This window comes from Macrotis lagotis, chromosome 1 (assembly GCF_037893015.1).
Source record: "Macrotis lagotis isolate mMagLag1 chromosome 1, bilby.v1.9.chrom.fasta, whole genome shotgun sequence".
NCBI classification, from domain to species: domain Eukaryota; kingdom Metazoa; phylum Chordata; class Mammalia; order Peramelemorphia; family Peramelidae; genus Macrotis; species Macrotis lagotis.
The window spans coordinates 318278319-318520026 of NC_133658.1; the positions used below are offsets into that span (position 1 = coordinate 318278319).

The following is a 241708-nucleotide window of genomic DNA, read 5'->3' on the forward strand; positions in this document are numbered from 1 at the left end:
AAATCAAACAAAACACTCTCCTAAAGTGCTGGGTATACAAGTAGAAAAGTTGTATCCCTGCTCTCAAGGACCTTAAATTCAAATGAAGGAGATACCATATGTGGAAATTTTCAGCTGCAAATCAGATGAAAAGACCCTATTGTCCCTAAGGTGCAATGGCAAAGCAGATACTAATGTCATTTTTGCTGATAAAATCATGTCAGTTTCTTCTAAAGTTGAGTCATTTGACAGTACCAAGGGCTTTGGAGGCAAGAACTTTCTTTTTGAAATCTTTAGCAACTGTGGCTGCAACACCTGTAGGAGCAATTGCCAGGCAGTATCTCTTCAGGAATTGCTTCTCAGAATGATGGCTAAAAGCTGGAAGCATTTCTATTCCTAAGGATTTGGGGTGGTGGGCTGTCTCCATTATGGTCTGTGGTGAAATATGGTAATTAGACTTTACTGGTATGTATTATCTCATATCTCTACTTCAGAGTGCCTTGCTGCTTTGGCTAATCTTGAAAATAATCTGTCATCTCTTTTTTTTTTAGTTGTTTTTTTTTTTTTTGCAAGGCAAACAGGGTTAAGTGGCTTGCCCAAGGCCATACAGCTAGGTAATTATTAAGTGTCTGAGACTGGATTTGAACCCAGGTACTCCTGACTCCAAGGCCGGTGCTTTATCCACTACACCACCTAGCCACCCCTTGTCATCTCTTAAAGAGAATTGTTCCAAAGGAAAATTCTGGTTAAAAATATTATATTTATTATGAATTCATAGCAATTATTTTATTATTAAATTCTAGTAAAATAAAATCTAGATGGCAAAATGTATAGAATACTGGATCAGGAGTCAGGAAAACTTACTTTCCTGAGATCAAATTTGGCTTCAAATATTTATTAGCTGAGTGACCCTGGACAAGTCTCTTATCCTTATTTGCCTTAGTTTCTTCATCCATACATTGCCTGAAGAAAATGTCAAGTCATTCCAGTATCTTTGCAAAAAAAAAAAAAAACCAAATGAGATCATGAAGAGTCAAACACTGACTGAAAAATTGAATGACAACAACAAATAAAATCAAAGCAATAATCACATTGTTATATAAATGTGTCACAGAAAAATGATTTGCAATAAGTAAAGACTGAAATAATACTCCAATGACATCCAAGTATTAGAAGAATACTTACTATTTGTTTTGAGACAGTTCTCTAGCTCCCTCACTGGCCCCTGCTTCTTCACAGAGTTCACAGTGTCATACTCCCCCAGTTTAGGTGCAACTCTCAGTAAGTGAAGTGTTTGTCCAGGTACACAGTTTACCAGAGACATTGGGAAACATTTCTGAGTTCAGATGCAGAGAAAACATGTAAAACAATAGAAGTCACTTGCAGGAATAGGGAAGAGGGGGAAGAGGGAAGGGAAAAGAAGAAAAAAGAACCTAACATGCAACTCAAGCATACACATTAACATAGAGTATAACTCATATGAGGACAGCACTGTATTAGGGACTAAAAAAACATGAATCCATTCAACAGAAAGGAGATGCTCTAGCAGGAAGAGATAATTCTGCTAGAGGGGAGGATGTTTCAAAATGCTTTTATGAAAATGAGATTCTTAATTGAAGATGACCTCCCTGGAATGGACAGAATTTCTTTTAAGGGTCAGGACAAAATATTATTTGGGTCGGGGGTGTTTTCAGAGAGAAAAACAAATTGGTGGGAGACAAAATATTATTTGGAGTGCACAGCTGTCCCAACCTTTGAAAAATCGTTGTCAATAATTTTCCATGAGTATATTGTATAAGCTTACAAAACCATCATTATAACCTCAAAACCATTAGGTCTAATCTTATAACATTGGTTTCTATGCATAGATTCTATAAGTTATTGCCTCCCTTAAGAGAAAACTGGTACAATGTCCCTAAGAACACTAGGCCTAATCTTATAACACTGTAAAAAATCAATTATAGCTTTTTCTAAAACATAGAAACTTCTTTCCTCTCAAAGGATGAAGGAAAATTCTTTACTATTATAGCTTTGAGGGAAACAGATTAAGACTCTCCTGGGCTTTAGTCTCTAATCTCTTTAAAGATCCTTTGATGTATGCATTTTTTATGTGTATCTGCTTTTGCAATGAAAAAATCTTGAAAAATTGTGCCAATGTTTTAGATGAATGTGTGGATAGATAGATAGATAGATGATAGATAGATAGATAGATGTGTGCATACTGGTTTTCAAAAAGTCTTAGTATACTTTGAAGCTATTAAACTTTAAATTGCATGACCTATATATGTTTGTAATATGTGGGTAGGAGAAGGGCCTAATGAAATTTGGATGTGAAAGACTGATAGAATTTTTCAAGCATAAGCTTTGACTTGGAGAAGAATTGAGAAAATGCCTCTTCTTCCCTTCATTCCTGAAGTAGGAGACAATGGGAGTGAAATATTGCATATTCTGTCAGACACAGTCACTCTTGATTAGTTTTTTTTAAGTGCTTTACCTTTTCCTTTTTCATTTTAGTTATAAGTGAGTATTCTTTGAGTAGAAAAAGTGGGAGGGATATGTTCAGAATTGAATGTAATGCAGAACCAATGCAGGTATTAATTAAAATGTTTAAATTTTATTTTTAAATGATGAAAGGAAGAATCTGAAATCAATACATTTCAAATTCTCCCAGATCTTTTTTCAAAACAGACCTCATAATCTAGGACCAAAAAAGCAAAATATTCTCCACTGAAAAAATAATGCACTGTGGTGCATATCCCCAGATAAATGCAAACAATAACTGGGAATTCCAAAATTTTCTATTACATTTTTAAAAAACATTTTAATAAATTTTGAAATGTAGAGATTGTGTTTCTAACCAAAATCTCTTATCAAATTTCAGTCTTAAGGCCTTTTGTAATAGCTAAATATCTATCCCACATGATCTTTACACACTTCCCTCATGAGATCAAATGCACAAATTACATCAGACATTTGTTAACGTCTAATTCCCAAAAGTAATCTATTTGGAGATTAATATAATTTAATATACCAATTAGGAACATGCTATTAATGATCCTAAAAGGCTAACACCTGAGTTAGAGGACCTAAGTTCAAATCCTTTACTCAGCATTTCCTACCTATGTGACCTTGCATAAGTCATTTAACCTTCTTTGGCCTCAATTGTAAAATTTGGGAGGTGGACTACATGGCTTCTGAAGTTTCTTTAGCCCTAACATTTATGATCTTAAGGTCCTAATTGTCTGTAACCATCCTTGTTTATTCCCTAGACAGTCTTCTGGATGAAGTAATTAATTGTTTCTAATTACATCCTACAGGCAATCTTCTATCAAGGGCAATAGTAGGTCTTCAAGATAAAAAGGGATAAAGATAAAGGAATTTAGGAATAAATATCATTATGTCCTTATTAACCACAGAACAACACAGAATTTTTGCAACCATGATATATGTCAGAGTGCTTAGTATGAGTTAGGAAGACCTGAGTTCAAATTTCCCTTCTGACATATACAGATTGCATAAAAAAATTTGTATGCCAATAAAGTCATAGTGTTCCAGGACACTGAGATTGTAAATTATAGAAGTGTCAATATGCATCATTGATGGGAGGAGTTTTCTCACTCCAAAATTCCCTTCATCATTAAAATTGGTCTTCTACAAAGTAAGACAAAATAAAACCAAAAATTACTATGAAATAAAAGGAGTGCATTAATACAAATATACTTTTAAAAAAACAGACCTTTGTATATGTGAACATATACAAAGATAATAAAGAACCTTAAATGGAATATTGTTATTAATTGTAAAATTATCACACTTTTTCTTTTTAAGATAAAAATGTAAATTATTCTGGTTTTATATGGTATCCAGTGCTATCCATATTCTGTTTTTATGTGTTATGTGTTATTACATTTATAATTTTTATAAGTTATTTTTAAAAAGAAAACACAAAAACTAAAAGAGAAACAGATTGGAAAAACTATTTTTAGTAAAAAATATTAAATAAGAGTCTGTCATACAAAAATCTAAAAGGAATTGATGCATAGTTATAAAACTAAAAAATATACACACTTCCCAATGGAACAAGGGTAAAAGAATATGAACAGATAATTATGAAGAAGAAAATGCAAACTGTTAATAGACACATATAGAGATGTTCAAATACCCTAATAGTAAGAGAAATACAAATCAAGACAATCACGAAATGCCACCTCATATAACAAAAGCTAAAAATTGTGAAAGGAAGGAAAGAAGGGAGGGAGAGAGGAAGAAAAGAGAGGAAGGGAGGAAGGGAGAACAGAAGGAAGGAAGGAAGGAAGGAAGGAAGGAAGGAAGGAAGGAAGGAAGGAAGGAAGGAAGGAAGGAAGGAAGGAAGGAAGGAAGGAAGGAAGGGAGGGAGGGAGGGAGGGAGGGAGGGAGGGAGGGAGGGAGGGAAGGAGGGAGGAAAATTGACTATAGACCATTCAACACTTTCCACCTCCCACCCTATTCCAAGTTCTATGTCTTAGATTTTTGTGTCAACAATCTTTATTATTCAAACAATTTGCCTTACCACAACCAACTACCAACTCCTGTTATTCTTTTTAAACCCAGTGAGATTTTCATAGACACTGAAATATTTAGAGAAGACTCTTTTGTGGTAGCAAAGAGTTGAAAACAAAGTAGACCTACAGATCACATACTCATCCTACAGACCATAAAACTGTGAGGAACCAAAACTAAGTTCATTCATAATTGGGAAATGTCTAACAAAATAAATAAAAATGCAATTCAACATAGATAGTGTTGATTGGTGATTTTCCAAGTCAATATGCAGCTTGTCAGGATCCATTTCTATTTGTTTGAAGCTTCTGCTAAAAAAAATTACAATCAACATATTGAATACAAAGAAATATGGAAAGTTTTGGGGCAGCTAGGTGGCACAGTGGACAGAGCACTGGCCCTGGAGTCAGGAGTACCTGAGTTCAAATCCGACCTCAGACACTTAATAATTACCTAGTTATGTGGCCTTGTGCAAGCCACTTTAACCCCATTGCCTTGCAAAAAACAAAAAAAAATATGGAAAGACTTACATGAAATAAAGTAAAAGTATAAGAAAGTAAACAAAGCCAGAAAACTAATATAAATAATGACAAGAATGTTATAGAGAGAACAAAGGAGGAAGAGGGAGGGGGAGGAAATGGAGCCAAAAATAATAGAATAGAATAAAGTAATACAACTGAGTTTTTTATCCAGGAGAGACTATGCTATAATCTGAGACCTACAACTGGGTAATGAGTGACAAAGTTGTCAGTTCTGACAGTTGACAACTGTCCCTGTAGTGCCCCAGTGTGAATATGGGAGTGCTCTGATATGGGTCTGGAACTTCCTTTTGTGCTGTTTCACAATTTTTCCCTGGGGCTGTAGTGTTCCATGAATTCTGGTTTTGGATGCACTGCATCTTCAGAGTGTGTTTAAAGAAGAGATGCCCTTGTACTCCAGAAATGAGCTATGTTTCTCTACACTGTATTCTCTACTATATTCTACATCAGCACATGGATGGTATATTTTATCATCAGGTCTCTAAAATATCTGATTGGTCATTATGCTGATAAAGATGCTGTGGATGGTGTATTGAGAAAGGAAGACATTCAGAAGCCAGTAGCAATTGGGACGTGGCTCCAACCCTGACCCTGAGAGCAGGGTCTCATTTCCAAAATCGAGCCCCTATAGAAGAATAACCGAAGTATGAAACAGAAACCAAAAGGGTTTCCAACTGACTAAATGGGAGTGGGGTCTAGCAGCATATTCTTGGACAGATCCCAAACCTTGATCAGAAATTTGCAGAAATCAGAGGGAGGGGAATAAGAGGGAAGAATGAGAACATTTAAACATTGTCCTGGGAGCTTGCAGGGACCAATCTGACCCTAAGATCATGAAAGAACCCAACATTCAGGATTTTAAGAAAGCAGCCAACAGAACCAACTCAGACCTTCCCTCCAAAATGCTACAAAAGTCAGCCCTAATATCAAGTCCAAAATCAGGAAGCAAAATGTTGGCGGGGGTGTGGAAAAATCATGACACTAAAATTCACTGTTGGTGAAACTGTAAACTGATCCAACCATTTGGAGAGTAATCTGGAATTATGCCCACAGAATTATAAAACTATGTATAAACTTTGACCTAGTAATACCACTATTAAATCTATTTCATAAAGTGATTGGGAGAAAAGGAAGAGAACTTGAAATTAAAAAGATAGCCATCAACTGGAAAATTGCTAAACAAGTTGTGGAAGATGGTTGTGATGGAATACTACTACTGTATTATAAGAAATGATGAGCTAGTTGATTTTAGAAAAACATGGAAAGACTTGCATAAAATAACAAAGAGTAAAAATTGCAGAACCAAGAGAACATTGTAGACAGGAACAACAATATCATTCTTAAAACAACTTTGAAAGACTATGTCATTTAGGCCCATGAAGGAAGGTGCTATCCACCTCCAGAGAAAGAATTGATAAAGGGAAGGAAGGAAAGAAGGAGAAAAAGTAAGTGCACAACAGAGAATAAAAGAAAACAGAAGGAAGCACAGAAATGCAGAGTAGTTTTGAAAATAATATATAGTATTTGTTACATAGTTTTAAAAAAAGTAAACAATGTGAATTGGGTAAAAGACAAAGTCAGGAAGTAGTCTGGAAGAATGGACAAACAAAAAAAAAACCAGTTCTAACATAATGAGGTATTATGATGGCAAAGACACTCACAATGCAAGTGTCAGAAGAAGAGAATGACTCCCAAATATCTATAATCAGTATCTCAGAGAAAAGCACAACACACAAGTTCAACTAAAATTCCTAGAAAATATGAAGGGAGTTTTTTTAAGAAAGTTAACATTTTTATAATGGAATGAGAGCACTCAAGGAAAAAAAATTAGAAAAGAAATGAGAACTGTGGAAGAAAGAATTAGAAAGGGAATCAAAAGCTGGCCCAAGAGGCCCAAAATCTTGCCCAAGCAACAAAGTCCCTGAAAATTCAAATGAACTATGAGGGCAAATGACCAGTGATTTTATGAAGCAACAAGAAATATTAAAAACAAAGTCAAAAGGCTTTAAAAAGTGGAAGAAAACATAAAATATCTCATAGTGAAAGCAAATAATCTGGAAAAGAGAGCAAAGAGAAAAAATTTAAGAATAATTGAACTATTTGAATACCATGACCAAAAAAAAAGAGTTGACATTTAAAGAAATTTTGACACTACCCAGATTTCCTAGAATTAGAAGAGAAAGAGGAAGTAGAATCTTTCACTCACTTCCTGAAAGAAACCCCATAATGAAAACTCCCAGAAACAGTGTGAACAAAATCAAGGGCTTCTAGGACAAAGAAAAAATACCGCAAGTAGTCAGAAAGAAAGAATTCAGGTAACAAGGAGCCACATTCAGAATAATACATGATTTAGCAATCACTGCTATAAAGGAGAAGAGAATTTGGAATATGATTCTCCAGAAGGCAAAGTATATGAATTTTACCAAAGAACAGCTTACCTCACAACAGAACTAGCCCATAGAGGGAAATGTGACCCTTTAACAAAATAAAAAACTTCCAAGCATTTCTAAAGAAAAAAATCAGAGCAGGGGTGGAATCAAAATGGTGGAGTAAAGGCAAGAACTCCCCAGAGTTCTCCCCCAATCCACTCCAAATACCTTTAAATAATGACTCTAACCAAATTCTAGAGAGACAGAACCCACAAAAAGACTGAGTGAATCAATTTTCCAGCCCAAGACAACTTGGAAGATTCATGGGAAAGGTCTGTTACAATGGCGATAGAAAGGGCCCTCAGCACAGCATTGGAGCAAACCAGGTCCAGCCATTCGGGAAAAGACTATGGGGCACCTGGGTCTGACAGGGGTGCCAGATTCCAGACCTTTCAGCCAAGGTCAACTTGGAAGATCATCAGGAAAACTCTGTTGCACCAGAGTGAGCTCACAGCCTAGTCCAGCACAGGCTTCAGCTCAGAACTAGCCCCAAGAACCAGGAGCAGGCCTGGGGATCTACCAGAAACTTGCTTCCAGAGAGCTTAGCCCATGGATGGTAAGGGGATGGAGGATATTGCAAAGGCCTCTTTGCTATCCCTGAGGCAGGACTTTGTGGCTCTTCCCATACTCAGATATAGTGTCCTCTACCCTGGAAACAGAGCCCCACCTTAACAAAGAGTTAAAATCAAGTTATAAGCTGGAGAAATGAGCAAACAACAGAAGAAAAATATCTGTCCATAGACAACTACTTTGGTTCTATGGAGGATCAAAATACACAATCAGAAGATGACCAAGTCAAAGTTTCTGTATCCAAAGTCTCCAAGAAAAATCTGAGTACATCTCAGGTTATGGAAGAGCTAAGAAAAGATTTGAAAAATCAAGTAAGGAAGGGAGAGGAAAAATTTGAAAGAGAAATGAGAGCAATGCAGAAAAATCATGAAAATTAAGTCAGCAACTTGGTAAAGAAGATACTGAAAAATCCTGAAGAAAATAACATCTTTAAAAAACCAGTTTGGGTCAAATGGAAAAAGCAGTCCAAAAGGTCAATGAGGAGAAGAATGCCTTAACAAGCAGAATTGGCCAGATGGAAAAGAAGATAAGAAAGCTCTGAAGGAAAATAATTCTTTCAAATGTGGAATCAAGCTATGAGAAGCTGATGACTTTGTGAGAAATCAAGAAACAATAAAACAGAACCAAAAGAATGAAAAACTAGAAGAAAATGTGAACTATCTCATTGGAAAAACAGCTGATCTGAAAAATAGATCCAGAAGAGATAATTTTAAAATTATTGACCTACCTGAAAGTCATGATCCAAAAAAAAGACCCCTAGACTTCACTTTTAGACATACTCTCCAGGAAAACTGCCCTGATATCCTAGAAGTAGAGGGTAAAATAGAAATTGAAAGAATCCATCAAACACCTCCTGAAAGAGCTTTCATGATGAAAGCTTTCAAGAATATTATAGCCAAATTTCAGAATCCCCAAGTCAAGGAGAAAATATTACAAGCAGCCAGAAAGAAACAATTCAAATATCATGGAGCTACAGTTGGGATAACACAAGATTTATCAACTTCTCCATTAAGGGCTTGTAGGGCCTAGAATATGATATTCTGGAAGGCAAGAGAGCTTGGATTACAACCAAGAATCAACTACCCAACAAAACTGAACATACTATTTCAGGGGAAAAGGTGAACATCCAATGAAATAGAGGACTTCCAAACTTTCCTGATGAAATGACCAGATCTGAATAGAAAGTTTGATCTTCATGTACAGGACATAGGTGAGGCAAAGAGAGGATGGATTGGAAGGGCAAATCATGAGGGATTTAATGATGTTGAACTTCTTGTATTTTTGTAAGGGAAGATGATACTAATAGCACATATGAACTTTCTCTATTGTTAGGGCAGTCAGAAGGAGCAGAAGGAGACAAGGTACAGGAGGTATTGAATTTGAAGGTATAAAATATTAAAAAGATGGAATTAATGGGGGAGAAACAATGTGCTGAGAGAAAGGGAAAGGAGAGGCAGAATGAGTTATATTATTTCACATAAAGTAGAGAAGAAAAAGCTTTTGCAGCAGAGCATAAGAGGGGAAAGGTGAGGGGAGTGAGTGAGATTTATTCTCATAAGAAGTGTCTCAGAGAGGGAATAACATACACAATCAATTAGGTGTAGACATATATCTTACCCTAGAGGAAAAGGATGAGAAGGAGAGGAAAGGGATGGGATAAAGGGGACAGGGGAAGGGAGGGGGAGAGTATGTGGATAGAAGAGAGGGAAGATAGTGGGAAAGAGTAGTCAGATACAATACACTTTTGAGAAGGATAGGGTGAAAGGGGGAAGAGAATAGAATAAATGGGAGTTGGGGGAATAGGATGGAGGGAAATATCTCACTTTTTATCTAAACAGACTAAAAGAAGGAAGGGGAGATAGCAAGATAGCTAACCAGATATTCCAAAGGACTAATGATAAAATATGCTATCCATATCCTGATGCAAAATATAGTAGATAATTCAGTGGAGAGACACATGGGCTTTTCCTAGAGTATCAGGTAACCTCTTCTTTAAATACACACTGAAGATGAAGAGCTCCTAAACCATGATTTTTGAATCTTTATGAGCTAAAGACATGAATTCAAAGTTACCTGCTTGCATAAAGGAGAGAAAGAAGCCCTTCAGTTTCATATTAAGGTTGGAGAGACTGACACAGAAGGCTACAATTAGGAGTGCCCTGATTTTGAAGTACACTTAAATATTCAGGATGGTGCAGAATGAGACAATTTTTTTGGACATTGTCAATATGGACATTTGTTTTGATTGACTATGCATATTTGTAATGGGTTGTTTTTCTTATTATCTTATTTGGGTCACAAAGAAAAGGAGGCAGATCTTGGCAGAGTAAAACTTTTTTTTTTTGCAAAAATAAAGGCTCATTATTGTTGTTATTTGTTGTTGTTGCACTACCCTTCCCTGAAAAAAAAGAAAGAACAACCACCAAAGAATTGAAAGTGAATGTTGCAAAACTATTAAGGACCAGATTGGTCCTAAAAATAAATAGAAGGCACCTCCTGCCTCTTCTTTGCAGAAGTGATTCTTCCCATGGGACTATTCGAGATCACTCTAACATTGGCATTCTTCTAGTACAGATTCAGTGTTGGAACTAAAAGAGGTACTCTAAAGTCATTAAATAATTAAGGAAAGGATGCATGGTATTTATAGTTTTTCTTCATTATGTGTATCTCTGTAATAAGTCTTTCTTCACTCAATAACTATCATTTGTGCAATTATCTGCTAAATTTCTTCATTTGGACCTGAACTTGGATCAACTTATTTAGCTAATACCGTGAAATATAATTTTCACTCTGCATCCACTGGTCCACCATAACAGGATACTCTATATCTTAAATCCTAATGCCTTTACTGTGTGGGTGGGCCCAAATGAATTCAAATGGAAAGGACACAGGCAAACTTGGTAAGATATGCTGTTTTTGGTCTGAAAGGCATCATCTGTCCACAACTCCTTCTCAGTTTCCTAGTGTTAGTTCAGTGTATTTTAATTTAATTTAGTTTAGTTTAGTGGCAGAAGCAGGGTAGGGGATAGAACACCAAACCTGGAATCAGGAAAATCTGAGCTTAAATCCAATCTTAGACATCACTAGCTGTCACCCTGGGTGAATCACTTAACATCTGTTTGTCTTAATTCTCTGGAAAGGGAATGGGAAACAGCTTTTTCCCAAGAAAACATCAAATGGGGTCCCAAAGAATCATAATAATAATAATAATAACAATAATAATAATAATAGTAATATTTGTCCTTCATTCTCAAAGGAAACCATGACATCAGAGAGGTGATGCCATGACAAGCATGTGAATCAGATTTGTATGCTAAGTCCCCAGCCTCACTTTCTTCTCTGAAGCCATCTGGGTCCAGTGGCCAGATATGAATCAGGATAACTGGAGATGACCTTGGATGTGAGGCAATCAGGGTTAAGTGACCTGCCCAAGGTATTAAGTGGCAAGTGTCACAGACTGGATTCAAACTCCAGTCCTCCTGACTCCAAGGCCAGTGCTCTATTCATTCCAACACCCAAGACATTGTGGGAAAGACATTCTGTAAGAAGTTATGTGTTAGGAGGGCAGCAGGGGTCCTTGATTTACATGGGAATCAGAAACCTGCACTCAAAGCCCTGCTAAGAGCTGGAGAACTCTGAGGAAAGCCAAACTCTCCGACAACTCTCAGACTAAAAAGGCTCACTTCTGGGACGGCTAGGTGGCACAGTGGATAGAGCACTGGCCTTGGAGTTAGGAGTTCCTGAGTTGAAATCCAGCCTCAGACACTTAATAATTACCTAGCTATGTGGCCTTGGGCAAGCCATTTAACCCCACTGCCTTGCAAAATAAATAGATAGATAGATAGATAGATAGATAGATAAAAATTTAAAAAGTCTCCCCTCAAAAATAGGGAAAATACAATTTCATGCATGACTAAAAATGACCAAACAATATCAAAAGTCTAGTGGAGGGGCAGCTAGGTGGCATAGTGGATAAAGCACCGGCCCTGGAGTCAGGAGTACCTGGGTTCAAATCCGGTCTCAGACACTTAATAATTACCTAGCTGTGTGGCCTTGGGCAAGCCACTTAACCCCGTTTGCCTTGCAAAAACCTAAAAAAAAGTCTAATGGACTTTATTTAATTAAACCAAAGTCATATTCTTCTCCTGAAAGTTGTCTGGAACTCTGAATCAAAATCTCCTAGTTCTCCTGGGAGGAATGACTGAGTAGTAATCTACCAAATAGTAGGTCTTTCAGAAAAATCAGTCTGGTATGAATTGGCCACTATTTTGGTCTCAGCAGCCCACAGTCAGATAAGGTGAACCCCATTAAGGACAATTTTTTTGTAGCCACTCTGTCTCTCTATCTCTGTCACTGTCTCTGTCTCTCTGTCTCTGTCTCTGTCTGTCTCTGTCTCTGTCTCTGTCTCTGTCTCTGTCTCTGTCTGTCCATCTGTCTGTCTGTCTGTCTATCTCTCTCTCTCCTCAAACTTCTACTCCACCTTCTATGTTAAACAGACCATTTCTATGTGGATGGAAGCTTGCACCTGCTGGTCATATAGCCTCAGGTGCACTAATTGCATATTATTATATACATTTCCCCTTGACATTTGAGTGAGCCTCTAAAGTTGCATGTGCTTCTGGATCACTACATTCCAAATTGTAGCCCTCTGTGGCAGTTTCTCCTACTTCAACATGAAGTTTTTCCCTTGTGCTAGTAGGCAGGTAGGTGATTTCATATTCATGTCCTTAGTTCACAAAGATTCAAAAACCATAGTCTTGGAAGCACTGTATCTTCAGGAAGTAGGTAAAGAAGAGGTGCCCTAGGGGTGGCTAGGTGGCGTAGTGGATAAAGCACTGGCCTTGGAGTCAGGAGTACCTGGATTCAAATCCAATCTCAGACACTTAATTATCTAGCTGTGTGGCCTTGGGCAAGCCACTTAACCCAATTTGCCTTGCAAAAACCTAAAAAAAAAAAAAAAAAGAGGTGCCCTAGTACTTGAGGAATGCCAGTGTTGCTCTACTTCAGTTTCTTCCCACAACTATATCATATATGTGAATTAATCATCAGAGCTGACATTTATATAGTGCTTTAGGATTTGCAAAGCACTTTATGTCCATTATCTCATTTGATAATCACAACAGCCCCAGGAGTTGGTAGAACAAATATCATTATCCCTATTATTCAAAGAAACAGACTTGTAGAAACTAAGAAACTTATCCAAGATGTACAGCATTTGTTCTCTTTGACTGCCAGTGTCTGACTGATAGTCGAGTCATATTTGCCATTTGAATTTAGTCCTTTGCTAGCACATTATTTTTCAACTGAATTCAGTGTAATTTTACACCAAACCTCATTGATTCACCAGGAAGGGAAATTCTTATGGATCATCAGCAATGCATATTCATTCACTAATGAGCAAGACCTATGTCCACACTCTAGAAAGGAATCTGTCTCTTATTTCTTCCCTTTGTCTATCCCAGTGCCTCCTATACAATTAAAGTTCATTTTTTTTGATAGTCCCAAAGACAAAAAGTGCTCCAGATCATTTAGCTGAAGGCTCCAATATCTTCTAGCTAGCTCATTGTTCAGCCTGTTATATCCTCCTTTAGACCTAAATAGGCATTACTTCCCATTTGACATTGTAGTAGGTTCTTATTATCTGATCAATCTATCTGATTGGTTGATAAGAACTGTGAGATCAGTGGACAAGGTAGTTCCCTCAGTCACTCTTTTTATTACTTGCCATTGATGGTAGCAGGTAGTCAAGGCAAGAGAAAGAAGTCTTATAATATGGAAATATCCTAAAAACTCTTTAATCACTTAGAAGTTTGAAGCCAATAATAAAATCCTAAATAGTAGATATTATTGCTTCTTTTACATTTTAAAATCAATCTACTAGTTGTCACATAACCAGACCAGAGAGGAACATTTTATTCCCATGGGTCTGAAAAATCACACCTTCCACAAGTTGACTTCTTACCAATTGAGAGAGCAAAATTACAGTGACATCTGGTGTGGTATAATTATCAGTGTGGAGAGTTTATGTTTTCAAAGTACCTTACTTCTTCAAAAGCTATTTATAGACAGAGAATGCTTATCATTGTTATTAATTAATATTTGGTTACAAATTATTCTTTTGTCTTGGTGATGAGAACTTTCTTTTCTGGATTTTCAATAACTGGCTGCTGAGAAAGTCATTTTAGCAAAATAAAATGGCTCTTTAATTTAAAAGTCAATTATTGATTGGGGAACTGTTAAATGGATTGTGATACATGAAAGCAATTAAAATACTGGACCATAAAAACAATAATATGAAGAATTTAGGAAAACATGACAAAATTTATATTTTAAAGTGAAGTTAACAGAATAAGGAAAACTTTCTTAATATAAATTAAGAGGAAAAAAACCCTCAGAAATTAACATGACCAACCCTGGCCCCAAAGAAAAGGGGAGAAAATACAATTCTCTCTTTGAGAAGCGATATGTAGAATAAATTGTCAAACTCGGTTCTTGTTTTGGTTACTTTTCATGAACTTTTTGTTCTCTTTTCTATTCTTTGTCACAAATAGTGACTTCCTGGAAAGGAAAGAAGGAAAGAACATGTGCCTCCCTGCCCCAATTAGATTGTAACATATTTAAGAATAAGGTTTGGATTTTTTTGCCTTTCTTTGAATTCCCATCACAGCCAGTGCTTAATAAATGATTGTTGACTGGCTGCCAGAAATAAAAGTGATGTAAAAATCAATTTATATCAATTAAATTTAAAATATCTTCCTTAAATTTAAAAATTAATAACCTATTGTGCCTGGCCAGTATTGTCTTGCAAATAGAAAGAAAATATTAATTCTCTTCCCTGTTATCTATCTTCAGAAATGGCCCCTAGGAAGTACACAATTGGGAAAGTAGTATTCTGTTTTCTACTCACCTATCATAGATTATTCCTGAATCTAGACTGTGATTATTATTGCCATCTTTTTGGAATCTGAAACTTAAAATATAAGTACAATGAAACATATTTTCCCCTATTGTTCTATAAACTCAGTATAATCTAAAGTTGTACCAAAACAGTTACTTAACCCTTTCTCACCTCTCCCTCATTGAGCAGCTCAGCTCAGGTCACCTACAATGGAACTCTCTAGAAAAGGACAAATCCTTAAGGATAATAGTGTGCAGAGAGGGTAAATTCTGTCTTGCAAAGAACTGTTTTATTTCATTTCTGCCCAAATAATGACTTCCAGACAAATTTTGCTAACTCCAAAAATCAGGTTCACAGAAAAACCCATCCCATCTTCATCTCTGTCTGACACAGAAGTTCTTAACCTAGGATCTACAAATTTTTAAAAAATATTTTTATATAACTATTTCAACATAATTTTTCCTTTGTAATATAATATATTTTATTTAATGTTTAAAAACATTATTCTAAGAAGGGAATCATTTGTGACATTAGACTATCAAAGGTATCCAGGTCACTCAACAAAAGAGTAAAAACCCCTGAGATGGGCTATGAAAGGAAGCACATGGTCAACTGTCCTTCCATATAGTCAATGTAAATGTAGCTAAAAGAGTATGACTCCTCCATTTCTTCATTCTACCTTTTCTCCAATTACTGATGTGCCCTAAACAGTCTCTTCTATCTTACTAGCCTGCTCTTAACTACTTCTTAAGTGGTGCTAGAATAATGAGAAGAAGAGAAAAGCCACCAATAATTAAAGAGAGATAATATCAGGAAAAAGAGATAACTAGAAAAGAAGAAAAAAATAGAGGAGGCTTTTTTGCATCCATCTTGTTTCAGGTAGATGTCAGCAAAGTTTGGAAAATATTATAGATTCTCCCTATCGGGCAAGAGAAAAATACCTAGATCTGTTCCACAGTCTAATGAAGGATTTGTGAGGTTGGGCTTCCATGTAATGAATGAATGAAAAAAATAACAATTTTTGAGTACTTACTATAAACAAATCATGGGTGATACAGATATAAAGGCAAAACAGTCACTGATCTCAAGGAACTCACATTTGTAACAGGGAAAGGAAAAACATATAGGAGGTTTTAGCTGCAAGTTAGATGGGAAGACCAGTGGTTCTGAGGGAGTAACAAAAAAGACAATAATACATCTTCTTTAAAGTCATTTCTAAGGAAACTATAGGTTTCCTGAACCATTTGACATTGTCAAGGATTTTGGTGCGAAGAACATTCTTTTCTGGATTTTGAGAAGCTGTAGCTGCTGAGGGAATGGGAATTGCAGCACCTGCAGAGATGGTTCCCCCTCCTATGTCCAAGCAAGTTGCTCCCCTGGGAAGTAACTGAAGGGGGAAGCTAAAGCAGGATTAATGTATGCTATTCCTAAGAAACTTTAGCTTTCCTACTTTCATCCTTAAAACTGGATGTGATTCTTGAGAATCTGCTTTCATCTCTGGACCTAATGATTTATTCATCAAAAATTGTTGATTTTTGTGGCCCTCCTTTTAATTAAATTTTATTCTATAACATTGTGAAATGTATTTCTATAAGTAGAGAATAGATTCTAACATAGAGAAAAAAGGTGAAAAATCAAGAAAGTAAGAAAATCCACCAAAGTAAAGCCTGGCCTTTTTTGTCATGAGAGAGTCTCTGATAGAAAGGCTATATACATATCAATCCCACAAGAAAATAAGCAATAATGCAGTCATATTAAGTCAAAACAAAAAATTTGAATAGCTTTTTTCTGAGGCTTTTTTCCAAAAGAGGTTTTAGTTCTGCAACAGAGACGTAACAGTCAAAAACAGGTCTCAGAAATCCAAAGTCTCTGCTTCCAACCCCTGGTCATTTAACCAGAATATTTTCACTTGCCCTTACCCTTCTTTTTATCTTTTCTTCCTCTCCATAAATGAAAGTGGAACAGGGAACAAAGAAAAGAAATTATTATAAATTTGGAAAAAGTTAGGGCAACTAGGTGGTGCAGAGGATAGAGCACAAGCTCTGGAGTCAGGGGGCCTAAGATCAAATTTGGCCTCAGACGCTTAATAATTGCCTAGTTGTGTGATCTTGGGCAACTCACTTAACCCTATTACCTTGCAAAAAAAATTGGTTAAAGTAATCCTAGAAATGGCTAGAGATTTCTAAAGAATCTTTTCTAGATATTTTAAAATCACTAATATTAAAAAGATCATTTTAATATCTAACTTAAACATTTCTAGCTGTAATATAAACTTTTTTCTTTTTTCCCAACCTCAACAGGATTTCTTAAATATTCTGTAGCTTAATGACACCCAGATTTGTCAAAGAATAATAACTTTTTCTGCAAATCATCACCATCCCCAGCTAAGATCCAACTTAACTAGGGTTAATGCCACAAGACAGGATACAGGAAGTCTACTAACTTCCTTTGATAGAACACACCTGAAAGTATTATGGCACAAGGTATATTTTAGACAGAAAAATTTATCCTTCTGAGGGAGACAATATTATCCAGTGAAAAAAAGCCCGAACTTGGAATCAGAACAGCAGATTCAAATCTACTATTTATTAGCTATATGACTCTGGAGTGTATTCACTTTATCTTTGCCTCAGTTTCCTCATCAGCAGAAATGCAAGTAATAATATTGATAGTGCCTGCCTCTGGGGTCTTTGTGAAAAAAGTGTTTTGAAAAATATCAAAGAAATATGAGCCATTCTTCAAAATATTCTACTACCAAAGTCTTCAGGGTTTTAGGTATTTGATATGAAGCACACAAAAACACATACACATATACATATACATACACATTTACAAATCAGCTGGGTTAATGGAGGAAAAAAAGGAAAGGAGAGGACTCTCAAAGAGGATTAATGGATTTTCAAATGCATCTGTGCTGGTCAGAGAGATGCCTTGCAATGAACACATCCATTAGAGTAATGTTATTGGTACCATTAGAGAAAGCATGGTAGGCACTTAGAATAGATAGTAGTCTCCTCTTATTGAAGCATCAGTCCATTAGTACCACACTGTGCTCAATGTAGGACAGGGACAGAAGAGAATAAAAGTAGAAAGAATGAAGTGCTTTCCTCCAAAAGTCATCTCCCAGAATCTTAACTCCTTCTAATGCCTCTTAAATTTCATCAGGATAGCTCTTTGTTTTGCCTCTCCTTGCCCAGAGAACAAAGAAAACTGAAAAGAGATGAGTTTTGCTGCTTATAGGCATTCTGTATGGGAAAGGGAGAACTAAACACAGGCTTCAGGAATGCTCTGTAAAGGGTAAGCCATTGGTGTGGTTTGTCTTCTTGAGGGATGAGAGGTCAAGAAAGATGGTCCCAAGAAGTCACTGGTAGCACTGGTATTGCATAGTTGAAGAGGAGCAAAATTCTAGAAAATTTATTGTGCAGGAAAAAAAAAAGAAAAGAAAATTGATTGTGCTCAAAGTGAGGAACAACAAGGCCCTAGCATCATCCTTTCCCTAGAAGAGGAGTAGGATCAAAAGAAATCAAATTTGTTTAAAGAATTTTCTAAAAAAGAAAAAAATGAAGTCCCAGATAATCATGACTCACTTTGATAAGATTCTGCTGCTTTATAATCACCATAAACAGTGTAGGCATCACGACTTTTATTATGGTTCACATACTTTTAGTAGAGAAGGAGAAATTAACTAGGTCTTTAAGAACCTATCTCAGAAAATTATCCCAATTCTAATGGTTCACTGTCACCAAATGTTTGGCAAGTACATATAGTTATGTGATCTTTGTATCTTGTCTAGTCAGTATTTTTATAAATGTGGGAAGGAGAGAAGGATATTGAACTAGAAATCAGAAGATTTTGGAGTTTAAGTCCCCATTCTATCACTTAGCCAAGACTCTAAACAATTTAAATCACATTTCTAAAGCATAATCTCCTAATATGTAAAATGGGAATAATACTACCTACTTCACATTATGATAAAAAAAATGTTTTGTTAACTGTAAAAGTTTTATAAATCCAGTACAATAAGTATTAAATACCTACCATGTGGAACTGATGCTGAGTGAGATGAGTAGAACCCGAAGAACATTATACACAATAACAGCAACATGGGATTAATGATCTGTCTTAATGGACTTGCTCATTTCATCAGGGCAATAACCAGAGATAATTTTAGGGTATCTGCAATGGAGAATACCAACTGTATCCAAAGAAAGAACTGTGGTGGTGCAGTGGATAGATAGGGCACTGACCCTGGAGTCAGGAGGACCTGATTTCAAATCTAGTCTTAAACACTTAATAATTACCTAGTTGTGTGACTTTAGGCAAGTCACTTAACCCATTGCCTTGCAAAATAAAGTGGAAAAGAAGAGTTGAAAGAGACCCTAGAACAAAAAAATGAACTTAAACAAAGATCAAAGACTATTACCTTTAATTTTTAAAGAAAAATATCTTATTATGTAATTTTTCTATCTCTTATATTTTATTTTTTTCCTTAAGGATATGATTTCTCTCTCAACACATTCAATTTTGATCAATGTATAGCATAGAAACAATGTAAAGACTATCAAAAGCAAGATTGGGGGGGGGAATTGTAAAATTAAAAAAAATACTTACCATGTGCAAAGCCCTGTGGTTACAATATAAAACAAAAACAGTTATGGCTATCAAGGACCTTATATCCTACTAGGGTTCAGGGGGTAGGGATGGGGTGCAACATGCAACAGCTAAGTATATAAACAATCATTTTAAGAGGAAAAGACACTAACTACCATAGGAATCAGGAAAGTCTTCCTAAAGAAAGTGACATAGTAGAATGGAACCAAGATGACAGTGTGAAGGCAGGACTTCCCAGAGACTCACTTCCAAGAAACTCCAAAGGTCTTAAAATTATAACGCTAAGTTTTGGAGATGCAGAGCCCACAAAAAGACCCAGTGAGGCAATTCTCCAGCCCAAGGTAACTTGGAAGACCCACAGGAAGGCACTATTCCATCATTGTCAGTGGAGGTGACAGAACAGTCAGGATCATGCAACATCACAGCAACAAGTTCTAGCCTTCCAGAAACAACTTGCCTGGCATCTGGGTCCCTGGGAGTGCCTAGGCTCATGGTAGCAGAAGCAGTATCCAAACATTCCAACCCAGGGATCACCAAGCACAACTTGGAAGATCAACAGAAAACTCTGCCAGAGTGAGTGTGGAAACCAGGCCAGCACAGCCTGGCCCCAGGAAATGGAATTAGGTCCGTGAAGTCACCCAACAGGGAGCCACCAAGCAGCTTCTTCCAGAGTGCTCAGTCCACAGAAGGTAAGAAGGTGATGGGAGACTGTCAAGGTCTCTCCGCTATCCCTGGGACAAGATTCTTGTACTTTGTCCACATTCAGACCCTGGTCATAGTCTGGGGTTCCCTATTGCCATAGCAGAACAGAGAACCTCCTCACAGCTCCAGGGCAGAGGGGTATGCTTGTGGTCATCCACAGACCAGAGCACAGGCCAGAAGAGCAGTCAGAGCCCCTCATAGGATCTTGAAGGAACTGAGGTCCTTGAAGGCGTGTCTCAATAATAACTCAAAAGCTTGAGAAGCACCTCAAAACCAAGCACAGGCTGGAGAAATGAGCAAACAGAAAAATAAAAGAAACTCACCATAGATAATCACTTTGGTCCATGGAGGATCAAAACACACACTCAAAAGATGGCAAAGTCCAAGCTTCTGTATGCAAAGCCTCCATTAAAATGAGAATTGGTCTCAGGCTATGGAAGAGTTCAAAAAAGATATTGAAAATCAAATAAGGGGGGATATCTGAAAAATTGGGAAGAACAATGCAGGAAAATCATGATAACCAAGTCAGCAGTTTGGTCAAGGAGACACAAAAATAATACCAAAAAAAAAAATAACATTTTCAAAATCAGTTTAGGTCAAATGGAAAGAGCAGTCCAAAAATTTAATGATGAGAAGAATGCCTTAATAAGCAGAATTGGTCAGATGGAAAAGGAGATAAGAAAGCTCTCTGAAGAAAACAACTCCTTCAAATGTAGAATGAAGCTAAGAGAAGCTGATGATTTTGTGAGGAATCAAGAAACAATAAAAAAAGCCAAAAGAATGAAAAACTAGAAGAAAATGTGAAATATCTCATTGGAAAAACAACTGACCTGGAAAACAGATCCAGGAAAGGCACTCTAAAAATTATTGTACTACCTGAAAGTCATGACCAGGAAAAGAGCCTTGACTTAATTTTTAAAGAATTTCAACAAGAAAATTGCCCTGATATTCTAGAAGCAGAGGGTAAAATAGAAATTGAGGGAATCTATCAATCTCTTCCTGAAAGAGATCCAAAAAAAAATTCCCAGGAATTTTACAGCCAAATTCCAAAACTCCCAAGTCAAAGACAAAATATTACAAGCAGCCAGAAAGAAGCAATTCTAATATTGTGAAGCTACAGTCAGGATTACACAAGACTAAGCAGCTACTACATTAAGGGCTCGTAGGGTTTAGAATATGATATTCCAGAAGACAAAAAGAGCTTGGATTATAACTGAGAATCAACTATCCAGAAAAACTGAACATCCTTTTCCAGGGGAAAAGATGGACATACACTGAAATAGGAGACTTTCAAATTTTCCTGTTGAAATGACCAGAATTGAAGAGAAAGCTTAATTTCCAAGTACAGGACTCAGGCAAGGCATATGGAGGGTGGACAGGAAGGGAAAATTATGAGGGATTTAATGATGTTGAATTGCTTGTATTCCCACATGGGAAGATGATACTGATAACTGATATGAACCTTCTCAATTAAAAGAGCAGTTAGAAGGAGTGTATTTAGACAAGGCACAGGAGAGAGATTAAAATGAATGTATAATATATTGTAAATATGGAGTCCATGGGTGAAAACAGAATAGAGTAGGAGAAAGGGAAAGGAGAGGTATAATGGGCCAAGATATTTCATGTAAAAGAGACAAGAAAAAGCTTTTGCAACAAGTGGAAGGGGGGAAGTTGAAGGAAAGTGAGTGAGCCTTTTATTCTCATTGGAAATGGTTCAGAGAGGAAACAACATACAAACTTAATAGGGTATAGAATTTTATCTTACCCTAAAGGAAAAAGAAGAGGAAGGGGATAGGAGAAAGGGGATGACAGGGAGGGTATAGGTGATAGAGGAGAGGGAAGATAGTGGGAGAGGGTAGTCAGATACAATACACTTTTTGTTTTTTGCAAGGTGCTGGGGTTGCATGGCCTGACCAGGGCCATGCAGCTGGATGGTTGTTGGGTGTCTGAGGTGAAACTTGGACTTGGGTCCTCCTGGCCCCAGGGCCAGTGTTCTATCCATTGTGTCTCATAACATATTTTTGAGAAGGGACAAAGTGAAAGGAAAGAGAGTATAGAATAAATGGAAGTGAGAAGGAATGGATGGAGGGAAACACAATTAGCAATAGCAACTGTGGGGGGGGGGAAATATGGAAGCAACTTCTCTAATGGATATTTTTTTTTAATTTAAGGCAATGGGGTTAAGTGACTTGCCTGTGGTCACACAGCTAGGCAATTGTTAAGTGTCTGAGGCTAGATTTGAACTCAGGTAATCCTGACTCCAGGGCTGGTGCTCTATCCACTGCACCACCTAGCTGCCCCTCTGATGGACTTTTGATAAAGAATACAATCCATCCCAGAGACAGAACTGATAGAATCCAAACACAGACTGAAGTACATTTTTTTCTTTTTTCTCTCACTTTATTTTTTTGTGGGGAGAGGAGGGATTATGTTACAACAAGACTATTTTAGTAATTTGTAAATAAATTAATTAAATCAAATTTTTTTAAAAAGTGACATATTAGCTGAACTTTGAAGAAGTAAGAGATTTTAGGGGGCAAAGGTGAAAAAGAAGTGCAACTTGTACAAAGACACAGAAATGAGAGCTATAATGTTGATTTCGGGGAATATTAAGTAAGCTACATACATAGAGTATATGAAGGAGAATAGTATATAACAAACCTGGAAAGATGGGTTAGCAACAGATAGTAAAGAACTTCAAATACAAAGTTGATAAGTTTGTACTTTATCTTAAGAGACAACTGAGAGTTATTAAAGATTCTTGAGCAAAGGAGTAATGTGGTCAGACCAATGCTTTAAGAAGACTTTTTAACCAGTTGTGAGGAGAATGAATTGGATAGAGGAGAGATGAAAAACCAGGAGCTCAATTTGGAAGCTATTGCAGTACTGTAGTAAAGAGGTGATGAGGACCTGAAATAGCATTGTGGTTATTTGAGTAGAAAGAAGGGGGTGGGCAAGAAATATACTGTAGAAGTAAAACTGACAAGAATTGGTGATTTATTAGATAAGGAGGATGAGAGGGAAAAGACAGAGATGACTTTGATTTCATTCATCTGAAAGGATAGCAGTGGTCTCAATCACAAAAAAAAGGAACTTATAAAGATGGTTGGTTTGAGGATGAGTGAGTGGAAGATTAGGACAATGAGTTTCAAAAAATTTGTGATGGAAAATGCCATCCACATCCAGAGAAAGAAATGTGGAGTCTGAATGCAGATCAAAGCTTACTATTTTCACCTTTTTATCTGTTTATTGTTTTTCTTTTAGTTTTTCCCTTTTGTTGTGATTCTTCTTTCACAATATGGACATTTGTTTAATATGATTGTACATACATAACCTATATCAGATTTCTTGATATCTTGGGAAGGGAAGAGGGAAGAAAGAGAGAGAGAAAAATCTGGAACTCAAAAACTTTACAAAAATGAATGTTGAAAACTATCTTTACATGTAATTGTAAAAAAATACTATAAAAAGAGGTAAAGGAAAAGTACAATGAGTTTTCTAACAATTCTGAAATTTGAAGATTTTTGATGTGAAAGAAAGCTCTTCTCATGTTGGATAGTTCTTCTATGAAGTATATGTGGAAAAGCATGACCAAGAATCCCATGAAGTGGAAGGGGTTTTTTCCTATCCTAGTGAAGGAAATGCCCATTTTGAAAAGGGCATGGATGTCTCTAGGTATCAAAGTAATAAAACTGAGAAAGTCTTTGTGAAACAACTCAGAAGTACCTAGCTGGGCAAATTGAAAAATAAAATTAAAGTAGTGATTGATGACTTACACTTTCATCCATGTGTCAGTTCCTTTGAATATGTGTTGTTGTGATATGGAGATCTTGTCAGCCTATGGTACTGGCTCCTTGACTTCCTGTCACAACTCTCCCTGTCACCATCCTGACAAGATTCTGGCAGACCTTACAACTCTGTCACAAACACTTAGGTTTTTTGGCTTTTGGTTTTTGGTTTTGTTTTTTTATTTAAGAGTTCATCAACTTAATTCTACAAGAGATAATCATTTCAGAAAAACAACAACCTTCAACCCAGGTCCACTCATCCATCATCTGGAATTTCTAATAGACCCACTTCAAACTACATCCTCACCTAACTTCTCAGAAATGTCAAAGTGTCTAGTGGATTACTAAACTAGGCAATGTGCTCTCTCCCTACAAGAAACTTTGCCCATCTGACCTAGGAATAAGTTTTCCCTCATACATTATTCTCACAAACTTACCATCATACCATTTTTCTCCCCTACCCAGTGCCCTGTCTTCAGATTTTCCTTTAGATCTCACAAGTTAGAGATCTGTTCTAGTTATGAAACCTTAGGGAGGAGAGGGGAATTATTTACCCTCTCTGGGTTTTGTAAAATGAGAGGGCTAGTCTAAATAACTTCCCTAGGGGTGGCTAGGTGGCACAATGGATAGAGCACTGGCCCTGAAGTCAGGCATACCTGACTTCAAATCTGGCCTCAGACACTTAATTACCTAGCTGTGTGACCTTGAGCAAGCCACTTAACCCTATTTGCCTTGCAAAAACCTAAAAAATAAATAACTTTACTAGAGTCTCTTCCAATTTTAATATTTTGTGATTTATATAATTCTAAATCTATACATGATTCCTTCCTTAAAGGGTCGTGCATATGTTTCTCTTCTACCTTTATTTGCCTACACAGCACAGGGATTCCTTGATGAATGTATTCTCTGGAATAAAAATCCAAATGGACAACTGGAGGTGGAATGGTTCTAATGGTTCTAATTTCATCAGGTGAAGCAATGTAGCAATGTAGAAGTCTGGATCAAAATTCTGATTCAGTGACACCCTACCTATCTGATCTTAGGAAAGTCACAGCCTCCAGGTCTCAGTTTCCTCATATCAAAAAGGAGAAATTTCATTCAATATGTCTGAGGGTCTCTTCACCATCTCGCAACTAGCCCATTCATGAAGCTTTTCCAGCTTGGTAGGTTTGTCAGCCTTTTTGTTATGCTGGCAAAACCCAGAGTCACCTCACTTCAATGCCACAATGGATCCCCCCAAAAAAGGGTTTACTAAATTTAATTTTACTAAATTTAACTATTTCATACTACTACCACCACCAAATTGGATCAAGCTGTTTGTAGACTGAGCCAAATTGCTCCTTTTAATAGGAGCCATAGGTCTCAGTTTTTTCTTCCCAAGGAAGAGGGAATTGCATGGGTCTCTCCACAGGCAGAAAAAAAACCACCTTAAAATAATCCTCCTTGTTTCATCTTCTAATTCAGAAAGTTGTGTTTTTAGACAGGTGAAAGGAAATGAATAGGAGAATTCCCTAGACAAATTGAGCCCAGAACTTAAGTCCCCTCTCCTTTCTCCTAAAGAGTTAGCGCGTGCTCAGGTGGGAAGCCAAGTGAGACAAATACTCTGGCTGTCCTCCCCATCATTGAGCTTCTCTACCCCAGTGGCTACTTATAAAGTCCTGAGGGCCTTTCTCTTCAGAGACGAAGGTGACCCCACCCACCCACTGACACACTGTGGCACAGTTTGGGAAGCCAGGTCCGAGTCTGGGCTTGAGGACCAGGCTTCACAGAAGCCTGGTCCCCAACAGCTAGAGGCACCACAGGAGCGAAGGAACCCTGGCACCCTCTACGAGCTGAGGAGACAACAGATGCAGCATGATGCTGGCTGTCCATCTCCACCCTGGCAGAGTGCCTCCTCCGTCGACACCACAACAGATGGGCACCAGTGCCAACAGCCAAGAGATCGTGCAACTACCGAGATGACTCAGCCTCCGGCCCAAACTCCCCTGGCATTACTGAACAGGAGGCTTTTGAGTGTAAATCAAGTAGTGTACAAACAGGCTCAAATTTCAGAGAGTTGAAAACTCAACTGTTGGTGAGCATGTAAGGTAAGTAACTGATTAGAGAGGAAAGAAGGGTGTCGCTGATCCCCTGGCAAAGTTTGGTTGCATAGCAATCAATTAATCAATCAGTCAACAAACACTTAATAATATCTACCATATTCTGGGCACTGGAATCATCATCATACCAGAAAAAGCAAGATAGTTCCAATATGCAAATGTAAATACAAAGTTATACTCAGAATAAATAGAAATAGTTAACAGTGGTAAGGCTTCCTTTAGAAGACAGGATTTAGTTGGGACTTAAAGGAAGCCAGGGAGGAAACTGAGCCATTTCCCTTGGAAATCCATGGAGAAAAGAAGTTGCCTTTTTGGCTATCTTATCCATGTAAAGAGGATTGCTATGCACCTGACAGAGCCCCAGCCACTGGTTATCTAACCAGGGATGTGGGGTGAGGAGTTGGCAGGTGAGGCACAGCTGAGCCTCACCTCTGATGCAAAGGGTTGATCTTTCACAATCAGATGTGAGGTTCAGCTCTGCTTCACCTGCCACCCCCTCACCGCACATCCCTGTAAATGTCTATTGTTCCTTGAGGACAGCGAGGTGGCACAGTGGAGAGAGCCCTAGCCTTGAAGTCAGGACAGGAGTTCAAATCCAGCCTCAGATCCTTAACTCTTACTAGCTATGTGACTTTGGACTGGTCACAACCCTGAGGCAATCCAGAACTATCTCCAGTAGTCCTGATTCATATCTGACTACTTGATCCAGATGACTGAAGGAAAAAGTGAGGCTGTTGACCTTAGCACAGCCCTACCTCACTCAAATTCAATTCATGTGCTTGTTATGGCATCACCTCCCTGATGTCATGGTTTTCTTCGAAAATGAAGGACAAACATTCTGATCAAATGTTCCCTAAAGGGAGAAGGTGCAGTCTTCATTGGTCTTCATTGTCACAGAATTCCATCCAGCTGTCCCTGGAAGTTGGTATTCGCTTAAGAATCTTATGACAGTACTATGTGTGACTCTTGGGAGGAGCCTTGGGAACAAACACAACCAGCCTAGCACAATAAAAATGTAACCCAGGATGCCACACCAATATTAATAGCTCAGTCTGCCAAAAAGAAATAATCCTTTGTCACTGCTTTCTGGCCATAGAGAAATATGTATATATGCTAAGGATGAAGACTGTGGGATGGGGAGAAATTCTTTGGTTTGTTTAATGAACAAAAAAGGGTTGTGTCTTAAAGGTACTGGTTGCTTTTCTCTACACCCTCAAAGAGACTGAAAAATTCTGAAATCTGACTCTGAAAACTAGGAATTAAAATCTCAAACACAGACCACCTAAGGTGATAAAGTGTAGAGAGCACTAAGTCTAGAGTTAATAAATTTGTTGTTCAGTTGTGTCTGACTCTTCACGACTCCATTGAGGTTTTCTTAGCAAAGATACTAGAGTGACTTGCCTTTTCCTTCTCTAGTTTATTTTAAAGATGAGGAAACTGAGACAGGGTTAAATGACTTGCCCAGGGTGACAAAAGCTAGTAAGTGTCTGAAACTGTTTTGAACTCAAGTCCTCCTCACTCCAGATCTTGCATACTATTACCAGGGGGGCAGCTACCTGGCACAATGGATAGAGCACCAGCCCTGGAGTCAGGAGGACCTGAGTTCAAATTCAGCCTCAGACACTTAATATTACTTAGTTGTGTGACTTTGTCACTTAACCCCACTTTTTCTTTTTAAATGAATGTCAAATTCAAGGGAAGTAAAATAGTTCTTTTAGTAGTCTAAGATTATAGTAATAGCTGGCATTTGTATAACCCTTAAAGGTATACAAAATATTTAACATACATAATCATTTCATTTAATCTTCACAATAATCTAGTGAGATAAGTTCTATTATTATTATTATTATTATTATTATTATTATTATTATTATTATTCCCATTTCACACATGAAATATCCAAGATTTAGAAGAGAGATTAGAAGAGAGATTAAATGACTTGCCCAGGATCATACAGTTGGTCATTTTTTAATCAGACATTTAAATGAAAGGAGAGCAAAGGTTAGAACTGAAAAAAGAAATGATTTTACAGATATCTTAATAGTTATCTTAAAGTCAAGAGGATGAAAATTAAACCAGATTATGTTATACAGTCGAAAGGAAGGGAGCTTTCTGTCTTACTATGGTGATTCTGTTCAGAATTCTCCTATGTGTTTTAACTTGATATGAACACCAAGTCTAGCTGATCGATAAAGGTTTAGGATCAATGATTTACACAACAAATTAGAACTGTCAGCATTTGTCAACCCAATGCATTACTTTTACTAATGAAATGTGAGCCAGAAGGGAGATGACTTTCAACTCTTGGAACTAAAAAGTTATCTGGGGATGCAAATGCTACTGAATGCAACTGTGAAATACACTAAAAGGTTGTGTATTCGTTTTGTGTGTTGTGTGTGTGTGTGTGTGTGTGTGTGTGTGTGTCCTCGAGATTCCTTATATATACAGGCCAGTTTCCCCTATTACACATAAGTAGGAATTAGTCATCCTGCTAACATCACACCAACCAATCAACCAGCTAGGAAAGAAGAACTTTGAAAAAGAAAAGGCCTCTCTAGGTTCAGGTTAGTGGGGAATTTTCACTGTGAAGGTTCATGGTGGTGCAACAGATGGACCCGATGGTCAGAGAACTATGTTTTATGTGGCTGCCTTCATCATCATCACTATCACTATTCAATCAATAAACAAGTATTTGAAGGGCCTACAGGTGCCAAATTCTACACTCAGAACAAATATAAGACAGATTCTGCACTATGGTCAAGGGACTATGTCCATAGAAAAGCAAAAAGAAATCAACAGTGATGGGGAGAGGGGAGCTAAAAACTTGGGAAATCTATAGAGATGTTTTGAAAAAGATGGGACTTGAGCTTACCCTTAGTCAGATAGAATTTGTTAAGATACTATTATGTGACAATATCCCAAGCCCTGTGCTAAGGACTAGAGATTAAAAAAAAAACGAAAAAGATTGTCCCTGATCTCAAGGTGGAGGGGGGAGGAATAAAGGTGACTGAGTTCCAAGAAAGAACATTCCAAACTAGGGGGGCAGCCTATGCAAAGGAAAGGAGATAGAATATGAAAAGGCTGCATACATATGTCCCCCAAACACAGCTGCTACAACAGATTGGACCCTGTCATTCCCTTTTTCAGTAAATTTCCATGGCTCCCTATTGTCTTTAGTATAAAATTCAAATTTCTCTGTCTATTATAACCTTCCAGAGCCTGACATGTAGTAGGTATTTAATAAATGCCTGTTGACTGTCTAATTGATATAGTATTCATTATCTTCTTCCTCCTTCCCAACCTGTCTCTCTCTTTCCATCTTTCTTATTATTATCTTGTGCATTTCCAACCTCTCTGTCACCCGGTTCCTGACCTCAGTGTCATACTCCACTCTTTCTACCCCATATAGTCAATTTATTTTCAAATCCTATTGTTTCTTCCTTTCTAATATCTCTTATATGTCCTTTTCTCCCCACCTACATCTTGTTGGCTCACCTAATGCTTGGACTAATACAGAAGGCTTCTCATTATTCTCCTTGTTTTCAACCTCTCCCCACTTTCATCCATCCTCCCCTCAATTGCGAAAGTGATTTTTCTAAAATACAGATGTGACCACCTATTCGGTAAACTCCCTATTACTTTCAGACTCAAAGCAAAAAAATTATCTGTTCAGCATTTAAAACCCTTCACAACCTGCCCATTCATTTTATGATCTAGATATATGATCCTTGTTGTTCCTTCCATGGGATTCTCTAAAACCCCACTTTACTTTTTCATTATCTGTCTGCCAAGCCTGTCATGCTCTCCCTCCCCTATCGCAGTCTCCTGACTTCCCTGGATTTTTTCATAATTCAGTTAAAATCCTACCTTCTGCACAATGACTTTCCCAGACCCACCCTTCCACTACTGGTGCCTTCTCAGGAAGATTATTTCCAATTGACACATCTATGTACAGTTTTTTTTTTTTGCATATTATCTTTAACTCTAGAATGCAAGTTCCTTGAAGAAATAAATAATATTATTATCTTCTGTTGTATACTCAGGGCTTAACACCATGCATGTATACAGTCAATGTTTAATAAATGTTTATTAACTGAACTACTTTCTTCAGACCAAACTTGTTTAATTACTGGAATTTTATTTCATCACCTGTGGCTTTGCCTTTGAAATGCTATTCCTCAAGTCTACTATACACTCCTTTCTCACTTCTGAGACTTAGAACTCTTAGCTTCATTTAAGGCTCAGCCTACCTGCTACCTCCTCTGTCTGTGCCTTCCCTAACTACCTCCTCCCCCCAGTTCTTCATCTTCTCTTCCTACTCATATTAATTTGTATTTACTTCACTGTGTACATATTGTTTCTCACTTTCTCCTTTCCTGAAAAATTATAAGCTTTTCAAGGGTTGAGACTATTCTCCACATTTCTCTTTGTACCCCCTAATTTTACTTACCAAAGGCTAGCAGAGTGAAATATATAGTAGGTGCTTAAGAAATGTTTATGGTACTAATTGAATTGATTTCCATAAATAGCTTGAATTTGCCTATAGCTATTCTGAGATAATGCTTTGATTATATTGTATATACATCTGCTGAATGTCGTTATACCATCTGTTCTGGTCTTGGCCTGACTAAGACCAGTCCTCTGGTGATTTAGGTTTCATATTGAACAGAATGAGAATCTTGTTTGTCATTCAACAATTACCAAAAAAGAGATTTCAACTTCACCATAGCAGGAGGAAGATTTTCAACAAAAATGGGCCTGGGGGACACCCCAAGCTAAATCAGCTGAGGGAAGTTCCCTTTCCTTAGTTGCAATCCACAATGGATGCCCAAGAGGGCAACTAGGTGGCATAGTAGAGCACTGGTCTTGGAGTTAGGAGGACAGGAATTTGAATGTAGCCCATCACTTGACATTTACTAGCTGTGTGACCTTAAGCAGGTCACTTAACCCTAATTGCCTTACATCCAGGGTCATTTCCAGTTATCCTGATTCATATCTGGCCACTGGATCCAGATGGTTTGGGAAGAGAAAGTAAGGTTAGTGATTTAGTTCTGTTCACTTAAATTTATCCCACTCAAATCCAATTCATGTGTTTGCCATGGCATCACCTCCCTGAGGTCGTGATCTTCTTCAAGGATGAAGGACAGATATCACCATTACCAGCCAAGTATCTTACAGCTCCTAAAGCTCCTCATGGTTGCTTTGCTCTCAAGAAACTATGATGTTAATATTCTGGGCCTTTAGTTCCTTGAGTCAATCAAAACTCCATGAGGATCTCAATACCTTTTATTGGGGGGGGGGGGGGTGCGTTGCAAGACAATGGGATTAAGTGACTTACCCAAAGTCATACAACTAGGTAATTATTAAATGTCTCAGTTGAATTTGAAGTCAGGTGCTCTATCCACTGTGCCACCTAGTTGCCTCCTCAATACCTTGGAAAGAAACTGGGATATTGATCATCCTCCTCCACCCTTTGGTAGTAAGGTCCTTAAAACCTCCTAAAGGACCTTTCACATCTTAAATGACTTTACTGGATGACACCCTTGAATATTGAAGAAGTATGATATTCAGAGCACTGAAGTAGAAAACAAGAAACTAAAATAGAAGCCAAAACATGGGGTGGGGGGGAACAATGTATTCATTCTTAGGGAAGTTATTCAATCTAACAAAGTCCCTGGAAAGGCAAAGTCCCAGTTCTAAATACTCAGGCCCAAATGGTGGATGATGACAAAACTTGCAGCATACTGTAAGTCTCTCAAAATGAAAATATAATTCAGGAGCAGCACCAGGAAATTAGGGCTACAGCAAAAATGGCACACTTCCTACATAGTAACCAATCCTAATCATTGGTCAGTAAGACTTGCCCTGTATCACCACCCACTTATTATCCCTGAGTTCATCAATCAGAATCTTCATACATTTTACATTACATACAGTTTACATTAAATAGATGCTGCTCTTATCATACCTGTATTTTAAGAATATCAGTTTGGAAATTGAGTAGAGGATGAAGTGCAAAGGAGAGAAACTAGATACAAAGAGCCCAATTAGAAGACTATTTCAGTAGTGCAGAGTGGGCAGCCACGTGGTCAGTTAGGAGGACAGGAGTTTAGAAGTCAGCTAGAAGGCCAGGCCTGGAGTCAGGAAGATTCATCTTGATATCAAATCTGGCCTCAGATGCTACTAGCTGTGCAACCCTGGGCAAGTCACTTACACCCTCCACCCCCCATTTACCCTTCTTTTTTCTCAGTTTCCTCATCTGCAGAATGAACTAAGAAGGAAATGACAAGTCACTTCAATAACTTTGTTAAGAAAACCCCAAATGAGAGCTGAACAGAAAGTTTGACCTTCAAGTACAGGACTCAGGTGAAGCATAGAGAGTGCAGGAGAAGGGTAAATTATGAGGGACTTAATGATGATGAACTGCATGTATTCCTGCATGGAAAGATGATACTGATAATACTCATATGAAACCTCTCATTTAATAGAGTAGGTAGAAGGAGCTTTTATAGATGAAGCACAGGAGAAATCTGAATTTGAAGATATTTATGGTAAAAATGGAGTCAGTGGGTGAAAGGGAAATGCACTGGGAGTAAGAGAAAGGAGAGGTAGAATAGGCTAAGATATTTCATGTAGCTTTTGCAATGGTATGGAAGGTGGGAAGGCAAGGGGGAATGAGGAAGCCTTCATTCTCATTGGAAATGGCTCAGAGAGGAAACAGCATACATACTCAATAGGGTATAGACATCCCGAAGAAAAAGGAGAGGGGGGGGTGATGTGAGTGATAGAGGAGAGGGTAGATCATGGAGAGGATAGTCAGATATAACATGTTGTGTGCCAACCAGCTAATCTATTATTTGCAACTAACTTGTTACTTAACTTGTAACCTACTGCTTGACTCAGTCCAGCTGTAGTCAAGTTCTCAGGTGAGCGGGGAAGAGGCTGGAGACAAAGATGGCAAGTTCTCCTCTGTTTATTTAACAACATGCAAGAGCTTAAATACACTCTTTAGTTCCTGGTTTACTGTCATTCACATGACATTTTTCTAAACAGTCAGTCAAACGATATTTCCATGCTCTTGGACAGCAGATGATCAATGAGTTCAAAAATCTGCATGGGCAAGAGGACCTTTAGGCCATTACCAGTCACACAGTGACCTTCCTGTGCCCCTCAACAGTCTCTTACAATAACACATTTTCTTTTCTTTTTTTTTTTTTTACTTTTTTGCAAGGTGCTGGGATTGGGTGGTCTGTCCAGGACCAAGGGGCTGGGTGGTTGCTGGGTCTCTGGGATGGGATATGTATGAGCTTGGGGCCTCTTGACCCCAGGCCAATGCTCTGTCTGCTATACCACTTGGCTGCCCCACAGCACATTTTTGAAGAGGGACAGAGTGAAAGGACAGAGAAAATATAATAGATGGTAGTGGGGAGGAATGGATGGAGTGGATTACAATCAGCAACAACAACTGTAGAAAAATATGGAAGTAACTACTATGATAGACTTATGATATAAAAAGTGGTCCACCCAAGATAGAACTGATGGTATCAGACTGAAACAATTTTTTTCTCTTTCTGTTTTTTTACTTTATTTATAATAAGGTTCTATGTTAAACAAGAATATTTTAGTAATGTATAAATAAATTAAAGAAAAATTAAAAAATATTAAAATATTGAAAAAACAAAGCCCCAAATGAGGTCATAAAGAGTTTTTCAGGACTCAACAACACCAACAACAATAGTACAGGTGAGAGGTGACAGAGATCTGGAATATGAATAAAAAGAAAGGGACAGATGGAATTTCTTTTCTTTATGTCATACCAGAGTCCCTGCACAGAAGTTATGTGAGCATAAGAAATGACCCCTGGCAAATTTCAGAAAAGCCTAGAGAAAATTACATGAACTGATGCTAAGTAATTGTACACAGTAACAGCAACATTGTGTGATGATCAACTAATCATTGATGGAGTTAGCTATTCTCAGAAATATAGTGATCAAAGACAATTCTGAAAGATTTGTGATAAAAAATACCATCTATATCCAGAGAAAAATCTATGAAGTCTGAATGAAGATCAAATCATGGTTTTTTTCATTTTCTTAATTTTTTTCTTTCTCATGCTTTTCCCCTTTTGTTCTAATTCTTCTTTCACAGCATGACTAATACAGTATGTGTTTAACATGATTGTGCATATATAACTTGTATCATATTGTCTTGGGGAGAGGGAAGAAAGGAGAAAAATTTACAAAAATGAATATTGAAAACTAGCTCTACATGTAATTAGAACTTTTTTTAAAGAATCAACTAATAAAAAAAAAAGAAATGATCCCTGCCTTTTAAAGATGTGATAGTCTAGTTGTGGACAAAAGACAAAGACATTAAAAAAACAAATAATAAAAAACAAAATAACACAAAAAAGCAAATAAACAAAAATAATATAATGCCAAATTAGGGACCAACATATAAGTAAAAAATAAGAGTTCCAGAAGTTCAAGGAAATTCAGATTACAGTCCACTGAGGTGAATAGAAATGGTCCTAGATGGGAATAGCATTGTCCGTAGCTAGTCTAATAGGGTTGTCCTAGCTTTCTGAACTACTGAGAGGAGCTGCTTCCATCAAGGTTGATCATCTCATGCTGTTGTTGTTAATATGTAGAATATTCTCTTGGTTCTGCTCCCTTCACTCAGCATCAGATCCTGTAATTCCTTTGATGCTTCTCTAGAGTCCAACCATGTATGGTTTCTTATAAGAACAATAATATTCCATAGTATCAATATACCATAACTTGTTTAACCATTCTGCTATTGATGGGCATCCCCTCAATTTCCACATAAGAAGTCAGATTTAAGTTGGGTCTTGAAGCACTATTGGAATTTGAGTAGATGAAAAGAGAAGAGGAAGGAAATTTCAAGGATAGAGAGATGAACTAAACGATATTAACCTATTAAAGAAAAGTCAAGAGATACATTTGGTTAGGTTAAGATGGGTTCTGATTGAAGAGGGTCCAGAATAACAGGAGAAGGAATTTGGACATTAGTCTATTAGCACTGAAAAATCATTGAAGACTTTTGAGAAAGACAATAGCATGATGAAAAGTCTTTTTAAGAATATTAATTCAAGCTAATTTGTAGAATGTACTAGAGAAACTAACAATAATGAAGAATTAGCAGGTTATTATCTAGTTTATATAACTCAGGCATTGTCTCATAACAGTATGTATAGCTCAGTAAAATTTTATTTGCAATTAATTAATTAATTATTAAATTAAATGTATTAAATTTATTTTTAAAATAAAATTAATTTAATTAGCTAATTTAATTGCAATTAATTCAGAATATTTGATAAATAATTCAGTAAGGATTTGACTGATGTTTCCTTCTGTCTTATCTATAACAAAGGTTTTATTGAACAAAATATGGAATGAAAACAAGATTGAAAAGGGGAAGGTTATGTTTCACTTACTTAAGAGAAAAAGTCATCTTGCAGTGCTTCTATATTCTAATAAAGGTCTTCACTGATAGGGACTGGACTGGTGATTTCATTAGTGTAAGGAAGGGCCAGCTGGTCTGAACTTACATGCCAATTTTTATAAATTGCCTACAGCAATAAGAGTTCATAAGACAGTATGTGTTACAGGAAACATTTGAACTCTGATCTCTCTGGATTTAAGACCAAATCTGTCTCAGGTCTGCTTCCACTATACACAATTCCTTTGATTGTTTCTTCTCATTGGTATGCATAAAGATGTTAATTATAAATTACTATAATTATCTTTTCATGAGGCTAATTAAGAAATTCTATTTGACAACTCTTAAACATCAGTTTGTGTTCCTTTAGAGTAAAAAAAAAAATATGGGGACAGGGTCAAGATGGTAGAGTGACAATAAGCAGCTGAGCTGAGCTCCTTACTATATTTTCTCATGATCTAGAAGGAAAAAAACACAGTACAAATTCTATTTTTATTTACCATTTAATCTTTTTATAATTGATGTTTTACTTTTCCAAATACATGTTATGAAAGTTTTTTTTAACATTAAACCATATACCTATGCATATTTCTAAGTTGCAAAATTTCTTTCCACCCTCCCTTCCCAATCGCTCCTCTCAGCAGTAGTCAGGTTAATATTGTACTAACATATTTGTGTTAAGTGTGTTTATAGGTTAGCCATTTGGGGTATGAGAAATTAAGATTAAGAGAAAGAAATACATAAGAGACTTTTAAAAAAAAGTGAATGCAGTGTTCCTCAATTCTTAAGGATTTTTTTTGTTCTGTTTTTCCTTCTTCTGGATGGGAATGGTATTGTCCATAGCTGGTCTAATGGAGTTGTTCTAGCTTTCTGAACTGCTAAGGAGCTGCTTCCATCAAGGTTGATCATCTCACAATGTTGTTAATATGTAGAATGTTCTCTTGGTTATGCTCCCTCTGATCAGCTTCAGATCCTGTAATTCCTTCCAAGCTTCTGTAGAGTCTGACCCAATTGATGGGCATCCCCTCAATTTCCAATTCTTATCACTACAAAAAGAGCTGCTATGAATATTTTGGAACTTTTTTTATGATTTCTTCTGGGTATAGGCCTAGAATTGGAATTTGCTGGGTCAAAGAGTATGAACAGTTTTATTACTCTTTGGGCATAGCTCCATATTGCTTTCACTGTCTATTCATATCCTTTGACCATTTATCAATTGGGGATTGATTTGCAACTTTATAAATTTGATATAGTTCTCTATATATTTTAGAAATAAGACATTTATCAGAACTTCCGATTGTGATGATTGTTTCCCAGCCTCCTGCTTTCTTTATAATTTTAGCAGCACTGATTTTATTAGTGCAAAACCTTTTTAATTTAATATAGTCAATATCATTCGTTTGGCAGTTTATAGTGTATGCTATTTCTTGTTTAGTCAATAAATGTGTCCCCTTTCCAAAGATCAGATAGACAGGGTATTTCTTGGTCTATTAATTTTATCTATGGTGTTGTCCTTAAAGTCTAAATCTTATACCCATTTTTTTTAGTTTTTTGCAAGGCAAATGGGGTTAAGTGGCTTGCCCAAGGCCACACAGCTGGGTAATTATTAAATGTCTGAGGCCAGATTTGAACTCAGGTATGCCTGACTCCAGGGCCCATGCTCTATCTACTGGGCCATCTAGTGACCCACTACTGTTTCTTTTGAACTTATCCTATTCTGTTTCTTAACCAGTACTAGGCAGTTTTGATGACTGCCCCTTTATAGTTTACTTTTAGACCTGGTAGAGCTAGGCCACCTTCCTTTGTATTTTTCCATCAGTTCCCTTATTTTTCTTGACCTTTTATAGCTCAAGATGAATTTTGTTACTATTTTTTCCTAGTTGGGTAAAATAATTATTTGGCAGTTTGATTGGTATGGCACTGAATCACAGTACAAATTCTGATTGGGAAATTCAAAAAAGGCAAATTAAGTCATTATTCCATCCCAAGAAAGCCCTCAGAGATAAAAAAAGCTCTGTAGACCCTGGAGATAGGATCTGACCAGGAGTACATGGTACATTCTACCACTCAATTAGAGTCATAATTTTAAAGTTTTTGAAATATTTTGGAGAGAGCTCCTGGGAAAGCCTATTCTCAGGCCACCATCTTGGCTCCACCCTGCATTCTAACACAGGATAAGAAAGAGGGCCAAGACAAGGCACTGGGGTCAGAAGCACCATGACAGAAGGAGGTTACAGATGAGCCCTGAATTAGGGCTAGGTACAGGAATGACTGTCATCTGGCAGCTCTGTTGCCCACTACCCAGTCTAGGTTACAAGTCACATAGAGAAGAATGGTCTTGTACATTCTAACTGTGTACTGAGCAAGGAACAATCTGGAAACATAGGTGTGTGGCTGTGATCCAGGAGTAACTCAGTAGCCATTAGTCCACGTAAACCTTCAGTGAAATAACCAGAATAACAGACCCAGACCAAAGAGGAGCCAAGGGGGTAGCTAGGTGGCATAGTGGATAAAGCACTGGCCTTGGAGTCAGGAGTCCCTCGGTTCAAATCCAGTCTCAGACACTTAATAATTACCCAGCTGTGTGGCCTTGGGCAAGCCACTTAACCCCATTTGCCTTGCAAAAACCAAACAAAAAAAGAGGAGCCAAGCTATTCAGTCCCTCGAAGTTATAGAACCTCCCAGAGGTTAAGCAGCCACTCCTAACCACTTGTAAACCAACAAACCCAAATCTGGATCAGAAACTTGCAGAGTTCAGACCACAAAGGTAGAAATAGGTTCTCTTTGGAACATACCTCCTTGGGAACACTGAAACCTTACAGTCCCCCACACTGAGTTGCAAAATCAGCAGAAGGATATTAAAGGACTTCTACAAACTCAAGACAGACATTCCTTCCAAGAAGTAAGCTGAATCTAGTCCTAACATAAAATCCAAAGTCAAGCTGAAGAATGAGCAAGCAAAAAAAAAAAAGAGCCCAACAATATAGAGTTAATATGGTGACAGGAAGACACACAGAAGAGTGATGTGAAAAGATCTACAAGCAAATCCTCAAAGAAAATTACAGCTTGCACAAAACAAAAAGAATTCCTAGAAGTATTAAAGAAAGAGTTTAAAAGGGTGATTTTAAAAGTCATTTTGAAAACCAAATAAGAACCTGAGTTCAAACCCAGCCTCAGACACTTAATAATTACCTAGCTGTGTGGCCTTGGGCAAGCCACTTAACCCAATTGCCTTACAAAAAAAAAATCTAAAAAAAAAAAACTCTTTCCAGATAACTTAGAACGAGAAGACAAAAATAGAAATTTAAATAATTCAGCAGCCATTTCCTGAAAACAACCCCAAAATGAAAATTGCCAGGAATATTAAAGCCTAGAGCTCCCAGTTTAAGGAAAAAAATACTGCAATTAGCCAAAAAAAAAAATCATTCAAGTACTAAAGAATTATAGTCAGCATCACACACAATTTAACATCCACTATTATTAAAGAGCAGGAGAACTTGGAATAAATATTCCAGAAAGCAAAGAGTCTAGGTATATAACCTAGAATAAGTTAGAAATACTGTCTATAATTCTATAAGGAGAAAAATAAAATTTTAATAAAATAGAGAATTTCCAAGTATTCCTGATGAAAATACCAGAGATGAGTAGAAAAATCTGACATTCAAACACAGGAGAAAAGAGAAGCATAAAAAGTTAAACATGAGAGAAAAATCATAAGTGATTAAATAAGTCAAACTATTTACATTCTTATGTGAGAGATAATACATTCAACCCCTCAGAATTTTATCACCAAGGATCTTAGAGGGAGTTTAATGAGGCAAAACGCTATTATGTTTGGATGATGTCAAAAGACAAATGGAAAGTGTGGAAGAGGAATGATCTGGGGAAAAGGCGGGGAGGAAAAAGAAGACAAGAGAAATGTCTCATGTAATTGGAAATGAGCAAGGAGAAGTTTACAATGGATGGGGCAATGGTTGGGAAGTATATGACACTTTTGCCTTACTCACATCTGAACTGGTTAAAGGAGGAAAGAATACATATAACATACAATTGAGTTAAGAAACAAATATATCTTATCATCCAACCTTTCTGGAGAGAAATTTGGAACTACACCCAAAGAGCAACAAAAATGTTTATACCCTTTGATCCAGCAATCACTACTGGGACTATACTCTGAAGAGATGATGAAAAAGGGTAAAAACATCACTTGAACAAAAATATTCATAGCAGCCCTGTTTGTGGTGGCAAAAAATTGGAAATCAAGTAAATGTCCTTCAGTTGGGGAATGGCTTAGCAAACTGTGGTATATGTATGGCATGGAACACTATTGTTCTATTAGAAACCAAGACCAGAATTCAGGGAAGCCTGGAGGAATTTGCATGAACTGATGCTGAGTGAGATGAGCAGAACCAGAAAAACACTATACACCCTAAGAGCAACATGGGGGTGATGATCAACCTTGATGGACTCGCTCATTCCATCAGTGCAATCATCAGGGACAATTTGGGGCTGTCTGCAACAGAGAATACCATCTGTATCCAGAGAAAGAATTGTGGAGTTTGAACAAAGACTATTACCTCTAATTTAGGAAAAAACTGATATCTTATTGTCTGATCTTGCTATCTCTTATACTTTATGTTTCTTCCTTAAGGATATGATCTCTCTCTTATCACGTTCAATTTGGATCAATGTATACCATGGAAACAATGTAAAGACTGGCAAATTGCCTTCTGTGGGGGGAGGGAGAAGTAAGATTAGGGGAAAATTTGTAAAATTCAAAATATATAAAATCTTTAAAAAAAAAGAAAGAAATCTTATCCAACAGAGTTTAAGTGAAAAGAACAGAAAAGAAGGAGGCAGTAGTCAAAAGCAAAACAAACTCAAAGAAGGAACAGGTGAAAAGAGAAAGAAAATACCAAAGAGTGGAATGAGTAGAATGAAATGGGATAAAACCCCACCCACACACACCCAAAATAAAAAAAATACCAAAATAGATTGGAATTCTGGATTCAATAATGCATTGGTTACAATAAATACATTTGAAACAGAAGGATTCACATAGAATTAAAATAAAGTGCTAAAGAAGGATCTAGTTGCTTCAGGTGAAGTAAAAAAGGTCTGATCTCAAAGCAAAACCAAAAATAGAACTAGTTAAAAAAGAAATAAATGAAAACTATAGTTTGCTAAATATACAATGAGCTAATATTAAACATACATTTACAAAACAGTGTAGCATTCAAATTCTTAAAGGAAAAGTTAAATGAATTACAGGAGGAAATAAACAATAAAACTGTAATAGTGGGGAATTTTAGTTTGAGCCTCCCTTTTCAGATTTAGTGAAATCTAACCATGAAATTAACAAGGAAGAAGGATCGGAATAGAATTTTTTAGTTTCAGATAGTATATATACCTTTGGAGAAAACTGAATGAGAATACCAAAGAGTTTACATATCTCCCAGATGTGTAAAGCACCTTAACAAAGTTAAGCATGTATTAGAGCACACAAAAAACCTCACAAATTCAGAAAAACAAAAATGTTAAATGAAACCTTATTGAATATAATATAATGAAAATTAAATTCAAAATAAATCTTTGAAGCAAAAACTAAAAATTAATTCAAAACTAAATAATTTAATCCTAAATAATGAGTGGGTCAAAGAATAAGTCTTGAAAACAATAATTTCATTAAAGATAAAAACTGATAAGAAATATACCAAAATATGTGGGGTATAGTCAAAGTAGAATTTATAAGGAAATATATATCTTTATCCATCAATTAAAAAAGAGTGGATAAATTAATTTGGCATGCAACTAAAAAAAACTAGAAAATTAACAGATTAAAAACCTCCACTTAAATACCAAAATATAAATTCTGAAATTAATAAAATTAGAAGCTGGGGGTTTTATAATCAATAAAATGGATTTTGTTGTTGTTCAGTCATGTCTGAGTCTTTTTTTTTACTAGACATTAGTTAATTTGATTTTTTTTAAAAGAAAGAAAATTGGGACAGCTAGGTGACGTAGTGGATAAAGCACCAGCCCTGGAGTCAGGAGTCCCTGGGTTCAAATCCGGTCTCAGACACTTAATAATTACCTAGCTGTGTGGCCTTGGGCAAGCCACCTAACCCTGTTTGCCTTACAAAACCTAAAACCAAATCAAATTACCAGTATTAAAAATAAAAACAAATTCAAAATCATGAAAATAAAAAATTAAAATGAAATAGATTGCCAATGACACCATTGAAAATCTGCTCTAAATTACTATTAGGACATACAAATTAAACAATTCTGACATAGTACCTTATGCCTGTAAGATAGGAAAGTTGAAAAAAAAGGAAAATAACAAATACTGGAAGAACTGTGGGAAAGCAGTTACTTTAATATATTATTGGTGAAACTGTGAACTGGTTCAACCATTCTGCAAAGCAATTTGGAACTGTGCTCCCAAAAGCTATTAAACTGTGTATACATATCCTTTGACCTCATGAAATCTTTACTGGGTCTATACCCCAAAAAATATCAAAAAAGAGGAAAAAACCCATATGTGCAGAAATATTTATTGTAGCTCTTTTTAGTGGTAGCAAAGAATTAGAAAGTGAAGGGATGTCCATCAACTATGGAATGTTATACAAGCTATTTACATAAATGTGCTGGAATCCTATTGTGCTATAAGAAAAGAAGGGGAATGTTTCAGAAAGCCTGGAAAACTTGTATGAACTGATTCAAAGTAAAGTGAACAGAATCAGAATAATTTATATAATAACAGCATTAAAAGGCAATCATTTTGACTTATAAACTCTGAGCAGTAGGAATGATGAAACGAGTCACTCACTCGCTTCTAAATAAAGAGCTAATGGACTCAAAGTACAGATTAAAGCACTTTTTCCTTCTTTCTTTCCTTCCTAATTTTCTTCCAGTCTTTCTTTTTTCCTTTCTTACTTTCCTATTCTTTTTTTTTTCCAGACATGGCTAATGTGGAAATTTGTTTTGCATGATTAAATATATTTTAACAGCCTTTGTTTTTCCTGCTTTCTCAATAGACTGTGCAACTGAAAACAAAATAAAATTGAACTTTAAAACAGCAAAAAAAAATTCAAGTAAAAATATATGCACTTTCCATTTAAAATGCCCATACATTCATACTTCTGAACTCATTTAGACCAAATATATGTCAACAATTTAATAACTTTGTGAAGTTTTATTGTCTTTCATTCTACTTGTTTCCTACTTGAAAATAAAGACTATCATCTAGTCTTCATTTGTAGATGGAATAGACCCAGCTTTTTCTAAATACTCTGTGGTCAATTCTTCATTATCTTCATTAATTTTGTCATTAATTCTCCTGAATAATTACCTAAATGATTTTGATTTAGTCATTTAACTTCAGTGTTCACATCACCAAATTGAAAGCACCCTAGATAAACACTGGTGTAAATAAGATTTTGAAATGATTAATGGATTCATTTGTTTGTCTTCATCATTGCTGATGAAGAAATGATTGCTATTTCCAGGGTTTATTCTAAGCAAAGATATCCTTGACAGTGTTTTTCAGATCTTTGCTTTCTCACACACATACTTGCTTCCCCTCACCCTTCAAATATCTAAGGTCCTTATACTTTTTTCCTACCCATCTCCAACAAGTGAATACACAATAACAAAATAATTTCTACCTTCCAAAAACTTGTATTTTATTAGAGGAACTTATAATAATAAATATTATTATTTAATTCATGATTAGCAGTAGATATAAAAATATTCGGGGAAGGGGTACATTAGGACCTTCTCAGCACTTGTGAAATTATATTATAAAAGATGTCTTCTATTCCATCCATTAGACCTATCTTAATAAAACTTTGTAGGTCAGATGTCAGGACAAAGGCAGTATTCAGGAAAAGATCATCACCTCTACCATGTATTAGCACAATAGCAGAATCTTGCATCTCAGACTACTATGAAAGGGAAACATGATGACTTGATGAGAAAAATAAGCCTCCTTTGTTCTTGGAGGATTGATTATGTATAGAATGTCAACCTGAGCATATTCTTACAGATTTTCCCAGAAACTGGCTTAATTGGAGCTACCTCCTTATAGTATCAGGGAGAAAAACTGTAACTTTTAAAAGGAAGCTCTGGTTGGTTCTGTAAATCCACAATGGATTTGTGTGTATGGATCAAACTGTGCTAATAAAGGCATCTATCCAAAAAGCCAAGTTCACTCTGCTGAACTGCAGAAATGGAATAATAAAAATCTTTCATCTGAATTTATATTTCACATCAGGGATCCAAGCTTGTCAACACCTTTATGTTCTGATTTGTTCATTAATTTTCAGTCATGTCTGACTATTCATGACTCTATTTGGAGTTTTCTGGAGTGGTTTACTATTTCTCCAGCTTATTTTACAGATGAGGAAAGGGACTTACCCAGGATCACTCAGCTAGTAAATGTCTGAGGTTAAATTTGAACTCAGGAAGATCAGTCTTCCTGAATCCAGGTTCAGCACTTTCTCCATTAGCTGTCTATGTTCTAATACTTCCAATCAAAATATAAGATTAAAATAAAAAAAATTAACAGTATGGACAGAGTAATAGTCTTAGAGACAGGAAGACCTAGGTTCAAATCTTGTTTCTTATTTTTATTAGTTGTATGACTTAGACAAGACTTAAATATTTAACCTCAATGTGCCCTTAAGCAACTACGTAGGATTTATCTACAAAGAGGGGGAAGAGTGAAGGAAGCTCCCTGCCAAGATAAAAATAAGCAAGCAATTTTACAACTGAAATATAAACAGAAAAATAAGTTATTAATTTGTAATTTTTATCTTAACTATACATACTACCAATGTTTTTTAAAAGCTACACTACATTCAACACATAAATAACTCAGTTATTTGAATATTGATTGTTTGTTGTTGTTTGTCCTTGGTTCTCCAGCCATAATATGTGTGTGTGTGTGTGTGTGTGTGTGTATAGTTATGTCTGTGTATGTATATAAATGTGTGCATACACACTCATATATAGGTATTTATATATGTGGGTATATTTCTGTCATATCATTGGTGTGATGATGTGAAGATAATGTTTGTCCCTCATTCTCAAAGAATGACTCAAAGACATTCTCAAAGACATCAGGGAGGTGATGACATGACAAGCACATGGATTGGATTTGTCACCAGCCTCTTTCTCTCCTCTGGAGCCATCTGGGTCCAGTGGTCAGATACAAATCATGACAATTGAATATAACCCCGGAGGCAATCAGGGTTAAGTGACTTGCCCAAGGTCACTCAGCTAATAAGCATCTGAGGTCACATTTTAATTCAGGTTCTCCTGACTTCAGGACCAGTGCTCTACCACAGCAAAATGAAGCTCCAGATGAGGAAAGTCTTTCTGCCAATGCAAATCTACAACAAACCTGAAGACCCTGAAAAGTTAAGGGTTACAGTTTGCATGAGAGGTAAGATTTGAAACCAAAGCTTTCTGATTCAGAGCTTGGCTCTTTATCACTTCACTATGATACTTCTCCTACTTGAATTTTCACATGCTTACATACTCAGTTGAATCTGTGATCTTACCCATTTGGATGTAACTTCCAATGCTCAATAAATTAAGCAACTGATTGACAAAGCCCCTTTACTCCTAATGAACAACCAAAACTGCACTGATCCCAACCTATCCAAGTCTAACCATCCTATGCAATGCTCCCATAAGTTTGCTCCAAGGATTCCTCTCCTAAATGTGTTGGAAATTTTCCTCATTTTCTCATAAGATTTGGTTTGATTTTTGTTCAGTCTTTTTTAGTCATGTCTGACTCATTGCGACCCACTGGGATTTTCTTGGGAAAAATACTGGGGTGATTTACCATTTCCTTCTCCAATTCTTTTATATATTTGAGGCAAATAGAATAAATTCAGGCCCAGTGCTCTAACCCCTAAGCCACCTAGTTGCCCCTAGATTAGATTAGGTGAAGCATTTATTAAGAGTTTGGGGGGGGGGGGTGGAGCCAAGATGGCGACTAGAGAGGAACGTTTCTTAGGCACTCTCTCATAAAACTTATAAACTAAGGACTCTAACTAAATTTTCGAGAGACAGAACCCACAGAGGGACCCAGTGAGGCAGTTCTCCTACTCAAGGTAATCTGGAAAAGAGCAGAAAGGCTCTGCTCCGGCGGGGGGTTGGAGGGGCAGCCCAACAGAGGGGTGGCCCACCAGAGCCAAAGAACTTCAGCCTCCCAGAGGCAGCCCCAGGGCTGGGAGCCTCGGCGGGGGAGTTTCCTGATCTACACTCCACGGAGCACCAAGCACAAATTGGGGGAACAGCAGGGGACCTCTGCCAGAGTGAGCACATGAAGCCCAGCCCTCAGGGCACACAGCCAGCAGCTGCAAAGGCAGCCAAGATCCAGGAAACAGAAGCAGATGGAGCCAGTAAGCAGGAGCCCCCAGGGCATGAGCCCATTGAACCTAGGGAGAGGAGTGAAGAGAGACTGCTGAGCTCTGTCCTCTGCCCCAGAACAGGACACTGGGGTTCTGACCACATTCAGATCCTGATCACAGTCTAGGCCCCCCCAGAGAACAGCAGGGCCCCCCCCCCCACCTCAGCCCCATAGCAGAGGGGGGGTGTATGGACGTATGGACATTCACAGACCAGGAGGGAGGACAGAGCCTCACACACTGAGAGCCTTGTGGGAGTGTCCCAAAAGCTCAGGAAGCACCCCCAAAACAGGCTTAGGCTGGGGAAAATGAGCAAGCAGAGAAACAAGAGGAACACCATTGAGAAATATTTTGCCTGTGAGCCCAAGAAGGATCAAAACACTCAGTCTGAAGATGAGGAAGCACAAGCTCCTGCATCTAAAGACTCCAAGAAAAACAGAAATTGGGCTCAGGCTATGACAGAGCTCAAAAAAAAGACGTTGAAAATCAAATGAGGGAGTTAGAAGAGAAACTAGGAAAAGAAATGAGAGAGACACAGGAAAAACATGAAAATGAAGTCAGCAGCTTAGTCAAGGAAATCCAAAAAAATGCTGAAGAAAATAGCATGCTAAAAACCAGCTTAGGTCAAATGGATAAAACAGTTCAAAAAGTTATGGAGGACTAAAAAAAAAAGTTATGGAGAAGAATGCTTTAAAAAGCAGAGTTGGCCAGATGGAAAAACAGATAAAGCTCTCTGAGGAGAACAAATCCTTCAGACAAAGAATACAACTCAGGGAGATTGCTGAATTTACAAGAAATCAGGATTCAATACCTCAAAACCAAAAGAAAGAAAAATTAGAAGAAAATGTGAAACATCTCATTGAAAAAAACAACTGATATGGAAAACAGATTTAGGAAAGATAATTTAAAAATTATTGGAATACCTGAAAGTCATGATCAGGAAAAGAGCCTTGACATCATTTTCAAAGAATTACTACAGGAAAATTGCCCTGATATCCTAGAAGCAGAGGGCAAAACAGAAATGGAGAGAATCCACCTATTCCCCCCAGGAATATCATAGCCAAGTTCCAGAACTCCCAAGACAAAGAAAAAAATATTACAAGCAGCAAGAAGGACACAATTCAAATACCATGGAGCCACAATCAGGATCTCACAGGACTTAGCAGCAACTACATTAAAAGCTCATAGGCCTTGGAATATAATATACCAGAAGGCAAAAGAGCTCAGAATACAACCAAGAATCAACTACCCAGCAAAACTGAATGTCCTCTTCCAGGGAAAAAGATGGACTTTCAATGAACCAGGGGAATTTCAAATGTTCCTGTTGGAATGGCCAGAGCTGAACAGAAGGTTTGATCTTCAAAGACAGGACTCAGGTGAAGCATATAGATTGGAGGAGAAGGGGAAAATTGATGATGAACTGCATATATTCCTATATAGAAAAATGACACTGTTAATACTCATATGAAGCTTCTCAATTAACAGAGCAGGTAGAAGGAGATTTTATAGATGAAGCACAGGAGAAAGCTGAATTTGAAGATAAAATATGGTGTAAAAATGGAGTCAAGAGAAAAAAAAGGAAATGTAATGGGAGAAAGAAAAAGGAGAGGGGGGGGGGTGGGAATAGGCCAAGACATTTCATATAAGATTTTTCTTTATTACAATGAGCTATTGCAATGATATGGAAGGGGGGGAAGGCAAGGGGGAATGAGGGAATCTTCGCTCTCATCAGAGGTGGCTAGGAGAGGAAACAGCATATATACTCAATGGGGTATAGGCATCTGGAGTAAGAAGGAGAGGGGGGGACAGGTGGAAGGAGGGGATGTGAGTGATAGAGGAGAGGATGGACCATGGGGGGAGAGTGGTCAGATGTGACACATTTTCTTTTTTACTTCTTGCAAGAGGCTGGGATTGGATGGCCTGTCTGGGACCATAGGGCCAGATGGATGCTGGGCCTAAGGGGTGGTATGGGGGCTCGGAGCCTCTTGGCCCCTGGGCCGGGGATCTGTCTGCTGTGCCACTCAGCTACCCTACAGCAGAGTCAGAGTGAAAGGAGAGAGAAAATAGAGTACATGGTAGTGGAGAAATATGAAAGGAGGGAGTTGCGATCAGCAATGGCAACAGTGGAAAAATATGGAAGTAACTTTTGTGATGGACTTATAAAGAATGTGATCCACCCACAACAGAGTTGGTGGGGTTGGAACATAGACTGAAGCACATTTATTATTATTATTATTATTATTGGGGGGGGGTGCAGGGCAAATGGAGCTGGGTGGCCTGCCTGGTGCTGCATAGCAGGGTGATCTTTGAGTGTCTGAGGCTGGATTTGGACTCGGGTGCTCCAGGCTGCCCCTACTACGATTACTATTTTATTTTGTTTTGGGTCTTTTTTTTCCTTTTTGTAGCTCTTTGCAGGCAGTGGGGTTGGGGTGGCTTGCATGTCACACAGCTGGGTGATTGTTGGGTGTATGGGCTGGATATGGGCTCAGGTGCTCCTGGCCCCAGGGCTGGTGTTCCATCCACTGCACCACCTGGCCATACCTACAATCATTACTATTTTTTTATTTTAATTTTAATTTTTTTCTCTCCGCTTTACTTTATCGCTCAAGCAAGTCTATATTTTTTGGGGGGAGGGGTATTTTGTTTACTCTTAAACAAGAATATTTTATTAATGTATAAAAATATTATTGTACAAAATGAGAATAAATAAATATTAAATTAAAACAGAGTTTATTACATATTTTTACTTCTTTCAATCTAGATATTTTTTAAAAAAGGTCAAAATAGTCAAAATAAAATAGTCAAAATAGTCAAAATAAAAAGTTCAGATAGTCAGCTTTATTAACTTTAACAACAAAATGGAAGTTAATTTTAAATGGCCTAAAATAATGCTTAAAAATGACAGGATGGGGGTAGCTAGGTGGCGCAGTGGATAAAGCACCGGTCCTGGATTCAGGAGTACCTGGGTTCAAATCTGGCCTCAGAAACTTAATAATTACCTAGCTGTGTGGCCTTGGGCAAGCCACTTAACCCCATTTGCCTTGCAAAAAAAAAAAAAAAAGAAGAATAGTTGTTAGGCAAATGGAGCCCAGCATTACATTACTTACACTCCTGCAATCAAAGAATTGCATCTTGTTTATTCATTTGCATGCCATGGGGGACTACAATATCCCTTAGTCTTGGTGGTTGGGAGAAAGCAGTTCTTGACGCATTGCACTTTAGTATATTTTTTAAGTCATTCATGGAAGGAGAGAAAAGTTTTCTCTTGAGGGACTGTAAACTCTCTTGTGGATTTTGTTTTGTTTTTAAAGAACCGTATATGTTGAATCATAGTTCTTTGGGTATGATTAAAACAACTCACCTAACCAAGGAAATTACTGTGCTGTTTAATTGAAACTAGACCATTCTAAGACTGGATCAAGACCTGAAGTGTATAACTTGAGCATGTAGGGTTTTTGTACTTTAAAAAATGTACCTGTTGATCTTGGCAGGCAGCTAAGAACTCTTAAGTTTTTTTGTCATATAGGGTTTTAAAAAATCTTTAAGGGTGATCTGCCTCATTCTCATGAGAATTGTGAAGTTTTCGGGGTGGGGTGTTTAATCTTAGTTTGATAACAAGTTATTTATCAAAATTGGTTTCTTTAGACCAATTCAGATAGGGTCACTTGTAGTTTTTTATCATCTCATGTGTTTAAGTCTGTAACTTATGTGTCTTGGTCTCACTTTTCAAATACAATGTCATTTTTGTTTTGAACATCATTAAAATGAGAGAGCTTATTAATATGCCAGACACCCTGCTAAACACTAGGAATACAAGTACAAGGAAAAAGATAGTACCTGCCCTAAAAGAGCTTACATTCTAATGGGGGAAAACAGCAGTAGAAATGGTGTAGGGAAGAGAGGACAGAACTAGTGTTGGTATTGAGGATCTAAGCAAGACGTAGACTTGGCTTGGGAGAGCACTTCCTCACAGGGAGGTTCCAGGAATGGACTCACCCATCATAGGAAGAGGAGGCTGCAGACAAGGATTGTGCTGCCCAGCTGCTGGGACACAGGAGGAATAGTATCTGGGGTTGGGGGACTGTGTTGAGTTGAAAGTGAGCATAGCTTGAATAGATTTGAACTTTGAAAGGCAAGTCTTCCTGAGCCCAGGTCCAGTATTCTGTCCACTAGCCCCTGCACCCACTTCACTCTTATTATTATTATTATTATTATCTCAAATAAAATATTAATTGCTAATATTTATATAGTATTTTAAGTCTTGCAAAACACTTTCCATACATTAGATCATTTTATTCTCACAGCAACACTGGGAGGTAGGTTCTATTATTATCCCCATTTTACAGATGAGAAAACTGAGTTATGAGCTCAGTAATTTGCCCAAGATCACAAAACAAGTAGGTACCTGAGGTTAGATATGACCACAGATCTTTATTTCTGCAGGCCCAGAGCTATATTCACTGTGTCACCTAGAAGGTAAAGGAGTAGTGATCAAAATGACTAAATGACTCTGACAGGCCTCTGTGGACTACAATTATCCATTTTTGTGGCATCACAGTTGCACATTTACTTTCACTGAATTCCAGAGACCCAAGAGTTCTAAATCTAAGGTCCAGAAACAGTTTTTTCCCAATATTTTGATAACTATATTCCCAAACAACTGATCTTAATCTTAGCAGTGGGTGGCACAGTGGAGATAGATCATTGGACCTGGAGTGAAGACCTGAATTTAAAACCTGCCTTAAACACTGACTAGCTGTGTGACTCTGGACAGGTCACATCCTCTGTTGCCTCAGTTTATCTGATCTGTAAAATAGGGTTAATAATAACAACTACCTCCTAAGAATATTGTGAGGGCCAAATAAGACTATTTATAAAGCATATTTATAAAGCACTTCACAAAACTGAAAGAGATATTTAAATGCTAGTTATTCTAATTGGTTTCCTTTTCAATTTTCTTCATTTTATTTTATTTATTTAGAATCATCATTCTGAGAAGGGTTCATAAACTTCACCAAAATGCCAAAAGAGTCTGACACAGAAAAGATTAATAACTGTTTCCTTGTCTAGCTCCCTTCATTGCCTTGAGGAGGAAACTGAGGCATAGGTATTAAACAAAGAGGTAGTTTTTAAACTCCCTAACCAGTGATATTACCATTAATATTCCACCCCACCTTCCAAATAAAACACCACCCTACTTCATGGTTTTTATTTAGTTGCAAAGAATTATGACAGACCCCCAGGGAAAGAATGGACCCTCATTTAGGGGCTAAGGGGACCTCTCCATTTTAATCTTTTATTATTTGATACTTCCCCACTCAGGCAGGAATGATGCCTCTGCCCTTTTCCCTTAGAAATGTGCCCTTGAATAGTTTGGCAGAAAGGGAAATGAGGCAGCTGGTTAGTGTTATTACAGCCCTAATTCAGAGAAAGAAGCTATTTTCAATGCACAAAACCTGTTAATGATATTTTCTTGATTTCCTGAAGCTCCAACAGGAATCCAGGAGTTATTACCCCTGCATTCCAATTCCTCTTGAAGGCAGTTATTAACAATCCTCTTTTTGTTTGCTAAATAAATCAAAGTGAGCTTTGTTTTGTTTTAAAAGGAGTCAATCAGACACCCTAATGGAACATGATAATATGTTTCCAGCATGTCTTATATCCTCATTACTGATCTGAAGGCTCTGGCAGTCTTGGAATGCTCTACATAAGGCGAGTTCATAGGACCAAAGATTTAGAGCCTGGAAGGACATCAGAACTCATCTAGTCCCACCTCCTCATTTTTTTTCTTTATGGCAAGTCAATGGAGCTAAATGACTTATCCAAGGTCACATAGCTAAGTATTACGTGTCTGAGGTCACATTTGAACTCAGGTCTGCCTGACTCTAGGATGGGTGCTCTATCCATGTGTCATCTAGCTGCCCCCCACCCTCTCATTTTACAGATGAGTTAACTGAGGTCCAGAGAGTTTAGCAAGATTCCTCAGGTACTAAGAGCTGGGCTTTCAACCCAGGGATTCTAATTCCAAGTCCAGTGATTTTTTTCTTGGACTTGTTCCTCTAAATTCATATTTCCAATATCTCTGGAGTCTTATCTTGATGAGAAAAAATATCTTTGAAGGACGTAAAGAGTCCTACAACTGGTCCTCCAGAAAAAAGTGGCCATATGTACAACTTATGTCAAATTGCTCACTGCCATGGGGAGGGGGGGGGAGCAAAGGGGAAAATGGTAGAAAATTATGAAATGATGAAAACTATGTGTGCAATTGGAAAAAATAAAAGAAAGCAAGGAAGGAAGGAAAGAGAGGGAGAAAGAAAGAAAGAAAGAAAGAAAGAAAGAAAGAAAGAAAGAAAGAAAGAAAGAGATGGAGGGTGAGAGGGAAAAAGAAGAAAGGAAGGAAGAAAGGAAGAAAGGTAGGAAGAGAAAGAGAAAGCAAATCATTTTGGGTACCCCCATCTTTCCCTCATCCCCAGAACAGGCCTCTCAAATGGACTGACCTTGTCATTTGTGGGGAGGGGTCATTTCAAAGGACAATGGGCTGGAGCTAGGGTATCACCCCCTCATTTCATCATCTTTAGAATGATCTGCTGTCATCCACTCCACATCAGGTCTATCTGAGAAACTTCCTCTGGTCTGACATTAGGGACTTTTGCAAAGATAATTGAAGAACTAGCTAGTGATTAGCTTTTGCTTTAGAAATATCTCTTAATCCCTATGGATCCCACTTTTGAATTCCCCTGCTTCTTTAAGAATAAACTAATATCATGTAGGAATCTATAATCTCTTCTTCCCCCGACTTTAAAATCCCACAGAAGCAAACCCCTCTCCTTTCTACTTCTTTTCCTCCCCCCAGAGCTGACAAAGAACAAACCCCTTTGCTCCTAAGAGTTGCCATTTGCAATGGGAGTGATGAATTGATTAATCTAGCATGTGTCATTTAGGCTAGGGGTTTGCCAGATGGTAGTGAAATATAATGTAAAAGAAAGATGTGTTATCATTTGACCACCTGCATAACTAAAGCAAATGTTCTTTTTCCTGATCTTTTACAATTTTCACACCCTCCACAACAGTTTAATGGCACCTTCTTTGTTCAGGAGAAAGAAAGGGAAGAATTAATGGACCATATGGGATGATCCACAACACTCTGCCTACAGAGACATGACAAGTTGTCAGGTACCTCACCAGAGGAGACAGGAAAGAGTGAGACTCATGACCTTCAGCTCCAAAGTACAGGCTTCTCCCTTGTGCCCCCCCCCCCGGGGGGGATGAGAAAATTTCCCCTAAACATTCACTTTCATAGCTTTCCTTTAAAAAAAATAAAGAAAAAATTAGGGATTTATGCAGATCTCTTTGCCTGTCAGGAAAAATGATTTCCTGTTGTGAGTATTTTTCACTAGAATCTCCTCTTTTGAATTCAATCTGAGCCATTCTCTGCCCTTCCCTTGCTCTCCCTCCGTTGCCAAATCTTGCCATCCTATGACCACATCGAACCGGCTCCCTTCTCTCCACACCTGGCCATTGTCCTCCCTGAACCCCTCATCACCTCTCACCTGGCTCACTGACTCAAGTCTCTTCCCCTCTGCAATCCAGCCTCCACACAGCTGCTAGTTGGGTATTCCTAAAACCCAAGTCTGCTCACCTCACCCTCCTGTGCTTCAGAAGCTCCTTTTTACTTCTAGACAACATAAAATCCCTCTGTTTGGCATTTAAATTCCTTCACAATCTGATTCCAACCTATTTTTTCAGGTTGACTTCATTTTTATTTTGTTTTGTTTTGTTTTGGGTTTATTTCTTTGCAAGGCAATGGAGTTAAATTATTTGCCCAAGGTCACACAAGTCTCTGAGGCTGGATTTGAACTCAGGTCCTCCTGACTCCAGGGTGGGTGCTCTTACCACTGTGTCACCTAGCTGCCCTCTTTATTTTTATTTTTGCAGGGTTTTTTAATTGTTCCAGTCATGCTGAATTCTGTGTAACCTCATTTGGGGTTTTCTTAAACAAGGATACTCAAGGAGTTTGCTATTTCTTTCTTCAGTTCATTTTATAGATGGGAAAACTGAGGCAAACAGAGGTTCAGTGACTTGTCCAGGGTCACACAGCTATTAAAGTATCTGAGGCCAGATTTGAACTCCGAAGACGAGTACCCAAATCTAGGCCTGGTTCCCTGTGCTCTATGAACCACCTAGCCATGACTGTTCATTACTTTTCTCATTCCCACATTAATTTGCTGTTCCCCATTCATGAGATTTTGTCTTAAATCATGGCACTTTTACACAAGCCACACAAACACACATGCCTGAAATGTTCTCACTCTTCACCTGTACTTCCTGTAATCTCTAAGTCTTCCAAAGTGAAGTTCCAGTGTCACCTCTTATATAGAGCAGCTCTTTCCTAATCCCCCTACACACACACACACTCATAAACACACTCACACATATACACACACAATACAATACACCCTCACACCACACAAACACATTCACACTCACACACACACCACACACACTCAAATACACCCTCACACCATACACACAGACACACACTACACACATACTCACATACATTCCAAGTTATTAGTTCTCTCCTCTTCAACTCCCACATGAATGTCTTTAGATTTACTTTGTCCATGTAACCCCAGCTTCTCAGTGAGAGGAGCTATTGAAAATGGCATTATTTAAATGTTTTCCAAGTTATTGGTTCTCTCCTCTTCAACTTCTACATGAACGTCTTTAGATTTACTTTGTCCATGTAACCCCAGCTTCTCAGTGGGAGGAGCTATTGAAAATGGGGTTATTTAAATGTTTTACATTGAATTATCTATATGAATGCTGTTTCCTGAAATAGAATAGAAACTCCTTGAAAGTAGTTCCCATTTCCCATTTCCCTTCTGTCCCTCTCTACCCGGGATCTAGTGCTCAATGTCTAAGAATTGTATGGAATTCAGAACATCGCTCTCTTTACATGAGATATTTGGATCAGCTGTGCAAAACAAACCTGCTGATCCTCAAGAAAGCCATGGAAAATGGACATTATAAGCAGAAAAGAACAACCTTAGAGCTCTGCATGAATGTCTGGGTTAGTTCAAAGCCCATGCTGCCTCTCCAGCCCACCCCTTCCTTAAATCCTTCCAGGGGATAACATTATCCCAGTCACACTTCTGTCGATTTTAAAAAGCAGGCATCCAAGCAGATCATCTGAAACATGATGGATTAGCCCTGATGGCATTTAGCAAGAATGTCACACATCACAAATGCTAGCCAATGGAAGATGACAGAAAGTCTGCCCACAGCCTGCTGCTCTGTTGGTCCCATCATCTCATGTGGCCTTGATGAAGAGAAACTTGTTGGGCCTGGGTAGTCACAGCAACTCTGTGCTCCAAAACATGGTCTAAAAATCAAACCCACTGGAGGGTTGGTTTGTTTCACAGCTCAGGGCTCCATCCTGGGAAATGTCAGGCAAGGGACAGGAGAATTACAGGACCCCAGGACCATGCCTAGGAAACAGAAAGTGTTCCATAGGGGATGTTGGATTCATTGAGGAATCCCAGGTCCCTATGCATAGCTTTCCCTCCATACTTAATATAGTTTTTTCTGAATCATATCAAAATCAGGAAAACTGTTTTAGGAGCCTATACAACAACCAGCCAAAGAGACAATTTCTCCTTTGTGGAAAATGCATTTTACAGAGTCGTCAGCTAAGCATGATATTCAGAGAAATCAATTAATCAAATAGTTAGAACTCTTGATTTTCTAGGAACTGATTTACCAATTTACCCTGTCAGTTTTTTTCTTCTTTTTTCACTCTAGCTGCTTTTTTGATCATTCCATTACTTAACATTTTCATCTTTTAAAAAGTCAGTAAGTCAAAAAGCTTTACTAAGTTCTTGTCATGTGCCATTGGGAATATAAAGAAAGATAAAAACAAAGTCTCTTCTTTCAAGGAGCTCACAGTCTAATAGAAGAGACAAAATGCAATATGCAAAAAAAAATTGTACATAGAAAGGGGACCTAAATGGCACAGTGGATAGAGTACTGGCCTTGGATTCAGGAAGATGGGAGTTCAAATCTGGCCTTCAAACACTTGCCACTGTGTGACCTTGGGCAAGTCACTTAATTTTGATTGCCTCACAACCAGGGTCATCTCCAGTTGTCCTGATTCATGTCCTGAGTCCTGAGGCCACTGGACTCAGACAGCTCTGGAGGAGAGAGATTGGTGACTTAGCACAGCACCGCCTCACTCAAATCCAATTCATGTGCTTGTCATGGCATCATCTCCCTGATGTTGTGGGCTTTTTCAAAAATGAAGGACAAAAACATTATACAATGTAAATTGAAGATAATCACTTAGCTTATAGGGGAGAAAGAGAGACCAAGAAGGTTCTCCTCCAAGGGGTGAGATCTGAAATGAGTCCTTAATGAAGTCAGAAAAGTCAAAAGGCAGAGGCAAAGAGGAAGAACATCCTAGGCATGGGGGACAGCTAGTAGGTCAGAAGATGCAGTGTTTTGTGTAAAAAAAATAGAAAGAAGGCAAGGGTGAATTATAAAGTCTGTGGAAGGCAGTAAAGTATAAGAATTCTGAATAGTAGAAAAGGCCATGTTGTAAAAGCACTTAAAATGCCATTCAGGACATTTTATATTTTATCCTAGAGTTAATAGGAAGCAACAAGAAATTATTGGTCACTTTAGGAAAAATTGCTTTGTAGGTGAATGAAGAGGAATAGTAGAAGGGAGAAACTTGAGGTACCAAGGCACATTAGGAGGCTATTGCCACAATCCAGATGAGGAAGTATGAGCATCTTCACTAATGTGGTATCTGTATTTGCAGAGAAAAGATGTATACAAAAGATGTGGTGATGAGGGGCAGCTAGGTGGCGGAGAGAATAAAGCATCGGCCTTGGAGTCAGGAGTACCTGGGTTCAAATCTGGTCTCAGACGCTTAATAATTACCTAGCTGTGTGTCCCTGGGCAAGCCACTTAACCCCATGTGCCTTGCAAAAACCTAAAAAAAAAGATGTGGTGATGGTAAATATGACAAAATTTGATACAAAATTGGATAAATCTGAAGAGTATAAGTCTGGAGGTAAGAATGATGAGACTAAGGTTTCAAGCCTGGGAGATTAGAATGGAGGTTTCTTCAAGAGGAAAAGCAGGAAGATTGGAATGGGAGAAGGGAGATAATGAATTCTGTTTTGAGTTAAGTTGAATTTGAGATGCCTTTAGGACATCCAATTTAGGTGTATAATGGTTGATTGGAGACTGGAGACTGGAGTGGTACTGGAGTCCAGGAGAGAGATTAGGACTGATTAGGAATATTGCATGAAGATATGACCGTTCAAGTCATGGGAGCTGATGAGATCAACCAATCAATAAACCTTCATTTAAAAACAATGTGCCAGACCCAAGGGAGATAGTAGGGAAGGGGAAGAGAAGAAGGCCCAACCTTGGCTAGATGGTTTTTCCTCTTGGTAGCAGTGCTGATAGATGGTTTTGTGGGATTGAAACTATTGGTTAAAGCAAGGCCTTTAGATTATCTGTAAATTTTAGTTTCCTGCTATTTGAACCAGTTTTAAGTTAGTAATATGGAGGGGAAGGGAGAAGGGACCTGTGATTAGTTAGTTGTATCAATAAAATACTTGAGACCTAAAGAACAACAGAAAGAAATAAAATAAAAACACACAAATTGTTTTTTTTTTACAGAAACTGGTAATCATTGTGCTTTTTCAGCCAAAGGACACTAATCATGCTGCTGAAGGTATTATTTTTCGTGGAATCCAACATCAAGTCTTCACATACCATGTCCAGCAACTGGGCTCAGTGAAACACATCACTGCAAGGAAAGGTTGATCAACACTCCTCTTTTGAAGAAAATACTATTCATTATTGTTTTTGAGCAAATGCTGGGCTCCTAACAGCTGTTTCACTAACTACTCACCTGCTACTATTCCAGCTGGATTCTAATTCATTCCTTCAAAAAAGTGGTATAAAATATGTGGAAAATGAAAAATGCTAAATAAAGCTGTCTTGGAAAGGAAACCTATTACTTACAATTTAGGTATGTCAGTAAAAGGCTTTATTTTGCCCACAGTTACAAAGCCAAGGATAGTAAAAGCATGGGATGGTACAGAGAGAAGGGAGACTCTATGGGGCAAGTGGGCTTCTGGATACAAGTTATTTCCCACATGTATCTATCATATACCAGGGCTCTAGACAACTCTCAAAGATTGTGGATTTTAGATAAAGTGCCAACCTGCATTGGCAGAGGGAGGCCCTTCACCTGGGGTCACTGTCCTAATAAGTCCCTGTCCCACTTAGAGGTTAAGGGAGGGCTCTATCCCCACACCTCAAGCAAGCAACAAAGTTAACTAGAAATTAAGGAAGAATTTTCACATAATCTCAATACAATGAATAGACAAGGCTTTAATCAGTTGGAAAAGATCACAAGACTTTTGACCACTAGATAAAAAACAAAGCTACAACACAGGAAACATTTTGTGACTGAGTAATATATTTTAGCTTCTGGATAAAAATAACAATCATTACAGTGGTGAATTCAGAAAAACAGTGAACCAGTCAATCTCTTAATCAATCTTTTTCTCTCTCTCCCTCCCTCCCTTTCCCTTTCTACTCCCCTCTCTCCCTCTCTCCTCCTTTTGATCTCTCCCTTCCTCCCTACCCTGACTCCAAAAGATTGAACTAATAGAAGACAATGCATCCAACTGGAAACAGAGAAGAACATACCAAGGACAATCATTAACAAACATATCCTAAGATGGATACAGAAAGTACCCTGATCAAAGGAGGAAGCAGCTTCAAGAAGAGGGATCCCTTCCCAAAGATTTAAGAAAGTTTTTTGTGACCATGTATTCTCTACAGCTATGCTGCAATACCATGGTACTCCAAATTTGATACCAGTCTTCCCTCCAGATTCTGTGACTATGTGTAGAAAAATATGCCCCAAGTTTTAGGAGGATGTATTATGCCAATTGTTCCTATAATACCACCTCAGAAAACTCCATTACTAAAAAAAGACTAATTACAAATGGCTGTGTCCTGAATTTGTCTTTTTGAGTTGATGTATTTTTGAGAAATACTAGACCCAGAGCATGCAGGAAGCCCTGAATGTGAGAAGGATGAAAATGTTTCCTCCTCTCTCATTCCCCTAGCTGACTAAATTTGCTGTTTGCACCTAAAATCTGTATCTTCTGTAAGTCCTTGGAAGGCAAAACTGGTGCCAGCCAGTCTGTATTAGGCTGAGAAATTTGCTTGTACAGCTGAGGTCCTTTGCAGCTAAGGAGACCCTCCTATCTTCATAGTCTGGTAGTTCCCAAGGAAAAAGAATGCACTTTTGCCAGTGCCTTGCTTCTCCCCATCGGGAGGGGTTTGTCCTTTCACCCCATCTTTACTGTACCTTTCCCCTCCCATGTCACACCCTTTTAGGTAGAGATATGTGTTTTCTCCTCCTCCTTTTCTGCTACTGTCATATGCAAAATTCTATAAGGATTGTAAACTCTTTGGGTTCCATTTAGATGTTCATTTCTCTTATAATAAACTTGGTTTTCACATAAGTCTCATGACACTGTGACAGCTTGTTGACAGCTGATTGTCCATTGAAAGCATAATTCTGGGGGTCATGAGTGATAGAACTAGAAACTCAATCCCTGAGGGTTACCCCGAGAACATAAGTAGGAGTAGTTGCCATCTAGGGACCCTGCCTGCCAATGGGAGTGGGAGCCTGGAAAATTGTTCTAAAGAGGACCCTATAACAATAATAATAATATAATACAAAAAACACAATGTTATGTGTTTATGCTTACAAACTGTCTTCACAAGTTGTCCTAGTGGCAGTTTGTTTTGATCTGGAGGAGAGGACAAAAACTCCTTAATCTCCTTGCTTACTAGTATCCTGGAAAATCTGAGAAAGGTCAAATTCATTTTCATCTTACACAAAGTAGGGTAGAGGAGAACCAAGTCACTTCAATCTCTCTGAACCTCAGTTTCTTAATCTGTAAAACAAATTTCCTATTTGGCAGAATTGTTGTAAAAATCAATGAAATACAAAATGTGCTCTGCAAACTTCAAAGCACTATATAAATGTTAGTTTTGCTATTATCATGGTTATAATTATAGAAGTTAGACATGATTACCCATTTACTGAAACAGAAGCTATTGTAAAATAGGATAATTCATATCAAGAAAGGGAATACAAAGTATCACCTAACTCTGGCACCATAAAACCTAATGTGGTTCAAATCTTTGCTATTTTATGCAAGTATGCTTATTACAATTTTAAACAGAAAAGGCAAACCTAAGCAATAAATAAGTGGTACAGGGGCATTGTTGTTGTTCAAACGTTTTCTGACTCTTATTGACCTCATTTGGACTATTCTTGTCAAAGAGACTGAGGAGTTTGCCATTTCCTCATTTTAGGAACAGGGATAAGGACACAAATGATAAGCCTCTAAGACCAGATTTGAACTCATGAAGGTGAGTTTTCCTGACTCTAGTCCAGTACTCTGGATTAGATGAGTCCAATACCAGCAAAGGTTACTGATGTCAGTTCTTGGGAACCAAGGAGCCACTGAGATTATATAAAGCAACAACATTTATTCAGAAGATAGAATGTGGCTTCTTCTCTTTTAATGAAAGAATAGGATCTGGAATTCCAAAATTCCTTTAGTTTGGCCAAATGAAAATAGCTATTAATACAGCAGTTGAAATTCTGCCAATATAAGAATGCTCATAGGTGACACCTAGTGACATTTCTTCCAAATTATCCATTTCTGCCATTACACTTTCGTTGGGAGGAAAAGTATCTGAGTCCAATACAGACGACTAAAGGACATTTCAAAATGTAAGTATCATAGATAATGTCGGGCTCAAAATGTCCAAAATTAAACTTGTTACCTTTTCTCAAATACAAACTTCCTCTCTTTTGAACTTAGCTATTTTCATTGATTGATTTAACCAGAATGGTCAGTATCTTCAAAAAGTCCTGAGTCAATTTTGGCCATCACTTTGACTTATTTGGTAACTTACAGAATTTGATGAGAGATTACTCAATAAGGGGGGAAAATATTATGTCCTCCTTCCCTTCTGGGTCTTGTAGCACATACTCTTCCCCAACAAGAAACAGACCTTAGTTCTTGAATTTTCATTTGCTCTTTTCCATCCTAGGTGAAGAAATGGAGTTTCCAACCAAGAATTTCAAAGATTGAGAGAACAAATTACAGGAACCTAGGAGTCAGAATCCAGACTGATTTTTGTAGCCTGTGCATCCATACCCCAAGGAGTGATCCTTGGGAGTGTCCTTCAGACTCCAGTCCAGAAGAAGGACCAGCCCAAGAGTCATGACACATCCGAGCATGAACTTGGTGAGACCAATGCTATATAAAAATTGGACAATTCCTCCAGAGACCAATATGCTCCAGATTAATTGGGAGAAATGCTTATGCATTTTTCTTGCTCTATATTTGAAGAAAAAATGATTAATATTATATGGTTAAAAGGAACTGGACTGCTAGAAACCAGCCCCTAACACAATCAATAGAGGATGGGTTCAAGTTTATGGTGCTGGAGTTAAAAAAATCCACCAACTCCTCAGTGTTGCTCTCTGGAACCCTAAAGAGAAGATGTAGTCTGACTGGCTCTAGGAAATGGTTAAGATGTACATGCTACCTGTCTGTAAAATGAGACCATTTTAATAGATGACCTCTAAGTTGCCTTCCAGTTCTAAATCAATTAAACTATGCTGGTTCAGAGCAGGGCTATCTCTGGTTCTTTAGCTGGTACCCCAGGCAATATTTGCATGTCATCTTGGGGTAGTGACCATGTCTTATTTCTTTATACCTCCATAGAGCTCTTCAAAAACTGCTGTCACCAACAGGGAAGTCACTTTTAGAGAAAAGAAACCCAGGAATGACTATAATATAAAGATTTAATGCTATTACGAATGTCTAGAGAGAGATTGAAAGAAGATTTGGAAATTGGAAAAGCAAATGAGATCTAGGGTCCCTGTACAATCCAATAAAGCATTATATGACAAGCACATTATAAAGATAAATATCACAAAGCGGCACTGTACCTGGCTCAGTAAAGGTGATGTACAACCTTTTTTATTCTTAGAATCATAGAATCTCTGAGTTGGAAGGGACCTCAGAGATTATCTAAAACATCTATTTATAATATTCCTGACTTATCTGATCTAGCCACAGACTTGGACAGTCCCAAGTTAGGGAGCTTGGTACCTCATAAAGCAACCCATTCCACTCACTGTTGGCCATCACTAATTGTTAAGTTCCTGCTTATCTTGAGCTTAAAAAAAAGTCTTCCGCCTGGTTCCAGTTTTAGCCTCTAAAGCCAAGAAGATGCTATCTGAGAACTGAAGTCCACAGAGATTCATCAAGGATGGTGGCAACCTTGATGATTTTTTTTAACCCAGCAACTCTCAAAAACTACCTATTAAATCATCAAGGGCTTTGTGTAGACTCTAGCTATATGACCTTGCTTGAGTCACTTAACTTCTATTTGCCTCAATTTCTTATATGTAAAATGGGTATAGTAATGGTACCTCTTCATCCTAGGGTTATTGGGAGAATCAAATGAAATAATATCTGTAAAGTGCTTAGCATGGTATCTGGCACATAGCAGGTACTAAATAAATGCTAGCTATTATTGTAGTATTGCCTTTGTAAGAATCAGTGGAGTTAAGTATACACTTCGATGAAATCTCAGGTTCCTAAAATACTAAAAATCATCTCATCATTTTTGGTTTCCTTGTCGTTAACCCTTTTGTAATCATTTAAATTCCCAAGTCTTTCTTCACATGAATAGAGATCCATTCATTTCTCCTCTCCTTTATGATTGTTTTATCTCAAGTACTAGAATTTACACTTATCCTTATTCATTTACACTTGTTCTTACATTCATTTACACTTATTCATTTTCCTGTAAGATTTTGGCACTATACTAGAGACCTTCATCCAAGTAGAATCAGAAAATGACAACTAATGAATTATATTCATTGAGAAACTTGATTGCACAATAGCTGATACCATTGCGGTTACTGGAGTTGTGGTCATAGTAATTGAATTATTAATTAGGCAAAAGAAGATAAGCTCATACAGAGGACATTTTCAGCATAACCCCAGGAAATACAAGCCTAGTGATTAACAGCAAATGAAAGAATTTCAGACTCATTGCATCCTACCCTGCTGCTGAACACCACCACCAAAAAAAAAAAAAAAAACTATCATTCCCACTGGTTCAGAGGTAGCTTATGATTTTCAAATAGGCCCTGTAGCTCCTTAACATTTAAATGCCAGCTCTGACCCACTGTGCAGAAAGTGTTGATTACGGTTCATAAAAGCCACACATGGTATAGAAGAAAACTCTCATATCTCCAGGGGTTCATTATCTAAAGGACACTGCAGGTAATTTGAGAACAGTCAAATTAATACCTGGGAAGTAGTTGTGCAACATAAAAAAACAAAAACAAAAACAAGGTTTCAAAAAAGACCCAAGGCAAATCATAAACTATGAAAGTTCCAGAACTTAAGAAAAAAAGATTGTGAGTCTAAAAGTCATAAGGAACTGGCCATGAAAGATCTGAATTGACATGGAAAATGAATCCAAATGACTGGTACTATCCTTTGGGTCAATGATGTTCACTGCCCTCTTCTTCACCAAAGAGTGTTCCCATGTGTTGTTCTAAAAGTCTTCCAACTGGGCCACATTATTGACTTCTTCAAAAAATTATATTGTTAATAAATAAGAATCTTGTTTCTTACCTGTTGAAGTGGCATAATAAAGAAAACATCAAACTAGAAATCAAAAGGTCTGCTTTTTAAGAAACTTGTGATGGAACAAGCCTTATGACTTCTCTGGGCCTCAGTTTCCTCATCTGTAAAATGGGAATAATACCCACTTATCTTAGAGAGTTGAAATGAGGATCAAATGAAGTCTCAACCTTAAAGTGCTTTATAAGGTTTTATTACCTATCATGAAATTTTCAACTATAAAATTGTTAGTCTCAAGGGGGACAATTGCACAATTTGCAAAATAATTTGTATTAATGGAAAGAGGAAGAGGAGGAAGGTTAATAGGCACTGTGGGTAACTATTACCCCATATAGTAGGGGTTGTGTTAGTAGGTATTTAAAGTGACTACAAATGTTAAATAATAACAGTAACAGTAACATGAAAAAATGCTGTGGATGAATGTTGAAAAATTTCCATAACATGTTACTGGAAGGGGCAGCTAGGTGTCGTAGTGGATAAAGCACTGGCCTTGGAGTCAGGGGTACATAGGTTCAAATCCGGTCTCAGACATTTAATAATTACCTAGCTGTGTGGCCTTGGGCAAGCCACTTAACCCTGTTTGCCTTGAAAAAAACCTAAAAAATGTAACTGGAAAACTAAATAAATCATTAATTAAAAAAAGAAAAAAGTACAAATTATTTTACAGATACTTACCAGCTTTGTGATCCTGGATAAGTCACTTAATCTCCACTTGCCTCAGATTTCTCATCTATAAATTGGAAATAATAAAATACCTATATCTCAAAAAGAAAATAAAAGAAAGAAAATGCTGACAGAATCCAAAAGGAAATTATGAATAGGAGAAAGCACATTTCTTCTCTTGAATCCAACAGAATGATAAAGCACCCAGGGCCACAACTACAGCAAATCAACCAGAGCTTCGTTCTAGGGCATTGACATTTAGAAAGCACAAAAATTAGACAAGCAGCAATATGGTGCAGTGTAGAGGTCTGAACTCTAGGTCAGGACCTAGGATCTGGGTTTAAGTTGTGCTTCTGGCTGTGTGATCATGGGTAAGTCACTTCACCTCTCTGTGACTAAAACAACTTGGAAGGAAGGAAGGAAGGAAGGAAGGAAGGAAGGAAGGAAGGAAGGAAGGAAGGAAGGAAGGAAGGAAGGAAGGAAGGAAAGTCATTGAAACTTTTTTTTAAATGCACAGAAAAAGAACAGATGGAAGTACAGACAAGTAGGAGAGTTTTGAAAGTCATATGTAGAATTTATTAAAAAAATTTTTGTAAAACAAAGCAGTGTGAAATGGAGATTTGCAGTTTCAAATGAAATCCTCTTTTTGTGTTCTGTTGTATATATATGTAAATTTCTTTTTTCTAGTATTTAAATTTAGAACTTTAAAAATTTTAAATAAAATAGTTACCAAGCTCTATTGCTTCCATCTTTACAATATATTTTGCATCAGTTCTTTCTTTTCTATTCTCACTGCCCCTACCTTAGTTCAGATATTTATTACCTCTCACCCTGAACTATTGCAATAGTTTCTCAACCAGGTTTCATTCTCTCTAGTTTCTCCCATTCTAATCCATCCATCCTCTGCTGCCAGATTAATTGACCTACACCTTTCACTGCATCATTCTCCTATTCATAAAACCTTCCATGGCTTCTGCTAATTAAGTCCAAACTTTGTAGCCTGGCATTCAGGACTTCCTTTATGATATATCAAACCTATCTTTCCAACTTCATCTCTCAATATCCCCTTAAATATTATATATGATCCAGTCAAGCTTCTATTTTCCCCAATATATCTTTACTTCTAACTCCATACCTTTGATCATGTTGCTCTTAGAATGCTCTGTCTGCATATCCCAACATGTCAGAAGTATGTTCTTCCTTCAAGGCCGGGCTCATATGTCACTTCCTCTATGAAAAGTTCTCTGATCCCTCAAGTAATATTATTTCTCCTTTCTCTTATTTGTGCTTCTCTTAGAACTTTTATAACATTCTGCCTTGTGTTACAGTTAATTGAGTACATGCTTTTATCCCCATTATTTAATTGGAAATCACTTGAGGACAGACATCTACACCTTGTATCCCCCGAGTTTCTGCCATAAAATCATTCTCAAGAGCAATATCAATATTTACAATCTGTACATCAAAAGCTTTTAGTGAATACTTGTTGAATTGCTTAATTGAATTGAATTGGACTAACCTGGGCATGCAGAAAACACTTTGTGATATAGGAGGGTGAGACTGGGTTTTAATATAGTTTCTACCCTGGGAGTGAAATTATATTTTCCTTTTCTGAACATTTTTCTATGAAAAGGACAGTGAATGCTTTTCTGGGATCATTTGTACATGGTCTTATGAAAAGGAAGAAGAATGAATTAACTGACCTCTCTAGGTACCTTCCAACTTTTTTTTATTTTATGATGCTGGTATCTTAGATGAGATCTAGAAATTGGTTTCTCATTTTTCCATCTCAAGATTACTTACAGAGAAAAAAGAATTCTCAAAATTTAATCATAGGACTTAAAGTTTAGTTTATACCTTTTTAAAAGGAAAAAGTTAAAAAAGCAACAACATAGCATTTATAATAATTTATATCTAGATCATCAAAGACCCTTTCTCTTTGGTACCATGGTAGCTAGTTTTTGTTGTTATTATTGGTATTTGGTTTTGGTTTTATGTCATACCTGTGATATCATTGGCTTAAGAAACTTTCAAAGGAAGACCCTCTTCCATCAATACAGGTCAAAAACTACTTTAAAATTTTTAAACTGCTTTAAAGAGTGCCTGGGAATGAGAGATCAAGCAACTTGCCTTATAATCACAAGTGAGACTTGAAGCCAGGTTTTTCTGACTCTCCATTCACTCTTCCACATTGCCTATAAGTGAGCTTAAAAAAAAAATCATGCAAGATTGATTGTTAATCAGAGCATGGTCAGTTCTTTCACTCATTTAACAATCATTTACGATATGTAAAATATATGGCTGTGACAATTGTGACATCTCCCATTCAAGAAAGAACCCTGTTAAATTGGTAGAGATTCATCACCAAGTTACAACTTGGGTGGGACAATTTGGAATTTGTTCTAGAACACCAAAATTTAGAGAGTATTCAAAATTAAGATAGGCAATATATCACTGTCGACAGAGAAGTGGCTTTGGAGTCAGAAAGACCTGGGTTTAAATCTCTCTTCTGATACACAACTGTGTGATCATGGACAAATCACTTAACCTCTTGTGGCCCTAGGTAACTCTCTAAGACTATAAACTGCAGAGAAGGTGCCAACCTACATTTGTGGAGGAAGTTATCTTACCTGAAAGTTCCCTACTCTAATGGAAGCATAGGACAGTTTCTAACTCTATTAAAATTTAAAATGATTAATTAAAATGAAAAGACACAAACTTGTTATATTATTTCAGGATAATATATGGAACAAAAATTATAAATAGTTCACTCTGTAAGGCATGTCTGATGAAGCCTCTTACAACAGAATAGAAGCCACCTATAGAATCTAATTCTCTCTACCTTCTCACCTAAATTAATCTTAATTCCTATTTTTCATGTACTATTTTTCATGAATTGCATAATGCATTACAAAATTGATTTGAGGATACATGATTCTTGATGCTACCCTTGGAGCCAAAATATCTATTTGTGACTATTTAAAAATGATTGAAAAATTATAAAAAGTTTAAAAGTAGTTCAAATTTAAAAAAAAATAGAATAAAGAGCATCTGGGGAGAGCTAAAGATAAAGAAGACTTGAAGAGGTTACAACCTAGTAGGGAATAGATGAAAAATAGAAAAAAAAATACATTCTAATAATGTATGTATTTCAGGAGAAAGAACTGAGTTTAGAATTGAAGGATATGGGTTCAAATTCTTGTTCTCTCTGCATCTTGGTTCTATCATTTTTTTTTAGATTTTTCTAAGGCAAATGGGGTTAAGAGGTTTGCCCAAGGCCACACAGCTAGGCAATTATCAAGTGTCTGAGGCCGGATTTGAACCCAGGTACTCCTGACTCCAGGGCAGGTGCTCTATCCACTGTACCACCTAGCCGCCCCTCTATCATTTATTTTTAAAAAGTTAGTATTTGGATTAGACAACCATGAAGTTCAATTATCTTCAGTTAACATTTTTGTTCCTATGCGCAGTTAGGCAGAATATAATAATAAAAGCCAAAGGCAGATAGAGTCAAAGAAAGAAGAAACATATATGACAGATCAGGAAAGGGTTTGGGGGTAGACAAATAATTTTCTTCCAGGAAAAGCTGCACAAAAGAAGTTGGGTTTTTTCCTTGTTTTAGTTTGAAACATAATTATAACCCAATCTTCTGATATGCAGACATCTTGCCTAGCTTTAGCAATCAGTCCATAATGATTTTGAAAAATACAATTCCACATACCACATGTTACTTGATATGAAATAGGCCTGCTCTGAGTAAAGAGCATCAATACCTATTACTTAGGAGCAGATGAAAAGACAAAGAGGCAGCTGACTAGACAACAACAAGATAAAACTCAAACCATTGTGTTTTGTGCCTCCAGATTTTTTTTTTAATGGGCCAAACTCTCCTTCTGTCTCCCGAATCTCAAACTATAATTGTCAGTGATTTCAATGATACCTTCTCATGATATAAAAACTCATCAACTGCTGGATCATTGCTAATAAACTCATTTAAAACAACTTATTAAGACATAACCTTTAAGTGTGTAAGAAAACAATATGCAATCAAACACGCAGTATAAACAGCTAGGAAACCAGAGCGAACAGAGGATTGCTACAGTTTTCTTTGGGCAAATCAAAGCATATGGTGCTATAATGGAGCATGAATTTACAGCAGCAGAGATGTACGAGGTAGATTAAAGCTTCATCTGTGAGGACATACTGCACAGCAAAAAAAAAAAAAAAAATCCCACACACAACAATAATTGTGGGTTTTTTTGGCTTTGGACTGGGAGGATCAAGCCAACACTATTTGGTGGAGTATGGGCTCCCTCTGCTGCTGGCTCAGGGAAGCCAAGTCCCAGGTGCATTTGGTTCTAAACAAGATCGGTCTGCCCTATTGAAGGCTAGCATTCCCCTTCCTTGGCCCAAACCCCAGCAAGCTTGGGGCCTCTGTGAAGCCTGGCAAATCAAGTATTGAGGATTGGAAGGAAAAAGTGACTGGCTTCCACAGTTCTCTATAGGGTGGGAGGGGTATCCCCTTCTAGTTACCTGTTTCACTCTCGACTGTAGCAAAAACAAAGAAATGGAGGAAATCCCAAAAGAAAAATATGATATGTTCTGTTCCATCCATCTCCCAATCCATAGAAACATAGAAAGTTAACACTGGAAAGGATCTTAGAAATTATCTCTCACCCAGTGGTGTTGATACGGAGTCTACTGGGTGTGACCAAGAACATTCTAATGCCTTAAAACTTGGCTTTGGGGCAGCTAGGTGGTGCAGTGTATAGGGCACCTGGAGTCAGGAGGACCTGAGTCCAAATCTGACTTCAGACACAATAATTATTTAGTCGTGTGACATTGAGCAAGTCACATAACTCCATTGCCTTGCAAAAATCTCCCCCCCCCAAAATGGCTGCATTTTAATTTAATCACAAGATATGTATATACTATATGTATGCATATAAATATATATACATAAATATATACATATGAAGGTTCTATATATACATATAGACACATTTTTGATTTTAGTGTATAAACAGCTGTATTATTCAATAAGCACTGAATTATCTAAAATAATTCTAAATCCATGGAAAACTGAAGATTTGCTCCCAACCTTCCTACAACTTAGGTCTGGTCCTCACTTGCCCTCTGACTACCACTCTTTGCCTGTCCTCAACATGAGGTGGGGTGGGGTCCTCGAGTAGTAAGACACAAGCAGATTCAGTCAGGAATGAATGTGAAGCACCCACATGCCCCCTGGATAAGGCAGGCTGCCTTAACTGCAACTTTTTGGGCGGTTAACATCAAGATCAGCAATCCAAAATATCTTACTTCTCATTTGTGAAATGCATCATCTAGACTATGGAAAATGAGCATATATAAAGAGTCCACAAACATGACAATGGTGACGTACAGAGAAACAGCAACAGGCCCGGGCTTATCATAAGTGCTCAACCCAGTTTGAAGGAATGTACAGCCTAAGCTCACTGCTGCCTCACCCCCATCTTTCCCTATATTTGAGACTAAATTAAAAAACTCAGCTTTTTTTTCTCTATGAAAATGACTGGAATCAGAATTAGCAGATATGGCACAGATCGGTGAGCAAGTGTTAATAATGATTTTATTTATCATTATTTTTTACTCTTCATATTTCAGGTCTCCTCTACCTCCCAAGATCCAACATCCCTGCACCTCAACCATCCCAGAGGAGTGTAATGTTTGTAATCTTTGTTATATGTAGTCTACTGAAATAGCTTACTTAACAAGCCTTTGTGTTTTCTATATTAACTCAATAAGATTAGATCCCTTTTGGGGGCAGCTATGTGGCACAGTGGATAGAGCACCAGCCCTGGAGTCAGGAGTACCTGAGTTCAAATCTGTCCAAAGACACTTAATAATTACCTAGCTGTGTGGCCTTAGGCAAACCACTTAACCCATTGCCTTGCGGAAAAAAAAAAAAAAACCTAAAAAAAAAAGATTATATCCTTTTTTTAATTTATGCATAAGGATCTGTTTAAGATAAGAAGATAAACTGATTTATAATAAATGTACTCATAGTAGTACAAATACTTTGCATTGCTCAATTAAAAACTTAAGATATTATGTTTCAGGACATTCAATAAACTAAATAATGACCAACAGGAATTGTCTCTTAATTCAAATTAGTACAGTTCTATCCAAAGTCATCAAACATTTCAACTAACCACTCAGTCATGTTCCGAAAGAGAAATTAGAAAAACAGTCTTGATTATCCAGAGGAGAGGCAACAAGAGGAGGTTGCTTTCCCAATACTCCCCAACCAGATTAAAATGTAATTGGGAAATATTCATCAAAATAAATTAAAATACAATAGAATCAATATAATGTTAATATTTGGTTTCCTGAATCAATAGGTAGCAGGAATTCTTAGGTAGAGTTTGGTCTCCTATTTCCATTTGAGATTGATACCACTGCTGCAGAACTCCATATCAGCCTAGACTGAGTATTTTTCCTAGAAGTAACTAACCAAAGGACTAACCAAAGTAGTTTTCATTCTGATTGGTAAGAAATGGTAATTGGTAATTAAAATATTTATCAAAGGAACAGAATTTTGCTTTTTCTATTATTTTTCTTTTGTAATGATCCGGTAAACAAAGGTCATAGTCATCCAGAGTCAAAAACTAAAATAAAGAATACTTTTTAAAACTTTCATTATGATCATTTTTAATTGAAAGAAACCTATTGAGGTTTCTTGAATAAATGCAAGCCTGCCTAAACAAGAACAGTGCCATAGCCAAGAGTGTAATGAAACAGAAGATGTGAGATTTTTAAGACTCACAATAAAAAAAAACTGGAAGTTTTAGAAAAGTTCAGAAATATAATTTCATTGGCGAAGTATGCATAACAATTTCTTCAAAATACTATCTATCATCCAAGAGTTCCCTAGGCCAAAGATGCCACAGGCCCAATGCCTACAGTTGAATGAAATCTCCAAATCTCCAAAGAGTCAAATTTGTAGGAGACCCAAAAGACAATGGTGAGATGTATGTTGGACAAATAGTGGTTCTAAGTAGCCTGCAGAAGCTGATTATTTTCATGCCCTGGGCAAGAATAAAAATTGCCCACAAATCAACTTTTTAAAACAAATTCAATTGTTGGAAGTGGGAAAGGCAGACAGATATTCCTTACTCCCTCAGTTCAAACATACTCACTTGGCAGGTTGGCAGGTGTGGGCAAAGACTCCAGATGTATAATACCCTGGAGAACAGAGGAAAGTGACTTAACTTTAATATCCTTCTAAATCAGGTGCTAGAGAGGCAGCAGGAAGAGAGAGATAGACCTGGAATCAGAAAGACCTGGGTTCGAGTTCTGCCTGTTCCCTAGGGGTGTTTCAATATCCCCAACAACTAAGTATAAATTACAGATGAGCTAATGATTTGCAACAGATAAGGTAGTTTCTATACCAGAAACATTTTACTCTAATGAATTCTCAGATTTTAAGCTCTGTTTCTTCTATACTGAAAAAGTAAAAGTGCTTTCAATGCCCTCTAAATTTTACAACCCTGAAGCAAAATCTGAATGACCTTGCCCTAGTTATGACTTTGAAAAATCTCATTTCATTACCAATGATGACTCTGATGCACAAAGTAGCATGAGGGATATCATGAAGGAAATTTATGATAGGAAAAAATAAAATAGTTAACATTTATAGAGTACTGGGCCAGGCTTTGGGCAAAATGCTTTATAGTTATTATCTCACCACAAAAAGTTCAATTTTTAAAAAAATGAAGAAATTGGAGCAAAGGTTAAATGACTTACCAACAGTCACTTAATTAAAAAATGTCTGAGGGGCAGCTAGGTGGTATAGTGGATAAAGCACTGGCCTTGGAGTCAGGAGTACCTGGGTTCAAATCCGGTCTCAGACACTTAATAATTACCTAGCTGTGTGGCCTTGGGCAAGCCACTTAACCCCATTTGCCTTGCAAAAACCTAAAACAAAAAAACAAAAAAAAAAATATCTGAGACTGGATTTGAATTCAGGTCTTCCTAATTCTAGACCTGGTGCCCCCATTTACTTCACCCTCCACTATTTACCAAGAATGAGGGAAAACAGAGAGACAACCCTGGAGTGGAGGACGACTCATAAGCAAACAGAGGAAAGTCTTCCAATGATTGTGTTTTTTTTCTGAAAAAGGATATATCCCTGAATGAGGAGGTACAAATGAGTTACAATACTCCTGCATGTCCTACATCAATAAAGATCACAGATCTGCTGACATAATGAAATAATCTTTTATGTGTTTATTTTTAATAAACTGTGATATGGAGAGTAGCCCCCAGAAGCAATTATTATGTCAAATCCTGTGATCAACATTGAGGACAGAAGAAAAGGGGGGGGGAAATAATTCCTTATCCTCAAAAAGTATATATTCTAGGGGGTGGGTAGGTGGCTCAGTGGATAGAGTACCCGCCCTGGAGTCAGGAGTACCTGAGTTCAATCCGGCTCAGACACTTAATAATTACCTAGCTGTGTGGCCTTGGGCAAGCCACTTAACCCCATTTGCCTTGCAAAAAAAAAAAAAAAAACCTAAAAAGTATATATTCTAATGAAGGAACTATGTAAATAATTTGTATAGATAAGAGGCAGAGTACCCTTAAAAAGGAAGGCCATTTGCAAAAAAAGTGGGACTTGAGCTGGAATCTTGAATGAAGCCAAGGAAACTAAGGGGTGAAGGTGAAAGGGCAAAAGATCCTACATATGGAGGTACATCCAGTGGAAAGGCACAGAAATAGAAGATGCAGTACTAAATTCAAGAAACTGCAAAGAGATCAGTGGAGGTAGATTATAAAAGGGGAGAAAAGTGTAAGAAGGTTGGAGAGGTAGGAATGGTCCAGTTAGGAAGAACTGTGGCAATGGCAAGGAAGATCAGCACTGAGAAAAAGATGTAAGATTTGACACTGGGCATCTCTAATCACTTGGAGAGATCAACTACATGATGAGGTCAAGAGTCAGATTACAGAGGATTTTAGAAGAGAGTAAGAGGAAAGAAAGTTGGGTCATGAAGTTTTCACAAGTTGCTTAGCCATTAAAGGGCAGAGATAATAGATCAATAGCTAGTAGGGGTGGTTAGATTGCAGAGATTGAAGAGAGGGGAGATGATGGGGAGAGGGCCAGTTTGTTGGAAGAGTCATGAAATGATAGGAGAAAAATCTCATTAGAAGGGTTTCCTTAGCAAAAAGGGCCTCTCTTGAACTGAGAGCAGAGTGAAGGAGAAGATAATAGAGGGAAATACTTGAGTAATGTGAAATGAGGAAAAGGAGAGAAGTAGAGGTCCCAAGAACAGGTCTCATTTTTTTTTAAATAAACTTATGTCAAGGTCTCTAGCTAAGAAAGTGGGAAGAGCAAATGCTATGGGAAGGTGGGGGGGAAAAGATTTGAAACATCTGCTTTGGATAATGGGATAGCAAATAAATTAGGAAGGAATAGAATGATCAGCTTGTTATAGTTTGAGTCCAGAAAGATAAGAAATTTAAAATCAAATTTATAATCAATTTGACTTTGTGATTTCCTCCAGTTTACTCAACAATGTGTGAATATGTCAGAAAGAGGTAGATGGTAGAAATAATAGAAGAATGGTATTTACTAAGGTGATCATCTTAAGGATAGAGGTAAAGGAGGTCATCATGAAAACCAGTACTGGGATTAGGGTTCTTAGGCAGAAGAAAAGATGGAATGATAAAATATTATGATCAGATAAAGGAATTTCATAATTCATAAACAGGATATTTATGAGTAATGGTAAGGTCAAAGATATGACCATCTCTGTGGAGCTAAGATGGAATAAGTCAATCAATGGAATAGATTGATAAAAGGAGGGGAATGGTGAGGTTTCATAGTATGAGCAGAGGAGAAAGGGACAGATTCAGGCAAAATTAAGATATATAGCAGACATTCTGCAGGGTACCAGGTAAAGAATGGATAGATCTGTAGTGGACCATTGGGAGGATCGGCAAGGTTGATGTGGACAGAGAAAGGATGGGGATTGGGTTTGCATGTGCAGGGGAGGGAAGTGTTCTGGATCACTAGAATGAATTGAGTGGTTGGGAATAAGGGGATGGGAAAGTATTCTTAACTACTTAATAGAGAGTCCAAGTCAATAACTGAATAGAAGCTCTTTGAGAAAGGCATCAGAATGGACAGATTGACTTCTGCCAAGTGGAGGTGGTGTGTCTTGAGACACCCATGGTTGTCCACTTTCCAGGAGCACATGTAGATGTAGGAGCTAGGTCAGAGGGGTAATAGTGCCTGGGTTTTTTTTTTTTTTGGACAACTCCCAGGGGAGACAGAAATGGAAGCAGGGATGTGGGGGAGGGGTGGGGACAGACAAAGGAGAAGAGAGGAGAGGAAATTCTTGGAACAAATGAGTTAACATGTGAAGAATTTTGCTAAACTTTAAGCAGTCTGTAGGGCAGTTGGATGGGTTGAGTGCTGGTCTAGGGAATCCAAAAGACCTGAAACTATGTCCCCCACCTTAGCACGTGTAAGCTTGACCCTTGGACAAGTCATTTGACCTCTCTCAGCCTTAGTTTTCTCACCCGTAAAATGGGAATATTCCCTAAGACGACTGTTGTGATGACAAAATGAGGTGGTGTAGGCAAAGCATTTTGCAAACCTTTATAAAATGCCTATTTTACTATATAAATGTGATTTTATTGCAATGGTTATGGACCTAATATTATTTTGGGGGTTTGGGGGGGATTATATTTTATTTATTTATTTTTTCAACTACATACAAAGATGATTTCCAACAATCATTTTTCAAAAGGTTTTGCGTTTCACATTTTCCTCCTTTCCTCCCTTTCCTCTCCCCTGTCCCTGAGACAGAAAGCATCCAGAAATGGTTAAAGGTGTACAATATATATCCGTATCAATCATGTTGTGAAAGGAGGATCAAATCAAAAAAAGGGGCGGGGAACAAAGGGGAAAAAAAACCTAACACATAAGACAACTTTTAAAAATTGAAGGTAGTCCCCTGTGGAAACTGCCTCAAGTAACCAGACAGAGGAACTGGAGAACCTCCCGAGCTATGACCGTCATCTGAAAAAAGTTGGTTGTAGTTGGTGATGGTGCATGTGGGAGGACACGCTTGCTGATTGCATTTAGCAAAGACCAATTCCCTGAAGTTTATGTGCCCAAAGTGTTTGAAAATTATGTAGCAGATATTGAAGTGGATGGAAAACAGGTGGAGCTGGCTTTGTGGGACACAGCTGGGCAATAAGATGATGATCGCCTTAGACCTCTTTCCTACCCAGATACTGATGTTATACTTATGTGTTTTTCCATCCACAGCCCTGATAGTTTAGGAAGCATCCCAGAGGAGCGGACCCCAAGGGGAAGCGCTTCTGTCCCAACGTGCCCATTATCCTGGTTGGGAATAAGAAGGATCTTCAAAATGATGAGCACAAAAGACGGGAACTGGCCGAGATGAAGCAAAAGACGGTGGAAACCTGAAGATGGTAGAGATACGGCAAATCGGATCGGTGCTTTTGGTTCAGCAAGGACCAAAGACGGCGGGGGGGGTGGGGGTGGGGTTGAAATGGCCACAAAAATCCGGGGTGGCTTGTCTTGTAAACACAGTGAAAAGCCCAAGTCCTCACTCGGTTAATTTATGAAGTGCTGTCTTCGTGTATTATTACTGGCCTTTTTCATTTATCTATAATTTTCTTTAAGAGATTTAGAATCAGAAATCATCTTGCTACCAGTCTTTAGAAGCCAACCATGATTGCTTAAAGACTGTCTAATACATGTGCGCACACCAGAGTCCCTCCGACATTACTCTGAATAACCTTCTTCGCACATGTGGCACTAATTCAAGGGAATTCTTCACTTGTTGCTTCTTTCTAGAAAGAGAAAGGGTGATCACTTTTTGTGAATTGGGCTTTAACTACTTTTATGCCTGCGGGCCCCGTTGCTGTGAGCTGCAGGGCCCTCTGGGGAATCCTAGGAGTCGCTCTTATGGGGACGGCTCCGGGGGTCTGGTTCAGCGTTTTGGAAACGGGGCCAGCAGGTCCCCATGCAGTTCTGTGGTTTCGTGTTACCTTCGGTTACTGTGTAATTCGTGCCACTTAATGTATGTTGCCAAAAATAAACCTATCTACCCCCAAAAAATTGAAAGCAGTAAACTTTGATCCGCCTTTAAACTCCACAATTTCCTTCTGGGAAGAGGGATGTTTTCCCCCCCAGCCCCTGGCTTTTAGAATTGTCATTAATCCTACTGTTGAAATGAGCCATCAGTCCGTCCGAGTCGGAGTTGTGCTAGTTCTTGCACAGGATTCGCGGGAAGCCGGGTCCTGTGCCACCGCCCCCGCGCCTCAGAGACACGCCCCCCGCCGGGCTTATTAATCGATGACTCGGCCCTCCTCCCGCCTCGCCTCGCCGGCGGCGCGCGGATGCAGTGAAGGCGTCTGGGGCGGGCGCCTGCGCAGTGCGGGAGCTCGTGCGGAGTCGAGGCGCCCGGGCCCCGGCTGCTGCGCTGCCCCCCGCCATGGCGGACGAGGACCTGGAGGCGCTGCGGAAGCAGAGGCTGGCCGAGCTGCAGGCCAAGCACGGGGTGAGCGCGGGCCCGGCCCTCCAGGGGAGGGGCGGAGCGGGCAGCGCCCCCATTGTGACCCCCGGAGCCTCCGAACGCGGAGCCCCGGCCGGGGCCCCGCTTCGGGGGAGCTACAACTCGGCGTGCGCTGCGGGCTGGCCGCGGCCTCACGGCCCGTCCAAGTAACCACCTAGTTTGCTTTACGTCTACGATATAAAACGCTTTTCCGTTATCATGGTAATTAAGAAGCAGCCGGCCCGAGCGGAGCTGGCTGTCCGCACCCGAAATGCCCGGCGCTGGGGCGGCCCAGGCTGCTGGGCCCCGGGGGCCCCGAGCGGCGGCGGCCCGAGCCCAGATAACAGCAATAACCATAAGACAGAGGATATGGAGTCAAACACCTCTATTCAATCTGATAGTGCCCCTGTGACCTTGGGTAAGTCGCTTTACCTTCTTAGCATTCAGCTTCTTCATCTCTAAAACGAGAGGGTCGGATTGTATGGCCTCAGGTCCCAGCTTTTAATACTATCCATTGTGCTGACGTCTAATTACATTTTACTTTGCAAAGACATAACTTATTTCTTAGAATAATTATTTCTAGGGGCGGCTAGGTTCAAATCCGGTCTCAGACACTCAATAATGACCTAGCTGTGTGGCCTTGGGCAAGCCACTTAACCCCGTTTGCCTTGCAAAAACCTTTAAAAAAAAAAAGAAGAATTATTTCTTAGTGATAAGACAATGAAAGACAGAGTTTTACTTTTACTTTTCTGAATCCAGAATCCAAAAGAATTTTTGTTAAGCCAATAAAAAGTAAAAGAATTCTTTATGGACTATGGCAGGAAGATATTAAATAGATATTAAAGCAGGATTTCATTATTGTACAGGAAGGGCCTAATTATTCTTTGATATTCTAATGACTGAAAATCAAATGGTAAAATTTTGTCATAAATGGTAGCCAGGCATTCTTTTTATTTATTTTTAAACACTTGCTTCATAAACAGTGTAGGAAAAGCAGGGTCTAGAACCCTAACTCTAGAGGCCAGTTAATCCAATCCCCTCATTTCGTAGTTGAAGAAATTGAAACCAAGACAGATTAAGTGACTTTCCCTGGGTAACACAGCCGGTAAGTGTCTGAAAGAGGATTCAAAACAGACTCCACATCCATTATCCCAAATTGTCTTGAAAAGGCAACCAATCATGGGGAAGCGCTGCCCTAAAGAGTTGTTTATGGCTGTGGTGTTAAACTCAGATAGAAACAAGTACCTGTAAGATACATACTGACTTCAAAAATTTTATTTTCATTTATGATTTTAAACATTTCCCAATTACATTTTAATCTAATCCAGGCCCATTAAGGAGTTTGACACCTCAGGTTTAAGGCACTGAGAGGTTAAGTAATTTGCCTGAGTCCACACAGCTGGTGCAGGACTTGAGGTCTTCCTCATTCAAGTCTAGCACTGTATCCCTTATGCCAAGCTTCCTTTTAATTCAACTTTATAGCTCTTAATTATTTTGATTGTAAAGTGGAATTTCTTTGCAGGATTCTCCTGGTGACCCAGCCCAACAAGAGGCAAAACACAGGTATGATCAAGAGCTATGAACTTTTAGTGAGCTGGGACTTTTCCTTCATTTAGCTGAAATGAAAATTTGACACTCTGTATAAACTGCCTACCACTTTCAGGGGATTTCTTGATATTTCTTTTTAAAGCCTGTTTTCTTTCAAATGAAATAACTAACTGTTCCCCATTTTCTTGCTTTTAACTAATATGTCACTTCATATCAGCAGTGAGGAGGGAGATATTTTATTTCATGTTCTGGGGAATGACTTATCTTTTCTAGGGCAGTTGGAAAGAAGCAGTGCCAGCAATTGAGTTCTGCCTCTTATCATTTTCCAAGCCCTGACTTTTTGTTACAACATTAAATATTTTACCAACCAAAGGAAAAAATGAAAAGAATACCAAATTGCGAATCAGGAGACTAGGGTTCTTCTGCCTTGGTCTGCTAATACCTAGTTCTGTCATGCTGGACAGGTTAGTACACTTCTGTGTACATTGTATTGTAAAATAAAGATTAAATCAGATTATCTAAAAGGTCTCTTCTAGCTGTCCTAAGATGCAATTAATTCTTACTCAAGAAACAGTACCAAACTCCATAAGAATTTTCCCACTCTTTATCTTATCTAATCTCACAAAGTATACATAAAAAAAATCATCCCACAATTGATGTGATTTTTTTTTTTTTACCCCCCGAAGGCCATGCTTCTCTTCAAAAATTCCCCAAAGATACAGGGAACATCTGTGTAAAATTTGAACATGATCTAAGTGTTAAAATTTTCAAAGTAATGCTATATTAGACATACAGCTAGAATTGAGCATATAATATCTACCTCTACTGTATGTTTATTTTCTTAGATAATTGTTTAATACTAAGGCAGTAGGTAACATGAGGCTATTGAAGGATATATTATCTGCTGCTAAATTTCAGGAAACTACAAGTAAGGGAAATAGTAATAAGCAAAAGAATTTTTTTAAGAAGGCCGCTTTTGGGGCAGGTTAGGTGGTACAGTGGATAGAGCACCAGCCCTGGAGTCAGGAGGACCTGAGTTCAAATCCGACCTCACACAATAATTACCTAGATGTGTGGCCTTGGGCAAGCCACTTTAACCCCACTTGCCTTGCAAAATCCTAAGGGGGAAAAAAAGCTGCCTTTTTTTGAGGTTAAGCAGAAATTCTCTCAAATCTTGCTTTATGTGATTAAAATTTTTATCACTTTAGCCTTGACCTTTATAGTACATAACTTTACCTTATTTTGTAAATCGTTTTCTATGTTTATTGCTCCTTACATCCATTCGGTAAATCTTTATCAATTCCATTTTCACAATATCTTTTGCATTCTCCTCTCTATTCTCATTGCCTAATTCAACATCCTATTACCTCTCACCTGGACAAAAGATTATTGGTCTCCCTAGTCTAAATACCCCCTTAATTTAATTTAGTAAATATTTAGTAAATTGACTCTTTACAAGGCCCTAAGCAAAAATCGAACTAGTCACATCTCTCAAATACTTTCTTTGATTCAATGACCACTCATTGTTTACTTATTGAAGTCCAAATTCCTAACTTTTGAGGTCTTCTTTCCAATCTGGCCCCAAAGCACCTTTTCACCTTCATTAGGTTCTTATGTTTTCCTAAATTTGCTGTTTTCCCATTGCTGTGCCTTTACTTGTAATATTTCTTTCATCTAGCATGCTTTTCCCTTGCATCTGCGCTTTGTCTAATTAGACTTTCTTTACAGGGAAGCAGAGATGAGAAATAATATTCTAGCTCAAGTTCTGGATCAGTCTGCACGGGCCAGGTGTAAGCATTCTTCACATTCCTTAAGAGATTTCTCTGTTGAAATAATACTGATTTTAAGTTAACAAAGGGCATCTCTACTGGTAATAAAATTACTATTGCTATCTCTAGATTAAATGTTTATTTAATCTTTAGTATATTTGAAATATACTATTACTTAGAAGAACGTGAAGGCAGTAGACTTAGTGCTAGGTACTTAAATTGGTTTTGAGAGAGAGAAAGAAAGTACCAGCTGTTTCTTATGCTTGTAGATGAGGTTTTCTGGCTTGAGTATATAGTGATTAGAGTATTAAGTTATTAACTCTTAAATCAGAATGATCAAATGAAACTTCACCTTGTAACATTATTGCCTGAAGCCTAATTTGGGCAAAAAAAAGTGACAGCTGGGGAGGATTTTATGTGAACCACTAGCCCAATGTTTCCCTTAACCAAGAAACCTAGAAAGAAAAGTTTGGTTTTTTTTTTAAATACATTCCTGTAGTTCATGATTAATGAATGCTAAAGAAGAAATTTTTTATTTACATAGAATTTATGACCAGGATAATAAATTTTGACATTTATTTGATATTAAAGAGAAGATAAGTGATAGTGTTTGTTTAGTATTGATACCTCAAAGATTGGGAATATAAATCTTGATTATACTGTGCATTTGCGTGTGTGTATGTGTGTATACACACATAAAAATATGTATATGCTGTTGTTTTGTTTCTTTTTATCTCAGTAAGTAATTTAGCACTTGTAAAGCCAGAAAAGGCTAAAGCAGTAGAGAACTACCTCATACAGATGGCAAGATACGGACAGCTGAGTGGAAAGGTGAGTACTTTGCCCTCACTTCTGTCCCTGAAACATATTCTTCAAAGATAAATCTCTGCTACGTTAGACCACAGAAGGGTATTTTATTAGGAATTTGCAAAAGAAAGGCAGGAAAAATCTCATCTGCCATCTCTTCCTTTTTAAAATGTAATTACTTGGTCTGCCTGAAATTCTTTAACTATTATGAGATTATTAGATAACATCCTTGACTTGTGAGATCCAAGGATTTTTTTTTAATTCTCTGTGTCAGTGGGTTGTAGGAGGCTAGTTGATTTCTCATAAGACAAACAGTAATGTCAAGAAGCATAATTCCTGAATGACCTTACTTAACCAAGGGTCGACCATAGAGGGTAAGGCAGTCAGCAGGTATTTCTAACTATTTACTATGATTCAGGCACTGTACTAAGTACTTTGGTTACAAAGAAAGACAAAAAACCAGTCCCTGCTCTTGAGGCTCATATTCTGAGCTATATACATAAAAACAAGAAATATATATGCTAAGTTGGATGTCATCAATAGGAGGGAAGCAGTCCAGAAAGGCTTTTTGTGGAAACCTTCATGGGTAAAATAAAAAAATCTTACCCAAAATGGTTATTTAACTGGACCATTGGTCCCTTGAAAATCTGGCATTTCACTTCCTTCTATATGCTAAGCACATTCATATGACTTTTGTTTAAGACACCCTTTAAAGGCAATAGACATGCCTGAGTCTTGACTTCAGTTATGCCTTGATTTCCAAATTCAAGAATGAGAGTCAAAGACTTTTACCATCATTGCTGTGTATCTTTTGGTTTAATAATCTTGAAAATAAAATATATCCAGCCCATAAATTACATGCATAAAGAAAAAATAAATAGTTGTTTTATTATACTTTTCTTACCCTAGGTATCAGAACCAGGGTTGATAGAAATTCTTGAAAAAGTAAGCCAGCAGACAGAAAAGAAAATAACAGTTAAGGTAAGTTTTCTTGGAATAACTTTAGATATTCTAAAAAATAAGCATCAAAACAAAAAGTCTTTACTAAGACTTAACACTGCTTATATATCAAACCCCTTTCATTAAAGTCTTCACACCACAATGAGGATTTGTAATGATTTCTAAAAACATAAAGTTTAGAATGTCTTACCAGCCAGATGATAGAATTGAGACTTTTTTCCCCCACTTAGCTAAGTGAAATGCTGCAGAGACACTCATCACTGTATGGCTGGCAATAGCAACTCATGAAATGTAGAACTGACTTAATTTTGAACTATAAGATTGAAAATAACAGTGCTAGTTTGACTATATTTGATAGAGAAGTTTTCGCTATTTTTTCCCTGGATAAATATACGGTATAATTCGTGATCAGTCAGCCAACACATCAAAAAGACCAAAACTCATATTTAAAACATTCACATCTTCATCTTGCCTGCCACTAGTAGCTTACTGTAGACAACTAATTGAGTAGTTAAATAAGGAAGAATCAAACCTTTTGCAATCAAGTTAACTAAAAAATTCTTGGTACTTAGCCTTAATTACACCTCAGGCACATTGTGACATGCTTTTACATTTTTCTCTCCAGTTCAACAGAAGAAAAGTAATGGATTCTGATGAAGATGAATATTAAATCTAATGTTTAAAGACTCAAATTTGAAAAATTTCTAGGAAAAGATAATACTTGGCAAAAGTGAAGATCTGACTAAATGGTAATTTTGCTTTCTGTATACATTTTGAGAAAGAGGGGCAAATAAAAAGGACTTGTTTATGTAAAATAAAAAATTTGGACAATGTTTTTTTTAATAATATCACAAGAGATTGGTTTTGGAAGCTTATCTTTATGAGAATAGTTCTTCCTGCCTACCAGTGCTTTCAAGAATCTTCAAGAATCTTCAGAAGCGTATGTTCTTTAAAATTGTAAACACTATTCATGACCTTTAACTGGGTCATTAAATGGCAGTTACACATTTTTAGTAAGAAATAACATTAAAGCCACCAGTAGGCCATGACCTTCAACATTGTGGGAATCAAAAGCAATATATTTAAATCTGAATGGACTATGAAACACATGATGCTTGATAGACAATGTTTCTGAAAGCAATTAAGCTTTGCATGTTCAAAGCAAACTTTCCCATTTTTTTTCTTGCAAGTAACTAATATTGAAAATATGTACATGTAGATATATATAAAATGTATATATTTAACAGTGATGTTTAGTGCCACTATTAATACCTACATAAAAAAAATTCCTATTAGCTGGGCTTAAATTGCTGTTCCATTTCTCCACATACATAAAGTCTCACCATAGCCGTTAAATTAAAGGATCATTATATAGTTACCTAAATTGTGCAAATTAAGATTTAGATGTTAAGACGATTGAAATCTGGTTGTGACCTATATTGCTAGTTAATAACTGGACATTTTATGAAGAAAAGAAAGCCTTGAGTTAAGATTATCTTTGTTCATGGTAAAATTGAGGAGTTCAAAGCATATCCTAGTGCATCATGATCAAGATCATCATCATCTTTCCCTATTCCCTGCACTAGGTTACAGCTAATCTTAGTTGTGACTGAGTTTAATGTAACCATCTTATCAACAAGAAAATTTTTTGGTATACAGTTTCAAATGTTATGTCTCTTTTCCTGCATAGACTGACCCCATGTAAATGATTAGTGATTCTGGGCTGAACCAGCTGAATTCATTTGACTAAAAGCCCACTGTGAGCCAGCAACAGAAAAGAAATTTTGACACATCTTAACTTCCCTGATACACAAAAAACACAATGAAACTTACTGAAATGAATTATAGGTCTGGGGCCTTTTCAAGGGTAGGGACTGTTTCATTTTTGTCTTTTTATCCCAGAGTGCCAGACATAGCAGTATAAGCATTTATATGTATATTATAACTTGTTAAGAATTTCATTGAAGGGCCTGGTGCAATCATGCAGCAAATACAGTGACGGACCCCATTAGATGCACAGCAGAATACATAGGGTAGTAAGATGTTCAAAGTGAGAATAGAATAAATACAATTAAGAAAGTACGTTGACTTATGTCAAATCTCAAACAAAAACCTCAGTATGAAGCCTTCTTTACTCCTCATTTACAGGGAAATACCAAAAAAGCTGTTTTCAGTGAGTTTGTACATGCCCTCTTTTGCAGGATAACCACTTTACCTTGGTGGCAATCAACTGTGACTTTGTTGACAATCTTTAAACAATCTACTGCCCCCTGAAGAAAATTTAAGAATGACAGTGATTTATATAAGGATTACTGAGGACCTTGAAGGTAACATGGTGGGAGACCAGTTTTGAGGGTTTAAATAAAATTAATTAACTTCAGTTGTTTATCCTCCTTGAATACTGACCTAATAGTTGGTTTTCATGTAAGCCCTACTATAAGTCAAAATAACAAAGCCAAATCACATTTCTTCTGTAATAGACTACCAAAATTAGGCTAATTATTAGGAAATTATTATAGATTGAAAGAATTGACTTCTCTAAGCTGTTCAAAGAAATTTAAAATAAAATCATTCACATGTCAATCAAAAAAAGTTCAAATTGTAGCTACTTTTTGTAGAATTCACCATTCATCTTATCTGTTAAGATCCTACCATCTGGGTGGCGAGGTGGTGCAGTGGATAGAGCACTGGCCCTGGAGTCAGGAGTACTTGAGTTCAAATCTGGCCTCAGACGCTTAATAATTACCTTGCTGTATAGCCTTGGGCAAGCCCCATTGCCTTGCAAAAACATAAAAAAATAAAAATAAAAAAGATCCTACCATGTGCTCACCATCATCTAAAACTTGATACCAGCACAATTTCAAACTCATGGACTTTTGGATGAGTTTGAGATATGACTCTCCTGCTGCCAAGTTCTGAAGAAATTCAGTTGCTCTGCACTCTACCCTTATAAGTCACATGGAGTTAGTAAGCAGTGTCCCAACTTTCAGACAAGATCATCGTGCATAGCAGCCCCGAGCAGCTTTATACAATCTCGGATCATGAGGGTGGCTCAAATCCAAAATGTATTTGTAACTTGAAAGGAATTATCTGTCAGTAAAACAAATGATTAAATTCCCTCAATTCAGTGAGCATTTATGAAACTGGGTAATAAACTTGGTTCTGATGCTGAGAATACATACATACAAGACAATTATTTTTTAAAGAGCTGATGTCCTGGGGGCCTCACATAAGATGTATTCAAAATAAATAGAGTATGGAAGGGAGGGGAAGAATCGGGAGAGCCTTCTTGCTGGAGGTGGCCTTTGAAGGAAGCCAGGAGTTTGAAGAGGGAAAAGTGAGAAGGGACAGCCTGTTGCAGGAGCAGAAAAACAGGAGATGGGCTTTGATACATGGAAAATAACAAGCAGACCAGCTTAATCATAAAGGCATGTGTATAAATAGCTTATGAGGTTTGGAACCAGATTATGAAGTGCTTTAAATGCCAGAAAAAGGAGTTCCTACTTTATACCAAAGGCAATCTTTTCAAGTAGTAGAATAACATGGTCAGGCCTACACTTTAGGAAAATCAGTATGGTAGCTGAATTGGAAAAGGAGATCCAGGGAGACCAATTAAAAAGCTATTAAAATAGTCCATATGAGAGGTGGTAAGGTGAAATAGGGAGATTATGGTGTTGGTGCAGATAAGAGGTGGAGATGAGAGAAGGTTGAAGATGACATTTGAGTCATGAATCTTGGCTACTAGAGAATGATGCTGCCCTCAAAATTGGGAATGTGGGAAAAAAGACCATGAGTTTAGCTTGCTCTGGGGACCTCTAGATGGAGATGTCCAGTAGATTATTAGAAATAGGGCAACTAAAGCTCAGAAGAGAAGACCTACATATGTAGGTGCCCATATTGAGCATTAGTTCTAGGATCAGCAAGGCTTTTCAAATTTTTTTGGTTTTGTTTTTTTTTTTTAAACCAAGGTAGAGGGCAGCTAGGTGGCACAGTGGATAGAGCACCAGCCCTGGAGTCAGGAGTACCTGAGTTCAAATCTGGCCTCAGACACTTAATAATTACCCAGCTGTGTGGCCTTGGGCAAGCCACTTAACCCCATTTGCCTTGCAAAAGAAAAAAAAAACAGGGTAGAGATCTAAGTAGGAAAAAGAAAACTGGCATAAATTTAAAAAAAAGACTCATATACACTCCTGATTTAAAAAATAAAACAATAGGGACACTGGATCCCTGGATTCAAGAAAATAAACAGGACAGGGATTGAACCTGGAATTGACTAGGCAAGAAGGACCTGTAAAGGACTATTTGAAACTTATTAGAAATAATAAACAATTTTTAAAAATATATTATTTTGGTCAGATAATTAGAACAAATATAAAAAGAGTTGGGAGTGGCTAGTATATTGAAAGCGCTTTAAGGTTAGCAAAACTCTTTACATTCATTAATGGTCACTTCAACCCTGGGAGGGTTGGTACTATTATTCTCATTTTACAGGCAAGGGAACAGGTTTGAATGACTTGCCTGGGATCACACAGCTGCAGGTGACCAGGTGAGACTCCTGGAAAAATCTAGGGCTTTCTATACTGTTTTTCCCTGCTGCCTCAATTGAAGCAAGAAGGTAAAAAGTATGGTTTTTATTTCATTTGAGACCTTCCACTTCCTCATTTCTCAATCTCAGTATTCTTCAAACATCTGTTCATGACCCTAGTCTTTCTCTCTTTCTCTCTCTCTTTCTCTCTCTCTCTCTCTCTCTCTCTCTCTCTCTCTCTCTCTCTCTCTCCCTCCCTCCCATGCCTGTCACCTCTACAGATCTCTCTTTCATGCTCCCTCTCCCAATCTCTTCCTTCAGTCTTTTACCAGATCCTGTCATTTCTACCTCAGCAATGAGAAGAGCACTGAATTCATAATCAAATGCCTTGGGATCAAGGCCCTGCTCTGCTCCTTCATACCAATGAGACCTTGAGTTGAGCCACCCTACTTCTCGGTGCCTTATTTTTTCATCTGTAAAAGGAGAGGATGGGACTAAATGAGCCTTAATATTCCCCAACTCTAAAACTATGATTCGTGTCTTTCTTCATCTTGGCTTCCCCCAAAATAACAGCCTTGATTACTGCCCCATTACAGATACAATAAACTCCACCTCTACTTTCTCCTCACCCTCTTCCCACTACTGCTTCTAAACTCAACCATAAACACAATCTGGTCCTCTCCTCAGTCTCCACTGGTTTCTTGCCACCACAGAGGTTAAACACCACAGTCACCTGCCACGTTATCTTTTTTTTTAGGGTTTGTTTTTTTTTTGCGAAGCAAATGGGGTTAAGTGGCTTGCCCAAGGCCACACAGCTAGATAATTATCAAGTGTCTGAGACCGGATTTGAACCCAGGTACTCCTGACTCCAAGGCCGGTACTTTATCCACTACGCTACCTAGACACCCCTTCTGCTATGTTATCTTCTAGCTAATGCTATTCCTGTTCCCCAGTACACTACACAGTAAAATTTCCTAACTCCTTAAATAAACCCTACATTCTCTTGTCTTCATGCCTTCTTTCTTTAGTACCTTTAGAATTTTTTTTTTGATTCATGTATTGGACAAATATTTCCTACACAAAGAACACTAACACAAAACAACCACAAGCACACACATTGGGAAAAAAGACTTAAATAAAAGCAACCTCTGCTAGAAAGTTAACATTTAAAAACCATGTAAACATGAAGCAGTTTTTTACTTCAGCTCTGTACTTTCTTATTCTTCAGGGGCTTATCCTCCATCTGATAATCATCTCCAAGAGTAATGAAAAAGTTGTAGGGACTCCTCCCCTTGCCAGTCAGCCCTAACCAAAGAACTCAGGACCACCAAACCTCTCAAACTTGCATAGTGGTTCTTAAAGCTGATTATTCACTCAAATTTAGGAAAGATTAAATATAGAAATGGCATCACAAAGCCCTGATTCAGGCTTGCCTAAGCAGGAAATGAGACTTAGCTTCCATAAGTTCAGGGCTGTCACTTTTTCAGAGATCTGAGGGAGAGAGATGGGCAGTCCCTCCCCTCATCCTTTGGGGAAAGCTACTTGTCACCCAGGGAGTCCAGGGAAGATGGTTGTATTTCTGTAAGTGCAACTAAAATACCTCCTCCATAAAACCTTCCCCAATTACCTGTTGGCAGAGATCCCCCCCATCCCACATAGAATCATAATGTAAATTCTAGGGGGGTGTGTGTGAGGGTGTTACCTTCCCAAGTAAACTGTAAGCTCAATGAGGGTAGAAACCATGTCTTATCTAAACTTAGGTATCTCCTACAATGTCTAACTCTTCACTCAGTAAGTATTTACTATTGATTAAATAAATCAAGTGAATATATGTGAAAATAAAGGATTTTCCATTTGGTAAAGATTCCTCTTTGGCTGATGTGTATGACATAATTCTTAAATATCTTGCAGCCAAAGGAAATGACTAGCATACTAAATCTTTATTTGTTATCTGAGACAAAGAAGACTTCTAACAGTCCCAAGATCCCTTTCTTCTTACTTGAAAATAGTTCCACCTTCTCAGCCCAGTCCCGAATCTAGGATCAGACAAAACACTGGATCCTGGTGAAAACTGCACCCACCTTCACTAGGACTTAGGCTGCAGTTCCTGCTTTTATTGTTTCTTTGATATAACTGGTACAAGCCCATGTCAAGTCATTCAATCTCCATGTAATAAAATAGGTAATCTTTATACAGCTCTAAGAATCAATAATAAATAGCTTTAGATTTTATATAAAGAAATTACTGGGGTGGCTAGGTGGCATAGTGGATAAAGCACCAGCCTTGGAGTCAGGAGTACCTGGGTTCAAATCTGGTGTGTGACCTTGGGCAAGCCACTTAACCCCATTTGCCTTGCAAAAACCTAAAAAAAAAACAATTACTGAATAATGAAGTCGTGAGAATCCATCTCAGATGGGATTGAAAAGTTCCCCTTTGTTCCTCAAGAATGATTACCACAAATCTTTCAACAGTAATTATAGCTAGCACTTACGTGGTGCTTACTATGAGCCAAGCACTGGACTGTGATCACAACAACCCTGGCAGGTAGGTGTTATTAGGGCCTCTATTTTATAGTTGAGGAAACTGAGGCAGACTTGCCCAGGATCACAAGTTTGTAAATGTCTGAGGCCTGATTTGAACTTGGGTCTTCTTGACTTCAGGCCTGGTACTCCATCCACTGTGCCCCCTAGCTTTACTTAGCGGTCCACTTTCAGAACAGTTAACAGAATTAGCAGATAAGTAGTTTTGCTACTCTAAAGTGGTACCTCTGAAATGACAGAACTGGATACTCCCTAAACCAAGTGAGGATTTTGCAATAAATTGTAGAAAAGCTGCTATTTGTTTCTACCTCTACCAAGTAACCTCTTTTACTTCCCTACAGGAGAAAGTAAAATGACTGAGGGAACATTTCTGTTCTCCAAATTGAGTGAAGTGTTTCATGAAATAATGGTAGAAATGCTTCGAAGAGAAAACAAAACTAGAGAGGAATCTTCATTTATTGCAATGAAGGGTGCTGAGAATATGTCACAGCATGAAAAGGAAGGGGGAAGGCCACTCAACACTTAAAATTAAGAGTTAAGTTCCTTCATTCAATATAACTGGATAATCTCTGGAAGAAATAGCATCTTGGACTCTTAAGAAATGATGATGCAATTCCACAAATAACTTCAAATAAGAAATGTTTGTCCTTGAAGAGTATCATGAGATCAGGAGGTGATACTATGGTATGCAAGTGAATTGGATGAAAGAGGATGCTGTGCAAAGTCACAAGCCTCACTTTTCTCCTGTGCCAGAAAAGATAAAAGTATTTGATAATTCCACTTTTTCAAACTGATAAACCCATCTGCTATCATCCCAAGTAGGGATCAGAGTGTGTGTGATAGAGAGTATTTTGAGGCTTACCAAGCCATGAGTACTACTACTGACAATTCATGTGGAGGATAAACATGCTTCCAAAAGGAACCTTGAAATCATTGCTTAAAGCTACAAAATGCTGGCCAAAAATCTGAAGGCCATAAGGATCTAGGGAATATTTTCATTATCTGCCATTTGACAGAGACAGATTTGGAAACATGAAAGCTGCCTAGGAAGATGATGTCTGAGTGCAGGATTTGGTTTTCTAGGATGTCCACAACTTAACATGTAGGCATAAGAGGCTTTTGATCTGCAATAGAGTGTACTTTAGTGTTGTTAAAAACCTCTTCCTAGAGTCTAACAACAGTGGTTTAAAATTCTAGAGAAAGCAAAGAGGAAAACTTAATAGATCTGACAAGTCAGATTAAAAACAGGAAAACCAGTAACAGGGGAGACTCGCTTTAGTGGTTGTTCTTCATCCCAAAATGACCTCACTAAATTGAGGCTAAGGTACAGTGTATCCAACTGTGGATCAGAATAATACATGTGGGAAGGTTCTACCACAGGTCAGACACAAACAATGCACATGAATATTTGGAGTGGAGATGTCTCTACATGTGCATCTCACATTTCTTTTGAGCTAGTAGAATCCTGCTTTGCTCATAGAACACTGGGTCTTCTTTGATGTAGGCAAGGTATACTGAGTGATCGTATGTCAGCGTCTCCACTCTCACCATCACTCCCAAAGTTCTGCAGAGAGGCTTTGAGAGCGTGCTTATATCCCTTCTGACTTACATGAGTGCCTGCTCTGAATGAGTTCTCCATAAAGTCTTTAAACAAACATTTGGCATTGGAACAACGGAGTCAGCCCATCAGAGTTGCCCTTTCTGCTATAGAGCTTGAATGTCAGTTCAGCTCAAGAAAAGACCTTTCATAGGTTAAAATTCTACAAGGAAAGTTTTCAATTCAGTAAGTACTCAAATTCTGAAGACCCAAATAGAAATTGTTCTAATGAGGAAAAAAAAAAGAGGAGGGTTACATCGAATGGTGTAATTGGAGAGGTAAACAATTCAAACGTAGAAGATAAATGTCAAATGTGTAAAAGATGGAAGCAGGGTAATAAAGAAAGAATGAATTCAAATTGTGTAGTACAGTCCTGTCATACATGTTAAGGACAACAAAAGAAGGTATTAACTATATTGGGGGCAAGAAAGAGATTAAAGAAAGAACAAAACTGCTGTTCTGGGTAGATGGGATAAACAGCAGTGAAAAGGTTGAAGGGTTTAATTATTCTGCTTTTGTTTCTCTTCAAGGACTTCATTCCAAGGACAATGATGATCTTTCTTCAAACTAGGAAGGAAAAACAAACTGGTTAGGGCGTAAAAACCCAACATAAGTGAAAAAAATGGTAGAAGTGCATATAGCTATAAATCACAAACAATGAACACACTGATGAATGTGATTGCAGAGCTGCTGTGAGTATTCTTTAATCTAGAAGAATGGAGGAGGTGCCAGATCTCCAGTGCAAATGTTACCTTGATTTTTCAAAATGGAGGAGGTAGAATTTCCAAACCATAGATGAGTGAGCTTGACTTTCTATTAAACCTATCCATAAAGTCTGCTGACAACCGATAGCCTCTACTCTGGATTTGCCCCTTCTTTTCTCTATCATCATCTATACCCTTATTCTTCTATACCTTTAATCATGTTTTCCTGTTTTTTAATCTGACTCATCAGATCTATTATCATCTATACCCTTATTAGACCGCACTAACCAATTCTTGACATCTCCCACCTGACATGAGAGATGAGAAACCAATAAGACATTCCAATGTAAAAACCTATCCTCTGACTATAAAACAGATAAGCCTTCCTGGAAGACAAAGGACCCAAGCACATCAATATCAAACCTGGGGAAGCCCCACATTCTTAACTTAATTGGGCCAAGCCCAGTCTAACTTGAGATACTAAGTGGCCAGGGTTGATCCCATAATGTACAGAGATCTATGTGGTAGTGAGGAGGAGAGGTACAATAAAGGATATAAACAGAGAAGTTGTAGGATTCACCAGCAGGTATGTTTTTTTAGATCATTAGGAAGAGGAAGGGAGTCAATGACATTTTAAGAGATTGTCACTGCCTTCTCTTTTCTTTACAGCAGTATCCTCATTGTATAACTGTTCTGTTACTGTTCACTCTACATCAATTCATACACGTCTTCTTTGTTGTTTTTGAAACCATCCCTTCATCATTTCTTAGAATAGTATTCCATCCCATTTATATGCCATAACTTAATTTAGGAATTCCCCAATCAATGCATGCTCTTTCAGATTTCTATTCTTTGCCAAATCAAGAAGTTATAAATATCTTTATACATCCCTATATTTTGTTTTGCTTGGGAGTAATCCTTCCCTCAATCAGCTTTACCTCTAATTCCCCCTTTTCTTTTCTCCCATTTAGTGAAATGTATTTCTGTATCCAAATGTGTGTGTGTGTGTGTGTGTGTGTGTATATATCCCCTCCCTTCTTTAACCAGTTCAAATTTAAATAAGGTCCTAGCTTCAACTGCTTATTATATACTCAGATTATATAAGGTTATTTTCCTTAAACTTCCTTTCTGTTTCCCCCTCCCCAGCATACTTCTCTTAATCTCCCTTTCCACCATTCAAGGTCAAAATATAAAAATCACTCCCAGGCCTTCTGTTCAATTCAACTACTTCTATGAATCCTGATAATGATAAGAGTTCAGAGAGTCATATCACTTACCCCATATTATAATGTAAGCTATATATCCTTGTGTAATCCTTTATCATTGTTCATTCATATTTGTCTTTTTACATATCTCATAAATCTTCAAGTTTACACAGCTGCACAGCTCTGGATTTTTTAATAGGAATGCTTGGAAGTCCTCTGTTTTATTAAAGGCCTATTTTTTTCCCTTGCAGAATTATACTCAGTTTTGGAATAGCTCATTCTTGGCTTTAACCCAATATCCTTTGCCTTCTAGAACATTTTCCAAAGTGCTCTTCTTGGAAAGGAGATCTACTTCTTTATAATAGTGGCTGCTAAATCATGTGTGATCTTAACTGCAGCTGCTTGGAACTTGAATTCTTAATTTCGGGCTACCTGCATTATTTCTCTTTGACCTACCTAGATGCTCTGGATTTGGTTACATCATACCTGTGAATCTTCCTTTGAAGGTTTCTTTAATGAGGTGGGTTCTTTCTATTTCAAATTTACCCCCTGGTTCCAAGAGAGCTGGGTGGTTTTCTCTTGTTTTTAGGACACCATGCTAACCATAGATTTCTCTAAGGGTTCTGTCCTAACCCTTTCCTCTTGGTCCCACTAGACTACTCTACTTGGTGATCTCATCAGCTCCTATGGATTTAATTACCATCTCTATGCTGATGATCCTCAAATCTGTCTTTCCTGCCCCCACTCTCTGCAGACCTCCAATCTCACTTCCCCAGCTACCTTTCAGACATCTCAAACTAGATGCTCAGTACACATCTTAAATTATGTCCAAAAATGGAACTTATCTTTCCCCCAAAACCTACCACTCCTACATTCCCTCTTACTTAACAGGACACCACCATCTTCCCAGGCAATGGAGGAGTCATCCTGGGTTCTTCACTATCTCTTACCACCACCTCTCTCACACACACACACAAAACAGCTAAACTGTTATCAAGGCAACATCCTCAACTATAAGTCCTTCTCTTCTCTGACACTGCCACCATTCTGGTTTGGAGCTTCATCACCCCCTAAGGGTGGGTCTGCCTGTCCCAAGTCTCTCCCCACTCTAATCCAGTCTCCATTCATTCACTTTGTGTTTTTCTCTTGAGGCTTTTCTTGTAGATATTGTGCAGTCATTTTCTTCTTCTCAGTTTGTATCTTAAGCATTTATGAGCTCTTGATGGTGAGACCCTTTTTTATTCTGTTTGCTCACTCTTTTTTCTGATTTTGCATTAAGGTCAAGCACTGCATGTTTCTGGATAGTATTTCTGGGCTAGTCCAGTAGCTGCTTTTGGGTGATATTATTCATGAATCTCAATGAGGACAGCTCAGGCTGGGGACTTGAAGCTTTCAATCTGTTCACTGGTCCCTTAGTCTTGACTTTACAAGTTCCTGACCTAGATTTGGGTCTGAGCCACTGCAGACTCTTTCTGGGTACACTCCTTTTCAATCAGCTGGGAAGCTCTGCTAGTTCATAGGGACACAACTGTAGTTTTGTTTTTTTTTTTAGGTTTTTAGCAAGGCAAATGGGGTTAAGTGGCTTGCCCAAGGCCACACAGCTAGGTAATTATTAAGTGTCTGAGACCGGATTTGAACCCAGGTACTCCTGACTCCAAGGCCGGTGCTTTATCCACTACGCCACCTAGCCGCCCCTGTAGTTTTTCTTTCACAAGCTTAAGATTATGTTAAATATGGAACCAAGAACCCTTACTCCATTCCAAGGGGTCCAAACCACACTGCTGTTACTTGTTCCTGAATTTCCTTCTTGCTTGGTCTACAGGCTAAGGCTTGAGATCCAATTTACCCCCAAATGTCACCCCTAGGCACAGGTCCCTTCCTCTGTCCAGAGTTTCTGTGACCTAGAACTGGGGGGGGGGGGGGGGGGAGCTGCCAGTCAGCACCTGTTACTGTATCCTGAATGAAACTACAAGATATGGGTCTGGGGCTCTTTGTCACAGTCTCTGGGTACATTTTGCAGAATGCAACCCCAGGTTCAGTGTCCACAGACTTTCCCATCTTCCAGTGAAAACGAGCAGAGAAAGTGACTTATTGTAATATTTTTTCTTGGATTTCCTACTCAGGATTTAATCTGATACATATTCTGGATCTGTTTGGAAGCATTTTGGTGGAATGTACAGTCCTTTCACATCCATTATCTTTTCTCTGCTTTTTGCAGTAGTCTTCTGATGGGGCAAAGCAACCCTCTTTGATTGCAGGTCGCACCACATCACCCTCCTACATGTTAAACTCCAGTGTTTCAATTACCTCTAAAAGATCAAATATAAACTCCTAATGGGCTTTTAAAGTGCTTTACAGGAGCGTCTAGGCGGCGTAGTGGATAAAGCACTGGCCTTGGAGTCAGGAGTACCTGGGTTCAAATCCGGTCTCAGACACTTAATAATTACCTAGCTGTGTGGCCTTGGGCAAGCCACTTAACCCCATTCGCCTTGCAAAAATAAATAGATAGATAGATAGATAGATAGATAGATAGATAGATAGATAGATAGATAAAGTGCTTTACAACTTGGCCCCTTCTTTCCAATCTTCATAGGTTCTAAGATTTAGTGACACTGACCTCTCTGCATTTTCATTACTTCCCCCCCATCCCTGGAATTCTCTCCCTCTTCATCTCTACCTTATAGAATTCTCAGCTAAAATCTTTTGCAAGAAACCTTACCTTTAATGCTGATGCCTTCCTTCTATTGATTATTGCCAATTTATCCTTTAAATATCTAGTCTATACATCATTGTTTATTATATTGTATCCCCATTTAGATTGTAGGCTCCTTAAGGGCAATTTTTGTCTTACTTGTATCGCCAATGCTTAGTACAGCACCTCACATGTAGTAAGTAAACCCTTCAAAAATTTTTTTTAACTTAATCTAAGATCAAGAGCCCCTGCTAAACGTGGAATTAGTAATAGTTTGGGCTAAGATAGCTATAGCACAATGCTATCAAAAAGGTGAAGATCAAAAATTCAGCCCACACCCTGCCCTCCAGATCATCTTGTGACTATAGCAGGAACACCTCAGCTGGATCTGTACCCCTTTGCTGACTCAGGGCTCCACTGCAATGTCTGGTGGGGGAAAGCAAGAAGTTTGAATGAGGTGACCTAGAGACCATAACGACCACCTCCCCTATGAAGGCTCAGAGGACCATGGGATCTGCCCTCCAGATCACATGGTACCCATCATCAGTCCTTGTGGAGACGTGACCTTAACTTCAGCTTCACCCAGTGGGCAAGAAAGCCAGTCAACCTGAAGCAGTGAGGCACCCCAAGAAAAGAGTGCAGTGAAACCATCATCATGATCAACATCTCCCTTTGGACCCCCAAGATCCATGAGAGATCCATCATGAATAGCAGCTCCTCAAAATTCATCAGCTCTGCCTATCGCCCAATCCTCCACCATCAATGAAGGGAGCCACCCCTGCACTCTATTTCCTTAGCAAACCCCAACTACAGTAACCTACTTAAAGCACCTAGCCATGCCAAATGGTTCAACTTAAAAAACAGTAATGATTTTATCAAGTGAAAATGACATTAAAGAAATAAAATATGTTGGCAAAGAACTGGAGATTGAGAATATACCTGTCAACTAGAGAATGGCTAAACAAGTTGTGTTATCTGATTGTAATAGAACACTACTATGCTATAAGACATGAGTTGGTTTTAGAAAAAACATGGAAAGATTTGCATGAAATAAGGAAGAGTGAAACAAGCAGCTGGAGACAGTAACAACAATATTGTTCAAAGAACAACTGCAAACAACTAAGTTATCCTGATTATTATAAATACCTCAATTAACTACAAAGGACTTAGGAGGAAGAGGCCAGGCCACCTCCAGAGACATAACAGATAAACAGAAGTATTCATAGTGTAGTTTTACATATATCTACATCTATGCATGTTTATGGATATACATACACACACACACACACACACACACACACACACACACATATGCTAGTAGATGGTAGCCTTCTCTAGTGTGGGGTGGGGAAGGAGGTAGATAGTTTGGAACTTAAAATGTACAAAAAATAAATTTAATTTTCAAAAAGGAAGCACTTAAAAAAAAGGTGAAGATCAAAAATTCAAGTTCTGTGGGGAGGTGGGAGGTGGGAGGTGGGAGGTGGCTAGCCAGCCTTATTGCAGAAAGAATATCTTATCCCAGACACCTTTTCAGTTAAATTTGATCAATGGATCAATATTCTATTTGGAATTAAGTATGAAGAATTAAATACAGGACTCAATGGATTCCTCCTATTAAAGAAAATTAAAGTTCATTTTCTCTTCACAAAACAATAACACTCAATACCACCCAAAAGCAGCTACAGGACTAGCCCAGAAATCCTACCCATCTATGCTGTAGATGAAGGGGATTAAAATGGCTCTAGACACACATGCCAAATACTGATAACAAAAATGAGATCTTTTCAAGAATCATAAATTTTACTATTTCTTTTCCATCATTTGGCACATATCCAAGGCACATTAGAAAATTAGCAGAAATCATAAATTACTTTTTAGAAAAATATACATAAATCCCTCTTTCTACAAGCATACAAGTGTTTCCAATAGCATGCACAAGCCATTTTTCTATAGTAAAAAGTATTTGAAAACACACTCCAGACAATTCCGAAAGTCTGGGGCCCTAGACAAGTTATCAACAGCATACATTAAAAAATAAAACCAATATTTTCTATAGAAATTTATAAAAGGAACAAATGTAAATATGGCAATGATTCCTTAAATCAAAATCACTTTAACTTGGTTTGTGACATGTTCACAGCAGTTTAATCAAAAGCCTAGGAAGAAAGATGTGCCCTATCTCATCTCTTTAATTTGGGGGGCTATCCTTGAAGTGTGGTATTTAAGGAAGAGTATCTTAACTAAGAGAAGGGTTTCCATGAATGTGCAAGTTCTCACTGCTATAGGTGCATATGTGTAGAAGATCAAATTATCTGTATGTCTTTCTAGTAAAAGCATTCATTTATTTTTTTGCAGGACAAACAACATATCTTTACTAAAAATAAATGCATTTAATTGTGATTTAGTTATCCTTGTGTTCTTTGCAAAGGAGTATTGTTTTTCTAAAGTTTTGCTTTCTTCATTCAAATGTAACTTTTTCTGTGTAGCATCCTCACAGTGCAATGAAGATTAACTGCTTTATTCAGCTTATTGTAGCACAGGGAAATTGAACTTAAAAAGTCTGCTATTTAATACTTAAATGCTACCTTGGTTCTAAACATTGTGTTAGAAGAGGTCACCAGAATTTTTCATTTTAACCAAAGGGCACAAATACTTAAATCCAGGACTTAGTGATTCAAAAACCATTGCTTTTTTTTTAACTCTCTTTCCTTTTCAAGTGCTTCAGCTTTAGGGAACAAAAAGAGAGAAATTTTGGCTACATTCATTACATTACTCTTTTCCTTGTTCAGTCTGCCAGAAAGCAATTCCATGAAGTATGTTCCACTAATAGGCTCCAGCTCTAAAGTACAAACCTTACAACAACTTTCTGCTGCAGGCTTATTCTTCTAAGCCAGTTGCAAAGGTGTGGTCCTAAATCTTATTTCTTTACTTTTTGGCAGCAAGTGAACTTTGTTACTGCTAAGAGTCTTCAAATGGTAAAATATTTGGCTCTTGAAGAGCTGCTAAGTCACTATTATGAGGAGTTTCTAGGTCCTGTGACACAACTGCTTCATTGACAGTGTGCCTCCGCTGCATTCGTTTAGTTCTATGAGCAGCCTGGATCATTGTGTCCATCAAAGGTTTGCTACTGTTTTCTTCATCAGTTGTCTTAGATTTGCTCTGCTCCAGATGATCATCTTCTAACTTGACCTTATTATGGCTCAGAGCTGCTGGCTGGAGAAAGAGTAAAAAATGGTGAAGACCACTAAGAGGTGTTTTTCAATGTCACTACCAGAATTAATATAATGTCTTTCTTCTGAGATTTTCACTCACTACATCTGTGAACCTTTTTGCCCTCAAATATCATCTCCACAAATGAGATTCATTGACAAAAATGAGGGATCTTTTTCATTTTCTTAATGTTTGCTTAATCAGAGCAAGGAATAGGTTGGAATTGGTTACAGAATTTCTATTTAATGTCAGTAAAACCTGCTTCAACTTTTTTGAAACTCACAGTAGAAATATTATTCATTCTAATTATCACTGTCAAAAGTCCAAGTCTAATGTCTCTAGAACAAAAATAGTGAATCTGTAATAGCAATAATTTCTGTCTTATAGAATGGGTCATAGTTTTCAGATAAGAACATTTAAGTCATGGTGCTAAGAAATTTTAATTACACAGCCAAACCAACTAGATGCTTGACAAAAGTAGTGGCTAAACTCATTGATTTGCAGGAGTTTTTTCCCCCTTTTTCAGATTTATTACTATATTAAGTAAATCATTACATAATTAAATTTTAATTTTCCAAGGTCACATCCATTTCATCCACCAGGTATGACTTCCCACATGCTCAATATAATAGTACTTCTTAATTTTTCTTCTAAGTAACTTTCCTTTAAACTAAAAAACATTTTGAAGTGATAAAAAATATAATGAAAGTACAAATTCTGTTAAAATTCTAGTTTTTGCTATGAAATTGCTAATTCTTATGTTGCAGTGACAGAGATTAATAGAATAAATGATGAATGTTCAGGAAAGAAACTAAGTACTACCACTAAATTAAGAGAAACCTCTAGATTGATAAAATAAATAAAGCTCACTACAGCTCAACTCTTAACATTTGGTTACTGAACATAGATTAAGCTTGAAAACTTACCTTACTCAGAAAGTCATCTTCAAAATTGGGAACACTTCTATCTCTTGTTATGCTTTCCTGTAAAGTTTTTGCTCTAAAATATAGGTAAAAAAGTTATAAAAGTAAAAACACCAAAGAATCATATGAAACAACATCGGTTGACCACAAGATGGCAGCATTTGAATGAACAAAAAATTATTTGTATATATTTTTAATGGTTTAAATTACATCTTTCCAAACTTGAAATAAAATTTTAAATTTTAAAACAAAAAAGCAAATACTAAGTAATTTAAAGAAAAAACTTACTTAAACTGACTAACTGAATGGACAAACTGAAATCTTCTGCTTGAAGTATCATCTAGTAGTCCAGGTGGCCTTGAATTCACTGTGGATATAAAGATTGAACCGATATTTGAAACCTGCCATGATCTTTTAGAAATTGTTTTCTAAAAAATTCAGAGCTAAAAGTGAAGGGAGCAGAACCAAGAGGACATTGTACATATTAACAACATTGTAAGTTGATCAACCTTGTTGAATGCAGCCCCTCTCAACAGTTCAGAGAGCTAGGACAACCCTGGGAGAGCAGCCTAGGAACAATGCTATTCCCAGTCAGAGGAAGAAGAACAAAACAAAACAAAACAAAGACCCCTACAAAATCTGGATGAACTATACCTTCACTTTTTAAAAATTTCTCTTATGTATTTCTTTCCTATCTCATGATTTTCCTTCTAATCCTTAATCCTAATTCCTTATACCAAAAATGACTAATCTGTAAACATGTTAAGCACAAATGTGTATGTACAATATTCACCTGACTGTTCATGACCAAGGGGACAGGGATGGCAAGGGAGGGTGGAAAGAAATTATGTAACTTAAAAAGATGTATATGCATGTGGATGAATGTTGAAAAACTTTCCTAATACATAATTAGAAAAATAAAATATCAATAAAAAAAGAAAAAATCATAGCTAAGATATTATTCTTAAACTTTTATAATTAAAATTTATTTCTGTTTTGCAAAAGTATTTAAACTTGGTTATTTATTATAATAAATTTTGCTTGTTTCTTAATGACTTGCCTATCGGTTGCATTTTTTTAGGCCAACCCAGAGAGCATTCAGTATCAATAATTTAGTATCACAAAAACTTAGTAAAAGTAGAAGGACAATGCTTAAATCTAAGAGACAATCTATCAGAATCAATACCAAATTCTTCTCATTTCATAAGTTTGTTTTTAAAATAAGAACTAAAGTTTATTAGCTGAAACGATTTTTCAGATCTATTGTGTGAATTACTACAACTATATCCAATTGTATAAAAATAGCTCTAGAGATTATGTGAGAAACGTAAACGGATATAATCATTGTTAAAAATTACAACAGCTAACATTTTTATATCACTTACAATGTTCCAGGGACTAGGCTAAGGTCAGTGCTATGATAATTTCCATTTTACAGATGAGGGCACTGACAGAGGTGAAGTGACTTAACTAGGGTTATACAGCTGAAGGGTCTGAGGCCACATTTAAACTCAGATCTTCCTCACTCCAGGTCAGGCACTCTATCCATCGTCCACCTAGTTGCCCTAACTGTTGGTATTTTTGTTACTGCACAAATACCAACAACCAGTACACACATTTTATAATATCCTTCCATTAAAAAAAAAGTCAAGTACAGAGAAAACTTACTTTCACTCTAAAATCTGATGCTAATGACTGATCCTTTATTAAAAACAAAAAAATCTCTCATCCTCTCTACTTTATCAAACCCTTTTCCAAGAAGATAGAGCAATTAGCTATTTAGCATTATTGTTCATATGCACTCAGGCAAAATGCTTTAGGTGGCATCTGCCCAGGCAACAGATTAATGCATATGCCTGGCACAATCCCAAAAAACACCCACAAAGTAGGTTGTAGTTTTGTAATAAACATTAATAGAAATTTTCCCCCATCAGTTTACTAAGAAACCAAAAACTTCAAAAAGTTCAAGCTAAGAGGGTAGCACTGTTAATTACTATTAACAAAATTAAATTAATACTAAGATTAAAACCAATAATTAAAAGGTATAATATATGTGTATGTGTATGTGTGTACACACATACACATACATATATATGGGCAACCAATTACAAGGGGCTCAGAATATTTACCTTCATTTTGAATGTACCTACATTATACAAAACAAAACCTTAAATTTTGATTTTTGGAGAACATTAGGTAAAAAGAACCTTGGAACTTTGGTTTGAGTCCTATCTTTTGTAGCTTAATACCTGTTTGACAACAAGCAAGTCACTTCCCATCTCTGAGTCTCAGTTTCTTTATCTGTTAAATGGGGACAATAATATTTGCACTACCTACTTCACAGGGATGTTGTAAGAACAAATGAGACGAAGATATGAAAGTGTTTAGTGATTTGTAAAACACACACTATGGATTGGTCTTTATGTTTAATATCTATCTCATTTTCTGCATAAAACCTCTTCAAGAAATGGGAACTTCCCCTGCACCTCCCACCTGACCCTTGTAATTATATTTTAGATAAAATATCACATTTACATAAAATAGAAAAGATAAAACCATTCATTTTTAGTCTTAGATAGTTAAGACATCTAAGGAAAAAATTCTTACATTTTTTCCTGTTATTAACAGCAGCATGCCTTTCACCATCTGTCTCTGCAGTATCTTCTGAAACTGTAATATAGCTGGGGACTGTCTGCAACAATTCCATGATCTTTGAATTCTATAAATTCAAAGGGGAAAATAGTAATTTAACAATTAATTACTTTTTGAATTCACAACAGAAAACTGGTTAATGGTTTTCAACCTATATGAAAATGAGCTACCTAGAAATGTTACTCAATTGAAGATTTAGATGACTGGTCCTGGACCCTGTAGTATAAGAACAAACGTACTCATAATATGCTTGAAAAATTACTATTACTATTACTGTTATTAGTTATCATAAATATCACACAAAATTATGATTTAATGATAAAAAGAATAGCCTTGATTTTGGCATAATAATAGTCTGTGTGCCAACAATTCTTCATTTAGCTACTGTGTTCTTTTAAACAAGAAACTCAGATTTGTTCAGCTATACAAATTACATTCCAATTCTATACCGCCAGTAAAAAGGTAGATTTAAGAGTCACTCTGCCTACTGCAGCATGTCAAGTAAATTTTGTATGCTTTTGGTGAAACATAACACCAGGGTAGCAAGATAAAATATGTCTAAAAAAGTAAGTTGTCCCCACTTTCTATATAAAACCTCTCTAGGAATGCATGGTCAAGATTTAAGATTATGTTAACAAAGAAATCATGCCTAACATGTCTTAATTAGCTTGTCGTTACAAGTTATCTCTGATGTGTTGGTAAGGAGATGGTGGCTTCTTCCTGGTGAAGACTTTCAAACCAGAAATGCTAATATGAAGTCTAGTTGCTAATCTCTGCCTCTGAAACAAGACAAAATTCTCTGGGTTACTATGTAAGGAGGAATCCAGAAAAAGGCAGAACCTTCCAGCTCCCTCACTAGTTTCTAGACAGTGTGGGAATGTAGAGAACTCTCCCTTAGGAAACTTATTTAATACCTATGTAGAAGGATGTTAGGTAGGCATTGAACAGGAAATATGAAAGATAAAACAGCAAGGCTCCTAATCTAGGGGAAATTAGAGCATAGCAGGGAGAGGAAGAGAATCAAAGAGCACAGAGCAGGTGGGTCATAAGGAGTCACAAGCCCCCATGGCAGAAGTCTAACACACCCCACACCTGCTTTCCCTAAAACCATTTCAGCCAGTTGTAGCAATTTGAATAATTACCAAATCTATTCTAGACAAATGGAATTCAAGTTGTCATAGAGACTTTGGTTCTTAAAATAATTTCTTCACCTACCTGTTCAGCATAGTCTACAGGTGTATACTGTCTCTTATTCCTAATGTGGACTGATGCTCCATGAAGCAACAGGAGTTCAACCAGGATAGCATGATTTCCTATTACAGCTTCATGCAATGCTGTGTTGCCCCTGTTGTTACAAACATTCAGGGAGGCCCCGTGCTGGAAAGAGAAAGACTTTCATCAAAGTCTATACTAAAATAAAGGTTACAAAGCTAGCAGAATGGAAGGAAAACAGTATTTCATTCTAAAGACTATCCAAGAGATCCACTCAAAGTAGAAGTGAACCATGGAAAACCAACACAAAAGCAAAGCTTCTTTCACCTAGTTATTCAAGTCCCTGAATCTGCCATCCATATAGAAACTCCCAAAGCAGTGTTTTACAACTTGTATTTTATAGCCTAATACTAAAAGGGACCCAAAAGTCTGACACTACTATACAAGTCTAGAATGGTAACTAAAAATAGTACCCATTTCCCTCACCCAGGGCTAGTGTGATACATTAAGTCCCCCTCTATAAAAATAATGTAGTACCAGCTCCAAAGAACAGGAACTATTCAGATTAAAATGAAGATTGTTGTTAATGCTAAACTAATGCTAACAATGTAGGATCACAAAATACTTCATTTTTGGAAGAAGCTAACATATGTTGAGACTCTTCTTACCTCCAGTAACAAGGCAGCTGTTTCATGATGACCATTCAGACAAGCATAAATGAGGGGAGTGTTGCCACTTGAATCCTTTTTATTTTGTTTTGCACTGAAGTTCATTAGGATCTTCACCACCTATTCCAATAGAAGAAAGACTTCTAACTTTAGACTTAAGAAGTCATAGGCTACTGAAAATCTTGAAGGATGCTTATATTTTATCATCACCCTGTTAGTTGTATACATGTGAATCTCTAGGGTCCATGTCAAAGTGTCCACAAGCTCATATATCAAGTTACTTTACAAAAGCCAACAAAATGTTTACTCTGATGAAGCTCCTCGGGGCACTGTGATTGAATGCCAAGAAGAACAGGTCAATCAATCAAATGTGAGTTCTGTTTGAGTTCAGATCCTTCAAAAGTCCCATCTAGTGCCCTGGATAAAATCTAATCCAAAGGCTTCTTTTTTTACTTTTAATGAATATTAGATGTTGCAAATTCTAAAAGCACCATTATATAAAAGTAGATAAAATATTCTTTTAGCTCCAAGAAAGTCTCCAAGGATTTAAATATACTATGTGAGCAACTACAGTCCCAACGAGTGGACTAATTTGCAAAAGCCATTGAGCTAGCACCTCCAAGACTTCATTCAGCACAAAAAAAAGGATGAGGTTCTAAGTCTGAGGCACAAAATTGCTGAGGTTTCTCAGAATGTATGCATATAACCATTGAGTCTATTTACAGCCAGGATGTACAACCCAAGTCTCCCCATCCTCACAAAACCCTTACTTGATCTTTCCATTTCCATTCTTGACCTATATCTCTTCTGCCCTTTGGGGCTAATTTTTTTTTAAATCCCCCTCCTTCTCTACAGCAGAAGCTTCCACTTTCTCTGCTCTCACTCCCCTCTTAGTCCATTACAACCTAGCTTTCAACCAAAAGTCCTGGGCCAGGGCCGCAGTAACAAGGGCCAAGAATATACTACCTGAAAGTGTCCCTTCTGGCAGGCAAGATGAAGTGGGACAGCTCGATTAACATTCCTGGCATCCACATTGGCACCATGCTTCAAAAGGAGGGACACGAGATCAGTCCGGCCATGCAGCACAGCAACATGCATCGGAGTAAAGCCATCCTGATTGGTAACATTCACTCCAAGTCCACTGATGGAAATCTTTTCAAGCTTCTTTAAGGATTCAAAAGGTAGAGAGAACTGCTTAAGAACATCCGCTTGAAAAAAGCCAACACTGATGAATACTCTTGCCTCTTCTGATACCAGAATCTTGGATTTTAGCGGGTTGATTCACATACACATAGCCCATTTGCTTTCTTCCCAAAATCATCTCAATTTTTTTTTCTACCTGCCAGGTCACAGAATTTAAAATCTTAGTGCAAAAAGCAGAATATCCCCCCTACACTGTATGGTACTTGCTAGCCTCATTTTTAGTAAAATGATCAAAAAATTCCACTCTTGCCATTTCTGATTTCCAAAGCTTTTATACGTAGATATATTGGGGATTATTAACCTCTTTTCTATTGAGAATCATTGATCCAGAAAAAAATGAAAAGTAAGAAGAAGGAATAGAAAGTAGAAAGAAGGCCATGTAGAAATTCAACATAAACCACATAGTTCCAATTTTATTTGTTGAAAAACTGGGCTTTTTTTTTTTTTTGGTCTGGGAGTTGGAAGGAGGGATGAAATAATCCAGGACTTCTCATGTTTATGGGGGAGCTGGGTAGGGAGAGAGGGGACAGCATCCCAGTTAAGAACTGAATCTGAAGACTCTTCCCCTTACAGGAGCCTGTGACCCTGGGGCCTACAGCTCTTCTGCCCTCAGGTCATCACAACACTCTTAACTTTTCATCCCCACCAAACATCCATGGAAGTTTGTACCTAAAGGTCATGTTGTGACCTTTCTGCTTCAGTCAACTACATGAGAAAAGCAACAATGCCTTAGCCTTCTATGAATATCAAGAGGGCAGCTAGGTGACACAGTACATAGAGCACCTGAGTTCAAATCCAGCCTTAGACACTTAATAATTATCTAGCTTGTGTGGCCTTGGGCAAGCCACTTAACCCCATTTGCCTTGGGGTGGGGGGGACTGACACCTGACACTGCTTCCTTTCATATGGATTCCATCTTCTTCTGCTCATAGGAACCCAATTCCCCAACCTGCCCCAGACACACTGGTTTAGCAAGAGCTGTTTCAGACAGCTCATCACTGCTACTCATGACCACTAACACTCAGCAACCTTTCCTCCTTTGAGATTCAGTCCATTCTTCTCTATCATTCCATTCAGATACTTGCTGCAATTCTCAACCTCATAAAAATCCTTCCCTTTCCTTTCTCAAGGAGTTTAGCATATGGCTTATAACATTCTCTACTTTAGTCCTTGCCCTCATATTTGGCACTTCAATATACTCCCCTGATCTCTGTATCTTCAAACTACCTTTTATTTATCTGTCTATATTTTGAGGGAAGGCAATGTTTCCCCCCACCTTTTTTTTGCTTTGCTTCTAAGTACTTAGGATAGGGTTTTGCATGTATTAGATATTTGATAAGAGGAAGTAAGAAAGATATATGGTATGGGGCTGGAGGGGGAGAAAGAGGGGAAAGACTCAAAAGATTCTGAATTTTCAATGACTACTCAAAGTACATTGTGGGTATATAATATGGTATATCTATTCTGGAAAGCAATTTGGTATTATACAAATAAAATGACTGAAATACCCATGTTCTTTGAACCAAAACCTAAGTTACTGGGCTTATATTCCAAGGAAGCCACATCAAAATAGTTAAAGCATCAATTTTTGTGATATCAAAGAATTGGAGACAAACTAAATGTCCATTACTTGGGGAATAATTAAACAAACTATATAGCATGAAGGTAATAGTATATAAATATATTGTAAAAACTTATATATGTGTGATTAATTATTAACTATGTTTAGCATAGTTCTACATGTAGAGCCTTCAGATTGCTTTCTGTCAAAAGGAGGAGGAAGGGAAGGGAGGGAGGGAGAAAAATGTGAAAATCAAAACCTTGTCAAAAATAATTGTTGAAATGTAAAGACAAAATAATGTCCAGGAAGGGAATATGGTTTATATGTTTATTATGGCAATATCATAAACATTGAAAAAAATTCTTCAGAACTCCTTCTGGAGCTTTCTTCAGAAATAATTTATAAACCACACTAGAAAACGACTCTCATTCATTCCACTTCAGTCATACCTCATTTTGTTTTAAATAATAAAGATACTACCCAGTTTGATCATGCACATTATCGGATCACTGGACTATTTTTAAGAAAAACAAATCTATCCTCAAAGGACAAAGACATAATATTTCTGGCAATATTTAAAATAACATGCTACAAGTTTTGAAGACAAGTCAAAAATAAATCAAAGATATACTGATGCAATGGCTTAAAAGTTAAGAAGGCATCTGTCCTGCCCCCACCAGAATGTGTAAGTACTCATATTAGATTTTTTAAAAATCAGTACAATTTAACAGTTATACTGTACATTAGGAGGTTGGAGCAGACAACAACAATATCTGCACCATCTATTAGACTTTTCTTATCTCTAAGCTACTAAATATTTCCCTCAAAAATGAAGCTGTCTGAAATAAACATAACCAGAGCTCAGTGTTAAACTATTTAGAGAGGCACATTTCCAGAGGAGACCACTCCCACTAAAGAAACAGTCACTGAGTGGAGCTAATTAAAATTTCTTGTCTTTCAGAAAGAGTCAAACCTTTTGTCTTGGAGCACACTTTGAACACTGGCATAAGGGGTGACAAAATTCGAGATTTGCTGTTTTGGCAGTATCTTCTCCATCTTCTAAGTCTTCATCCGTCCATTCTAAGAGATACCGTACCTGGCACCAATTAAAGTGGAGAAAAAGCTTTCATTTGGTACATTAGGGAACTTAAAATAGAGCTTGCTTCTTCTGAAATCAAATTCACTATAAACATACACAAATGTGATTGCTCCCAAGCTCCTTGATTTCAGCACCTGCCATTCCCCAAACAAAACAAAGCAATTCATTACTTCCTGGTACTTCACCAAGATTTCACTACTCACTTCTGCTCAAGCCCTTCTAAATCCTTTTAGTGGTGATTTAAAGAGATTAAGGTGCTATTAGTGTAGGGTCATGCCAGTGCAACTCTTAATTTCCCTTTAGAAAGTAACAGGGAGATGACAGGCACAATTAAGCATGACTGCTTCAAACCCAAGCCCTTATCCAAGACAGGACCATTCTTTAGAGACCCCCAAAGCAGGATGAGCCGGAACTGGAGTGTGGATTCTTTGCAACATTATGCTTTACTATAGACTGCCTTTGTGACAAATCATGTTTCTGGAACTAATTTTTTCTACATAAAGAGAAGGGATTGAATTAGATGCTCCCTAAAGTCTCTTCAAGTAGGGTCACTATAAAGAGTCCAATTTTATGTCATTAAGAAAAGTTTAGCTTTAGAGTACAAAGTAGGATGTAGAAGGGCAAAACAAATGCCCTCCAAGTCCAAAATCTTTTCACCATTAATGCTCTCACAGTCTCTAAAACTGGATCAGTAGTAACTTCTCTGAGTTAAAGTCACTGAAGGTCCCTGTTCAAATAAAAATTTAAATGAAAGATCACAAAAGTTAATTCTAATTTATCAGAGAAGCTGAGAATAAAGCCATAGGGGAAAAAAAAAACAGTAGGGAACAACCTGCAACTAGCAAGATGGGAAGGAAAAGGAAGGGTTAATGATAAGGGTTAATGAGAAGGTAAACAACAGACCACTAGTGCTAGAGAAGAGGCCCAGGAAAAAAGCAAAGGAAGTTTTATCTAGTTTGCAATTTCTTCTGAAACTCAACACCAAAATGACGAATTAACTGTAAACCAGAGTCATCATTGCTATCTTATGCTATACATAAACTATCAAAACACCCCATTCCCTCCCTACAGTGACTGAAGTAGTTGTTTCAAAGTTTCCTGTAGCTTTTCAAGAACATCCAGAAGCAATCATCTGTGATTCATTCAACATTAAATTCATTTTGAGGTCATTCTCAATACTCACTGCAAAGTTATGGCTTTATAATTCTAATGGAACAACAAATGATTTTGAGTAAAAGGTTAATATCTTTTTAAACAGATACAGCTATAAACACTGCTCCTTGGAACTACTATAATTGGATCTTAATAATGAATGTTTATCAACTCATAACCACAATGATCAGTAAAAAGCATCAAAATAAAAATAACTCTAAAAACTCTAATGTATTATTATCTACAGTTGTCACTTCTATCATATATCTCACCATACACATGCTAAATGAAAGGATCTACTTTCAAAGAATGATTTTAAATTTGATAAACAAGAGAGGAAGATAGAGGTAGTAGTGCCACATCTTGTGCTCTCACAGTTATCGTTAAACCAAAAGTTATCGTTAAACCAAAAGTTATCGTTAAACCAAAGAAGACTGCAGCTCATCAATACTTTCTCATTTTTGAAAATGGTTTCCAGAATTCCATAGAGAATTTACCCAATGTGCTATGTGCTATCAAGCTACCAAAATATCAAGTAGCCAGTGAAACAATTGGGTTATCTCTCAAGGTAGTCTGAGCAGCTGATCTTTTCCATCTGGATATACATATCCTTGGTGTCTTCTATGCTACTTTTTATGTACAAATCATTAATGATAATCCGCCATAACATACATACCATGTGTCTTTCCAATGTCCTTTAAGTCACCAATAATTTGATAACTATAAAATTGTGTTTTTAAACAATTTGCAGTCTTACAGAATCATCAATAAAAACAATGTTTAAAAAGCTGTGCTTTGATGTTAAGGAGCAACTTGGAAAACTCTCCAAGAGATACAGAACATTCTAAATATAATCCATTCCATTTCTTTCCTCTCATTTAACTCTGAGTCCAGCACACCATTCACTGAAAGCATATATAACAATCTTGGCAACATTTATTTCTATCTACTTGGCTTTTGTTGTATAAATTGGGAGGGGAATCTTGTTTGAATGACTATAAAAAGGTATCCCTTTTGGATTTTCAGAACAGTGTATCATCAGAAGGCCATTATCTTCAAATAGAAGTATCTAGAGCAGGGCTGTCCCATCTTACTATTAAAAGTTTTTATTGAAACAATAGACAGGGCCGCTAGATGGTGTAGTGGATAAAGCACGTTCCTGGAGTCAGGAGTACCTGGGTTCAAGTCTGGTCTCAGACACTTAATAATTACCTAGCTGTGTGGCCTTGGGCAAGCCACTTAACCCCATTTGCCTTGCAAAAACCTAAAAAAAAACCCAATAGACAATATATTTTGACTAGCCATTTTAATGAGAACTCTGCAATAGCCCAGTTTTGTTTACTAAACCCACAGGGGGTCATATAAAATTGCCCTGCAGGTGGCATGAAGCTGCAGGCCTGCTTTTTTGGACAGCCCTGACCTAGAGAATCCCTCCTTCTATAGGGATTTTCACATCCACTTCAATTTTTCAGACATTCTCTATAAAAGAAAATGCCTTTGTGACCATATCTCCCTCTTAATCCTAATCCTAATCAAATTTTCCCATTTTCCCACCCCAATGTCCACCTTCACAAGGGCATACTGACTTACTATTAAAGGATCCAACTAAATCATCTATAGAATGTCTGTTTCATCTTCTGCTACAAATGTGTGGACATAAGTTGTAGCTTTCTTCCTAATGAGTCCCCTTTGCCTAGTAACAGAAAAAGTAACAAGGATCCCATGAAATAAATATTTCCTGCTGCCTTTGAGCTACAATTTAAGAAATACCATAAGTTTCTGTGAGTTATTCCACAACATCTTTATAACTTCTGGTTTCATTTATAGAAAGAATGTCAAAAAAGGATATGGTTAATTTTTCTAGTGGCATATAATTCACTCACTAGTACTGGACAAGAATCTCCCATTTAATTGTTAGTGCTCTAATGTCTGTAGGTGCTGTAAAAACAGTCAGATTTTTAGAACTCTAGTGACTTTTTATTAATTATTAATGCAGAATTACCAGAAAGTCACAGAGAAGTAAGGATGATTTTGTATCTTATCTGTTAAAATGGTCAAAATCATTTAAGTGCCAAACTCCAGGTAAAGAGTCTCTGGTCCTGTCCTACATGTTCCAACTATATTGGACTACTCTGCATCACATACAACCTTGTTGTGTCTTCTGCTTTTGCTTATAATATCCCCATGATTGAAATGAAATGCCTTCTGACACTATTTCTGTCCATCAAGCAACATAGATTTTTAAATACATACTATGTATAGCAGGAACTGCACTAGATACTGGGGGACAATAAGTTAAATGAATGAATCAATTCCTACTTCAAGGACCTTTCATTGTAAAGGGAGGCATAAATATATATGTAAAGATATACAGCATAAATATAAAAGGAATAAATAAAAATATATACAAAGTAACTAAATACAAAGTAGTTTGGGAAGGAAGAAACTAGTGTTGTGGGGAGGAGGTTAAGCAGAAACAAGACAAGGCTTCAAGCAGAAACAAGACAAGGCTTCAAGAAGAAAATGGCGCTTGATCTGCACCTTAAAGGAAGAGGCTGAGGTGGGAAGGGAGTGTATTCTAGATATATGGGATCAAGGCAAGAAGATGGGAGATGAAGTACCCCGAGGGAAGAGCAGAAAGAAGGTCAGTTTTTTTGCATCTCAGAGTATGGATAAGGAAGATAAAGTCAAGGAGGTTGAAAAGATAGGAAGAAGTTAGTTTGGACAGTAAGACTTTAAAAACTAAATGGAGGAGTTTATATTTTATCCTAGAGACAATAGGAAACCAGTGGAGTGGACTGAATAGTCACATCTGCACTTAAGAAAAATTATTATCAACTAAACCTCAAAGAAGGCTTTCAGAATAACGCAGGATGAGAAAGCATGGATAGGTTATGACCTGTGTCAATGGAGAGAATATGCTCATTGATGAGATCACAAATCTCACTTATGAAAGATGGGCTGGAGAGAAGACTAGAGACTGAAGGCTTTTATAAGTAATCCAGGGGAAGCAGCAAAGTACTGAACCAAAGAAATGGCACTATAATTAAAAAGAAGGGGAAGGAGGTTTTGAAAGTAGAATCTCAAATCTTAACCCCATCACATACACACAAAAAAAAGGTGGTTGTGTGGGATTGAGAGACAAGAAAGAGTCGTTGTGGTATAAGGGAAAGAACACTAAATTTGGGGAGCAGCAAATGACTATTACCAAAAGGAAACTAAGAACTGTCAAACAGGTAGAAAAAAGATACAGTGTCAAGAAGAAAGAGCTAGCCAATAAGATCAAATGCTGCAGAAGATCACTGGAGAAGATAGAAGAGATTAAAGGTCAATGAGTTCAACTTCACTTTGCAGAACAGAGAGGTTAAATTATTTGTCCAAGCTCACAAAAGTAGTAAGAGTCAGATTTGAAATAAGGTTGTCTGTCACTCACTTTTATATTTATTTTATTTATATTTATATTTCTTTATTTTATATTTAAGGTAATGCTAAGAACTTACCATTTCTAGATCTCCATCAGCAACAGCTCTCAAAAGTTTTTCTACCTTTAAAAAAGGGGGGATATAATCAGGTAAGGTAATCATTTGACTTCTGTAAAGTTAAGATTAAATGATTTTTGAAAACACACTGACCTTCATTTACCTTGAACTTTTATTATATATAAGTTCTATAAATGCTTACTGAAAGGTTCATGATCAATTCTCAATTATTGATGGTGAGGGAAGTTAATGGTAGCATTTCTAATTGAAAAGACATCTGTAATAGGCTTTAGCATGTATAATATATTTCTTTTGGTGGTAGATCTGCATTCTTAATCATATTAACCTGAACTAATACTCTGGGTTGAAGAGTCCGTATTATGTAACAGGCTATGTATTATATTAGAGAGCAAGATAAAATAAATTTTTATTTAAATGCTCACTGAAGATTATCACTCCTATAATAAATAACAGAACTAACTATAAACAAATGCTTTTACTTCTATATGCCACATAGCAGATCTATCTCAGAGATCATATTATTTTTGTTTCACAGAAATAGGTACATTTCCTACATTATTGTGAGATATAGGTTAAATAAAGTGTTTTGCCAGGGCCATACTTCATTTAATATATTATCTTTGCTAGGCAAGAAAGCTCTTAATAGTGGAATCTCTGCCCTAAATAGCCAAATGTCAACCCCCTCTAGAAAGCTCACCTCTTTATAATTATTTTTTATTTCTTCTTGTCTTAAGTCTACACAAGCTGAAGATAAGCTTGAGATTGAGGAGGCCTGACTGATGGAGTCCACTGAACACAGAGGAGAACGAACAGGGGACTACAATAAGAAAAGATAACAGGATTTAGTGCCCCCTATCATTAAATACTAAAAAAGTGAAAGAGGCAATTCACATAGTTACCTCAGAAGATCTCTTCCCTCTTTCAAAGGCAAGGTGATTAGCTTCCATGACAGATACAATCTAGTTTTTATAAAAAAAAAATTTAATAAAGAGAAATAAAAAAACAACAAAGAGATCATCCAAAATATTAAAAGGACCACATAACTCTAATTTGATTATACACTGTGGTATAAAATATGAACTCTCCAATTATTATCCACAAACAAAAATCCTAAATCGAGGATTTGGGGGAAACTTAAAAAACTTTAAAGTGACAAGCTTAACTAAGAAAATAATAGAAAAATCTCAATTTTCAGAAATGCAAATAGAAGCAGCCCTGGAGAAGCTTTCTCGGCCACTCCAACTTGGCCTTCCCCAAAAAACTAAATTCAACTATACCTGAGCCAGAAAATATGAATTTAGTTTTCCAAAAGTTTCAAGATCAGAGAATGTTTCAAGGAATAAAGTTTTTGGGACAGTAGTGCTTTTCACATTAATGAAAAGGCTTACTGGAATAAAAGAATCATATTTAAAATGAAGTCAATTTAATAGCTCTAAATAGAAAGCAGGTTACATTCAAACAACAAATGTATAGAAACTTGAGTGAAAGATGTTTATGCTAAAAATATAAATAATGGCATGACTATTTTAGGGCAGATTACAGAAACTATAAAGTAACTGGAAAGTTTTTATGAGAATTATGTTTTTACCTCAAGATTTTTCAGAGCTTTGTTTCTTTTGTTTTTCCCTTTTTTAAAAATTTCAATCTGTGCCCTAGGTAGAAAGGATTTACCTGGGTATTTAAAATCCTTGATGGTTCACGGAGAAAGGTACTTTGGAATTTGAAAATATAAGTGAATTAATAATTAACATCCAAATGCAACTAAGAAGTTATGAGCCAAACTCTGTCCCCAAATATGTCTGCATTTTTTAAATAATACAAAAGATAAATCTGTGGAAACAAACTGTAAGAACTCAAATGTAGAGAATAAAAATGCTACCTTGGAGTTTAATGCACATTTCAGGGGTGTTTCTTTCATCCGATTCTGGTGTTCAGTGCTGGCTCCATTTTGCAGCAATACTTCTATTATGCCCTGATAGCCCCAGCGGGCAGCTATATGAAGAGGCGTGTCTCCTTTTTCATTACCAATATCCAGTCTGCAAGAATGCACATCATAGTAGACTAAAGCCTTCACACACTGCAAAGAAATTGGGAAATCATAAGCATGATTTTTACTCTCTATATTTTCTCATTACTTAGTAATGCCAACAAATATGTTTTAATTCTATACAGTGATTAGATAACAGCAATAAATAAAGGGTTAAATTTAAAAGGAATTTGGGTTACAGGATTAAGATTGTTTTTTGAAGTACATACAGATGGTATCTTTCAAAACAAAACTGGCATCTTAAAAGAGCAAGTCAATATCCAAATACTAGATGATATATAAAGATTAGATTAGGATGATATATAAAAATCGAAGTCCTTTAAACCACTAAAGGTCAAAATTGCCTTTGGTAGTGTAGGTGAGAGGGGAGTCCTTGTATTTTGGGGACAAAGCAATCCAAGTTAGCCCAAATATGAACCCATATCTATCACCAAACCTACTGGGTCTTGAAACAAGACCAATTGGATGAAATCTGTATTTCTAAGATTTGTTTGACCAATGGGACTGGGAAAAAATAAAGGAGATAAGAAATAGAATGGCTGATCAATGGATTAGATTAGGTACACTGTATAAAGAAATGAACAACCACAGTAACCTAGTGTTTGATAAACTCAAAGATTCCAGATATTGGGGCAAGAACTTATATATTTGACAAAACACTACTAGGCAAACTGGAAAAGACTGGAAAAAACTGGCAGAAAAAGGGGTAGCTAGGTGGCGCAGTGGATAAAGCACTGGCCCTGGAGTCAGGAGTACCTGGGTTCAAGTCCAGTCTCAGACACTTAATAATTACCTAGCTGTGTGGCCTTGGCCAAGCCCCTTAACCCCATTTGCCTTGCAAAAAAAAAAACCTAAAAAAAAACTGGCAGAAAAGACCAACATCTCATACCATATACCAAGAAAAACTCAAAATAGGTACATGATTTAAACATAAAAGGCAGTATAATAACCAATTTAGGGAAAATGAGGAAAAAAACCATTGAGATCTATGAATAAGGATTCATGACCAAAAAAAGATAAAAAGGATCACATGAGGTAAAATGGATAATTTAAATTATATTAAATTAAAAAAAGGTTTGTACAAATAAAAACAATGCAGCCAAAATTAGAAGGAAAACAGGAAACTAGGAGGGGAGGGGAACTGACAGCAAGTTTTTCTAATAAAAGTCTCATTTCTCAAATAAAGGTGAGCCAAAATATAAAACATATGAGTCATTCCTCAATTGACAAATGTTCAATTGATATCAACAAGTAATTTTCAGAAGAAGAAATCAAAGCAATCAGCAGTCATATGAAAAATATTCTAAATCACTAACAATTAGAGAAATGCAAATTAAAACAACTATGATGTACCACCTCACAACCATGAGATTAGCTAACAGAAAAAAGAAATGGTAAATGCTAGTGTGAATATGGAAAAATAGAGATATTAAAACATTAATGGAGATATGAAATAGTCCAACCATTCTGAAGAACAATTTGGAATTATGCCCAAAGGGCTATAAAACAGTAAATGACCCAACAATCCCCCTACTAGCTCTATATGCTAAAGAGATCAAAGGAAAATGAAAAAGAACCCATATTTAAAATAAGTATTTATAGGAGTTCTTTCTGTTGTGGCAAAGAATTGGAAATTGAGGGGATGCCTACCAACTGGGGAATGATTGAACAAGTTATGTTGTATAAAACTGTAATGGAATATTTATTATGCAGTTAGAAAGGATGAAGGAGGTGGCTTCAGAAAAACTCGAGAAGACTTCTATGAACTAAAATAAAGGGAAGCGAGCAGAACTAGGAAAACATTATACAGAATAATAACAATAATGAATTGATTATTAATGTGAAGGACTTAGCTACTTTGATCAATACAGTGATCTATGACAATGATGAAAAATACTATATGCCTCCAGAGAGAGAAATGATGGGACTATTAAGTTCAGATAGAAACACTTTTTTTGTTTTTTTCCATATTGTGACTAATGCAAGAATATTTTTCATGACTTCATATATATATAATAGGCTTCACCTTTCTTACCTTTTTAAGAGGTGGAGAAAGAGTGAAGGGAGGAAGAACATTTAAAAGAAAATTTAGAACTGAAAAGAAAAAGAAAAAAGGAAAAGGAAAAATGGATGAAAAAACACTTATTGATCAGGATGTTACAAGCAAACTGAACATCAGAGTAGAGGTAAGTTCATGAAGTCACTGAGTTAATACCAACATGTCTAAGGGCAGCAATGCTGGGCCAGAAGAATAAGATGAAGACAAGGAAATCAGGCTGGATTTCTTTTAGGAAATAGGCTTGCTAATCACAAGTACCATAATCTAGGAAAAGAAGCCAATAAGAAGATACAAACTTTAGATAAGCCTCTGCTTATCATGGAACATATAGTCTATGAGGAAAATAAGATATAAACAAACTAAAATATACAGTATTATATGAAAAAATACATTAACAAAACAAAAATGTTTTGAGAGATCTGAGAAGGAAGTTGTTTCTAAAATTGGGGGTAGAATAGAGAAGGCTTCAAGGAGGAGATATTTGAGCTGTACTTTAAAAGAAGGGGAAGGAGGGGTATTCCAAGCATAGAAAATACCATAACCACATGATTGTGTAAGTGGGACATCTCTTGCTATGCTTTGGAGAGAAAGAACAATTTAGTATGGCAGGAGTATAGAGTGCACAGAGGAATAAGACATAAGACTATATGGTATCATCTTGTGTAAGACCTTGAATGCCAGACTAAGAAGTCAAATACATGAGACAATACACACACACACACACACACACACACACACACGGACAATTATTCTGTTTTTGGCATAAAAGATTACTAGTAAGTTAAAGAGAGTCAAAGTGGGAAGGCATTTAAGAATGCTACTGAAATAATACAGATAGGTGATAATGGCAAATAAAATCAACATTAAAATGTTTCACTTTTTAAAACAAAATAACTCTTAATTATAATACTATCAGAATGTTGACTTAATTAGAAAATAACTACTCACATCTTCATGACCATATGTACAGGCTAAATGGAGAGCTGTGTTGCCATTATTATCTTGAACATCTGTATTTGCCTTATAGTGCAACAATAGAAGCTTAAAAAGGAAAGAATCAATAATAAACATCAGAAAATTAATGTATAAGTACAAATGACATCCTATTATAATTCTTTAGGTACTATCATGAACGAAAATGATTCATTCAAACCTAAGTTCTTTAAATTAGTAAATCAAGAATTTTCTTGGTTCTATAAAGTCTATACTATTCCAAACCCAAGAAAAGTTATTTATGCCTCTAATCTCAGAACTATGTACACACCACTGTACTGGCTCTGCCTTTCAACTGCCCTCATTAGTGTAAGGAAGACGATGTACCAGGACAGGAAGTAAAACCTCCTTCATGAATAGAATGAAGTTTAAAGAAAACAGCAAAAATCAAATATGAACTTCCCTTCTCTGTATCTTCTTTTTTTTCTGTGTTTAAATCATATGAAGTCATTACAGAAACAGCAAACTGCTTACTGTAACACTCTGATAGCCCTTCTGACAAGCCAAATGCAGAGGTGTGGATCCATGGTAATCGGTTGCATTCACTACAGCCCCTTTAGAAACCAGGAGATCAATAAGAGACGCTTGCCCTGGAGAAAATACAACAAGTGCTTCAAAACAGATAAAATCTAAATTCCTGAAAGGGGGGGGGGAGAGTAAAGAGAAGGCAAAGATTTTCCAAACTGAAACAGGAAATCCCAACTTTACTTCCTTTTTATCATCCTTTAAATATCATGATATTTAAAGGAGTCAGAGCTTCTATGTTATTCAAGGTGACAAACATCCTTCAAACATCTTTGAGTTTATAAGTTTTACAAAATAACAAAAATTTAAGGAATATAAATTTCTCTGACGACATAAAAAAGTATATAGTCTTTGGCAAGAAGCAATCCAGAGCAATAGGAGGCAAGAAGAATAGTTGTTTGTTCTATGAGAATAGCTGCCTACATCTGACTCAACCTGCAGAGAAAATGGAGAATAAGGATAGAAAGAACTGATGCTTACACAACACTAATTATGACACTGAACATGAGCTTTCCAGGAAGACTCTCAACCTGCTCTTCAAACTAGACAGAGATTATTTCATCAGCCATCAAGGCCAAGGCCAAAGCAACTGAAGAGTGAGCTGACAAAGCATTGGACATTTGGGGATTTATTTGGCTGCTTTCAGACGCCAAACACTGGGCTAGAAAATAGACAAGCCCCCAATCAATGAATTCCCTTCACCTTCAAAAGCCACATTGGTTCCCAGGAAGAAGGTCCAAAGCTACCTACCACAAACAGCAGCCATGTGCAGTGGTGTATAACCCCTGTCATCTCTGGAAAATGGAGTGACAATTGAAGGGTCATTCAGTCTCCTATAGACCAGAAGTGAAGAGAAGAAAAACATCAAAACAAATGAATCATCAGGTAAACTATTTCTGAATCAATTTCACAGTCCAAGTGTTATCATTTTGGTGGTAAAACCTATAATTCTAAAACTAGTGTCTCAAGGCTAAAGGACCCACACCCTAAAAAAGAACTCCTGCTGCAGTCCTCCATTCTGCTTCAAAGCCCCCAAGGAAAAAGGATCCATTTCCTCCAGAGCAACCTTCTCCAGTGAGGAACAGCTCTAAAGATAAAGAAGATCAAAGCTTCCTCTTATAATTCCAAAGACTTCCCTTAGTTCTGCTTTCTGGGATAAGCCAAAACAAGTCTAATCCTCCTTCTAAACGCAGCTTCAAGGAGTTACAGGAACTCTTCTCCAAGCTGCTTAAACTGATTTCTTAGTGCATGAACATGAAATTTTCTATTATCCCAGTCTGCTTTCTTCTAAATACTCTTCAGTTTATCAATATCCTTCCTAAAATATGGTACTTAGAACTGAAATCAAGACTGGGTCTGACCAAGGCAAGACTCTTTTCTCTTTTTTTCAAAAAGTTATTTTTGCTTTTAATTCAGGTTATCATATTAACTCTCTTCATTCTACAACACCATTGATTCATATTAAGTTTACAGCTCACTAAAGCCTTCAAATCTTTTTCACGCTTACTGATATTCAGTCATACCTCCTCCATCTAGGGAAGGTCATTTCTTTAGCCTAAATATTAGACATTACATAATTATCCTTATTGAACGTCTTATTTCATTTGGTTCAGTGTTCTAGCCTGTCAAGAGTTTTGTACCCTAATTTTGTTCTTCCAATGTATTAGGCTAGCCTTCTCAGCTTCTTCAAATCTCTAAATTGATAAGCGTGCTATCTATGCATTTACTGATTCACTGATACATAAACAGTAGAGCCCCAAGAAAAGATTCATTCCAAATTGACACTGATTCACTAAGAACTCTACTTTGAGTCTGACCATTCAACCAAATAACCTAATTTTAGACTAAATGAACTGTATCAAAGACTTTATCATGTTTTTCCTACAAGGGTGAATGGTGGCACAGGATAGAGCTCCAACCCTGAAGTCAGGAGGATCTAAGTTCAAATCTGGCCTCAGACACTTAATAATTACCTAGCTAGGTGGCCTTGGGCAAGCCACTTAACCCCATTGCCTTACCAAAAAAAAAGCTTTTTCTACATCTACTTTGCTACATCTAAGATCTATTACTTTAGGTACCTAGTCAATAAAGAAAATAAAGTTAGTCTACTATAACTTCTTGATGAATCAATTGGCTCTGGGGGGGGGGGGGGTTGCAAGGTAATGGGGTTAAGTGGCTTGCCCAAGGTCACACAGCTGGGTAATTATTAAGTGTCTGAGGTCAGATTTGAACTTAGATCCTCCTGACTCTGGGGCGGTGCTCTATCCACTGCACCACCTAGTTGCCCCAATTCACTCTTTATGTTTTTTTTAATGTTAAAAGATAAACACTAGGGGTGGCTAGGTGGTGCAGTGGATAGAGCACGGGCCCTGGAGTCAGGAGTACCTGGGTTCAAATCCAATCTCAGACACTTGATAATTACCCAGCTGTGTGGCCTTGGGCAAGCCACTTAACCCCATTTGTCTTGTAAAAAAAAAAAAATTAAAAAACCCTAAAAATAAAATAAACACTAAGCACCAACACTTGCAACTAAACTTGCGAAAAGCTACTTAAATGTAAATTAATTTCATTTAAATAATAATTTTTCAATTATTCCTTCTAGATTACATCAGGATTCTTTAACCATTCATGCCTACTCATTTTAATATCGGCTCATGTTTTCTTTTGTAGATAATGACTAACCAATTCTTTAATTATAAGATAATCCAAAATTTTTCCACTAATCAAAGAAAAGCTCATTGACCTATAATTTATAGATTTCTCTTCCATTTTTTAAAAAATCAGGGCATATCTGCCCTTCTCAAATCCTGTGGCCACTTTCCCATTCTCTATGATTTTTCAAAGATCATTGGCAGTGGCCCAGAATCTTCTAGTATCAAAGATGTAGTTCATCTGGATCAGGTATCTTGAACTTCTCATGCGCAACTAAGTGCTCTCCCAGCATTTGGTTAATTTTGTTGGATATCAGAGGGGCAGAGCCAAGATGGCAACAAGAGAGGATCCTCTCTTAGGCACTCTCTCATAAAACTTATAAACTAAGGACTCTAACTAAATTTTCGAGAGACAGAACCCACAGAGGGACCCAGTGAAGCAGTTCTCCTACTCAAGGTAACCTGGAAAAGAGCAGAAAGGCTCTGCTCCCCCAGATCAGAGGGGTGGCCCGCCACAGCGAAAGAACTTCAGCCTCCCAGAGCAGCCCCAGGGTGCTGGGAACCGTGGATCACAGCAGCGAGGGGGAGTTTCCTGATCTACACCCTGGGGAGCACCAGGCACAACTTGGGGGAACAGTGGGAGGACCTCTGCCAGAGTGAGCACATGAAGCCCAGCCCCCAGGGCACACAGCTAGCAGCATGGCTAAGGCAGTCCAGATCCAGGAAACAGAAGCAGGTAGAGACAGTAAGCAGGAGCCCCCAGGGCATAAGCCTATTGAACCTAGAGAGGGGAGTGAAGAGAAACTGCCAAGCTCTGCCCCTGGAACAGGACTCTGGGGTTCTGACCACATTCAGATCCTGATCACAGTCTAGGCACCCCCATAGAACAGCAGGGCCCCCTCCACCTCAGCCCCGTGGCAGAGCAGGGCGCGTATGGTCATTCACAGACCAGGAGGGAGGACAGAGCCTCACACACTGAGACCCTTGTGGGAGTGTCCCAAAAGCTCAGGAACCTCAGCCTTAGGCTGGGAAAATGAGCAAGCAGAGAAAAAACAGGAACACCATTGAGAAATATTTTGCCTGTGAGCCCAAGAAGGATTAAAACACTCAGTCTGAAGATGAGGAAGCACAAGCTCCTGCATCTAAAGACTCCAAGAAAAACAGAAATTGGGCTCAGGCTATGACAGAGCTCAAAAAAGACTTTGAAAACCAAATGAGGGAGTTAGAAGAAAAACCTGGGAAAAGAAATGAGAGAGACACAGGAAAAACATGAAAATGAAGTCAGCAGCCTAGTCAAGGAAATCCAAAAAAATGCTGAAGAAAATAGCATGCTAAAAACCAGCTTAGGTCAAATGGATAAAACAGTTCAAAATGTTATGGAGGACTAAAAAAAAAAGTTATGGAGAAGAATGCTTTAAAAAGCAAAATTGGCAGATGGAAAAAGAGATAAGAAAACTCTCTGAGGAGAACAAATCCTTCAGACAAAGAATAGAATTCAGGGAGATTAATGAATTTACCAGATATCAGGAATCAATACTTCAAAACCAACAAAATGAAAAATTAGAAGAAAATGTGAAATATCTCATTGAAAAAACTGATATGGAAAGCAGACTTAGGAAGGATAATTTAAAAATTATAGGAATACCTAAAAAGTCATGATCAGGAAAAGAGCCTTGACATCATTTTCAAAGAATTACTACAGGAAAATTGCCCTGATATTCTAGAAGCAGAGGGCAAAATAGAAATGGAGAGAATCCACTAATCCCCCAGAGAAAGAGATCCAAAAAAAACAAGCCACAGGAATATTATAGCCAAGTTCCAGAACTCCCAAGTCAAAGAGAAAATATTACAAGCAGCCAGAAGGACACAGTTCAAATATCGTGGAGCTGCAGTCAGGATCACACAGGACTTAGCAGCAACTACATTGGAAGCTCGGAGGGCTTGGAATATAATATACCAGAAGGCAAAAGAGCTTAGAATGCATCCTAGAATCAACTACCCAGCAAGGCTGAATGTCCTCTTCCACGGAAAAAGATAGACTTTCAATGAACCAGGGGAATTTCAAATGTTCCTGTTAGAATGGCCACAGCTGAACAGGTTTGATCTTCAGATACAGGACTCAGGTGAAGCATAGAGATTGGAGGAGAAGGGGAAAATATGAGGGATTTAATGATGATGAAGTGCATATGTTCCTGTATAGAAAAATGACATTGATAATACTCATATGAACCTTCTCAGTTAATAGAGCAGGTAGAGGAAGCTTTTATAGTTGAAGCACAGGAGAAAGCTGAATTTGAAGATAAAATATGGTGTAAAAATGGAGTCAATAGAAAAAAAGGAAATGTAATGGGAGAAAGAAAAAGGAGAGGGGGAATAGGCCAAGATATTTCATATAATAAGATTTTTCTTTATTACAATGAGCTATTGCAATGATATGGAAGGGGGGAGAGGCAAGGGGGAATGAGGGAATCTTCGCTCTCATCAGAGGAGGCTAGGAAAGGAAACAGCATATATACTCAATGGGGTATAGGCATCTAGAGTAAGAAGGAGAGGGGGGGACAGGGGGAAGGAGGGGATGTGAGTGATAGAGGAGAGGATGGACCATGGGGGAGAGTGGTCAGATATAACACATTTTCTTTTTTACTTCTTGCAAGGGGCTGGGATTGGATGGCCTGTCCAGGACCATTGGGCCAGGTGGATGCTGGGCCTAAGGGATGGTATGGGGGCTCAGGGCCTCTGGGCCCCAGAGCCAGGGATCTGTCTGCTGCTCCACTCAGCTATCCTACAGCAGAGTCAGAGTGAAAGGAGAGAGAAAATATAGTACATGGTAGTGGAGAAATACGAAAGGAGGGAGTTGCGATCAGCAATGGCAACGGTGGAAAAATATGGAAGTAACTTTTGTGATGGATTTATCCTAAAGAATGTGATCCACCCACGACAGAGCTGGTGGTGCTAGAACAAAGACTCAAGCACATTTTTTATTATTATTTTTTGGGGGGTGCAGGGCAAATGGGGCTGGGTGGCCTGCCTGGGGCCACATACCAGGGTGATTGTTGGGTGTCTGAGGCCGGATTTGGACCCAGGTGCTCCTGGCTCAAGGGCCAATGCTCTATCCGCCACCCAGTCACCCCTACTATTATTACTATTTCATTTTATTTTGGGTCTTTTGGGGGGGTTGCAGGGCAGTGGGGTTCAGGTGGCTTGCATGTCACACAGCTGGGTGATTGTTGGGTGTACGGGGCCGGATGTGTGCTCAGGTGCTCGTGGCTCCAGGACTGCTCTGTCCATTGCACCACCTGGCCATACCTACAATTACTATTATTTTTTTTTAATTTTAATTTTTTTCTCTCCTCTTTACTTTATCGCTCAAGCAAGTCTATATTTATGGGGGGAGGAGGTATTTCGTTTACTCTTAAACAAGAATATTAATGTAAAAAAATTATTTGTACAAAATGAGAATAAACATTAAAAAAAAAGTTTGTAGGGCTTGGAATATAATATACCAGAAGGCAAAAGAGCTTAGCATTCAACCGAGAATCAACTACCCAGCAAAAATGAATATCCTCTTCCAGGGAAAAAGATGGACTTTCAATGAACCAGGGGAATTTCAAATGTTCCTGTTGGAATGGCCAGAGCTGAACAGAATGTGAAGCATAGAAATTGGAGAAGGGGAAAATATGAGAGGCTTAATGATGATGAACTGCATGTATTCCTATATAGAAAAAAGACACTGATAATACTCATGAACTTCTCAATTAACAGAGCAGGTAGAAGATTTTATAGATGATACACAGGAGAAAGCTGAATTTGAAGATAAAATATGGTGTAAAAATGGAGTCAATAGAAAAAAAGGAAATGTAATAGGAGAAAGAAAAAGGAGAGGGGGGAATAAGCCAAGATATTTCATATAATAAGATGTTTGTTTATTACAATGAGCTATTGCAATGATATGGACCATAGAGCCAGGTGGATGCTGGGCCTAAGGGGTGGTATGGAGGTTCAGGACCTCTTGGCCCCAGGGCCAGGGATCTGTCTGCTGTGCCACTCAGCTACCCTACAGCAGAGTCAGAGTGAAAGGAGAGAGAAAATATAGTACATGGTAGTGGAGAAATACGAAAGGAGGGAGTTGCGATCAGCCAATGGCAACGGTGGAAAAATATGGAAGTAAATTTTTTTGACGGACTTATCATAAAGAATATGATCCACCCACGACAGAATTGGTGGTGTTGGAACACAGACTGAAGCACATTTTTTATTATTATTATTTTGGGAGGGGGTGCAGGGCAAATGGGGCTGGGTGGCCGGGCTGGGTGGCCTGCCTGGGGCCACATAGCAGGGTGATCATTGGGTGTCTGAGGCCGGATTTGAACCCAAGTACTCCTGGCTCAAGGGCCAGTGCTCTGTCCACCACCTAGCTGCCCCTACTATTATTACTATTTTATTTTATTTTGTGTCTTTTTTTTTCTTTTTTTTGGTTTTTGAAGGGCAGTGGGGTTGGGGTGGCTTGCTTATCACACAGCTAGGTGATTGTTGGGTGTATGGGGTCGGATATGGGCTTGGGTACTCCTGGCTCCAAGGCTGGTGCTCCATCCAATGCGCCACCTGGCCATACCTACAATTATTACTATTATTTTTTTATTTTAATTTTAATTTTTTCTCTCCCCTTTATCACTCAAGCGAATCTATATTTTTTGGGGGAGGGGGTATTTTGTTTACTCTTAAACAAGAATATTTTATTAATGTATAAAAAAACATTATTTGTACAAAATGAAAATAAATAAATATTAAATACAATGCAAAAAAGGAAAATGATAAATGTTGGAGAATATATGGGAAAATTAGAACACTAAAAAAAAAAACTTGTTGGATATCATCTCCCTATTAGTCATTTTTGTTCTAAATTTTCATTCCAAAGATCATTCTCTCCTTGGCAGAAAAAAAAACAGATGCAAAATAAATCCTGAGCAGCTCCTGCCCTCTTTCTGATGACAGCTTGTTACTGTCCCATTCCAAATAGCAGTCCTACCCCTTTGATTTCTTTCCCTGTGAAACAACTTTAAAAATTAAAAAAAATTATTATATTTAACTTTCCTCATCAGCTATGGTCATTATAAAATGTAATGTTCCTTATATTACTGCTCTTTTTTTCTTTGTTAAGATTTCAGATGATTCTATTTTTATTTACAAACAAGACAAAAGTCTAAATAGCATTAATTTAGAATAATTCCCCCCCAAAAAAAGTTAAAAAAAAAACCAGAAGACGGAAGAATTAGGGAAAGGAGAAATAAACATTTGGAACAGAGGAAACATGACAGACCCAGGATTCATCATGTATCAGCTGTCTCTGAGGCAATAGAAGAAGCCCATCCTCTTTGCTTCCCAGCTAATCACCTGACAACAAGGTGTATTCTGTTGTGAGTGGAATTAGCCCCATGCAACCCTGTCTGGTTGTTGGCTTGGGGAGAGGAAGTGCTGTGGACTTTCTCTAGTCAATCTCCCCCTTCATCATCACCCTAATAGAAGCTTCTAACCGCTCCAAAAGCCTCTGAGAATTTCTTCACTTTCAGGTCTTCTGCAACGATGATGAGTTAGATGGTGGCCAGACTGAAGCATGTCAGAGATGCACAGCACAGCTCCAGTAGTTCTATCCAAGTCATCTCAATGGATCCAGGAGAATAGGGTCTTCTGGAAAGCAGGGGTCAGGACTGGTGCAAGAAGGGTCCTGATCTTTTAGAAGGGTGTTGCTGACTGCACTTTTTGCATAGGCTGCAAGAAAGAATCCCACACAGTAATGCTAATGTCTGCTCCCAAGTATCATCTGTCTTGTGAGTTAGCTCAAGGAAGTTGGTCTCAGTGAGGCTACATGGGGTATTCTCAAGATGCACCCAAAACATCTGCATCCAGGATGCTTCCTCTGGTAATGAAATGTAAATTTGTGTTTCAAACCTCCTTCTAATGGCTGAATCCAACACCCATGGAATGTTTTGTGTCCCCCCAGGGCCAAGGTGCCATCATTGTTGTTCTCAACCATCTTCATCTGGACCAGGAACACCATCATGATATTCTGGGCAACCTTACTCTCAGTCACATTCTGAAATCCACAGAGATTGGAATCCACCTCATCTATGTAAATGATGGAGGGTTGGTGCTACATGGCTAATTCAAGAAGAGTTCTGAAGAGCTTCTCACTTTCCCCTAGTCATTTATTTGTTATTTGGCCATCTCGTTGAGTGCTTCCTTAGCTCTCTCCAACCCAGCCACATAATTCTACTGAATGGTAAGCTTTTCCATGACAATGATCATAAGCCATTTGTGCAGTTTCTTTTTCTCTGGATTCTCTCCTTAACTTCACTGTCTCTTCCCTGTTGTCATTTAAAGCCTCTTTCACTGGCTTTTTGCTTTGTCTTTATGCCTTAAAAGTAATCCTTCAGCTCCTCAGGTACTACAAACACTTTCTTCAGATGTTATCCTCTGCTTTGTCACTGTTGTGCCTCATATTTGATTGAATGTTGAAAATATTTCACAGCTTCTCATAGTTCTTGACTTTATCCTCTGCTGTAGCCTTCAATATGAAAAAAAAAAGTTCTAAAGTACTATTAACTAGAGAAATAAGAATTTAAAAAACTGTGAAGTTCCACCTCACATCCATCAGATTGGCAAACTTGACCAAAAAGAAGGAAACTGGCAAATGCCGGAGGGATAGCAGAAAAACAAGTACATTAACACACTTGGAATTGTGAACTAGTCAAGTCGTTCTACAAAGCAGTTTGAAATTATGCCCAAAAAAGTAATTAAACTTATTACTTATAATTACTTATAAAAGTAATTAAATTAAATATCCTTTAACATAGTGGTATCTCTCTCTACTAGATCTATACCCTAAAGAAATCAAAGAAAAAGGACCTGGAAGTACAAAATTACTTATGTTAGCTTTTATTTGTGGTGGCAAAGAACTAGAAATTGAGGAAATGTCAGACAATTGGGGAATGGCTGAACAAGATATGGTATATGATTGTAATGGAATATTAGTATACTGTTAGAAGTGACAAAAAGGAAGAATGGGATCACTACGAATCTACATTTAGCATGGTTAAACATGTAGAACCTATATTAGATTGCTTTCTGTCAGGGGTAGGGAAGAGGGGGGGGAGAAAATGTAAACATCAAAATCTTATAAAAAATGGTGAAAACTACCTTTGCATGTAGTTGAATAAACAAATAAATGAAAGTTAAATTTTTTTAAATGATGAAAAGGACAGTTTGAAATACCTGAGAAGACTTGTATGAACTGATGCTGAATGAGATGAGTTGAACCAGGAGAACATATAAATAACAACATAATAACCATCTGCAATTCCAGAAGCCTCATGATAAAATATGCTGCCTGCCTCCTAATAGAGATAACTGACTCAGAGTGAATGAGATATATGTTTTTTGGACATGATCAAAGTAGGAATTTGCTTTCCTCAATTAAACATTTTGTTAACAAGATCTTATTTTTCTTTTTTTCTCAATAGGGGAAAGGGTTGAGATGGAAGGGAAAGAATGTAAACCTGAAAATAAAAATAAAATTGAATTTAAAAAAAAAACAAACCTATTTGCTTTTAGAATATTGCTGTCAATCCAGAAATTGTTATCTTAGTTCTACTCACTTCACTTTTCCTCAGTTCATTCAGTTCTTTCCAGTTTCCTCTGTAACCATTCCCTTTATCATTTCTTACAAGACAATTGTTTTTTATAACATTTATATATCTTTCAACCATTCTTCACTTAATAGGCACCATCTCAGTTTGCAATTCTTTGCCAAAAAAATATAATTTTTACATCTTTGAAAGTTTATTTTGCTTAGGATTAATCTATTAATCTACTCTCCCTTTTATTCCTCTTCTCCCTTCCTCTTTCCAGTCTGTTTGTCTGTTGAGTTAATCAGTCAAATACCATTTATTATGAGCCAGGCACTGTGTATAAAGCACTGGAGCAGCAGCTAGGTGGGGCAGTGGATAGAACACTGGCCCTGGAGTCAGGAGTGCCTGTGTTCAAATGTGACCTCAGACACTTAATAATTACCTAGCTGTGTGACCTTGGCTAAATCACTTAACTCCACTGCTTTGCAAAAAAAATAAAAATGAAGAAAAAAGAAAAGCACTGGAGATACAAAGAAAAGTCAAAAAAAATCCTGTTCTCAAGAATCTTGCATCTAATTGGGAAGACAACATGCAAACATGCAATTGTAATCAGACTGGATAAATTGGAGGTACTCTTGGAGTGGTAAGATCAAGGAGGACTATATAGGCTTCTTGAAGAAGGTACAAAATTTTTTTTTTGATGGAATAAGCAATCTTTATTTATTGTGTGTACAGCCCCATCTTCTCTTGGGGCTGGGAGCTGCTGGCCCAGCTGCTTCCCTAGTCATGTTTCAGGCTCAGCCTCTTGAACAGGCTTGCCCAGCCCCACCTAAGGGTTGGTCTGCAAGTGGTACAGGGTGGTCAGGTGGTCACTCAGGTGCTTGAGTTTCACCTCCTTGTCCAGGTAATGGCTCTCCAAGAAGTCACAGAGCTGCAGTTTCCCTTGGCTGGAGCCCAGGGCATGCAGCTTTAGGAGGGCCTGCTTCAAGCCCTTCTCCAGGTTCAGGGCAGCCTCAATGGGACCAACCTGCAACCCCACTCATCTTGGACAGGAGGAGATATGGCCCTCACACTGGTTCTGGAACCATATGAGGTGTTTGGCACCCTTATGTTTGTCCTTTACCAGCTCCCAGGAAAAATATGATACCCTGGGAAGGGTGACATCTTCCCAGTTGAAATATAAACCCAGGGACACGTAGGAGTAGGAGGACTCAGTCTGAGAGGAGTTTTGGTGGATCTGGGAGGTGGAACTGATGGCAGCAGGGAAGAGGCAGCTGGTCCCAGGGGCTGGCAGGCTGCAAAAAAGGAGAGGGGAGCTGGGGGACCCTGGATCTGTTCCATCCAAACATGATGAAGCAAGAACCAGAGGAGAGCCAAGTGGTGTCAAGAAGGTACAACTTTAACTGAAACCTTAAGGGTGCCAGGAAAACTAGAAGGCAAAGGTGAAGAATAATATTCCAGACATGGGGGACAGATAGTGAAAAGGGTCAGAGTAGGAGACAATGTCTTCTGCAAGGAAGAAGAAAGAGCCCTTTGTCACTGGTTAGCAGATAACATGGAAGGAAGCAAAATTAAGAAAAGTGAAAAGATAGGAAAGGTTTAAAAGCCAAAATAAGGAGATAATGGAGATAATAAGGAGCCACTGAAGTTTACTGAATAAAGGAATGATACAGCCAAATATGTGTTTCAGGAAATTCAATTTGACAGTGTCTCATTTCATTCTAATTCCAAACTTGAACTACAAGCCCATTCTAAGTCAAGCCTGACCTATTATAGCCTCCTTTCCTCCCTTGTACTTTTCCAAAGCTATATTCTAGTCATAAATTTCATCTTCCAAAGTCTGAGTAATATCTTTGAAATCAGATTCGCTTCCTATTATTAGAATCTCTAGTTCATCTTACTTGTCGGTCATATTTAGTGCATTTCTTTGTCAATATTAGAGGCCTCAGGCTTGAATACTGGTTCCTTTCTTGGATTATGTTACTGCTGAATTTTAGATATCGTTACTGTTCTTCTTCTTTCAGTTTAAGCCTTCTAGAAAAGATTTGAAAGACCTGACCAAACACATTCTCACATTCTTTACTATGTGTACTCTAAACTTGTTCAAGATTATGTAATTCTTATATTTTAAACCCTGGTTCAGAAATTCAAATCGCAATCTTAAACACCATCTTTTTAGCCAGCTGTCTAACCTTCCAAATCAGTCCTTGGTCTCTCCCAAGCAACAGGTTTAAAAGCACCAACTGTGTCCCTAAGGAATCACAACCTTTGGCAATGCTTTCTAGTGTTCCTTTTGATAGTACCATTTGAAACTACCTCAACCACCAAGAATAGTAATAGTTATCTGTTTTCACAGGTGTTAAGGAGACTGTCAAGTCTTACAAGCATAAACAAGAAAAATTACAAATCTCTACTGTTATTGTTAGACTGATTAAACAGCTGCCTCATCACCCTCAGCAGCACCCTCATCACAACTACTATTATACATTTCTCATAGCTTCATCTTTTTTTTGACCCTTTCAGGATAATCTGTATTTTGTCTTTACTTGGAAAACAAGAAGCTACTCCCTGCTCAGGATGTCTAACCCCTTCATTTTCAGGAAAAGCCTCAAATTTGTTTCTTAATTCCAAGTATGTCGCTGTTTGTTTTTTTTCCCCCTCAATTCCAAATTCAAGAACTAAAGCTAAAGTGATGAGTAAATTAAAAGCAATTAACAACCAGTTATCAAATTTTTTTTTAGGTTTTTGCAAGGCAAACGGGGTTAAGTGGCTTGCCCAAGGCCACACAGCTAGGTAATTATTAAGTGTCTGAGACAGGATTTGAACCCAGGTACTCCTGACTCCAGGGCCGGTGCTTTATCCACTACGCTACCTAGCTGCCCCAATCAAATGTTTTTAAAGTCAAGAGATATCACAAAAAAGTAATTCTGTAATAAGTGTGAGGAGAAAAAGGGATTTTTCCAAGAGGACTACATGGATACCCAGGAGAAATGAAACAACAAATAAAAAATAAAAGCACCTGTGGAAAAAAACTGAAATAAAAAATAAAAAAGGAAGTTCCTCAGTAAAAACCTGAAAGCAAATAGATTAGAAAAGAAACAGTGAACCTTACCCAAGAGACAGGTCTATTGGGAGACCTAACAGAAATCAATGACTCCATTAGAGAACAGGAAATAGAATAAAATCAAAAGACTGAAAAAAATAGAAGAAAATGTAAGCTATCTGATAACGCAAACAACTGATCTGGAAAATCAATGGATACCATAAAGCCATTATAATAACAAATCCTGGATATTATATTTCAAATTACATTTGGAAAGGAATCTCCAAAAATAGTTCAAGAAAAATCAAAGACTTCCAAGTCAAAGAAAAAATATAGGAAACATCCAGAAAGAGAGTTCAAATTCCAAGAAGCCATAATCAGAATCACAAGGATTGTTAACTATAAAGAAGAGGGGGTAGGGGTGGCTACGTGGCGCAGTGGATAGAGCACCGGCCCTAGAGTCAGGAGTACCTGAGTTCAAATACGACCTCAGACACTTAAATAATTACCTAGCTGTGTGGCCTTAGGCAAGCCACTTAACCCCATTGCCTTGCAAAATATCCTTAAAAAAAAAAAAAGAGGGATTACAATATGACTAATATGGAAATATATTAAACACAATTATACAGGTACAACATCAGATCGTTTGCTGCCATGGGGATGGGAGAGGAAAGGGAGAGTCATAGAAAAAGAGAATGAATGCTGAAAACTACCTTTGTATATAACTGGAAAATAAATAATTTTTTTAAAAGAAGAGAAGAACTTGGAATATGATATTCCAAAAAGAAGAAAATAAAATTTTACAACTAAGAATGAATTATTCAGAGGCAACTAGGTGGTGTAGTGGATAGAGCACCAGCCTTGGAGTTGGGAGGATTTAAGTTCAAATCTGGCCTCAGACACTTAATAATTACCTAGCTGTGTGACCTTGGGCAAGTCACTTAATAACCCCAATGCCTTTCAAAAATAAATAAAACCAAAAAAAGGAAGAATGAATTATTCAGCCAAACTGAATAGTTTTCTCCTGCAAGGGAAAAAATGGCCCTTTAATGAAAAACAGGACTTCTAAGCAATCCTATTGAATAGTGAGTAGTGGAAGAAATAGAATAGAATAGTAAAAACACTAAAATATTAACACAGGAATTGAGAGAAACATAAAAAAAGGTAAATATGTTTGATCAAGTGGAGGGAACTACATAAGGATGAAGTATTTACATTCTTAAATGAGAAGAAACAAGTGTCACTTTAGAATCTTAGTGTTAACAAAGATCAAAGAGGAAGTGAAATATGACAAATGACTCAGTAATCATTTAGTTGCATTTTGATGATGACAAAGAAAAAATAAAAGGCGTGAAGAGGAAGGTGTGAGAAGAATATTCTAACATCGCCTGATCCTCAGTTTCATCTGAGGCAGACAAGAAGGGTAAAACACACATACAATTTGGTTTACCAGGAAATGAGAAGGAATAGAAGAATGGGTAGAGTCACAAGAAATGGAGGAAATTGCTTCCATTCCAGAAAATGCCTGAAAAAAACTTCCTCTAACTAGCAAAATGACATGCTCTGTTACTATGCAGCAGGCTTCTTGTTCCTATTAAAAGTCAGGAAGAGGGGAGCTAGGTGGCACTGTGGTTAGAACACTGACCTTGGAGTCAGAAGGACCTGAGTTCAAATTCCATCTCAGACATTTAATAATTACCTAGCTGTGTGACCTTGGGCATGTCACTTAACCCCATTGCCTTGCAAAAAACAAAAAACAAAAAACACCTATATAGCACATTACAGTCTACAAAAGTTTCAAATACTAACCTAGCACACAGCAATTATTTCATGCTCTCTGTTTCTATCTTGCTTGTATAATGACCTGTGAGATGTAAAAGCCAAGTGGGATTAGCCCCATTTTACATATGAAATTTAAAAAACTTAAGTAAATTTTTTTCAAAGTCCTAAGTTTGCCTAATGTTGTTATATGACTAATAAGTGACAGAGCTAATATTAAAACTTAGCCACTCTTTCCACTATACTAATTCACAATGTTTTCAAAATAAATGTTCCTAAGCAGTGTGTTATCCTCAAGGACATCTTACCCAGAGACCAATTTCTCACAGTTGTCACAGAAGCAGAGAGGATGGCACATTTTTTGAACAGTGTCTTTATCATGATCATCCTGACCCAAAAGTTTTTCTACTTCTTCCTGGTTTCCTGAAGCAATGTGCTACAATAAACCCAGAAAATAGGAGACATTATAAAATACAGTCAAACAAATAATGTAATTTATCTAATGTTGCTTGAGTTCAAATTTTCAGCTTGTAGAGCTCTACTTTCAAAGCTTTTAAATTATTTAACTGGCTCAAGTGACTGAGTTGAGAGGTAGAGAAATTAAACTCAATACTAAATTAATGTTCTTGTACTGAGAAAACAGTCATTCCCTATCTTCAAAGTTTTACCCCACAACAGATTTTAGCATTATCTTTCCCCCAAAGCCTCTCTCCTTCCTATGTTCCCTATTATAACCTAGATGTCCGATGTCCTTCTTGACTCTTCAATATCTCCATCCCCAACATCCAATCTGTTACCCAGGCCTTTCAATTTTACTTCTGCAACTTCTCTTGAATATGTGTCCTTCTCTCCTCTGACATGCCACCACTCTGGCCACTAACTGGCTAATAATTCTACCTGCCTCAAGTCTCTTCCTACTCCAATACTTCTTCCAATCAGGCATCAAAATCATTTTCATAGGTCCAATAATGTCTGTCTCCCACTCAATAACACCAGTAGCTCCCTATCACTAAGGATAAAAACTCTTTATAATCTAATGTAGATCCCTCCCCTCCACAACCTTTGCACTCTTCTTATACCTCTTTCCCTGACATGTATTACTCTCATTTTACACAAGAAATTTCAATCCAGTGATACTATCCTTCATGCTATTCCATAAACAAAACACTCTCTTCTCAAACTTGAAGATTTTCTCTTTCTAGTCCTCCAGGTCTAGAGTGCTCTCCTTCCTCATTTCTGTCTACTGACTTACCTGGTTTCCTTCAAGCCCTATCTAAAACACCATCCTCTACAGGATGGATTTCTAATCTCTTAATTATTTCCTTCCCTCTCTTAATCATTTCCTATTTATTCTGCATATAACTTGTTTAAACATAGTTGTTTACTCACTCTCTCTCTCTCTCCCCCCCATGAGAGACAAGGATTGCTTTTGCCTCTTTTTTTGTATCCCCTAGCACAGGGCAGGCCCTTAATAAATGCTCTCTGGGGGTGGCTAGGTGGCATAGTGGATAAAGCACTGGCCTTGGAGTCAGGAGTACCTGGGTTCAAATCCGGTCTCAGACACTTAATAATTACCTAGCTATGTGGCCTTGGGCAAGCCACTTAACCCCATTTGCCTTGCAAAAACCTAAAAAAATAAATAACAATAAAAAAATAAATGCTCTCTGACTGACAGCAAAGGAATAGGGACAGAATAAATGCCTCAATAAAAACCAAATGAGAATTTATAACTCCCAATTACCAAGAGTCAGCTTTCTGGATTTGAAAAGACAAACACACAGCATTGTCTTTAACTACAGAGAATCATGGGTGTCTCACCTTAAACAAACAATCAATAGGAGCCGAGCTCATCTGGGAAAGTAAGTTCATTCTCTGCCTCAGTGATAGTTTGTCACCAAACCCTTCAGATTCCTAGGAGACAGATAAATCACTTTTGAATTAAAATAAGGCCTATATCATAGAAGAAACACTATTAAAGCAAAGATTACTTAATCTTCACAATTTCTAACTGAAAAAAGATAAATAGTTGATGTCTTCTATGAGAGGTGCATTTAGGGTAGGGATTCTTAAGCTTTTCTTGAATCATGCACTCTTTTGGGAATCTGGTAAAATTCACAGACACTTTTTTCAAAATAATGTATAAATTCACAAAATAAATGCATGAAATAAAATACACAGAATTACAAAGGAAACTAATTATATTCAAAGACAGTAAATAAAATATATTTTTTTAAAAGTTAACAGATTCTAGGATTAAAAACTTCAAGTTTAAAGTTAACAGCAGACATATTGTAGTTGAAATAGAGATTTCTCATTCATTTATAAAAATGTTTAAGCTATTTAAATTAATTTAATAATTAAATTAATGTAAGATTAACTAAAATTAAAGAATGCTGCCAGAGATAAGTCTTTGCAAAATATATGGAGAAGATTTTGCCCCAACATTCCAGTGAGGGGTGGTTGGCATGTGACAAACACAAAACTATCAAAACTGCTGGACTTTCATATTTAAATAGAATAATAAACAAGACAGAAGATGCCTTTTCTGAGAAAATATAAAAACACATAAGGAGAGGACTAATTAACTGTTCCTAGCTAATTATCAAATTAGGGCTTATAAAGAGCAGAAATTAATTTTTCAAGCATCAAATATTTTCTTGTCTTCATGATAGAATAAAATGAAAACAAGTTTTTGCAACAACCGGAAATTATCCCAAGGCAATATCTAAGAGCTTTGTAGAGCTAAGGTATGCTGTTTTTGTGCTTTTAATGAAGATTTTTTTTAATTAAAGTTGCTTTAGTTATTTCATGTGGTTTTTCAAGTACTTTAAACTCTCTCTTATTATGTAAGCAGGAACAAAAAATGGTATCGCACTTCCAGATGTCATACCAAATTATAATGCAACAGTCATCAAAACATGTGGTACTAGTAAAACAAAAAAAAAATCAAGGTTGACATGTAAAAGACAGGGAGAATCAAAAGCAATAAAACTAAATAATCAAGCATCTGGTAAATGAGAAAAACTAAGTGACTTAGGAAAAATTTCCTTATATGAAAAAACTGCTTGGAAAACTGAAAGCAGTCTAGCAGAAATTAGCCTTAGACCAAACATCTAACAACACAATCATAATACACTATAAATGGATATATCACCTTATATTAAATTAGATAAAATTAAAAAATTAGAAAAGAAACAAAATAATTCTCACAGTTACATTTAGATGTGTTCTTAAGAGTTAAAGGCAATTACAAAACAAATGGATAATTTTGACATGAAACTAAAAACTCCTCTATAAACAAAATTAACATACTTAGGATGGATGAGCAGGAAAAAAAAACTAAATGAAGGAAAAAAATTTTTGTACCAAATTTCTAAGATATGGGTTTGGTATTCAAGATATAAAAATACACATACACACATACATATGTGTGTATTATACATTCTCACAGATAAACATAGGTATGTATATGCATATTTGTGTGTATATGCATATGTATACAAACAATTCTCACTAAACTCAAGTGGACTGTTACCTCGGTCCTCTTACTAAAGCAATTTTATCATAATGAAAATTTGCCTGAGGATGTGGGGGAAAGGACGGCAGGAGGAAGGCAGAAAAGAGACTAAGTTCTCATGGAGGACCAGCACATAATTCAAAGACAGTTGGAGTCAGAGACAAAGAAGTAAGAGTATGAGGAAGAACATAGTAGCCATGTGGAAGCCTGGTCAGAACTGAAAGAAGAACACTTTGCGAGGGGGCAGACAGATGGAGGAGGACATGGACATAGAGAGGAGAAAATAGATGACATGCAGGAGCTAGCAACAGACCAACAATACTCAATAAAGACAGAAGACAGACATCCAAGGACAGACACACAGGCAGAGTAGGCCAAAGATGTCTTTGTGGCAGTCTCCTCAGACACATCCATTTGGTTTCTTTCATTTGGAGGAGTTTTGAGGTTGTTTTTTGGTTGAAGGAAAGGGTAGAAGGTCCCAGAATGGCAAGCCAATGGGACAGGGGCAGAGAGAGTACATACACTAAAACTACAAACATGCTATTTAGGAATGCAGATTTCTTTCAGAATGCTACACATAATATTGAATTTGCATAGTGCAAATTTACATAAAGTGAAAACTGTCTATTTTGTATAGGATATAAAACCACATGCATGTGTGTATATGTGTGTATTGTGTATGTATATATAGGTATGTGTACCTATCACTGTGTGTATATACAAGTACATTTTACATATTTAAATGCATATACATGTGTTTATATCTATACACATAAAACTATGTGTATATACATGTAGATATAACCAAAAGTCATTCCCCAAGAAATAAGTGGTCAAAGGATATCAACAGTTCTCAAAATAACAAGTGAATACTATTAATAATCAAATGAAATGAGTAAGAGAAATGCAAATAAAAAACTATCATGAGGTTTTACTTCACACCCAACAAATTGCCAAAGATGACAAGATAGGAATAGGATAGGCATACTGGTGTATTATTAGTGGAGCTATGAATTAAAAGCAATTTGGAATATGCAAATAAAATGTCCATACCTTTTGACACTAGAAATGATTCCATTACTAGATTTATTGCCAAAAGGAAGCCACTGATAAGAACAAAGACTACACATATATGTGTATATATACATATATAGTATTATATATGTAAATATACATATATGAATAGTTACTTTTTCTAATAGCAAGAAATGGAAACAAAGTAGATGTTCATCAACTGGGAAATGGCTAAACAAAGTATAGTACATAACTGGAATATTATTATACTCTAATGAACAACAAACATAAAGAGAATCATGGAAAAACAAATGAAATGAATTAGCATGAAGTAGGAAGACAAGAAAACAATATACAAAATGACTATAACAATGTAAATGAAAGAATCAAAAAATCAAAAGTGAATATGTAATCTTTTGTAATATGAAACTTGAAATCCAAATACTAATTAGGAAAATAACTCTCCTAATTAAATCGTGCTGTAGAAGTGTTAGCATAATACAAATAAACTCAAAAACAGATAAAACTGACAGAACTTTATATCAAGACTATGATAAACCTTATACAATTTTCAAGTAAAATATTTTATACAACAAATCTCTGGGTGTGCTTCTCATATCCTGGAATGGCAACACTAACTGGCAACTTAACTACCAGCCTTTCTTTAAGTTGTTCACTTCCAGAATGGATCCAGAAAGAACAGAAATGGGCAAGACTGGACATGATTGTTGACTCAGAGGTGAAATGAGCCAAAATTTAAAATTCATTGGGTATTGTTATACTAAGAAAACTGAAATGAATAACAAAGGCCATTTAGTGATGATGTCAGAAAGGTCAAGATCAGTTCCCATTCACCCACAACTCCTCTACAAGCAGTGTGGCTCCATTCTCTTGTAAGAGAAATCTGAGCCCTTTCTCTTAAGTCCTTCAAAACCATATGGATTATACCATAATAAGTAAAATAAACTAAATTCTTACAGGAGGCTTTTCAGAGAGATTTCCTTGCCGAATATACTCTATTGCAGCCTCTATTGAAGTCAGACAATAACCCAATTCATCTTTTGTTGAACTACTAAATCTGAAGTTTTTGATGTAGCTCAAATTTGCCATCCTAACAAAGAAAGAAAAAAAGAAAATTATAATGATATCAGTCCAAGTGATACATTGACAAAAAAAATGTGGTCAAGTACAATCAATGTTCCAAAACTAAGTTTCCTAAAACTAAACAAAAGATATGGTATTGTTCAGTTAATCTGATCAATTTCATTTCCATCTGTGTTTAATCTTCAGCTGATCCAATAGAATTAAAGAACAGCAAAACTCCATACTTAGTCCAATGAGAAGGGATAATACATAGCATAAAAAAGAGCTCAAAACGAAAATAATTTCATAGTAGAACTATGACTAGTTCTAAATTACAGAACTCTGTTCCAGTATGTTGGCATCTATTCAACTAAAAATTCTTTTATTTACCAGTAAAAAAAGATACAAAAATACAAGTATCAAAAAGGTAACCAATGATTACTACTTATATATTGGGTATTGCCTACACTAAAAAAATGGCTATAAGATTTTTTTATCCAAAAATTTTACTATCCAGTCTTTCTCCTAAAAATACATAAGGGAGAAAATAAATTAAAACTGATTTTTGTTTTACTTTCCTGAAAGAAATTAGTACTCAGCCTGAGAATATGGTCAAGTATCTAGTCTTTATAAACCTAGGCTACTCAAAATATGAATCTAGATAATAGAAATCATATTGCAATGTTACAGGCTAAAAACATCTTTAAAATTATTTTACCAATTTGGTATCTCTGTCTTCACAAGTAAATAAAGCAAGACAGACAGAAGATCATCAGCACACATGGTCTCCATGTTAACTGTAGGAAGAAATATTCAAGAAAACAAAGACACTATAGTTATATATCTCTTTATCTATCTATAAAATCACATCCCCAATATTATTATGTTCAAAATACATAAGTACAATGTCACTGCCCTCAAAATAGAAGTCAGATTCAATGGAAAAACAATACCCACACTTTGCATATACAATAAACTGTCCTTTCATATGATACAAAACAAGTTTGTTTCTTTTTTCAGGAAACTAAAAGAACATGGGATTAAATGTCACATCTCCCTAAAGCTATTAACAAAGTTTTTTACATTTTAAATACTATGTGCTAGTTCTCTAGTTCTAGCTTTTTATAAGTGGACATACGACTGGACATCAAAACTGGATATATGACTTACAATCACAAAGCTTACATTGAACGTGAAAGTAAATATGTTACTTTTAGCAAGGAGAACAAAAAAGGAAAGAAGAAGTCCATGCTATTAGTGGTGCGATGACTATTCATCAAAAACATATTCTTCTAGTATCTGAAAATAAACAATCAGAGATTCTAACGTGCCATATAGATATATATATATATATATATTCCCATATTTTTAAATAAATGACAAAAACGAGGATAAGCTTGGTCATTTTCCAAAGCATAATGAGCTGAAAATTATTATCTACCTCAAGAGGTTGAAGAGAAAACAAGTAAGGTTCTCTATTAAAGTATATCTAGCATCTCCTACCATTTCAGTTATTTCTGGGCCCTCACATTTAATACTGGTTTCTTTTACATTGTGACTATACTTAAGTTTTATTAGCAGGACACTCCCATCAAGTCTTCACTGTAAGTAGATATTTTCTTTATCATCATCATCATTATTATTATTAATAATAATAATAATAATAAATGACCATATAATAATAATAATAATAATAAATGACCATAACATTTATAAGTTTTAGGGGGGAAAGTGGAATGCTAACCTAGCATCTCATCCATAAATCAATCAACAAGCATTTACTATTATGCAAATACATTATACCAGACACTATGTTTAGTTTTGCTTTCTAATAATCCTATAAAGTTATTCCTATTTTGTAAATGAGGAAATTGAGGTCTACAGAACTTAAATGACCTACAATTACACAGTAAATAAGCAGTAGAGCTGAGACTATAATCTAAATCTTCTTGGTCCAAGTACAATGTTATAAACTGACTCCTCTTGATTCAATTTCCTCTTTCTTCTTACAGCACAGAAATGATTATACCCCATCACACTGCTCAATAAACTTCAATGGCTCTTGATCATCTCCAGGATCAAATAAGAAATCTCCTATTTAGTTCTTACTAACCCAGTCTCTTCCTACCTTTCCAGTACTCCTCTACATGTCTGTGAACCACTGACATACATCAAAACTTGTTCTTTCTTGAAGGTGACTCAGACATTTCCATCAACCGCCCCCATGCCTGGAACCCTGAGTCCTCACCTGGCCTCTGTCTCCTGGCTTTTCTGGTTTCCTTCAAATCTCAATTAAAGTCCCACCTTCTGCAAAAATCCTTTCCTAGTCCTCCTTCGTCTTAGTGTCTTCCTTCTGAGACTACCCCAAGTTTATCCAGTATCTTGTCTATAGAAAGTTGTTTTGCATGTGTTCTTTCCTATTAGACTGTAAGATTCTCGGGGGAAGCCTTTCTTTGTATCCCCAGTACTAAGTACAGTCCTAAAACATATTAGGTGACTATGTAACTCCCTATATCCTTCCATTAACTGTATTGCTCTCTCTAAATTTCAATACTGTAGGAACATTCTATCCCATTTTCCTCCCTGTTTACAAACCTCTTTGGCTAGGAGATTGCATAATTAGCTGTACCACTTTTCGAAGACAAATCAGCTTCTGTTGTGGAGAGGTACATTTGTTCAATTGACCCAGTTCTCTCTTTGCACGGGGTATGTTGAAGCTGTAATGTAATGTGGAGAGACAATTTAGGTCAGAAGTAGAAAGTTCATACTAATTCATGATTCTTTCACAATAAGCATCCCAAAAGGGACTGCACAAATATTTTTAAAAAGTAATGGAGGGGGGATGGGGTGGCGTAGTGGCGTAGTGGATAAAGCACTGGCCCTGGAGTCAGGAGTACCTGGGTTCAAATCTGGTCTCAGACACTTAATAATTACCTAGCTGTGTGGCCTTGGGCAAGCCACTTAACCCTGTTTGCCTTACAAAACCTAAAAAAAAAAGTAATGGAAGAGGAGCATCTAAGTGATGGCAGTGGACAGAGCACCAGTCCTGGAGTCAGGAGTACCTGAGTTCAAATCCGGCCTCAGACACTTAATAAACACCTAGCTGTGTGGCCTTGGGCAAGCCACTTAACCCCATTGCCTTGAAAGAAAAAAAAACTAAAAAAAAAAAAAGGAATGAAAGAGAAAGCAAAAGAATCATATTCAAAATGATAATTTAACAAATCAGTGACAAAATGAAGCAGAATCAAATGCCTAACTCTAATGAAATTGGCAACAGTGGGGATCACAAATCTCAAGCTTATAATAAGGCCTTAGAGGCCTTATTATAGTAAAACCTCTTCATTTTACATTTGAGGAAACTAAGGCCCAGGCTATCAGGTATTGGAGTTGGGATATGAACACTGGGTCTCTTAATTATAAAGGCAGTGTGCTTCTCACCACACCACATTAATCTAGAAAGTATATTATACTTGCAAACCTTCTAAAGGGATTATAAGAAGTAGAAAATTGAAGTCCATGTTTTTTAATTCTTCTCCATCCCCGGAATCAAATATCACCCAAAACAATCTCCCAGGAAGAAACAATAACCAAAATATCAGCCTTGTTATAATGTAACTCTTACCTGAATTCTGGTTTAACACCAATATCTTTCTGCTGAAGGTCCTGAAGACTTCTTGTAATTTTGTTAAAGGCAGCATCCTAACAATAAATTTTTAAAAGTTTGAGTTATTTAAAACTACAGAATAGGACTTCCATCTCTTTTCTGAAGCCTATTTATAACTTACCTCACTTGCTTCAATAGTTCCCACATATTTAAAGATCAGATCATATATATCATGATGAATATACATCTGCAAAATTAATCAGATCATAATTTTAGAAAGCATTATTATGCAACGGCAAACAAAATATATAATTTTTTCATCTTGCAACCTTAATCACTTACTTCAACCGCCTGTTTCATCAAATTCATCTGAAGCTCCTGTTTGGCTAGCATTTTCTAGGCATTAAGAAAATTATGTTAAAAAGAACCTTATTTGCATTGGGTAGAACTTCAAGTAAATATCTGTATCTACAAACCATTCTGCTTACCAAATGAGAATCTCTTAACAACTGCTGAAGACATTTAGTATAAAGTGCATTCACTGAATCCTGTGCAAAAAAAGAGTAAAAAGTATGTAGATAAGTTGTCACTTAACCCCAATCACCTTGCAAAAAAAAAAAAGATAACAAAAACCAACATGAATAAGCCATCTTGGAATTTTAAAAAATAGATAAGGATAAATACTCCATGAACAGCTAAAATATCTATAAGATTTTTAGTTAAAAAATTATTGAAACTACTGTTCCATTCAATTTACAAGTTACTGACTATGTAATGACGAAGACTCTTTCTTTCATAATCTTTGAATGTTCGGTGGAAGGATGCAATGTTTTTGTCAAATCTCTCTGAGTATCTTCCCAAAAATTCTCTTACATCTTCAATTGTTTTCAGGGTAAAAGAATTTGATGAGGTTGAAGATTCTTCTGTAAAGAAAAAAGAGATAAGCCTAAACAAGAACTCTGATGTTCTTTCATTCATTATCAAACCTAGAAATGGATCTCCTAAGGGCAGCTAAGTAGTAAATGGAAAGAGCATTGACCCTGTATTCTGGAGGATCTGAGTTCAAATTCAGTCTCAAACCCTTACCAACTGGTCACCCTAAGCAAGTCACTTAACCCCAGCTGCCTCCAAAAGAGAGAGAGAGAGAGAGAGAGAGAGAGAGAGAAATGGACCTCCTGATAAAAAAGGCAAAAAAGGTTTGACGAAGATCCAAATTAAAAGCCAATTTAACATTGGGTATCCAAAAGACTGACTCAGGAAAGCAACAAAACCAGCCCAAGACTATACCAGTGAATGAAACCCTAAAGAGCCAGGAAAGAATTATTCTAGTCTGGGTTACTCTTTGATCTGGAAATTAAAATAAAAAATGTAATAGTAATATTGGGGAAAAATTGTCTCACTGTCTAGAACTTTTTACATAACATCAAAATCAGTCACATTAAAACAATAGGGTCTAAGAAGCAGGTGATTTTTAAAATAAAAAATAGACTTGTTTGAGGAAAAGGATTTAAAGATGAAACCCACAGAATATGCTAGCCAATAAAATTTAGACTGATTATTTCTAAAAAGATTTTTAGTCCATACATCTTAATAGAAATGTGTGTACATTTCTCAAATGGAATTACATAATACCATAAATTTATCTGTATGTTTAAAAAAACAATTTACAAATTTCAAAACACTTTTGTTTATGCATAATCTCACAAGAGCTGTTAATAAGCTATTATGAAATCTATTTTCCAGCTGAGGGAAACTGAGAATTAAGAATTAAGTGATTTGCTCACAGTCACATGATTACTTAGTGACTAAATGAAAGACCTGAACCCAGATCTTCTGAATCCTGCTCCAGGGCTCTTTCCACTACACTATCATTGAAAGATTTAACCTTTTACTTAGATACAATCTGATACAATCACTGTAATGTTTTATTTATACACACACATACACACACACACACATATACACATACATATATATACATATACATGTATATGTAAATATACAAATATACATAGATTTGTTATATGTATTGCATATATATAATCTTTAAAAAAAAGCATATGATAAAAGTTTTTTTCTAAAAATACCTGTACTCTCTTTTTTCTCCAATGGATGAGCTATACACAGTATACTAAAACTTTCTTCTTTTTCATTGTAGAAAGTTTCTTCAAAGAGAACAGGCACTGAGAGGGGATAGGCAAAACCAGCTCCTAATTTAATTCTGTTTCCTTGTATAAAAATCTCCTGAAATTAGAAAGCAGTAATTGATCACACAAACATCACCTAATATTCCTCCCATCATCTGAGGCCAAACTCTTACTTTAAAAAGCCAACTGTCTTTCAGGTTTAAATATGACAGGTTATATAGTTTTCTTTTAATTACATAACTGAAGGTACCCAACCCTCTTCCTTTCTACACAAAGATCACATTATCATTATGATATTTTCCTTTTTTAATGAGAGTTGGGAGAAAGGGTCAAGTAATTTGCTAAAAATGGGAAAAAACTTTCACCTTTTAGGGAAAAAAAAAGTAAAGGTTAAAAAAAGACCAATTCTATTTGATTGAGATAGTTGATAAATATCTTGATCCAAACAAAACTGACAACCCTGCTTATGTCTCTCTCCACATTGCATAGGTACCACTTTCCTTAGGGCAAGCTTTCTTTACCTGAAAAGGTGCTCAGTAAACAAGATGCCTGGTTTCCTTAGGAGATTAAGGCCTTTAATTTACCTACACTATGATACTAAACTGCTTATCTCTATGAAAAGAACTACGTTTTTTCAATATATGCTTTGAAAGATCAATGATTTCACTGATATATATGTTAAGCTTAACAGAAGAGTACATGAAAGGCAGTGAGTTATATTAGAGAGAGCACCAGATTCCCATCAGAGGACTCCTGCCACTTATTACTTGGGTGACCTTGGCTGAGTCTCTTTACTCCTCTCAATTTCCTTATGTGTTAAGTGAGAGGGTAGGCTGAGATGGTCTCTAAGGTCCCATAGCTCTAAATCTATAATTCTAGGATATATACCATGAGCATGGTCACTGTAAGGGGAAAATGTGAAAAGCTTTCTTCTGAACCCTCCCATTCAAAATAAAAAATTTTATAATGATTCAGCCTCTGGGGTAGGGATGGCTTGAAGGTATAAGGTATTGAGACAAGTTCTTCCCCCTCAAAATCTCTCTACAAGCAGCTAGTCACAGTGACTAAAGTTCTACACTAGAATCATTTGTTTGGGCCTTAAGGGTTTCTTTGGTACCTAGAAATTCTCTGTGAAAACGTGCATAATTACTAAGTTGGGAGCTACTTTAAAATCATCAGTCATCAAAACCTCAGAAGCAAGCTCAGAGAAAGATCTAGAAAGGAGAGGATGAAGAGGAGTGTATTCTTCCTCAGGAACAAGGAGTACAGGGGAAAAAAAGGACAATTGGAGAACAAAGAATAATTTTCTTGACCTCAGGTTGACACCTAAGAATATAACCCTTATACAGGCTTCAAAGTAATTGAACACAATTCTTTCCTCTTAGGGAGCTGATTAGAAAGAACAGAAAGAAGAGATACAAACACTAACTCACCACAAAAAACATTTCGTGAGCCCTGACTCCCTAGGTCATTGTTCCCTCCTTTCTCTTCTAAGTAAAGTGAGTTCTAAGTGATATGGAATTCAACTTCCCAAGTCATTTTTCTACCAGCCTTAACAATCCTTCAAAGTAGTAACATACATTCATATAAAAACAGAATTGCCACATAAAGCTGTTCCTATCATTGCCAATTTGAAATATTAACATATTGTCAACTGAATCCCCACTGTAACTCTGTCTGTCTGTCTGTCTGTCTGTCTGTCTGTCTCTCTCTCTCTCTCTCTCTCTCAAGTTCCCTTATCTTTAAAGAAATACAACATATCTCCTATTACCCTGCCTGTTTCCCCTCTCTCGCCTATCTCCCTTCCCTTCCCAGTGTCTCCCTATTTGAATTATGAAGAAATGGTGTACCTTTCCATTTAAGGTCTGAAAACTCTCTCCCACTTGTTTCAGGACATAGGAGTCAAACTGACAGGTAGATTGTGTGCTGCTTGATAGGCTTCCTTTGCAAGGTACTAAGACCTACAGGAAAAATCAGTTAAGTAAATTAGTGTGATTCTCAATACATAATTAAAAACAACAACATGTTCTAATTTTATTACAATGATAATTTTTTTTACCAATTCAACTAAATTCAGCTTTTGAATATATTGTTACAAAAGGTAGTATTCAAAGGAAAAAACCTAAGAGAAGACAATTGCTAACAAAAGAAAGCCCATCTTATTTCTGGAGGCACTATGACTCCCCCCACTAGGGCCCATCACTCCCCGAGGCCCCTGGAAGAGGGGGAGGGCACTTCCTTATACTTCTTTGCTTAGAAGCAGGCAACTGGTTTCCTCTCAATGTTAGGACTACAGATTTCTACTGCTAATTGTAGAATTCTCCAAGCCCATAATAGGCTAATTCAGCATAAGCATCAGTAGGATTTATAGTCAGAAGGGACTTCATAGACCATTTGATAGATTCACAAGAAGGCCCATCAACCCCCTCAACTTACAGATGAAAAACCTGAGGCCTAAGAAGGTTAGGTCACATATGTAGCATGGCCAAAAGACTTCCTACTCCAAAATCAGTTCCCATTTCATTACCACACTTTTCCATTATAACTCATTCTATTATGACCCCAAAGAAATTAAGAGAGAACCCTCAATTTAAATTACTTCAGTCTACTGGAGCTAAAATAAATATCTAAATAACCTTCACCAGGACTTGTGTGATTTACTGCCTTTCACCACAAGCAGCCACCACATGGATTCAACCACTTAAAGCCAAGATAGTGGGACAGGGACATGATTAATACTAATGGGATTAGGCAAATCAAATGACAAGGAACTGTATTTGTTAATAAATATTTTATTTTTTCCTATCTGCAAATTTAACTTAAATACAAATAATTATAAACTGTTATTATAATCTTTACTTTGAAATTAAATTTTCATCCCACTATCTTGTCTTAAAGATTTTTTTAAAAATGCTCTGTCAAAAAAATGCTTTGTCAATTCAAGGTATTCTTACAAACTGGTTTATTTAATGTTTTAACAAGAAAACAAGAAAAGTAATTATTATCACTAATTAATCATGTGATTACAAAGTAAGGATGCAATTTCAGGAAAAGTGTCTTTCTTCCAAACCCCCTCCCACCAATTCTTCCAGAGTTATTTTTCTATTTCACTCAAAATAAACCTTCGTAGTTCTGTACAAGTAAATAGACTTTTTTTTTTGGCAAGGCAATGAGGTTAAGTGATTTGCCCAAGGTCACACAGATAGGTAATATATTAAGTGTCTGAGGCTGCAATTGAATCCAGGTACTCCTGACTCCAGGGCCGGTGCTCTATCCACTGTGCCACCTAGCTGCCCTGACTTCTTTTTTGACTGGGAAAAAGCAAGGCTATTAACCCCCAAATATATTCCATAGTACTATATATATATTAATTCAATGAAAGACATAAATAATGATTTTATAGCTAATCTTAAGTTACTAAATGAATCTTTCATAGCTCTTTAGGACAAGTCTGGAAGTCAAACTTATTCTATTAACAATGAAGTGAAAGAATTTAAATTGAAGTGCTAATACTATTTTGCTTCTCTGTAATTTTATAAATTATCTTAAGAAAATCAGAAATAGTACTATGGTTCCAAAATATTTCATATGCAAAATTTAATAAGAAATTTGCCATTTTCCCTATAATTTTCCATATTCAAGCATAGACTAATATAATTATGTCTCTTCTTGAAATTCTAAGAAGGAAATCCTTTTTCCGTTTACATTTAGGTGATAACTGCTAGACTCTATGGGGAAAAAAAGAAACCTAAAATCATAAAATAAGCCTCACTCAGCTTCACTAAGCTAGATGGAAAAAAAGCAAGAGGCCAGGAAAAACATGTGAAAAAAAGAAATAGGATTTTAATTCAGAGAAGGAAGGGAAATATATATATATGAAATACACTTCTCACACAACACTTACTAATATCCTAGCTGTGCTATCACCATATAGCAATTATCAATTATATTGAAGTTATGATTAGATGCCTGATATTTTCTAATATTTGTTGCCAATGTAAAAAATATGTGCTTTCAAATAAAAATTAGAATTTTGGAAAACTTGCATCTCCCATCATAAACTTGACAGCTTCCTAACTCTTAGAAAAAAAATTGTGATGAGATCAGTGGTACTATTAGCAAATACAATTTTTTAATACTGCACAACAAAGGCAGCTAGGTGGCATAGTGGATAGAGCACCAGCCCTGGAATCAGGAGTACCAGAGTTCAAATCCGGGCTCAGACACTTAATAATTACCTAGATGTGTGGCCTTGGCCAAGCCACTTAACCCCATTGCCTTGCAAAAACTAAAAAAAAAAATAATAATAATTGCATAACAAAATTTGTCAACTTTTTATTTGTAAAATCTACAGAACTTTAAAAAATGACCAAGAGATGATGCTATGAAATTATGCACAGTTTGTAAAAGATCCATTCAGAATACAAGTTAGACCAAAGATTTTAATGTAACAGATTACAACAACAAATTCAATGATATAATTTCAGATTTCATATTACAGCTAACCATTAAGAAACTAGCACTTCTCAACTTCTCAGTATCAAAGAAAAATATTCTTCCCTTTTCCAACAACAAATCTCTAAGGGGTCAGATTTTTTTCCATATACTTCAATAAAAACAATATATCAAAGCAAATTCAATGTAAAGGCAAATATGAAAATCCGGCTGTCTTCTATTAAAGAAATTTGCAAAAATATAAGAGCATGACACCTCATTAAATTGTTTTTGTTTTGGAAAATATTGTTATTTTTCACTAAAATAGATTGTGTTCATAAATAATAGATTTAATTTTAATGAATATTTTTAAGTATTTTTTAAAATTCTAGCAGGATAAATATTAATGGACAAAAAAAAAGTTCTTTGAGGACCTCACTAATTTTTATGCATGTAAGAGGGATCCTAAAACTAAAAAGTTTGAGAATCCCTGGCCTGTATCTACATAAAATCAGACCTAGTTCCCACTCCAGCAAAAAATAAATAAATAGAATGAAATATCCCATAAGACCCTTCACATAATTCTTTACTGATAGTAAGTTGCAACATATTCATATCTATCATAAATACCACTACTGCCCAGCAGATGCATTGTAATTCTAATTATTCATAGACTATGATATTACATGACTCACAACCATATATCAGTGGAAGATTACTGGTGCTTACAAAAGAGAGGAAAGGATATCTGCACATTAATACACTGATTATGAAGTTGTAAAATGGTTCAATTATCTTAATATAAATTTGAAATTATACTAATAAAGTGACTAAAATGTCCAGACCTTCTGCTACTGTTAACCTACTGTAGGCAAAGAGGTTTCTTATATACCAAAATATTATAGCAGCTCTTTTGGTAAAAACAAAAACACAATAAACAACGTAGATGCCTATAATTTGGGAAGTTACTAAATAAAAGATGATATATGAACATAATAGAATATTAATGTTTTAAGAAATGATAAACACAAATAAAAATATATAAGAAGATATATGAATTGAATCAAAATAAAATAAGCAAAACCAGGAAATAACAAACACCTCTATACCAACATAAATAGAACAAAAACTGAAACCAATCACTATATAATAATGTCAAACATGTTTGACCTAGAAGAATGTACTCCCATCATCCACAACTTTCACTCCTACTCAAGTGCTGCTACATGAAGCTGGGAAAAATTCATGAACTCATGCTGAGTACATACATTCAATTTATACTACATAATCTCTTTTTTTTAAATTAAAGATTTTATTTATTTTGTTTTACAATTTCCCCCCATCTTACTTCCCTCCCCCCACACCCCACAGAAAGCAATTTGTCAGTCTTTACACATTGTTTCCACATTGTGCACTGATCCAAATTGAGTGTGATGAGGAAGAAAAATCATATCCTTAAGGAAGAAACATAAAGTATAAGAGATAACAAGATCAGACAATAAGATATCAGTTTTTTTTCTAAATTAAAGGGAATAGTCCTTGAACTTTGTTCAAACTCCACGGTTCTTTATCTGGATACAGATGGTATTCTACATTGCAGACAGCCCCAAATTGTCCCTGATTGTTGCACTGATGGAATGAGTGAGTACATCAAGGTTGATCATCACCCCCATGTTGCTCTTAGGATGTATAGTGTTTTTCTAGTCCTGCTCATCTCGCTCAGCATCAGTTCATGCAAATCCTCCAGGCTTCCCTGAATTCCTGTCCCTCCTGGTTTCTAATAGAACTATAGTGTTCCATGACATACATATACCACAGTTAGCTAAGCCATTTCCCAATTGAAGGACATTTACTGGATTTCCAATTCTTTGCCACCACCAACAGTGCCGCTATGGATGTTTCCATACAAGTGATGTATAGTGTATAAACGCAGTAGTGGGATTGCTGGATCAAAGGGGATGCACATTTTTGTTGACCTTTGGACGTAGTACTAAATTTCTTTCCAAAAAGGTTGGAGGAGTTCCACAGCTCCAACAACAGTATAATAGTGTCCCAGATTTCCCACAACCCTTCCAACAATGATTGTTATCCTTTCCATATTGACCAGTCTGAGAGGTGTGAGGTGGTACCTCAGAGAAGCTTTCATTTGCATTTCTCTAATAAGTAATGATTTAGAGCAATTTTTCATATGACTATGGATTGCTTTGATCTCTTCATCTGTAAACTGCCTTTGCATATCCTTTGACCATTTGTCAACTGGGAAATGGCTTTTTTTTAAAAAATATGACAGCTCTCTGTATATTTTAGAAATGAGTCCTTTGTCAGGAACATTAGTTGTAAAGATTGTTTCCCAGTTTACTACATTTCTTTTGATCTTGGTTACAGTGGTTTTAGCTGTGCAAAAGTTTTTTAATTTAATGTAATCGAAATCATCTAGTTTGTTTTTAGTGATGTTCTCCATCTCTTCCTCAGTCATAAACTGTTCCCCTTTCCATAGATCTGACAGGTAAATTAGTCCTTGATCTTCTAATTTGCTTATAGTATTATTTTTTATGTCTAAATCCTGTATCCATTTGGATCCTATCTTGGTAGAGGGTTATACTATATAATCTCAACTGAGTTCTCTGCAGCAAGGTAATCCTTTTATACTTTCCTAATCTATTCAGTATCCCAACTCATCTCAGTAACTTTTCCAGACCTCTTCCCCCCCCCTCTTTAACCTCTCACCATCACCTCTAGCTGAAAATCTTGCCTAATATTTCCCTGAAGAAATTGAGGCCATTCATCAAGAGCAACCTCTTCTGCCCTCTTCATTTTACATCACTCAGATGCCTTGCTCTACTATCATCTTTAACTCACATGAAGAAATGTCATTTCTCCTGGCCAAGGCAAACTCCTCTACATACAAAAGTGATCCCATTCCAGTGCCTCTAGAAGATTGAAGAAGGGCAGCTGATTACTCCTGTCATCCCTAGTCTTTCACTAATCTTCAATTTCTCCCTGGCCTACTAGCTGAATACCAATGAGCACTTCCATGTCTTTCCCAACCTCAAATACTACTCACTTGATTCTTTTTCATAGCATATTTACCCTAGATCTCTCCTTCTTTTCTGGCTAAACTCCTTGACAATGTCACCCACAATTAAGTGACACCCCTCTTTCTCTCTATCTCTGTCTCTCTTATCTCTTAATTTCCAAAACTTATGGGCTTTTCGATTTCCTCATGCTCTCTGCAGCTTCTGACACTGTCACTTACCTCTCTTCTTAATACTAACTTCTCTCCTGGTTTTCATGGCACTTTTTACACCTCATTCTCCTCTACCACTGACCAATACTTCTCAGTCTCCTTTGCTGGTTATACATTCACCAAGGGGGTCTCATCAAGGCTCTGTCCTGGGTTGTTCTCTACTTTCTCTATTTTGCTTGGAGAACCAGATGGTTCTCAAATTTTTGTATCCAGTTCTAACCACCTTTCTGATCTTCAATCTCACATCTAGAACTAGACATTTTGTATTACATGTCATTTAGACATTTTAAATTCAACATTTCCAAAAGATAACTCATTATCTTTACCTTCGAACTCTCCCCTCTTATTACCTTCTCAGTAGGGCCCCAAAACCTTCCCAGTCACGCAGGCTGCAAACCTGGGTGTCAATCTCAACTCATTACACTCACCCCACAGTTTAATAGCTTTGGGGGCACAATTCCTAACCACTTTCCAGGACATCTACTCAAATAATAGTTCCATAAGCATTACGATAATGCCTGTGTTCTCCCATGGTCCTTCTAGCACCTAACATTTTCCTTTTTTGTCAATTCAATGGGTCCAAGGTAGAACCTCAGAACTATTTTGATTTACTTTTCTCAAATTATTAGTGAGTTAGAGTACCCTTTCAAATGTTTTTTTCCATAGCTTGAAATTCTTCATCTGAAAATACACTGGTTCATATGCCTTAAGTGATCCATGAGTTAAGGAATGGCTCTTGGTATAAATTTTAGTCATTTCCATATATGACTTAAAAAGGAGATCTTTATTGGAGAAATGTACAGCAAAATTTTCCCCTCGTTTATATGCTTCTCTTCTAGTTTCAGTTGTACTAGTTTTATTAGTACAAAAACATCTTAATTTTATATGCTCAAGAGTGTCCATTTAGTCTTCTGAGATCCTCTCTTTTGCTTGTTTAGATGAACTCTTCCCCATCACAGATCTGATAGACAATTTTGGTCTCCTAATTTGTTTATGATATTACCCTTTACATGTACGTCGGATACTTATTTGGAGTCTATCTTTGAAAATGTTTTAAAATGTTGGACTATATCTAGTTTCTATCAGACTTTCCCAGTTTTCTCAACAGATTTTTTGTCAAAAAATGAGTGAGTTCTTATACCAATGACTAGGGATCCTTGAATTTATGAAATACCAGATTACTACACTCATTCCTTCATTTTATCATGTTCATAATCTGTTTCATTGATTGACCTATTTTTTACCCAATATTATATATCATTTTGATGCTTTATAGTATAGTTTGAAATTCAGTTTCTTCTTACCTACTTTTTTCTTTGGGTCCAATAAGAATTCATGTCCTTTTATTCTTCCAGATAAATTTTGTTATAATTTTTTTCTGGCTCTATAAAGTAATCTTTGGTAGTATGATAGGGTATTATATAAGAAAATTAACTTAGTAGAATCTTTTTGTTATACTGGTTCAGGATAACCACAAGCAACTAATATTTTTCCAATTATTTAGATGTCTTTATTTGTAAAAAACTGTTTTGTAATTATGTTGACATAGTTCCCATTTATTGACAGACTTCAATTATCTAAATTATTCTAAATCAAATTTCTCATTCTTTCTATTCCTGCTTCATTTTATTGATATATAAAAAGATGGTTATTTTTAGAGTTTATTTTTTATATTACAATTCTGCTGAAGTTGTTAGTTGTTTCAATCAATTTTTAATTGACTTGAATTCTCTAAGTAAATCATCATACCATATACAAAAAGCATTAACTTTAATTTCTCTTTACCTCTGATTATTCCCTCTCTTTTCCATGTCTTATCATTATAGTTAGCATTTCTAGCATCACATAAAATAATGAAGATAATGGACATTCTTCTTATATCTATTTCTAATTGCCCTGGAAAGGCTTCTATTTTTATCCCCAATACAGATAAAGCTAGCTCTTGATCCTAGATAGGTAAAATTTATCATATTAAAGATAAAAACCCTTTAATTCTATGCTTCTTATTGTTGTTTTTTAAAATAAGAATGAATTTTAGGATTACATTTAATTTTTCTGGTTTGTTATTCTTGATTTTAAGCGAAATCAAGTCCAACTCTCTGCTCCTTTCTTCTAATGGCTATTAAATCTTGTGTGATCCTAACTATGGTTCTGTGGTACTATATTTTTTTCTGAATATTTGCAATTTCTTTACTTTAACTTGAACACTCTGAATATCACTGTAATGTTCCAGAAAATTTTCATTTTAGGATTCCATTCAAGAAATGATAGATTAAGTCTTGCTATTTTTAACTTTGCCCTATAGGTCTAAGAAATCTGAGCAGTTTTTCTTTTATGAAAACTAGAAATATGATGACTAGGATTAAATTTTGGTCATGGAATAAAGGTAGACTAATGATTTTTTTCATTTTTTTCTAGGTCAATTGTTTTTGCTAAGAGATACCTTATGTTTTTTCCAAACTTAAATATTTCTTGTTTTCATAGGACCACTGGCTTCTATCTATTTCCATTCTAATTTTCAGGGAGCTTGTTGCTTGGACAAGGTTTTGTACCTACTGTGCCAAGCTATTAATTCTACTTTCAGTTCTTTCTTCCATAGTTTATTTCTTCTGAAACTTTCCTCTAGCACTCTCACGTCATTTATAAAATCATTTTTATCTCTTAAGGGAAGAAAAAAACAATTCTCAATTTACTTTTTCTAGGAATTCTAGCTGAACTGGTGCTCCAAGGAAACTACACAGTTCTTGGGTTTGATGCAATGAAGTAGGGCCTTATCAATTATAGGGAATTCCTCTTCAATCAGCGTGTGTTAGAGCTTTTCTATGACAATGGCAAGCACTTTTGATGTGCAGTTGAATGGAAAAGTGGATAGAGTGCTGGGTTCCAAGCTAGTCTTACATATTTATTAACTATGTGATCCAGGACAGTGCCTAGCACAAAGAAGGCACTAATTAAATGTTAGCTATTATTATTATTATGCACATATAACTTCTTGTATTATGCCTCAACTGATGTTTATGATCAGAGAGGCACTAAACAGGAGTTTTTTCTTGCATCTTCCAAGAAATATTTGATAGAAAAGGACCTGCAAGAATTTTTTGTAGTCAATTTTTTTTACTACTAATCAAATAATAAGCACAATAGTATTACATTTTCTATATCTTACATTTTTAAATATAAAAATGGTAAAGATGTGATTCACTGATAATTATTACTTGCAAAAGCCTGCTTGTTCTCTATTAACATGTTCATCAAGAGTAACTTCAAATCACGACTCTCAAAATACAAATGAAAGGAGCATATAAGTCTATATTATTAAAGTTCCCAGTCATCTTCGGTCTTTTATTATTTTGTTAATTAAATCTCATATTAATTATATTACTAAGATGTGAGGTCTTATATTAATGAGACCTGAGCTTTTTAATACTCCTTTGATATTTTCCCCTCCTTCAGATATCTAGTGTATCAGTCCCTCAGTACTATCACCATTAAATGACCTCCAAAACAAGTATCTTTTATATCTACATGGTCCAGTCTAGATGCTTTTCCCAATTTAATCCATTTATTTCTTTTTTTTTTTAGGTTTTTGCAAGTCAAATGGGGTTCAGTGACTTGCCAAAGACCACACAGCTAGGTAATTATTAAGTGTCTGAGGCTGGATTTTGCGAATTTTCTCCATTTTTCTACTTTTGGTAGCCTGCCTTCCATTTTCATTCTTAAGTGCCTTTCAGATGATTGAGATGATTTAGGGAATTGAGACAAACCAAGAATCACTCACCTAATAAGTAACAGTTCAAAAAATATGAAGTTTTCAAAAGAACTACAAATTATTAAAATACAAAAGATTATTCCCAATGACAAAAATAAATATGGATCAAAACAACTCGGGTTCTACCTCACATGCAGAAAATTCAAGGTTGGGGAGGCAACAGGAACCTAAAACCCTATTGGCAAGGCTGTAAATTGGTACAACCATCTAGATAACATCTAGGATTATGCCAAAGGAAAAAAAAAATGACTAAAATGGCTATACACTTAGAAGCAGAGATCCAAGTATTGAAATTATATCCCAAATAGATAAAAAACAAAGAGTAGGTTCCAAATATGGTTGATTGGTTGTGGTTCTTTGGGCTAAAAAAAAGGCCAAAATAGCTTCATTCTACTGGGGTCAAAGTATTGTATATCCAAATGGCTGATCAGAACAATACAAGTTCTGAAGGTTCTATCACAAGTTGTGACAAATAGTTCATTTGAAAATCTGAAGTGGATATTTCTCTAAATTATTCTATCTCATGTTTCTTTTAAGCTACTAAAATTCTGCTTTGCTCATAGAGTACAGGAAGGCCATAACTGGGCAGTTTAGTCCTGTGCCAATGTCTCCCAAATCTCATAATAATTCCAAAGATTTTCAGAGAGACCTTGAGATTCCTTGTATTTATATATATGTTTTATATATATATATATATATATGTACATACATATAATATATATACATGTATATCTATATAGACAAACACACACACACACACACACACACACACACACACACACATTCCTCTGCAGTAAGAAAAGACTTTAAGTGTCCTATACTGTATCTTGCCAGGTGATCCTCAGAATATTCCTAAGACAACCCAAATGAAAATGATTGTTTTCTGCCATGCTACTGGTATACTGTCCAGGTTTCATAGGCCTGCAACAATGAAATCAATACAATAGTTCTGTAATCCTTTAGGGTAGGCAGCTCAACAGCACTAACTCTGGGAGAGTTAACAGAGCTAACTCTGGCAATGTATGTAAACTTCAATATCTGTGTGTACATCCCTGAAAAGTATACCGCCAAGTTAATGACAGTTATCTACACCATTAAAAATTTCTTCATTTGCTGCTCCACAAATGGATGGTAGAAGTGTTAAATGCTTTTCTTAGAAACACATATACTCATTCAACAGAAGTTTATGGAATGTCAACTCTATATATATATAAATTCAAAAGAAGGAGAGACTACTGTGTAATAGGAAGTTGAGAGAAATCATCATCAAAGTGAAAAAACACTGTGGTTCTTTTTCCATGTGCCAAACAGTTTTAAAGTCATTAAATTCAAAATGCTTCTGTTTCCTGACCTCTTCAAAGAGGTCTAAAGGTATTAATAATATCATAGCTATAAATTCAAACAGAAAAATTAAGATGACTGATATACTTACAATACCATGAACTTCAGCAACTCTGCGGCATAGATCAGGACGTCTCTTTTGAATTGCCAGATAAAATGGATTTTTCATGAGATCTTCATCATACAAAGCCATATGGACTTCAGATATTCCAAAATTGAGTTTTCTAATAGAGGATGAAAAAATTATTAGCTGACCAAACTAGACTTTTTGTAGCATAGAAGTCTTGATCCCACACTTTAAGGAAAAAGTGAAATCAACATCCACCATCTAATATTTCACCCTTAATCAAGATTCAATTTGACAGAGATATACCAAAAACAAACTAGAAAATGACCCCTTTATTGAACAGAACTATAAATTCTATTAAGAATTTTATTAAACTGCATATCATTGCTAAAAAGTATTTTGAGAATATACCTAAATAGCTAATTTCTTTTTTAATCTACTTTATGCCTGGAATGCAATGTTCAACTTTAAATGACTCAAAAAAAAAAGATCTTTTTCTTGGCTCTATGAAGGTTCATCCACAATAATGATGTGACTTTATGAAGTTTTATGTCAACAATTAAAACATATTACAGTAAAGAGAAATAATTTGCACATATGCTGACAGTTATCATATTGAAAGGAAAATTTTATCATTAAGTTTAAAATTTGCACAGCAAATAATGTATAGTTATTTCTCTGGTGCCCAATCAGTCCAAACACAGCTGTTGTATTTTTTAGGACATTTCCTGAATTGGGCAAACATTCTTATCTCCTAAAGTATGTATCCCACAATGGCTTTAATATTTAAAACATAGGATTTGAAAAACTTAAAATTACATGGTTCAGCTGTACTCTCCCTTTATCAAATGGGTGACATTTGTTGAAGACTTAAGATAAAATAGCTGAAATCAGGAGCTTGAAACACACTAACACCAAAGGGCACATGAATGTTTTGTAAATCCAAGCCATATAAGTATGATTTAAAATTATTTTAACTGGCTAGAAGTCATAGAAAGGAAGAATTCAAGCTGTTTATGTTCTCAATGTGGGAGAAGTGGCATCATAATCTTATATTAAGTATAAAATTTTAAGATTTAAAGGGCATTCTTCACAAGAGCCCCATTATGAATTAGGGGGTATAATTTTTATCTCCATTTCACAAATGAGAAAACCAAAGCTAAAAGTGTCACACACATCTATTAAATTCAAACCAAAGTTAAAATCCTACTCTCCTATTCCCAAGACCAATTCTTTAATACTTTTTATAGCAAAATAGTTAGTTCAATATTTACTGACAACAAAAGTGCTTTTTTAATTATAGACTGGTGCTCACTCTATTCAAAAGCTGATAAAAATGTTATTTATTCATTCATTTATCCAAGAAGAGTATTAAACTGACTTATTGAGTACCACTATGTGTTTAATGTTGGAGGAAGGAGATAGAAAACAAAGTTGGGTAGATGTATTATTGCCAATAAGATCTCATAATAATTAGTAGCAATAATAAACACAGATTTAGTTAAACAAAGGAATCAAAAAGTATCACACCATAAAGGGCATCACATGAAAATATAGTAACATCACATTAAAGATAACAGATAAAAACTCTAGTTGAAATTTCTATTTGAAAGTACACTTAATTCAAAAGCATGTTTATTGAATACCAAACTACATCAAACACTGTACTAAATACTAGTCTGAGATAATACAGTATTGATTTTAATTGGGTTTTTTAAAAAGGAAGAAAATGCCTGCAAATATAAAGGTATGTTTACTATGCTTCCTTTTTACCATTCAGTATTCTAAGGTTGAGTACTTTTTTTTTAGGTTTTTGCAAGGCAAATGGGGTTAAGTGGCTTGCCCAAGGCCACACAGCTAGGTAATTATCAAGTGTCTGAGACCGGATTTGAACCCAGGTACTCCTGACTCCAGGGCCAGTGCTCTATCCACTACGCCACCTAGCCGCCCCTAGTTGAGTACTTTTCTACTGCACATTTTCCAAATTCAGCTCTCTTAATTAGTTTAATACTCTTCCATAATCTAAAACAATTGAAATCCTCCTTGTACCTTCCCAACTCTAATCTAATGAGATATGATCATGTTACAGCTCTGGGAACATATTCTAGTGTCAGGATAAGCAAACAACTTTCTCTTGAGTTATTCATAGTTATCCTGTATTCATTAGCATTGAGTTCACTTACACATTAATTGTTACCATACTAACACTGGATTCTGAATACGTTTAAGACACACAGCTAAAAAAACTTAAACTTCCATTCCCCAAATGTTAAAATTTGACAAAATACATAGGTAAGAAAACATTCCACTCAAAATGTAAACTGTGGCTGAATGAAAGGAGTACAACTCTTCCATATTTACTCCAGATATCCAGTTTACATCAATAAACTCCTTCATCTAGATCAGGACTGCACAAAAAAAGAAGTAGCTATAATCTGCCAACCTTGAAGAGGGGTCCTTTCCATAGAAGCCAACACAAACCCAGGGAAACAGACCAGAAGCTCTCTAATCAAAGGAAACCTAAAGGGGGGGGGGGGAACACGACCGGTTGCCCTAATAAGGAAGCTCCACTGGGAGAATAAAATCAACGGTTCTCTGGGCCAGGAAATAGCAAGGGAGATAGAAAACCCAAAACAGTACACTGATCAGCAACCATAGAACTCTGACTTGTAGACTGTCAATACTCTAAATGAGGACAGAGCAAGGGAAGTGGAGGGAAGCAGAAGAAACACAGCCTGACTACCCCATCCAAGAAGATGAAGAGATTGGCCCTACACAAAGCCCCAAATTAGTAGCTGAGACTGAAGGCATCAGTAAACAGACTGAACACTACGGAGAAATATTAGAGGTCAAGCATAATGCCAGGGAAAAATCCAGAAACAGCAGCTCCACAATTGCAATAGAACCTCAGAAGGAAAAAAAACTGCTTGACTACAACGGACTAAAATGGTAGCCAGAAGAAATGAAACAAAAGACCAAATATGGAATAATAAATGGAAGGAGCTCCTAGAATTATAAATGAAAAAATATCGGGTGAAAAGAACAGAAAGAAAAGACAACTTAGAAGAAAAAGTGGAAAATATTACCCAAGTAACAAACATCCTGAAAATCAGAATGAACCAAACAGAACTCAGTGACTTCACAAGACAAGAAAGTGAAACAAAATCAAAAGATTGGGGGAGGGAAGGAAGAATTGTGTGGGGAGGGAGAAAGTTAGATATCTGCTATCAAAACAAGTGACCTGAAAAATAGTTCAAGGAGAGAAATTATAAAAGAATCACCAGACTCCCTAAAAACAGTGATCAAAAATCCTGGCTGAAAAAAATTAAAAGTACCCGAATTTTTTGAACCTAAAGACAAAGTAAAAACAGAATCTATCAATTAACTCTTGAAAGAAACCTCAAAGTGAAAATTCCAAAATGTCATAACAAAATTTGGAGCTTCTAGATCTAGATCAAATTAAAAAAAAAAAAAACACAAGCCAACAAAAAGGAAAAATTCAATTACAGAGGATACACAACCTGGATCATCTAAGAATTGCCTACTATAAAGTGAAATATGAATTACAAAAAGATAATAGCTTAAAGATAAAAATAATTTACCCTTTAAGACTGAATATAATCCTACAAAAGGACTTTTAATGGAAATAAAATCAAGAAGTATTTCCTCCCTGAGCACCTACTATGTGTAAGCATGAAAAGAGGATATTCATGCAATTCTGATAAAAAAAAAAAAAGAGCTGGGGGGGAATATCTGAAATGCAAAAACAAGAGTCAACAGAGGGGCAGCTAGGCGGCGTAGTGGATAGAGCACCGGCATACCTGAGTTCAAATCCAGCCTCAGACATTTAATAATTACCTAGCTGTATGACCTTGGGCAAGCCACCTTACCCCATTTGCCTTGCAAAAGCTTAAAAAAAAAAAGTCAACAGGAACCTAGAAGGCTATATACATCAGAAAAGTACAGCCTGGGCTGACCCTGGTAAGAACTATGGAGGTACACTGTGTCCTGCTGGGGATTCTCTATCTGCTCATAAAGGCATCAGAATCCTCAAGCAGACACAGTCTAGAGGTTAACACCAAGGACTGCACAAGGATCTCCAACAAAAGCCAGCCCCACAAACTGCACCCTCTTCTCTCTTTCCAGCGCTAAGGAGCCTGAGACTCCCAGTTGGAGAAGACTGGTTAGGATGCAACAGACAGCACCATAGGAGCATTCCTCAGTAAGAAACCTGTTAGGGCCACAACAGGCCATCAGCACCATGGAGACAGCAAAAAATCTCTATGGCAGAGGAAAGGAAAAGAAGGAAAGGGGTAGGACATGCATTTGAGCTTAAAATCAAACTCAACTCCATACTGACCTTTTCTTCTTCTCAGACCCTCTGAGACACAAATTACAGAAATCAGTCCCAGAGCACCTTTATAACAATTTAGTGAACTGCCAGTGTTGAGCCAGAGAAGTGAGGAAGAAAAGGGTAACTTATGTGACATTCCACTGAGCCTAAGGAAATGAACCCATCATCCATTTGGAACCAATTTTGACTACCAAAAGTCAGGGCAGAGAGGAGGCTGAGACACTTTAAGATTTAGCCCTCAAGGAAACCACCAGAGGATTGGGAGTCAGAAAGTGAGCAATACAGGGAAAATAAGACTAGGAAGAGAATGCAGTGACCAAAGATGTCAGGAAGAAGAAAATACAAAGAACTGAAACACAAGTAGATAAACCAAAGGGAAAAACATTAACAATAAAATGAAATATAAACTCCAGTCTAGTAAATGATTCTGATATTTATGAATAAATACTGCAGAACAAACCAACACACCTGATGAGACTAGAGGACCCTGTGAAATGTTAGGAGAACATGGAACCAAAGCACACTATTTTTGAGTGGTTGAAAGCAAAATTTATGGCCAGTCTAGCAAAAATAATGGGCAGAAAAAATTGATCTGCAGTGGGAAGTCTCACTAGAGAAATTAAGAGAGATTGAAAAATGAAAACACAAAAATGAAGGACAATCTAAAAGAAAACCAAAAAACAGTAACATTAAAAGAAAATATGCTCACTGTCCAAGCAAAACATACTGATCCTGAAGACAAGATGTATGGAGAGAACCTAAGATTCACAGATCTCCCAGAAGAACCCATAAGACAGAAACAAAAAACCTGAACATCAGAATACAAGAAATAGTAATAAAACACTGTCCAGAACTTATGAATATCAACAAATATCAACCAAAAGAATTTGCAGATTGCATCCAGAAAAAAAATAACAGACTGCCAAAGGTCAAGAAGGGGCAATTCTGTGATATTACAAACTGAATCCTGTTAGATACTCTAAGTGTCCAATTAAAAAGGAGAATTTGGGGTTGCCTGGACATAGAATATAAGGCAATCTTCAGGCTCAGAAAATAAATAGACATTCAAAGAGAAGGAAAGTTAGGAGACAGGATAGAGGAGAAGTAATGGTGGCAGGAAGATTCTACAATGGAAAGAAGAATAAAAAGATGGGAATTACAACCCCAGTATGATACACACACACACACACGCGCGCGCGCCCGTGTGTGTGTGTGTGTGTGTGTGTGTGTGTGTGTGTGCACTCTCCAGAAGATTTTGCCTGGTCCAGCACAGGGGGAATATTTTTGGAAAGAATCTCTCTAATGTTATAATAGGTCCAGATAGGGAATTTTTTAAAAAATTTACTAAGTGGGGCAGTTAGGTGATACAGTGGATAGAGCACCGGCCCTGGAGTCAGGAGTATCTGAGTTCAAATCCGGCCTCAGACACTTAATAATTACCTAGCCGTGTGGCCTTGGGCAAGCCACTTAACCCCATTGCCCTGCAAAAACTTAAAAAAAAATTTACTAAGTACTTTCTGTGTTCATTCCATCTCTCACCTCAATGCTTTTACACAGGTTATTTCCCCAAAGCTGAAATATAGTTCTTCTTTACCCCCAAGTTTTAAAATCTGAATCTTTCTTTAAGGCTCAGACTTCATCCTCTATGAAATCTTTTCTAATCTCTCTCTCCTCAAAGCCCTTGTACTTATTTTTCTAGTCTTACTTTCCAGATCCTTGAGAGATATTTATATTGCTCTGCCTAATACAGTTCCATGAACATGGTAGATGGTTGGTTAATCTTTTATTTATCTATAAAGTTTAAGGTAAACTGAATTGAATTTCAGGGCTTTTGCTATTGGGAGAGATATAAAACTTAAGATAGGATATGATACCTTCCCTCATAAAGTCTAGGGTCTAGTAAGGGAAGAAGGTATAGCCTCTTCTTCAGTACTTCATAAAATCTAGAAATGTATCTTTCCACTGATTCAGTGCTTATTTCATGTATGCCTTAGCAGACGGTCTTAAAATCCATAAAATTGCAGAATTCTCAAGTTGGAAGGTATTTTAGCAGTCATCTAGTCCTACCTGTTCCTTAAAAAGTTATCTGCATGAATGATATGGAAGAGGGGAAGGCAAGGGGAAGTGAGGAAATCTTCACTCTCATCAGAAGTGGCTTGGAGAAAAAAACAGCATAAAATACATAATCAATGGGGTATAGACATCTGGAGTAAAAAGGAGAGAAGGGGCACAGGGGAAGGGGGGAATGTGAGTAATGGAGGAGAGGGTTGGGGAGAGTGGCAAGATATAACACATTTTCTTTTTTACTTCTTGCAAGGGTCTGGGATTGAATGGCCTGTCCAGGACCATAGGGCCGGGTGGATGCTGAGCCTAAGGGGTGGTATGTGGGCTCAGGGCCTCTTGGCCCCCAGGGCCGGTAATCAGTCTACTGCACCACTCAGCTACCCTACAGCACATTTAAGAAGAGGGACAGAGTGAAAGGAGAGAGAAAATATAGTATATGGTAGTGAGGAGGTATGAATGGAGCGAGTTGCAATCAGCAATGGCAACAGTGGAAAAATATGGAAGTAGCTTTTATGATGGACTTATAAAAAATGTGATTCACCCATGACAGAGCTGGTGATGGTGGAACACAGACTGAAGCACATTTTTTTTAATTTTTTTAATTTTTATTTTTTTCTCTTTCCTTTATTGATCATGAGGGAGTGTCTATATTTTGGGGGGGAGGGGGTTTACTCTTAAGAATATTTTAGATTGAGCTGAGGGAAGGGAGTGAAGAGAGACTGCAGAGCTCTGTCCTCTGCCTCTGAAAGAGGACTTTGGGGCTCTAACCACATTCAGATCCTGATCCCAGTCTAGGCCCCCCCCATAGAACAACAGGGCCCCCTGACCTCAGCCCCGTGGCAGAGGGGGGTGATTGTGGTCATTCACAGACCAGGAGGGAGGACAGAGCCTCACACACTGAGACCGTGGTGGGAGTGTCCCAAAAGCTCAGGAAGCACCCCAAAACCAGGCCCAGGCTCGGAAAATCAGCAAGCAGAGAAATAAGAGGAAGACTATTGAGAAATATTTTGCAAATGAGTCCAAGAAGGATCAAAATACTCAGTCTGAAGATGAGGAAGCACAAGCTCCTGAATCTAGAAAAACAGAAATTGGGCTCAGGCTATGACAGAGCTCAAAAAAGACTTTGAAAATCAAATGAGGGAGTGAGAAGAAAAACTGGGAAAAGAAAGGAGAGAGATGCAGGAAAAACATGAAATTGAAGTCAGCAGCTTAGTCAAGGAAATCCAGAAAAAAAATGCTGAAGAAAATAGCATGCTAAAAACCAGCTTAGGTCAAATGGATAAAACAGTTCAAAAAGTTATTGAGGAGAAGAATGCTTTAAAAAGCAAAATTGGCCAGATGGAAAAAGAGATAAGAAAACCCTGAGGAGAACAAATCCTTCAAACAAAGAATAGAATTCAGGGAGATTGATGAATTTACCAGAAATCAGGCATCAATACTTCAAAACCAAAGAAATGAAAAATTAGAAGAAACTGTGAAATATCTCATTGAAAAAACAACTGATATGGAAAACAGACTTAGGAAAGATAATTTAAAAATTATTGGAATACCTGAAAGTCATGATCAGGAAAAGAGCCTTGAAATCATTTTCAAAGAATTACTACAGGAAAATTGCCCTGATATTCTAGAAGCAGAGGGCAAAATAGAAATGGAGAGAATCCACCGATCCCCCTGAGAAAGAGATCCCAAAAAACCAACCCCTAGGAATATTATAGCCAAGTTCCAGAACTCCCAAGTCAAAGAGAAAATATTACAAGCAGCCAGAAGGACACAGTTCAAATATCGTGGAGCTGCAGTCAGGATCACACAGGACTTAGCAGCAACTACATTGGAAGCTCGGAGGGCTTGGAATATAATATACCAGAAGGCAAAAGAGTTCAGAATGCAGCCAAGAATGAACAACCCAGCAAGGCTGAATGTCCTCTTCCAGGGAAAAAGATGGACTTTCAATGAACCAGGGGAATTTCAAATGTTCCTTTTGGAATAGCCAGAGCTGAACAGAAGGTTTGATCTTCAGATACAGGACTCAGGTGAAGCATGGAGATTGGAGGAGAGGGGGGAAATACGAGGGACTTAATGAGGATGAACTGCATGTATAGAAAAATGATACTGATAATATTCATATGAACCTTCTCAGTTAATAGAGCAAGTAGAGGGAGCTTTAATAGTTGAAGCACAGGAGAAAGCTGAATTCAAAGATAAATATGGTATAAAAATGGAGTCAATAGAAAAAAAAGGAAATGGAATAGGAGAAAGAAAAAGGAGAGGGGGAATAGTCCAAGATATTTTGCAAAATAAGATTTTTTTTTTATTACAATGAGCTATTCCAATGATATGGAAGGGGGGAGGCAAGGGGGAATGAGGGAACCTTTGCTCTCATCAGAGATGGCTAGGAGAGGAGACAGCATATATACTCAATGGGGTATAGACATCTGGAGTAAGAAGGAGGGGGGAGCAGGGGGAAGGGGTGGGGATGTGAATAAAGGAGGAGAGGATGGACCATGGGGGGAGACTGGTCAGATATAACACATTTTCTTTTTTACTTCTTGCAAGGGGCTGGGATTGGAAGGCCTGCCCAGGACCATAGGGCTAGGTGGATTCTGGGCCTAAGGGGTGGTATGGGAGCTCAGGGCTTCTTGGCCCCAGAACCAGGGATCTGTCTGCTGTGCCACTCAGTGACCCTACAGCAGAGGCAGAGTGAAAGGAGAGAGAAAATCTAGTACATGGTAGTGGACAAATAAGAAAGGAGGGAGTTGCGATCAGCAATGGCAATGGTGGAAAAATATGGAAGTAACTTTTGTGATGGACTTATCATAAAGAATGTGATCCACCCGTGACAGAGCTGTTGGTGTTGGAACAAAGACTCAAGCACATTTTTTGTTATTATTATTTGGAGGAGGGTGCAGGGCAAGTGAGGCTGGGTGGCCTGCCTGGGGCCACATAGGAGGGTGATCTTTGGGTGTCTGGGGCCAGATTTGGACCCAGGTGCTCCTGGCTCAAGGGCCAATGCTCTGTCTGCCACCCAGCCACCCCTACTATTATTACTATTTTATTTTATTTTGGGTCTTTTTTTTTTTCCTTCTTTTTGGTTTTTTGCAGGGCAGTGGGGATCAGATGGCTTGCATGTCACATGGCTGAGTGATTGTTGGGTTTAGGAGGCTGGATATGGACTCGGGTGCTCGTGGCTCCAGGGCTGGTGCTTAGTCCATTCCACCACCTGGCCATACCTACAATTATTACAATTATTTTTTTTAATTTTAATTTTTTTCTCCCCTTTACTTTTTTCGCCCAAGCAAGTCTATCTATATGCATGGGGGGAGGGGTATTTTGTTTACTTGTAAACAAGAATATTTTATTAATGTAAAAAAAATTTGTACAAAATGAGAATAAAAAATAAATTTAAAAAAAGAATATTTTAGTAATGCATAAAAAAGATCATTTGTACAAAAATAAATATATATATATATATAAATTAAAAAAGTTATCTGAAAGGCAATTTACAGATGAAGAAATCAAAGTGATCCATAGTCATATGAAAAAATTGCTCTAAATCATCAATTAAAGAAATGCAAATTAAAGCATCTCTAAGGTACCACTTCACACCTCTCAGATTGGCCGATGTGACCAGAAAGCACAATGATAAATGTTGGAAGGGATGTGGGAAAACTGGGACACTAATACATTGTTTTGAGTTGTGAACTGATCAACCTTTCTGGAGAGCAATTTGGAATTACACCCAAAGGGCAATAAAAATGTGCATACCCTTTGATCCAGCAATAGCACTACTGGGTCATTACCCTGAAAAGATCAAAAATATTCATAGCAGCTCTGTTTGTGGTGGCAAAGAATTGGAAATCAGGGGCGGCTAGGTGGAGTAGTGGATAAAGCACCAGCCTTGGAGTCAGTAGTACCTGGGTTCAAATCCAGTCTCAGACACTTAATAATTACCTAGCTGTGTGGCCTTGGGCAAGCCACTTAACCCCGTTTGCCTTGCAAAAAAACCTAAAAAAAAAAAAAAGGAATTGGAAATCAAGTGAATGTCTACCAATTGGGGAATGGTTGAACAAATTGTGGTATATGTTATGGAACACTATTGTTCTATTAGAAACCAGGAGGGATGGAAATTCAGAGAAGCCTAGAAAGACTTGCACGAACTGATGAGTGAGACGAGCAGAATCAGAAGAACACTGTACACCTAACAGCAACATGGGTTTGAAGATCAACCTTAATGGACTTACTTGCTCATTCCATCAGTGTAACAATCAAGGACAATTTTAAAGTTATCTGTGAGGGAAAATACCATCGGTATCCAAAGAAAGAATTATGGAGTTTAAACAAAGATCAAAGACCATTACTTTCAATTTCAAAAAAAGTTATGTATTATATACTTTTACTATCTCTTATATTTTATTTTTTCCTTAAGGATATGACTTTTCTGTCAACACATTCAATTTTGATCATTGTATAGCATGAAAACAATGTAAAGACTATCAGACTGCCTTCTGTGGGTGGGGTGGGGGAAGAAAGGGAGGTGGGGGAAAATTGTAGAATTCAAAAAAAAATTTTTTTAAGAAGGTATCTGCAACAAACCTGATGTAATCTCAAATGAAGGGAAACCTGTTATGTAATTGCAGTCCCTTCCTCATGAGGATAGCTCTAAATTATTAGGAAGTTGTTTTTTTTTCTTACATCAAACCTAAGTATACCCCTTTGCAATTTCTACTCATTGCTCCTAGTTTTTTCCCTCTGGGGCCACATTTCTTCAAGTAATCCTCATAAGGTATGAGCTCAAGATCCTTCCCCATACTGTTCACCCTCTTCTGAATACTCTCCTAATTATTAATATCCTTCATAAATGAGCATAGTACTCCAGAAAAATTAATTCTCTGGTGGCCAACACCTTAGTGAAAAGAAAGAAAAACACTGTCCATCTAGGCCTATATCTCAAGTCTTCGTATCTTGAGTCCATCTCGGTTAGTATGTGGCAAGTGCTGGGGATTGAAGGTGATGTACTGCGGACAGTACATTCAGAATCCTGATGATTTCAAGGGTCACTTAAACGAAGACAGAGGGACTGGAGATTGTTTTGTTCTTTAAAGAAGAAAAACAAGGTAATTTAAAAAATGGTAATATTAGGAAGAAATGAGGAAAAGAAGAAAATTTATTATTTCTCATAACTAGGGGGCATAAAAAACACAAAAATGAAGTAAAGGATGAGAGGAACAAGAATCACAAAAACAAAACAAATCAAGGTTGGTTGGACCCATACAAACACAAATATTCTGATATAACAGTAGATTAAACTTAACAGATAGGGATAGGGAAACAGGTGGGGGAGGGTCATTAAAAGGGTAGATCATAATGGGAGAATTAAAAATGAAAGTTTGGTAACAAGTGATGGAGTCTGGCTGAGGAAAAAAGATTTGGGTCATAGAGTAAGAGCACTTTCAATTATAGATCACAAGTACTGGTCACATTCTTTTTCTTCCAGCACTTTCCATTCTAGAATTCACTTGAAATTATTTAAGAGAATATTACATTGTTCACACTCTTTGATCTAGACCACTAAAAGAAAAAAATGGTGCCATCTGTGCCAAAATATTCATAGAAGCACTTTTTTCCTAGTAAAAATGAAACAGTGGGCACCCAATGTACTGGGGGAGAACTAAACAAATTGTGTGATAAGAATGTAATGGAATATCATTGCACTTTAAGAAAAAAAAGGGAAAAAATTCAGAGAAACTGATGCATTGCAAAGACAATAGAACCAGGAGAAAAATATATACAACATAATGTAAATAAAAACACTAAAAGGCAAATGACCATATATTAAAACACAATTAAGTAAATTTGGTACCAGAGAACAGAAAATGAAACATATACCCTTGGTAGAAAAGAAGGATGAAAAATGTTGCACACATTTCAGAGGCAATCTCAATGTGTGCCTTGCTTAATTCTTTTTCTTTGTTAAATGGGAGAATTCTATGGAGGTGTTACAAATTATTAAGAAATTACTGGAATAAAAACAAAAGGCAACAAAAAACTAAAAAAAAAAAGTTCACATCAGACTAACCTCATTCTTTTAGACTGGGTTAGTAGAGGGGCAGGGTCTATGGTATGCTATAGATAACATTTCTCTACCAGAGGCAGCTATTTACAATGCAAATAGAAAACTGGGTCTAGAATCAGGAAAATATATGAGTTCAAATGTGACCTCAGGCATTCCTGAGTAACCCAGGGCAAGTCACTTAACCTCTATTTGTCTCAATATCCTAAACCGTAAAATGACAGTAATAATAATAGCATGAACCTCAAGAGTGAGGATCAAATGAGATATCTGTAAAAATTACTTGGCACATAGTAAGCATATAAATGTTTACGCCCATCTCTTCCCACTTTATAATTGACACAGTTTTTATACTATTTTGTGGGGGGGAGGGAAATGGGCTAGCTAATAATAGTAAAGATAGAAAGTTTATGAACTAGATGGTAGGCAACAGTTTCAAAGAACCTGGCAATTTGGAAGGAGGTTTCCAGTGAAGTGCTCAAGAAATTGATTCATGCTGTTTAATATTTTATCAGTACCTTAGCTCTTCTGGAAATCTTATCAAATCTGCCAAAGACAAAAAGTGGAGATGGAAAGCAACACAGTAGACAACAAATGCAGAATTAAAAAGATCCTGACCAGACAGAACACTGGGCTGACTAATAATATACATTTATCTCTACCAAATTTCAAAGTCTTATGTGACTGTTTTTATTTAATTGAGGTTCTTTTTTTATGAGGAAGGATTTAATGGGGAAGGCATCTAGAAATGGCTTTGATGTTTAACAAGGCATCAAATAAAAGAACTTAAACTTGCTTTCAAGCAATCAATTTAACAAGTATAAAGAAAGCAGTTGTGACTAAATAGCAGGTTCCATGAAAAGGATCTGGGGATTTTAATGGACTGAAAAATCAGGATGAGTCAACAAGTTTCTAAGGCAGCCAAACAAGCTAACCCAATCTTAGGAAGCCAGGATCCATATTACATTTCAGTGGGAAAATTGGTAAGCTCAGCTAGAGTTTCTAGAGAAGGGCACCAAAGAAAGAAGGCAAATAATTCCTTATTTACTTATTATTTCTCAAAACTAGGGGGCATTAAAAAAACACAAAAATGAAGTAAGGAATGAGGGGAACAAGAATCACAAAAATAAAACAAATAAAGGTTGGTTGGATCCATACAAACACAAAGATTCTGATATAACAGTAGATTAAACTTAACAGATAGGGAAACAGGTGGGGGAGGTTTCCTAATAAGTAAAAAGAGTACCAAAATGAATTTTTAGATTTAATTAATTTTTAGATTTTTTTAGATTAAATTAAACTGCCAGTTACTTAATAAGAGTATATTGAAATAAAATTTATTTGGAGAAACAAAATATCAAATATATCAAGACAAATAATGAAAAAGTTGGGAATGAAGGAGTCTCAGCACTTCAAGACTTCAAACTGCATTTAAAAGCAGAAATCATCAAAACAATTTATTAGTAAAAAATAAAGAAAAGATCAAGGAATCATAACTCAATAAGCCAGTGTTGGAATTACCTAGGAAAGAATCATGAATTTGATAAAAACTGCTAAGAAAACTGGAGAGCAATCTGGCAGAGATTAAGTTTAGATCAACAGCTTACATTATACAATAAATGTAAAATGGATACATTACCAGAATATTAAAAAAATCATCCCAATCAGAAGAGAAACAAGCATATACTTTTCACATCTATGGCTAGAAGATGAATTCTAAAACCAAATAAATTATAAGTGTGAGTTTTTCAAGTGGATAATTTTTATTATATGAAATTATATGAAATTTTTTTATTACATAAAAAAGCTTTTATGCAACATAATTAATCTATCTAGGATGAAAAGGAAAGTGGTCAACTGGAAAATATACATATAGATGTTTTCACCAAATCTCTCTGATAAGGGTTTAGAACCTAAGACATATATATATATTAGTTGCCTATATATATATATATGTATATATATAGGCAACTAAAAATATATATAAAATGAAAAACCATTCCCCAATATGGTCATATGAACAAGTAGTTTCCAGAAAAACTACAAACTATTAACAAATCATAGGAAGGAAATTTCCAAGATACTAACAAAATGTAAATAAAAACAATTCAGAGATTTCAACTTATACCTGCCAAGTTAAAGACAATAAAGAATGGGAATAGTCAATATTAGGGGATTGTAAAAAGATAGGAATACACAAGCATTATTACTGAAACTATTAATTAGTATGATGATTCTGAAAAGCAATTTGGAATTATCCTAAGGAAGTGACTAAAATGTCCATATGGGGGCGGCTAGGTGGTGCAGTGGATAAAGCACCAGCCCTGGAGTCAGGAGTACCTGGGTTCAAATCCAGTCTCAGACACTTAATAATTACCTAGCTGTGTGGCCTTGGGCAAGCCCCATTTGCCTTGCAAAAACCTAAAAAAATGAAAAAAAATAAAATGTCCATATAGTATTATTGAAATCAAAGATTTCATTGCAAGGTATGTCACTCCAGGGAGGTCACTAATAAAAAGAAAGATTTCCTATGCATCAAAATACTTTTAACAGTACTTTTTCTAGTAGCCATGATTACTACAGAAGGCGTCTGCGTTCCACTTCCAACAACAGCTCCTGTGGAAATGCTGAGTACTCTGGGGAATTGATCCCCCACCATCCAGATCTTCCTAAATCAGACCCAGGCCACTGCTGGGCAAGTTTCTTCTTCGGAAAGTCGAATCATCCATTCATGACAACTGTATTGGAATCCCCAGAGAACTCAGGAACTTTCCAGGTTGCTCAAGGCACGATCACCTGTGACCCGGCTCAGGAGGCCACGAGGAAGCGGCATGTCAGCGAGCCCAGTAAAATCAACAATGGGCCTTCTGCATGAGCAGCAGAACCCTCCTTGCTGCTCCCCTTGCTTCTGAAGTGTGCTAGGCATCAGAGCCCATTTCCCCTCCCCTCCCCCTTCCCCTTTCCTCTCCCACCTATTCCCTTAGAATAGACAGGCTGTTTAAGTGTAGAAGTAGTTGCGATGTGTGTGTGGTTTTTTTTTAAAGGAAAACAAAAGCAAAACACCAAAAATCAAATAAAAGAAACCACACTGGGTTTTTTTACTATCTGAATCACCTATGTGCTTTCCAGAAGTCTCAGTGACTTCATTTACTTTATTCTCAACAGAAACTAATAAACTTTGAGCAGCCTTTTTTTAATGAAAAAAAAAAAGAATAAGCAAGGCCACGAACAAGAGATATGAAAAAATACCTCACTCTACTTTACAGAATCAAGGTACATGAATATGAAACAGCAAATATTTTCATTTTCTAAATATAATGATTGGTTTTGTATTTTTCTCTTCTTTCTCGTTTTATTTTTTAAAAATTCTTTTATAAGTGAAGGTTTTCTGAAATGGAATATGAAAGAAAATCTAGGTGATAAACATTATATAGATACATATTATACACACACACACACACACACACACACACACACATATATATATAAAACAATAAAAATCTACTTTCTAAAAATACTCATTACTCATCACTCTCCATTCCAATTGCCAAACCCTCCATCTGCCATCATCATTCAAGAACCCTCCTGAAGTTTATTCATCCATGTCACTCTCTTCCTCCTTTTACAAGAAATACACAGCCTTCTCTCTCCTCCCACCTCCTACCCTCATTTAAGGAGACTTCAACAAATACACTGACATCACATCAAACACCCTCAACTCCCAGTTCTTCAGTCCTCTCAACTCTTATGACCTTATCCTTCAAACATTATAGCTAAATACAGGGAGTCACATCCTTAATTATATCATTGCCCACAAGTGTTCTAATCCATAATGTCAAATTCTTAAATCAAAGCCTCCCATTATATCACTCCCTATGCCTCAATCCTCCTAAACCGGTCTTCAACTCTTCCTCTGACCTCCAGGGACCCTTATAATCAACATTCTTTCTCAGAGCACCAATCTTGCTCAGGTTTTATTTCCTTCCTCTCCCAGTTCTGGCCCTCTATTTCAACTCCACGCAATCCTCTACTCTTTTTTTTTTTAAGGTTTTTGCAAGGCAAATGGGGTTAACTGGCTTGCCCAAGGCCACACAGCTAGGTAATTATTAAGTGTCTCAGACCAGATTTGAACCCAGGTACTCCTGACTCCAAGGCCGGTGCTTTATCCACTACGCCACCTAGCCGCCCCAATCCTCTACTCTTGAATCTGTTATTCCTTTATTCTATTACTGCTTATGGCTTGCCAAACCCCAACCCTCTTCATACTACTCTTCTACTTTTGTAGTTAAAATCCCTTAGAAGACTATTTCTCCACTTCCTTTCCTTTCAATCTCTTCCTAACTCTATAATTTGGAATCCCATGTCATAATTCAATTGAAACTACTTTCTTCTGAAGTTACCAATAACTGTTAAATCTAATAGCATGTTCTCAATCCTACTTCTTGACTTCTGAACAACTTTTGATACTGATCATCCTCTTTTCCTTGATACTATCTTCTATGTTTTCATGATACTTTTCTGGTTCTCTTCCTAACTCTAACCATCCCTCAAGTTTACTATGCTAAATCTTCATCCAAGTTGCATCCACTAAATATGGGTATCCCCCAAGAGACATCTGGACTCTCTTCTCTATTATTATTTTAATGATCTCATCTGCTCCCCCTGGATTCAATTATCTCCCAGTGGTGATTCCCAGGGGCAGTTGGGTGGCACAGTACATAGAGAATCAGGAGGATAGGATTTCAAATCTGATTTCAGACACTTGACTCTTACTAGCTGTGTGATCTTGGGCAAGTCACTTAACCTTGACTGCTCATCTAGGACCATCTCCAGTCCTCCTAATTCATATCTGGGCCACTAGATCCAGTTGGTTCTGGAGGAGAAAATGAGGCTGGTGACTTAGCACAGCACCCCCTTGTTCAAATCCAATTCATGTGCTTATCACTGCATCACCTAACTAATGTTGTGGTCTTCTTCAAAAAGGAAGGACAAACATTAGGGATGATTCCCAGATCTAATTATCTAGCCCTAACCTCTCTTCTGACCTCTTGTCTCAGATCTCCAACTGTCTCACAGATATCTCAAACTAGTTATCTTGAAGTTAGTATTTCCAAAACTGAATTACCTCCATTATCTCCAACTACCCACTCCCAAATCCTTCCTCTTCCTAACTTTTCTGTTCCTGAGGAGAGTCACCCAGTTTTAGATACTAGGTATCATTTTCAATTCCTCACTCTTATCTTCCATTATCCCTCCTACTACTCTGAGATCAAGTGATATTCATTGGTTTTGTTTTTTCTTGCACATAACATGTCATCTCTCAACCCATCATTTCCATATCTATCCCCCAAATTTCTCCCTCCTCATATCTCAAAGTCTTCTAGGAGTATAAACTAAAAATGCTACTGTGCCAAGAAGCCTTTCTAGATTCTCTTAACAGCCTAGTTCTCTTTAATGATTTACTCAAATTTAGATAGTTGTTTATAAACTGCCTGGTACACAGCAAGTGTTTAATAAATGTTTGTTGACTGACTACTTCAATTCACCTGCTGTTGAATGGAAGTAAAGAAAATCATGAAACATTACTAGTCAGGTTCACTAGAAATCTCAACTGGCTCTCAGTCCTAATAGATTTTCTATCTCACCACTGCAGCTATTCCAAACTGCTTTTTTTTCCCAAGCCTTCCCAAACCACATGCTTCCCCTGCTGTTCTCTGCAAAGGATTATACATCAAACTCCCTGTGAGGGTTCACTCTCCTCCTCCTTGATCTTATTATAAACACTAGGGGCAGTTGTGAGACAGTATGCCCCAAGTTTATGGATAGATCTAATGTTGTAATTATTCCTGATTTTGATTTATCATTTAGTAAATATTTTTATCTTAATGATGTGACTATGACTATGATTATATTATGATAAAAGGAACGTATAAGTGTAGGCAAAGAAAATACAGGGGCAAATAATAGGAATGGCATCCCATCCCCATCTTAGAGTTGAGTAGTAGGCAGCAGTAATTTTATCTCTCTCAACAGACTCCAAGAAAAGAACTGGGGATCTGCTAGTGTAAGAGCAGATTGGGACTGAGTTGAGAAGGAGGGCAGTACCACAGGAATTACCATGTCTAAGCCATTTTGTATATCCAGTCCCTAGCATAGTGCTTCATATATAATATGTGCTTAATAAATAACTTGTTAAGTGACCAGCATTCTACCACTTTCAGAATTATCATTCTATCCTCTATATAAACACCAGCTCTATCCCATATTTCCTCCTTTAACCCAATATAACTGAGAAAAATCCAAAACTGTTTTTACCCTTAGTTTTCTTCATCAGCAAAGTTCTTCCTAAGCTTTGGCAGTGAAAGCATTCTTTTTCAAAGATTGTACTATTCTTTCCTTTCATATATTTTCTCCATTAGCTAACTTTATTTCCATGTCAGTAGTGATACAGGGGAAGAAGAGAATTTGAATGTAAGAAAGATTTAGGTGGAAATGTAAATTGACTCTTGAGATGTAAATTGACTTGAAGTAGAGAATTATGATTGTAACAGAAATAATTGTAATCTTGGTTATCCTCCCCATTCTTAAAGTATCATTGTTTAATGTTAAAATTGTATCCAGATCTCCTTGGGCTTTACCCTCTTCCTAGTTCCAGGTTGAGTATAGGGGAAGGGAGTTCACCTTTTTGCCCTTGGGATGAGAAGCAAGACATAAAAACCTGACCTGGACTCCAGTTCAGGCTGCTCAGTCTTCTCTGACCACAGCCCAGCCAAGGTTGCTTGGCTGTTCTTTTATCTCTATATCTCTATTTCTCTCTCTCTCTCTCTCTCTCTCTCTCTCTCTCTCTCTCTCTCTCCCTAGCCCTTCCTATGTCTTGTAATCTTTTTAATAAATTTTTGTTTTATTTCTACCCATATTTTCCCAGTCTGAATGATGATTTCTCATAGGCAGAATCGAATCCAAGTAGTCAGTGGCTACAGTAGGACATCCTACATGACTTGATTAGATCAAGGGATAAGGCATGTTTAGGACTCTGATTAAATCTCTCTTTGTCAGCAGTGCAGATGATATTAGCATCTTTGATGGGGTACCCTTGGACTGGATACTTATTGACTCATTAATTGCTATCTCCTAGAGAATGAGTGATTTGAGGAATTTTGGCTAATGCAGATGAGAGTTACTTAGCCATGTAAACAATCAGGGAAGTAAATGGAGAAAGGAAGACAAAAATGTGAGCTAGAGGTTCAAATTCTCTTTCCTTAATCATGTTAATGAAAAGGATCAGTGGCATTCTCAAAAGCCAAAGACCCCTCATAAAACCCACTCAATGTTTATATGCCCTTGGAAAGTGCTCCCGAGGATGGCAATCTACTCTGATTGGTTAACAAGAAAAGAAAGAATGAATAAGATAATGAAAAGTGGGCTTATTCTAAGGAGGGTCTGGGGAGGTGACTGATCACTCAAGTTTAGGTCAAAGAGACTTATTTTTATTATTCAAATTCCCCCTGTCCAGGGCAATCTGGTGGAAAAAAAAAAAAGGAAGGGGTTATCTCTGTTTTAACCTGAATGGCTCAGACTTCAGGTTGAGTAGAAGACAGTAGGCCAGATTTCACCTGAGATAAAATTCTTTGTAAATTTCATCTCATCATTTGCCCTGCCCTACAAAGAATTAGGTTTTGGTCTAATCTCCAAATCAGGAAGAGAAACAATCTTAGATCTCCCTAATATTTGGTTATTTAATAATCATTTCTCTCAAAGGGGATATGGAAACCCAAGTAGGATGAGAAAAGGTCAAGCACTCAGGTTCCTTCTCTCCAAGGAGACTACTAATGGCAACTATGGCCAGGATCCTAAGCTCTGAACTTAAACAGAATGTTCAATTTTGAGTAATTAGGAATAAATCAGCCTTAGACTTATGTCTCAAATCTGTGTTTCTCCTGGAAATTTCAGTATATTTATCTCATGTATAGTTCATCAAAGATGTGCGAGCAAAAGAGACATAGATTAATCATTGCCAAACTATCAATACTGAAAAGGGACAGATTCAATTTCACTCCTCAAAAAAGGATTCATATCAGTTCATGACTATGCAAGACTTCTATCAATGGTGGATACCAACTTCTCCTGCCCCCAGCTACCACTACTCCTAACTTACAGTGTTACCCTATATTCTGGATAATCAAAGAATATACTTCAAGTTTGCTAGAGAGCTAACTTCTCCCCTTCTACATAGACCTCCAGCCTTATGATACTGCCCTACAATATGGAATTCTTTTAGAAAACAATTTTGTGTTGACTTTGTTAGAGAAGAATCACCCTTCTTATCTCATGTATGGTTCAGACTTAAAACAGTCTAACTCCACATGCCAGAGTTACCTTGGTATAATATATAAGCATCAATCAGAGAAACTCAAGTTCATTATCTATCTCAGAAGCTTAATTGCTATGGGACCATGAGCAAGTTACTTCTTTCCTCACCGATATTACCTTCCTCAAATGATTACTGTAAGGTTCAAATAAAATCATATAGATAAATTTGTCACTGTTCTCTCCACCATCAACAATTGTTCTACTTCTCTCTAGGAAGCTTCTAGAGGAAGTTCCTCAGGAATTCTCAATGTTCAGGAACTCTGTGCTGTCCTAAACTCCCCTTTCTGAGACTATGATTTCCACTCCAAGAACTGTGGCTGCCCTGTCCAGCTCCCCAATTTGCTTATTAGAACTCTCTCAATTCCTGAGGACTTGTGATTGAGAAGCTCTGCTGTGGCCTCTCCACAGCTGAAAGAAAGGTGATGCTGAGATGCCTGGGCTGAAGTCAGATCTTAGTTGTCTTATCTCTTATCTTAATCCCTAGCAGGGTCCTTTGCTCTCTTTAGATCTATTGGCTGACAATCAAGACCTGACTTCACTCCAAGCATCTGAGCACTATTTTTCCTCCACTGTGTAGCCTTCCCAAGACAGTGTTCTCTTCACAATAAGACCCTCTTAAGAGAATTCTTCTTTTCTTCCTCACTGGAATACTTCATTGAATCTTTAGAATGTCATTCTTGAGTTTCCTTATCTTTCATTGGTTGACTTTTCTTGCAGAATTTTGGGTCAAAGGATCCTACTCTTCTCCCTCTGAGCCCTTTTAGATCTGCTCTCCCAAATATCTAAAGATGGTGTCAGATAATGCTCAGGCTTCTCTTATCAAAATGTGTAAGATGGAAGTAGCTGCCCCACAAGGTTCTCTCCCCAATGATCCTTTCACCCTAGCATCCAATTTCTTGCTATGATAATCAGATTTGGAACAGGATTTCTTATTATTGCTTATTCCAATTTTTGATAATTGAAATTATTATTAAGGCAAGTCAAGAAATTAACTATTCAGGGGCAGCTAGGTGGTGCAGTGGATAGAGCACTGGCCCTGGAGTCAGGAGTACCTGAGTTCAAATCCAGCCTCAGACACTTAATAATTACCTAGCTATGTAGCCTTGGGCAAGTCCCTTAACCCCATTGCCTTGAAAAATCTAAAAAAAAATTAACTATTCAAAGTATTCCCGTAAGTGTTTAGGTAGATAACATCCCTCATTGTCATATTATGCCTCAGTGCCAAGCTTGTGATATCTCCTCAAATCTTTATTTCCAGTCTATTAATTCATTGATAAATCTTGAAAATTGTTCATTAAAATGCCCATATAAACAATAGCCATTGAATATTACAATTCTTTCAAAAGAAACACTTCCATTTAGACTAGGGTCAAAGTAGGACAAAAACAAATTTATCTATGTATAGCTTGCTACAATTTAAAAAGAAACTTCAGGATGTGGATGACATTTGAAATACACTTCTGGGGAAGACTATGGAAGCTCTAAAGATTTACTTTAATAAGAATTATTATCTATTAATTATCTTGGTATTCTTAGAGCCAAGGAACTAAGAAATAAAATGCAAGTGGATTTTAAGTGAATCTTTGTTGCTGATAAATACTGGAACATCTAGTGTCAAACTGAGCATGTAATTGCTTCATGGGTTATTCATTATTACCCTGTGGACCTGGACACTTTGTCATTTGGATTCAACTAAATATTAACTAACACAATACTAATTAACCAGGTTCTAAGTGAATAATACAGGAGTTAAGAACAGCAATGATCATTCCTATGCCTAATCCACTGACCTCAATGTTGAAACTCAAATACTTTCAAGTAAATTACATGTATACACACACACACACACATACACATACACACACACACACACACACACACACACAATGTGGTTAGTTTTAATGTACATAGTTATCATGTGATCATATATACAATCATGTTCAGAACATATCAGAATGTCCTGCCAATAACTACATTAAGAATTTTTTTTTAGGTTTTTGCAAGGTTAATGGGGTTAAGTGGCTTGCCCAAGATCACACAGCTAGGTAATGAAGTGTCTGAGGTTGGATTTGAATTTAGGTCCTCCTGACTCAGTGCTCTATCCACTGCACCACCTAGCTGCTCCTATGGTGAAGAATATTAAGAAAAACTTTAACTACATTTTTCATACCTGAATTTGGATGATGTTAAGGATAATTTTCAGAGAAACTATAGGAAACTATAGAAAAGATAGTTATTGGTATATGATGACTAAAACTTTTTTCCCCAACAGTACTGATCAGTAACATTTAAACCAAAACTTGTCTGACTGCCATCAGATCTTGGAGTTGGGTTATACTATAAGGGATCAATTGCCATAATGTAAGAATATACTGAATGCTTTACAATAATAAAACAGCATAATTCAAAGTGAGCATATAACCTAGGAAAAATAGTGTTTGTATGATTTTAAGGGGGTTTTTTGGTTGTTTTTTGTTTTGGGGTTTTTTTTGTTTCTTTTTAGTTTTTGCAAGGCAATGGGGTTGGGTGGCCTGCCCAAGGCCACACAGCTAGGCAATCACTATGTGTCTGAGGCCAGGTTTGAGCTCCTGACTCCAGGGCCCATGCTCTATCCACTGAGCCACTTAGCCACCCCTTTTAAGCTCTTTTAACAAAGGGGGAAAAAAACAAAAAAAAAGAAAAGATAATTATTAAGGCCTTAAACCAATATTAGTTATCTAACCAAATATCATTATCTAAATTTCCATTAGGAACACTGTAAACTAAGCTAAATGCATCTTAAATAGAAATACCAAGCATCATAACTGCCAGAGCTCTGGTTCTTCCAGAATAAAAACAAACAAAAACATCCAGGCTTGTACAAATTACATGTGCCAGTTCTGAGGACAACTCACAAGTTGAATCATTATACATTTTTGACAAAGATGACAGAATAATCAGTTTTCTTATAGAATACATACATAGTATAACTTCATATAGTATTTACAAAGTAAATAACAAAGAATCCTAAGAATTGATTATTTTCTTAATCTTTGATTACCCTCTTGAGTAAAGATATTGATCAAAGAAAAAGATCCTTCATTTTCTTAGTGGGGTTTTTTTTTTCAGTTGATGAGCAGCATCTTCAAAAAATTTTTGATCAACCTTGATGGACTGACTGGCTTATTCCATCAGTGCAACAATCAGGGACAATTTGGGGCCATCTGCAATGGAGAATACCATCTGTATCCAGATAAAGAGCTGAGGAGTTTGAACAAAGTTCAACGACTATTCCCTTTAATTTAGAGGGGAAAAAACAGATATCTTATTGTCTGATCTTGTTATCTCTTATACTTTTTGTTTCTTCCTTAAGGATAAGATTTCTCTCTCATCACACTCAATTTGGATCAATGTACAACATGGAAACAAAGTAAAGACTGACAGATTGCTTTCCGTGGGGGAGTGGGGGGAAGGAAGTAAGATTGGAAGAAAAATTGTAAAACTCAAATAAAATCTTTAATAAAAGAAAAAAAGGTCAAAAGGATGGGGAGGGAAATCTCATGCTATTTGAATGATGGATGGTGTCAAGGGTATAAGAAATTGTGAAAATTACTTGCTATATGTTACATATGGGAAAATCAGAATTTGAAAGGGAACCCATTTAGCTTTTCTTTCTGTCCTTACATCTAATCACCATAATAAATGTGACTTGAGGATTGTATCAGTAAAAAAAAAATCTTTGATCAGTATGTAATAGAGTTGGAGGCAGGGTTACATAGAAGAGAAAAAGTAAAATATTCTACTCAGATTTAGCACTAGTCTCTTACTGTCATTGTTCAAGATTCAAATTTCCATACACTAGCATTATCTTGTTTGGACCCAGAAAACATAAGTTTTCAAACCTACAACTGTCAAAATCATAACTGATACTTATCAAGTGCCTCACTGGAAGGGGAGGAGCAAAAGATGTGAAAAGAAGGACATAGAACTTAGAATCAGTTGGAAAGAAGTATATAAACACATACACATGAACACCCCTACATGAAGAGCTATAGAACACTTGTAAAAAAAACAGTATGAGGGGGCAGCTAGGTGGCACAGTGGATAAAGCACCAGCCCTGGAGTCAGGAGCATCTGAGTTCAAATGCGACCTCAGACACTTACTAATTACCTAGCTGTGTGGCCTTGGCCAAGCCACTTAACCCCATTGCCTTGCAAAAATCTAAAAAAAAAAAAAAAAACCAAACTAAAAAACAATATGAGTCAATATATTGCAAGGGAAAAAATATTCAATAAATGTTTATTGAATAAATCAATCAACTAAAAGTTAAGAGACCTGGATTCTGATCCTATATCTGGGACAAACTTGCTCTCTGACTTTGGGCTATTTCCTAACCTGTAAAATGAGAGGATTAGGCAAAAGGTTCAAAAAAGACAGTGAAAGTCAGAGGTTCTTGAATTAGCTTGAGTGCCCTCCACATCTTGTTTTCTCAGGAGCATGATGAACTAAAATCTAAAAGTCTCATCCAGCCTCAACATTCCCTGACTCTGACCCAACTCTAATCTATTACACTTTGTCACCAAATTCATGTACCAGAGTCTGGATCAAAACCATAATTCATAAGATACCACTAGTCATTGACTTTTCAAATAAATACAGAAAGAATAAAGCCAAAATGTGCAAATATTAATTTACATATCAATGCAAATTGCCAGAAAGTTTAACAGGATGATAGCTCAAAAATAAATACTTGTGCTGAATTCACTGGACTTTGCCTGATTATTAATCAAAGATCTATTTTATGGAGATTAATCATAAAGCAGTCCAAAACCTTAGAATACTGTACAACTGTTAAAACAATAAATTAACATCATTTCCAAGACCCACTATCTGTTCCTATCCTGGGGACATTGTGTCAAAAAAAAGTACAAAAGCTATAGTACCTTGACATAAACTTGACACTGTAACACAATGAACCATTAGTGATCCTGTAAAACTAGGAGCCCCTTTCCAATCAATGGTATTTAAAGACAGCCAAACTTAAGGGTCAGGATACACAGCTTCGAAAGTATGCATTCTCTTCATGATGTAAAGTCCCAGTAAAAATCAAATCATGTTTCTGCTCAGTTTCCTCATCTGTAAAATAAAAGGGTTAAACTAAATGGCATCTAATGTCCCTTTCAGCTGTAGAAAACAGATTTTTAACCAGACGAACATTGTATACCCTAACAGCAACATGATGGTCAACCTTAATAGATTTGCTCATTCCATCAGTGCAACAATCAGGTATAATTTGGGGGTATCCGAAATGGAGAATACCATCTGGATCCAGAGAAAGAATCATTAAGTTTAAATAAGGACCAAAGACTAATTACCTTTAATTAAAAAAATTATCTTATAATGTAATTTTGTTATCTCTTATACTTTACTTTTTTTTAAGGATATGATTTCTCTCTCATCACATTCAACTTAGATCAATGTATACCATGGAAACAATGTAAAGACTAAAAGACTGCCTTCTGCAAGGGTTGTGGGGAGGGAAGTGAGATGGGGGGGGATTGTAAAATTCAAAATAAACAAATTAAATCAAAAAAAAAAGAAAATAGATTATTATTGTTATGTGATCAAGGAATCAGTCCTCTAAACCTTAGTTTCCTCATCTGTATAATGGAAATACAATAAATCTCAAAGAGACTGTTAATGCAAGAAAAATGCATAATAGACCTTAAGCTTTGGTTAACATTATTTCTTAAGGGAAATAATATTCATGTCTTCTACAATATATTATTCCTTAATTTAAACTGAAGTTGGACCTTTTCTATCAAATCCTCAGAAATATAACAATTCCTTTAAAAATCATTAAGTTGGAGCAGCTAGGTGGCCCAGTGGAAAGAGTACTGGCCCTGGATTCAGAAAGATCTGAGTTCAAATCTAACTCATATTGACTTTGGCAAACTTGACGTTTACTAACTGTGTGACTCTGGACAAGTCACTTAATCCAGATTGCCTGGCCAAAAACAAACGAGTCATTAAGTAAACTCCCTTAGGATAAGGGTATTATTTAATACATCCAATTTCTTATCCCTCACTCCAGGAATGTTTTCAAGCTATTAATTAACTAGGAAGCTACCATATTCCTGTTACAGATGTAGGAAGCCAAACCTATTTTGGCACTACCCAGATTAATGGAGACAAACAACATATTTATTTATAATCTGCTGTCAGTGGCTAAAATGACAGACTTACTTCTCATCTGAAGATGTAAAAGAGAGGAAGCGAGAAAGGAAACTTAGAAAGAAGAGAGGAAACAGAAAATGAATGTGTGAAAACTGCCTTGAGATGTTTAACAGGCAGAAACAAGGATAAGGTCCCTGTAGCCCAGCTGTGAGAAGATGCCACTGCGGCCACTGCCTGGAAACCCAAGGGCAGCAGGATCATCGACGCCAGCGGAGCAAGGGGAAACCAGAAACTACGAAAAGATCGAGTGCCATCCGGCTCTCAGTGCGGGCACCAGCGTGGCAATGATGACGATGCCAAGTGCGAGACGGGGGAAATGAACCCCGACTTCTGGTTGCCCAAACACACAAAGTGCCCCCCCCCCCGCAGAACAACCGCACGTCTAAGGGGTCAAGAATGATGCCCGGCATCGGGGGGGGGGTCCTGGGAGGCGCCCCCGGGTGAAGACTCCGGCTCCTCTCCGGGGAACCCTCCTGAACGCGCCACCCCTGCCCCTGCCCCTGCCCCTGCCCCTGCCCCTGCCCCTGCCCCTGCCCCTGCCCCTGCCCCTGCCTGTACGTAGCCAGAAACAGTAAAAGTGTCACTCTTGGGCCGGGGAGGGGCGGTGGGGGAGGGGAGGGGCGAATAGCGAGGCCCACGCCCGGGGCGCCGGGGGGCCCGCGAGGGCAGGCCTTCCCGCGGACGCTGCCCCCGACCCACCCCCTCGCGAGGGCTGGGCAGAGGCACCTGCGGGCGCGGGGCGGGGGCGCCCGGGGCGGGCTCCCCCGGCTCTCCGCAGCCCCGGCCCGTCCGGCCGCCCGCCGCTCCCGCCGGGCCAGGCCGGGCGCGCGGACCCCGGGCCCGGGAACTCGCGGCGGGCCACTTACTCAGGTAAGTACCATGGTTTCACTTCCTGCCCATCTCCCGGGTGGCGGAGGCGGAGGCGGAGACGCCGACATCTGCACCTCCAACGCAGGCACTTCCCCGCCCCTCCCAGCCCCGAGCCCCGGCCCCGGAGGGCTCGCGGCCCCGAGCCGCAGGCCGGCCAATCAGCCGCCGCCGCCGCAAGACTGACGCGCATACGGTCCAATGGCCAAAGCCTCACTGGTTCGAAAGGCGGAGTCCTCCACGAGCTTCCTACTATCCGCTGAGCATGCGCGGGACCACCCCTGAGCCGGGAGGAGGGTCTAGATGCTGGTCCGCCACTTGTGGCGGGGGAGAGCCCGATCCGGGCTCGGCGGGAGGGCTGGCCCTTGGGGGCTTCCTAAAAAAGCCTTCCTGTGAATTCGATTTCTATGCGCTGTGTGGGCAAGGAGTCTAAGGGCGCTTCTGAAAGGTGGCCCAAATGATTCCTCCTCCCCGGGACTCAGTTTCCTCAATCACAAAATGAAGAAGTTAGGTTAAACAGGTATTAAGCAAGCGCTTACTGTGTGCACAGTGTGCTAGGGAATACAAGCACGAAGAAGGAATCAGTCCCGCCTCGAAAGTTTACGTTCTCATAAGGAAGACAAAGGCGAATAAAAGACAGGCAGTATAAATGGAAAGTTCATGCACCTATCCATAAAGTAGCGCGGTGCACTCTAGGAGAGCAAGGAAAGTGGGGGGGGGGGGTTGCAGCAAGTTTCTACATTTTCTCATTTCTCTCGTAAAAACCTTTTGTGGTTGGTGCTGCGGGAGGATGCCCATGTGGCGGTGAGGAATCTTCACATCAGTTAGAAGGACCTGCGTGCCATCATACAGCATGTGCCAGGCACAATTTGCACTCTTCTCGTCTTTATTGCACCATAAGGTTTTAAATTAGACACAACATGAGGCAACTAGGTGGCGCAGCGGATAGAGCACCGGCCTTGGAGTCAGGAGTACCCGAGTTCGGAGCTGTGTGGCCTTGGGCACATCACTTAACCCCGTTGCCTTGCAAAAACTTTAACTACATAAATGAATGAATAAACAAACAAATAAATAAGACACAACAGCCCTGACAAGACTGAAGATACAAAAATTTAAATAAATAAATAAAAAGATATAACAGCCCTGACGAGAGAAGATACAAAAATCTAAATAAGTAAAAAAATAAATGAGACACAACAGCCCTGACAAGACTGAAGATACAAAAATTTAAATAAATAAATAAGATATAACAGCCCTGACAAGACAGAAGATACAAAAATCTAAATAAGTAAAAAAATAAATGAGATACAACAGCCCTGACAAGACAGAAGATACAAAAATTTAAGTAAATAAATAAATAAATGAGATACAACAGCCCTGACAAGACAGAAGATACAAAAAAATTTAAATAAATAAATAAATAAAAAGACACAACAGCCCTGACAAGACAGAAGATACAAAAAATTTAAATAAATAAATAATAAAAAAATAAATGAGACACAACAGCCCTGACAAGACAGAAGACACAAAAATTTAAATAAATAAATAAATAAGACACAAACAGCCCTGACAAGGCAGGAGATACAAAAAGATTAAAGAAAGAAAGAAAAAGAAAGAAAGGAAGAAAGAAAGAAAGAAAGAAAGAAAGAAAGAAAGAAAGAAAGAAAGAAAGAAAGACACAATAGCCCTGACAAGACAGGTGATACAAAAAATTGAAATAAATAAATGAATATAAATAAGACACAACAGCCCTGACAAGGCAGAAGATACAAAAATTTAAATAAATAAATAAATAAATAAGACGCGACAGCCCTGACAAGGCAGGAGATACAAAAAGATTAAAGAAAGAAAGAAAAAGAAAGAAAGAGAGAGAGAGAAAGAGAGAGAGAAAGAAAGACACAATAGCCCTGACAAGACAGAAGATACAAAAAAATTAAATAAATAAATAAATAAATAAATAAATAAGGCACAACAGCCCTGACAAGACAGAAGATAAAAAAAATTAAATAAATAAATAAGACACAACAGCCCTGACAAGGCAGGAGATACAAAAAGATTAAAGAAAGAAAGAAAAAGAAAGAAAGAAAGAAAGAGAGAGAGAGAGAGAGAGAGAGAGAGAGAGAAAGAAAGAAAGAAAGAAAGAAAGAAAGAAAGAAAGAAAGAAAGACACAATAGCCCTGACAAGGCAGGTGATACAAAAAATTTAAATAAATAAATGAATTTAAATAAGACACAACAGCCCTGACAAGGCAGGGGATGCAAAGACCCCCCCCTTACAGAAATGAGGAAACGGGCTCAAAGAGCGGAATGGCCTTTTGCAGGGCCTTTGGGGACGCGGATAGGAAGCCGCTCCCAGGCGGTCCGCCCCGAACGTCCCGCCACGCCCGGCCCGGCCGGCTCTGGGTTGGGAGCTCCGGGCTTCGCAGTCTTCCGACGTGCACCCCGCCCCCCCCGCAGCCCGCCGGGCGGGGGCGGGGCGGAGGGGCACGTGACCCGGCCGGCCCCCCCGCGGCGCCGCCCCCAGCCTGTGGGGTGCCCGTCGCGTGCACCCGGAGCGGGAGAGCCGCTCGCGGCGTGTCGCAGGAAGGCAGCGGCGCACCGGCGGGGCGAGGGATGGGTGCCCGGGCCTCGTGCCCCGGACGCGGGTGAGGGCGGCGGGAGAAGAGAAAACCAAAAGGCAGAGCGGAGAGCCCCGGCCCTGGCCGGACCGGTCGCGGGGTCCCGCAGGAGATGAGCGCGGCGCGGGGCCGCCCCGGGCGCCGCGCGGAGCCAGCCTCGGCTCCCCCGGCCCCGGCTCCCCGCGCTCCGGGCGCCCGCACGCCGAGGAGAGAGGGGCGATGAGGAAGAGCCGGGCTCGGGGCGCGTCCGAGGGCGGCGGCCGCTGCCTCCGGGTCCCCGCCTCTCCGAGCGCGTGAGCGGGAGCAGCCCGCGTCCGCCGCCGCAGGCATGGCCAAGGAGGAGTGCAAGGCGCTCCTGGACGCCCTGAACCGCGTGACGGCCTGCTACCGGCACCTGGTGCTCAGCCTGGGCGGCAGCGCCGACTCGCAGAACCTGCGCCAGGAGCTGCGGCAGACGCGCCAGAAGGCGCACGACCTGGCCCTGGCCAACAGGAGCCGGCTCACCGCGGCCCTCCGCGACCGCGGCCTCGCCAAGGAGGACAAGGCGGAGTTCGAGCGCCTCTGGGTGGGCTTCTCCACCAGCCTGGAGATCCTGGAGAGCGACATGAGGCGCGCCCTGGAGCTGGGGCTGGAGTTCCCGCTGAACGTGCCCCGGCGGCCCCTGATCCAGACCGGCCTGGCCGGGGCCACGGCGGGCGTGGCGGCGCGAGCCCTGAGCGCGCAGAACCTCAAGTGCGAGGCCGAGCGCAACGTGGACCAGCTGGACCTCATGGACCTGGAGCGGGAGATCCGCAAGGTGGGGGAGATGATGTACGAGATGGAGATGAAAGTCAGCGTGCCCCAGTGGACCGTGGAGGCCAAGCAGGACCCCGGGGCCGAGCTGCACTCCACCGCCAGCGCCGGCGCCTCCTCGGGCGGGCTGGTCTCCGTGCAGGAGGCCAAGGGCTCCTGCGACGGGAGCAGGCTGCTGGCCGCGGGGGTGTTCAGCGCCGTGCTCATCCTGGCCGTCATCCTGGCCGTGTGCGTGGTGAAGCTGTCCTGAGGGAGCCAGCCTCCTCCCCGCAAACCCTCACCCAAAGATCAAAGGGCCAGGTTGGGGGAAGGGAGGTGGATGTCTCTTTTTGTAGGTTTTTGCAAGGCAATGGGGTTCGGTGGCTTGCCCAAGGCCACACAGCTAGGTCATCATTAAGTGTCTGAGGCCGGACTTGAACTCAGGTCCTCCTGGGCTGGTGCTCCACCCACTTCGCCACCTAACTGCCCCAGGTGGATGTCTTCTGCAATGAATCTCTGTGTTTTTAAGCACACTTCAGACTCTGCAAAAGCAGTGCTGGCTTTCTGGACCTGGAAGAGTTAATTTTGCACAAATTATCTGGGTATTATAGCTAAAGGCTAGAAGGGATTTACCCGCTATTAATAGAAGAGCCGTTACAACGACCCGAAATTACCTCTCTTTAATAGGTTACTATGTGCTGCTGGTTCATGTTTACAAAGTGTCTGAATTTGACACCCCCCCCCAATAATTTGAGGAAAATTACAATGGGTCATTTTGTAAAAAGGTTTCCTTTTCCTTTTCTTTCCCAGATAGGAATAGCAAATAGCATATAAGCGGTTTTTTTTTTATCTTAATCCTTCAGGCCTGAGTTTAGAAGAAAACGCAAATAGGGAACCACTGTAAATGATGGTGCCTGATTTGATTGATTGTATTCTTTGACCGGGTTTTTCTTTAGTCACAAAAAAAAAAGCCAAACTAGATCGGTAGTTTGGTAGAAATTAGTTATGTTTAAGAGGTCTCACAAGATTAATCTTTAAACTACAGGTACCCTGTTCTACTTGAATGTGCCCTTTAATATAGATTAGCTAAACTGCACATTAATATTGAAGATCAGAGAAATAAACCTGTTTCATCCAGGAAGAAGAAAAATGGAAAGTCATTTTAATAGACTTTGGTGGTACTCAGATTCATAATTAAAATCGACACTTCCTCCTTCACTCTAATTTGTCTTTGTTCCATGGGTAGACTAGAGCTGTTGTCCACACAAGGTTGAGGGGGGAGGGGAAATCCTTTTCTAAATCCTAATGCTATAATCCTCAACAGCCAAATACTTAGTGAGACCAGTAATATTTTAGCTTGCTTAAGGGGATGCCAGGGCCTCCACCTTTGATGGAAACCAGAGGAAATGAGGGTACATTTTTATGTCCACATATCCAATCACAACCTTGACAGGCAAGAATTCAACTTAAATCACTACTGAGAAGAGTCACCAGATACCACTAATCCAGAGGAATAGTGACTTGAACAACTATTAGATTCACCAGTCAAAATATTCTTAGCTGAGTTTTCCGTTTTTCAAAATTTTCATATTTTTTATTTGGAAAGCAACACTCAAATGCAATATAAGAAATGCATACACTAAATAAATACACCAAATACATAATTTGTTCTACTCTCCTTTTGCATGAAAACTTTTGACTGTTTTTCATGCTATACGCACACTATGGTACCCACTGCAGGGTAAGCAGTTCCATTCAATATAGTAAGCCTGTTCATTCATATCTGACTCTTCATGACACCATTTGGGGTCTTCTTAGCAAAAATATGGAGTAGCTGTCCTTCCAGTTCATTTTACAAATGAGGAAACTGAGGCAAACAGTATTAAGTGACTTGCCTAGGGTCACCCAGCTAGTAAGTAGATTTACAAGGCTGGAGTCTTCCTGACTGCAGTCTCGGCACTGTATCCACTGTGTCCCCTAATGAGCTTAGCTAATAAGTGTCCTGATTCACAAGCACAGTACCACCAGTCATTTTATTTAACAACACATTAAAGTGTGTGCAAAGTCTTTACATATATTTACATATATTATCTATTTGATCCTCATGATGGCCCTGGCTGCTAGTGCTATTAGCCACCCCTTTTATATAAACACAGAGAGATTAACTCACTTAGCCCTCAATTCACTTAGCTAGCAAATATAAGGCTATATTTTATGTCCACCACCTAGCTGCCTCTGGTATTGTGCATTTAATTTAATTTTTCCTCTAAAAGAGCTAAAATTATCCTTGGAAAGCTAGAGTCAAGTGAGCTAAGTGCCTATACTTGTAAATTAATTGAGAAATCTATGAAAACACCATTTATCTTAGACTTTAAATTTGCATAACTATTGCTGCCTTTTTCTTAGAGCAAATTGTGTTCTGCCTTGGAAAACCATTCTTCATAAAAGGCTTTTGAGTTCTATCCAGTGAAGTCACAATACATAATTGAGGCATTGAAAAATTAATAAGAATGCATCTTGCTGAGTTCAAGACTGTCCTCAGATAGTCTCACTGTGTGACCCTGGGCAAGTCACTTAACCCTGTTTGCCTCAGTCCTCACCTGAAAAATTAGCTGGAAAAGGAGATGGTAAACCATTGCCAAGAAAACACCAAATGGGTTCTCCAAAGAGTTGGAAGCTGCTGAACCTCAGGAACAAGAGAAAAATTGCAGATCTTATTTGGAGTTCTTTTTTCACAAATAGTCTCATCCTTTTTGTTTTCATGCAAAGCACTTGACACTACCTTATCTATACTGTATTAAACCCTAAGGAATTTTTCAAAGATGTCTAAGCTATGACAAGGAAATATATTCACACCCCTAGGAGGAGAAAATGACTGTCTCAGAGAGGTTTCATTAGCAGAGGCAAAGAAGTTGATAGCTCTTTTGGAGCAAGACAGAAACAGATGCCCTAGTCTACATTGATTGCTGCTCTTCTTCCCTGGGGGCCTCCTTTGGCTTTAGGGAATAGAAGCAAGAGGTAATTTGAGAAAGTGGCTAGTAAACATTGCCACTTCAGAAAAGAGCTTCTGAAGTCTATTGTGGTTTTTTTCCCCCCTTCCTCTTAACTACCTTCTCATTCCCATCCCACTTCAAGCCAGTTATCCTTACTTCCTCTCTAAACCAGTTGGCTGAATGATCTTTATTTAGTCCTAAGCCAAATAGTAGAGATTTTATGAAGCCAATATAAGCAGTATTTATAAAATTGTAATAGCCATTCTTTAATGCAAACACAAGATACCAAAGATTATTATCTTTAGAAACATGAGAAATTTAAAGCATATCTCTTTTGTACTCCTGTTGTCTTGGCAAAAATGCTGGAGTATTTTGCCATTTCCTTCCCCAAGTTCGCTTTATAGTTGAGGAACTGAGACTGGGTTAAGTGATTTGTCCAGGGTCATTCAGCTAGTAAGCATCTGAGGTCAGATTTGAACTTACGAAGATGATTCTTCCTGACTTCAAGTCTAGCACTGAACCATCCACTATACACCCAGCTGCCTCATTTTATCATTTTATCCATACTTTATATCATTTTATCTATGATTTTAATTTGTCTTGCTTTCAGTTGTGAATTTTCTTCCATCTACTTTCCCCTTCTTACCCATTGAGAAGTCAAGAAAATCAAAACCCATTGCAATTATAAAGTCAAGCAAAACAAATTCCCACATCAACCATGAGAAAAAGGAAAAAAGAAAACTTAGTTAAATCTGCACTTTTGAGTCCATCTGAACTTAAGGTTAAGGTTATTACCTTAAGTGTGTTATATCGTGAATCCTTTGGAATTGTGGCTGATCATTGTGTCAGTCAATTCATAATTCTTTCAAACTTGTTTATCTTTACAATATTGTTCTAGTTTTGTTCATTTCACTTTGTATCAGTTCCTAAATCTACCCAGACATTTGAATATTCTCATACTTTTTTCTCACTTTAGAGAAAACTAGCTTTTCAGTTAAGCATTTTAAAGATATTCTCCTGAACTCAAAGGATTCTTACTCTCCTGAACTCAAAGGATCCTTTCTAATTTTTATATTATAGTGCTTTTCAGCTGGGTATTTTGGTTCATTAAAAATGACTTATATAAATCATAACTTGCCAGTTTTTGCTATACCATCCTTATAAAGAGTAACTGAGATGAATTGATGAGTGATTTTTATTGGTTGTTGCCATCCCTCTTGGATAAAGGTTTGATATAGCTTTAGATGTATCCCTTATCCTCAAATACATTTACATTCACTATTCTGACTGAAATATAATAATCACAAGGGATAAATGCTTCTTAAAAAATCATGAAAATGGTTGCAGAAAAGATCTGAAATTCTAACATATGCTGTTTATTTAGTACCTGGGAATATTTTAGCCTAATTTTTCAAATTGAAATCTTAGTGTTAGGAACACAACATGCTCTATTAGACCCTTTATTATTCCTTGTCACAAAAATAAGTCAAGTATAACTTTTGACATCACAAGCTATTCTAACAATGCTTTCATTCTGTATGTTAAATAAGAAAATGAATGAAGTCTACCACAAGCCTGATAAACAGTTAAATTGGCAAAAATCATTCATTTTCTTTTTAAATTTTTTTTAAATTTAAGATTTATTATTGATTCACAAAAATACAGTTTAGTGATTTTAACATTAAAAAAATTTTATTTTATTTTCAAGTCCTCATTTCTTCTTTTCTCCTCTTTTATTTCCATCTATTGAGAAGGCTAGACAAACAAAACTATTACAAATATATTGAGTAAAGCAAAACAAATTTCTACATCCAATAATGAGTTTTCTATCACTTTCATATACTATAACTTTTTCAGCCGTTCCCCAATTGTTGGGTACCCTACTCCTTCAGGTACCTCAATTTGGTGTTACAATAAAATATAAATTCTAGAATCTTCAAAGGATTAACTAAGATAATCATTTAAGTCAGTGTCAAATCTTGTCCTTTAAGCCACCAATTTTTCCAACCTAAAGATTAGATTCAAAGAAATGCTCTTCAATAGTTATTGCTATTATAAATTCAATCACATTTTATTAGCCAGTGAATCATTGATTCAAAGAGAAATTTTCCACCTGAATTTGTCAATTGGGTAAATAATTAGCTTTCCTCTGCTATTTAAGAAATCTTCACAATACACTTAATATGGGAGATTTCTTTTAGAATGAAAAGTTAGTCTTAAATTCTGAGCTATGATAACATTTTTTTCAGGCAAAAACAGCTCACCAATTCCTTTGCTCTGGGAAGCAGATAGGAGGAAAAGACCCTATAAATAAAATTATTTCTAAATTGTATACTTTATGGCATACTTAATAATAATAACTCACATTTATTCAGCCCATTTAGGTTTACAAGGCATTTTACTATCTCCTTTGGGCTTTAAAACAAACCCTTAACCAGAACACTGTACACATTAACAGCAGCATTGTGAGATGGATCAACTATGATGGATGCAGCTCCTCTCCAGAGTTAAATAATCAAAGATAACCCTGAGGGACCTGTTATAGAAAATGACATCCACATCCAGAAAAAAAAAAAAACCCTATGGAGTCTGAATACAGAATAAAGCATACCATGTTCACTTTTTAAAATTTCTTTTATATTTTTTCTTTCTTCCTCATGTTTTTCTCCTTAGTTCCTCTTTCAAAACATGATTAATATATGTTAAACAGGATTATATATGTACAACTTTTATTAGATTGTCCCTGACAAGGGGAGGGGAGAAGGGAAGGAAGGGTGACAGAAAAATGTGGATCTCATAAATTTGAAAAGGGATAAATGTTGAAAACAATCTTTGCATGTAATTAGAAAAAAAACCCAAAACCTATGAGGTAGGTTAGTTAACCTTTCAGAGCTAGTTTAAGTATGTGAGGTAAATTTAAACCTAGTTCTTACTAGAAATCCAATCCTTAATGAATTACACCATGTACTTCCTAAGCAAGTTTAAAGTATGCAGCATCAAATATACATATGATTAATACTGACATAATGAATAGTTCTGCTTGAAGAAACACTAAGAATGTTAAAGTACCACATGTTGTAATCTGAATTTGCACATAACTTTTTTTTTGGAAGAAATGAGAGTTAAGTGACTTGCCCAGGATCACACCACCAATGTCTGAAATCACATTTGAACTCAAGTTCTCCTGACTCCAGGGCCAGTGTTCTATCCTTTTTGCCATCTGGATGCCCCATGCTACAGCTTTTTAACCATCAGACTTCTTTCTAGAATGTGATAGTTGTCTTATCTATAATATTTTTTATTAGTGAGAGCCAAATCACAATTATCTAAATATTGTATAAAAGGATGGCATTGTTCTCAGATTTGAGGGGCTTGAATTCTAGTCCTGAGGCTGCCACTAATTTGTTGTAATTATAAAATAATAGATTGGAAAGGACCTTAGAGTTCAGCTTCTGTTCCCCTACATAAATTTAACAGATGATGAAACTCAGGCACAGATAGGTTAACTCACTAGTTCAAGGCACAGGTAATAAGTGACAGAACTAGAATTCCCACTCCTTTCTCCAAATCCAGTGCAATTTCTATTGTTCCATGTTAGACTTTAACCTTTCTGGACTTCTGCTCCCTCATCTATAAGCTATATCACTAAGATCCATTTATAGATGTAAAATATGTAAAAACCCAGGATCAGGGGCGGCTCAGTGGCGCAGTGGATTGAGCACCAGCCCTGGAGTCAGGAGTACCTGAGTTCAAATTCAGCCTCAGACACTTAATAATTAGCTAGCTGTGTGGCCTTGGACAAGCCACTTAACCCCATTTGCCTTGCAAAAACCTAAAAAAAAAAAAAGTATATTGAAAAACCCAGGATCAAAATGCACATGCATTAAAAAATGCACAACCACACACCACCACCACCACCACCACTCAGTTCTAAATACCATTAGTATTCTTCTTAACACATAATGTTTAAGAAACTGTTGACTTTTTAGTAATTTGGAAAATTTAATAATTAGGTTCACTGACCTTTGGTTTTAGCTCAATTCAGAATGATTAGTTTCTGAACTTAAACTCAGTTTCATATATCACAAATCTTGATAGAATATTAATTTGAATTCTGGAGAAGTCAAAGTTTGAGGTTAAGAAAATATAGTATTTGTTATTTTTTTAAAAACACTTTTTTTTTGGTAACCAGATTATCTGACAGATTCCTAAAAGATAACTATGAAACTCCACAATGTCGTACTAGAGTTGGGAGAGTCTTAAAATATAAATTAACTAAGGCAACATAGAATTACAATCATATTAGTATGACAAATAATATACTCTCTAAATACAGTAAGAATAAAGTTTGTATGAGGAACTAAAACCAAGTCTTTTGGATTTTTTTTAATTGTTCATTCCAACTATTTCCTATTAGGCAAGAGAAAATGAAGTATTATATACAACCTCTTTAATCTTGAAAAGTAAAGATGTTGCATAAAGTATTACTTATTAGTTACAGCTAATGATTTTTTTAAACCTTCACTTTGCTTACTCTTGCATATTCTGATATTTGTGAAGGCCCCTAATCAACATATTTACCCTTCACAGATTGTCATTACGTAAAGAGATATTCAGAAATATCACTGGATTATAGATCCACAAATGCTTTCCCTCAATACGATTATGTTAGTCTTTTAATGCAGGCTGAACTGGACCAAATAATAGGTCCACAAAGAATTATCATTTGTTGCTGTAAACATACACTAAAATGTCAGAATGACTTAGCAAAGAATGCCTTTGTTTCTTATTAATATTCAAGTATGTTTGGCTGAAATAGACACATTCATTCATGCATGAGAGGAAAAACGTTCATTTCTTTCTTTCAGAAGAACCATGAAATGTCAATCAATATTTGTTACTTGGTTCTTAATCTTCATATTGCAATGACCTATGAAGCAAACATAATTTTGATATGAAAATAGCAATGTGAAGTTACTTAAAATAAGAAGTTCTAATTGATGCCACCATCTAGAAAAGTTAATCTGGAGTTAAAAATATAATTATTAAAGGTCAATGTTGCAGTAAATATTTCTCCTCCAAACACTCAAATATGTAAATAATCTTAAAATGAATAAGTTTATATAGATACAAGTCTTCAAAGACAAAATTTACTTCATTTTGAAAGTCACTTTAGCTTTCTCCTAAACTTTCTCAGGCTACTATGGGTACTCACAAGAGAAAACAAGAAGGAAGATTAAGAATGGCTATCTAGCTTTACGGCAACAAGATGGCACAAATAGATAGAGCACTGGACCTGGAGTCAGGAGGACCTGAATTCAAATCCAGACTCAATCACCTACTAGCCATGTGATCCTGGGCAAGTCAATTTGTCTCTACTTATCTCAGTGACTCATCTGTAAAATGGGGACACCCTGGAGAAGGAAATGCAAGTTACTTTAGTCTCTTTGACAAGAAAACCCCATGGATTTTGTTCATAGAGTAATGGCTGAACCAAAAAACAACTAGTTTTAAATAGCAGGTAAAACACTGAACAAAATAATAGGAAAAAAAATTAGAAAAAAACTTTATTTCTTAAAAATTTTTATTAGTGCTTTTAAAATATCAATATCATTTCCCAATGTTTCAAAACATTGCCCCACCTCATTCAATAAAGTTTAGATGAGAAAAAAATTAACACTGGAAATTTTAACCATCAATTTGCACCTTAGGTCTGATACTTCTCTACTGAGGAGAGAGAGGAATACTTAATTAAGCAATCAATTACCAGTATTTATTCATCATCTACTTCTTGGAAAGATCCTTGCTAGGATCTAGAAATAAAAGATCAAAAGTTAAATAATCCCTGCCCTAAAGGAGCTTAAATTCTATCTATTCATCTTTTTATCTATCTATAAGTTTAAATTCATTTTTGTCCATCCATCCATTCATCTATCTATCTATAAAATAGATAAAAGGTGATTTGGGGGGAGGAAAAACACTCATAGGAGGGTGGATCTGTGGAAGTGGCAGTTGAGTTGAATCTTTAAGGAAACCAGAGATTTTAAGAGGAATAGGTGAGAGGTTGAGGAGAAATAATGTGATTCTGGTGTAGGAAATGTCCAGTATAAGAAATGGAAAAGTAGAAAGAACAGGAAGAAAACCAGATTGACTGATCTATAGAGTGAATGAAAACAATATGTGATAGGGCTGGAAGGGTCAGGCTGAAAAGAACTTTAAATGCAAAACATAAGAGTTTATATTTGATCTTAGAATTAATGGGAACCATTATTGAGTAGGGGCATAAACATGGTCAGCTCTGCACTTTCGGAAATCAATTTGGTAGCTATGTGTATTGGAGAGAGGAGGGGCTTGAGATAAGGAGACAAAATGAGAGGCTATGGAAATAGTCCAGGCAGGAGTTAAAATCCTATCTAAGATTCTAGTGTAGCTGTGTAAGTGGAGAGAAGGGGAAGGATGAGAGATCTATAGGCATAGAAGTGGCAAGATCTGATAATTGATTGGAAATGTGGAGTAAGAGAAATTAAGGAGTTCAAACTGACAATAAGATTACCAATCTGAGTTAGATTACTAATCCTCCCTTCTCTTCCTCCCACTCCCCTCTTTTCTCTCTCTTCCCTCATTAACCCCCACCCCTACCCCATACCCCCATACTATGGATTCCCTCTCTCTCTCTCTCTCTCTCTCTCTCTCTCTCTCTCTCTCTCTCTTTAGATTTTTCAAGGCAATGGGGTTAAGTGGCTTGCCCAGGGCCACCTGGCTAGATAATTATTAAGTGTCTGAGGTCGGATTTGAACCTGGTACTCCTGACTCCAAGGCTGGTGCTCTATTCACTGCACCACCTAGCCGCCCCTTTCCCTCACTCTTTTTTAATAAACTTTATTTTTCTTATTTTTCACCAGCTACATGTAAAAACAAGTTTTAACATTCATTTTTAAAACTTTGAGTTTTAAATTCTCTCAAATTCTCTCCCTTCTTCCCATCCCACTGTCCCTGATTGAGAAAGCAGGTTATTTGATATAGGTTTAAAATATCTAGTCATGTAAAACATTACCATAATAGCCATATTGAAAATGTAAACATACCCTCCCTCCCAAAAGAAAAACCTCAAGAAAAATAAAGTGAAAAAAATATGCTTCAGTCTGTACTCAGACACCATCAGCTCTGTCTTTGAAGATGGATAGTATCCCTTTTTTTGGAATAGTATTCTTTATCAGAGTTGTCTTGAATCACAGAATTGCTGAGTATGATCAAAACTGATCATACTGGGTTCAAATCCGGTCTCAGACACTTAATAATTACCTAGCTGTGTGGTCTTGGGCAAGCCACTTAACCCCGTTTGCCTTGCAAAAACCTAAAAAAAAAAAAAAAAAAAAAAAAAAAAAACCTAATCATACTACAAAATTGCTGTTACTTCTTCCTTCACTGTGTCTCTGCCCACCCCACCACCCCACCACCCCCCCTCTTACCAGCAAGGGTAAGACGGATCTTATTGAAGTGCAGATACCTCTGGACAGATACCACTGAATCAACTAACCCCAAATTCTGGGGCGGGGGAGAGGGTTAAGGGGAAGGGGGTGCAGCTCTGTCAGGAGCAGCCTTAGTTTTAGTAGCCTATGTCTGCTGCACCTCTGGACTCAGGCATGCTGACCAGGCAAGGTCCCAAGCTGTGGCTGCTAAATGGAGGAAGAAAACAAGGAGTGAGCACTCACTATTGAATGTAGTTGCAGAGGGCAAGGATCTTCCTAGTTGTGGTTATTTGAAGGAGAGCAGAGTCCCTTGTTTTGGTTCTAGGGCATAGGAGGAATCTGAGGCTTGCAGCTGCCCAAGGGATTCCAAGGACTAAAGAATGTTTCCAATAGCAGGTATTCTAGGGGCTCTGATCCTGGCTCACTGTCAGAAAGAAGAGAATCAGAAAGAGAATCAGTGACCACATCTAGCTTTGGATTATAGAATACTGGAGGGAGCCATCACCAGCCGTCTATATCTTTCCACTGGACTCGGGTAGAGAGTGAGTCTGGTGACTGTCACACTTAAATTTAATTCACCCTCCTCTTGTCATTGGTCCTCTTTGAGAAAGAAGGACAAACAACGATCTGTGAGTAGTTGTAGCTGACCCCCAATCCCCATGGGAACCCAATCAGTCAGTTCTGGTTGGATAATGCTGCTTTTTTTCCTTCTTTTCCTAGTCCTTCTCTTCATTCTCCTTTCCTTCTTTTACCTCCTCATTTTCTTCCTCCTCCTCTTCCCTCTGTCCATGTGGGAAGTCATATCCTTACATTTGGGTGTTCTGTCCAAAGAAATATAAATTTAGATTGCTTATACTTCCCAAGATGTCTTGGTGTTTTGGAACTAGATTTTTTTCTTCCTTATTTATTCTATCATTGTTTTGGGTTTTTTTTTTAACTGAGACAGTTAAGTCTTTTGTCTCATGTAGTTTTCATTTATGGTTTCTTGAAATAAAGCTCTGAGAAATTAGACTTTGATAAGGTCCATTGGTATTCAAATGGTGCTACTTGACTACATCTTTATACCCAAATCACTCTGGCTTTCACTGATTGGCCAATAAGAGATCCCAGTCCAAGTTTTACTTGGTCATTGCTTGAGGTCTGATGTCTCAGATTAAGTGTAAATAGCAATGTGCAGTCCAGAAACTCTTGAGTGTTTTCTCCTCCCAGAATGAATCTTTTGTGAAAGCAAACTTGGTCGGTCATCTTTTGCCTCTATTTTTATCTATTCTCTAATTACTGAATGAGTATTGTCTCCAGTCAACTGACACCTGGGAAAGACTTTAGTTTACAAAGATCAAAGATTCCCTCTGCACCACAGTCACCCAGACCTGTGTCTAGTCATGTGGATTCAGTTGACTGGAAGAAAGAGGCTGATGATTTTGCACAAATCTTTGTCATTTAACTCCAGTTCACTTGCAAGTCAAGACATCACCTTCAAGTCTTTGGTTCTCTTCAAGAACAAAGGACAAACAACAAGGATACTGGAAGAAGCAAAAAATTAAAGGCTCCCAGATAAAGCTCAGAAAACAACAGCACAAAACATCTGAAGCCTGGGACATTATCCCCCCATGCTTTGGGAGCAACCCCAACATAAAATTAATAGCCAAGAAATAGATTATTAAAATTATTTTTAAAAATAGAGATACTGACCATAGAGAGCTATTATATAGAGAACTCTGAAGAAGACACATCAGTTTTTTGTAAAGCTTCAAAGAAAAATGAAAAATGGTTATAAGCCTCTCAAAAGCTTTTGAAAGAGCTTAAAAAACTAATCATCAAGAGAGGCTGAGGAAAACACTGGAAAAAGAAATATGAGCAATGCAAGATAAGCAACAAAATTATGAAAAGAAAATCAATCATTGAAAAAAGGGATCCAAAAACTTAGCAAAGAAAATAACTCCTTAAATATGATTTCTCTCTCATCACACTCGTTTGGATCAATGTACAACATGGGGTTGGGGGTGGAGAGAGGGAAGTAAGATTGGGGGAAAAATGTAAAACTCAAATAAAATCTTTAATAAAAGAAAAAAAGAAGATAACACCATAAAAATTGGAATTGGGATGACAATTGTGAAAGACTTGGCTACCATGATCAATATAGTGATCCAAGATAATTGCAAATGCAGTCCATCCCCAAAGAGAGAATTGATGATCTCTGAGTACAAATTGAAGCATAATATTCTCATTTTTTTTGCTTTTTTTTGTGAAATGGCTATTATGGATATATGGTTTACATGATTTCATACATATAATTTATATTATGTTTGTCTTCTCAGTGAATGAGGGAGGGAGTGGAGGGAACATGAATATCTGGAATTCAAAACTTAAAAAGGAAAGAACACTTAAATAAATAAATGATTTTTTTGAAGAACAAAAAAAATTAGAATTAGGTGAGGGGAAGTTAATGACTTGATTAAACATAAAAAATAATAAAGGAAACTCAAAAGAATAAAGAAAAGAAAAAAATGTGAAATATCTCATTAGTAACACAATTAACCCTAACCTAGAAAACAGATTGAAAAAAGATAATATAAAAATTGTTGCACTAACTGAAAGTTATGATCACAAAAGGGCTAGGACAATATTTCAAGAAATTATTAAGAAAATTGCCCTGAGAGGTGGCTAGGTGGCACAGTGAATAGAGCACGGGCCTTGGAGTCAGGAGTACCTAGGTTCAAATTCGACCTCAGACACTTAATAATTACCTAGCCGTGTGGCCTTGGGCAAGCCACTTAACCCCATTGCCTTGAAAAATCTAAAAAAAAATTGCCCTGAAATTCTAGAATTAGATGTAAAAAGAGGTCCCAAATGAAAATATTATAGCTAAGTTTCAAAGTTCCCACATCCAAGAGAAAAAATAGCTAAAAATAAAGAATTTAAATATTGTGGTCTATAGTCAGGATAACACAAAATTTAGCAGTTTCTACAAGAAAAGACAAGTAAAGCTGAGTGTAATCCTGCAACAGAATAAAAATAGATATTTAATAAACCAAAAGATTTTCAGTTATTCTTAAGGAAAAGATTAGAATTGAATAGAAAGTTTGACTTTCAAGAATCAGAAGAAACATAAGAAGGTAAACATGAAAGACTAATTGTTAGTGATTTAATAAGGTTAAACTGTCTACTTTTTTTTTTAGGTTTTTGCAAGGCAAATGGAGTTAAGTGACTTGCCCAAGGTCACACGGCTAGGTAACTATTAAGTGTCTGAGGTCGGATTTGAACCCAGGTACTCCTGACTCCAGGGCCGGTGCTTTATCCACTGCCACCTAGCTGCCCCAAACTGTCTACTTCTTACATGGGTAAATTATATTAGTAACTCTTAAAAATGTTATTACTAGTGTATTTTGAAAGCATATATAGATAGAAGGGGCAGCTAGGTGGCACAGTGGATAAAGCACCGGCCCTGGAGTCAGGAGTACCTGAGTTCAAATCCGACCTCAGACACTTAATAGTTACCTAGCCGTGTGGCCTTGGACAAGCCACTTAACCCCATTTGCCTTGCAAAAAAAAAAGCTAAATAAAAAATAAAAGGGGGGTGAATGTAAGAACTTTTACAGTGACTGTAATAGGGTATAGATAGGGTAGAGGGCAGGAGCAAGAACTGTATTCTCCTCAGAACTGGGTTAAAGAGGGAATAAAAGACTTCTTAACTTAGAGATGGAAGGGTAAAGGTTGGGATAAGGGAGGGTGTCATAAAATGATGTGAGGAATAAGAAATAGGACCTTCTAGAAATGTGTGAGGATTAAAGAGGAGGGAGAGGATAAAAAAAGAGAGAGGAAAAATAGGATGGAAAGAAATACATGTGTAGTTATAACTGTGAATATGAATGGGATGAAATCACCCATAAAGCAGAAACAGATAGCAAAATGAATAAGAAACCAAAACCTGACCATATGTTGTTTACAAAAATAAAGATAATTAAAAATAAGAGACCCACATAGAAAGAAAATTAAGGGCTGAAATAGAATTTATTATGCTTCAACTTATGGGGGGGAAACAGAGGTAGTAATCATTATCTCAAAGTTAAACCTAGATTAGATTTAATTCAAAGAAACAAGCAAGGGAACTATATTATATTTAAAGGTACCACAGATAATGAAATAATAGCAATATTAAAGATGTATAAATGAAATGCTATAGCATTCAAACTTTTAAAGGGAAAGGTAAATAAATTACATGTGGAAATAGATAGCAAAACTCTAAAAATGGAGATTTAAAACTCCTCCTCCAAGAACTAGATAAATATAACCAAAAAGATAAAGAAAGAAGTCAAGGTGACTAATAGACTCTTAGATAAGCTAGATATGATATACATTTTTATGAAACAAATATGATGCTGATACCTAAACAAGAAAAAGCAAAAATAAAGAAAATTATAGACTAATTTCACTAATGAACATTGATGCAAAAAATTCTAAATAGCTAGCTAAGAGACTACAAAATATTTCCCAGGGGCAGTTAGGTGGCACAGTAGATAGATAGATAGCTGTAGTCAAGAGGACCCGAGTTCAAATCCAACCTCAGACACTTAATAATTACCTAGCTGTGTGAACCTGGGCAAGCCACTTAACCCCATCCATTGCCTTGCAAAAAACAAAAACAAAAATTTATAAAAAAAGAAAATATTTCCCAAAGATTATTCCTTGTGATCAGGTGGGATTTATACAGCAAAGCAAGGCAGGTTCAATCTAAGAAAAGTAATTAACACAATTGAATACATCAGCAATAAAAATAACAAAAATCATATATATATATATATATATATCTCAACAGATGCTGGAAAAGCTTTTGACAAAATAAAAGATTCATTCTTATTAAGCAAAACTTGAAAGCAGAAGTTTAGATGGATTTAGCCTTAAAATAGTAAGAAACATCTACTAAAAAAAGATTCTAACTAAAACCATCAGTAAGCATTATCTGTAATGGGGATAACTTATAAGTCTTCCCAATAAGATCAGGAGTAAAACAAGGATGCCATTATCACCAATTTAATATTGCACTAGAAATTTTAGCTATAGTAATAAGAGAAGAAAAAAGAAATTGAAGGGATCATAATGTGCAATGAAATAATAAACCTATCTCTTTTTTTCCAGAAAAATTATGGTTTATTTGGAAAATCCTAGAAATCCAACTAAAAAGCTAAAGGTCCTAAAATAAACCCACACAAATCATCAGCATTTCTATATATCACCAACAAAGCCTTGTAAGAAGAGATAGTAAAATAACTGTTGTTGTTTTTGAGTTGTGTCTGACTCTTTGCAATCCCACTTGGGATTTGGAAAAGATACTGGAGAAGGTTGATATTTTATTCTCCAGCTTGTTTTATAGAAGAGGAAGCTGATTTACCAAAATCACACATCTAGTAAGTGTACAAAGTCAAATCTGAAGTCAGGTCTTCCTGTCTCCAAGCCCCAATATCTACTGCATCATTGTAAACCATATGAACTACCAGGAATTTACTTATCAAGACAAACCCAGATTTGAGGAAGGGAAATAGCTTGGAACTAAAATGTAAGCAATAAAAATTAAATTAAAAAAACCAAGTTATGATAGTGACAGGGACTCTGAGACACACACCCTGAAGAGAATGATTCCAAAATATTGACAAGCAAAGTCTCAGAGAAAAATACATGTTAGGCACAAATTCAGTTAGAATTCCTAGAAGAATGAAGCAAGAGCTTTTTTTCACAAAGAGTTTTTAAATGTTTTTAAAAATTAAATGAGAGTGCTTGAGGAAAATTTTGTATAAGAAATGAGAACCATAGAAGACAGAATTGGAAAGGGAATTAGTCATTTAGGTACAAAATATTTTCCAAGCAATAAACTCCCTAAAAGTTAAAATGAATCACATAGAGATCAATGAGACAAGAAACACTAAAACAAAGATTGAAGGACAGAAGAAATTTAATATATCTCTTAGTAAGTGACCTGCAAAACAGATTAAGGAGAAAAAAAATTTAAGAATCATTGAACTACCATTAAGTCATGACCTAAAAAAAAGACCATAGACATCATGTTCAAAGAAATCTTAAAAGAAAATTGCCCAGTTATTTTAGAACCAGTAGGCAAAGTGGAAATAGAAACAATTCTCCAGCTAACTTCTAAAAGAAACCCCCAAAATGAAAACTCCCAGGAAAATCATATCCAAAATCTAGAGCTCCCAAGTCAAGGCAAAAACTCAAGTGTCAAGGAGTCATAGTTAGAATTACACATGATTTAGCTCCTCCTATAAAGGAGCAGAGAACTTGGAATATGACAGTACAGAAGGCATTGGCTTACAACAAAGAATAAATTAACCAGCAAAAATGAACTTTTAATGAAACAGAGAGAGAGGACTTCCAAGCAGTTCTAATAAAAAAAAGATCAGAGCAATGAAGAAACAATGAAAGTCAAACATAGGATTTAGGAAAAACTTAAAAAAGGTATATGTGTGTTGCATATAATTATATATCACTTATACATACATTTGTATGTATGTAGATGTCACATAGAATCATGGTACATATTTTACCTGAGAAAGGAGATGAAAGAAGCTTCCACCTAGCTTCAACTTCAGCTCAGGAGAGCTCTGATAGAAACAAGGGACCCTTCAAAAAGTAAAGTTTTGCTGAGAAATCTTAGAGTTCATAGGACACAAGTTAGTAGATGAATGGAAAGCTCAGCACCTTGATAAAGAAAAGCTGAACAGCCTGCACATTTACAGAATAGCCAGAGATCAGCAGAGGCCCCGCATTGACAATTTACTACAACCATTTATTGCCCAGAGGAAAATTAGGTGGACTCCCAGACGAGCAGATGGAGTCATTTTCATGGACTTTAAGCCAAAAGAACTGAATGCCAGATATCCAGAGATTCTCTTAAGCACGTATTTCTTTTTTTCAATGTTATTTTATTTTCTCAATTACATACAATGATAGTTTTCATCATTTATCTTTTTTGTAAGCTTTTGAGCTCCACATTTTTCTCTCTCCCTCCCATCCTTTTCCCCTACCAATGGCAGCAAGTAATCTGATATAGACCTTTGATTCCTGTAATACCCTGTTAAGTTATGGTTTATACTATGTTTGACTATGGATGTTACACAGGTCTAGAAAATATTCTAGGTGTGAATGAATATAATATATATATATATATATATATGAGCCCTACCAAAAGACTGAAAATGGAGCAAAAGAAGATGGGAGAGGCTGTCTGCAAACAGATGGCCTTTTGTTCTCTCTATGCTGCAAGGAGATTTCAGGCTTTACTTAAAGGTTAAAACTACAAAGAGGATCTAGGATTCTGAATTTGGATGGAATGCTTGCAGGTAGGAAGCAAGGTGGAAGTCAAATCTAATAAGCAATTAACATATGACAACATATGAGAATTTTGTCAAATGATGTTTGTGGATGAATATTACCCCCAGGTAACCTAGCTATAGTAGGGTATGACATTCACAGGAGGATGTTAACTTGGCAATTATTAAAGAAATGTTTCCTAAGAACTTTACAACACTTAATTTATTTAGTGTAAGGCTCTGGGGGAATGTACCCCAAATGACTATTCTAGAACTTCCCCAAAATCATTAGAGTTTTTCAGAATTGGAAGCATGAGTATATGCCAAAAGTATTGCAATTATGTTGAGGATAGCAAATATTTTATTAGGAAGAGAATGGAATGAGCAGAATTGGTCCAAACACTTCTTGGACCCCTTCACACCCTAATATAAAATCAGAGAAAGTAAGGGGCAAATAATAAAAGAAACAGGTATTATTATGTTTAACTAAGTGCAAAAATGAAACTATACACTGTTTTATCTTCAGAACTCTCCTAGAAGGATTTAGACAGGCTGCTTTCCATTGACTAACTAAACAATACTCACACCCTGAAATCTCTTTTTTTTATTTTTTTATTTTTTTTAGGTTTTTGCAGGGCAATGGGGTTAAGTGGCTTGCCCAAGGTCACACAGCCAGGTAATTATTAAGTGTCTGAGGCCAGATTTGAACTCAGTTTCTCCTGACCCCAGGGCCGGTGCTCTATTCACTGCGCCACCTAACTGCCCCTCTCTTTTTTTATTTTTGAAAGATTTTATTTGGGATCTTACTTTATACTTACTTCATACTTATTTATCCATTTAACCCTTGATATTACAGCTAAGCTTGTTTTTGGAATTAGGGTACAAAATAGGGCATGTTGACACCTTATTCTAGGCTGCTTGCCTTGTCATGCAGGAAACAGATTAGGGCATATAACAGAGGGGCTTTAATAGGTGATAGCACAGTAGAGTTAAGACTCACAAGTCTCAAATTTGGAACCCTGAAGAGATGGTGAAAAAGGGTAAAAACAGCACTTGTACAAAAATATTCATAGCAGCCCTGTTTGTGGCGGCAAAGAATTGGAAATCAAGTAAATATCCTTCAATTGGGGAATGGCTTAGCAAACTGTGGTATATGTATGTCATAGAACACTGTTGTTCTATTAGAAAACAGGAGGGACAGGAATTCAGGGAAGCCTGGAACAATTTGCATGAACTGATGCTGAGTGACATGAGCAGAACCAGAAAAACACTGTACATCCTAACAGCAACATGGGGGTGATGTTCAACCTTGATGGACTCACACATTCCATCAGTGCAACAATCAGGGACACTCTTGGACTGTCTGCAATGGAGAATATCATCTGTATCCAGATAAAGAGTCATGGAGTTTGAACAAAGTTCAAGGACTATTCCCTTTAATTTAGAAAAAAAAACCAGATATCTTATTGTCTGATTGTGTTATCTCTAAGACTTTTTGTTTCTTCCTTAAGGATATGATTTCTCTCTCATCACACTCAATTTGGATCAATGTACAACATGGAAACAAAGTAAAGACTGACAGATTGCTTTCCGTGGGGGGGGGGGGAAGTAAGATGGGGGAAAAATTGTAAAACTCAAAAACAAATAAAATCTTTAATAAAATTAAATAAATAAATGAATGAACAAATAAATAAATAAGTAGAAAAGACTCACAACTCTCCCTTTTTGTCCTCTCAAGTACAATGTTTTGACTAAACTAGGGCTCTTGGATCATATTTTTAAAGTTATTTTATTTTATGTTTTTCATGCAAAGATAGTTTTCAATATTTATCTTTTTGTAAGCTTTTGAGTTCCACATTTTTGTGACTTCCTCCCTTTCTCCACCCTCCCCATGACAGCAAGTAATCTGATATAGGTTGTATAGGTACAACCATGTCAACAGATTTCCATATTAGTCATGATGTGAAAGAAGAATCAGAACTAAAGCAGAAAAACATGAGAAAAAGAAATAACAGGATAAGTTTTAAAAAATGGAAATGGGGCAGCTAGGTGATGCAGTGGATAGAGTATTGTCCCTGGAATCAGATGGAACTGGATTCAAATTCAGCCTCAAACACTTAATAATTACCTAGCTGTGTGACCTTGGGTAAGTCTCTTAACCCCATTGTCTTAAAAAAACAAAAAATGAAAATAGCTTACTTTGATCTACATTCAGACTCCATAATTTTTTCTCTGAATGAACATGGTATTTCCTGTTACAAATATTTTAGAATTTTTTCTTGATCACTGAACTGCTAAGAGGAGCTGTATCCATCATAGTTGATCATCGCATGATGTTGCTATTAATGTGTACAGTGTTCTCATTTCACTTAGCATTAGTTCATGTTAGCTTTTCCAGGCTTTTCTAAAGTCCTCCTGATCATGATTTCTTTTTTTGTGTGTGTGTTTGTGTGTTTGTGTGTGTGTGTGTGTGTGTATGTTCTAACTATTCTTTTTTTAAAATAAATTTATTTATTTTTCCAACTACATGCAAAAATAATTTTCAATATTCACCTTTTTGTAAGATTTCAAGTTCCACATTTTTCTCACTTCCTTGACAGTGAATAATCTGATATAGGCTCTACATATATGACTATGTTAAACATATTTCTATATTATTAATATTGTGAAAGAAGAATCAGGACCAAAAAGGACAAAAGAGAGGAAAGGACATTAGAGAGAAAAAACATAAAACAAATTTTAAAAATTGTAAATAGTATGTTTTGGTCTGCATTGGCTTTCTAGTTCTTTCTCTGGATGTGGATGGTATTTTCCATCACAAGTCCTTTAGCATTATCTTTGATCACTGTACTGCTGAGAAGAGCTAAATCTATAATAGTTGATCATTACACAATGTTGCTGTTAATCTGCTCACTTCATAAGCTTCTCTTAAGCTTGTTTCTGTTTCTTACAGAACGATAGTACTTCATCACATTCATATACCACAATATGTTCAGACATTCATCAATTGATAGATATTTCCTCAATTTTCCAATTATTTGCACTATAAAAAGAGCTACCATAAATATTTTTGTACATGTGGATCTTCTCCCCTTTTTTATTATCTCTTTGGGATACAGACCTAGTATTGGTATTGCTGGATCAAAGAGTATGAACAGTTTTATTGCCCTTTGGGCACAATTCCAAACTGTTCTCCAATATAGTTGGATGAGTTCACAACTCCACCAACAGTCCCAGTTTTCCCACTTTCTCTTCCAACATTGATCATTTTCCTTTTTTTGTCATTTTAACTAACCTGATAGATATGGGATCCTCAGGGTTGTTTCAATCTGCATTTCTCTAATCACTAATGATTTACATCATTTTATGTGACTATAGATAGTTTTAATTTCTTTATCTGAAAACTTCCTGTTCATGTCCGTTAACCATTATCAATTGGGGAATGACTTATATTCTGACAAATTTGATTCAGTTCTCTCTCTATATATATATATTTTAGAAATGAGTCCTTTAAGGGCGACTAGGTGGTGCAGTGGATAGAGCTCCGGCCCTGGAGTCAGGAGTACCTGAGTTCAAATCCAGCCTCAGACACTTAATAAATTACTTAGCTGTGTGGCCTTGTGCCCAAGGTCATATGTTAGCTAATCAGTAAGTACCTGAGGTCAAATTTGAACTCAGATCCTCTGACTCCAGGGCTGGTACCTTATCCACTGTACTACCTTGCTACACCATTCTGTATTCCTTCTAATCTTTATGGCATTGGTTTTATTTGTGCAAAAACGTTTTAATTTAATGCAATCAGCATTATACATTTTGCACTTTATAATGTTCTCTGTCTCTTCTTTGGTCATAAACTCTTCCAGTTACCTCTACATAAAGTATTGTCTTCTCCCATTGAAGGCAGGAACTATCTTTCTTCTGTCTTTGTATTTCTAGCCCTAACCACAGTTTCTACATATACTAAGTAATTAGTAAATGCTTGTTGACTGACTGGCAGTTGAGAGTTAATATATGAATGAAAGAGACCTAAGAATCCAGGTGAAATCCAGACCAGGAGGAAGGCTGTGTCCAAAATGTACCTGCATTACAAGATCATGAGAAGAAAAAGAGCCCCATGAGTTGCCTCAGTGACATAAGTTCCCAATGTGAGTGTCTCATAATTAGTAGGCACCAAATTTATATCTCCTCTTCCAATAGGCATTGTATATCTTTGTGGTAGAATACTTAGGAGATTTATGGGGGGCATAGCAAATGCCTTTGCTTTGAGTTAATTATTTTTATAGCTTGATTATTAAAGGTGAACTCAACAGTGGGGGGGCTAATGAATTGTAAATTTTGGGATACAGACTCATACATTGAAAACCTTTAATCCAGAGGTAGTAAGTCCTTTCTCCCCCCAGTACCCAATCTATAAACCTGTGAGTGGCATGTTGGAGAGATAGCTCCCCTAGAGGTGAAAAACTAGTTACAATGAATTGTAGGGGCAAAAGCCTTTTAATTTTATGTAACTGAAATTGTCTATTTTTCTAATTTATGAAAATCTCTTTTCTTTTTTTATGATGAAGAATTCTCCTTTAAAAAGACTGACATCTTATTGTCTGATCTTGTTATCTCTTATACTTTATGTTTCTTCCTTAAGGATATGATTTCTCTCTCATCACACTCAATTTGGATCAATGTACAACATGGAAACAATATAAAGACTGACAAATTGCTTTCTGTGGGGAATGGGGGGAGGGAAGCAAGACTGGGGGAAAAATTGTAAAACTCAAAATAAATAAAGTCTTTAATTAGAAAAAAATAATAAAAAGACTCCCTGTTTGACAAGAATTGCTAGTGTCACTTAGGACCCACAAGATTCCCCATATCTGAATTGAGTCATGGATCCAGATTTATCCTGGATAAAATCTGATCTTTAACATCAGGGAATACAGACTTTTCTGATATTCTTGGATTCATCATTCTCCAATACAGAAGTTCCAAGCGAAATCTCTTGAAGAAAATTTAGGTATAACTTATGTCAAGCATCTCCCCCCCACCAAAAAAAAAGGATTAATAAAGTCCTTTCCAGAAAGGTATTCATTATACAAAGTAGAAGATATCAAGCCTGAGCTTATTATATAGATAAAAAGAAAAATAAGCTATATAAATTGAAACTCAGTTGCTTCATATACAACCATCTTTTTCTATTTTTTATTTTTATGAAAGCATTCTTTTGTGTTTAAGTTCAGAAGAAATTTTTTTTTTAATTTTAAAAAGAAATGAATATGATTCAAACAAAAGCATCATTAAGAATAAAAATTTTAGAAACATATTAGGAATATTACAACTATTAATATCCTTCGCTTCAAATTAAATAACTAAAACATAAATGAATAATAAACACACCTTGACAGACACTTAAAACATGAAACAGTAATTAATCATTTCCAATATACTCTCTCTAGAGATATAGACAACTTTATATAGGACTACTTAATATTTATTTATTTCACATTTACTTTGGATCTTTCCAAGGTCAGTTTTTCTGGTCATTCAGGCATAGCTTTAGCTTTTTTAGTCTTTTCAGGTCTAGGATCCTGCTGGTGTCTGCCCTCTTCTCTTCTGAAGGAGGAATTCTTGCATGAAATACTTCCTACTGGGAAAACAGCATTGATTTTTCATATTCAAGAAGTTACCCCCAGGGCAGTCCTGAGAGACACTGGATGGCCACCCAATCATTTAAGATCCTGTCTTGTGGTTTTTGAGGCAAGTCCATATTCCTGCTTTCATTTGCATGTAGTTCCCATAGCTGCAACTGGGAAGTGGGAAGCAAAGGAAGTCCAAGGGGGACCTGGCATTATCTCAGACAACACACCCAAGAGGGAGAAAGAGAGGAAAGAAGAAAACAATATCTTTTAAAGACAACTGAGTAGACAACTCTTACTGGCTCAAATGATAAACATGTTTCACATAGTCCCTTGTGATGAAGAAACTAACCAGACTGTGTGTGTTCTTGAGCAAGAGACCAGATGTTTCTTCTCATGTTGTCAAAGCAGGTTTGCTAAGCTCTGTGGAAGGTGCTCTAGTCCAAGAGAACAAAGGATCCCTGAAACCACCCCTGCTGGAACAGGAAAGTTGAAAAGCATTTTGGGAGAAATTGGATCTGGACTAAGACAAGTGATACCTTGCCACATACCACAATAAATTCAAAATGCTTAAACAACTTAAATATTACTCATATGATAGCAATTTAGAAGACAGTTATCTCAGGAATCTTTTATAGTTATATCTGCAGGAATAGGGATAGAGAGGAGGGAGAATGTTCAATCAAACAAGGGATAAAGGCAATCACAGAAGATTAAAAAGATAATTTTGATTATATAGTATGTTCTAGCTGTCCCTAAGGATCCCAGATTCCCTCACATTTTATTTCACCACTATTTAAATTAGATTTTAAAAAGATATATTTGGGACAGCTAGATGGCACAGTGGATAGAGCACTGGCCCTGGAGTCAGGAGAACCTGAGTTCAAATCCAGCCTCAGTCACTTAATAATTGCCTAGCTGTGTGACCTTGGGCAAGTCACTTAAGCCCTTTGCCTTAAATAGATTTTTTAAAAAGATATATTTGTTTTGAACATGTAATAAGAAGAAAACTATAAACATTTTCCCCAATATATGGGAGACATACTCTACTTATCTTCCGTTTGTCTTTGGGAAGAGTTGTTCAACTCTTAAGTTTTTAACATATAGAATCCTACAAAATTCATGTCCAGATGCCACATGACTACTGGTTGAGTCTTTGCTTTAACTACTGAGGTGATTCCCAAAGACTACTCCCAAAGGCTACTACTCCTCACTCCTCAGGACGGTGAAGTTGAAATGACTAAAAAATGAGAATATTAGAACTCTTGGACTCCATTCTTCCTTCACTTAAAATTAAAGCACAAATGTCAAGGGAGAAAAGGAATTCCAGCTTATATTCACAGGGCTAAATGGTCAAGGGTCTCTACCCATGTAGCACTCAGTCAAAAAACCAGAATACAACTGAATGAAGAAAATGAACAAGGCCAAGTAAGGCCTTTTTTGAAGGTACCCATGGTTCCAGCTATAGAACTAACGAAGTTTTCTCCTAACCAAGTAGTTAACAAATTGGAACAAGATAAGAAAAGGTCTACATTTGCTCCACATTCTCTCCAAGACAGTCCCATTATGTATCATTACAACTCTTTCATAAAGTGTCTGCATCAGCATACTGAAGCATTCTGATGTGTATCAGTCTCCTATTATGCATAAAAATAAAAAGGGGTTGCACAAACAAAATTAACACAAATAGAATAAGAAGGGGAAACAGCACACTGTGGGGAGAATTTGTATCAACAATCTTTGCTATCTAAAATATATATGAACCAAAACAAATATATGACACCAAAAGCTATTCCTCCATGAATATACAGTAGAAGGATATGAACAGTGTTCAAAAGAATAGCAGACTATTAACAACCATATGAAAGACTGATCCAAATCCCCCAAAATAAATCTGACATTTTTATCTCATATGTAGCAAATTGGCAAATGTAACAAAATATCCAAAAAAAGTTGGAAGGCCTATAGAAAAGCAGGCACACTAACATCCTCCTGGTGGAGCTATGAATTGGTCCAGCCATTCTGGAAAGGAATTTGGAATTACAGCAAGAAAGCAATTAAATGTTCAAGTCTTTTGAACCAGAGATCATATTGGTAAGCAAATATACCAAGTAGATTATTTACAAGAAGAAAGGTCCTATTGACAAGAAAATATTTATAGCACCACACTTTGTTGTGTTAAAAAACTGAAAGCAGATGCCTACAAACTGTAAAATATCTAAATAAGTTATAACACACTATTATAATGGAATATTACTATGCTGTAAGAAAAAACAAATGTTAAGAATTCATAAAAGCATGGGAAAACATGAATTAATGCAAAGGGAAGTGAGCAGAAACCAGGAAAAATATTCACAATGAAAATAATACATTTACAAAGCACTGTCTATATGAAATTGTTAGCTCAGTTTCTTCATCTGTAAAGTGAAGATAATAGCATCTACCTCACAGGGTAATTATGAAGATCAAATGAAATAGTACAACTAAGTGCTTTGCAAACTTTGGATGTGCAAAGAAATAGAAAGAAAATTATAATTAGCTATATTCACAACTATATGCTGTGCTATTATGGTAACCAAACCTAGATAAAGCAAGAATTAAGCTTACAATGCCAGTTATTGTACTAATATGTTCTTGGTATTCAAATATTAGCAAGTAAGGCAGTTCTTGCCATCAAGGAACTTAAATTCTAATAGGGAAAGACAACATAGAGAGGGGATTGAGATGGGTATATTGTCAGGATGGCCAAGAAGTGTCAGGAAGGTCTGGTTTGGGGTAAGAAAAAGTTAAAATCAACTATTAGAGCCAAGGAAGGCAGGGGAAAAGTCTAAGGTTGTGGTGAAGAAAGCAGAGGGTATCTGGCAGGGAAGCGGATGATGGAAGGATATAGGCAAGATGGAGAGGGTATGACCAGGAAAGTATCAACCCAAAGAAGAGATACTAGAATGAACTTCCTTCCATTTGAAGAGATAGTTCAGAGCTCAGATTTGATTAATATGTTTGAAATAGCATTCTGGAAGGGGTGAGGCAATACTACATTGGGAAATGGAGGTGATGTAAAAACAAAAGTAAAGAATTTTCCACCCATCTATAGTTCTTCATGGAACTTCTCTCTATCCTCCTATGATTTTTTATTAGTATGTTTTATTAATGATCTTTATCTTTATGTTAGTCATCATTCTCCTTTAATTCTGATGAAGTTTTTCACAGAGGAATTTAGAGTGATCCATCTCACTAATGAGAAACAGAATCAGTAAAATGAAGTCAAAAGATTTTGGGAATCCTTTCAAAACATGTTAAAAAAAACATTATTTTTATGTGCTAATTTTGGGGATATGGGTATTTGTGGACTGTAGGTCAATGGTTTTTATTTCGTGAAACTTAGCATATCTTGAATTCTGATGCTTTTTGAATCCTGTTTATACTCTGACCTAGAGAAAAGACTTTCAAATTGCTTTATGCAATACTGAGATAACATCTCCAACAAATATTGCTTCTCTTACATAAGATAAATCAGAACACAATGAGCCACGTTTGAGTTTTACTGGAAGAATCTCAGAAACTAAATAATTAATGCCATAAAACACAGGATATTAGTTTTCTGTTACAGAGGAATATGAGAGAGAGAGAGAGAGAGAGAGAGAGAGAGGGGGAGAGAGAGAGAGAGAGAGAGAGAGAGAGAGAGAGAGAGAGAGAGAGAGAGAGAGAGAGAGAGAGAGAGAGAGAGAGAGAGAAGGAGCTGGGTCCTTAAATGGTAGGATCCTACATCAAGGGAGTGAACATTATTCCCAATAAGTGGCCTAGATTTATTTTATGGAGAGGAAAGGGAAAGAGGTTTTTATTTACCAAAATGTACTTTATTCTGTCTTTTACTACTCTCTTTTTCTAAAAACTAAGGGAGTAAAATGGATCAACATGGACTTTAGCATTTCTGTTTCCTTACTATAAAGATTTTAAAGCATCATCCTGCTTCCATAGGCTATAGAAGGAACATGGACTGAAAGCATAGGATCTGGGCTTGTGGTTCTCATGCTCTGCAATTGAGTGGGTGACACTGGGCAAATCAGTTTACCCTCTCTAGGCTATCATTTTTCTTGTCTATAATGAAGCATTTGGAATCTAAATTATATGATAAAAGATATGAAATTCGTCAGAATTTGTCCACAGGAATTCTAGTAACTCTTTGTCTCATTGTTAACTCAGGAGATTAAAGGAAGCCATGATGATGAAAGATTTTTGACTCTAACATCCTGATAGGGCACCACTGAACTCTGCAGCTCATCAACAAATCTGCCATGGCAGTCAGTCAATAAACACTTATTTAGTGTCAACCATATGCTAGCCACTCTGTTAAGTGTTAGGGACACAAAAAGAGGAAAAAGACAGAGCGACTACAAGTAGCTTACAAATTTAGTGAAGAGATAACCAGCAAATGAATATGTACAAAAATACACACAAAAAGTAGGAAATAATTGAAAGAGGGCAGGCAATAGAATTCAGAAGAATTGGGGAAAACTTCCTGTAAAACAGTGGTATCAAACTCAAATAGAAACCTCATACGTAAAGATCTCCTGTGACTGTATTAGGGACTTAGCTTTAAAATATGATATTGTCTATATTTTATATATGGGAGGGGGGAGAAAAGAGTTATAAAAGACTTGGAAAACCACACAGAGGAGTTTGTATTTATTCCTGAGGCAATAGGATGCCACTGTATTGAATGGGGGTGTGTGACAAAATCAGACCTGTGCTTTTAGGAAAACCACTTTGGCAATGGAATGGAGGCTAGATTGGAATGGCAAGAGACTTGAGGCAGGCAGACTCCCCTGTACAAGCAAAACTTAGGTGCAGGTTATTGCAAGAGGCCAGGTATTTAGCCTTAAAGTAGTGGCAGTATCAGAGGAGAGAAAGGAGCATATTCAAAAGATGATGCAATGTGGGGCAGCACTGGTCCTGGAGTCAGGAGGACCTAAGTTCAAATCCTACCTCAGACACTTAATAATTACCTAGCTATGTGACCCTGAGCAAGCCACTTAATCCCATTGCCTTGCAAAAAACAACAACAAAAAAAGATGTTGCAAAGGTAAAATCAATAGATGTTGGCAACAGCTTAGAAGTGTGTGGGAGTAGTGGGGTGTTGGGGTGGTGAGATAGTGAGGAATTAAGGATGTCTCCTACGTTGTGAGCCTGAGACTAGAAGGATAATGTTGCCCTTTACAGTACTAGGGAAGGTAGGAGGGGAGAAGGGTTTAGGGGTAAAGATAATGAATTCTGTGTTAGATGTATTGAGCTTAAGATGTCTAGTGGACATTTTAATCTAGTGGATTTCCTTTTGAGTGTAAGAGGTCTTAAAGGTAGTTGAAAAATGTGAGTTTGGAGGTCAACATGAGAGTCTGGGGCAGGACAACTAGATCTGAGAATCATCAGCATAGAGATTATAATTAAATGCATGGGAGTTGGTGAAATTGCAAAATGAAGTAGATAGAGGGAAAAGAGAAGGGGGCCCATGTCAGAACCTTGGGGGACCCCCACATACCATTAGAGGGCATTACCTGGATGAAGATCCAACAAAGGAGGTTGAGAAGGAGCAGAAAGAAATATTGGAGGAGAACCAGGAGAGAATTGTGTCTCCCAAACCCTAGACACAAGAGAGTGTCAAGGATAAGAGGATGATCAACAGTATCAAAGATCAAGAAGAAAGAGAATAAAAAAAAGGTGATTGGATCACTGATAATGTTGGAGAGACAGTTTGGGTTGAATTAATGCAAGTTAAGAAGAGTAAGAGGAGAGAAAGTAGAAACACTTTAAAAGAATTTATTTAACCCCAAAGGGAAGAAGAGATATAAAATGAAAATTATCAGGAATTGATGAGAATGGGGGAAGCATGTTTGTAACCTGTAGAGGAGGAGCCAATAGGCAGGGAGAAACTGAAAATAAGTGATAGCATGGGGGCAATACATGATAGACAGGACAATTTGTTGAAGGAAAGAGCTTGGAATGAGATCTCCTATGTAGATAAATGATTCTTCTTTGGCAAGTAGTATGCTATCTCTTCAAGTGAGATAGAAGTGAGTGAGAATATAGCAGAAGTCATCTGAGTGATAGATTTGAACTGAGGAAGAAGGGAAAAGAGGGAATTCAATGTGAATGACATCAATATTTCCTGTAAAATATGAAGCAGTATTCTCAACTGAGAGGATGTGGGGATAGAGAGTCATAGAAGGCTTGAAGAGGGGTGAAAATGTTTGGAGGAATCTTTGTGGAAAGTGAATTGATGTTGTTCATTGGTTATTTGGTATCAGTTATTGGTATCAGAGTTGACAGCTTTTGTCTATTGTCTCTAGTAGGGAGGGAGAGTAGGTATTATCTTCTTTTTACATATGAGGAAACTGAGCCTGGACAAGTGAAACGTTACTATCAGACCATCTCAAATATTTGGAACTTGGCTAAGAAGCTGGAAGGAAGCAAAGGAAAAAATAAAAACAAAATAAATAAATAAAATATAAATAAATAAATAAAATAAAAATAAAAACAAAATACTGACAAATGCACTAAAGCTAATTTATTTTACTATCAGACCATCTCAAATATTTGGAACTTGGCTAAGAAGCTGGAAGGAAGCAAAGGAAAAAATAAAAACAAAATACTGACAGATGCACTAAAGCTAATTTATTTTATTCCTAAGAGAGTTCTTCAGGTCCTCAGATAAGAGACATGTAGAAGGATTGCCTGGCAGCTGTGAGGGCCTAGGTTGTAAAACATAAATTCATAGGACTATGCTTGCTAGAAATGTATAGATATTTTATTTGCCCTGCTTTGCTGAAGGGCTTGGATTTTTTTAAATTTTACTCATATTAATAAAAAAATTTCTATTTTTCTTCCTCTTTTTAGGTTTTTACAAGGCAAATGGGGTTAAGTGGCTTGCCCAAGACCACACAGCTAGGTAATTATTAAGTGTCTGAGGTTGGATTTGAACCCAGGTACTCCTGACTCCAAGGCTGGTGCTCTATCCACTTTGCCACCTAGCTGCCCCTTTTCCTTCCTTTTAAAAGAGAGGATAATCAACATTATTTAACCCTTTATTGGTGATTCAGGATCAGTATTCTGAATTTCTTTATTGTCCTACACTGTAATACTGGATTAAACCCTAGGATTACCATGACTTTACCTCATAGTTTTTCTTTCATTTTCTTTATTTCCTTTTTTTCTATTTTTTTTTTTTTGTAAAGCAAATGGGGTTAAGTGGCTTGCCCAAGGCCACACAGCTAGGTAATTATTGTGTCTGAGATCGGATTTGAACCCGGGTAATCCTGACTCCAGGGCTGGTGCTTTATCCACTGCGCCACCTAGCTGCCCCCATTTTCTTTATTTTCAGACTGGCAGTTACCACTGTTGTTGAGCTTATATACAGCAATTTCTATAATACCCCCTTCCAATTTAAGACTTTAAGTCTTAAATCTCTTCATTTCTCCTCTAAGATTATAGGATCACAGATTTAGAATGGGGATGATTGGTGGAATGGGAAACTTAGAGGTCATCAAGTCCAGCCTTTTCCTGTTATAAATGAACTGGCACTCAGACAGTTGAAATGACTTGTCTAAAATCATACAGGTAGTAAGTAGAACCATGATTCAAAAATCAGGTCATTAGGCTCCAGATAAAGCATACTTACTGAGCATTCTAGATTTGTGCATCAGAGTAAATTGGCTCTGAGGACCTGAAGAACTCTCTTAGGAATAAAATAAATTAGCTTTAGTGCATATGTCAGTATTTTGTTTTTATTTTTTCCTTTGCTTCCTTCCAGCTTCTTAGCCAAGTTCCAAATATTTGAGATGGTCTGATAGTAACGTTTCACTTGTCCAGGCTCAGTTTCCTCATATGTAAAAAGAAGATAATACCTGCTCTCCCTCCCTACTAGAGACAATAGATAAAAGGTGTCAACTCTGATACCAAATAACCAATGAGCCACAGTCACTCTGCAACAGCTGTTATCTCTAAAAAATTCCAGAGAGCTTACACAGGTTATCAATACCACAGTTAACTCTAAAAATAAAATAAAATGAAACAAAATAAAACCAGAGAGCTAATAGTGGTTATAAGCAAAAGTTTTCCTTATCCGTTGGAGGAGAGAAACTTGATATGTGCCAAACTCTCCTCTAGTAGGAGACTCACTTTAGTGTGGGCAAATCTCAATACTTAGGCCAAAAGCTATGGAGTGAATTGTAGTCCTGTTGGGGGGCGGGTAATAGCAACAATGAGACAAGTTGTAGCAGGACTTCATGACCAGAACACTGGTACTACAGGTGCTTATCTGAGCTCAGAGACCACCTCTTAATACCCGGATTTTGCTGTGACTGGGATCATCCAGAAGATGAGTTACACAAGACTGTTGTGACGCCAAGCTCAGAAAACAGTTTTGCTTGTTGTGCCTTAGCTCTCGAAAACAGGGTGTTTCCTAATAGTAAAAAGAGAGGAATAAAAAAGAGGGGGGTCTTGGTATGAGGATTCTGACAAATGTAAGTTCAAAATCTTCTGAGTTAGAAGAAAGGGCAACCCACAGGCTATTTTGTACCCTTTGGTGGTTCCAGGTCTGACTCAGTGCTACAAACCTGGGTCCCTCATGATCTCTTTATAAGAAATGGAGTAAGGGAGAGAGTGTAACAGACTCTGGAAAAAGCAATCCACACCCAAAGACTCCAGTGTTTATCCAACACTGTTAGAGAAGAAAAAAAAAAGAGGAACAATTTTGATCAATGTAAAAGACTATCAGACTGCCTTCTGTGGGGGGGTGGTGAGGGAAGCGAGATTGGAGACAAATTGTAAAATTCAAAATAACAATTTAAAAAAAGAGGCAGAGATTCTAGGAATGGACCCTAAGGTTTCTGGTTACTTGAAAAGCATGCAGGAAAAAATTCTTGGAATGAATTTCCACAGGAAAAATACAATTCATACTAGTTCAATTCTCACAATTTCCTGAATGGATTACAACATCATAGAATGTCAGAGCTTAAATAAGTGTTAGAAATCATCAAGTTCAGTTCTCTAATTTTACAGATGAAGAAACATTCTCAGGGAAGACAGGTCATTCAATCAATCAATAAACACTTATAAAGTACCTGCTATGTGCCAGTGGAGAATACAAATATAGGTAAAATATTGTCCTTGCCCAAAAGGAACTTAGAATTCTTACAAAGGAAGAGATAAAATTAAAACAAAGATATAAAAAAAAGCTATACACAGGACGAATAAAAATAATTAGTAGAAGGAAGGTACTAGAATTAAGAGAGGTTGGGGAAGGCTTACAGTAAAAGATGGGATTTAAAGGAAGCAGAAAGAGTTGAGGAAGAAAATGATTCCAGAAATAGAGAATAGCCAGAAAAAAAGCCAGAAGCCAACAGATGAACTGTTTTGTTTGTGGAACAGCCAGGAGGCAAGCGCCATTGGATCAAAAAGTAAGAGTGGAGCAATAAGAATACTGGAAGAGATAATATTTGTTCAGGGTCTCACACAGCTAGGAAGAAGAGCTGAGACATAAACTCATGAAACATAGCCTCCTTCCTTACTTTGTCCTTTTCAAATCCCTGGATCCCTCCCTTTAGCTCATTTCAGATGCTGTCTTATAAAGGTGATACCTTTCCTGATCCCACAGTTTGTTATTTTCTCCTTCATCCTGTTCTGAAATTATTTTGTATTTGTTTGTGTTGCTTCCCCCAATAAAATATAAGTTCCATGAGAGAAGGGATTATTTTATTTATTTTTGTATCCCTGAGGTCTTGTATAATTTCTCATGCATAGTAGGTTTAATGAATGTTTATTAAGTGACATGAATTTAGGTCTTTTTTATTAAGCTCAACAATCTTTCTACTATAAACAAATTCTAAAACTGAAGTTTTATTTCTTAAACCCCAGGATTTCTAGATAAGTACTCAAAGGAGAAAGATATTTTAACACCCATGCTATATAACTAATAATAATAGCATTTATAAGCTTTATATATATTTTTTAAGTATAAACACTTAAATTTATTTATATACACTTGAAGATTGAACCAATTCAACTCTACCCTACCTTCCTTTGTTGAATCCCTGGCCCCTTATCATATCATCAATTATGCCCAGCTAAGCCTCAGCCTGGGATTACTCCTACTCTGTTGACTTTGTGTCTACACATGTGCTGCTGAATGAAAGTTGAGAAAGTTATGTAATCTTTCTGGCTGGATTCACTACAAATTTACATTACATAACCTGAAGTGGGCTCTCATTGCTGTTAGGCAATCCTGCTATGCCTCCCACTTACTTGCTGTCACACTCTTCATAGTAGCTCTTCCAAATCTCTTCATTTCTCCTCAAACATCCTATGGCTTCTTCTTCCCAACACTCTCTCAGCTGAGAATTTTGTCTTATATTTTACATGAAAAAAAATGTGGCCATTTACCATGAGCTCCTCTTTTTCCATGTTCCTCATTTCTATCATTCAGGTATTTTCTTCTACTCTTTCTTCCTTCACTCATCTTACATGATAATGTGGTCTTATCCTTACCAAAGTTAACCCCTCTACTTGTTCAAGTGATTCTATTCCATCCCATTCCTTGGGAGGAATGGAATTGGAAACAGCAACAACCCCCTCTGCCAACCCCACTCTTTCACTTATTTTCAATCTCTTCCTCTTTATGACTCCTTCTCTATTGCCTACAAACAAGCCCATGTCTTTCCTATTCTGAAAAAAGTGGGGGGGGGGGATCTCACTTGATCCTTCTATCCCTAATAACTATGTCCTTTATCTCTTTTGTCCTTTGTAGATAAACTCAAAAAAACTGACTAAAATAAGTACCTCCACTTTCTCTCTAATCTTACCATTCTACTTGAAATTGTTCTCTCCAAGGTTACTAATGATCTCTTAGTTGCCAAATCCAATGGTTTTTTCTCAATCATTTTTCTTGACTTCTCTGCAGCCTTTGATCTGTCAATCATCCTCTTGTTCTTGATAATCTATTTTATCTAGAGTTTTAGGACACTATTCACTCCCAGTTCTCTTCCTATCCATCCAATTGCTCCTTCTCTGATTCCTTTGCTGAATTCTCCTCCTGATCATGACTTCCAACCATAAGTCTCCTTCAGAGTTCTGACATGAATCCTTTTCTTTTTTTCCTCTATTCTAATTCATTTCATGATCTCATCAGCTCCCATAACTTTAACTATCATTTCTAAGCTGATGATTCTCAAACCTGTCTTTCTTGCCCCAAACTCTCGGACCTCCAATCTCATATCTCCAGCTATCTTTCAGACAATTCACCCTGAATACCCAGTTGACATCTTAAAATTCAATATGTCCAGAATAGAACCCATTATCTTTGCCATTAAACCTTTACTCCCTCCTATTTTATCTATTACTATAAAAGATAACACCAATCTCCTAGTCCCTCAAGTTCACAATTTAGGAATCATTCTGAATTCCTCACTAATTATTACTTCTCCCAATTACCATAGCCAGTCTCCCTCATTAAATCCAATTTATGCACAAATCAAAATATATCACCTCTATCCAGCAAAAATGAGCCTTCTCTTCCAGGGGAAAAGGTGAATATTTAAAGAAATAGGAGACTTCCAGCTTGTCCCGATGAAAAGACCAGAGCTAAATAGAAAATTTGGACTTCAAACAGGAGACTCAAGAGATACATGAAAAGGGAAAAAAAGGGGAAAAAATCCAAACTTTTATCCAATAAGATGAAACTGGCTGTATCCCCACTTGGGAAAAAGATTCTCATAACTCTTGAGAATTGTAACTCTATTAGAGAAAATATACTTAGCAAGAAGTAATGGACCCTCATGACTTGTTCGTGACTCTGATAGAATGATTTAAAAATAATATCTCCTTAAAAGGGGAGGGAGGGACAGTAATAGAGGGGAATCTTCCTGAATCTTCCTGTCATCAGATTTAAGTAAAGAAGGATTAATACACACACACACACACACACACACACTCAGTTAAGTTTAGAAACTTATCTTACCTTTCAGTATTAAGAGAGAAAAGAGGGAGGGGGAGGAAAAGAGGAACTGACAAAAGGAAGGGAAGGGAAGAAAGAAAGGGCAAAGGGAAAGGGGAATATGGATAAGGTGAAAAAAGGAGAAAAATACAAACAGAGGGAAGACAGCATGGAAGGCAATAAACTGTTAGTAATTATAACTTTGAATGTGAATGGGATGAATACCCCTATAAAAAATAAGCAAATAGCAGAGTGGATTAAAAACTAGAATCCTACAATTTGCTGCTTACAAAAAACTTATTTGAAGCAGAGAGATACAAATAGAGTAAAGCTAAAAGGTTGGAGCAGAATACATTATGCTTCAACTGAAGTGAAAAAAAGCAAGGGTGGCAATCCTTATCTCAGACAAAGCGCCTGCAAAAATAGATCTTATTAAAAGAGATAAAGGAGGAAAGTATATCCTCCTAAAATGTATGGCAATGAAGTAATTTCAATATTAAACATGAATGCACCAAGCAGTATAGCATCCAAATTCTTAGATGGATGGATTTACCATCCAGATGGATTTATAAGTGAATTCTACCAAACATTTAAGTAACAATTAATTCATATTCTACATAAACTATTTTAAAAAATAGGAGAGGAAGGAGTTCTGCCAAACTCCTTTTATGACACCAACATGGTATTGATACCTAAACCAGGAAGAACCAAAACAGACAAAGAAAATTATAGACCAATCTCCCTAATGAATATTGATGCAAAAATCTTAAATAAAATTTTAGCAATGAAACTATAGCAAGTTATTACCTTAGAATAATACACCACAATCAGCTTGGATTTATACCAGGCAGGCAGGGATGGTTCAACATTAGGAAAACACTCAACATAATTAAACATATCAATAGTAAAACCAACAGAAATCATATTATTATCTCAATAGATGCTGAAAAAGCCTTTGATAAAATACAATTATGCCTATTAAAAACACTAGAAAGATTAGGAATAAATGGAGTTTTCCTTAAAATAATAAATAGTATCTATCTAAAACCATCAACAAATATTATATTTAATGGAAATAAATTCAGAGCATTTCCAATAACATCAAGGGTGAAACAAAGATGCTCATTATCACCATTACTATTCAATAGAGTATTAAAAATGCTAGTAGTAGCAATAAGAGAAGAAAAAGAAACGGAAGGAATCAGAATTGGCAATGAGGAAGCAAAATTTTCACTCTTTGAAGATGATATGATGGTATACATGTAGAATCTGAGAAAATCACCTAAAAAAACTCCTTGAAACAATTAACAAATTCAGCAAAGTGGCAGGATATAAAATAAACCCACATAAATCATCAGTATTTCTATATATGAACAACGAAGCACAAGAACAAGAGATAGAAAGAGAAATTCCATTTAAAATAACTGTAGACAACATTAAATACTTGGGAATCTACCTCCCAAGACAAACCCAGAATCTGTATGAACACAATTATAAAGCTCTCCTCATCCAAATAAAGTCAGATCTAAATAACTGGAAAAATGTCAAATGCTCATGATTAGGTCAAGCTCAAATTTAATTACTTATTCAGTGCCATACCAATCAAACTATCAAACTACTTTACCAAGCTAGAAAAAAATAGTAACAAAATTCATCTGAAGCAACAAAAGGGCAAGAATAGCAAAGGAACTGATGGGAAAAAAATGTAAAGGAATGTGGCCTAGCTCTACCAGATCTAAAATTGTACTATAAAGCAGCAATCATCAAAACTGCCTGGTCCTGGTTAAGAAATAGAATAATGAGGGCAGAGCCAAGATAGGGGTGTGAAGGTAGCATTTCCCTCAAAACTCCAAAAGCCAACAAATTATGACTCTAGCCAAAATTTAGAGGGGCAGAACCCACAGAAAGACTGAGTGATACATTTTCCCAGTCCAAGATAACTTAGAAATTCTGTTGGAAAGGTGTGTTTCACTAGGACCAGGGATTGGAAAAAAAGCCATGGCCCCAGCACAGCACAGCCCAGCCCAGCCCAGCCCAGCTCAGAGATCACCTGCAACAGCCTGAAGGGGCAATGAGCCAACTCTGCTACACCAGAATGAGGAGTGAGGAGCACTGGCAGCAGAATCTGCAGTGAGAATCTAGAGAAAGCAGCTTGCACCCCCAGAGACAGTAAGGGGGTCAGAGAAGACTGCAAAAATTTCTCAGCTCTCCCTCAGGCTAGGATTCTGCTGTTTGTACACTCAGATCCCAGGTTGTAGTTTGGGCTTCCATGCTAAGTAGCCAAGTAGGATTCCTCCTTATAGCTCCAGGGCAGAGGAAAGTGAGATGGTCATCTACATATCAAAGCACAGGCAAGAGAGCATAAGACCTTGGAGGAATAAAGGTGTCCCTCCCCAAAAAAACCCCAAAGCCTTGGAAGTGCTATAAAAAGCTGAGGAAATGAGTAAACAATAGAAAAAGAAGAATCTGACCATAGAGAATTACTTTAGTCCTATGGAAGATCAAAACACATACTCAGATGAGGACAAAACTAAAGCTTCCATATCAAAAACCTTCAAGAGAAATAGAAAATGGGCTCAGACTATGGATGAGCTCAAAAAAGACTTTGAAAAGCAATTAAGGGAGATGGAGGAAAAATTGGGAGGAGAAATGAGAGGGATGCAGAAAAATCATTAAAACCAAATCAACAAGGGGGCGGCTAGGTGGTGCAGTGGATAGAGCACTGGCCTTGGAGTCAGGAGTACCCGAGTTCAAATCCAGCCTCAGACACTTAATAATTACCCAGTTGTGTGGCCTTGGGCAAGCCACTTAACCCCATTGCTTTGCCAAAACTTAAAAAAAAACCACCAAATCAACAGCTTGATGAAAGATATACAAAAAAAAAAAACTGAAGAAAATAATACGTTAAAAACCAGTTTAGGCCTAATGGAAAAAGCAAAACAAAAGGCAAATGAGTAGAAAAATGCCTTAAAAAAGCAGAATTGGCCAGCTGGAAAAGGAGATTAAAAAAGCTCTCTGAAGAAAATAACTCCTTCAACTGCAGAATGGAACTAAAGGAAGCTAATGACTTTGCAAGAAATCAGGAAGAAATAAAACTCTTCCAAAAAAAAGCCAAAAATTAGAAGAAAAGAAGAAAATGTGAAATATCTCACTGGAAAAACAACCAACCTTGAAAACAGATCCAGAAGAAATAATTTAAAAATTATTGGACTATCTGAAAGTCACGATCAGGAAAATAGCCTAGACTTCATTTTTCAAGAAATAATACAGCAAAATTGCCCTAAAATCCTAAAAGCAGAGGGTAAAATAGAAATTGAGGGAATTCAAAAGTCACCTCCTGAAAGAGATCCCAAAAGAAAAATTTCCAGTAATATTATAGCCAAATTCCAAAACTCCCAAATCAAAGAGAAAATTCTAAAAGATGCCAGAAACAAACAATTCAACTACCGAGACTCCACAGTCAAGATTACACAGGATCTGGCAGCATCTACATTAAGGGCTCATAGGCATTGGAATATGATATTCTAGAAGGCAAAAGATCTTGGTTTACAAGTAAGAATCAACTACCCAGCCAAACTTAACATCCTCTTTCAAGGGAAAAGATGGACTTTCAATGAAACAGGGGACTTTCCTATTAAAACAACCAGAGCTGAACAGAAAGTTTGATCTGCAAGTACAGGACTCTGGTAAACCATAGAGGGGGTGGAAGAGAAGGACTAACTATGAGGAACTTAATGATGTCGAACTGTTTGTATTCCTGCATGGGAAGAAGATATTGATAACTCATATGAACTTTCTCATTTATAAGAGCTGTTAGAAGGAGCATATATAGACAGGACACAGGAAGGAGCAGAATATAATGATATAATATAGTAAAAAGATGGAATCAATGGGTGATAAAGGAAAGTCCTGAGAGGAAGGGAAAGGAGATGAAGAAGAAGCTAAGAAATCTCACACAAGAGTCAAGAAAAAGCTTTTCAATGGAGTGGAAAGGGGAAAGGCAAGGGGGGGAATGAGTGAGCCTTCATCCTCATCAGAAATGGCTCAGAGAGGAAATAATATACACCTGTAATAGGGTGAGGAAATATATTTTACACTAGAGAAAAATGAGAAGAAAGGGATGGGATAAGGGGGGAATGGGGGGAGGGAAGGGGAAATAGGTGATGGAGAGGGAAGATTGAGGGAGAAGGTACTCAGATACAACACACTTTTGGACAGGGCCAGGATGAAAGGAGAGAGAGAGAATAGAATAAATGAGAGTGGGGCGGAATAGAGTGGAGGTACAGCTAGTAATAGCAACTGTGGGAAAAATATTGAAGCAAATTCTTTGGTGGATTTATGATAAAGAAAGCAACTCACCCCAGAGACAGAGCCAATCTGAACACAGACTGAACTACATTTTTTTTCTCTCTATTCTTGAGGTTTCTCATCTTCTGGGGGGGGGAGGGGGTTTATTGTTTACTCTTATAACACATCCATTTTTGATCAATGTATAGCATGGAAACAATATAAAGACTATCAGACAGCCTTCTGGTAGTGGTGGGGAGGGAAGGGAGGGTGGGGGGGGGAAATAAATTTAAAAAATAGAGTGATGGATCAGTGGATTAGAACAGGTTCAAAAGAAACTGCAGTAAATGACTACAACAATCTATTGTTTGACAAAACCAAAGACATCAGCCTCTGGGATAAGAACTCACTATTTGACAAAAATTGTTGGGAAAACTGGAAAATAAAATAGCAAAAACTAGGCATAGATCCAAATCTCACACCCTATACCAAAATAAGGTCAAAATGGGTACAGGATTTAGACCTAAAGAGCAATACCATAGATAAATTAATAGACCAAAAAAGACTCTAAGTAATCTATGGAAAAGGAATAAATTTATAACAAAACAAGAATTAGAGCACATTATAAACTTCAAAATGAATGATTTTGACTATATTAAATTAAAAAATTTTTGCACTAATAAAATCAATGCTGCCAAAATTAGAAAGCTGGGAAACCATCTTCACAACCAAGGGTTCTGTTAAAGGTCTCATTTCTAAAATATATAGAAAATTGCATCAAATTTATAAGATCACAAGTCATTCCCCAATTGATAAATGGTGTATGAACAGACAGTTTTCAAATGAAGAAATTAAAGCTATATGTAATCATATGAAAAAATGCTCCAAATCATTATTGATTAGAGAAATGCAAATTAAAACAACAATGAGGTATCATCTCACACCTATCAGATTAGCCCAAATGAGAAAAAGGAAAGATGATCAATGATGGAGAGGTTGTGGGAGGATTGGGACATTGATGCATTGTTGGTGGAGTTGTGAATGGATCCAACTTTTCTGGAGAGTAATATGGAACTAAAACTGTTCATTCCCTTTGACCAAGCAATTCCAATTCTTGTACTATATCCAGAAGAAATTGTAAAAAATGGGAAAAGTCCTACATGTTCCAAAATATTCATATCAGCTCTTTTTGTAGTGGCAAAGAATTAGAAATTGAGGAGATGTCCATCAATTGGGGAATAACTAAATAAGTTATGGCACATAAATACTATGGAGTATTATTGTTCTATAAGAAATCATAAATGGTCAGACTCTAGAGAAGCATGGAATGACTTACAGGATCTGAAACTAAGTGACAGAAGTAGAGCCAAGAGAACAATCAACAACATTGTGAGATGAACAACCTTGATGGAAGCAGCTCCTCTTGACCATCCAGAGAGCCAAGATAACTGTATTTGACTGGTTATGGACTATATTATCCCCAACCAGAGGAAGGGATGCTGGAGGGAAATTTTTTTAACTTAGAAATATGCATGTACAAATGGATGAAAATAAGTAAATAAATTTATAATAATAAAAAAAGAATCACACTGCTCACCTCCTAATATGAGGAGGGAGCTAAAAAAGTTCCTCTAAAAATTATCTGCTTTACCCAACCTTGGCCTATGTACAAACACAGGCTGGGATCCATTTTGTGATCAAAATACCAAAAAATGCACAAAAAGTTCTGCAAAGATTATTTCACTCACACATTAGAATGTGTGCACATTTATGAGCAAGATGAAATCCAATAGATCCAAAAGACAAAGAGCTCTTGTTATGAGAGGAAGTTGAAGTTGGATACATGTTCTTCTGGAGTGGCTGCGGTGAAGGGGAGTGCCATGAAGCTGGCAAAGGTTTTGCATTCAAAACTAATCTACTTAATAAACTTGTATACCTACCCATGGGGTGAATGACAGGCTCGTGACAATGCTATTGCTGCTTGTAGGAAATCACTAAAGCACCATTATCAGTGCCTATTTTCTATTGTGATAAATCTAATGAGATCAAAGAAAAATTTTATTAAGAACTGTAGACTCTCATCATCAATGTGTCAAAAGAGGAGAAGCTTATAATTCTGGGTGATTTTAATTCTAGGAAAGGCACAGACTACCAGACATGGCAGGGAGTCCTTGGGAGGAATGGAGTTGGAAACAGCAACATTCACAAATACCAAGATTGGTTAGATGAAAATGATGGGGAACTCAGAAAATGCTAAATGAAAAATGAGAACCGCACAGAGTTTATCAACAGGATAGGTCATCCATCTCTAAGAAGGCAGTATTTAACTCTATCAAAAGTATAGGGGCAGCCAGGTGGCATAGTGTATAGAGCTCTAGCCCTGGAGACAGGAGGAACTGTCCTTGGGCAAGTCACTTAATCCCTATTACCTAAAAAAAAGTAAAAAAATAAAGTACAAACAAAAGTTAGTTGCAGGATTCTTAGCTCAGTAAGAAAGCAGATGAAATTCAATTTTACACTTATAGCAACAATCCAAAGGACTTTTACAATGCTCTGAAGACATATGCTGCATCTCACCTGTTTGGTGCTGATGGAATTGCCATTAATTGATGATAAGTACATCATCCTGGAGATACAGGCTGACCGTTTCTCAACAGACGATCATTAATCAAGGCTGAAGCTAAAAAAGGCTGAAAGTCAGTCTCTCTCTTGCCGAATTTTCAACTGAAAAAAAAGGGGGTTTGAAAGCCATTGGCTCTTCTCTGGTGGCACCTGGTGCTGATTCTATTGCAGCTGAGATGTACCAAGGTGGTGATGAGGGGAACCATTGCTCATACAAAAATTGATTGAAATTTTCAGGATTATATGGTGAGGTTATTCCCTAGGAACTCAAGGATGCCTCTGTTGTACATCCCTATAGAGGTAAAGGAAATAGATTGACCTGTGACAATCACAGAGTGGGGTCTCAAAGATCACAAAGTGAATATCCTTTGAGTTTTAAATTTTTTTTATTTTTTGGGGGGGGAGGGTTGCAAGGAAATGGAGTTAAGTGGCTTGCCCTAGGTCACCCAGTTAGGTTATTATTAAGTGTCTGAGGCCACATTTGAACTCAGGCCTTCCTGACTCCAAGGCCAGTGCTCTATCCACTGTACCACCTAGCTGCCCTGTGAGTTTCCTTTGAAAAGAGATGAAGTTGATCTTTCGTTATGGATCATGATAGAAGGAGGCAGAACTGAGCCAGTCACAATATAACTTTTCCAATGAGATTGTCATGCCCAGTGTCTGAAAGAAGGCTGACAGTTTTTCCTGGAGCCTCATTAAGCAATTTTTCCTTTAAATCCAAACCTAAGGCTAATGGCAGCCCCAGTCCCCAACTCTGAGCATCTCTCAACCTCAATAGGAATAAGAAATGACTGAGATTTTAGCTTGTCTTCCCCTTACCTCACTCCCTACCAGCCCCTTGGCAACCTGGACTGGGGGGGGCAGTCTTCTGAATGCTGGGAATCCCTACCAACCTTGGGCTTTGGGACCAGCTTTCTAGGCTTTCATGATGAGGGCTGAGTGTCAGACATCGAATTCTGAGAACTGAGAAGAGAGTATCTAAGAGTAGGCAGTATGCAGAGGGCTCTGTCCTTACACAAGAGTCACACCCATAATTTGGTGCCTACTGATAATATTATCCCTTCATACAGCTCCAGGATGCCCAGCCCCCCCAAAGTTTCCCTCTCTCCCTTTATTCTATTTATGCTTGTGGTCAATGACCCTCAGTGAACTAGAGGCTGAGTGAATGGGAGGCTCTTATTCCCAGATGCCCTTTCTTTAAGGCCCCAGGGTAGGGTATTTCCTTTGGTCTGGGGTATCTTGGCCTCAGATCATCACTTAGACCAGCACTATTATCTGTCTTAGATGACATTGGCAGTTCATAAGGAAGCTGGGCTAGAGTCTGGGATGGGAAGTGTATATACCCTCCCCCCCAAAACCTTCCATATCCCTCCTTCCCATTTTATACTTGATATTTTCTCTTTAAGCAGAAGGAAGGAGTCAGGGGCCAGGAGGGAACTTTTCCCAGGCAAGTATTGGCTGTGACTGGCTTTTATTTAAGGAATTGAAGAAGGATGCATTAACTCTACACCTTTGTGAATTTTAGGAGACAATTATTTCCATTGCTGTTTGATATCCTGAAACTTTATTGAATTATTGAACTGTCTCTCCTAGTTGTTGCTGGCTAGATTCTTGCCAGTATCTTCCTCATTAATAGGCCAACCTGAGACCTGGAAGATGGTCATCTCCCTGAAAACCAATGTGGCTTCAGAAAGGACCAAAGAACAGCTGATATGGTGTATGCTGCTTGATAACTCCACAAAAAATGCCAGGAGCAGAGCAGAAGTCTGTACATAGCTTTCATCAAATCTGACCAAGGTCATTGACCTTTGTCATTTGTCAGGGCTTGTGGAAAATTCTGCAAAAATTTGGTGGCCCAAAGTAGGTTCATCAGTTTTATATATCATTTTCTTGATGGCATATTTACTGGAGTTCTGGATAATGGACAATAATACCCTTGTACTTTCCCACTCACCAATGAAGTGAAGCAAGGCCATGTGCTGGCTCCCATGATTTTTAGCATGTTTTATAGCAATGTTGTCAGATACCTTCAATGGATATGAAGGTCAGAGAATCAAGGTCAGCTACCACACTGACAGTAAATTATTTAACTTGAAAAGGCTACAAGCCAAGACTTGAGTGAGAGTTGGTACATTGTATGTTTTTGCTTGCAGATGGTTGTGAATTCGATGCAGCCTCTGAAGCTAAGATGCAACAGTATAGATTGATGCTCTGATGCTTGTTCTAATTTTGGCCTAAGTACTCACCAGCCAGCACCACACCATCCATACAACCATCAGTTAGTTACAGCAAATGAAGTTCTGAATACTGCAGTTAAGTTCACTTACCTTGGCAGTATACTTTCCAGGGATGTAAACAATGATAATGAGGTTGATTAATGATTTTGCCAGAGCTAGTTCAGTGCTTAGAAGACTCTGAAGAAAAGTGTAGAAGAGTAGAGGTATCAGAGTGCCTATCAACTGATGGTGTACAGAGCCATTGTGTTGGTCTTATTTTTGTATGCCTGTGAAACTTGGAGAGTATTCCCACACCATGCCAGGAAACTTAATTGTTTCCATTCAAATTAGGAAGATTCTGAAAATCATCTGGCAGGATAAGGTTCTGGACACTGAGGTCCTTTCTCATACTAAACTGCCAAGCATTCAAACTCTACTGCAGAGAAGGCAGCTCTGATGGGCTGGCCATGTTGTTCAAATGCTAAATTATGCTTGTCTAAAAGATTATTTTTATGGAAAACTCACATAAGGTAAGTGCTCATAGGCTGATCAGAAGAAACAATCCAAAGGGCAATAAAACTCTAATCCAGCAATACCACTATTAGGTCTGTATCCCAAAACAACCATAAAAAGGTTAAAAAGACCCACATGTACAAAATATTCATAGCATTTATATTCATTTAGGCAAAGAATTGGAAATTGGGGGGATGCTCATCAACTGGGGAATAGCTGAGCAAATTGTGGTATATGAACTTAATGGAATACTTTGGGGGGGTTGCAAGGCAATGGGGTTAAGGGACTTGGGTCACTTGCTCAATGATCAACAATGAGGTACTTGTTCATTTCAGAAGTATAATAATCAAAGACATTTTTTTAAAAGACTTGTGATAGAAAGTACCATCTACATCCACTGAAGGATTTTAATGGAGTTTAAATGCAGACTAAGGTTTACTATCTTCAATTTTTAAAAGTTGTCTTCTGTATTATTTTTTCTCTCTAATGTTTTCTTTTTGTTTCATTTTGATCCTTTTTTTAAAACATGATTAATATGGATTTATAATTATACATATATTATCTATATTACATTGCTTTCTGTCAGGGGAAAGGAGGTGATAAGGAAAGAGGGAGAAAAATGGGAAACTCAAAATCTGCAAAATAATTATTACTGAAAACTATCCTTACATATAGTTGGAAAAATAAATAAATATTTTTTTTAAAAGTAGAAGAAAAACAAATTCACTCTCAAGTCTCTCTGAAGAACTTTGAAACTGATTGGGTGACATGGGAGACACTGGCAAAAGACCACCCTATATACAATAGGTGCTTAATAAGTTTATTGCATTGCACATTCACAACAACACCCTGAAGTAGCTACTATTATTATCCCTCATTTTACAGATGAGGAAACTGAATCTGAAGGAGGCTAGATGGCTCATCTAGTGTTATACAACTATTAAGTTTCTGAGGCAAGTTTTAAACTCATAGGGGCTGAAAGAAGTCCAACAATATGTGTGCAGTGCAAGGCTGGGTGATATACTGTTCCTATAGTGAAAGAAATTGTCCAGTTGTTAAAGATGACAAAAAATGAGAACATTTAATGTCAAAGGGGCAATGAAAAAACAAGTGAAGCATTCTGTGTATTCTAGAAATACTCTGAGTATTCTATATTTCACTTGGGAATGGGAAGAAAAGGTGTCTAAACTCTCTATTCCCTTTCAGTCAGTAATGTCACTTATAATGATTTCCTCAAAGAAATCAAAGGCAAAAAAAAAGTTCAACATATACCAAAATATTCATAGCAGCACAATTTGTGTTAGCAAAAACTGTAAAACAAAAGATAGAACTGAAAAAAGTGGTGTGTGAATATAACAATTATTATTGTATAGTAAGATGTTAAAGTAAAGAATTCAGAGAAATATGGAAGAATTTGTATAAATTGATGGGGAGTGAAATAAATACAATGAATATGATAGTGCAAATGAAAAGATTACTTAAAAGGAAGGTAAACTCTTGAGTAATATTTTAATTCTTTTTTTTTTTTAGACAATGGGGTTAAGTGACTTGCCCAAGGACACACAGCTAGGCAATTATGTATCTGAGATCAAATTTGAACTCAGGTCCTCCTGACTCCAGGAGCAGTGCTCTACCCACTATGCCACCTAGCTGCCCCTCTTGAGTAATAATAAACAAAAAACCCCAGAGAATTCAGAAAACTGCTCCAGAAGCATATCTCCCACCTCTAGGCGAAGAGGCAAAGTACAGAATTAGATGTGCAATTTTATATATGGTTAATGTATTGTTTGGGCTTGCTTCACTATATTTATTTGTTACAAGGGAGGACTTCTATTTTGGGCAGCAAACTTGGGAATTAATGATTGAGATGCAAAAAAATGGAAAAAATATAAATTTATAAATTTTTTAAAATCATATATGTTCAAAATGTGACAGACAAGTATGGTAGTTTTGTTACTATTACGTTGAATTTAATATACACTTAAAAACTGTAAATAAAAAGTTGTTTCATATGCAATTTTTTTTTGTTCTTTGTATACTGAATTTTCATATTTGTTGATCTTTAAGTTCTTTGTGGTTGTTTTCTTTGCAAAGCAATGGGTTTAAGCAACATGCCCAAGGTCAGACAGCTAGGTAATTATTATGTGTCTGAGACTGGATTTGAACTCAGGTACTCCTGACTCCAGGGCTGGTGCTTTATCCACTGCACCATCTAGCCGCCCCTATCTTTAAGTCCTTAAAAAAAAATTACAGCAATTAACATTGGAAAATCCCTGAGAACTGCTAAGGAAACATCATTATGTACCTTTTTAAGCAGGAGACTGGTCCTATTATGACAAAATGCTATATACAATGTTCAATATGGCTACTACTAGATGTTTTTCTTTTTTCTTTATTATTTCTTATGTGTCTTTATTATTTTTTTGCAAGGGGTTAAGTGACTTGCCCAAGGTCACACAGGTAAGTGTCCAAACCGGAATTTGAACTTGGGTCCTGCTGACTCCAGGGCCTGTGTTTTATCCACCAAGCTGCCCCTAGTGTCACGGAAAAAAAGTTCAATTTGTGGAAGTTAGTATGGAAGAAACTTAGATTAGACCAACACCTCACACCCTTTACCAATATAAGATCCAAATGGTTACAGGACATAGACATAAAAAACAATACTATAAGCAAATTAGAAGATCAAGGACTAGTCTACCTGTCAGATCTATGGAAAGGGGAACAGTTTATGACTAAGGAAGAGTTAGAGAACATCACCAAAAACCAATTAGATGATTTCGATTACATTAAATTAAAAAGCTTTTGCACAGATAAAACCAATGTAACCAAGATCAAAAGAAATGTAGTAAATTGGGAAGCAATCTTTACAACTAATGATTCTGACAAAGGACTCATTTCTAAAATATACAGAGGATTGAGTCATATTTTTAAAACAAAATGCCATTCCCCAATTGACAAATGGTCAAAGGATATGCAAAGGCAATTTACAGATGAGGAGATCAAAGTAATCCATAGCCATATGAAAAAATGTTCTAAATCATTAATTATTAGAGAAATGCAAATTAAAGCTTCACTGAGGTGCCACCTCATACCTCTCAGATTGGCCAGTATGACCAGAAGGATAATGATCAGTGTTGGAAGGGATGTGGGAAATCTGGGATACTATTACACTGTTGGTGGAGCTGTGAACTCATCCAACCCTTCTGGAGAGATATTTGGAACTATGCCCAAAGGGCAACAAAAATGTGCATACCCTTTGACCCAGCAATACCACTACTGGGTCTATACCCTGAAGAGATGAGGAAAAAGGGTAAAAACATTACTTGTACAAAAAATAATTTATAGCAGCCCCTGTTTGTGGTGGGCAAAGAATTGGAAAATCCAGTAAATGTCCTTCAATTGGGGAATGGCTTAGCAAACTGTGGTATATGTATGTCATGGAACACTTGTTCTATTAGAAACCAGGAGGGGACGGGATTTTCAGGGAAACCTGGAGGGATTTGCATGAACTGATGCTGAGTGAGATGAGCAGAACCAGAAAAACACTCTACACCCTAACAGCAACATGGGGGTGATGTTCAACCTTGAAGGACTTGCTTATTCCATCAGTGCAACAATCGGGAACAATTTTGGGCTGTCTGCAAAGTAGAGTGCCATCTGTATCCAGATAAGGAGCTGTGGAGTTTGAACAAAGTGCAAGGGACTATTCCCTTTAATTTAGGAAAAAAAAAACCAGATAGCTTATTATCTGATCTTGTTACCTCTTAGACTTCTCTTTAAGGATATGATTTCTCTCTCATCACACCGGATTTGGAACAAGGTACAACATGGAAACAAAGTAAAGACTGACAGAGTGCTTTCTGTGGGGGGGGGGGGGAGGAAGCAAGATTGGGGGAAAAATGTAAAACTCAAATAATATCTTTAATAAAAATAAATTAAAAAAGTTCAATTTGAGGGTGGAAGAATTGACATGATTGTGACAATGACAAAGATTGCTTGAAACTTGGGTTGTATCTGTATAGAAAAAAGAAATCTTTTCTTTTAAGTTAAGTCTTTATTTGCTAAGTACATAGAGATGCAGAAAAGAAAAAGGAATGTCATGTGACAAATTTTAAAAATACTCAAAAGTTCAGACTAAAAAAAATTTAATGCTACCCTGTTGCATTTAATACAACTTTGGCCATTTTACATCACAAATCCTGTTTTATCTATCAATTATCCTTGCTTTTGGTATGCTGAACTTTCATATTGGTTGACAGTTGTCCCAAATGCATCAAAAGACTAGAGGAGACCCCTTAAGCAGCCTGGTTAAGGTGGCTGGCAGAAACAGGATTCAGACCTTTGTGAACCCCAGGCTTTCCCACCGCACTAGGAAATGCTCCACAAAGTTACCCTATGAACCACACTCTTAAAAAATATGAGGAAAGGAGGAAGAGGAGGAAAGGAGGAAAGGAGGAGGAGGAGGAAAGGAGGAGGAGGTGGAAAGGAGGAGGAAAGGAGGAGGAGGGAGAGGAGGAGGAGGAAAGGAGGAGGAGGAGGTGGAAAGGAGGAGGGAAAGGAGAAGGAGGAGGTGGGAAAGGAGGAGGAGGAGGAAAGGAGGAGGAGGAGGTGGAAAGGAGAAGGAGGAGGAGGAGGAAAAGGAGGAGGAGGTGGAAAGGAGGAGGAGGAGGAAAGGAGGAGGAGGAGGTGGAAAGGAGAAGGAGGAGGAGGTGGAAAGGAGAAGGAGGAGGAGGAGGAAAGGAGGAGGAGGAGGAGGAGGAGGAAAGGAGGAGGAGGAGGTGGAAAGGAGGAGGAGGTGGAAAGGAGAAGGAGGAGGAGGTGGAAAGGAGAAGGAGGAGGAGGTGGAAAGGAGAAGGAGGAGGAGGAGGAAAGGAGGAGGAGGAGGAAGGAGGAAAGGAGGAGGAGGAGGGTGGAAAGGGGAAGGGGGCTCCTGCGCGCGGCTGCGGGCCGACCTTCACACATGACCTTGCACCAGCCTTTGCCCTCTCGGTAAAGGGGAGTCGGAGGGAAAACAATGACTAATGAATGCTCCTTCCGGCCGGAAGCCGCGGCCCGGAGGCCCGGAGGCCCGGGGAGAACATTAAATCTATGTCCCGCACCCAGGAGCGGCCGCCGGAGGGGTCAGCGCCGTCCCCGGGCCCCCGGAGCCCCGGAGCCCCGCCTGGCGCTGCCTCCCGCCCCCTCCCTCAGCCGCCAGCGAGTCGCGGAAGGCCGCCCGGGGCCAGTCCGGGCGGGGCCAGTGGGCGGGCCGGCCCAAGCAGGGCTAGCCACTCCGGGCCCGGCCACGCAGGGCTAGCCACTCCGGGCCCGGCCACGCAGGGCTAGCCACTCCGGGCCCGGCCACGCAGGGCTAGCCACTCCGGCCCGGGCCACGCAGGGCTAGCCACTCCGGGCCCGGCCACGCAGGGCTAGCCACTCCGGGCCCCGGCCACGCACGGCCAGTCCGGGCCCGGCCCATGCAGGGCTCGCTGCGCCAGTGGCGCCGGGCCGCCACGCTGCTGCTGGCCGTGGGGCGCGCGCCCCCGGGCCCCGGCCGCGGCCGAGGACTACGAGGTGCTGCTGCTGCAGCGCACCCGGAGCAGCGGCTTCCTGCCCGGCGCCCACGTCTTCCCGGGGGGCGTCCCTGGAGGGCGGCCGACTGTTCGAGCGACTGGCTGCCCGTCCTCCAGCCCCACCACGGGCCGCCGGGCTTCGGCCTGCCGCTTCCCCGGGCAGCTCAGAGAGGCCTACCCCGAGGTGCCCCTGGCGCCCTGGCCCAGCGCCCCCGGGCTCATGCCCGACGAGGTGGCTTTCCGCATCTGCGCCATCCGAGAAACCTTTGAGGAATCGGGCGTCCTCCCTCCTGCTCCCCAGCGGCTGCGAGGCCCCGCGCCTGGCGCGGGCACAGGCGCCGCCCGCCGACCTGGCCGCCTGGAGGGCCCGGGGTCCAGCGCGACCCTGGCCAGTTCCTCCAGCTGTGCCCGGCACACTGGGCTGCGCCCCCAACATCTGGGCCCTGCAGGAGTGGAGCAACTGGCTCCAGCCCTTCGTGAGGAAGGGAGGGAGGCGCTTTGACACGAGGTTCTACATCTGCTGCCTGCAGAGCAAGCCCCAGACCTTCCTGGACCTGCTGGAAGCCATCACCTGCGAGGTGCCGGGGAGGCTGCTGAGAAATGGGGGGGGGGCAGGGACCCCGGCACTCGGGTGGACCTGCCACGGCCCAGTCCTGGGGCTCGTTCCTTTCCTCATTCTTAAAAGAATACTCTTTCCTGCACATATCTATTATTTAGTACCTTTTTTGTTATTTCTTTCTTTGGATTACAAATTCTGTGAGAGCAGAGTGATCTAGAGGCATGAGTGCAGGGTTTGCAATTAGGAGATCTGGGTTTACATCGTCATTCTGTTTTCTTTCATTATTATTTTATTTTTCTTGTCCGATTACATGTAAAGATAATATTCAACCATTTGCAAATTTATGCTATCCCTTCTCTCCCCTCTCCCCACTGAAGCAAACAACCTGGTACAAGTCATACATGTGGGGCGGTGCAGTGGATACCTGAGTTCAAGTCAGCCCTCAGACACTTAATAATAACCTAGCTGTGTGGCCTTGGGCAAGCCACTAAACCCCACTGCATTGCAAAAGAAAAAAAAAAACAAAAAAAAGTTGTACATGTACAATCCAGTTTAACATATTTTCACATCAGTCATGTTGTGAAAAAGGAATTAGAATGAAGGAGGGGAAAAAACCATGAAAAACAAAGGAAAAATATAAAAGAAGTTTTAAAAGTGAACATAATATGCTTGATCTGCATTCAGATTCTATAGTTTTTCCTCTGAAGGTAGAGGTCATTGACTGTAGCAGGTCTCTCAGGGTTGTCCTTGAGAGGAGTTTTGTCTGTCCATAATTGATCAGCATACAATGTTGCTGTTAATACTGTTAATGTTCTCTCAGTTCTGCTCCCTTCACTCAGCATCAGTCCCATGCAAATCTTTCCAGGTTTTTCTGAAGTCCAGCCACTCCTGATTTCTTACATAGAACATTAATACTCCAAAACATTCATATACCATAACCTGTTCAGTCTTTCCCCTCTATTTCTGCCCCTACCAAAAGAGCAGCTGTAAATATCTTGTGAGTCTTTCCCATTTATGATCTCTTTGTAAAACAGACCTAGTTGAGATCTTGCTGGATCCAAGCATATGCACAGCATTACTTCCTTTTAGACATGATTCCAAATTGTTCTCCAGAATGGTTGGATCAGTTCACAACTCCACCAACAATGCCTTAGTGTCTCAGTTTTCCCCACATCTTCTCCAACATTGAACATTTTCCTTTTTTTGTCATCTTAGCCACTCTTGATAGCTATGAGGTAAGTACCTCATGGTTATTTTAATTTGCATTTCTTTAGTCAATAATGATTTGGAGCATTTTTTTTTTAATCTGACTTTAGGTAGCATTAATTTCTTAATCTGAAAACTGTCTATTTGCATCCTTTGACCATTTTAGATCATAATTCTTGACATCTAGTTGTATAAACACTGACAACCAAGCCAACATTCTCTAAATGCCTGCTTCATAATAAAATTGGGAATAAGAATGGTTATAAAGGGGGTGGCTAGGTGGTGCAGCAGATTGAACACTGGCATTGGAGTCAGGAGTACCTGAGTTCAAATCCAGCCTCAGACACTTAATAATTACCTAGCTGTGTGGCCTTGGGCAAGCCACTTAACCCCATTGCCTTGCAAAAACTAAAAAAGAATGGTTGTAAGGGCTCCCTCTATGCTTGGTATATGGATAGAGAACTCATCAGAATCAGGAAGCTGTGGGTTCCAACC

At 37.4% G+C, this 241708-nt stretch overlaps 3 protein-coding genes and 3 pseudogenes across 6 annotated transcripts; 4 read left to right on the top strand and 2 right to left on the bottom strand.

Annotated features, from left to right (window-relative positions):
* The first annotated feature begins 75549 nt into the window (after positions 1-75549).
* On the top strand, positions 75550-76128 carry LOC141495510 (transforming protein RhoA pseudogene; annotated as a pseudogene).
* Positions 76129-76894: 766 nt separating this feature from the next.
* On the top strand, positions 76895-94291 carry PDCD5 (programmed cell death 5). Of its 4 annotated transcripts, XR_012473630.1 has the most exons (9): positions 76895-77073; positions 78590-78630; positions 80344-80405; positions 81124-81215; positions 82101-82172; positions 82777-82900; positions 84353-84478; positions 89558-89750; positions 91344-94291. XR_012473630.1 is itself a non-coding variant. In XM_074211474.1 (6 exons), the coding sequence occupies exons 1-6, from the start codon at positions 77008-77010 to the stop codon at positions 82819-82821; spliced, it is 378 nt and encodes a 125-aa protein (XP_074067575.1). In that variant the 5' UTR covers positions 76895-77007; the 3' UTR covers positions 82822-82978. The 4 variants fall into 4 exon arrangements, 2 of the variants coding, with proteins under 2 accessions (XP_074067575.1, XP_074067576.1); XR_012473629.1 differs by having other exon boundaries at positions 89558-94291; XM_074211474.1 differs by lacking the exons at positions 84353-84478; positions 89558-89750; positions 91344-94291 and having other exon boundaries at positions 82777-82978.
* Positions 94292-96887: 2596 nt separating this feature from the next.
* Positions 96888-185588, bottom strand: ANKRD27 (ankyrin repeat domain 27). The gene is made up of 30 exons (XM_074211473.1): positions 185478-185588; positions 183318-183510; positions 157564-157696; positions 146532-146642; positions 144622-144778; positions 143303-143457; positions 143023-143082; positions 142877-142930; positions 142716-142781; positions 142553-142629; positions 141526-141647; positions 139649-139727; positions 138826-138958; positions 135135-135227; positions 133625-133752; positions 118969-119051; positions 118168-118283; positions 117649-117741; positions 114474-114671; positions 113494-113553; positions 113292-113411; positions 112595-112639; positions 107817-107939; positions 105046-105243; positions 104080-104199; positions 103415-103576; positions 102155-102266; positions 99836-99914; positions 99551-99623; positions 96888-98627 (listed from the first exon to the last, which is right to left on the bottom strand). Exons 2-30 carry the CDS (start codon positions 183323-183325, stop codon positions 98373-98375), a joined length of 3213 nt encoding a protein of 1070 aa, XP_074067574.1. The 5' UTR covers positions 183326-183510; positions 185478-185588; the 3' UTR covers positions 96888-98372.
* LOC141505792 (vacuolar protein sorting-associated protein 4A pseudogene) lies at positions 126528-129282 on the bottom strand (annotated as a pseudogene).
* A 2827-nt stretch (positions 185589-188415) lies between the features above and the next one.
* On the top strand, positions 188416-189221 carry RGS9BP (regulator of G protein signaling 9 binding protein). The gene has a single exon (XM_074228053.1). It carries the CDS (start codon positions 188425-188427, stop codon positions 189136-189138), a length of 714 nt encoding a protein of 237 aa, XP_074084154.1. The 5' UTR covers positions 188416-188424; the 3' UTR covers positions 189139-189221.
* A 49689-nt stretch (positions 189222-238910) lies between these two features.
* On the top strand, positions 238911-240841 carry LOC141495562 (acyl-coenzyme A diphosphatase NUDT19-like; annotated as a pseudogene).
* The last annotated feature ends 867 nt before the right edge of the window (positions 240842-241708 follow it).

Excerpts from the sequence above, each read along its gene's own strand:
- PDCD5 (XM_074211474.1), top strand. The coding sequence starts at position 77,008 with ATGGCGGACGAGGACCTGGAGGCGCTGCGGAAGCAGAGGCTGGCCGAG. Across the intron at positions 77,074-78,589 it reads AGCTGCAGGCCAAGCACGGG|GATTCTCCTGGTGACCCAGC; the intron begins GTGAGCGCGGGC and ends ATTTCTTTGCAG. Across the intron at positions 80,406-81,123 it reads TCAGTCTGCACGGGCCAGGT|TAAGTAATTTAGCACTTGTA; the intron begins GTAAGCATTCTT and ends TTTTTATCTCAG.
- ANKRD27 (XM_074211473.1), bottom strand. Across the intron at positions 141,648-142,552 it reads GGTGTTAAACCAGAATTCAG|CTTCAACATACCCCGTGCAA; the intron begins GTAAGAGTTACA and ends ATTACATTACAG. Across the intron at positions 103,577-104,079 it reads CAGCTGCCTTGTTACTGGAG|CACGGGGCCTCCCTGAATGT; the intron begins GTAAGAAGAGTC and ends TTCTCTTTCCAG.
- RGS9BP (XM_074228053.1), top strand. The coding sequence starts at position 188,425 with ATGGCCAAGGAGGAGTGCAAGGCGCTCCTGGACGCCCTGAACCGCGTG.